Source organism: Onychostruthus taczanowskii, unplaced genomic scaffold (assembly GCF_017590055.1).
Source record: "Onychostruthus taczanowskii isolate IOZ18803 unplaced genomic scaffold, ASM1759005v1 scaffold48, whole genome shotgun sequence".
NCBI classification, from domain to species: Eukaryota; Metazoa; Chordata; class Aves; order Passeriformes; family Passeridae; genus Onychostruthus; species Onychostruthus taczanowskii.
The window spans coordinates 1-242968 of record NW_024502347.1 but is presented as its reverse complement, the minus strand read 5'-3'; the positions used below and the strand labels follow the sequence as shown (position 1 = coordinate 242968).

Below are 242968 nucleotides of genomic sequence, written 5' to 3'. Positions count from 1 at the left end.
AGCGAGGGGCGCCGCTCCGGGCGCCGCTGCCTCTCCCCGGGGCAGACGCGCTGCGCCGAGCCGCGGCCGGGCGCGGAGGCGACGACTCCGTGCGGCGGCACAGCCGCAGCCTGGGCAGGGATGAGCTCGCACGGGCTGTCCGCGCTGCTGCTGCCGCCGCCGCTTCGCCTCCGCTCGGCTCCGCTCCGCCCGGGCGAGCGCGGCTCGGGCGCTCCCTCCCACCGGGGCTCCTGACAGATGGCGCAACCGCAGCGCCGCCGCCGCCCGGCCCCGCTCGCCCGCCCGGAGCCGGCAGGCCGCGGGCGGGCAGCGCCCACCGACGCCCCCGGGCAGCGGCCGCAGCTCCGAGCGGCCGGCGCGGCCGTGACGGAGGCGTGAGGGGGCCGGGGGCGAAGAGGAGGGAGAAGGAAGGAGAGGAGAGGAAGGGTTTTCGCTCCGGTCGGGGTTCGCGACCGGCAGCTGCCAGCGCCGGAGCGGTTCGCGATGCTCCGCGCGCCGCTGGGGCGCCTCGGGAGCAGGAGGAGGGAGGAGTGAGCTGAACATCTCAACATCGCCGATGAATGGGAGAACAATCTTAAGCAGATTATGCGTCTTTGTGCAAGACGACGTCCTGTTTTACTGTTGTGGGGTTTTTTATCCGTAATTCTTGAAATTGGCAATAGTGGGTGTTAATAGGCAACGCTGGTAATGAAATACGTGGAGGTTTTCCAGAGCTGTGGTTCTATTCCATTTTCCACATTTAATCGCGGAGTATTCAGCCAGGCGTTTTGGGAGGAGCGTCAGCCCCACGAAGTCGGTCTTTCAGGGCTGTACCCACTGTCCCCACAGCACGGCTGGGGCTTCGGTCTTTCACTGTAGTCAGAGATGCGCGGGCAGCCCTGTCCTGCAGTCACGGGGCACCCTGCTCCACAGGCAGGTGATTGGAAAAGTTCTCTGTACACTTTGTTCCCTTCAGGTTCTCAGCAACGCCGTAAATGCTCCCAGCGTTTCTCAAGGTGTTGCATCCAGCTCCAACGCCCACTGAAAGCACCGCATGCTCCAGCTTCAGGTCCTCTCCCCAGCACCGCCCCGTCTGCGACCTTGAGTGCTCCCATACTGACAGATTGGCACATCTCACTGTCACTTGTCTCCTAGTCTTGGAAAGATCTTTTGCCTTAGGACTGAAGAAATTGCAGCTTAGGCTTCAAGAAGAACAGGAGAGAGATACAAAATACAAAAGCAGAGGGAGAGAAACTTAATTAAGTATGTTGAAATAGCAAAGAGAACTGTAACACAAGTTTTCAATAAATGAGGTTTACATTTCTCTCCCACTTCTCCCTGGATTTCATTTTGGTATGCTGGTATTTAACCAGAGAATTATGTCATCTTGGCAATTTGATTTCCTGATGAAATTAAAGTTTTACAAGTTCAAATATAAACTTGTTTCGTATCAAGATGTCTACAGCTGAGTGTTCAGAACAAGAGAGGTTTTCCCCTCTCTGTCTGGGTGACTGTGTAGGTTGTGTGTAGATGACTCTTGATTATTACATTTCAGGACCGAAGAGAGTTTGTTCCACAAGTTTACATAAAGAATTTGGAGAAGATGGGGAATTCCGAAATAAAATGTCACTTGTATCACTTCTCATTTTAAACCTCATTGTAGATGTACAAAGAAACAAGTTTTTCAGGCTCCTAGGTAGCTCATTTTTAGTTTTCATCCTAATCCTTCTATGCAGAGTGGTTTTTTTAATCATTTATTTTACCATGTAAAAGGTATAATCAACACAAGAGTAGAAAGGTAGAGATCAACTGAAAAACCAACTTTTGATTTTCTTCCTGTTGGATGAAAACTGCAGCTCGGTGGAGAGGTCTGATTATGCCTTTCCAGAAACACCCACTGGGATCCTGATGCCGCAGATTTTGAGGAGCTGAGGCTGCAGCCACTGGGCCAGCAATAGGTACCACTTCACGCAGAGCAGAGCTTCAGCTGGCCCAGAGCAGTTTGGAGGCAGAGCAGATTTGTGGACTTCCAGCTTGGAGACTATCAGGACTACAAATCGTGTCTTAATACTCCAGGCTCCTCAGCAGAAAGCCAGCACTCTAGTGGCTCTAGGGAAAGGGACATTTTTGCATGCCTTGTTTGCCTTTTCTATGGGTTTATACATAAACTTACCTCCCCATAAAACAATAGAGGTTTCTTAGGGACCTTAAGCACTTTGGAAATTAGTCAAAAAACCACATATTCTTTCTGCAAAAGCTACAGGGCAGAAATGCACTTAATTTCATAATCAAAGAAGTGGGGATAAAGAATCTCTGCCTGAAATTTGGATGCTCTTGCTCTGAATGAAAACTACAGTGGCACAAAGAAAAAAAAAAAACAAACAAACTGAAACAGACAAAAACATACTTGACACTCTTTTTTGAGCCAAACTGGAAAGTAACCAGCTAATCAATGAAATCAGACCAAAACAATATCACACAGCAGCCACAGGACTGCTGTAAGCCTGGGCAGACAAACTGGCTGTGCAGCATGTCATCAAAAGTCTCACTCTGAGCTAACACAGCTGAAGAGGAGCAAGGTGTGGAGCCAGGAACTGAGTGCTGGTAGTTGCATGGGAAACATAGCAAGAAGCCTTGGGTTTCCCCTTTAGGGAACCTGTACTTCCCTCAGGATTACAAAGCTGCTGTGAGTTCCTGCAGCCCCAGTGGCAGAGGCGAGACGTGCTGGAGTGTTCCCTGTGTGTGAGTCGAGCCCACATGTCCCCGCAGCAGCTTCACCTCACACGAGTCTTGTTCTTTAGTACTCACCACTGTGGTTTGACTGTATTGATATTTGCCTTCAGGAATCACCCAGAAAACCTGACAGACAGTTAAACAGAAGAAATAATTATATTTACCTACATAACACAGGGACAGTTCTTTGTACCCTCCTTTTATTCTCTCAACTTTTCTAAACATCTTAACCTGAAGTTCATGACACTGTTTTCTCCCACCTTCATCTGTGTAGCCTTCCTCCTCATACCAAACTATTTTCTCCTTACTCCAACTTCATTTTAAAACACTTATTCATTGAAATCTTTGAATAATGTCCATTGAAATGCTGCTTCTCCATCAGTCATTTTCATGGAAATACTGTCAAAACCTTAAATGTGTGATCACATGGACTAAACAATGTGGTGTCAAGATTTTCTCCTCTCTTTCCTATTCCCTGCTCCTTTCTTCCTACAGAGATACATGGCTTCTCACACCAATAAGAAAATTACAGAGTCTGATTAGGATTTATTGGTATAAATAATTTAGCATCTGGGAATACTGGGTAGCAGTCACAAAATGACACACAAGTGTCTTTTGGACTTGTTAGTGGGCAAGAAGTCAGTGACAGCTATCATGAATGTATGCTGAATAAATAATATCTTCAGTTTTCAATGAAAAGTACTATTTTGAGAAGCCAAATATACTCACAGCTGTAATAGCAAGGAAATGTAAAAGCAGCTCTCTTGTAGAAAAGGGCAGGGCATCACTTCAGTTTCCTTGGTTGTGTCAAGCCACTCCAGGTAAAACTAGGCTGACTGTCAGGAATAACCATTACAATTATTTGCTGGATACTTCTGAGCCATAATTATAATAGTCAGATCCTAAAGAACTTGTATTTTAAAAGATCCCCAAAGTATTAAATGTTATAGTGTCTTTATTTTTTTTAATTAATAACAAATGTTATTATTGAGATTACCTTTCATAAGGATTAACAAACATCATGCTTAAATTCTTCTTTCAAACCAATGCACTAGTCACAGACTGATAGGTCACTAATCTGCTTTACCATTTTATCTTGTGTCTTACACTTCCTCCCTTTTTACATTTCTAACTTGGCAACACTTCCATTTGTTTTGGTTTTGGCTGGGTGTATTTTACCAGCCTGTCATGTATAGCATATTATAAATAATTACAGAGTAGTGGGGTGGGGGGAAAGGGATCTGAACTTGCCTGCAGTATTTTAGGAAGCTGACAGTATTTGCCTCAAACATCCCACTGTATTTTCAGGAGGTGCTTCAATTGGGGAGTGCTAAATGGGTCTTGCTGACTCACAGGTGATTACTGCCAGGGAATGCTGAGGTGACAGGTCTGCCTCCCTGGGGACAACATGTTCGAGGTGTGAACAGCAACCTGGAAGCAGAAGGGAAGGTTTGAACTGAGCTCTTCATCATGCTCATCAGCAATAGTCACAGTAATACACAGAAGCTGAAGGAAGGGTATTGACAGGGATAGGAAAAGAGCACTTTGACATTTGTGTATTAGATAGGTCATTTGTGGGAGCACGTAGACAGGAGAAACATCATCACCTTATGAAACATCATCACTTCTTCTTCACAGAAGAAGCCTTCCTTATTGCTGTAGAGGGTCTAATCTCAAACATTTACACTCATATAAGCCTGCTTTTCTAACTGTCTTAGAATATCCCAAACCCAACAATTAGAAGAGGTGTTTCCTCAGATACTACACAGACCTTTTCCAAAACCAGCAAAGCAGGTGTTAAACTGTAAGAATAGCATCTTCAAATGGCATCATACATTTTCTAAAAGTCAAATTTCTGTGTTTATAAGTTCCAGATGTGCTTGCACTCTTTGTGGCTACACATGGACATGGGGGAAAAAACAGACGTGGGACAACTTTAGGAAATCCAGAAATAGCATAAAAATATTAAAGCCATTTTTCATAACTTCGATTTACTAGAAGTCACATCCTCCTCAAGTAAAAAAAAAAAAAAAATTCTTGCTCCTATTTTACATACTCAAATAAACATTTAAAATTGTCTGAAAATTGGTAAAAGACATTAACTTTCAGTAAAAATATTTTTTAAATCACAGTGAGGAGCCTGTGGGATAAGAGCGGTAATTTGTTGCATTTATAATCCAGCCAAGGAATATAGCAGTTCTCTTCTTGGGAATGGATATTTTCAAAGATACAGGAGGCAGTGTGTATATTACATCACATAATTTTGTAGAGATGAAGAAGAGATAATATACTTAAAGATGTGCCATTGTCCTCCTTCTGCTGTCAGCATTAGCCCTCTGCTAAGCATCAGAGGATGCTAGGAAGGCTGGCTTCCTATAGCAGAATAAAGCCCAAGTTTATTCTTAAATACTACTCTCTTCATTTACTTGTAGACCCCAACACCATAGTAGATGCACTGATAAACTGCAGATATATTTCCAGGAAATAGGTCCATGAAGGACTTCGTGATTCCCAGAAGTATACAGTTTTTAAAGGACTGCCTCCAAATGCCAAAAAAATAGAAGTATACAGTTTCTTGTCTGTCATTGTCTCCAAGCCATACTGTGTAACAGAACTAACACAGCAATCTTCAGGTCTAAAATGTCAGCACATGCTAAGAACTAACTGAGGCCATGAGGATACTCACATTATCCAAGCACTTTAACTATAGTACTTCTGTTCCCAATATACAAAATGGGGACGAAAATGTCTTCTTTACTAGTGAAGCCTGAAGATTAATTACTATTTGTGAAGAATTATAAATATTCTGGGCAGGGTATACTGCAGAAGCATGAAGAAAATTAGTAATACTCTTTCCATTGTGGGGCTGAATTTTTGCACAGTGCCACCTCCTGAATGTGAAGAGAGGCATATTTCTATTTTCTCTCTAATCCTTTTGGCCATTACGTCACCAAATGAGTCAGGATCCTCTCAAAAAAAACCTATTCATGTTCCTGTGACTAACTGCTGCATGCACTCAGGGAGGCTACAACAAGGTTATGTAAACTGTCCCAGTTCTGGCACTACCCAACTGTTGAACTCTTGACCTTCCACTTCTCGTGTTCTTTTAATCTATTTTTGGGTGTGATTTCCCAGTTTTCTTGGTTTGTTGGTTTTTTTTTGGTTGTTTTTTCAAGTTGGTTTTTTTTTTCTCTAATGGTAAAATAAACCAGAGATCTGTCAGCTGGAAGCAGACTGGTTCCATGTGTATCGTTAGCAAAGACATATGCTAATGAGCTATGAGCTTATTAGAGGGTTGGGAGAGTCCTTTGGTTGCCTGTACTCCTCCTCCTGTGGAGGCTGCAGTTACCGCTCAGGAGCAGTGGGCTGGCCTTGTCTGCCTGGGACAATTATTAGGAAGGTACAAAGTACACATCTTAGCAGCGAGTTTCCAGACAGTGGAGTGCTGGTGGGTGTTCCCACAGTTTGGGGTGGGGGCCGAGCTTCTCACAGATTGTCTTACATGCCATGTTTCCCAAATCTGTCCCTTTCTATTCACGCTCATAGAGGCTGTGTTCTCTCTAGTGCCCCATCTGTTTGTCCCTATCACAAACCAACAGCCTTGATGCACTGTTTTACTGACAGTAACCCTCTTTCTAATGAGATGCTGACTTGTGGACTGGATTCCAAGTAAGAATTAATAAGATTTGCCTTTGCTTTCAGCTTATTAATCAGAGCCTCTTCCGCTGGTGTTATCTCCAAGGAAAACACATCCCAGCCAGCAGTGTGCTCATCGTGCTCTTTACCCACACTGTGTCTGCTGGCACCTGCAAATGGATGTGATTCAGTGTGAACCTCCCACAGGGCAGCCTTCACCTTGCTGTCATCACGTTGGCAGCACCATGGAATGCTGTTGTGGAGCTGCAGTAATGCCACTGACCTCCTCTTGCATCATATTCTCACCTCTTGTAGTATTTTTGAATAGACTATTTTGTTGACAATGTCAAAGTGAACCTGTGCCCTCATCGGCTTATTTTCTAACTGGGAGTCTTTATTGCTTGGCAATTGCAATTGCATCTGTCATGAGGGATGAATTCTGGATCCTTCAGCTAAAGAAAAACCAATAGTCATGGCACTGTGCCATAGCTGTCTGTATACAGATGACCATGCTCATCATTTGGACATTCCTAGTTGCACTGGAAAACAGATATAGGATGTAGTGAAGCCAGGCAGAAGGAGGAATGAAATAAATGTAGCCACGCTGCCCTCTGAGATGCACAGCCACTAAGCTGTTTTCACACAAGTGCAAAAACTTTCTAAGGCTCTTTCTACCCAAAAAGGGTAGACATCTGCTGAGTCTGGAACAGATGACCATTTTGCTGAACTGTTCAAAGCTCCTTTGATTATCAAATCTTAAAGTACCTAAATATGAGATTGCTCCTCAACAAGCCTCCCAAAGCTGAAGCTGCATGCAAGGGTGAGGAGCAGTGTCCCATGTAAATGCAAGATTTAAAATGAACCAGACCCAGAATTGTTAATCCACTAATAGAAGAGAGAAAACACAGAAAGGTACCCATATGAATGCAAAACCCAATTGCACAGACAAAAATCTAAAATCTAGACAAACAAAATTAAAAGGGAAAAATGAATAATCTGAGGAATAATAAAGGTCCTCCTGCACAAAGACTTTGTATACAGTATTCATGGAAAGAGAAGTCATTGAGATTAAATGTACTGATAAAAGCAATAATACAAAATAACATTGTCAAGCAGGCAGGAAGTGAGACCAAGAGTCAGATTTTGCAGACACGTGTTATTAATGTGGTGCAAGGGCATGGAAAAAGGAATGATGCTGTAAACCTCAGAAAACCTAATAATATGAATACAAGGTAGAATCAAAAAACCTGTTCCAAGATAAAACCCCATGATACAAGCTAGAAAAAACCCTCAGGAAATCAAATGCAAAAGAAGCAGTAGGAAATATGTGATGTGATAAGATTTCAGTCTTATCTGAGAGAAAAACTCAGCCAGCCAAAGTCCTGTAGTGGTGACAGCATGGTATAAAATTCAAGCTGCCAGCATTACTCTGAGGTGAGGTCAACAGGACTGTCATGGGTGCCACCGTGACAATGACTGTACCAACTCAGGCAGGATAAATGCCTTCTGTGACACAGATCACAATGACTCTGTGCATGGGTGTTTCGCTGCACCCTTCTCTTACACATTTTTCCTACCAGGGAGAGCAGGATGTTCTTTCTTTTCAGATACCCATGCTTCACTTCACTTCATTGTTTATTTCTTTTGAGAACTGAGGAGGATTGGCTGGTAATCAAGCTCCCTTTTCCCAAAAGTGCCTTTTGGGTGTCCCTGAAGCATATATGCAAGCATGCGTCCACTTTCCCCGTGCTGTGACTGGATGAGGAAAAGCTCAGCAAGCACAGCAGCCAGAACAGGACAGCTGGAGTTCATGACTAAATACCTTCCTGGATGAGGATTACTTGCTTTGGAGGAGCAGGATGACTCCCAGTGCTTCATGGCTAATGGTGGTAATGTTAAAAGCACCTAGGTAAGTCAAATTGCTCCTTTGCAAGATTATGGACCTCATCTAGATAAAAAAAGTTGGCAGCGGCATTTAGGCTCCTATCTGCAGAAGTGAGTAATCCCTGTCAACAGCATAAGTGGAATTAGCTGAATCTCCTGGGAGCAGCACGTGTCTCAGAACCTATTGATGATGCCCACAACCTGGTTTGATAGAGTTCAGTAAGTGGAATAAAATTTGTCTGTAAGCGCAGTAAAATGTCCTTTTCTGCCGTGTCATTCACATGCATTTGCTGATTTCCTTAGGATTATGTGCCAAAGAGGTAAAAGCCACAAAGCTTAATCTAAAGATAATTTCTAAATGCCTTTAATAATGGTTTATTAAACTAGCAGACATTATTTGTACTATTTTCCCACCATCAAACAAGCTGCTAAATTCTGAACAAAATGAAAAAAACCAGCACAGACATGGTTACCACATATAACCATTACATACCACCAGAAAACAGAACCATTTATCCTGTCCCAAAATAAGGCTGTATGACTGAAAAGGTGACAACACTATGTGATGTTAGTGAGTTGTATTTTGGAGTACCAATTCCTACAGCAGAAGACAGCTGGTAGCTTTTTGAATGAGTTCATTGTCACCACAGAACAAAAAGACACCCAAAGGAAGAAGAAATGTCTAGCAATCATGTTTGATGTGAGTCTTTTCACCATTAAGTTTGAGGGTGTAAAGCAACTGAAGTAGAAAATGACACTAAATCACTAGAGAGCATATTAAAAGAGTTATTGCTTGTGACTCTTCATGATGCTGAAACTGCAATGCTACAATTTTGAGGGAATTAGATATACATAGCTGACTTAATTTTCTGGTCATGAAAGTACAGCAGATGAACCAAGATGTGAGATCCTCAAATTGCTAGAAAAATGGGTAAAGAAAGGCACAGAAAGCAATCAAGCCAATTATTTACCATTGTCAAGGAAGCATCTGAAAGGAAGCTGACAACAAACCATATGAAACAAGCCCTCACATCTATAATTTTGTGGAACTGGACATATGCCAAAGGAGAACTCCCACCCACATGCACAAAGTACTTGAATTTTTGAGTCAGTCTGGGCATACAAGATAGAGCATCAGAGATAAAGGCATTTGGCTCACAGCACTGAGATCACAGACGCTTCCTCAGAGCACCTTCTGAAACTGCAGCGTGTCTCCAAAAACCTGGAGGTGTCACTGTTTGGCAGACATGGCCAAGGATATCAAAGACCTGGAAAACGATTGGGGTTCATGTGGGTATGTGCCAAAGCAACCCAAAGCTGATGAAATGTACATAATATTTAGTTTGTCTGTGCTCTAAATAAGGGAGAGCATGGGAATGAACTTGAGTATTGGTAGCACATTGTCCACACTGTTTAATTTTTCTTCCTGCCTTCTCTTGGATGATTCATACTTAGGTTTCTTCAAGCAGCTACCCTGCAGATTAGTAGGCATGATCTAGTGTGTTCCATTTGAAAATTGGGACCAGGAATCAGTCCCTGATCCTCCATTATCCAATGGTGTAGACATAGATAGTTACAGGTGCTTCAGAAATGTTAATGTCCCACCCACACCACAGATATTTTGCGCTACTGCCTGACTGTGCTGGCCTACCTGGGATCCTGAAATTGCCTTGGCTGCCCATCCCTCCCTGTCTATGCACACACTGTGAACTGTCTTTGAGTCTGACAGGAAGCAGATGACTGTCAGACACTGCACTGACCACAGCAGGAATCATTTCAGCAGGCCTGGTACCCTCAGCCTCGTGCTTTCAGATAATAGCCCTGACTCAGGCCACTCTGTTCAGATGATTTACCTTGGAAGAGGAGTTCTACGTCACCATCATTTTACGATGATAAAGCTTAATCCTTTCTTAAAAGTGCCACAGACCTATAAAGGCAAGCTGCTAAAAAGAAAATATATGCCAAGACATCCCTGAAAATAGTAACATTCCCTGCAGAATCTGTTAACAGCAGCCTGGTGAAAATGCTTGCTGTCAAGATGAATATATACCTTTGGTACTTTACTCCATCAAACAGAAGTGGTAGTAAGAGCAAGAAACACGATGAAAGGGGAAATAACTATGGGCCAAAGCCTGCCACTGCAGGCAAACTATGGTCCTCCAAGAACTTAACATTAAATTGATAAAGCCAGATGAGAAAGTATCAGCCCACAATGACTAAATACCACAACATCAGAAGTACAAGGCTGTTGGTCGTCAGTGGGAGAATAGCCTGATTTTGGTACTGAGCACCTAGAAAGTGTATACCTGGCTCTTTACATTGCCTCACAAACCCAGGGTGTTTGCAGTCAAACAAGCAGATCACTCAAAGAGAGATATCTCTAGAGATAATGAAGTGCTATCTTAATACGTAAACAAGGAGCAGTATTCACTCTCTTTTTTTGAGACAAATTTAAATGTTGCAAGACAAATCACCCAAGTGGGAGGCATTATACCAGGATTAGGCATGGGATTGTGTCTAGGGACCTCAAAAACTCAACATGTAGTGTTTGACAAAGGTAGAGAGCTGCAGCAGCTCTTGGCTCTGCTGGTACTGGCTGTTGCAGTGGAGTGGGAATAGTGGGGGAAGGCTGGGGCGCCTGCCGAGGGCTGCCTGGGACAGGAGGCCCAGTTTGTTCCCTACACTGCTGCCACGTGAACCATCCCATGCCTCTTGGCCACCACACAGGGCAAAGGGATTTTTATCTTGTTTCTTCCTCTTTCTGTCTGTGCATGTGTACAGAACAAGAGGCATGATGTTTTGGAAGGACTTGAAGGCCAACCAAAATGAAAGTGAGAGAAATCATTGGAGCAGCCAACAGGCTCCAGCAAGAAGAAAAGGGGACACTGAAGTACAGAGTAGCCTTTCCATTAATTTCTGGGCAGGCTGGATCAAACCCATATGAGCCCAAGGCTAGAAACAGGAAATGTCATGCCGAATATTAGGAAGCAAACTATGACAGTGAAAACAATCAAGCAATTTGTGCACAGGGAGGGAACAGAGCCTTGTCCTACTACAGATGGTGACAAACTATTACAGTACTCTAGAATCCTTTAGAATGAGTTTCCTCACTATCTCATTATTTAGGATTTCTTTGTTTTGTTTTTAATCCATTGTGCTCTGAAAGAAAAATACAAAGAGAGTCCTCTTCTTCCCTCCATCCTTGGGAATAATAGGCCATTTCAGGCAAAGAAACCTCTGGCACTTCAAACAGCAGAGGTAGAGATAACATTCCTTAATGAATTATTTGGTGACATAATATGACAGTGCCCAAGAGATTCATACTTTGAAAAACATTTTGGTATTTAAATTTAGAGAAGGGAGCAGTTAAATCACAAGCCAGGAATCTTCTTTTACTCTTTGGGGCCTGTTACTTTGTTCTGCTTTGAGGTGTGCAAAATTTGACATCTCTTGCTTCTGGAATAGTTAAAGTTTAAGATGATTTTTTGACAAAACAATCTAATTTTCAGAGGTTTGTGCTTCACACTTCACAGATGCTTGGAGTCAGATGGGCCAGATTCTCAGCTCTACGAAAGCTCATTGTAATTACCCAGGGAATTTTAAGGGAATTCTTAGGTCAGCACAGTGAGAAAAACAACGGACTTCACTATCAGCATGTCTCACAGAAGTAATGAAACAGTATCAGTTGGCTAAAACTGGTATTTTATATCGTAACATGCATGGTGTGTACTTTACTCACAGTCTTCTCACGAATTGCTGTGGTTGGTTTGCTCTGCAAAACAGGTATTATTAAATACCATCACTGAAAAAAATAGATCTGGGAAACACTCCATAAACAATCCCAAATGCCCAGAACATCAGCAATCTATGGTTTCTCCCCCTTGTTCTGGTCTGGGCTATTGTTTTGATCTGTTACTGGTACAGTACTTTTGTCCTTTTTCAAAAAATCTTGCTTACTTTAAAGAATCTTACTCTTGCATTTTAAAATCTTTTTTAAGTGCAGACATTTAAGATCTAATCAGCTTTAATGACCCTATGAAACTAAGGGCATTATCACTTAGCACTGTGCAGTGCAGCACACTGCAGAGCCCCACCAGAGCCTCACATGAGCTCTTCTAGACTGGAAGACATCATTGAGCTGCCTGTTTTCCCAACAAATCTGCTAATTTCATGCATGCTCTGAGAACCAAGGCAAAGATTTCTGCTAGGTGCTTTGTATGCCTCATAGCATGCAATTCTGAGCAAGACTTTTGACATCTGGTGAGTTCAGGCATTTTAACTGTATGGTCTTTGGAGTAAATCCACCTGTGAAATCAAGTAGAGCTGGTAAAGAGGATACTCTTGAGAAAGAAAGGCAGATGCTAAGACTGTAGGGCTGGCCTAGGTAAAACTAAAAGGGAAGAAGCAGAGAAGAAGAGGTACCTACCATTCCTCCATACTGACTGGCTCTTTCATGCCTCCTGAGCCAGTCAGTATTCCTGTGGCAGTCCTCACTCCAGCATGCTCACTGGGCCTACTCCATGCTCACACTGCTGGCACATGGCACAGAGGAGCCTTTGTAGAATCACAAACCCCTCCAGCCTTACTGGCAGTCACACCAACTTACACACCAAAGAGTAAAGTTGTTTTGGAACTGCAGTCAACAAATGTGGTGGCTGGCATTAGATTGCATATTTAGTGTTGCATTTTCCAGTCTAAGGATCAGCTATTGACAGTGATATGATCAATGCTAGGACAATTGCAGAACAGTGTCAAATTTGCAAGAAAGGAACCAAAAGTGTTGTAGTATCGTCTTTATTTTTAATTAATAGCTGCATGAAGTTACAAGTGAAATGCTGGAAACAGTTTTTGAGAGTGTTTGGTCAGTCAAAAGCCAGATGAGATGCTCAAAAACATCTGGTAAGTAATAAGTACTACTTGAGGTTGTATCATATCTAGAAACTACAACATTTTCATTTTATATCAGAACATTCACATAAGAGCAAAGGGAGTGGAGAAAGTAGCTGTGAGGAACTTGACCAATTTATGACCTAGAGCAGTAATATGAGGCTTAGGTACAAATTTAGAGGACCCCAGGAAATGTGACGGATAGCAAATAAAAGAAGCAAGGGACCAAGGATTCCTTATCTTGTAGAGACCTCTTCTCATTACCTGAACATCCTCTATTCAGTGTTAAAATACATGTGAGTGACCTGTCCTGGCCACCTGAACTGTGCTTCACGTGGCCAAATAAAAGAAAAAACAAAACAAAACCCTAAGCGTAAGCATATAGGGAATTAGCTATCCACGCTTCCACACAAGTGGGACTGGTGCCAAAGAAAAGGATGTCAGTGTTAGCATCCTCACTGGTGGCCAAGAAAGAGAAATGTGGCTCTGTGGTGAGCCCTCAGTCCAATACAGTCCATTCTGGCAGCACCAGGGTCCTCTATTGCAATGACTTTCTCCTGGAAAATTCCCTTTTTGTTCTATGATTTTGCTCAGTATATTATGTCTTATTCTGAAAATGTTTTTTAAAGCATTTCCTTTTGATATGTGCTTACAAATTGAATATATACTCATGTTACGTAACTGTGACTAATTTTACTTGTTTATAAGAATCTGTGATTTTTTTGTTCACATTCAGCATGGGCTTTTCATATAGAGTTTAGAAGTATTGAAATCTAGTAATGTCTTTATTCTTCACCAAGGGTGTTTTTTTTGATCGAAAGTATTCATATCTATAGTAAGAGCATTCAAAGACATTCAGGCTCCATAAATGAATCTACACAATACAAACAACACAGAATTCGATTTTCTTCATTCACTTTCACCAACTGCTGTCATTTAGCTTCAAAGTAATTCTCTTTCTCCCACTCTCCCCAACTCCCCCCCCCCCCCCCCCCCCCCCCCCCCCCCCTCTTTTTTTTTTGTTATGTAAACTTGGCAGATTTAGGCTATGTATTAGGTATGTGTGAGGATTGTGCTTTTGCTTTGTACTGAATGGAAAAAATGTAATTTTCTGTTTCACGGGGGAAAAATCTAAGAAATTAACACTTGTTCGAAACTCTGTCCTCTCCAACCTTCCAGCTGAATAAAAAAAAATACTAAGTTCCGTATTGTTTATGAGACTTAAGTGGTCCACAAATCATGATCAAAAGTTTCCTAATTTAAAGTTGTTTAAAGAAGTAGAGACCATTCCAGTTAGTCATTTGTGACAGGATACATACAAGTTAGTCACTTGTATCAGGATAGAGGAAGGTTCTCTGAATTTCTTTTCCTTCTGAATGAACTTTGATATTTGTCACAGGTATGAGTTTTGGAAAGGAAAAGGAAGCATTAATTGCTGTTACAAGTCCACTTCCCATAGCTTGAAAATCTTGACTTACCAAACAGCCTGTATGTCATTTTAAGCAGTCTTTTTCTTCTTTGTCTCTAATGTACCCATAACCTCTCAAATGCCATTTTTTTCATCTACTTTTCATACAATATCCTGAAAGTAACAACATTTACCTTGGAAATGCTTTATTGTTTTAAGTGTTTTGACTTTGCTGTATGCATTTGGAAAGAACATCAGCATCATAAAAAAAAAAAATAGAGATTTTCTCTTTTTATCAAATGTCATTATGCAGTGAGAAGAACTGTGAGGTGCTTTTATTGAAGTTGTTTTCTTCTCCATTATTGCGAAAGGCTTTCAAAAAAGGTACGATCTAAATGGTAATTCATGAGAGCAATTTCAGGACTGATCATGATGTCACAGTGGGACTGTGCTGATGTGCAATTCTTGGAGGTTTTTGCCACATTTAGTGGAGTTGCTCCCAGTTTATACTAGCACAGATGAGAATATTCACAGAAACGAAGGCTGTGAAGCTCTTGGAAATATGTCATCTTATGTCTTTGCTGTTTTAGACCTCAATTTTGCCATCATTTGAATTCTGCTTTGAATCTCCACAGTTCATTAAACACTGTGTGAGTGAAATGAGAATTTGTAAGATCTGTTAATGAGTTGCTATTGCGGAAGGCACCTTAATATGATGGATGTGGTTTTGAATTTTACTGAAGTAACTGTGAAGAAAATTTAGGAGGCTTATATAAGAGTACTGGATGATTTAAGGAGAGGGGGAAGTTAGCCGGAATTCTGAAAGACAGTCCTGTTGGCTTTTTGAAACGCATATTCCTCTTGTTTCTTCCGTGGGAAGAAGGACAACCCAGCAACCTCCTGCTCCACCTGGATACCTGTAATCCTTGTGCACAGTATGAAACATGGTAAAGCGAGACTCCATGACATTTACTGTGAGCAGATCTCTAATATTTTCATCATAAACGTTTATAGCCAGCTTAATTCTCTCTTCATTTCTGTATGTGGTCTTTAAACTTCAGTTCAGTTCCCTAGAACTGTAGTTTTTGTGTGTCCCCCCCCACCTTTTTTTTTCCTTAAAAAAAAAAAAAAGGAAAAAAGAAAAAAAAGTTTAGCTTTGAAACTCTTCCAAAAGGATTCTGAACTTTATAGTACAAATCTTTGCTTGGCCAGGCAATATGTGCACTTCCTCTCATGAGGCCCACCACTGGGATGGATACAAGAAACTCGATGAGGTATCTGAAATGGCTCCAGTACCCACCCACTTATCCCCCTTAAGTGACCTTTCTGAAGTCAACAGGCTTTGTAATGCTGCCTACAAAATGATATTTTATATTAACTTTATGCAAAACAAAAACCGATCAGAGGACTCTTTTAAGACTAAAGCATACCTTTACCTCCCCAAAACTTGGTGATGTCCACGACCTTTTTATCTTCCTTCTTTTCTTGAGTTATTTTTTTAAATTTTTATTTCATATTTAATCCTTTCTGCCTATGAGGCACATTATCACCAAGTATTAAAAAAAATATCCCTGGTAGACTGCCTTGAGGAATAAACTTGTCCACAGTCCTTGCCCAAAGCAGGTCCAGCTATACCAGAATGATTCCAACTCACATCTGTCACATTTGCTTTTAGAAGCCAAGAGTGATGGATATTCCACAACCTCCCTAGGCAATCTTTTCCACTGTTTACTGTCCTTATCACTAGAGGAAGCTGTCTCTTGCACCAGCCCTTAGTCTCTCTTGGTGCAATCAAAATACATTACACTTTTCCTATCTCCAAAGAACATATGAATAATTTCTTTTTTCCCTTTTTGCATCTGTCTTTTCCTTAAAGGCTCTTAATGTCTCTCCTGAAGGTTTTTTTTTTCCTGCTAGACCAATCAACTTCAACCCTTCCTAGCAGTTAATTTTTCCTACACCCTCATTTTTTTATTTCTGACTTTTTTGAAGGATGGTCCCCCGAACTGGTTGATATTTTCCATCAGAGACATGAGAAGCAAGCACCAAATAGAACATGAAGATTATTTTGTCTGTTTTAATAAAAGTTCTTCTGTGTGGCTTGCTGGAGCCCATTAGATCCCACCTTCTTCAGTCTGGTAAGCCCAAGTTTCCACCAAGCTGGGGTGCAAGTCACTTCCTTCAATGAGCTGCTCAGGCTTACAATGACCATGAACAGAGGTGCTATTTGAAGATGTAATAAGAAGAGCCTGGAAAGCAAACAAAAGGAGTGGGGATCCACTGTAGGATGCACTTTGTGCACAGTGCCTTTGAGTTTTAAATCTGCTTGGAATTATGGAATATAAATGAGTTAAGAGATTTTAGCTTGTGGGAAAAAACCCAAACCAAAAAAAAAAACCTAAACAAAACCCAACACGCAAAACCCCCCAAAAAACCCAAAACCCAAAAGACCAAACTGACCAAACAAAAAAAAAAAAAAAAAAACCTCATAAAAACCCCCAAGACCAGTAGCATATTTAAGCTCTAGAGCTGACAAGTGCTGAAAGGATTCAAGAAATTATCCAAAATGAAAGCAACGGGAGTCACCCAAATATGAAACTGCCAAAGTGTGTGGGGACTGTCAGAGGGTGTAACACACGTGCTTTGCTTGTAGTGAGCCAGATGCAACAATGGAACAAATACCTGTGATGAGGGATGATGAACTTATTCTGGGGTGATTAATTCTTCACTTACATACATCACAGAAGTAAGCCAAATATTTAGACACTTACTGTGGATGAGGTAGTTTGTCCAGAGAGTATTCAGGCGTCTGACCTGGAACACTGCCCAAAAGTGAATGTTAATTTTTCAGATGTTTTAAATTAAGAACTGCCTGGAAGTTAACTTTTCACTTAATGACAAAACCTCATTTTAATCCAAGGTCTGTCTATTGCAAGCATAGCAATCCCCAGTCATGCCTCTCTTAGTGTAGTGCTGACTTTATGAGCTGCACGTGGTTTGTAATTGAGGGGATAAATAGGTATCAAACGCTCTGTGCAAATTTACCACAAAGACATGTGGATTTGAGAACCTCCCAGCAGGCAAGTTGCTAATGATCTCAAATGTTTCCTTCAAAGAGAATGACTTGGTTAGGTCTCTGTACTCTTTAAAGATCTACAGGAAATTCAAGCAGGGAAATGGCATAGGTTTATTTTTAGTCATGGATACGACTTCCTTCAAAATAATACGCATGTCAGTCTTGTGAAGTAAGCTGCTTCTTGGTGTTGTGCATTCTCGAAATGCTCATGCCTTCCTGCCTTGCTGAATTAATAGCATTTCTATTGAAATGGCAATATTTCAGCATGGTGGTCATGAACATCCCCATTTTATGGATTCTCTTGGCAGGGATATCGGTCCCTAAGGGAAGCATAGTTTGGGTAGCTTTGCATCAAGGTTTACCTTTCATCAGCCTTGAGACTGAGGGTGGTTGAGGCATGGAAGAGAGACAGGGATGCTGTGGCAATCCCTAACCAGTGGTTCAACTGACTGGTGCAGCTCAGCAGATCCTGCTGGGTCGGTCTTTAGGACCAGCCACCACCAGTCTGACTTTCAGCCTTAATGCACTTCTTCAGTTGCTTATCTCTGCCCTAGCTGGGCTGGCTACGTGGAGAAGTCACAACACTCATCAGGCCAGGGTTTTCCTGTTCCAGTAGAAATTAAGGGTGATGACATAAAAGCCTTAGGGATCTGTTTAGCCATGGATGTTCTAGCCCGGATCCTGGGAGTTTGAATAGCCTGGGAATCCCTAAATCACTCTGTAACTTTTGCTGAGGACTGGAGTAACACTACAATGTTGATGGATAAGGTCTGGTATAGAACCCCGTGGCCCCAGGACTTCTCTATGTTGAAATGCCCAAGGTTTTGCCCAGTCTAAATAAATATGTTGCTAACTGTTGCTAAATACATTACTGGAGTACTCAGGGAGCACAATCTCTTTAGGCCGTAGAATATCTTTTAAGTTTTTATTTAACCCACAGAATGGGTCTTTGCCTTTAAGCCTAGTCCACCCAAACGTGTACACAAAGTCCATTTTTTCACGGAAAGCAAGGCCCCGGCATAGAGGATGTTGACATTGGAAAGATTTCCTAGTCAGTTTTCCTGCCCTGATTGCTCTCTGGGGTCCTGAACATGTTATATATTCTGTGGTAGGGGCAGGGAAAGAAGGGGGGAAAAATGCCTTCAAAAGGGTCTGTGCTGAAAGTTGCCAAGTTTTGTGTGGCAACTGGCTGCAGAAACCAAGCTTCTTTTAGAAATCCTTTCTCAGAGAGATCCCTCCTTCCTCAGGGGAGTCATCCCAGCCTCATGTTGTATCTGGATCACACACACACAAAAAAGCAGAACTACACAATGCTACTGGTCCCTATCCTGCTTTTTCCCACCAGCTTGTGCACAGTTGTTGTGACCCTTTTGTGAGCTTCAGGTGGGCTTTGGTTGTTTTTCCCCATTAACTCTATGGGCTGCAAGGCAATTTAGCCTTATGTGAATCCATGGCACCGTTAAACAGAAAAGACCACTGTAGCTGGGGCACCAGCACTGAGACTCCATAAAAACTCAGCGTAAATCTGATAAGGCTCTTTAGCTGATGATGAGGAGGGATGTGTCTGGGGATCTCTCCCAGGGTTAGTACCAAAAGTGTAAAAAATTTTCCTCTCCTCTCTCTGTATAGTTATGTGGACACTCGAGACCAAAGAGGCTTCCTGGAAGGAGAGGAAGGTGAAAATGTCTTGGGAAATATATGGCTTGTTACTCTGGCAGCCAGTCTCGGGATGCAGGCTTCTCTGTTTGCAGCTCCCTTTGTTCTGCCTGAAGTGGCTGTGTACAGCAGATGTCCCCAAGCAGGTCCACTCTTCTTTCCTCTGACGGAAACAGTTACGAGGCAAACAACATTAGTTTGGCTACAGGGATTTTGATCTGTGGAGAGAAGTTTAAAAAAGCCTGGTGTGACAGGGGATATTTCTCTGGCACCAGGCAGTTTGACAGTGACACATCTGGATATGTTACCCCATGTTACCCAGAGCCTGTCTGCTGGCTTCAGCTGATATCAAAAAGCTGGGGTAGATTTACTCACTGGTCAGACTTTCCCATCTCTTGCCTGCACTAAATGAGGCAAACAAAGAAAATATGGCCAGACACAGGTGTGTGCCATCTCATGGAAATCCCGGTTTGGATTAATTGGGGAATTAGCCTGGGGATGGAAAGTTACTGCAGTTATTGCTTAGGTAGAAAATTGAAGGAATAACAGCACAGTACAATATACCGTGAGGCAGCAACATGAGCTCTGTGCTAAGCCCTGTGATGATCCCTTGGCAGCACTTGGGCACTACAAAAAGTAAGGGAGGGAATTCTCTCATCAGGGAGTCAAGAATGAGTTGGCATAACAGCTCTGCACTAACCCTGCCCAGCCCCTGGGATGTGGCTTAAAGCAGGCAGCAAATGTAAAACAGGAAAGCAGCTAAAAAGATAAGGTTGTTTCCACACCCTATTTTTATGTATGCCCAGATCCTCCCAGGTCTGAGGCTGGAGCTGACTGGGGGCAGTTAGAAGCCCTTGTGACCTCAGTGGAGTCACATCTCATTCTAGCATTGCTCATCTCGCTATTCCACTCAGTCACACACAGGCATGACTTCCACTGCCTTTTACTCCCTATCTAGGTTTGCATACACTGACACAGGCTTGGTGTTGCTAAAAAATGGGCAGTCTATTCCTCATGCAGTTGTACCTGGGATTTATATTTAGATCATGGTTGCCCATGAGGGAAGAGATCAGCTAGAAGGAGACCATCCGTGATGGAATTGACTAAATCTCTTGCAGGGCTGTGTATATCTTTTCACATTCATAACCTCTTGTGAAAGTCTGGAGTAAACCTTTTAGCCTTCCACCTCTCCTACCTAAGCCATGTTTTCTTCCTCTCTCTTCTCCATGTAACTCTATTTAGAGCTGCATAATTCTAGACAAGCTTCCCCCTAAACAAATGCTTTTGTTTGCTGCAAGCTTGGGGAAAGGAAAACAGGAATTTTAGATCACATGGTAGGAACAGTCTCTGGGAGAGGTCCAATAGTCCATGTTCAGGAATGTGAATATTTCCCTCCTATTAAAATGAAGGACTAAATGAAGGACTGCCACTCTCCTATGAGAGGGACAAGAGAATCTTAAAATTAATATACAATAATATACTGCTGTATAGTTACTGCTGTAATTCCATACCTCTTTGTGCAAGTTTTGAAGAAGTGTCTAGAAGGCAGGATTGACCCCTAGTTGCTCTTTGGCTTTACTTGCAAACGAGTGGAACAAGGCAGCATTGACTGATGCTGGGGCTGACTGGTGGGGGTGGGTAAATTTCCCTGCTGTCCAAATGTGAGTCCCCATCCAAAGCACAATGGAGCAGTACTCCTTGGCACCCACACTCCCCTGGCAGAGTGCTGAGTGCCCAGCCCTGGACTGGGCCCTGTGGGTGCAGGGGTGGGCCAGAGCAGTGTTTTATTTCTCAGCACAGGTGGGTGTGACAGCTCAGTTCACCCCCAGCTGCCTGGGCAAGCCGGGTGCTGGGGGTGAGGAGCCCACCCGTGGCACAATCCCACGGAACATGCACCTTGTCTCTGCCTGGGGCTGATGGAACCATAGTGCTCCTTGAATGCATGCTGGTTGCAGATTAAAAATCCCCTCAAGAGCATGGATAACTCTGGATCTGTTTGGACACAGGGGGCAGGAGACACATCAATGCCAAGCTCTCCACTGCAAGGTAGATATGAGGGATATGGGGCTGCTCTTGCCTTTGAATGATTTATTATGCTGTTTTCTTGGGATCATTTTAACACAGCTGAACTCCTCTCTACATATTTGGAATCAGCAGTGCTGCTCGGAAATACTTTTTCTGGTAAATTTTCCATTGAAGTTCATTGTTTGCTCTCCCAAAATATCACCTCAGGGTGGGTTTTGGTCCCTGTGACTGGATGGGGATGTTTATCGCTCCCAGCAGGACCTCTGCAGCATGTCAACAAAAAGAAAGAAAACAAGTCCCCACACTGCCATCAAAATCAGCTGTGACAATAAACATCACTGTCCTGAGGGGTGAGAGAGGAGGGTGGTAGGTTAGAAGGCACAGGAAGCTGACAGCTTGGGTCAGCTTTTCAAATTACCCTGGCCAAGCTGATTCTGGGTGAACTTCATCGAGGGGCTGGCTGCAGATAAAAAGGGAAAATGCGCAGTTATCCTGAGGCTTTTCCTCAAAGCTCTGGTAGACAGAGCTTCAGAAAGCAGCGTGTTGAGAAGGAATGGGTGAGATTGCCAAAATTTGAGGGGAACAGCTGGTTTCTGCTGTGAGTTGCAGCAAAACCCCTCCCAGTCAGTTGCAGACCTCACTTACACAGATGTGTTGTCCAGGTGAAGTGGGCTGGTGTTTACCAAGCTCTCCTTCAGTCCAGCAGCATTTTCTAAAGTTGTATCATCTCACACCCCCAGCTGTAAGGCTGTTTAGCTCTTGTCTCTTTGCCATCTCCTTTACAGCATGGTTTATCTTATGAATGAGATCCCAGTGTGACCTGTTGAATAAATCCCACATTTAGGAAAAGCCTCTTATGTTTATTTGAAAGTATCACCAGAAAAGTGAAGGGCTTTGATATGGGATGTAGGAAGTCAGAAAAGGAGGCTGATAAACTCTGGGTTTGCTCTAGATTGCATTGTTGAAGAAGAGTATTTTTGCAGTGTACAGTACTTCAAACCAATCAGTTGAAGCAGACTTTTGTGGTGAGGTGATTTCCGAGCAGGCGTAAAAAAACTACGCATTTTGCAAACTATGCCATTGATGGTCTTGTCAGGAAGGCAAATGGATACCAAATATAGACAAATCCACAAGAAAAAAAGGACAATTTATTTGCTTGTTTGAACACCTTCAGCCCTGGAGTCTCCAAATCACCCTTCTGAGAGGACTCTAAATCCTACAGTGATAGGATTGTTCCATCAGAATGTGATTAAACCATTAAGGTGAACTTCTGTAACTGCAATGGGAATAAAGATAGGTCTGGTGGCAGCTTGATTTTGTATCTTGCAATCCTGCTGATGCTAAGCCACAATTGCAAGCCACAGACCTGCCTTCTGATGTGATCTTGACAATTAAGTGAACTTGGATAGCAACCAACATAAGGATTCAACCTAGAGATCACTTTCTCTCACAGAATTGTTTCTCTGTTTAGCAGAAATACTTCATACTAGGCCTCAAGAATCCAGTGTTTATCAGATTTCTTCTGATATCTTTTAGTTTAGAAAAGGAAGATTATTTTTTGGGAAACTTTTATACCCTACAGTCTACAGCCTTGCTTTCAGTATTGAAAATGTATATTTTAAACACATATTTCTTTACTAGTGCTGTCAGAAATACCAGTAATTATTATGTTTGAGATGAGCTGAAAAAAAAACAACTTCCTTTACATTCCATGTTTGTTTCTTAGCTTGGGGAACTAAATGCAGTATTTAATTTGGGTATTTTTGCTGTTAGGTTCTTAGTGCTGTCTTGCTTGAAGTGTGGCTACTACATAGTAACATAATATTTATTTATCTGAACGAGTTATTTTTACTGGAACAGAATCCCCCTCCCCAGAAAACCTTTCAAACATTTTCTATTTACTTCAAGTTCTGGTAAAAAGTAAAGAAAAGAGAATGTGAGCTGACAGTAGCCTTTAAAATGTAATCACTTCCTAGCACTGATGGGAGAAAACCCTGTGCTGCAGCCAGGTATTTAGGGATGCCCTGCATGAGGGCTGTGGGTCTGTGGCCCCCACTTTGCCCTCCTGTTGGGGTCCAGCAGCAGGGCTGAGAGCACGACAGGCCAGCTGCACCTGGGGCCAGTACGTCCTGCAGCCCAGGGACAAGCTGGTGGAGCAGAAGGGATGTGTGCTTCCCTGCCAAGGCCCCATCCTGCGCCATTCTGCCTCTCCAGAGCCCTGGGCTAAAGGCACATTAGGATCTCCCCATGTCACATGTCCCATTTGTTACTTTTTTTGCCACCCTTTATGCTGGGGCTTTCCTTCTTTCATTGTTTTTCTGCTCTGTGTCTTGTAGCAGGCCCAGGGCCTGCAAGGCCTCCTTGGTGGTCAGAAGCCTGAGCCAGGAAATGCCAAGTCATGATGACCGGGCCTTAGAAGCCCCTCTCTTCCACCTTTCGGACCCTGCTTATCTCTCTGTAATCCTATAGGTCACTTTTCCCTGACCCTTGCTATTGGACAGTTTCCAAAACCCCTGTAGGGTATAAAAACCCCTAATTCTGCCTGGTTCAGTAGAAGAGCTGTCACTGAGAACCTTAATGGAAGACCCTAATAAAGAATCCTGCGGAACCTTACACAGCGCTTCTCCTCTGTGTCTGTCCTGGAAACAGAAACATGGAGATTATTTGAGTCTGATAATTCACTGTTCAAGCAGAACCTTTATCCGGCTGTGTACTGAGTGTTTCTGAACACCAGCAAGGACGAATTACACTGCAGTTCTTCCCTGAGTATTTTTTAGTGTTTGTTTAATTTCTAGTATTCATTTCACAGTCACTGGCTGCTGGCAGCATAGAGACATCCCATCCACTGTTTTGGAATCTGGGCTTTAGGAAAGTTCTGCTGAATGTGTGGCTGTCCCACACGGACCTGAGAGATGGATGCTGCTGGAGAGGCACATCAGACCAGTGTGCCAGTCTGTGACAATGCCCCCGTGCTGGGAGCCTTGGTGTCCCTGGCGTGCAGAGGGATGATGCCCTGAGTCCTGTGGGCACACCTTGGCAAACCCACTGGCTTTGCATTGCTCCTCGTGCCCATCCCCTGCATCAGGGCACACTCCAGCCCACCTGCTGCTCCCAATGGACTGGCCTGAGTCAGGCACTGCCCAGGAGGGTGGTCACAGTGGCAGAGCCTGTCCCCTCTGCAGGCAGGGCTTTTGCCCTCCCTTTACAGCAATTTTTTTCTTGGGAAATTTCTCTCATCAGAAATAACTCTCCCTCATCCTGGCGCTTACCCCACACGTGTATTTATAGAGAGCAGCTGCGGTCCCGCCTAGCTAAGCTGAGGCTCTTCAAGCCCTGCTACGCTGCCTCTGTCTGTGCTTTGACAGCCCATGCCTAATAAAAATTCAGTCCCTTGGCTCCAAGTCTGGAGCTCACATCAGTATGCAAAAACAAATGCAAATAAGGGAGAGGTCTTGCTGGTTGATGCAGGTGAGCAGAGGATGGTTGTGCCCTTCTATTAATCTTTTTTCCTGTCTTGGCTTTCATTTTTGACCTTATTGCAAGTCTTGGCTCTGGAATTTCCACTGCCTTTTCCTGTGGCATTGCTTGTGTAGGGACAGAGCACATTAGCAATCGGATTCAACATAATTTTCTCCACTCTGTCTGGAACTCTGCAGCCCTGGGGTGTCAGCTCTCCTGCTGATTGCTTTGAAGCTACTTTTTACCATCTCAAAAGTGTCACTAAATTTTGAGACATCTTCTTGTTAAAAAAGACAGGGAGAGGTTGCTGCTCAGTTTTCTTTCGGTTTCTGCACTCAATTATTCCCCACCACAGCTTATTATAACATGAAGTCATTCTCTTTCTAACCAGCATGGATTTCAGCCAGTTGATTTCCCATCAAGTCAAATTTTTTTTTTTTTTTTTTTTTTTTTGCTTTTTGTTCCCTTCTATGTTTTTTTTGGTTTTTTTTTTTTTTGTTTGTTTTTTGTTTTTTGTTTTTTTTTAAGTGTGTGTAGCACACAGGATTCCTACAATGCCCAAAGTAGATTGAGCTTATTTCTGTAGCTTATTTTTTGGTATCTAGCAATACTTATTTAATGTTAATTTTGAATATGTGTACTTTAGAACTCGAGTTTTTGGCAGTCAATTTCTACATCTGGGTCATCAGCTTGTTGTTAATTTTTGGACAGCTGCTCCTCTGACACATTTTGAATGCTGGTTTTGGTTAGGGAGGGGTCAGCCAGTTTATTTCAAGTAAGAACAGTTCATAGCCTTCATGCCTCACACAGATTCAGAGGGGATCAGGCAAAACCATGGGAATAGAATAGATTTTTTTTCCCTGAGGCTGAAGAGAAAGTTTCATTTAGGGGACTCACTCTGTTCCTCTTCAGATGTCAGTCAGGTAAATTGTTCCTTCAACATGGTTGGCAGCTCTTTCTTGGCTGAAAACAGACAGACAGCTCAATCTAATTGCACAGAGAGGTTTGCCTGCTTTCCCTTTTCAAGTAAAACAGGTTTATATGTTTCTGTGGGGCTGGCTGAACAAACAACAGGTGGATCCAAAAAAGCCCTCTGGAAAATCCCTACAATTGATGCCCTGGGAAATGACAGAGGAGTGTGTTAGAGCTACTCCCCTCTCTAGGGTAGCCTGTGTTCTGCTAATGCCCTGAGAGAGTAGAGAAGTGGAGGACGGGGACAGTGCCAGAGGGAAGCCTGGCAAGAAAGAACAGGTCCTGAAAGTTTAGGGAAACTGTGCAAAACTCATCACTTTATGTACTTGTCAGTATTCAGCCTAAAATCTCTGTCCCACTGAAATTTCTAGGGTTCTGCAAAAATCCCCCTTTATATATAAACGGGCATTTGTGCGCTTGTTATACAGATCAGTGTGAACAGGGAGGTGGCCATCTAAAAATGGGACATGATGACTTTTCACATAGATGCTAAACAAAAATGTGACAGCACAGTGCAAGGTGTTAAATTAGTTGGTTTTTTTTTGAGGATAGTTCCACTTAAAGTACGCAATGTATGCCTATTTATCTCACTGCCCATACTAGCTCTGCTACTGCTGCAATGGCACCAACCTCCAAAAAGTACTGAACGTCTTTTTTTTTTTTTTTTTCTTTTTTTTTAATCTTTCAAGAGGAGCTTGAAATTGGGTCAGATTTCATTCTCATTCTCAGCCATTGATCACTAAATCTACTGTAGCCTTTTTCCTCCTGAGCTTCTCAAGGGGAGGAAGGGCAAGGGGAGTGATCTACACTCAGGGCTGTGGGGTAAGGAGCAATGGATGAGGAGGGAACCTGCACCGTGACCCGCTCCTTATGCATCCAGGTAAATAAACAGGACTTTGAATAGTTTAGGGCAGCCAGCAGACCTGCTTTGTAGGTGAATGGAAATACTGGTGGCATTTCATAATAAATAAAAAACCAACCCAACCCAAAGCAAGTCAAACAGTCCCTCCACTCTAAGGATTTTATCCCCTGAAAATACTCATTTGGCAGCATTTGCCCTGGCAATGACTTGTGCTGATAAACACTGGGAGATGCTTGGAGAAGTCTCCTACTCATCTAGAAACACAGTTAGAAAAAAAATCTATATGAACAACTGCTGCGCTAAAACATCCACCTTTGGTTGCAGCATGATGCCCCAGCTCAGCCTGTGTGCCTCTGTTCTAGATAAGGATTCACATTTTTATCAAAAACAAGGGCTGGGAATCCATAAATCTGGGCTGAGATCATGCTCTGTCCAGTCCTGTCATCCCAGTCTTCTGCCCTGTTGCCTGCTGTGCCACCTCCCTCCTGCCCGCCCCACGGGATTGCCTCTGCCCAGAAGGAAAGGGGGTTGTCTTCCCCACACTGCCTCTGCCTAGCCTCTGGCCTGCACCAGCGGAGGTGGTATTTAGTAAGTTTGTTAGCAAGAACAGAAAAGAGCTTTTAATGAGCAATGAGACCATAAGGCATCCCCGTGTGGCCAGGTGGGGCTGGTCATTTCCAGTGAAGTGCAAGATGACACCGACGAAGGGGTTGGTACCTGCCTGCTCTGCTGGGTGCTGCCTACTTGAGAGCAGGACCCTCTTCTCTTCCTTTCAGTTGTTTTCTGGTGGACCTAATCCCTCTGAGAAGCTTTCTCCTCATAGTGACACAGCAAAGTACCACCCAGCCAAGTGTATCTTCACAAAGGGATTTCTGCAATAAGTGATTTCTGTGTTATGAGAAAGGACCTCTCTGAAACAGCTAGGTCACAAATGTTTTTGGTGTGCTGTGTATGGCATTTTTTTCCTTTAATTACTTTTAACTTTAGCTAACAGTTCTCTGGCAAGCATCACTAAAGCTCACCACAAAAGCTGCAGTGACCTTGTGTGTTTCTGTTTCTCTCAACACGGAACAGTTCCTGGGAGGAATCCACAGTCCTGTGGTCCAGCACAGCCTGTCTCTGGTTCTTCTCCCTCTGAGTCACAGGGCTGTGTCACCAGGAAGGTCATGGGACTGCCAAACATACCAGTGGGTGGATTTGGGGTTTCTTTCATCATAACCTCAGCTGATACCTCTTTTCCCTCAGTGACCTTCTGTGGGTACAAAATCTAAGCCATATGCAGTGTTGGCACATAACCATCCAGTCGATATTTAGGTTCCTGGGAAGCATCCCTTCCATGTGGATGTCACCAAGTTCCATATCCACAGATCAGTTTCCATAGTAACTAATGTTATTCAATGAGAGGGGGGAAATCAGAGGATTTTGAAAGGCAAAGACTAGCACTGGAAGGGAGTAAGTGGAACAAACAGCATGTACAGTGGCTAGGAACACACCACAGGTTTTATGATGTGTGTTTTAGGGAGACTTGCATGGTTTGTGAACCGTTCCTTTCCTCATGAGATGTGCCAAAAGCTTGGCGGTGCAAAATAAAGTGGTGCTTCACAGTATTGCACTCATGCAAATCTTGTGTCAGCTCATATTTATTCACACACTTGTGAGCACATGGAGACAAGAGGAAAATGAGTTTTATTCCCTGTTTCAAAAAGAATTGTCATACCAGTATTTTGAGAAGCAAACATGCGTTTTTTTGACACTCCTGCCTCATCCGTGCTGCAACAATGGAGAAGTGGAAAAGAACAAGACTCAGGCAGAACCACTTTTTATCTTCTCACTTACTCCTGCTGTCATAAATGCCATCTTCAATGGGTATAAAATGATGGTGCTGCTAAGATATTCTTACATATGGTGGTCAGAGTCACTACTACTGAAACATTGTTGCTTGAGCTGTGGGATCTGATGAACAGAAGTGTGTGTTTTCCTTCAGCCATGTGGTATAATCAGGGAACAAATGTATTGGTTAAAAATATATCTGAAATTAATTTATTATGTGAATCTAGAATCTTGCACGTTACAGATTGTATGGCATGACATATACTCTTCTGGAAAGCAAATGTTCAGAATGTTAATTCTGCAGAAATAATTATTTGAAAATCAGGAATGATCAGTTCAAAAAGCCATAGGAAACTCTGCGTTCATACATATGTACAAGTGTACCTGTTAAACATGCATATGGCAATGCCTTGTCCTAGGACTCAGTAGGCTAGGCAGAGGAAAAACCACATAAAGGAAGATTCATGTCACCCAAGCTTAGCTGGGTGAAGAAAGTTGTCTGAGTTAGTTCTCTTGGCTCCATCTTTAATTAGTGGATAGTAACAGATGTCTCCTGTTGGTGACTCACCCCATCTATTTTAGGTTGCCCATTAGAGGTTCCTGTTTCTGTTCCTTTACTAAGAGGGAAACTAGTGGATGATTAGATTTAAACAGCTTGTGAGGTGAAGCCCACCTAGAGGTGTGCATCCCGTGATGGTCAGAGGGTGGTTACTCTACAGAGAAAGAAGTTTGGCTCTCCTGCTCTTATCCCCATGCACAAAATGGACTATTTGTTGTCACTGGGGCACAGCATGGGCTTTGTTCTTAGAGTGGTACATTTTACCCTCCAGGTCAGGATAATTGCACCCACCCTGTCTGTTAAGGATGGCACCTGTCCCTACTAACCCTAAACTGGTCCTGGCCACTATCTGAGACAGCGCAGTGGGGTGTTGGTCTGAATCATGCAACATAACCACAGGGGTAGTTTGACAGTGTGGAAAAACCCCAGGAGAAGAGCCATGACACAGCAGTGTTTACTAGTGGAGGTGTAGCTAGAGAGTCAAAACCAGGACCCCATGACATGGAAAGGCACATTGACCGGTGTGACATTATGTCTGGTAGGTAGAAAAGATGACTTAGAAATTTGCTTTAAGTTGGGCAGCTCATGTGACAGCTGTGACAGAGTTAAAAAAGCAAATCCACACGGGTGGTGAAGATCTGGGGCAGGCAGAGAGCACAGCTATTCTGGGCCCTGGCGAGGCTGACAGACGCACGCAACATTTCCTGGCAATATGCTCAGGAGCGGAAGCTCCGTGCTCGGTTCAGAGGTACAGCCACTTCTTGCCTCCACAGCCAAAGCAGGTAGGAGCAGCTGAGCAGGGAACATCACACAACCCCAGCTCCTCGTTTATATGGTCCGTCTCCTTCTGCAGCAATGTTCAGCAGGAAGAACCAAAACTCCCAAAGGAAAGGCAAGGTGAGGAGAAGCCAAATATGCTTCAGGGCTGCAGATGAGAGAAGCACTTTGCTAATGCTCTCTGTGAGCTTCTCCAAGCTGATTCGTGTCACCGGGGCACAAAGGTGAGTGACTGAGCAGGAGTTGTCATCCCTCAGCACCCCTGAGCCCTTCTCCACCAGAGGAAAAGAAGAAAGACAGCAGCCAAGAGGTGAGTGCCCTGAAGACTGCCGGGGATTGCACAAGCTGGATGGCACCGTGTCCTGACGGCAGAGGAAACCAGAGCACAGCCCACAGAGTGCTACAGCCGCCTGGCTTTAATGCATTTTGCCCTGTGATAAAGAAATTACAAAGATTACAGCTGAACACGGAAAATATGATTCATCCGGTCTCCAAGAACCGAGCCCTCCATCCATCACGTCCGAAGCGTGCAGCGGATGCCGAGGCGAGGCGCAGTCTCCGGGGAGCAGTCTGCGAGGCTCCATCTCTTCCCGGTCTTTCTCCCTTCTTCCTAAACACAGGTGACAGGGCCTTGTTCGTGCTAAGAAGACGTGGAGGGGGAGGGAGGGAAGTTCCGAGCTGTGGAGTGACCGGAGGCGCTGTCAGTGAGCAGCCAGTCATGCTTTGTGAACTTCCTCTGGCACCTGGGCATACCCTCAGCACCTTCATCTTCCTCTGCCTTGGGCTGCCACCGCCTGCCAGTGCCATGGGACAACGCGGACGCCTACAGGAGTGCCTCAGCCCGGACCCTTTGAAGAGAATAAGTCGTGTTCCATGTACTGAAGCGCTTTTGAGAGCAGATGAAGCACTGCAGATATGCGGGGGAAACCGTGACTTCCTTTACTCCTGCAGATAAAAGTAACGTCCTGTATGCAAAGGTGCAAAGGTTTCCTGTAGTAACAGCGCTGTGGTTAAGCCTGTAGTCCAAGAGAGCAAGCTGAAGCTACTGAAGTTCAATTTGCATCCTGAATGTGCACAATTGAAAGTGTTGGTTGTTTCATTGAAGATGCAGGAGCTGCAGCCAAAGCTGCTCCACTGGTGGCTCAGGCAGAGCAGTAGGATATAGGACAGGATATGCAGCAGCTGGTGTAGTGCTCAGAAAATGAACAATCCTTCTTATCCACCAGTACTCTCAATTTACAATAGCCACACAAGTTTGAAGACTGCAGCAAAAATCCTGTAGGGCTTTGCATTCCTTGCCGGAGTCAGAAAAAGCTTTAAAAGTGGGATAAGAGAGACAGCTAAGAACAGAGAAATTGTAGTAGAAGCTTTAGTATTTTAAATTTTTCATTCATATTGGAATCATTACCCAATTTTGTTGTCACAGAAGCCTCAGGATCCATCAAGGACTCAGAGCTTTTATGTTCAATTAAGACACCATCATTTCACATGATACTACAAGAAATATTGTTCAGATGTGAAGGAAGAGACAGCACACAATCACGTTAGCACAAATTCATTTTACACCTGCCTGTTAGCCAAGCTGTCAATGTGCCATTCATAACCTTCCCCAGCACAAGGTAATGTTGCTGTACCAAGCTTCAGTGAGGATTAACCTGAAGCAGGATTACTCTGCCTTTGGGCAAATCTGAGGTTGTAATCTGCCCCATCCCTTCAAATATTGTCATAGTAAAACATATGGAAGGGTAAGACTCTGCTGCAATTTTCCTCTTACATTCTAGCTCCAGTCATGTTCTATCACCTGTTTTTTGGGAGCAATTTGCCTGACAGGTAGGACAAGTCAGGGACCTTTGGGGCAATCCTGACCTCTCTCAATGTAACATCCAGTGATGAAGGCTGAGCTACTGCAGGGGACTGAAAGATGTATGTTCTGCTCTGCTTGATTTGTTATGGCAGGAGGTAGCCAGGGACAGAGAGGTGCTGACAAACAGTGTGGAACCAGGTGATAAGCAGTTTGAGAAACTCATGTGCTCTGTGAATATTGCACACAACAAATGCAGCATCCCCACAGATCAAGCAGCAACTCCTGAAGCCAGAGCTGTGGGATTCACACTCAACCATGAGCCCATGCCCTGAGTCTCAGGAGAGTGAGTGGTGCTGAAGAACTGAAGTCTATGGTGGGTTTTTTGACTTTCTTTAGAAGACCAAATCCCATTTCTAGCTATGCATCAGCCTCTTTAATGCTTTTGGGAAAATTGTTTAAAGGCACATTTTTCAAAATAATAAATTGGAAACTTCCTTTGATGCAACTTCTGTGAGTGTCTGTGATTACCCCCCAGAAGCTGGATCATGAAAGGTATTTTAACTTGTGTCTGATAGCAGGACACTGGAGAATGTCTCAAGTTAGTGAGGACAATGCCTGAACACAGGCATTGTTGTCCATGATCTGGTTTCCATCGGAAGGAATATTCATGTTGGGAGGGTGAGACTGCTTGCTCTGCTGAGCTTTCCATTTTCTGGACCAACCCCAGTTTAGCCCCTCTCTGATGAGGCTAAAATACTTACTGATGATGGCAGAACATCTCAGCAGAAAAATGAGCTTCTGCTAGGGCATTCAGGATTAGTTTAAGGAAAACTGCTCACAGGAAAGTGGAGAGGGAGACACAGAGACATTAAATATTTTACTTACACAGTCTGGTTGGGGGTGTTTAAATGCATTCAGGGATTAACACTTTAACACTGTCCACCTAAATTCAAAATATCACCCTAATAAAGTTTGCAAAAGTGTATGCAAATATTGAAAGTGTAAGATTAAAGAGAGGATATTGGAAATAGAAACCTTGAATAAGTAAAATAGTTTTATAACTTGTTACTGTTATTTTGACCTTTCAATATGTTTTCCTAAGTTTTATTATGAGGCAGTGTTATGTTTGGAAAGGAGGTGTATGACCTGTGAGGTAGTGTTCAATGGGAAAGATTGCATAAGCTGTAAAGAAACGGCTAGGTCCCTTTTCTACACTGGGTAGGGTAAATTAAATGACAATTTACTATTCTGGTTTCCTAACACATTTTGCTTCCCATGGCCCAGCATGCACACACACATATGCAGAGCAGCCATGAAGTCTTAAGTTTGTGCTGTTTTGAAGGGAGAATGCCCAAATCCCTTTTCTTTTTTTAAATTAAAAAAAAAAAATCCCAAATCCTCGTGACTCCTTTCTTACTTTACAAAGCAGAAGACTGGGGAAAGTGCTAATTTTGGCTGCGTTAGAGTTAATTTTCTTCACTGTATGGGGCTGTGTTTTGGATTTGTGCTGAACACAGGGTTGATAATACAGAGATGTTTTTATTTTTGCTGAGCAGGGTTACACAGAGCCAAGGCCTTTTCTGCTTTTCTTCCTGCCACGCTGGCATAGAATTTGGGAGTGCATGGGAGGATGGGAGGAGACACAGCTGGGACAGGTGACCCCAACCGACCAAAGGGATATTCCAGACCATATGATATCATGTTCATTACATAAATAATAATTATACACAAATGAGGGAATAAGGAAGAAGAGAGGGACATTTGAAATGACGATGTCTTGCCACGTCACCATTACATGTGATGGGGCCCTGCTCTCCTGGAGACAGCTGAACACCTGCCTGCCCATGGGAAGCAGTGAATTAATCCCTTGTTTTGCTTTGCTGGTGTGCACAGCTTTTGCTTTCCCCATTAAACTGCTTTCATCTCAGCCCATGAGTTTCCCAGCTTTTACCCTTCTGACTCTCTTCCTGATCCTGCTGGCAGGGCAGTGAGCCAGCAGCTGCGTGGGGCTTGGCTGCTGGATGGGGTGAAACCACGTCAGGATGCAATCACTGACATTCTTGTCAAGCAGCACCACCAGGTGACCCCTTTAGCCTCTGAGCTTGAATCCTGTGTTTGGATGAAGTACTACTGTCATCCTTGCAAGAAGCACCTACTGCTGACTGTGCTTTTTGGCTGTATATCTGTGTCAGTTTTTCTTCATGGATGTGAGGACCTTTTCTTGATGGCAGCATCACAGGCAGTGCCTTCAGTGTTGCCCTGTGCTAACAAGAGCAATACTCAGGACTTACAGATTTGCTTGTAGGTGGGTATACTCCATGTGAACACAAACTGAGGGGTGTATCCCTTTCTGTTATCTTTCTCTCTGAACCAAAACTAACTCGAAACCTAAAATGGGACTGCTCTCTAACTTTCCAGAACCCTCATGCTCATGTTGCAGTTTATTGCCCAGAATAGTTCATTGTAAGTATGATATTCAAGAAAGTGAATTCTGTTCTTGGCATAGGAAGTCCCCTGCTGTGTTATTTCTGATTAACTTGTTATAATCTTCGTGGATGATCAAGCTTTTTATATTTCTTCAGTTTTATGTTACAGTTCCTATTGCTTGTGAGTAGATTAATAGATTCCATTGCGCTTCTTTCTAATTTTACCAGAGCTGATGATCTGACTCTCTCTGTTCCTCTGTGTTGACATACACACTTTTTCTTGCATGCCTCTTAGGACAAAGAGTACTCTTCTGAGATTACTTCTTTCAATCAAATTGGAAAATAGTTATCTGCTGGCTCCTTGTCCAGTCTGACTGGCAGCAGTGGGTACAGTAATACCCAGTATAGAGCCACTAAGAGATAGTTTTTGTGTAGACATGTATTTCTTATAACCAGATGAATCAAAGAAGTTCAAGCCCTGTGCTTCTCTGGACTTGCCATGAAAGGACTGTGCTTTTTGGTGTGTTCCTTCACCTTCTTCCCTGAAACATTTAAAAATTTAGTTTGGTTTTAGATTGCAGACTGTTTATCTCCTTCAGATGCTGTAAAGATCAGACCCATTAGCACCTTCCACTGAGCTCATTTTTCTACAGTTCTTCCCACTTAAACTCTGCAGGTAACCTTGCACTGTTCTGTGTGAAAGCAGTAGTAAACATTTCTTTGTTCTGATAAAAAAAAAAAAAGTTTTGATCCAGACTTCACAGAAACGCAGATTCACACAGGGGTCAATGATGATGATAATCGTAGATAATGGTTTGAATTAACAGTCTTAAGGCTTTGCCTCATCAGCTCTGCTAAAATGAAAGTTCTTCAGATTAGTGACCAAGATGTTGTATCTTCTATCCCTGTGCATCTCTTAAATTACTTGAACCAGTTCTCTGGCTGTACATGTATACTTGTGGTCCCAGAAGGACATCCCGTGCTGCAGGCAGAGTCCCAGGATCTTGCCTGCAGACTTTCCTTCCCCCCTTGCTTGTGTAATGTCTCTTCCTAGCCTTGAGATGGGGGCTGTGCTCCTCCTGCCCTTGTCTCTGCAAACTTCTTGATGACACTCTAGTAATTAATTTTCAGAGCCCTTCTGAGCTAAGGGTCTGCCAGAGCAAGATAGGGCACGGTGGAAGTCTCCTGCAGCAAGGGTGTCTCCTGCAGCTGGGGGATGAGGCAATGTCCTGCCAGGGTGGCATGGTGGTAGGTAGTCATCCATTAAGGAGGAGTTACACAGGCAGGGAGGATAGGATGGCATGTGTCACCTTGTGCTGTCTCCGGAAATCCCACATCCCTGTAGTCACGGAGATGCAGTTTATGAAATGCCACGTGTCTGTGGAAAGTAATCTGGGCAATGAAAGCCCGAGAAAAAAGAATCATCTCCGTGAGCACAAGAGTCTCTTGTGTGTCTTATTTGAAATTGAGTACCTTTGCATGTGTATGTTTCCCTTTGTGTTCTTACTAAGAGCACATAAAGGCATTGACAATGAGTAAGTGGAATTTAATTACAGGATCCTTACTCCAGTCAGAACTTCTTGCAAATAAATTAATGACTTTCTCTAGGATTCTCTGAGGCAGAGAGACATTGTTAATATTACCCTTTGCAGATATCTTGCTTTTGTTTTGACATGTTTTCCACACATGAAGGATGGCAATATGCTCACAATCAATGCACTCTTATTTTGGTTGGGAAAAAATGGGATGGGAAAGCAGGAATAGCAGGTGAGCACCAAAGAAAAATCGTTATGAGGGGATGTAATCTTTCCTTTATAATATGGGGCATCTTCATTGCTTGGCTGAACAGCAGCCTGCCTATCCCTGATCCTTGGCAAACCAGGGAGAACCTTCCCTCCACAGTCACAGAGGCTCAGGAGCCTGCGCAGCTTAACCCTATGTTAGCTATCAGTCTGTGAACATAGAGAGTTTTGAAAATGGTTTGTAAAAACCCCTCTGAGAAGGTTTACTGCTCAGAGGATCTCTCTAGTCATCTCAGACCTTTTCATGAGCTCTACACTATCCATGCTTGCTGTTCCCAGTAATGATGTCTTGTACAGTGGTGGCCAGCATGTGCTACTCAAAGGGACAGTGCTCTGGGGCCACACGGCTATTTTTATAACATGGACAATATTGTTCCCCTAAACAACCTAGATTATGGGGGAATCAAAGTGCTTTAGAACTTCCTGTCCCCAAATCTTGAGAGTGTCTCAAATAGCTGAGCTCTGTGGTTTCTGAGTCTGTCTGCGCAGTATGGTATTAGTCTCCAAGATCTTTCCAAAAACATCCTTGGGAAACAGCAAGAAGAGGCTGATGCCAGGACTTAGGCATTTTCACAAGTCTTCCTGGGAAAAAAATAAAGCCAAAACCATTCAAACAATGAAATTCTACACACAAATTTCCATGACTCAGCAGTACAACTTGCTAAATATTAATAGTGATTTGTTTTGTATCCAAAAATTCATCGCATGCTTCCATCCCAGCCCCCAGGGAGCGTTCAGCCAAATTATATGATGAAATTTCTCGTGTACAGTTGCAATCCTACTCCTTGACAACACGTGAAAACAATGAAAAGCTTCATCCATACAAATACCATGTGAGAGCATGAACTCGCTCAGGGCGAAGTGCGCTGCGATCAGACTGACCCGCTGGGGAACTTGGATAAAGCAGATGTGGAAATCCCGGGAAAGGACTTGGGAGGTCACTAAGGTCAGGTCCTTGTGCTTGCAGGAAGTTGTGTCCCAAATCTCATCCCAGCTCCATCTTCAAGATAACTAGGGCGTTTGTCCTTCTTCCAGCCATGTTTTGGAAACATTTAGATCTGACATTAAAATTGCTTCTTGTATTTGCAACCATGTGTCTTCATGCATTCCAGGTAAATAAGTGATGAAGCAACACACCTTATGACTCATTCTTCTCTTTATATGCAAGCCTAGAATTTCTGTAACTGCAAAAGGGAAATAGACACTCAACAGAAGTACTATATAAAATGTAGAGTTGGAATTTAATGTAGGTTAGGTTTTAGTCTAGGCTTACCAGAGTCTTCAAAACCACTCCTTTGTGGAATGAATTTGTATGAATTAGAAAAATGGATGAAGGTGCCAGCTACATAGCCTGCTTCTGTTTTATGACTAAATTTCAGAATCATTCCTGTTGTGGCCTTCTGACAAATGTTCTACCCTCCCCAGGTGTCATGTGCACGTCACCAGAAGCTTTCCAGACAATGCTGATACTCATGTGCAAAACCTTCTGGAGATCTCAGGGTGCCAAGTATCTTCAAATAAAGAACAGGAGTAGGGGTATAACCTGAATAAACCATGTGTGCACACATGTTTAGACCCCAGGAGAAAGATTGGAGAGTGTGTGACAATAAAGAACATGTACAGCAGCCCAGCCTAGAAATGGATTCAGCTTTATTGCATGCAACAGCATCAAAATACACCCACCCTGAATGTAGTCTCCCTTATTTCTCATGACCCATTGGAAAGGTCGGTGTGAGCAATACTCCATAAAGGCATTTGAAAGAAAGCCCCATTTGAGAAAAATGAACACTCTGAAGCACTGAGTTTTAAAATTTTCTTCTTGTTGACCTTGTTCTGTCGTGGCCTCAAGTGGCGGTGGCACTGGCATGAGTGCTTCCAAGCTCACAGCTCCAAGAGAGGGAACCACTGACCTGGAAACACCGTCTGGCCAGCAGCTCTGAGGCAACCCCCTTGCTTATTTGTTTGTACTGCAGGGAGGCCCAGAGAGATGCTGCAGGGCTGGGTGCCAGCAGGGTGCCTGGCAGTCGATGACACGAGGGCAGGAAGCGGCTCGGTGGCTGCAGCAGGACCAGTGGGCTCAGGGTCCTGAGGCCGGGCGCTGTGGCAGAGGATGCTCGAGGGAGCAGCGGAGAAGGACACCCTGGGTTGCTCGGGGGCTTTTCTGGGGACTTCCTTTCACAGCAGATGTATGGGAGGGCAGGAAAATTTACGTATTTGTTGGAAGAGCTTTGCAATTATTGAACAACACTGGGGGAATTATACTATGACAGGAATTCCTCCAAATGACCAACATATTTCAGTTTGCTTATTCGATTCAGGGCCCAGAAAAGAATTGGTTGTTTGGTTTTTTTTGGTGTTTGGTTTTTTGTTTTTTTTTTTTTCCTTAGCCTGTCTGCATTTCAACAGCTTCACAACAAGGTTGTTTTCAATTACAAAGAATTGTAGGAAGGTAATGGACGTGACCAGAGACATTTTGGTAGAAAATAGTTACCGGTACTCACAGCTCCAGACTGCTGCTTCCCAAAATTTGCTCTAGCACACTACAAAACTTATATAACACATGCTACTTTAAACGAAAATTATTAGACCAAAGTAAACCCTAATAATTTTTCTCCAATAACTTTTTTGTGGGTAGGAGTGACTCCGCAATGAGATGAATATCGGAAAGTTTCTGGTCTATACAAAGTGAAAATGGATTCTCAAGGAGATGTAGGAAACCTGAGAAATGATCATGCTGAAAAAGGCATAGGAGAAATAACAATCAGGCAAAAGGTTGAACTGAACCTGAATCTGTAGTATAAAGCGTCTTTACAAAGCTGACTCTAAGTTTCAGTTGCAGATGTGAAGTGTAAAAAGTGTAACAGCAGATCAGATTTCAGAAGGGAAAAAATAATTTGCAGATATTTGTATTGTCAGAGGAACTGAGAGGTAATTCTTTGACTATTCCTCAGCGACAGAAAACAAGCAAGCAAAAAGGAAGACTGTTCAGGGGTAAGAAAGATGATAGCTACAAAGGAAATATATAAACTGAGTTTCGTGAAAAATGTTTTGGCAGAACGCTTTATAGAGATGGAGTGATCTGTGCAGAAGCTGATCAGACCTTAGGTGGCTTCTGTAGTCATGATGAGTTTGTCTCTTGGTGTCTGACACCTGACCAAGATGAAACATGAGAGATCTTACAAGAGGTGAGCATGGGCATGGGCCAGGATTGGGAGATGAGCTGACCTTACCTCACAGCTGCCCACTACAAAAATACCTTTCTCTGTCATGTTCCTGCCTGACATGCCACTTGATGCAAGAGAAGAATGAGATTGTGAAAATTAAGTGCATGGGATAAAATAATGCCAGAAGGATGTGAAATGCTGGAACTAAGACTGAATAAGGAGAAACAGCTGACAAAATATGTTGTTGTCTACTGTGATAAGAAGTTCCCTGCACAGGATGTGCCACATGAAGATGTGCAAAATCATCAGGAACCATGGTTCCTATAAAGGAAACAAAACAGGAAATGTCATGAATCATCAGCAAACAGGCTGTGGACAGGTTACATGGCTTGATCCTGAATGAAATTAATAATTCAGCAAGGTTGGGAAAACAGAGACTTAATTAGCACCATAACATTATGACACAAGCTTGGGAAATACAGGCTGAAAATTGAGGCTGATCATCTCTGCTCAGCCACAAGATGCACGAGAGAGAGAAGCTACACTGCCACAGTGTGGGATGCCTCATTAAACAAACAGTCCCAGACACTAATTAAGAGTATAAAGAAACAGATACAAGGAGGCAAGCATGCTTGGAGACTTGGGAAGCTTCGGGATAAGTTGACTTGTGCACAGTAAGCAGTGACAGTCTCTCCACAGGAAACTATTACACTGGCATCCCATCTGTAATCCTCAACTAATTACACACTGGTTTGCATCTCTGATTCATATTAAAATTCCTTTTGTCCATTTATTACTCTTATAGTTTAGCAGAACTTGAATGTTGGAGACAAACACAGCAAGGGGTTTTGGTCAAGATAAGCAGTAACCATTTCAGAGAAAAAAAATATAAGGAAGAGGCCAGTGTGACAGAAATCCCACAGGCTGACATAATTATCAAGTTCCATTTAAAGCAATAGAAACCCATAAAAGTGAACCGGTGTTTCAAAATAAGGGGCCTCGTATGTGCCTTTGTCCCCTTTCCCCAAAAATCTCAATATCTCTCAGTTTTCATCTGTAGCTGAATAGGCATCATTCAGTGGTTCTTTGCACTTGATACAGTATAATTCAGTGAGCTGCTGCTTTTTGTTGTGAGTCACCTTATAATAAATAGGGTGCCTTAGATGCTACAGCTCTTTCCTTTATTATAGCAGTGACCTCTAGTGTACAGCTCTCAGTATCCAGAGCTAGCAACTCCAGCCTGCAGAGCAAGGCCATTTTCCATCTCATGAGAAGGAAGCAGCCTTACAAAGTGACCTTTCTGTTTATTTTGGATTTCTTTCAAAGAAAATAAAAAACCACTCCCTTGAGATTTTAATAGTCAATAAAGTAAGGCTACATCAGCATGCTGGATCTGTGGCTGCCCAGCCTTCGTGCTCTAAAACATTTTCATTTTGGAGTGGCTCAGGAAGAAATTCTGCAGCCTGTAGCACTGCCTGTGCTGTTGTTTTATATTTTGACAAGGTAGATTACCTGCACATGAATTTTCTTTGTTAGAAAGCTAAATGTCAGATGCATTTTAGGGCAGGACACACTAATCTAGTGCCTAGTAGGTAAAGTCAGCTGGGATTTCTTGAAATGAAATGTGCTAATTATTTGTAAGATGAATTACGTTTAATTTGTTTCTGCTGTAGAAATTTCAGGGGAATCACTAGGACACACAGCAATAATCTTCCTCTAGCTTTGAGCTCTGTCTTTGATGGAGGCCAGCACAGGATGTTTCGCCACTTGTATTCCTACAGGAATACTGTGGATTTCATTGTGCGATGCTGCTTCTTCCCAGAGAGTGAGGATGGAGTTTGCCCTGTTCCACTGTAGCTGCATGAAGGGAGCCCTCTCACACAAGCCAGTTGCCTGCCAGGCATCCCTCCAGGGACCACTGGGGGCTGCCAGAGAACTGAATCTTTTACCCTTCTCCCTGGAGAGACCTACAGACACCCCAGCCTTATTTCCCCTGGAGGCAGAACTGGATGCTGCTTGGAGAGGAGCTTGCCCACGACAAGTGATGGGCACCAGGGATCTCTTCAGGCCTCACTCTTGACCATAAAGGGGCTGGGATATGAGGCTCAGGGTGCAGGAATGGACTTTCATGCCCAAAAGCTGTCCTGGGATTTGCTTCAGGCAAAATGAGTCCTGTCATCCAAGGTGTATATTTATATTTCACCTTCTGGTGGTCTGGCACCACAGACCACTTCTGTGGCCTCCCACAACCAAATCTCTTTGACTGCATATTCGTATTCAAGGGCTACTGATAATTATCAATGCTAATTTAACTTAAGGACATAAATCAGCATGTCAGGAAAACAACTCTTCCTAAAAACACAATTGTATTTCAATCTGTCCACTTTGACAGGTGTTTCCATTCAGTAGTCACAGATGTTTCAATATAATTGAGAAAAAGGATCCATAATTCAAGTAATGAGGAGGTGAAGGGTGGCTGGTGGGGTTTATTCACCATCATAAATAACCTAACCTCACCTGTACATTGCTTTCTAGATGGTGAAGTTACAGAAGATGATGGAGGAAAGGGTCAGGAGCTTTCAGAAAAGTGAAGAAAACACATTTTAATACTGTTGGCTTTCTGCTGCAAAACATCCAGCCTTACTGCTGAAGTGTTCCAAAAATAGACAAGCTTGCTCATTAGCCTTGTGAGCATTTAAATAGGAGAGGGATCGTTACCCAAATTACATCCCTTAAAAAGGACTTTCACACTGGGGTAAACTTAAAAAAGAACATTTACGCAAAAAAGCAATTTTCTTTGCCTGCAATCTTCCGTATTCCCCTAACTCTTGTTGGAATAAAAAACTTCCTCCCTTTCCAGCCTGATTCTCTTTTTTTCTTAATCCAGCTGTGAAATCATAAAGCTCAGTGTTTATGACAATAGTTGGCTACCATGGAAACAGCTATGTCGTCACAAATAGCCTTATGATATGACCTCCCTGACTTCAGGAACAGTGAAAAAGGAAGATATGTTAGAAAGAGACCTTGTTTAACCAGAAATGTCTATTTTAAATCCTTTTGCACAGCACATTCAGCAGCTCCTTAATAAGAGGACCTTTGATATGAACTGTGTACCTCATTACATACTGCTTTATTATGCTGTTTGAATTGCTTTGAATGTCACCTTTGAATACGAACTGTCCTTTTATTGTTGAACATTTTGAATTCCCAGTGTCCTAACACAGCACTGTGGTGATTTCTACAACTTCAGATCATTGCCCTTCTGAGCAGTTTACTGTACCCTGTGGTTTTGCTTGTTTTCTTCTTTTCAAACTGAAAAAAATATCGAAAGCAAAAGAAAAATCTATTCTTGAGCAGATGTTGCAGGGAATCTATTGAGATTCTGGGACACCTCCTGCTGCCACGCTGTGTGTGCAATCCTCTCACATCATTGCACAGAAGAAGGGTCTTATGTGCGTTGGTGTAGCCAGATGTATAAAATTTGATGGGCATCTGCCACGCCTTGTCATGGTATCCCCTGCCTCCAAGTGAGACAACCCAGGCCTGTACATGTGCTCACGGATTTCTAACGCAGAGGGTGCTGGCTAAACTAAACAGCAAAGTGCCTGATGAAAGACAAGAGCAGCGTGACCCTCACTACACAGAAGCAGACATAAAATTTGGCAGCTGAAGCCAAAAACAGCTTAGTCCTCCTGTCTCCTTGCTCACTGAGCCCATGAGACACTTCCCTGCAGACCTCTTGCTCCAGTGAATGAACCCATCTGCTTTTGCCGTGCAAGCCAGTGGCTTTGGGGAGCTGTGGAGCACTGGGGGGTTCCAAGAGGCTTTCTGGTCCCCAGCCTCTGCAGAAGAGAGCTGTGGGAGGAGGCTACAGCATAGCATAGCCTTCCTTCTGAAGAGCAAAATAAATCTTTCAGAACATCCACAGTACACCACTTAGGGAAAAATGAAGCCCTGAATTTAGGAAAAAGGTTACCAATTTATCCTCAGCATTTCAAAACAACTCACTATTTCTGCAGGAAGCAGTGTCCAGCTCCAGAGAAGACAGGGGGACCCTCTGAAGTGTCACATTGTGGGAAGGTCCCTCTGCACCTTTCTGTGCTGGCTGATGTATTTGGATACACACACAAAATAAATTTACATGATTTTCAATAGATTACCTGTGATATAAACAAAGGGAAAAAAAGCTTCTATGAGCAAGATGAGCAGCATTTTAAAGTTCCTATAGTTCTGAGCAAGAAAATCCTTCTAAGGATACCTGTGTTGAAAATGCTCATTAAGATAATTAGACTGAATGAAGTGTGGGAAGCGTTATCAGAAGGGCAATGGGGCAAAGTTCCTGTGGGTGGGAGGAGGAGGGAGCCTGGTTAGCACAAAATGGTGCAGCAGCATCCTGCAGCTTTAGGAGCTGTCAGGGCTGTGCTGCTGCATGAAAACGTGGTGTGCCCACAGTAGCTGCAGCCAGGAGCCTGCTTGGACTACACAGCATGTCCCATCTATTTCTATCCGTTGTGGAAATTCTGCATGGTTTCTTAAAAGTACATGTAATTTCATCCTTGCTTTCTTTGTCCTCTGCTTGTTATTTTGTCCTCAATAAATGGATGGGGGTGTGGTCTATGCAATTGTAGAAATAATCTTCTGCACCTCACTGATTTCTTTGGGTATCTTGCTACCTCTTTTAAACACATTTAGTTTCACCTTTTTCAATTGTCAGATTATTTAAAAGTTCTTTTGTTAGTTTCTCTCTCAGGATTTCCTCCAGCATTTTTTTGTCAGTTGTGATAGAGAGATGCCCCACAGACAAATGCTGTTCTCACACCAAGACCTACCTGTGTCTGTCTACCTCAGGAAAAGCCCCTGCTAGTTTTAGGTGTGAGCAATGTTCCTGTTTGGGATGCACATGCAGTGCTCCTGTATGGCTCAGGATCCACTCTCGTCTGAGGCTGGGCTGTGCTGTGCAAAAACGACATCCCTACTTTCTGTGTTTATGCAACTGATGTTTCCCTTAGACAAGAAGCGTTTCACATTTGTCTTCTTAAATCTCAGTTTCATTGCACTTCATTTCTACAACCTATCTAACTCACACTGTATTTTAAGGCTCTTCTCCAAATTGCAATACTGACTTGATTGTGAACCTTGTTCTCTCTCTTTGGTGACTGCAGTGGAACATTTACCTCAAGAAGGCTCTTAGCCCTGAATAACCATCCTGTGTCAGACTGCCCCAGCTTCTTTCATGCTTAAGTACTGTAGAGCCACCAGACATTCCCACACTGCTCCTTCAGCCTCACACCTATCCCATTTTGGGGTGCCTTGTCAGCTGTGGGTGCCTCCTTTTAACATGTTGCTTCCTTCACCCTCAGTGCTAAGCAAAACATGAAAGGCTCTGTCCTTTTGGCTGCTGCTGTGGCTTGCAAAATGCAGAAGTACAGTAAATGACAAGCCTGGCAAGGGGTGTTGAAAGGAAGCAGTGGTGGGAAGCATTTCAGTTTGAGGAGAAATAGCGTGGGCGTGGTGCAGCACTGAGAGAAAATTGGATAGAAAATGAAATAGGGGAGTGAAAATCTATTTTTAACATGGCTTTGAAAATCTGGCTGGGGCCAGGCCCTGTCTGAAATGATGTAGAGCCATAACTATTTCCTGGGGCTTGCATTTTCCATAAGGGACAACATCTGATAGCAGAGCAAGAGGTCTGTTCTTTCTAGTACATCTAGTGAAAGCCTTATGGGAGAAGTTCTTATGGGAGAAAAGAGAGGACACTTGTTACCCTGCACACAGCACAGATGTCTGGCTATTCTCCAGGCTAGGTGAGATCTTCTGGGCATGAAGGAAAAATGAGAGCTCAGATGGTGAGAGATGCATCCCTTTGTAGTAGAGAAGTGACAGCATCTCGCCCGGGCAGACATTGTACTTGATGAAGAACTGCCAGGAGAGAGATCTGCATAAAAAGGTGATGCATGTAGTTACTATATCCACTGAGTTTGTAACCAAAATACACAATTTTGTTTGTGCAGTCAGGATTCTTTGTGCTCTGTGCTTTGTGAGGGTGCTCACAGGAGGAAAAGCTGTTGGTGTTGAAAGCAGATCCCTGTGCAGTGCCGAGGGGGGGTTCCCTGGAAGCCAGGAGGGGTATTGGGGAGCACCTCTGCTGCTTGCACACTGCCAGTGCCCACTGCTGCCCTGGGCACCCTATGTGCCCTTTCCAGCTGAAGGACAGGATCCTTCTTGCATATGAGTCATTTGGCTTGCTTAGACCCCTCTTTCTGAGAAAACAAAATGCACCCAAAGAATAGTTTTTACTCACTGAGGACAAATGAAGAGCGGATATTCTTAGATGTGTATTTGGAACAGACATCTGCCTTGTTTGCAATTGAAGACCTGCAAAAAAACCAAAAAAACCCCTACAGTCAGCTGCTCCTGCTCTGACAAATCACAGCCCTGAACCTTCCCAGTGGAGGAGCCAAGTCCCAGCAGTGATCTCTTGGTCACTGCAGTGGTACACAAAGATAAAACCCCACAGCAGGGTCAGAGGAGATGGTTCAGCAGCAGCTCCAATGGGTCACCACCGCCCTGCAGGCAGCAGCAGATCATTTAGCTGCAAACCACCTCTCCCCAGTGCCAGGCACTCAACAGCTGTGCAATGCTGCTGAGAACATAACTAAGCCTTTGAGGAATTTTGTTTCCAGGCCTCGGGCAGTGGCTGGTGTGCCCAGCTGGCAGCTGGTGAGCCGGCTGAGGGGAATTTGTTGGCAAAGGCTGTGCCTGCAGCAGCCCATGCTGATCCAGAACTGCAGGTGACCCTTCAGTAGGCAACCAACCTCACCCTACGGTGCTTTGTGAGGCCTTTTCCACTGAAGCACAGCTCCCCAAACCCTCTTTCCTCCTGGCATGAGTGATTTGGCTGCTGACACCACAGGTACCTGCACCCAGGCGATGGACACCAGCACCACTGCTGGTGTCTGAGAGGAGCATGGCCTGCTGAAGGAGCAGTGTCAAGAGCTACTCTGGGCAGCCTCCTCGTAGGGGTGCCAGTAGGGAAGGTGCCATTCCCTGGGCCAGGCTGTGGCTTCCTGCTGCACAGCCTCAGCAAGAAGGACTGACCACAGGCAGAGGTGGATGCTGGTGCCACCCTCGGGAGAACTGGGCTGTTCTCACTAGCCCTGAGGAGTTTGTAGAGACCTGAGGTCGCTTGCTACCATGCTGAAGTGTTGGAAGGCTCTGGTTTGCTCTGCAGTGAAGGAAGTGCAAATGTGGTCTGAAAACCGAGTGCTGAGGATGGCCAGATGAAAGCAGCACCATCCAGTTCTCATGCAGGCTGCTGAATGCAACATTTTCAGTCTGGACAGAGAAACTTCTCACAGCAGAATGGCAACCCTCCTGATAGTCACTGGCATTTTCTGCCTCTGGAGAGGCAGTGAAGTTGGCCTTGAGGCTGTAGAGGAGCACACAGAAAACAGTGTAATTATTATGTGCATTTGAGAGAGCAACCTGATTTCTTCTTTTCACTGTTTTCTTTTCCTTTTTTGTGTTTTTTATTTTTCCCTTTCTACTCTTTGTTTACCTGAACAATAGCTACTATTATTAGAGATATATAATAGCTACTACCAGTTTAGTTAAACTGTGCAACACATCCATAGCAGTGTTGTGTATATGCAGGCACACAGAAATCTTCTGTTTCTGGTGTAGTTACCTAACCTCCTTTGGAAACACACCTTTTACTGCTGTCTTAAGCTGTGCATGAAAACTGGGACAACTTCCTTCCTTCCTTCCTTCCTATCCAAGGCAAATTCAGGCAGTAGAAGGAGTCTCTCAAGTTGAAGTGCATTCCTTATCTGCACATGCCTGAGTGTTTAAAATCCCTCCCATCCATGAGGGAAGCAGTGGCTTTTTGTATAAAACATCCTGCATTTGGGAAGAAGGTGGTCCTGACAGGTCATCCTAAATCCAGAGAGTACATATTGCCCTGGACCTGAATGCCAGATGCCTCTCCGGTCAGTGTTAGCACAGAACTCTTTTTTTAACTTCACCTTCTTATTTGTGAGGGGAGAATCGTGTCCCTGCCTGGTAAATGGAGCTGTTGTCTTCTTCCAGCTGGGCAGTTTCAGCTTGTGTGCGTGTACTCCATCTACTGTGCTCCTCAGAGCACTCCCAGCAGAGCCTGGCAGCCAGTGCTGCAGTATTGCTCTTTTCTACCAAGACAAAAGCTCTGGTTGGGGAAACTGGCAGTGCACCATCAGGAGAGCCTCAATAAGAAATACCAGGGTGTCTAAAAGCCTTTCAGGTGCATAACTATGAAGCATCAGGCTGAAGAACTGCAATACCCTTCAGTCTTCAAAGAAATGTTTACCCTCAAAGATATTTTTCCTAAGCAAATATTCAATTTAGCCATGAGGGAATTCTTTTAAATTCATATCTGGGTACCAGTGGGGGCAGACACTGAAGCTACAGAAAGTGGTTTTCTACAAAATGCAAGCTGGAGGGAGGGAGCTGCCATCGCTCAGAGCCACCTCCAGCACCCAGACTTCAGGTCCTTGGGGTCACCGTGGTTTGTAGCCTGGTCACATGTAGCTCTCCAGGCAGCCTGCAGTGGTAGTGGTGTGCTGGAGGTACGAAATGTTAGCAGGATTTGGCTCATCAGAAATAGTTTCTTCAGGGGAAAGGAGAAGATGGAGATCCACTGTAGAACTTTGTCTTCTATAATTGGATTTTCCCTTAGGTCTAACTAAAAATAAATTAGCTAATAGTATATTCAATTAATTTTGCCAAATTTGAGCAATTATTTTAATTAGGAGGGAAGAACTTAATCTCACAGAAAACAGACAATTTCCAAAGGCTGGCACAAGAGTATGCCACCTGAGTGTCCATATGAATTTCTGTGAGATGAGGAACACACACAAACTTACAAAGAAAATATAATTACATGCAAGTAGTGGAGAGCAGCGCAGTGTGAGCTATTTAACCTTGAGGAAGTGGCATGTGAGGTTGGGAGGACAGGTATTGTGGAGCTTTTCATTCTTTTAGTGAGAGACTGTCAAGCTAGTGAGTAATGATAAAATCAGAATTTCATTGTAGCGCTAAGGCTGGGCACATCAACTGAGTGTCCTTACACACAGATGGGTGAGCAGAAGAGGGACTGCAGCTCTGACAGTCATGATGCTGAGAAGTGTGTTTGTCTGTACTCGAGCAAGAGCTGCAGGAAGTTTATTTACTAAACTTGGGAGGAAGCAGGAGGGGGGAGACCTGGTGTGGTAGTGGCTTTATTGAGGTTACAGGGCAATGGCACTGGTTGCAGGCAGAAATTTCAGGATGCAGAAAGGCATTGGGATCATTGAGCCTTTTGCCTTTCTCTCAGCACACCCCAGCATGAAAGACCTTCTGGTGACAGACACAGAAACTCCACAGCTGTAAAAATCCCTCTTTTAGTGCCTGGTACCATATATTTGTACATGATCAGACTTTGGAAAAGAGGGTGTTTAATTCTCATAGCTAGCTACTCCTCTTTGCTATCTTACTGACAGTACAAACAGACAAAAGACAGAGTAGTGAAAAGCTTTGCTGTTTCTCATTTTTTCATTAAAGTAAATAAAGTTAATCCACTGGCAGGTTAACAGAACTGTGTGTGGGATTACAAATGATAAAATTTGACAAAAAGTTCTTTTAATCTATTTTTCAAACTAATTTTTAATGTACTACACATTTATTTACATTTCTGTCTGTCCTGTAGCTCAATAAAAGAAGCCAATTTAGTATTTACTTCTCTCTTCTGTTATTAGAAAATCTGAACTAGGGAAGACACTGAAGAGAGGAGTGAATGTTTCCCAGCTGAATCCAGGTGGATGGATGGAAAGCTGCTTCTTTCTGAATGCTCCCTTACATAGATTCTGAAATATTAAGTATAAAAACACTCAAAGTACTTTAGGTACTGCATTAGTCAAAAAACCAAAACCCACACCAAAAAAGCCCCTCCCAAAAAAAACCCCACCACCACCACCAATCAAACAAACAGAAAAACATTCTCCCTACCCCCCTAAAAAAATCAACCCCCACAAAAAAAAAAAAAAAGGAAAAACAGTAGAAAAAAGGAAAAATAAAAGAAAAAGTTAAAAAGGAAAAACAGTATTTAGTTCTTCAGGAGTTTCCATAAAACCAGAGCATTTCAGAGGATTTTGAAACCATCGTTCTCCACAAGCTTACATGACAAATTAAGTGTGATGACAAGTCCAGAAAATTATCAGGAGTCTTGTGATCTTTGGTATTTTTTCCTTGCAGTCTCAGTTTGTGTGACTAAACAATTCCTTGGCAAACGAGGCTTTCAGTTTTGGAAAAAGTTTATAGTCCTTTGGCTGCAGAGCTAACCTCAGGGACCAGAAGTCTAGAGACTGAGTAAACAGAAAAATAATAAAAATGTTCATTTTAAAAAATCATGTGCTTTTCAAAACAACTTTATGAGTTTTGAGGTTTGTGGCATGGTTTTTGAGAGTGTTAATTTAGGAATATCAGTTCACATTCGGGAGGATGACTTCCTTCTTCCCTGTGTGTCAACATGGCACCACTTGTGTGCTGGGGACAGTTATGGATACTGAGTTGATGCTCCAAGAAAATATGGCCCTGAGCCCAAACCTTTAGTTTTTCCAGGCAAATTGTGTTGTTCTTTTGTGGCAGAGAGCTGGTGTCCTGCAGCCTCAGATGAAAAAGTGGACTGGGGTATCTAACCCAGCTGCTGCCCCTTCATTTTAATCAGAGGTCATACCTTGGCTCAGTTTTGTTATGGAGTGAAATTTGGATGGTTTTTCAGATGAAAGAAATTGGACTTTTTTTTCTGTGTATTTTTTCTGCAACACTGTGCTGTTTGACATGATTGCTGAAATGCAGCTGTTGCTGCAGAACCCGAACCTTTTTTGTCCAGCTGTTTGGGAAGAGGGAGGACAGAGGATCCTCCCCCAAAAGCCTGCAGGGATAACCAGAAGTGTTGTATCACAAAATGCCTCCTATGTCTCAAAACTTTTTTCTTTTGAAACCCCAGTGATGGTCACTATAGAGACTCTGTAGCTTCTGTGGCACATTACAGCTGTGTTTAGATTAAACGTATTTCTATTTTTAGCCAGATTAACACATCGCTGTCTAAATCTTTTCCCAAATTGCCACTGGTCAGAGGAGCAGCCTGTTTTAGTAGCCTATTTCCACTCTGGAAAGTGTCCATTCATTATTAATATTTCTTGTCTCACAACAATATTTGCTTATGCCTTCCTCTTTACTTACTCAGCTTTTGAAACATGTCTCTGGGGCAAATACCATAATCATTCCCTACTTTCCTCTGACAGTACAAAGTAAGCTGCTAAATCACGGGTAGAGTGTACTTCTCTTCTATAAATTGCTTTGGTTCCTGCTTGGCACTGGCAGCTGCCTGAAGCCCTGGTTTGTGTCCTGGGCACCCTCCACACGGACACTGCAGCACCGCCTGCTCGGAGCTGTTGTATTTGTGGGGTTCCCAGATGAAGGAAGGAATGATGAATCTGACTCCATGTTCTCAGAAGGCTAATTTATTATTTTATGGTAGTATATTGTATAAAAGAGTACTAAACTAAACTATACAAAAGAATACAGAAAGGATACTTACAGAAGGCTAAAAAGATACTAATGAAACTCATGACTCTTTCCAGAGCCCTGACACAGCTTGGCACTGATTGGCCATTGAGTCAAAACAATTCACATGAAACCAACGAAACAACCACCTGTCGGATAAACAATCACCAAACACATTCCAAAGCAGCAAAACACAGGAGAAGCAAATGAGATAATATTGTTTCCCTTTTTTTCTGAGGCTTCCCAGCTTCCCAGGAGAAGAATCCTGGGCAAAGGGATTTTTCCAGAAAATATGACTGTGACAAGGAGCTCCGGAGCTGCCTCCCCTCCCCTCTCTTTTGGCGCTGTGGCTCCATGCCTTTTCCCGGCCTTTCCCTGTGAGCAGCACAGCTACAGGCTGCCTGGAGGTGGGCAGAGAAAGGGCAGCCCACGGCCCGGCACTGACAGCCTGTGAGCTGGCACATTCCCACCATTACCCTTGCAGAAAGCACATTTTCACTCCGTCATTCACGGGGTGAACCAACAACTGCTCCGGCTGCAGCCAAATCCTTTTCCCCTAGGAAGAAAGTGTTCCCAGTGAGGCTGCCTCCATCCATGCTAGCCTCCCTGTCCTCCTTCATTAGGTGAGGAATTAACACTCTCCCTGCAAATCCCACTGCTGACCTTCCCGGCTGAGTGCTGTTCATGCTCCCTGTGTGATGCCTTGCGGTGCGATGGAAAATTTGTCCCTCTGGGAGTTTTGGCTGCTGAGACACAATGCTTCAGAGTGGGCAGGCGGGAAGAGCAGGGCAGGGTTCATCTGGAGGCCCCAGCACTGCCTTTTCCTCTTCCACCTGCTGATGCTCAGCATGCAGCATTGCACAGAGCAGAGCCACTTTCGGAAAAGTCCCTTTGCAAAAGCTCCAGCTTATGACCCAAATTCTCAGTCCCTATTAGGTGACACTAGAGTTGTTGTTGCCATAAAAAGAACTCTTCAGTGGTTGCCTCTCAGAGCAGTAGACATCCAGGAATATCACAGCAAAGCCCCTTTCACATTTTCTGTGGGTTTTTTCCTGATTATCAGGGTATAGGCTTCTCCACAGTGCTCTGCTTGACGCTTCCAAAATGGCATTAATAACCCAAGTGGTGAGAAATGTAGGATCCCCTGGACTTGCTGCTGGGTGTGGGGCAATTACTCTCTCCTATCTCCCACCAGATATTCTACTTTATGCAGAAATAAGGATTTCTTTGATGTATAAGACCTTGGCAGGACACAAAGGGGACTGTGAAACATTCAGTCTTTCCCCAGTACAAAATTCAGCACAAACTCCCCTCCTGTCCTTCTGTAAAGGGGATTAATGATTGTGAAACAGTGTGTGTTGCCACCCACACTTAGACAAAGTAGACAGCCTCAGGAACAAGGGCTTTTAGTCTCCTGCCAGCCTCACCAAGGCAGCTGTCTACAAGAGCCTGGGCAAAACCAGGAGACAGTGCAGCTGACAGCCAAGTCAAAGCCTTGCTCTCCAAGTGGCCATGGCCAGTGGAGAGACATCCCTGAACAGCCTCCCTTGCTGCTGCTGGGCATGCAGGTACCCGTGTTGGTCTGGTTCACTGTTTCTCCTTCTTATCTTTTATTAACCCTGAAATTCCTCCCTTAATTTCAAGAAAGACTGGCTTATCTAATCAACAGTAAGTCTGAAAAACCCAACCCACGAATAAGCGACCAGCTGCTTTGTAAGCGCTGCCTCTGGCCAAGGCCAGCCTGTGCTGAGGCTGGCAGGGGTTGACAATGGGGGCAGAGGCACTCAGGCCATCCCATAGGGTGCTTCTGCTTTGGGCTGCTGGGTAGCAGCTGCTCTTGGCTGGGAATGGCATTTGAGTTTGTAGAAAATCCGTATAAACTTTTGTTCTGTTATGGTTTTTCCAATACGTGCTGCTCTGACCCTGACTGTGAACAAGAGCACTCCACTGGAGGGCTTCTAAGTTAGTGACATGTTCTAAGTGAAAGGAGGGGCAATAAAACCCAAACAAAGAAGATATGACCCAGATATTCTTCCATTCCTCCTTCCTTCCCTCTCACCCTTTTTAAGGAAAGAGATCACTTCTTAAAGGAAAAAACACAGCACCTGAGCACCTGGAGAAAAGCTGCAGCTTAGTTAATCCATTATTCTGTTGTGCTGCTGATGTGCATGATCCATGCTGGGAACAAGGAGTCACTTGTGAGAATTGGTGGCTGAGAGAACCTGGAGCAAAGGGAGCCCCTCACCCTGCACAATGTTGTTCTCTGGAACTTGTGCTAGCAGGAGCTCCATCAGAGATTGGGTGTGAGCCAAAGTATGAAAAGAAGATAAAAAGGCTGATAGAGAAAAGGAGAAGGCAAATATAGAAGAAGATACAATAAGTCCTGTAGCCTGCACAAGAGAAGATGAATGTGGGAGTTCCTTATAGCCTACAAATTAATGCCTGGGATACATTCAGAGAAGACTTAAAGGGTCATTATTTAAAAGGAGCAAGATAGTCAATCAGTTGAACATCAGATTCAGGCAGGTTGGGGATATGCATTGGACCTGTTTACACAGGAGAAGGGGTTCCTCAAATCCAGACTGGACAGTCTGCAGGCAGAGGTGCTGTAGGTCAACAGGAAGCTTCTGCACTCAGTTCTGGAGATATCTGGCTCAAAATAAAGCTCTGTGTTCGGTAAGGTAGAATATAAAGATGTAGGGATCTCTGAGATTTTAAATTATAGGCCAAGTGACAGGGCATAAATCAGGAGGGATTCCCTTTGTTACCTCCCTGTGTTCATCACTGTACAGCTGGACACATAATGTGAGCAACTTGATGGAGCTGAGGATGTTTGTATGCCTCAGGCCTTGATGGGACTCAATTAGTCTCAGCATTTAAGAAGAACTTCTGTATTTCTCTCTCAAAGGGTCAGAAGTTACTTGTCCTAAATGGTTTTTGGTGCTGCTGAGTGCCTCAGCTTTGATTTCATCTAATCAAGATTGAACTGATCTGCTACTCCTTGTAGTTTTCTCCAATTTTCTGTGCTAATCAGGTCAAGCTCCAGCCCTACAACTACTTAGGCACAAACCTTTATACACATCAAATAGTCCCTCTGTGCAACTGTACTGGTCAGATGAAAGCACATCCTGAAGTCTTTGAAGAACTGAGGCCTGGGGTCCTGGAGGGAATCTACTCTCAGCTTGAAATACCAGTCAAATATTAGACACTGCTGTGGCATGATGAAAATACTAAAAACTGCTGTTCAGTATTGTTTTCTGCATTGTGTGCATTTTTTCTAAATGTTTTATACCAGCACTGATACTCAGGAGAACTGCAAAAGATGTTTACTTTCCAAGTGCAGTAGTTTATCCTGTTGGAAGGGAGGAAGGAAGGAAGGAAGGAAGGAAGGAAGGAGAATAAAGGTATTTTCAACAGCAGTAATTGCTACTGCGACAGACATCTGCAGAATGCAAAGGGAAAACTAAGATGCTGCTGTGCTGAGGGCTGCTCTAGCCACCAACAGCAACACATCTGTCTTCTCATTGCTGGGGACTTGCTCTGATTTCAGGACAGGCTTACACAGGTTTCAGAACCTATCAAGACTCTCATGCCACTGGCCTCCCCCTTTTCTTATGTGACTACTGATTTTAGGTCTCAAGTTGTTGTTTTAAGAGAGAGGGACAAATCAGGTTTTCTTTAAGCCCAGTTTGTTTTAAAGAAGTATCCATTGGATGCTCTGAATGGTTTGTCACCTTTGTAAAGGCAAGCGAAGATATTCTGCTGGGCCAGAATTCCATGCTGCCATGGCAACTCTGTTTGCAGGACTCCAGGTAGATATTTCAAAGGTGTGCTTGATATTTTCAAGAGACCTACAAAGGGCTGACAGTCACGTAGACACAGTCTCAGTGTGCAGTTGAAGACAAAAGTTGGCAGCTGCCATATGACTATGAAACTGATTGAATAAAATGGTTTTTAATGATAGTAATTTCCTGATTTGATGCATAATAGGCAACTGCACTCTGGATCCTGTTAGCAGAAGATACATGGAAAAATGACCAGGTACATTTTAGACCCAGAGGCTGTCTCTCCACTCTAATAAAACAGAGCAGAGATCATCACCTGGCCCTGAGGGCTGCAGGCACAGCACTGCTCGTATCTGTACTAGTAAATTCACTTCCCCCCAAACTGGATCAGTGTCTGTGCCCTAACTACTGCAAAGGGTGCCAGACCCATGCTGAGCCCTGACTGTCTGGGAGAGTGCGAGCAGCTGGAGGTCCAGCATCACTGAGGAAAAGTTGAGCTTGGTTCATTGCTTTGAAGATGCCTGAAGACTATGTGGGCTGTGCATGGAGCTGAGGTGTTACAATCCATACGTGAGCTGCTAAATTTAGATGGTGTGACCACCCTGTCTGAAGTGGGGTGTCTTTTGTCCTCCCCTCCAGCCTCCTCTCCATCTGGGCGAAGTTCAGGCTGCCCATACATGTGTATGAGCAACGTGGATGCTAAGTGAGACTTTGCTGAGATTTTAATTGACAGCTGAGCTTTACCCTTCTGTAGCACTGCAATTACATCCTCTGGGCTATGTCTGTGGGAGTGCATTTGCCCATGGCAAAGGTCTGGAGCGTGAGTTCTGCAGTCCACTTAATGTCACCTTCTTGCTGCTGTCATAACACAGGCTGGGTGTCAGGCAGGGCTGCTCATCCATGCATGTGCACCCCGGGCTCTCTCCCAGCACACTGCGACCTTGCCTTGAATCAGGTACATGACTCAGGGAAGCATTTTTGCCTTCGTTCTCCATTGTTTTTGTCAGGATCCAGCTGCATCTGGGGCAGGACTAAGTCTTCTGAAAGGTTTTGAGTTAGTCTGAGTCTGTTGTGGGGAAGAACTTCTGGAGGGTAGGGAAAACCTTCTGAGGTTTTCTGGAGGAAAACCTCACAAGTACAGATTAGATATGAGCTTTTTCCTGCTGTTTCTCTGCCAGTATAGGAACTCCACAGCATTATTTGCAGTTGTTTCCTTTATCTGCCTGCTGGCTTTCAGAGAGGAAATTTGCCTGTGCTTTGACACAGCAGTAAGAGTTACCATGTGAAACTGGACAAGACTTTTGGAGGAACAGTGCACCTCACCACGAATACAGCAACTGTTTTAAATATCCTACTTCCAAATAGCATGCTTCAGGGAACATCTGCCATTGTCCACAGCTGCAACAGCATCTCAAATAAGCAGTTACTAAACACCACCTTTCATATTTTCATAAGAAAAAAAAATCCACTTGCCAGTTTATCTAACCTTACCTGGATCTCTCAACAAAAAACACTTGGGGCTTCTTTTCTGTTGAATGAAGATCAAGTATATGGAAACAGAAGCCAGAGCATTAATTTCTTCTGTTCAGAGTGAATGAGTAATGTGAGCATATTCAACATCTTCAGAACAGTGAATCAGAACAGTGACAATGAATGAATCCTCCATGCTCAGAGGTGCTCTAGTGAGTCTCTTTCAATTTTTTTTTGTCGAAGCCCTCTTCATATTGAAAGGAAGAAGCTGGTGGAGGGTGCTGTGCTGGGCAGACCTGCCAGGTCAATGCTTGCTGGTGGCTGATTTGTTCTTTGACTTTACTCTGGGCACTGCCAAAGGGCCATCCTTTCTCAGTGCCCCTCATATGATGCAGGGAACCAAAAGCACTTTTCAAAGTCATCTGGATCAGGGGCTGGTCCTGACTGCATATGCCATACTAATGGCTCTGCTGTGGTGCCAGCCCCAGAAACTCAGAGAGAAGGCCAGAAGCAACTGTGGGGTCATCTGAGCTTGTCTAAACATCAAGTTTTACACCGTACCTGGTCACCTAAGCTTTGGGAACAATTACTTGTTTCATTCAAGTAGTTGTGCCAGAGAGATGCCTAGACAGAAAACTCACACTTGTCTCACCAGATGTCATCCCAAGATCCCAGCATGGTCACCAGAGACAAAAAGGTACATAGATACTCAAACAGATGCAATTCATTTCAGCCTGAAGTGTCTGAAGAAATGACCTGCAGCATGAAAGTACTTGTGGTATTCCAGAAACAGAAAGGGTTCCTAGTTACACGTACCTGACCCCACTGGAGGACACCTAGGGGAGTCTCACCTAAAACAAAGGCAGAGAACTGCCATATCCCTCCATATATTGTGTTGTAGTTCATTCTGTTAAATACAAGAATTTTTCTGGCTTGAGGTTCCCATTGTTGTGCCATCTTATCCCTCTCTTTCTTTAGTTAAAGTACCTTGGTTGTCTTCCCTCAGAGAGTCTCTCTGGAGTGTAGATAAACATACATGATCTGTTAGTCTTATGAGAAAAAGCCCCAACCTTTTCCCTTAAAATGAACCTTTTCCTTTTCATGTGTGAAGATGCCCACAGAAGGGGGATGTTGCCATCACTTAAGCTGGCTTACAGTTTTGGTGAGACAGGCTCTGAGGCAGGAGTCCAACCTTGGGATGCCTGGATGAGGTCCAGCATGAACTGGATTCCCCAGGAAATGTCAGTGTTACTGCTTGTTTCTGAACTCATTTAGGAGAGCAAACATGTATTTGACTGAAGTAAAAAACCAAGCCACTGTTGCAATTTCCCCCCCCCCCCCGATATTAAACAAGTGTTTAATTAAAAAAAAAAAAGCTGACAGATGGCAGGGCTGTACCTAATGCAAGACTGAGCATTTCTCCAGTGAATTTAAGGTGGTCTGGAAGAGATCTAAAAAGGCAAGGGGTGGAGGGATAGATGCATTATTGAGAATATATAAAAGAAAACCCTAATATCTTTCTTGCTTTAAATTACATTGGGAAGGTTTTCTTCCTTTTTCCTAATTAGGGCTTATTCAAAACCATCCTGGGTGTCTGCCCAGGTACTCCAGGGTATCCTTCCTCTGGTAACTGGTCAGCAGGAATGGCAGGTGAGGCATTAGGTGCAGTGCCTGCACCCCTCAGCCATAGTTGAGGTCTCCTAGGCAGGAGACCACAGCAGTGATGAGGGGACACCTGCCTCATGAATGACCTGACTCCAGCAGCACTAAATCTTCTGTTTCTCTCTCCCATTTAGATTTCCCTGGTTTTGCTTTCTGCCACTGCATTGTCCCACTTGGAGTCAGCACCATGTCTCCCATCACATGAGGAGACAGAATTGGAATGAGGCAAAAAACCATAAGGTGACATCTTTGAGGTGCAACTTTTGCAGAATACACATGGAGAGTTTTGTAGCTCTCCACAGGTCATGACACATTTATAGAAAATGCAAATGAAATAATCCTTTAAGCAAAACAGTACTGAAAACCTTGGATCCCAGATACAATATTGTCTTGTTTGAACTGTCCTGTGGGCTTTTCTGGATTGGGAATGTCTGATTCAGGTGCAATCATTCACCAGGAGACTTCTGACTTAACCCCTTCCTGGTTCTTTTTTCCTATCCTTCCCCTTCCACCCACACGGCAAATGAGACTTGGGCAACTCGCCTGCTGATTCCTTCCTGCCATCTCTTCTCTTTCATCCTGGTGTTGATGGTGAACAGGCTATTTGGACCAAAGCATTGGGATAAAATAAATGGACATAGTTGTGCAACAGAGGTGTTTGTTTACTTTTCCCCTGATGATTTACAGGGAATTCTGCAGTAGGCGTGCAAGAGGAAGGATAACTCCTTCCTGTTCAACTGTACAACTGAATTGTTGAGGGGGTCAACCCAACACAACTCAGCTGCATTTTTCTGCAAGATGAGCAAGCTTGCAATCCCTCTTTTGAGATGGTATGGGATTTTGATTGGATGTTTGTAGATTTTGATGCTTTATCTTTAAAGGAAAATGAAAAAAACCCAAGTGTGAATACTTAAACTGAGTTTCCCATAGCTTTTGAACTTCGTTACAAATACGCTGAGCTGAGATTCTTAAGTAGAAAAATAAAGGTATTTCTTACCCTTCATTTCCATGCCCTTCTCATAAGAGTTTTTTTTTTTTTTTCTCTTGGATAATTTGTTGCTTTGTAGACCCCGAAAGACATAGCCTGAGGGCTGGGACAAGAACTCTCTTATGCCCTTTCCAAAATCTTATTCAAGCATCTGAACATGGGCTGTTACCATCTTTGTGAACCCTGGACCCTGGCCAGTTCTGCTGTGCCCACCCAGCATTTGCTCTTTGGACTTTCCACCACTAGTTCCCCAGCTTCTGCTATTTTTAATGTACCTGTCAAATGAAGGAATAAATCCTTTCAGCCTGAAACTTGGAGCAGCTTCCTGGATTGCAAGAGGAGGGATGTGGTGGTGACCTTCTTCATTCATGAGGAAAAAGAAGTGGAGATGATGCCACCAGCAGGGAGAGGTGCAGGCACAGCCTTCCTTCCCCTCTCTAAGCTGTTTTGCTTCCTGAGACATTTGGCATGAAAAATGGGCACCGGATCTAGCCAGTGCCCTACAATTTATGTGTGTTTCTGGGTCTGTAGAGAGCATCATATACTTTTCCTGTAGACCAAAGAGATGAGTTTGTGTTTCAGTGCCAAAATAAATCTGGAGATAGCAATGTGACCGCACCAGTATTTATGTGGGATTTTTTTAAAAAAGTTAATAAAGTATGTACTGAGAATAAAATTAAAAAAAAAAAAAATCCCCAACTGGTGGCTTGGGAAAAAATACAACTCTTTTTTTGTGTCTCTCCCATGCCTTACCCTCAAGGAAGGTTTGGGTAGGACATTGACTAGGACCTTATTTTCATTTCCATCTGGAATATTTTTTAGCTGGCACACAACTACATGTGTAAATAGTTCAGGAGTTTGGGAAGCTGCTTTACTATTTCCTCCTATAACTAACAATGGAAACCCTTTGAGAACTGTACAAGCCTCAGTGGACATTCACATGTCTCCTGACATGCAGGATTAGCTGCCCTGCTCAAATATTTATCCTGATGGCGCTTCTCCTTGAGGAGCAGCTGTCTGCCTGCTCTGCAAAGCAGCCCAGCTCTGGGGGAGAAAGGTAGGGGAGGCCGGAGCTGCCAGCACCGGGGTGCCCAGAGCTGGGCTATGAGGAGAAAAGCTGATTTGCAAATACAGTTTGCGCTGATCTGAGTTTATTCTGTCACAGTGAATTCAGCATCAAACTGAAAGCAGCAGAGCCGCCGCACTGTGTGCAGAATCGGCCAATTCCAGCGTGTAATAAGTTAGCTCGCTGCAGTTCAGCTTCTTTGCCTTGCTCGGTGGGCCCCCAGTTTGTCTTCATTTTTATTCCTTCACTTTGGCTTGCTTTTTGCAGCCTGTGCCTTTCCGGATTGATTGCACAGAGCCTGCCCCACAGAGCTAGGCAGAGCACAGACTGATCCTGTTCAGTGTGTACAGATATTTTAAAATGACCTGTTAACCAGAAACATGGAAACTCAGGCTGTCTTTGATGACAAATATTCAACTTAAAAAATTCTGAGAATTCCTAGTTTCACATTTCAGAGATGTGTGCTTTGGAATACAAGCACTTTATGGCATCTTTCCTGCGTTTAAGGCGTGTTAGAAGAAAATAGGATACAAACAACTACCTGCATAAATCAGTTTTGAAAATGGGACCTAGTCTTAAATATGCATGTAAATATTGTCATATGTGAGGTCGCCTGTTATAGCTCAGAGAAACTTTATGAATTAGTTTGGAAGCAGAGAACAGCTGAAACAGAAACAGTGGCACGCTGTGAGGAACATGGTATAGCTGCCCTTGCACAAAGCATTTCTACCCCTCCAACAGCAACCTCGGTGCTGCACATGCTATTGCTGAAGTGAGTATGCAGGATAAGATGAATTTCTGTCTCATTGGAAATACCCCCATCATCCTGGGAGAGGTTCCTTAGTCAGCTTGTTGAGAATGTGCTGTTGTTGGTGGGGGTCCAGGAGGAGAGGTATGGAATACTTTTGAGAGCAACTTTTGTCTGAAACTCAATTTGAAGAGAAGCAAAAATAGTCCAAATTTACAAAAGCTGAGCAGGTGACCAGCAGAGAAGACAGGAACCTCACAACGGTGCATTGGTGGTGGGCAGGTGATTCCTCTGAAATGACCATCACAGCTCCTGGTCTCAGGCTTCCAGCTGGGAACTTCACCATACCTTTGAGCACGGCTAATCCCAGGAGCTGGTGCATGCCATGCTGCCTGGCAACAAACCTGCCACTCCCAGCAGGGAGATGTCTGTGCCTCGGTGTGCCCAAGTTGCTAGCAATAGCAAGCAGACCTCCTAGCAAAATCCATCAGTGTTTTCGGAGCACTGCTGTTTTGAAGAAGGCAGTTTTCTTCCAAAACTCAAGTCAGCAAATAGCATGTGAGACAGGGTGAGCCAAGGGCAATATGTTGTCATATAATGTTCCTATTCCTTTTTACCCATCTGTTTATTTATTTGAATGAAGAGACACAAACTGTAGGTTTGACTGAAACAGAGGAGTGTCTTTGCAACATCCATGCCCAAAGAACAATGAAACAGGACAACGTGCAAAAATCTTCCTGCCAAAAGGTGAACCCCCAGCTCTGGTGTGGGTCTGGAACTAAAACCCAGTTATTAGGAATGACCAAACCCAACCCTGGCTTTGATGGATTTTCTTGCAGTAACTCCACAAAGCCCAGTAGGGAGTATTGAAAATCCTGGCCCACAACAAGTATCAATAATGAATACCTCTGGCATTTTGTCTAAGACCTTGTATCCAGTTAGAATGCATATCAATTTATGGGTTTATAACTCATACTTTTCCATCTCTTAAGACAGTGGATTTACATGGCATATTTCACAGACAGGAAGATGATTTTTTTTTTCACCAAAGAGATGTGTGCAGTATGTAGAGGTCACTGAATATACAACTAAATTACATTTCCGTTCAGGGTGGTATTAGAATGGCACCAGATAGCAGAGCAGGTTTAGTTCAGGAAATGAATGATGCTTTATGTAATCAGATCTGTAAGGGAGATTTGGCAAGGAGGATGCATACAGACAAACTATTGCTGAGTCTGGAAATGGCATTAAAAACATTAGTTCTTAAGTTGTGGGGGATAACTGAAAACCTGCAGGAGAGGAAAAGGTCAGATTGCCTCCATTTATTGCAATCAGAGCAAATACTGGCAGAGACACGGACTCCAATTCTCAGTAGTCAAAGCCCTGGTGCACTATTTATGCATAGGAGTTAGTGCTGATGTCTTTGTGGTCTTATGGCTACTTAAGCATGCAGGGATCAGTGCTGCAGGCACTGCAAGGTCCAGCCTCACTTAAGTGCATTTGTTAGGGAAAGGCAGTGAAGGCACATTGTTGTTTTGGAGAGCTGAGTCCTTCTATAGCAGGAGTGGTTCTCCTAGCAGCAGGCCCTTCTCAGGCTGAAGAGGTATGCTGATTGATCTGCACACATGTGAACATTCATCCAGCCACCTAAAATGACATCTGAATGTGTTATATCACCAGAATGTCTTCCTCGGGGAGGAGCATTCCTCCCACTCCTTCCAAACCCAACATTTTCTATCAATCCGCTTAATGATACTCTAACCACAGTTTCGAAGTCTCACTCTTTAAAGCTCAGATAACGTGTTCTCCAGGTGATTCCAGCAAAATACACCATATAAAACCAATGGGTAATCCTGCAGGAATATCTCTCTCTTGTTTCCCAAGACTGGGGACCATTATTAACATCAGACCAGTCTTTGCCAGCTCACACAGAGCATTCCCAGTCCTTCACTGGTCACATCCTTTATCTCTGCAATGCAAAGAGAAAAGACACGTTTCAAATGAATGCTGTGTGCTCCCCTTGTAGTACTAGAAGAAGAAGAATGGATGTGCTAATCCTCCAGCCTTCCTCACTTCTTACAGGCTGGAGAGTGAAAGGGGTGTCTTTGGGGCTGCAAGAGAAAAGTGAACCTGGAATGTCCTCAGACAGCCGGCATTGCTCATTATTATCCCTCTGAAAGGCTGCCAGGAGAGGTTTAGCAGCCTCCACCCTTGGAGGTTTTCCAGGTCCAAACAGACAGAGCCATGAGTAAACGCAGTCTGATCTCAGAAGGAACCCTGCTTGAGCTGGGCTTGGACTAGAGACCCCCTGGGCCCTCTTCCAGTTTCAACTACCTTCTGATTCTATGAAAGAAGCTATGTTTTGATAGGATACAGAAGAGACTTTAGAGAAACCTCTGTGCTATGTTCATAAGCCTTCAAGGGGAAACACAAGCTTCAGTCTGCACTGCCACACACCAGAGTAACATAATGAAATGAACTGATCTGCTGCATCCACTTGTCACCCCTGCAGGTACTGCCTGACCTTCATCTTGAGTTATGTGAGAAAGTGATTGTGCTAAAGAAAAGCAGTTTTTCAGTGTTTTACAGCTAAATGCTCAAGAGTTTGGAGGGGCAGTTCAGGGTGCATTTGTAACCACAGAGGGCATGTGGAGCTCCAAGTCCAGGAGCCAAACAGAAGTGTTTGGACTGGATTTGATTCCCTACTCCCATTACTGCCTCTGTCCATGCATGGCTGCTGTGTCAGTGTGGTCTTTGGTAGCCTCCTCTAGTAACTCTTGGGCTTCAGGAGGTGCCTGAGTAGGGACAAATATGAAAAAAAACATTTACCAGGGCACCACCGACACCACTGCTGCAGGGCTGGAGCTTTTATCTTACCCTCACTTGTTAGCCTAAAAATCAAGCACATCACCTTGATAGTATTAAGGGGGAGGGAATTTGGAGATTTGAACAATCTTGTCCTTAAATGCCATGACACAGCAACAAGACAAGGTGCATACTTCAGGGAAAAGTACATTATACTTTGGGTGTCCCCATTAGGATGCCACGGAAAGAAACAGTGCTGAATATGTAGCAGTATTTTAACACTTTATTGCATCTCCTTCCCTCTCTGGAGAGCATGTACTGACTGAATTTTTATGCAATGAATTGCTAGGCATAATACATCAGAAATTTTGAAGAACTCTGCTTTCTCCATCTCAAAAAATACATGTATCTGGGGCTTTGCCCTTCAGATTTCAGAAATTCCTGCAATACAGATTTAAAGACAAGTTAAAAATAACACTGCATTTCCAGCACCAAGGCTTTAAGAATCAGATGTCACCCTACCTGACCTCAATTAAGTCTGGCTGAATCAGCTGGATGGGATCAAGTAGGGTGTGAAAATCTGTATTCTAGCAGTGGGCAGAGAAAAGAAGACCAGTTGAAAACTTCAGTGTGAAGCTGGTTCAGTATGAAGAGGAGAATTTCAAGTGTGAATGCGTGTATGTGTTCGTGCATGTGCTGGGGAAAGTTGGGTTGGCAAGGGAGACAGAGGAGAGCTTTGTGTTCAGTGCTTCCTCTGACACAGCTCAGCCTGTTCCCTATCTCCCAGTTTCACTTCTGAATGTGCAGGAACATGCGGTGGCTCCTGGTTCCCACCATCTTCATCATCCCTTATACTCAACAGGTAAGTTCATTAAAAAGAAGAAAAAGATTTTCCCCTTCCTCACCTTGTCCCGGTTAAAAGTTTATATTTGCTTTATGACCAATTAAATTTCAGAGAAGTAAATTCCTCATAAAGAATAAGGAGCCATTCCCTACTCCTGAGTAAATTTCATTTGCAGCTTATTTACTGCATCAGTCATGTTCTGGTAATTTTTTTTCTCTCGGTACATTAATATTAGTTGGTGGCAAGAAAAAAGTGTTAGGGAAGCTTAAATTGTCACTGACCTTGCTTTTTTTTCCTCCTTTTTTTTTTTTTTTTTTTTTTTTTTTTTTTTTTTTTTTTTTTTTTTTTATATAAGCAAAAATTACTATCTGATGCAGTAAGAAAGTCAACATCTTATCCATGCTCATATTCCATGTATACATGTGTTTGCAAATATGTATATATACACATGCAGCAGTCTGACTTCAAGCTAGTTTTACAAACAAGAAAGGAACCTGGGCTGTATTATACTTTGTCTCTTATGAGACAGTTTTAAGTGATAGCTTTTTCTAAAGGTATTTGTGTCAAAGGCCAATTTCATTACTTATTTACCTAATTTTGAAAATCCACTTTACATGAATACAGTGTATTTTTCCTTTACAATTAAGAGGAATGTCAACAGAATTTTCAAATGGTGGGCTCCCTCCCCTTTCTGCCTATTTAAAGCCAGACTAAGATAACCAAACATTAGTGATAATACATTACCTATTTTGCTATTTGCTTATTTATGCTGTACTGACCTCGTTCAATCTTTAAAACACGGGAAAACAAACAACACATGAAGGGTTCTTACACAATGGTCTCATTTTCTGATCTGCACATACGATCAGGAAAAGTATGCAAGTGATGTGAATAGCTTTGGTATAGAAACCCGGGGAAGCACAAATTAGAAAAATATTTGACCTGTAAACTGTACAAGAAAACTTTACATTTTCATTCTAACTTAATAGATATATGAAGATTTTTCATGTAAGCTGTAGTTCTCAGTAATTCCACAGTTAAAACTGTCAGATATTCACCTAATGGCGTCTTTCTTACTTTGTAAGAACTTTTTCATCTCCCACCTTCCAGCAGACATCTTTCCCTAAAAAAAGGAGAGAAAACTCCCCTAAGTAGAAGTCTGTAGGTTTAAAGCATGTTTCAATTTGTAACACAAATTAAACGTATTGGTTGAAGCACATAAGATTACTTCCTGCTACACATACCCGTTTTGAAATATGATATCTGATTCAAGCCACATAACCTCATGTTGCTGGCATATGGCCAAATTCCTGATGATGATAATAAAAATAAATAATAATAATAATAATATTCTGCTTCTAAAGAAAGAAGCAGCAAGGAACTGTTTCCTAAAGCAACTGTATTGTCTTAAACACTGCTAAATGTACAGGACCACTTGCCTGTCTTGTTTCCAGAACAATTCTTTAAGAACCTTTATATTCTAATGCACACATTCATCAAATTAACATTATGGTTTATAGGAAAGGTTTAGCTGCCTTAAAAAGTATACTTGAGTTAATTGTTTCTGTATTATTACTGAATTTAGGTAAAAAGGATTAGAAGAAAGCCTTTAACAAATGACACATTTATGAAACCATCTTCTTCATACTGCATGGAATACCCCATGACATTGTTTAACATCCATTTACTATATGAATTGCTTATGCAAATTAATATCTAGCTTAAAAATCGTTCAGCCAAAGGAACTTGAAAGCTACTGCTTTGGAGCTTCATTAGTAGCTGCAGATTAAGATATCATAAGTATAGTTGTAAATGACCATGAAAAATGGAAATTAGTGGTAGAAAAAAGGCTTTTAAAAGGTCATTTACTACTGCATGCAATTAAGCCAGCTCAATTATGCTGCAACAGCTTTCCTGGGCTATGACATATGAAATGCTGAATTCTGCAGATACTTCCAGTTTGAAAATTAAGCAGCAAGGAACCCCAGCTGAATGAACCCTTTCCCTCAGCATCTCTGCTGGAGGTGATTTGGTTATTTCTACACCAGTAGATCCTTGCAGTTTGGAGGAACAGACAGAAACTGATAGGCTTCACATGCCCAGAAAAAAAATATAGGATATATGTTCTGGGTTTTTTTTTTTTTGAAAGCTTGATGGTGATACTAGCACCTGATGAAGGGCTTGGTCTTCTTTCCCTTTTGCTCTTTGGGCAGTCAGAGCTGTGTGATGAGAGTGGCTTCCAGGCCCTGTGTTGTATAGTGGCCAAGTGCTGTGCATGCCCCCACTTAACTACAGAACCAGTCATCCATGGAGAATAGAGAATAACTATACCACAATCTGCATTTCTGCTGAAATCAGCAGCATGAAAAGATTTAATGCTAAGATCTAAACTGCTAAGTTTTAGTTGTAGTTCTTAAAAAATGCAGATAGACTATAGCTATCTCAAATAGATCCTTTCACACTGTGCTAACTTAATCTGCCCCCATGCCTCAGAAAAATAAGCCCATCAAGAATTAGTTTGTCCTTCCTTTACTTAAAAAAAGAAAAAAAAATTAAAAAAAAAAGAAAAACAAAGAATAAAAACAAAGATTAAAAAAAAGAAAAAGACATGAATTCTGAGACAGAATGTGAAAACCAGTAAATTCTGGCTAGATCTTGACTTCCTGCTGCCGATACAAATCTCTTTAATGAGATGTGTTTTTGCTCCGTAAGTTCTGGATTCAATGAAGGCTTAGTCATGCAAATAAATGCACTCTTAGAAAGTGACCTATTAAACTCAGTACAGCTACTTGCCTCCCTTACTAAGATTAATTTTTTGCATCTAGCACAAGAGCATTTGTAAATATTATAATGCTCCTTCCCAACCATCTACTCAAATTTTGGAGCAAAAGTAACATTCAAAAGAGCCTCCCTATTTTAAAAGGATCTTGCTATCAGAACTGGCACACAGGACTGCGGCTGGCTATAAAAAATGTGAGGAATCAAAAGCTTGTTAACTTGATAGAAGGCTTCTAGGAAGAAATACTTACAGTAAAAACACCATCTACTTTAAAACACTTAAAAAAAAAAATCTGTTCAGTTTTGTTCTATAGAAGGCAAAGGAAAGACCAGTGAATTGTGTTTTGTACAAGCAGTAGGTCAGGCTCACTGGTGGAACATCTTAATGTACGACACTGATGAAAATGGTCCTCTGCCTTCTACCTAAACCTCATAGCTTCTCTCACTTTTTTATCTTGTGAAATGAGAAACGTTGCATATATTCATGCAACTTGTCAGTTTTTTCCATCTTGACTTCATTTTATGCTATTTCACTACACGTACTGCATTCAGTGCTCAAAATAGCCCACTCTGTCTTAAGTTTTCCCACAGCCCACCAGAGCAGCCTGGAAATAAACCTTCAGAAACTGGTGAAGTGCAGCGCAAGGAGGTTTGCCGCTGGCCGTGCCGATGCCCGCCGGTGCCAGCCTGTACCCCCGGGGTCAGCCTGGTGAAGGATGGCTGTGGCTGCTGTAAGGTCTGTGCCAAGCAGGCAGGAGAGCCCTGCAATGAAGCAGACGTCTGTGATCCCCACAAAGGGCTCTACTGCGACTACTCAGAAGACGAGCCTAGGTATGAAACAGGCGTGTGTGCATGTAAGTTGCTCTTTCATATTCCCTTCTTGAAATCCAAGAGGGTGGGGACCACCAGGTGAATGGTTTTGGAGGAAAACTCTGCTTGCAGGTGCTGCACAGCTCTGTGCTAAAGAATTTATCCTAATTTATCCTCCAACTGCTCAGTCAGAGAATCTGAGAGTAGGGCTGGGACTGTAAACTACATTAGTGAAACCAGTTCATTGTGCACAAGCCTGTTATTCGCAGACATGTTGATGTCTGATTTACAAAGTTGTGGATGCCATAAAGACTGAGCACATTTTAGCACCCTGTTTAGCAAGACCCATGTGCTCCTCCCATGTTAGTAACTGTTGTTCACCATTTTCAGATCTGGTAGCTGTAGGATGTGAGCTCAATGGAGTTTATTATGCCAACGGGCAGACCTTTCAGCCCAACCGGCTATATAAGTGCCTGTGTGTCAGTGGTACCATCGGATGTACCCCTGTATTCACACCAAGATTAGCAGGAAGCCCCTGTACCAGGGTCCCAGGCAGCAAGAAGCCAGGACAATCCATCTGTGGCCTGCGACAGCACAAGCAACTTCAATCAAGCAACTACAGACTGATGCCAGGTGAGCCTGATTACACGGGTAAATGTTTCTGTACACGAGCCTTTCTGCACTTAGTGTCCCTGGCTCCAGCAGCCAGGCAGGCAGCACACTGGCACTTGCCCAGTTCTTGCTCAAGGCCTTTGCCAGGGTGGCTGTTGTGTCCCACTTACCCTTCTTACTCTCAGGTCACAGACTCATTTCTCTAAACCTAATAAATGGGAAAAGCAAAAAGGCTTTTGGATTCTGTCACCAGGGAATTGGCCAAAGCATCTTTCTGCAGAGGTTTGCTGCTCATCGGATCAGCCCAATTAGGGATGCTGCTGGACAGCCATTTTGCAGTCTGGGAACTGCCCCACTTTTCCCTGCTTTGTAGTGTTAGCCAGTTTTGGTTTTCACATACATATATTAATATGACACAGGTCTCTTTTAATAGAAAGCAGAAAATTATAAAAATTGCCTTAGTGGCTTTCCCACATTCACAAATTTTGGTCACTGCAATAACAATACTCCCCCCAGTCCTTCATTGAGTCTGATCAAAAGCATTCATTGGCTTGTCCATGCAACTCTGCCAGGGTCAGTGGATATTCCGTCTAACTCCACTCTTGCTCTGCTGCTAACACTAGTTCTCTTCTGCCCTCTAAGGAAGCACCATTGCCAGAAGCAGCTATGCCAGCCCTTCCCTGGCCACAGCTGCTACGCTTGTGCCATCTCCTTCCCTAGGCATGTGCAACTTTCCATGGTGAAAGTCATCTTTGTTACAGCTAATGAAGGTACCAGAAAGCAGAGCCATTTATTTGGTGGCAGACTGAATCACTGAATCATCATGGACCAATAAAATAAAAGGATTGTAATGCTTATTTGAAAAACTTTATCAAAGGCTGCTGAGTAGATGCACATCAATCAATCTGCAGGTAAATAGACCTGCTTACAAAACCTGAAGTCCAGTTTGGACAACTTCTCACATGTACGCAGTGGTCACACAAGTAAGCCAAAATAAAAAAAAGTTCATCCCACTTCAAATTATGATACAATACCTGTATCTAGTATCAAAGCCTTTTAACAGAATTACACAATGCTGTTGTATAAACACGTATTTGGTAAAGCAACTGACTTCAAGTGAAGAGAGATTCAAATTCTAGAGAACAGCGCTAATCTGATTGAAGAGAGACCTCAATGCATTGCAAACAACAGCAACCAAACCACGTGAGCCTCTGAAATACATCTCACCCCAAACCATATTTCAGATATCTGGAGAACAGCATCAAGCCATTTACTTTGTAGCCCTTCAGCAGACCCAAAAGCCAAAGTCCAACCTTCAGTAACTCCTTCAATGACTGTAACACATCATCATTTATTCTGGAATTCGGATCAGCTGCACAGCATAGCCATGAGAGCTATGGCAGCTGGCAAAGCACACTTTCTATTGGGCTCGGTTCAGGGACCCAACACCCTGTCCCTGTGGTGGCTGTACATGCTGTAGGATGCTGCTCTTTGGGAATCTTCTGAAGAAAAACACCTGGAAATTTTTTTTCCAAGTAAAGTCCTCCCCTCCCAGTCCAGCAGAAGTATCTTGTCAACTTGTCCATGAATTCCATGGATGGCTCAATGGGCAAATATGTATTTTGAAAAGTCCCTTTTCTGCTAGCGTGGGTAGTAAGTGCTAAGTTTCATTTTACTCCTCTTTCTTTGTTTTCTGGCTTTCCATTTCAATTTGATTTACCTAATTCAGATACACAGAGATGTAACTAGGTCATACTTCAAAAAATGTACCAAGTATAAACGACCATTTAACTTCCTTTTATTTGTTGCAGATCTGTGACAGGCTTTTAAAATGCTTGCTTCAATGAGATCTTTAAATTGCTGTCTGCTTTCTAAGCAGACAGCAGTTCTGGTAATTCCAGGTGATTCTGCATGTGCTCTTACATAAATGCACATGTGCATAAATGCATAGATGTCACATAGTTTTTTTGTAGAACTTTTCCACAGCAATTTTGTTTCATTTCTAAAGTATACTCCACCTAATCGAGCCCTCAGACTTTTTAGTGGTATCTAAAAGTGATTGGATAATTTTATTCTTCAATATAAAACCTAAAGTCTTATCAATATCTACAAAGACACAAATATTAATGTTCTCAGCACCTTTACAAACTATGCTTGGCCTAAAATAAAAGCAAAATCTGGACATTTCATAAAAATTCTACAATTAAGTCTTTCTCACAACATTTCCATCACATGAAACTGGAAGGTCACACAATACATGCAATTTCACAGTCCTTGGTAGGATCTGAGTATCCAGTATCAGCAAAGTTTAACTGCAGCTCAGCTGAATTTTGTATAAATGTTATTTATGTCTCATTTTTAGGTTTACCTACAGAAGTACCTTCATGAACAGAAATCGAATTCTTATCCTTGTATTTTCAATTCATCCTTTTGGGGCTGCATAAATAAAATATTGCTGTCTTAGCTTACAGAAGCTTACCACTAGTTTTGAAGAAGAAGTGCCTCATACAGGCAACTCCCTGGACACCCTGTTCCAGTACCTGTGGCATAGGCATATCCAGCAGAGTGACCAACGACAACCGAAAATGTGAAATGAAAAAAGAAAAGAGATTATGCTTCATCCAGCCTTGTCTGACCAAGATGCTGAAGAAAATAAAGGTATTTTCTAGCATAAAATTAGTTCCTAATAGGAAATGAAAATATTGGAACTAATGGAAAAAATGGATGTATTAGCAAGTACTAATAAAACATTTACTTCTTTTTTACGGGTTTTAAAAGAAATCTTCTATGTTTTCTACCATTAATGTTCATGTTTCAATAGCAAACTACAGATGTGCAACTTCAAACAAAAGAATGTAAATGTAATGTCCTGAAATATAAGTGCTGCTAATGCTGTCCTGATGCACAGTCACTCTGAAAGTATCTCCTGTTGGTTTACTGACAAAGGAAAAACCAGGCAGCTTTCAGATTGAGTAACTCTCAAGATATTTACAAGTAAATGTTGCAACTTTTTCTTACATGATCTGCTATTAATGTTCAGGGTTTTCTTTGTTTTAATATTAAAGATTCCAAAGGGAAAAACATGTCAACCAACTTTCCAGCTTCCAACAGCAGAGAAGTTAGTTTTTTCTGGATGCTCAACTACGCAAAGATACAAACTAACTTTCTGTGGAGTGTGCTTGGACAAGAGGTGCTGCATTCCTAACAAGTCCAAAATGATCACTGTACAGTTTGAGTGTCCCAACGAAGGCTCCTTCAGGTGGAAGATGATGTGGATAACATCGTGTGTGTGTCAGAGGATTTGCAGTGCTCCAGGAGATATATTTTCCCAACTCAAACTCCTATGACAAAGTACACCATTGACTGTAACACACGGAGCGCAACAGCACATTCACACTGAAGAGTCAGCACAACCCCCAGCCACAGCAGTGTTTACAATGAAACGACACATGTGAATATTTACTCATTTGTTAAATAGCACCTGTAAAACGCCAGAGGGCATCTTTTTAAATGCAACTGTTTTTACATGGGGAGATACATTCCTGAGAAGGATGTATCTAACACCAACAGTGCTCGAACAAGAACTCCGGGTCACTTGTGAAAGGTACAGCAAGAGAGCTTCATACCCCACTGCAACAAGCTTTTGCCTACAAATACAAATAGATGCTCCAACCTCTTAGGAAAAAAATTAGCCCTGTAATACTTCATCTATCATTCTTCATTCTTAAATTAACATTTTCTGCTATACAGCTGAAATAGTAAAACACATCAGTGCTGAAACATTGAATCAGAAGTCGTCAACTTTAAACTCAGACTGCTTTTTGCAACAGATAGTCCTTCTCTAGTGTTATGGATATAAACACTGGATGTGCAAAGGAACAAATAAGTGGGAAACTGCAGATAATAGATGCAAGACTTCAGAAAATTTCTATATTTAGAAATTTCTACTTTTAAAAATGCTCTCAACAAATGTTATCACAATACTTTATTAAATACTTCTGGTCTCATACAGTCAAAATTGTGCTTACTTACATATCCACTCCAACTGTGCTAGAAGGACTTCAGATTTCAAGAAATCATTGCATCAATCCATTCTGGTCTGTAACAGTTCACTAGCAAGCAACTGGAAATAGCTGTATATTCCATTTTGTAAAAATTCTTACTGTAATATAAAAAGCTGCTTGATACCCTGATAATTATAAATATTAAAACATCTATTTTACTTGCATTCTTTCAAGGCTATAAGTGTTTTTTCTCCAAATGGTCATTATAACTTCATCCTAAGCGCATGTTTCGCTGAGAGGTATTCTGTATTGTCTCATTATCAAGTGCAACTCAGCATTCATGAATATGAATAATTTAAATATTAATTAACATTCCAAACATAATACTTGAAACCAAATTTATTTTTTTGAATTTTCTGTTATTGTCAATTTTGGTATTAACTGAGAATCCTCGAGTATAGCTAAGTACAAGATAGGAGCAGAAATACTAAAATGAGGAACATAGCTTAGAGCATTCTGAAATGTCTACTGCAAAGTGTAAGAAAGCAGTTTCATTAGAGACTTGCTTTCATCTTTGAAAAGACTACATGGGCTTTTCTTCTCTTCGTAGTCGCTTGTTAAAAATTAAATCTAGCAACAGTGATCCTTCTTTGAAGCAAGACCAACATCTAGTTTACTGTAAGTTGAAAGTCTGAGAAAATAATTACAGTTTTGGCTGCTACATAAAATCTCTCCTCATTTTCTTCACAGCATATGGTGTGTCAGGATTATCCTTACTGATTCCAGCCACAATTAGGTGCCTTCAAATCTTTCTCACAGGCATGGCTCACCACTTAAAGACAGCACTTGAGGTAAGGAAGCTGTTGTGCTGGTCCCACTTTGGAATTACAATAGCCAGGCATGCTGCAAGTCATTCTGGTTAACTGAAGTGGCTGGATGTTTAGGGAAAGTGCTTTTTTGCTGTTGTTTTCAAAATCAGTTCTTCCTTTAAACAGCTATCTTCAGTCTTGAAGGATCTATTCTAGGCCCACCTTTTGTAGCATCCAATTCATTGTACTCTTCTATTAGGTCCGACAAAGAGGATATAGCTTCTGAAAAACAGCTTTGCTCCATCCCATCTATTTGCAGATAATGGTGAAGGTGAGCCTAAGAGGAAAAAAAAATTCAGTGTTATCCTTTTCTTGGTATTTGATTGCCTTGTCTCAGCAAATACCAGTTAGCCTGTACTGAAGGGGGAAGCACAAGCATTGTTGAAACGGCACTTAAGAGACTTGTATCATGACATCCCTTGTTTAAACACTTGCCAAGTTTGGCAACAATCCCCTAGTGAATCACAGTGAATATTACTGACTTCTTAAAACTCCATCTTTTCATATTGTGTTCTTGGGTACACCTGACCAGCTGGATTTGGTTTACATGGCAGGGTTTTGGCAGCAGGCAGAGTGCAGGGCTGCAGCTGCAGGGGGGTGAGAAGATAACAGGAGCTGCCCCCATGCTGAACAAACCATCCCAGCCAGTTCCAGTATGGACCTGCCACTGACCACAGCTGAGCCCATTAGTGATGCTGGTAATGCCTCTGTGACAAGGTATTTATCAAGGGGTAAAAATGCTGCACAACAGCTGTGACAGAGAAGACTCAAGAAAATGTGAGAGAAACAGCCTGCAGACACTAAGATCAGTGAAGAAGGAAGAGAAGTGGAATTCTGAAGCTGGGAAGAAGGCAGTGGAATGGCGATGAAGGTGCTTTCAGCTTTGTTTTTATTTCTTGCCGTCCTACTCTACTATTATTGGCAATAAATGAAATTAGTTTTCCAAATGCCAAATCTGTTTAGCCTATGGCAATAACTGGTGGTTGTTTTCCCTGTCTTTATCTTGACCCAAAAGTTTTTCACTGTACTTTTCTCCTGTCCTGCTGAAGAAGCGAAATGAAAAGAAGCTTGATGGACTCCAGGGTTTAGATTAGGTATTAGTAAGAAATTCTTTACTGCGCACTGGAACAGGCTGCCGAGAGAACTTATGGATGCTCCACCCCTGCAAGTGTTCTTGGCCAGGTTGGATGGGGCTTTGAGTCAACTGGTCACCCAAATAAAACCCTTGGGCTATTAATTAGTAACAGCCCCTTCACAACACTAATATCTGGGCTTCAATAATGCAAGATGCTAATGATTAGTGACTACGGATGTTATTGTGATAAGAGTTGCACCTTTTTCTTGTAGAGCTTCATAAATCTGTCTTTGAGTTCAATGAAAGTTGGTTTTATACAGGTGTTGTTTGCTAAAGCCAAAAGGGAATGGGAATGGCCCACAGGAGGTACTGAACACAAACCAGTTTTCCAGCCCTCTTGGTTCCAGGAGACAAAGTGCAGAGAAGGCTTCAACCTGTGATACAAAAATTTAGTTAACTAAGGAAAATAAAGAACACAAAGGCTAACTACTAACAGTTTCAACTAACAGTCTGAAAAGGTTAACATTTAAGCACTCAGGATTAAGGAGGACAGTTATAACTATCACTGTGAATAAGATATTTTAGACTTCAGACTAAACCACTGTGTCTCTATGTTAAATTTAAATTGCAAACATTAATTGTGTTTTGTTAATTTAATGCATCAGGATTTGAAAAGTGAAGTTACAAGCACCTGTTTCTATAAAAGGGACTGGAAGCACTCTGAGATTTAGTAAAGGGGCAATCAGTCTACCTGTAGTTTTGAAATAAGTAAAATACTTTAGACTCCCAAAAATTTTCCCCATGCACCCCTGTCTTCCTATAAATTCCATCTTGCCTGCCTTTCCTGTTACATATAAGTAGCTCAATACTGTTCAAGGTAGAAAATGGATGCTAACAACACAGAATTGTTCAAGTAAAGATGATTTCCTACCTACATGAAAGTAACCATGGAAAGAGAAGGGACTTCTGTTCAGCAAAAACAAACTTCTACTACAGAACTCATTACTCCAACATCCTTTGCTATTGGGAAACCCCTGCAAGGCTGTGATTTGCTTTTTTTTTTTTTGCAATTTGGAGAAAGAGAGGAGTAGCACCTTGCTTTATTTGGAAATCCAGGAATAACATGACTTTTTTCACTCATTACATAAGTTAATTATGTTTTCTTCCATTCTAAAATTAAGAAAAGGAGGTTGGAGTAAACTGATTTGGTATTGAAACTGTTCAATGAAAAATTGTAATACTTTGGACAACTGCTAGGTTCCATACAAATCCCACGACTACTCTGTGTGGTATTACAAACCTTTCAATATTTCTGCGAAGGTCTGAAACCTGCACATTTCCTCGAACAAGAAGTGCACAGGCCAGGTAGAGGCTGTGCTTTGGATCTGCTTGAATTAGTTGATGATCTCTGCTAAACGCATCTGAGAACATCTGATCCAACCTGGGTGAAAAGAAAACAGTTATCTACTCTTACAAAAATAGGATACAAAGGTTCTTCAGAATGCCCACCTTCAGGGTTTAAAAGTTCATAAAAACCTGGATAAAGGTACATTTAACCCAGGACCATAAATGACAGGAAAGATTCAAACCTTTATATGTACCTATGTTGGCATTAGAAGTTTTTAAAAACACACTGGATCCATTTTTTCCTCATCCTCAAGTTACAAGCCACTGTTGAATCAGAGATGTTGCACTTATAGAGGCAATTTGAGGCCAATGGTTACAAAGACTTAAAATTATGTAAAAGACTTTAACTACTTGGGGTTCTGCTATGTGGCAATTTGAGTGGACAATCTCACTGGGAAGGATCAAGGAATATCAAAATGCTGATCCTTACAGAACTGATTATCTGCCTGTTACACTTCATTATTTAAAAGGATCAATGAGTCATAGAACTGTATTAATTCAGATTAATGATTTGGGAAAAGACAGGCTATATCTACTTGTCTAGTCTACTTATTCTAATTGTATCACAAATGACTATTTTAAAAGATGACACTGCAAATCATATTCTTTTTCTCTTCACTTTCTTAACCAAGTTTCACTGTACTGTGGGATACCAAAGATGGTGTACTGTGGACCCACAACATCTAAGCTATTCTTTCCATTTGTTCCAATGCTGTATATTTATAATCTCTATTTCTTTTCTCTTATCACCTCTGCCACAATCTGCCTATTACAAAAAAAAATAAAGAAGACCAAAATATTACTGTTCCCATTTCATTTTGAAACATCTTTGACTGACCATCTTCTCATAGTCTGCTACCTTCCCCCCAGCCCTGTAGGGTCTCCTCAAGTTATGTTCTCAACAGATCTGACTGTCACAATTTGCTGTTGGGAAATAAGTGTGGTCCTGCCCTCTTCTCCTCTTCACATACTGCCATCACTTACCCGCAGCTGTCTCTACCACTATTTGTCTCGATCTCGCTCTTGTTGACTGAACATAATCCACCAAACCCAGTAAAATCTACTCTATCTGGTAATTTTTCTGCTATGTCAGCAGGATAAATATCTCACAAAATTTGACATGTCAGTTTATCATTACAATAAGATGTTAAATAGGCTCACTGCATCTCCAGACTGAAGTAAGATACCATTATTTCCCCAAAGAGCCTAGTTAATCCCTTGCTTTAGAGTATTTTGTCAGTCAAGTGCAAATTGTTACTCAAAAGAACTTGTACAGTGGGTTCTAAATAATACATTTTCCTAACAGAAACAGAGTTTCCAGCAGAGTTTAAAAGGATGCCAAGTTTACTGGCTCAACCATTACAGAGAAAAGGGACAACAGATGTTCCATAAATCAGCAGGATGAATTTGAAAATGTGGCAGACATACAAGTTTTAGAACTTCCAACCTTAGTTTTGCTACAGAATGGAATTTTTAAAAGAAAACTATGGAAAAATCAGAAATTACTTTAAATGTGAAACTCCAATAATATTTTTTCTTACCTTCTAGAAGGAACATTAACATCTGCTAGTGTATACAGAGGAGTCAAGCTTGAAACCAAATAATGAAGTCGAGGAAATGGAACCAAATTCATGCTGATTTCATTAAGATCCATGTTTAGGGAACCCTCAAATCTAGCAGAGCTGAAAAATTAACAAATTGTTATGAAACTGCTACAAACTAAGTAAATCACTTTTATAAGGTAAACGTCCATGAAATCTATTTTTCAGCTGCTCTGTACAATAAAACTGTAAAACAACACAGCATTCAAGAAAATGTTCAAGCGTAACTACAAAACATTCACATCCAGCAGTAAAAGTCTTATTTACTAATACTTCCCACTAAAGAACAGTAAGTTACCAATAATGATTCCTTGTTTCCCAATTGGAGTCTTTAGCACTGATTTATTATCATTAATAATGTTTAATACCACTTAATACTTGTTAAATAATACCAGCTGGTTAATACCAATTACTTAATACCACTTTTACTAAACAGGCTATAATAAAACACATGTGATATTCTGACAAGCTGTTTAAAAGAAAAACAGGCCAACCAGAAGTATATTTCTGGCAGCAATAGACAATTTATGAGCAAAAATGATCTGACAATATTTATAAAACAATGCAACTGGCCTAGAAAGGCAAACCTCCGTGGGTTCCATTAGGCACTAGTGAAAGACAATTTCCTTTTGCCCATAAACTCGCCTTAATTTTAAGAATATCATGGCTAAAGCAACACCACGACAATCTGAATACTTCCAAATACTTTAGCATTTAGTAACCAGTTCTTATAAAGAGAAGACCCATACTGTAATATGAGTAATTAATGTAATTAATATTACTCAAGTTGATGCAGGCCTGCATATTTACAGCAGCCACCACCTCCTGCAATCCTATTTTGTTATAGAGGAATAAACTGTAACTTTACCTTGTCAGGTTCAGCAGCAAGTTGGCTACAATGTTATTCATTGCATCAAATGGCTTCTCTTGTAGTATTTTTGCACTGCCTGCACTTGATGTTACCAAGCTGTTTTGCTTCACAGTTGATCCTAACTTCCCAGAACTGATCATCTGATGAATTTTATTAACTATCTCAAACAGAGACTTTGAGAGAGAGGAAAAAAAAAGCAGAGTAGTCTTGAGTACAGAACTTTGAAATTCAGTACCACACATTTCATTTCTAATAATCTTGAAAGCTCAGACATTGTACTGTTAGGTTAAAGATTATACCTTGATACATCTAAGTCCAACTTTTGAGCAATTCCAGTTGACTGAAGTGTTTCTAAGTCTGTGCCTTACATATCACAAATATATACACAGTTTGACTCAGAAGTTTGAATTTTATTCAACTATTCAAAATGCTTATGAAAATTTAAAAAGCAGTTTTAGAAGATAACACCTGTGAAGCAAAAAATATAGTATCTAACTAAATTTCGTTTTCTCTTGCTTTTTTTATAAACAAACAGCAATACAGCCACCAAAGCTAGATTCAAATGAGTCTAGCACTTTGCAAGGTCAGGTGTATCTATGATTCCCATATCACCAATCAGCACAGTTAAGCTTGTTGGAATCTGGAGAGATCAGAGGTCCTTGAAGCACCCTACTAATACTATGCACAAATTGATTGTTAAAAGAATTGAAGACACCATCTCAGTAAATAGAAGCTTTTCACTGTTTGTCTTGAAATAGACATGAAAAAATTCACTCTACCTTAGTTTGAAGGAGCAGAGCAACTTTTTAGTGACATCCATGTTAATTTCAAAAGTTCACAAGTGACTTAGAAGTTAAATTATTACTTTAAAAACTGAAATTACGCTTTCGGAGATTTGGTATGCAAATCAGTATTGAAAAGGAAGAGACACTTCCATGTTCTAATAAAAAAATTACATAAATAGAGTATTATTTCTTACTTCATTCTCTATTGGTAGCACACAGTCTGCATGTTCATTGAGCTCCTTCATAGCCAGAACACTGTTATACGGAGAAGTAATAACATCATCTTCACCAGAGGGAAAAACTGAAGTAACAAATCTATATACTTCTGGGAATTCCTCCTCAAGCAAATTTAGTACAAAAGTTCCAAGACCAGATCCTGTCCCTAATTATGAATGAAGACAGAATGAGAGAAGACAGGTTCCCCACATTATCTTAGGTTCTATGACTCGTGTAGGAGACATACAACTTTTCAATTATATATGTTAATAAATACTTTCTGAAGCATTTGGCTGACAGTAGAGGCTCCTCAAATGTAATTAAGGCAGGAAGGTTTGTCCCAGACAAGAAAAAAATTAAGTAATAAAATTATTTCCAACAGTATGTTAGTCAGAATGAAGTATACAGTCTCAAAAATTTCTGCAAACCAAAAAGTCCTATTATGTAAAAAACATTTCTCTGACCTAGTATTTCTATTTCTTATTTTGAATTCTTTAATTTGAATTATGAAACACAACATTTGCTTAAAAGCATTGAACTGTCTCAAACAATACTATTTTCGTTTTAGGTTTTATGAAATTTTCTCATTCTTCAGAAAAACCAGAACTGCCCCTTCCCCCCAGCACACAGGCTTTTTTCCTCATTAACACTAAGCACACAGCCCTGAGTTCAAAACAGAGAACTGAACTGTGGTCTTTTTCTGAATATTCAGCTACATTCTCAGTGGCAGACAATTTAATCTATGAACAAGACAGCAGTTTTCATAATAACAGAAACAGTACCTCCAGGGTCTCTGAAATTAAGCAAATGGCCACAAAAAAGGCCCTTGACAAAATTCTTGCTTCATATTTAGACCTATTTTCTGTGTCTTTTGCCACATCACAACCAGTTATATAATACATGCTAGTCTCAGAGGTAGGAAGGCTTAATGGCAATGCAATAATGACAGAATTGTCACTGCAAAGGATTTTTCCTTTTGGCTTATTAACTAACTAGATCAGATTCAAGAGAGTTATGAGGAAGGAAACCAGAAAAACAAAGTTTTTCTAAAGTTAAACAACATTAGAAGTCTCCTTCAAAGCCTTTTGGAAAAGCCTTTCCCCACAATTAAAATGATTTATGACAATGCTGTTGTGTGTTCAGAGGTCACCAACCCTTCTTCTGATCAGTAATACCTCAGTGTTTGTCTTGATCTTATCACTGCCTCATCTCTAGAATTTTAACTGCATTTTTGTTCTGGGTAGCACATCAGAGCTCCTCAGTGCTCTAAAAAACTAGTGCTAAATAATTACAGGTCCACTTATTTGTACTAATTTTTTTAATCTGCATTCTGAATGATGTAGATTATTATACTGATTTTCTTCTTTTCAAGATCCATGTGTTTTCTTTTTTTCATCTGTGGCTACTGCAGTCATACTCCCCATAAAAAGATTACTTACCACCTCCCATGGAATGAATTATGAAGAAACACTGTAGACAGTCACAATGTTCAGCAGTTTTTCTCAGCTTTTCCACTATGTTTTCCCGGTACTGACAGCCATATATCTTATGACCCACAGCCCTGAGGATATGAAAAGTACTTTAAAACCTCCCCCCAAAAAATCAAACTTTAAATTTTTAATCTTAAATCCTTCTATGTAACATTTTAGAGTTCAGGGTCCAAAGCTGGGTGCAACACCTCATCTGTGAGAGTTTCTAAGTTGTGACTACATATGAGCATATGGGAATCAGGACATGGTTTTAACTTGGAGGACGCAAACAGGTCTAAGTTCACAACTTGGGAGTATACACTTATTATTCTGTACTGAAAAGGAAATACCCCATGCTGGATAATCCAGTTGTAGTAATGAAAGCTACATAGCCCTTAGCAATAAAGATATCCCTATGTAATAAGTGTGCAGATAATCTTTTGAGTACTATGCAAGTCACTTGCTGCTAGTACCAAAAAAACCCCAAACAGCTCATTTTCAACACACTTGTCTGCTAGATGGTAAAGTTGGTAGATGGTAAAGACTGCTTTATTTTCCATATTGCATTCTCTTTTGGTATGTTTGCTGGTGATTTGCTTTCCATTCTGTAGTGCACTGAGTATTATTAGAGCACCTTAAGGTCCCTGTGAAAATTTGGAATTCATTATGTTAACCAATCTTTTTCTGAATTTTTCTTTTGGTAATGTAGTTTATATGCACAAAGTCAGACTCTGCTTAGAAATCACAAATGCATTTGTCCATATATCTAATTTCCACAGTAGCTGCACAGTCTCAAACTAGATTATGGCTTCGACTAAGCAATGAAAGCAGCTGAATGCCAAAGAAACAAAAATAAAAAGCATGCTCTTTTGTAAAGAAAATCAAAAAAGAAGAAGAAAAAAAGAGACAAAATGATATATCAGCAGAATTATTCTTCTGCAAAAGCCTTTTCAAAGCCCTCCTCCTGGCAACAGTGACTCCAAGTTTGCTGGTAAAATGCTGCAGCTCTCCAGGTGCAGAACAACACAGAAAGCTATGGTTATCATTTCCCCTTTCAAATGCCATCTAATTAGCTGCTAAGAAATGTACTCTAAAGAGGTTCTCACCAGTTGTTTCCTGAACCAGAAACATCTGTGATAAGCTGCTTGCTATCAAACACATCCCTCAATGGTCCTTGTAGAATTTCATTTACCACACCCTCCTCCATGTCAATCAACAGTGCCTTTGAGAATGGAAAGAATACTTCAGTGAGTAAGCAAACCACCCTTGAAATAATCACACAAAGAAATATGAAATTATTGACAATACGAAAGGAATTCTGTTTCTACTCTGCTCCACAGAAACCTTTTTTTGCCCCAGCTGTTAACTAAGAGATTAACCAGATTCAGCTTAGCTGATTTGCTAATTGTTCAATAGGATTCCATTTCAGATGAAATTTTGTTCAAATTTTATAATATTTTGCCCCACTACTTAGGAATAACAAAATTAAAACATTTTTATGTTTCAAGTTTCCTTGCTCCTTAATCATTTAAAGTGGCTCAGGAAACCCAACCATTAGATAATAATATCTGCAATAATTTTATTACAATTCCAATAGGAGTTACTCAACAAGACTGGCAGCAAACTCTATTACTGCATTAATAAAAGTTCATATTAGAAATTTTACTTTCAAAGCAGTACTTAAACCTGTATGCAATTTTAAGAACTTCATGAGAATTCCCACACAGTTGAACATAAATATTCCATGTAAAAACAGTGACCTTTATAGATTGCCTTACTCGTGCTTTTAAAGAGCAGATTTTTCCTTTGTAAACATCAGGACCGTTATCACCACTTCTGAAAAAAAGAAAGTAACAGAAAAATCAAAGCTCATATTTGTAGCATAAAACATATACTACTATAAAATTTTATCTCTTATATATTGTGTTTGGAGGAACTATGACAACACAAACAAACAGAAACACCCTGAACATGCTGCTAAGACCTGATAATTCCTGTAAGTAATACAATCACAGGTCATGAACTCAATCAGAATTATCCTAAACATTACTTCAAGAAGCTGAAAGATAAGCACAAAAGTTTACTCTCAGATACAGCCTCTGCTTTGCAGCAATTCTACAAGCACTGCCAAAACTGGAAAGGATATCTTTTAGCAGCACGTGATACGTGTATCCACATCAATGGAAAAAAGCTCCCCATGAGCTTTTCAGTGGGGGTAGTACAACACTGTGCTTGTGCTCCAGGTGTGAAAGCCCTGTGCTTGACTTATTCTGCTTACTATGATTTACCAGTTCAGAAATCCTGCTGGGCTGACACAGCTAAATCCTCCTTCTTTCCCAGGACTGGCTGTATTGAGCCAACATAGCAGACTATACATAATGTTACAATTTTCCCACTCAAATGATGAGATACTATGGTCTGGCCAAACTATATTCAGCACAAGGGAAAAAAAAAGGCAGGGATACTGGAAGACTGATCTTATTTCCTCTTCCACTATTTACCTAATCTGGGAGCTGGCCAAGTCTAAATTTAAAGTATGCCTTAAGACCATTCTACATTTAACCACCATCATGTTCACAAAACATCAGCTAAAATTCAATACAGCACCAATGTTCTGAGCCCACTGAGTCCCATCAGGAACAAGGAGAAAAGAGTACAGGGCTGCACTGGATTACTCAAGAATTTTCCAACTTGTTACTCAATGATGGTCTCTAGACATTTCTCATTAGGTGAGCAGCTCACAGCAGCCTCCAATACCCACGTGATTCCTCTAGCCTACACAACACCTGCAGGACTACACTAGAGCACCAGTAAATCCTCCTAGAGAATTTCTCTTCAGGGACTAACAAAATTCAAAAAGGAAATAAAACCAACCCCAAAACGACATTTGTTTTTCTTACTGTTGGCTTTGTGGTCTTTCATGCCAGATCAAACCTTCAATCACTTGGATTCAGTTGCTGAAAAAAAATCCCAACATTCCCTAGAGCCATGGGATGGCTTGGGTTGGAAGGGACCTTAAAGATTGTCCAGTTCCAACCCCCCTGCCGTGGACAGGGACACCATCCACTAAACCAGACTGCTCAGAGAGAAAACAGATGTTTTTACTGCAGCCAGCCTCTCAATTACAAAACTGGTGGTTTCATCTGGCACATACAGAAGCAGGTATCTTTTATGATGCAATTTTCTTGATAAAAAAGAAGAAAAAGTGTTCTTGGAAATACCCATATGGAATGACATTAACAAACTTCAATACATTTGCAATGTTCTTTCAAAAAGGTAAAAAAAGCAATTTGGAATTCAGTGCTCTTCTAGTCAGAATCACATTGCTGTACTGCAACCTTTTCACACAATGGAAGGAAACAGAGGTTGGTCAAAGGTTTTTTATTAATTAAAATGCAACAGGCTATCCCAAGTACACATTTTCTTCTTGCAAACTGCAAGGATTTTTGTAACTGGAGAGATAAGAAATGACTGAATGGTTTTAAGGTATGAATTGGTTAACTTATAAAAAACAATTATAGACACTACTCTGGGTAACAAAAGTCAGATAAATAAGACTTAAAACATTGCCAGTTTTTTCTGACTATCTTATATACAATTCCTCTTTCAACTCTTCAAGAAATGCTGCCCAGTTGGTATTCAGAGGGCACACAATCTGATTGTTATCTGCAGTGGCAAAAGCCATCAGATCCTGACTGTCCACGTTCGGTACAAAAGGAAAGGAAAACAAACTAACACACTTTCAAGACATTTAACTACTGAAGTATGTATAGATAAAGTGGAAAGTCAAAGATAAGGTTTTGAGGAGAATATAAAAAAGCAAAATCTTTTTCTAGTACAAGCTAAATGGGACTTAAAGAAAACTGTAACTTAGGTTAAAAGAAGATACTACAAGGGCTGATCTACCATGTAAACTTATGAACTGGCCGATAAAAACTTACCTTGTATCTACATTCCTAAAGAAACTGCTTAAGGCTTCATCATAAATCCCTTTCTGAAAGGAAACAACACAAAATGATATGTAATGTCAAAAAATTCTCATTGATTTTCATGGAATAACTTAAGTTGGCAGGGACATCTGAAGGATACCTGTCAAACTTTACCACTTGAAACTGAATGAACATCTCTGTTGATTCCAGCTGGATCTAGTCATCTCCAAAAAGAAGATTTCATTGAAACATCAGCTTGCTATTAAAAACTGAGAGGAGAATGTAACTAGGAAATTAATTTTTCAGCACCAGATTAAGCAACCGTAGTAGTTTACCTAAGATCCCAATGCAACTATTAAATTGAAGAGCTGCTCTTCAGCTGACTCAGTTCATCACTGAGACAACCCTCAGTTCATCGTGGGTTCCATGCACGTGATACCAATACCCATGGAGTTCTGGAAACAGGAGAGCCTAGCCACACTGATTCTTGAACTCCCTGGCAAGGGACAGCAATAGCAATTACTTACCCCTACATACAGCTAAAGAAATCTGACAAGTTTAAATACCTTAAGTGCTTTATAATCACAGCAAGAAAAGTGTGATTTTGTTCAGCTCAATCCTATGCCCTCCTCATGTTGCTATTTTGGTCAGTAAAATTGCCACAGCAAGCCATGGCATGAGCTAGCGTGGAAAACAATGGTTGGCCTTGGGGTGTCATCTTTTGCTTTACTACCAGTGGCAAAGTGCCAGCACTGAAGAGCCTTCACTGTGTTAACTGCCTCAGACCTGCTAATGCCTGGCTGTAGGGAGACACACTGAACTTTTCAGGGTGCAAATGCTGGAGAAAGCTGACCAGAATTAGTGATCACAGAATGTTCTGAGTTGGAAAGGACCCAGAAGGAACCTTTCCAACTCTTAGCCCTTCAAAACACCCCCCAAGAGTCACACCATGCGCCTGAGAGTGTTGTCCAAATGCTTCTTGGGCTCTGACAGGCTTGGTGCTGGGGAGTCTGCTCCAGTGTCCAGCCACCCTCTGGGTGAAGAACCTTTCTCTAATACGTAACTTAAATGTTCCCTGACACAACTTCAGGCCATTCCTTTGGGTCCTGTCACTGGTCATGACAGAGGAGAGATCAGTGTCTGTCCCTCCTTCTCCCCTCAGGATGACACTGCAGACTGCAATGAGACCCTCAGTCTCCCCCAGGCTGAACAGACCAAGTGACCTCAGCTGCTCCTCATACAGCTTCACCTCAAGACCCTTCACTATCCTCGTGGCCCTTTTTTTTTTACATAGGGGCACCCAGAACTGCCCCCAGCACTCGAGGTGAGGCCGCCCCAGAGCAGAGCAGAGCAGGACAATCCCCTCCCTTGCCCAGCTGGAGACACTGTGCCTGGTGCCCCCCAGGACATCACTGGTCCTCCTGGCTGCCAGGGCACTGCTGACCCATGTTCCACTTGCCATTGACCAGGACCCCCAGGTCCCTTTCCATGCTGCTTTCCAGCATCTCATTGCCCAATGTGTCCGTACATCCAGGGTTGTCCCGTCCCAGTTGCAGGATGCACTAATCCCTGTTAAACTTCACACGGCTGGAGACTGACCACCCTCTAATTTAACCGGGTTAACTCTTGACAGTTAACCTCACATTTTGTTTCCATGATTAGTTAAACGGCACAATAAGCTGGGGGTGGTTGTGCTCACAGTGAAGCGCCCTTGGTTTAAGCAAACAAACACAGCGCTCTGCAGGCACAGCGGCGGACGCGGACGGCAGCGAGGGTAGCTCGCCCCGGGCCGGCGGGGCAGCGGCGCCCTTACCTTGTTGACGGCGGCGTGTTCCCGCAGCGCCAGGTCCCAGAAACGGCATCCCACCTGGTTCCCGCACTGTCCCACTGCAAAGGGGAGAGACACGGCTCAGGCACGGGGAGGGGGCGGCGGGAGGTCTGGGCGCCACGACCCCCTTACCCTGCACCACCACCGACTGGGTCATGGCAGAGCCGGCGGCGCAGGCCTCTTTCGAAGTCGGCGCCCGGAAGCCGCACCCCTTGAGTTCCTGCGGTGGAACGTCCCAACCGTCGCCTCAGCTGCGGGCGCTCGCTGCCTCTCCGCGGCGAGTGGAACGTGCCATTAGGGAGCGGGGGGGAGAGCGGGGGGACGGCGGGGGAGTGGTGAGGTTTTCACACACTCGGTGAATCTGAGGGGGACCCGAGAGGGGCTGCGGGGTCTCGGCTGAGGCCCAGATATAGGCGACCTGACAAAGACCTAAAATAGTCTCTGTACGGGAGAACAAAAGTGTTTCCATGCACTGCAGTTCATTATCCTTTGTGGCTAAAAATGGTGTGATAAAGAAGTGCTTTATTTTCCCCAAATACATAATTCAGGGAGATGGCGTGAAATGTACGAAACGGTATGAAAATACAAACTAAACATTAAATGAAAAAGCGGCCATTTGGAAATGCTGTAATGTGCCCTCCCACAAGGCTTGCACATTAAGCTGTTTCATATTGTGCATATAATTGTCCGCAGTGAAAAACCGAGGAGTGTGGAGATGCTGTTGTCTCAGCATGGCAAGACTGGTCCGCAACACAGCTCAGCTGAAAATCATAGAATCCTTTAGGTTGGAAAAGACCTTTAAAACCATCAAGTCCAACTGTTAATGCAGCACTGCCAAGTGCAGGACTAAAACAGTAAAGAATGTGGGACATGCAAAGCTTGCAGAAAGCTGTCTTGTGACACAGATGGCATTTCTGCTTCCTGTGGGAGGACAAAAGCAATTCCATGCAAGCCAGTCCATTCAGTTTTATGGCTAAAACCTTCAAACAAAATACTCTTTTCCCAAATAGATTATTTGTAATGCTGGTGTACAAAAAAAAATTCTTAAATAAAATTTTAAATATTTTTTTTTTTTTTGCTCCTAGACATGACCTGGTAGAGATTAATTGTAGGTCTGCAGAAAAATAAATTTATAGTAAATGGCTATTAAAAAAAAAAAAAAAAAAACAACCAAACTTTCCTGGAGAGATTATGTATATATTGCAGAAAATAAAATATTGTACAGTACAAGAATGCATTATATACAAGAAATAAATACACAGACTAAATTTGTGAAACTTAATTGAAATAATGTTGTTCTTAAGAAAAAGTACTGAGTGGCCCAAGCTTACTCAAGTGTCATGTATGAAATGTGTGGAAAGGACCAATGGCTTCACTGTTATAGGCATGTTTAGCAATAGAGTACTACTGCCTCAAACATGTATTTTCTATAAACTAATCACCAGTGTAAAACTACATGAATATTAAACAGGAAAGTAGCTAGTCCTTTCTCTCTGGACAGTCTAGATGTAACCTATAACCTAATTTTGTTCCCTGTGTTTTTTTTGAAGTGGTCCAAACTTGGAGGCTGTGCTCTGTACTTGTTATTACATGTCAAACTGCTTCTATACTTCTTGCCTACTGTCATGTCCTTAAAGTCTTCTCTTCACGTGTCTTCTTGGCCTCAATTAAAGTTAAAAGCAGTATAATGTTCTTATAAACATTCTAATGCTTAATTTAAATTCTACAGAATCTCTTAATATTACTGTATCTGGCTTTGTTTCTTCTTGTGTAATTAGCTCCACTTTCTACTTTTTTTATAGTTAGTTGTAGTTTTTGTGTTCTATGTCCCGTGACGATTCAGCTTAGTGAGATTCACTCTGTTGAACATGATGTTGCAACAAGACATTCCGAGCTTTGGCTTCCAGTGTTTCTTTAAGTGGTGTGTGAAGGCAAATGCGAAGTGATTATTCAATTGTTCTCTTTGAGCTTCTTGACCAAGAATTGTGAATTGGAGATGCAACTGAGATTCATGTTCATGTGGGGATATTTTTTAGCTGCCAAAGAAGGTCCAAGGGCAGGAAGTTGATATGTAGTAGCCAGTTTGGCTTGGTGCATATACTCAGATGTTTAATGAAACAGTCAGCTCAACTCTGTGAAAGAAATAATCACACACATGACTTTCTGTTTTGTTGTAGATGAAGCTTCATTCATCTACATAATATAAAATGCATAAATCCATATATGTCCCCTTGGAGACACTTTTGTCTATGTTAATCATTTGATCAACAGACTTATGGTAATATGTGTTTCTTACCCTTAATTTCTCAGTAACATTTTGCTGATGTGTTATGCAGGAATGGTGTTCCATAGCTTTGGAACACAAATTGAATAACTGTATAAATAACTTACTATGTTTTTTAGTGGAAATGAATTGCCATGGACCACAGTGAATCTGTGAATAACCCTTAAATCCCACACTGTAACAAGAGCCAAAAGTGCATCACAAGATAAATATGTGTGCTATGCTTTCAGCATCTTTTTTATAAGTAATTTGACTATTTAGGCCACGTGCTGCTGTATGGAGAATACACTGGAATTTGAACTAATGTTATCTTTTGACTTATATAATGACTTAGTTCACATATGAAGGTTTGTTGGTTTGTAATTTTTATTTTTTTTATATTTTTTGTTTGTTTGAATTTTAATTTAGATTTTAGAATTTTTAACTTTTTAAATTTAGAATTGTTTTATTTTGGGAAATTTCTGTCAGGTTTGTAACACTTCATCTTTCATTTTTCTGGTCAGGCTGTTGTCCATACCCTGTTCCATTCTTGAGGAGAAGGGTATTCTCTACACATCTTGAGATATAAGAGATAGAGGGAGCTGAGATCCCATTTAAATCCTCTATTTTGAAACAGTTTTCTGAGCATTTGATCTTGAAATTGGTTTCTTTATTACATAGTCATGCAAATGTCCAATTTCAGAATATTTGGGGATACAATAATAGTGTAGTTGCAGCCCTGATTTAGATAATGGCTATAACAACACTTATTAAAACCTTGAAGGTGCCAGAGCAAAGTTATAATCTACTTAGAGTCAGTGCTGATTTCTTGTAGGCTTTCTGCAGAATTTAGATAGTTATGTTCGTGTTAAAAATGGAAATGGACAATCTGACAATGTAGCTCAGAACTTGAAGGTTTTTCCCAAATCTTTACAGATGAAAGGTTTTGTACTTTGAAGGTATAATTTTTAAAATAGATACAAGAGACAAGTTGAATTCTGGGAAGATTTCTGCTTAGGCAGTTGCCTTCTCTTAAACACCAGCAGCCTTAAAATGAGTGCAGAGGTATGTGCAATTTAATGCAGCACAGACTGGCTTTCTTCGGCACATATGAAATGGTAATGTTTAAGGTCTGTGTGGATGTTGGGGGCAGGGAAATTTACATTATTTTCTGTTCTCTCCTGAGTCTGCAAGTATCCTCTGGTTTATAGTGTTTTTCTTCGGGAACCCTGTTCTGCAGACAGAAAACCCACACCTCTGAAGCCTAGAAGGGAAAATTGATGAAGACACCCTCCAAAACAGTGCTGTGTTGATTAGCTGGTGATATAGTAAAGAGAAGTAAATTGAATAGTACCAGTTTATGAATTTTAATTGGTTTTTATTCACATACTGTTTTAGTGTATTTTTAGTTTTCCACATATAAAGTATGCAAAGGACTGATTAAATCAGAAAACATTCTTAAATGTAAATCCACAGAACGAAATCAAATCACATTGCAGCAAATATGGCTAAGAGAAATATTGTTTATTCACAGAGTTTGGATGTGGATATGAGAAAATACACTTTGGTTTGAAGTAGGTGTGAGACAGAAAAACATTCTGAGTATGTGTGTACCAGTTAACATACAAAGCTCCACTTAATACCAGCATTCACTAAACTCTGATGCTCTTAGGGGCCACAAGCATTTGCTATTCCTGGCTATCTCTGCTGAGCAGCTGCAGGCAACTCAAAAGGAATTTTAGTAATCCTTGTAACCAACCTATCTAAGCAGGGAATCTGCTATTCTTTTCTCTCCAGCAATAGGGTCCTGGAGACCAGGGCCTGAGGAAGCTTAGCTCAGGTTGTGATGTCATGAGAATTTTTTGAGCCAATCTAACAACTCACTGGCACTGGGAAGAAAGAGACTTCCTTTTTTACCCCTGCTCCCAGCTGTTTGGGTCTGACACCATCCATGGCCTCTGTAACCACTGGGAACCCAGCTCACTGATCTGAGGACATTCACCATCAACACCAATAAAAAAAAATTACTGAAGCAGAACCCTAAATTTTCTGTTCCATTTCTAGGTAGTAGCTGAGAGCAAGAAAAAGGTGAGCAAGCCTACTGGTTTTGGTGCCTGATACAAAGATTGCTTTTGAAGGCAACTGGATTTAGGGATCCATGCCTGAACCAGAGAGACTTCAGAGGGATACTCTTACTGTTTGCTTCTCAAGTATGAACAGTGGGCTTTGAAGTGAGGAAAAGAAGGGTCTATATGTCACTCCCCTGTGAAGTGGGAGTCTGTAATCTTGGAGTTGGAAAGGGAATCAGTCCTTGGAGCATATTGCCTGAGAGCTCCAGGGAAGAGAAAAGGGGATGTATTCAGGAGAAGACAAGCAGAACAGGAATGGGGCTGAAAGTATAAGCAGAGCTGACAAGGCTGGTGAAAGGAGAGCCGGTGGCTACTGGGGTGTGTTCTTCACTTACCACCCAACACTGGACTCTAGAGGCAAATGGAGAGTCCGTGATGGGGTCTCAGCTGCTGGAGAGTTCCTGTGCCTATGTATCCAGAGGCTGCAGTTCCTTTATCCAGAGTAAGCCAAGTCTGCTGCAGTCAAAACCCTTTTATCACCTTACTGAGAGTAGTAGGGAAGCTGCTGATTAGTGCTTACATATGTATCTTGTTCTGGTGGTTCTTCCACCTGTCCATGCTTTCAAGATCATTGGATTCCACTTTTCATTTGTGTGTTTTCCAGATAAATTCTTATTAATTTTCAGTCTCTAGGGCGTTGTCATTTATTTTTGCATTTCATAGTTTCCTGCTTTGCAGCTGGTCATGTTTTGAGTTGGTTCCAACAATAATTTGCTCAGCAACCATAAAACTTTTGTTACTTTATTCTTTATTGCATTACTTTATTCTTCAAAGAAAAGAAAGCTAAATGGCTTTGATTCCTTGTAGGTGATGATTGAAGGGACTAAGTTTTGCAAGTGACTTGTGTCTATTTGGTGTGCAAGCCTACTGTGAGTTGAACCCTACCATTAACTTCCATCTACCTTCTATGGTTATAACATAGCTCAGATTTGCAGCCCTTTGCTTTCTGTTTACATCTTCCTGTTTCACTCTTGGTTCCTCTGCAGCAGCATGTCTTCTGAAGGAACATGTTCCTTGTTTGAGGATTACTGCTATAAACTGAAGTCCTGCAGGAGTCTCACAGGGAAGTGATGATTTTGTACAATAAGGGAGTCACCTGAAACTGTGACTGTGATTCTGCTTTCTACGCTTCATGATTACTTGTGTAACATTAGTGCAAATGAGATCACAATGAGATTGTGAATTTAGTGCTGTGTTTGTATGTAAGTGCATTTAAAAATTGAGAGAAAAAACTTGAAATTTAAAATTGTCTCTAAGGCAAGCATTACTCTAAAATTACCTAGTTTAGGTAAATGAGTCTATATATAAAGCATCGTCTTATAAGATATATGTCCTCTCTTCATATTGTGCTAGGACATATCCATTAAGTCTAGAAGTGGAATAAAAATTTTAATTTTTCATTGTTTGTAAGCTTACATAATTAGTATACTCTCTTCCCCCCATTTTATTTGAAGAATATATAAATGAGTTGAATGGAAAATTAAAAATATACAGTAAGATCTTTATACAGTGTTTGTGATGTAAATCTATTATCTAGCTTTATTCTTTAATGTGCATTAGCAGATCTTTTTCTATGGAACAAAGGGTGACTAAGATATGGAATGAGATTATGTAGAGGATCTATTTTGAAAGTAACATATTTAATATAATTTAAATTTATTTTATAATCTCATATTTTCATATAACAGACTGGCCACACATACACTATAAGAAATGGTAAAGCTCACTCTTGTGGTATGTTAAGAGAAGTGCAGAAGCAACAGCTTTTATTCTTCAGTGATTTTTGCTTGTGTGTAATTAGAATGACCCCCCTTCCTGCTTTCTGTAGATGTGCTGTGATATTTTCATTCTTCTTGTCTTGCTGGACATAGTTTCTTTTGTTCTGTTTTTCTTTCTGTGGTCTAAGGAGCTTTTCAGAATCGATACAGTGCACTATCAGGCTGCTGGACAGGTATTAATGCTTACAGCACCACTAACCAAAGCTGCTTTACTAAAACTCACTGGCTTTTCATCAATCATGAAGTTACGAATGCAGCCAATGAAGGAATTGCGTGTAGTCAGGCTTGATGTTAGCAGAGATTCTGGAAAAAGAAGATAAAAAAATTAAATAAATAAAAGTTTTGAGCTCATGATGGGCAAAATAATCAGTTTGGTGGCAGAACCTTTTAACTTTGCTACTAAGTGCAGCTCTTCTGAATCTTCTTTTAAAATGTTTGGCCTACTGCCAGTGTCCTAGAGGCCATTAAAGTACAGTTAATTATCTACAGTTACGTGAAACTCTTGATACTATATTATCAATAGAGACACAATTTTGCATTTTTGACAACTACATTTTCTTTTAAGTAACAGAGTAGATGAGCCCTAGTATTTGTTTTTGTAATTTAACATCACATGTATTGTAATCTGTGTCTGATTTGTTAGTTTGCCTTCAGTTGGCTGTATCTGCGTGGCATTATTTAGTATTGTATCTTATATGTTGTTGTGAAGGTCTGTGTAAGAGTTTCCTGTGCCAGGCTGATAATAGCATTATAGAGCCAATCTATGGCATTGCTTTAGTATTCTATAATTAATGTAGAAATAGAAGGCTCTATTATGAAGCAGAACAGCATTTGCAATTACCCCTTTATATTACCTCTCTGGGAAGAGTTCTGTCCTAATAAAATTCCAGTTTGGATTTAAAGAGTGAGCAGGCATCTGTGCATAGATTTTATTATTCCCTTTAGGCTCATTTTACCTCCTGGTAGCGTGGGATGGATGTGAACACCATGCACTCAAGCCAGTAATCCAAGATAAGCATTATAATGAATTTTGTAGTTAGAGCTGTTAATGATTGACATGCAAGGCTCAGAGAAATAATGCTGCATGTTTTCACTGAGAAATGTACGGGAGTTGACTTAAAAATTGGATCACGTAGTGTTGATTACAGTTTGTGTATGAACCCCAACAGAGTAGCTCTGTCTGTTGAATAAGGGAAGGAAATGTAGTAGTCTTGGTCCATGCTACACAGATGGTCTGTGAGTCACAAATACACAGGAGCAGAAATCTGTCTAACAGAAACCCCTAGTATGAAAAAGAATCTCCATGTTTTATCTTGTGTTCAAAGATGCCATTGCTTGAAGAAGAGGAAAGAAGCCTACCAGCAACTAAACCTTGGGACTCCAGTTACAGTGACAGCAAGCTTCCAATCCCATAAATAAATAAATCACTTCTTAAAACCAGCAGGCCAACATGGGAAGGAAAAATAGAAAAAAAAGAAATTCTGTTTGTAGTTGGCTGACTTCTCTACTGAATCCATACCTTGCCCTCCAGCAGCTGTGAATGTTTTAATTTCAATGAAGCAGCATATCTCTCTTCTTGAGAACTTGAGGCAGACCATTTATGATCAGCTCTTGAGCCTTTGAATTTTACCAGCTTGTTCACATATTTTGTTCTTTTTTTGAGATGAAAACTTAGTCTTAATGCTGTCTCTGGAAACAGGGCTGAAATCTCAGAACAATATACCACAAAGATACCAAAAACGTACCTGGTACACCTCCAATAAACACTGGCTCCCTGTGGTCCATTGCCTTTGGATTTAGTGGCCCTACCACATGGTTGACTTCAGAGTCTACATCCAGCTGCACCACATTTGCGTCTCTAATAACTGAAAGGAGAAGGAACAGGGATCAGCAAGAAGTGTGACATGAGTCTTTTATGACAGACAGGAGTTATCTGTTTGGTGTGAGTAGTTGATTTAATGTATGCTAGATTGGGTGTGAGCCATCAGTGACAATTTGTGAGCGGATTCTGGCATAGAGCAGGACCGATGGTTGATACAGTGGGAGCAAGGGTGCTTTTGAGTGGGCTCTTGGTCACTGGTGGCAGTGTTTAGGCTACAGGTTATGAGCATACAATGGCTTGTGGCTTAAAAAACTGTTGTCCAATCACTCCCAATTGGGGATATATTAGAATGCAGTGAGGCTTTTCCCTTGCTTGTGTCCTTGGGTTTCCTTCAGAAGGGAAACAGAATGCTTGTGGAAAGGGTGCAGACTCAAATTACTTCTGCAGTGATAGTGGAAGACATTCTAAGTCAGCATCTAGACAGGAAGATGAGGTGGTTCAAAGTACCCAGGAAGTGCTTTTTGACTTTCAAAACCAGGAAAGAAGGATGACTGTCTGGCACAGAGGCAAAATCCCAGCTGTAGACGTCTCTCTATTGTGAGCAAAAGGTTCCCCACATCTGTCTTGTTATTTGGCTTTTAAGGGCAGCATATACTTGTACCTACTGCATTCTATCAATTTATTTAAGCTCTAATTGGGAAAGGAAGACTATAATCAGGTATATCAATTAGGAAAGGTAGCCAGAATTTCAGATAGGCTGCTTTCTGTTCTTTGAACAGGGAGCTTCCATCTTTGTTTGTTTTTCCTATTTTTGTAGGAACCTGTGCTTGCTGTCCCAGGAAGCCCTACAGTTCTGTGTCTGAGGGATGAGTAAGACCCTGTCTTTCACACAAACTTGGGTCTTGGCAGGTGAAAAAGAAGAACTGAAAATACTTCTGCATTGTTAGTGCTCTAGCCCATGGAGATGGATATCTGGGGAGCAAGAGACGGGCTTTGTTACCTTAATTAGGGGACTATCACCTTTTACTGACCTGCAATTCGATGCCACCTGCCGTCGCAGAGACTCTGTTTTAGTGTCACTGAAGTTGAAAAGTCCCTGATTCCATTATTCAGTTTCACAGTTACCTGAGGGAAAATAATGTAATCATCACTGTAAATCCCCTCCTTTTCTCTTTTTACCTTCTATTGTGATAAAGTTGTATTCCCCACTCAAAACATGTCAAGTATCCAAGAGAAAGAAAAACATCGCTGCATTAAATTCTTCAAAATAAAATACCTTTTAAATCAAAATTTAGGGGTTTTTTTTTTTTTTTTTTTTTTTTTTTTTTTTTTTTTTTTTTTTAACTGTTCAGATTCAGTAGTTCTGAGACATTCCTAATTATCTCAAGGAAGAGTTCAAGAAAAGATTTAAAAATAAGAGTTAATTTCACCCATTTACTAGTACCTCTACTCTATAATTTCCTGTATGATAAATTAGTGTTTAGAGGCATCAGATGATGTTTTTGGCATCTTGCTAGCCACTTAATAAGGAAAACAGTAGTGAAAACCCAAGTATAAAAAGCGGAAAAGATATAGAAAGGAATAGCAAAATTAAGAATTACTTTTAAGTTACTTGTTCAAGCTTACCAGTAAGTGTCTGGCAGAGCTAGAAGGTGAACATAATTCTGAATTTTGCATCTCTGTTTTAGTTAATGGATTAATATATTTTTTCATGGAAATGTTACAGCAGCAGCAAAACAGCGTTGTGCCCCTTTTGTGGGACATGAGATTCCTGGTGGTGATTGCCAGAGAACTCCAAACTCTGAGTCCAACCACTCAGGCTTTTCAAATGTTGAAGTTGTTCCTGATTATGCTGACACTAAGTTGACTGAAAATCACAGAATCTTGGAATGGTTTGGATTGGAAGGGGCCTTAAAAATCATCTTGTTCTAACCCCCCCACCATGGACAGGAGCACCTTTCATAAGACTGGGTTGCTCAGTCATATCCAACCTAGACTTCAACATTTAATGGAGTGGGGCATCCACAGGTTTTCTGGGCAACCTGTTCCAGCCTCACCACCCTCACAGCAAAGAATTTCCTCCTAATATCTAATCTAAATTTACTGGCAGTTTGAAGCCATTCCCCCTTGTCCTGTCACTGCATGCCCTTGTAAATAGTATCTCACAAGGAAACTTATATTTAATTCTAATTCTATAATTATAATTAGAATTAAATTCTATTCTAATTCTACTAAACTTATATTTAATTCTGGAGCATTTTGATACAGTTGTAACAAAAAAAAAAAAAAAAATTTCCAGAAGGGCACCAACAAACACAATTAAAATGATCCTCATGTTCTATTTTATTCACCCTTATATTTTATCCAAAATGTATAGATTGAAGCAAATAAAGAATCACAGGAGAAAGTGACTCCTTAATAAATCACCCAGACAAGCTATACTGATAGAAATGCATACATTTGAAAAATGAATTACAGTCGCTGATCTTATTTGTTTAGCAAAATGCTTTTCATAAACAGGTCTTTTGTAATGCATTCAAAGAGAGCAGATAGTTAATGCCAAAGACACACAGATCATTACTAAGAAGGTACTGAACTGCTGCAGTGACAAGCAGGGAAAAGCTGCTTTTGCAGGGTGAATTTTGTTTATGAATTGTGTATGCGTTATACAGAGAGTGAGGTGTGAAGCAGTAAGTGAAGCAGCACCTTTTGTTAGACCAATTGGTACAGTTGGGAAAACCAGACAAATAATTGGACATGCAGAACTTTGGTTAGAATTTGACATAAGAATTGCTATACTGGACTGGTTCTATACAGACTCAAATTTTAGGTGTGGCATGATACACATCAGCACGATGTACTTAAGAATTTCTCTGTTAGTTCACTAGATACAGGGGTAAGAATGGGCTTCATCTTACCTAATCAGCTGTCAAAAGTTAGGTGCCTAATGAAGCACCTGTTCTCTCTATAGCCAACATAGAAAAAGAAATTCTCTTAATAACAGCGCATTTAGTCACCTAATTAGACACCTGCTTTAGGACAGGATGAATCATGATGTTAAACTGTTTACTCAGTCAATCTCCTGTAGGTGTCTACTCTTGGAGAAGAGGTGAGAGTTTCCTCAGATGTTGCATTTCTAACTGAGGAACAGCCAGCCCCACTTAAATACCCTTCCACTTTGATTGACAGGTGCATAGCAGTGATTGAAGAATATCCACACTGCTTAGTCTCTTGACTGTGCCCTGAGTTTCTCCTCTTCAGAAAAGACTCAAAACCTGCCAAGATTTCCTATGCTCTAAATCTTTGCTTGTGTCGTTCACTTAAGACTGAAATTTATTACTGCATATGTGCAGTGCGTAGCATGAAGAGATCCAGATTCTATCAATGAACACAATAAAAAATAGCAATAGCGACAACTGTCTGGTTAATTTCAAACCTCTCTCCTTCATTTGAAATCCAGAGCCTGTAGAAACCAGGCCAACAGACAATCAGAACTTTTCCTTTCCCTCACTCATTCCATCACACATATATCTGGTAAAGAAAGAAGAGACTGAGTGTAACTCAGACTTATCTTTTAAGAAATAAGAAATAAAAAAATTATTGATAGTTACCTTACTTGCAACCATGATACATTTTTTAATGTGTGGGTGAAAGAGCAGTGCCAGAGAGTCAGTGCTTTTGCTTCTTTTCAGCGGATAACAAAATATGTATGGCTTGTATTAGGAAAGTGATCTGAACTTGTCACAGGTGATTTGTTTAGTATTTTAAAATAAATATTTGGTTTGGCTAATCTAATCTAAGTTGTATTATATTTAGGGGAGAAATAAGAATCAGTTAATGGCAAATTTGTCAGACAAAATCTGCATGTAGCAAAGCCCAAGTAGGTGGAAGAGAAGCCAGTCAAGGCAGTGGTGGAGACATGACCTTGTTTATACCTGTCCATTCCTCATGTGCATATTCAGGTACTCTCCATTCACACTGTGACCATGCAGTAGGATTCCTGAGCTGCTTCGGGGACGTATTTCAAAAACAACTTCAAATTTCAGGCCTAAACTGAAGGATTCGTCTGTGAAGTAAAAAGAATAACATTCTTTTTGTACTGAGTTAGTGATGAAATTGGACATTTATTCAAAGTCAAAGTAGAACATCAAAGGGTGGATTTCATTTGTTCTTAAAACTTTGAAATGTGAGATAGCACTATGTGCTGTCAATGACCCATTTCAGCTTTTGTTTTGATTGTGTTTGCTTGGAGTGCTAATAAAGGTTTATTTACTTTTCTCATAATTTAGGAAATGTATTTTGTTTAAAAATATTTCTTACCAATGAAATGGACAACAGAAAGTAAATGATCTGTATTTTTTTGGCAGTTTCTTATTGTGCAATTTCCTAGACACTCAGCAGTCATTACTGACTGAGTGAGTGGGAGTTCACTTGAGCTTTGATGATTCAGTAGGAGAAACTCCCTTTTTCAAACTGGTGACAGGCCAGAGAGCAAATTAGAACCACTTGTCTGATTCTTCTTGGTGCTGCCAGTGAATAGGGTTTTGCAGCTTCTTTTCTTGTTCAGATCAGAGCCTATGTGACTGAAACACCCTCCTAAAACTCTTTCTGGAACACAGCAGGCCCACATGACAGAAAATATGTGTTCTGTCACACTGTTCTGTATCAAGACATGCCGAAAGCCTTTCTGCAGGATTTTTTAGTTACGTGTTGTTTTATTAATTAAAAAAATAAGGGATGACCATTTGATGGTGTACTTGGTCTTGGCCATGTTGTCTTCTATGCTAATTGTTAACATATTATGGTCTGTTCCCTCATTACAATTATTCCCTTATTAAAATGATTCTTATTATTTGAAACACTTACATACATACAGATGTGTTTATTTAACAATGTGCTAAGTTTCACAGTGACATTGTGACCTGTCAATATCATCTGCTTAGCACAATAGTGATCTGTTTCTGATAATCCTTACAGCTCACAGCCTTGGAAATTACCACACTCTTTAGTGAAAAATGCCATTCTGAAGCCTAGTCCTGAATACCACAGTCCTATTTTGGGATACATTTGGTTAGGAGTATATTACCAAGGACGACATATCCTCCTTCTGACGAAAAGTATGTTCCTGCTTCTGATGGGCCTTCAAAGCAAGGTGTTACACTGAATGTCTGTGAAGCTGAAGTAAGTGATCTTCCATTGAGCTGTAAGTTGCTGAGACAACCACTAAAGCTGTAGACAGAGTTAATCTGGGGGTAAAAAAAGCCTTGATTAGTAAATAAACTGCTTATGGAAGGAAATAGATTCTTCTGCCCTTATTTTTACTTGTTTATAAGGCTGTGAGTGTCTGGCACATCAGTTTTGAACTAAAAAATAATTTCCAGAGAAGGGAAGCAGGAAAAATGATTCTCATAGCCTCTCATGTCTTTTTGATGACTTCAAGGTAATTGCAGATTGTGTTGTTTCTCAGTCCTCACTGAACTGTGAGAAACAAAACGCAAGTAGGGCAAGGCAGTGCTATACATATACCTCATAGCCTCAAGGCAAGACAGGGGTCTACTTTTTCAGAGTAGTTTATCAGTCTAGGCACATGACACTAAAGATTACCTTGAAAGAGAATATTATGTTCATTTTTGGTTTAACACTCCTTTCTGTATACTTCAGTACCAAGCTGTAGAACAGAATCCTGACCTCTAGATATTGTCTTAAAACAGAGGTACTAGGAGAAAACCAAAATGTCTCCAAAACTCATTCTGTATCTCAGACCTCAGGGTGAAATTGATCTTGCCTAACATTACTTGTCTCATCTAATTTTGGATGTCACTAGGATTTTTCTGTTCCTCACGGACCATTGGTTTCCCAGCTGCTGCTGCAAGGGTCAAGATCTTAATCAGATTTTGTCTGATCTCATCCCGACAGTCAGCTTCTATATTAACTTTACACAGAGGTATGGGGTCTGTACATAGAGGTCTGCTTTACCTGGATGTTCTTTACAGCTTTTCCAGGAGCTACACCTCCAATGTAGAGTGGTTCAGTGACTTGCCAACTATTCGCACTCCCATCAAAAGATTCTTCTAGTACTCGGAGGCCATCGATTATCAAGCGACCAATATTTTTGCCTCTAATGAATATCACCTAGGAAGGGAAGAAGAAAATGTGGAAGATTACTTTCATCTATTAAGGGATCACTGCTGTGCAGTGGAAGGAGGTGAGACATTTGAGAAGAAAGGTGCATGAGCGATAGTCTACAAGCCTGTTTTGCTAACTGCCAGTATTCTTTGTTGGACACTCCTATTTTTTCACATTTATATGAAGGCTAGCTGGTAAAACTGCTGCCTTTCTTACATATTGGTGTACAAGGCAGGGGTAACTAAGGTGTTATAAGGTCTACTGAGATCTACCTATCACGGTTAGCATTTTCACAGTCATCATTCATTTTATGGTGTGGATTCATCCAACCTGCTTTAAACACTTAAATGCCCAAGTCAGTAGTTTAGTAGCTATAGACTTCCTCTGTAGTTAATGAGGAGAGAGAGATACCTACAGAGAGAAATTCACCTCGACTCCTAAAATTGTCTTTTTATTTTCATAGACTACTGAGGTAGACTAAGACAGCTGTGCTCCTTTCTTAGGCACTTCAAAGACATTTACTGAACAAAATTATTCTAGTCTTTCCTTTAATAACTCATTTAACTCTTAATTGCCTTACTGCTCTGCTTGTTTCCTTCATTTCTGTTCAGCTGTTAGTGTTGGGAATTGCTGAATTTTTATAACTGACTCACTTTCCTGTCCCTAGTTAATGACTTAATAAAATACTGCGTGGAAGATCTAAAAATATTGATGGAAGTTTCTCAACATGTGGGTGTGTTTATGAATACATGAATGAAAACTCCCTGAGCTGTCACATGAGCAGTGTCTTTACTGCAGTCTTGACAGCATGTGCCATCATGATTTCTTTCTTTTACTTACATTGTGCCACAGACCATCATTGTATTTCTCTTGGCTCTTAATTCTTATCTTCTGGTGACCAGCATTAAACATAAAAATGAGCCGGCCATGAGCAACGAAAAGGGCCATGAAGTTGGTCTCTTTTTGATCCGAAACGTAGCAAATCATTCCATGAGATGAGTGAGTTTTCAGACTGATAGAGAACTGAGCTCTGGCACATAAAAACACAATATTAATGTTAAAGCAGATACTTTTGATTTAAATCAAACATCAGGCAGAGGAAGACTGAGAGTTTCCTTTCATCCAAAAAAATATTAATCTGCTTTATGGAAGTGGTGTTTCTGAGAAATGTTCTGTGACGGTTTTTTGAGCAGAAGTCAAAGCTGGAGAAAAAGCTGCCTGGCAAGGAACTTTTTTTCAAAAATTATAATCTCTAGAGTGAATAAGTTCAATGCAGACCACCAAAATCTGACAGTATATTTCCTTTTATGTTAAACAGCAGGGCTAGGGGAATTTTTAAATGTGATGGCACAGAGGCCTGATGTTTAATGTTATTCCAGACTTGATCAAAGCTTCTTCTTCCTTGTAGTTCCTTAGTGAAGTTCAAGACAGCATAGGAAGTCATACCATTGTTGGTTTGACACTATCACAGTGAAAATTTCTTGAGTGATTGCTATTATTTCTTATGGTCTAAAACATGGCAAAGCTGTATTGGTGTAGGACAGGGCCAAAACTGATTCCTCCTTCTTCTGGTGTCAGGTCTAACCTGGTTTCCATTCTTCATATTGTCTCAAGCCTCTATACATTCCCAATGGCATGAATGTGTGCATTCCACAGACACTCAGCCCCTTGCCAATATCAGTTGTTTTAAAATAACACAACTCATTACTTTTTAAAAATGAGCATTACAAAAATGAAACTTTAGTAGCATTTGACAAATAATTATGTGTTTTAGGAATGAAGGTGGGATGAAGACATTAGAGTTTGGGTTTTCCTTCATATGGTGCCATCAGAACTGCCCTAAGTTAAATGCATTGAATTAAAATTAACATAATGACTTTCTAATTTAAATCAGGAAAGAACACTCTTTTTTCTGAGTTAGTGGTCTGGTATGCTTCCAGGAAGTGCTGTGTTGTTGAATTTATAGTCTTTAATGGAAAGTATTAAACCAAGATCCTTATTGGATTTTGAATACTGCATGACATATTTTGTGGGAGCATGAATATTAAATTTCAACAGTATCTGGACTCATTATTACTTGGATTTCCATTATGGCTTGAATTGGACCAGGTTTTCATAGCTTTATGTCTTACTGCACTGTGAGAATTAAACTACTGAAAAGGTCCATTCAGCATGTTACTGCTTCCTTTCTCCTTTAATGCCTTTCCTTCTTGTGTAAAGAGACTGATTGTTGTGCAGTGCTTGTATAGTACTAACATCCTCAAAAGCTTCACACAAAAAGGCAAGGAGACACATTTTGTTAATATGCAATGCAGATGAAGATTCCACAAGAGGGATGTAACTAGAAACACAATCTATGTTTTTCTTTTACTGAACTGAAGCACCTTTTAATATAACCTAACAACAGGCTCGACACAAGATTTAGCCTAAGATATAAAGCAAAAAAGCCAAGGTAACGGCAGAAATGTGTCCCTTTAAAAAAGCAATTGAAATACATCTTTCTCCTCCCCAGCATATTTCATTTTTATTTCTAATGTCACCTTACCTTTGACTGAAGTCCTTTGGTATGTGATCAAATTCTTGCCGGCTGTTTGCTGTTCCTCCAAATTGATAGGCGTGTTCAGTTGCCCTGGGATTCATGGGCAAGTGGCACTGAGGCTCGCTTTGCAAATTCACTTGATACAGTTTTTTGAGGCCAGATGAAGGCTGTGCAATCTTGTCTTTATCTCTTCCCACCTTCATAGAAAAAAAGAAGCATTAACCAGAATTTTTAGCTAAGATTGGACATAATAAAATAACAGTATCATTTATATTTGAACTAGGAATATATTGTTTCCCTACATAAATACCAGGGTTGTTTCCAAGTCAAATTTTCCTTGAACTGGTCTACTGTAAATGCTGATTTAGGACAGAACAAGGGATAAACAAAATACTTGTGTAGCTAACATAATTACAATTAATTTCTTTTGCAGTTTTCCTAATTAAATCTTTTTCTCTCTTCTTTTGGTGGTATCAGCTATATTATAGGCATGAGAGGATATGCTTAGACTAAAAATTCTCCATGCTGGAGGAAGATTTTTCCCCATTTATATTAATGTGTGCTAATTGTACCCAGTGGAGAGCCATACAGAAGCAGATGAGAACAGAAGCAAGCTTTTTGCTTTTAGAATACAGAAAAAATCAGAAAGGCTTGTTTCTGAAGTACTGTTTTGAAGAAGTCAGGTATTTTATTTTATAATTCTAGTAGGAGAGAATGATGTAAGTGAAGGCCAGATAGACTGTGTCAGGGCAATAATTTCCAGTGATGGAATATGTAAAGGAACAGGATCCTGTTCATATATGTCTTTATGCATTTTAGATCCATAATTTGGAGAATTTTGGAAAACTCTAGAGTGGTACTGGAGCAATTTGTAGCAGACCTTTTTATTGCGGTTTCCTTTGGCTTTTGATGAGTTTTTTCCTTTCTTATGGAGAAGAGCAACTGGAGGAGATTCAACAGGGCATCCATACAAAGATGCTTGAACTTTCTCAGAGTACTTCTGGAAATCTTCCACTTCAACCTCTTGATCCAACCTGTGTTTCAAAGAGGAGATGACAAGAACATAAAAATCTCAGAATTTTACGTTTATAGTTTAAATTGTATTTGAATGGGTTTAAATTAAATTATGTTTAAATATGATATGAAATTATATTTAAATTATATTTGAATGGTTCATTTTTGGATCATGGATGAAAGTACAGATTGATCAGGCAATATATGGGTAATGAGGACAGCCTACTACATCTGCCTGTTGTATACATGCTGGCATAAACAGAGAGGGTCAATCTGCAGCACCAAATTCAACTTTAAAATCTATACAAGAACATTTCATAAAGCAATTAAGATCAATTAAGATCAACACATTCTGACCATTTTTACATGACCAAAATCCTAACCTCCCCAGCTTCTGTGAGATGCCTTAATATAATTTTGTTTCAAATGCGGACCTGAGAGCTATATAATATAAATGCAAATTACAGCTATACAAATTATTCATTGCACCAGCAGCATTAGCAGGTGCGATACTGAAAGCTTATTTCATCAAGTTATTCCCACCTTAACAATATCTTAACCTAGCAGATCTGTGCCAACAGATTCCATGGCAAATAAGGTAAGAATCTTATTCACACATGCTGTCTAGCCTCACAAAATGAGAGAGGAATTTTTATTGTGACAATAAATCACTTTTCATGAGCTACTATTCAAGCTGTCAGGCAGGGCAGTGACTGCCTGTTAATGTGTTTGGGAGGATGTTACTCACCTAGTGAAGTAGGCATTGCTTATGCAGCCAGTGAAGTTGGCTTGCTGTGTTCTCAGGGGAGAGCCACCAAAATAAAACTTGTTGGTGCTGTCTGGGCTTTTCCCTGCTCTGTCCTTTGCTGGGTTCTTCTTGCTCTGTTTCTTGTCATCAACAGTCAGCTCATACCTGCAAAGGCAAAGCATCCATTTTACAGGCTAGCTTTGGAAATGATGATGCCAGTGGTCAGACAGCACAATACCTGCACCCAAAATGCTCCACTCAGCGCATACATCACTCAGTGGTACTGCTCAAAGGCATGAGAGGACCTTTTTGCTCTCAGCTGTCCAACAAGTAGCAGTGCACTGGCAAAACTGTGTACACAGGCCCATGGATTTAATATTACCCTGCAGTTAATTGTGAAGTCCAAAACTGTACAGTGAAGAAAGACAAACTGGGGGGTTGCTGATGAAGGGATGGAGCCACCTTTTGGGTAAAATAAGATCCAAGCACAGGCTAATTGTTTATGGCCCTATCCCTTTTAGCTTCTCTTTTATCACAGTGCATTGGTGTTTGAGCTTATACAATGCTTTTTACCTAATCTGATTTTGCAACCCACTAATTGTTGCAGAAGCCAGGAATGATTCCCTGGTTTTATAAAGAAACTGAGTATACTAAAGCATCAGACATTGATTTTGTTTTGCAAACTCAGGGAAACATGACAATCCCCAAGATTATTCCAAGGCACCTTTTCACACCTTCAGCTTTTCAAATTGTGATTCTTGGGTGCCAGAAGTCAGAGCTACAAACCTTCATTTCCATTAGGAAAGTAAGACTGCTTGTATCTCATAGGTAAGATTCTTAAACAAAGTTGCTTTGATTATGTGACCTTCTAAAAAAAAAATTAAACATAAAAACAATAGTAAACATACCAAGAAACCAAAGCTTTCAAGACTTTCAGTGAGCACAGAGAGAGACATATTCCCTACTGCTGCATTTAGTCACATTTGTGGCTGCCAGTGCTAAAAATATTTTTAACATGTTTCACTGTGTACATCCCAGATGAATGCTTTATGGGAAGTTGCCTCAATTACTTTAGGGTAAACTGGGAATTGTTTTAACAAATTAGAAGAATCAATCCAGTTAAAAAATTAATCTCATGCTAGCCTTAAATGTTATTGACATTTAAACTGTTTTCTTACCTGAGAACAAAAAAGGATTAAGCTTTCAGAAAAACCATTATTTTCATTTTAATAAAAATTCCCATAATCTTGAGCTCAGGCCCAAGTTGGTCAGTTTTCAATCACATTTTAAAATCAGTCATTTAAAAAAAGCCCCACTCAAGTATCACTTTAAAAGTGAGTGTTAAATCATAATGTGCTTTACAAGAAATATTTATGTTGTAAAGGTGGAGAATAAAAGATGCTGTACAGCTTTACCTTTCTGGGGTGACAGAAGTAATGATGAAATGGGTTTTTCCATCATTGTAATTTCGGTCTGGTGACTGAATTTTGGTTCCACTTGCATTTAAAACCACAGCACCTCTCTCCATAGAGATGGATAATACCTCTGACTGAAATACAGACAAAAGCATCTTCATAAGCAAGTATTACACAGAAAAATTAACAGTTCTGTGATTTTTCCTGTTGTATTTATTTTTCTTCTGTGTTCCACATTTGTGCTTAATTTCCAAAAAGATGTACTCTGAGAAGCAAAACAAGAGATGACATCATTAGAATTTATATTCTTGCCAGTTTTAATTAATTCAGTTCTGGGAATTCTGCCGCTGATTATGTCTCATGTACCTGTCACATGATCTCCTTCCATGTAGCACAAATGTATGATTACATTTCATTTGTGTTTCTGGTACCGTATTGAGCAGCTGCTACTGCGAGATTCCTGCTGCCATAAGACCAAGACTTTTTTTTTCTATTTCTAATTCCCTCTGATCGGACCCGTTCAATCACCCAAAATTATCTCAGAGATAAGATGTGCTGTCTGGCTCAGGGATCACTGTGCCGCTGGCAGAATACTTTCGGTTCCATTCGAGCAAGCACTGCCGCTGTGCGCTGGTAGGAATCGTTCTGTCTCGTTCTGCCAAGTGCTAAATAGCTGAACTTCTGCTTGCTAAGTAGGGCACTTGGCACCCCATAGGATTAGAGCTGTTGAGTTAAAAACCTGAAGTGGTGTGTGCGAGGCCTCATTTATGCAAACGGTGAGGAGAACTGACACGGTTACTGATTCCAATTTAAGGTAATACTCCGGGCTGCCACACAGGGAAGTTTAGACGTGGTTATCGGTGTCACGCAGCCTCCTCTGCTGCCCTGCTGATGATATTCTGCAAGCATAGCAGAACAGACATTTGGGGGTGGATGCAAATGTTCTGTCATCTGAGCTCATGCTCGCTGCAGATGTCAGTCTGAGCCTGCAGCATCTTGGGACCGCTTTGTCTCACACAACATTATGTGAGCGCAAGTCCATATTTCTGCCCGGGTCACACTTCCGAGGGGGTATTTAGAGCAGCCTGGCTTCCCACAGCTGCAAGGAGCCTTTCTCAAGTGCAGCTTTTCCCAGTCACACATGGAGGTCTGACTGCCATCTGGGAATATAGGCAGCTTTGTGACTGATTTCTGTCAGCTCAGCAATGCTCAAAATGCCGTGCCACTAATTCAAACAAACTTTGCTTCTCGGTGATTGTCTGGATGGCAAATGTCAGATCCTTAATATTATTTGTACTTTGGTAGCACCTGCAGGTCCAAATAGGGATTGCAGTGCTGCTGAGCACAGCAAGATGCTCTGTGCATTTCTGCCCTAAGGACTTCAGCAATCACAAGTGGATGCATGTTAATTCTAGGCATATGATCCGGTTCTCTTCTCAGCATCAAAATAAAGTCGAAGCATTACTGGTTTTCATCTGTAGATCAAACACAAACTGTAAAAATTAGGTCACCAGTGAATGATTCTATATTGCAGGCTGCTTTCTCTATCATAAAAACATAAAGTGAGAGTGAGTATTATTCCCCTATTATTCTCCTGGGGAAAAAAATGAAAAGGTAAAATAAAACAAACAGTAAAAAAATTAGATACTTACTCCTTCAGAATAGTAAAACAGCAGCCCACTGGGCTGCAATGTCCGGAAATTAAAGCCTCCTTCAAACTCAGTAAAGAGGGACACTTTTTGGCTTGATGCAATGAAGCTCTCGCCATTGAAATACGCATTGCGGGACATCTGTGTATTAAATAAAACAAAATTAGAAGTACAGCTCAAAAAACATTCCAATAATACAAAGAATGAGGCTATTTCTTTCTTTCTTTTTTCTTTTTTCATTTTTTTAAACAGTTGCAGCCAGTTCCATTCTAAAAACAGTTTTTCCTGCATATCTTACCCTAATCTATATAGGCTTTCTCTCACATCATGGGAAAATCTTGAGAAAGTGTTGCAATTTTAGACTAAGTCAAATTATTCCCAGCTTCCTGGGATCTTGGCCCCATCCTAAGTCTGCTGATGTTAAAGAGCATGACAAGTAGAAGCAGAGGTGCTCATGCCCCTGTCTGGGCTGTGTGGCACTGAGTCACAGTTCCAACATGTGACATATTACTTTGTGTGCTGGGCTGGCTGCTGGGGTAGGGTGGTCTACAACCCTCTGAGTCTCACGAGCAAAACTAGTCCAAAGCAGGACAAATTGCAGAGAGCTTCCATGTTGACAGAGGGTGAGGTTGTGTGATGAGTTCTACAAGCAATGCTTCCTCTTCACAAGTTTGCAGCGTGGCTTTTGATAGACATGGCCACAGGATGAAGACCCCAAACACTATTTAGATTTGCCAGCCTTGCATTGTAATGGACAAATGGTGAATGATAGAAAGCTAAGCTAAATGGCAATTTTCTCAGAGCTAATGCTGGTGAAGTTGGTATGTGTGTCACAGAGGAAGAGCTGATCTGGCTTAAAGGGAGAACTCATTTGAAGGGTGAATATTTTGCTGTCTTTTCCATTTCACACATCAGTATTAGGATGCATGTTAGGATGATTTTCCTTGTATCTTTAAGAAAAAATGAATTACATTGGACTATTTCCATTCAGAATACAGTACAAAATTTATTTCAGATTGAGCTTTCACATTGTAATTTCACATATGAGAAGAATTTTAAGTGAAACACCTTGTACCATGGTTCAGAGTGAAAATTGTGTATTATGACAGCAGACTTAACAGACACACACACAAACCCCCCCCCTCTGCCAGTCAATGAGTGCACAGTCATTTCCTTGGTGTAAGACTGTCTTTCCATTGTTTGGAGGAAAACTCAAGCTCCCAGCTATATCCATTGTCAAAATTTGCTATTATGTCACAAATGGTGCTATGCTTACCAGTGAATCCTCTGGGCACCCATAGCTGATTCCCAGGGTTCCTGGTTCTTCCAGCAAGTTGAAATCCTTCTTTTGGAACTGGAAACCCTTCATGCAGCCTTTAAAGCCGATACTTCCTGCCAGATGTGAACTAATGCTGTTGGAGAACAATGCCAAACAAACTGCAGTTAGATAGCCCTTGTCTTTCTGAACAAGATTTTGTTGTCAAGATATTCTAAAGAAATTCTGGAAGAACTTCAGTCATTTGCCTCAGTAGTGCCCAATTCTTGCATCTGTGTGTAAAACAACTAATGAGACACATTCTATATTTTGAAAAGTCATGATTCACCAATTGTAGTAAATATTATGTTTTTATAACTACTTACGGTAAAAATAAATGGATTTTTATCTCAATTTTTTTAGCTTTGAAGAGAAGTTCTGATTTAGGTTTTCTGTCTTGCTTTTACTAGCAAGCTCCATTCTTGCCTTTGTAAACAAATGGGTCTCTATTTCTTATGGAAAATACTAACAGAGGTCAGGGAAGTAAGAGTAAATTCTACTTGCAGACGTGTGGGTTTACATAATTTTAAATGAGAGCAGTGGGTGGGCTTCCATGGTCCTTTTTATGTCAGATTTGAGGTAGACAGCACAGCAGTGTATCCCAACTGCTCGTACTCATTACTCTCAGTTTTTCAACTCCACACCTTACCAAGATACCACAACATTACAGCACAGGGTGATTATAATTGAATTTATCCTCACAATTCTCAAGGTGCTTGAAGTAATTTGTGCAAAATCACAGTGAGTCTGTGACAGGGGCAAGGAAATTACGTGGGAGCTGCTATGTACCGGTCCAGGAGATAACCAGGGAGCAAACACACTGAAGGAGTGGGTGTGAATCCAGAGTTCTGACCTGGCTGCCTGGAAGCAGCCTTTGTCCTTTAAGCAAGATGTACCTTAGCAGTGGGACTCTCTTCACCTCATGTGACACGATACTGTTGACATCTGCTACCTGCGCTTGTTGTCTGTGAGGCATCTCTTTGTAAGGCAGATATTGGGAACATGGCAGAAGAATCAAGATCTGGAAATGCCTAATTTTGCATTGGCAAAACCAGATCATCAGGTGAAGTAGTGCAGATGTACATGTACTCGTCTGAAATACGGTGAGAGAAGGAGTGCTTAATTTGCTCTGCAGTGAAATCAGCAGGAAGGCAAAACCAACAGGAAGGCTTCTGTCATCCTTACTGGGATTTGGACCGAAGTGTGGGGTATCAATTAACCACTAATAATCTTTACTCTGATTGACCCTGAGGCTGGCTGGATGCAACAAATATGCCTTTCTGTTAAATGCCACAACATTTTCTAGAAACAAGCTATAGAAGAAAGATTTTCACTTAAAGAAAGGCTTCGGAGTTAATTTCTTAATTCAGTTAAGAGTTAAGTTCCCAGTGTTCCTACCTACACTCAGCTTTCTGCTTTATGCAATCAGTAAGATGGCAGCAAAATAATGTATGGTGGTACTTCCAGATTCATTTATTTGGACAAAAAAGGCAATTGACAGAGAAAAATGCATTTGAATAGAGTGAAAATTATGCTGCTTTAGAAGAATATTAGACTATTCTAAGACTAGAGCTAGTTTCCCCATGCTGCTGCTGCCCTGCAAAGTTGGTTAAATGTGAGTCTGTCTGCAAAGAGGAAGCATAAATATCAATAGTAGATAGTAGCAGCAGTAGAGAGAGAGTAGCACATCATCAGTAGGATATTAACTTATGCTCCTGATGAAAATAGAATGATGCCACCATGTTTGACCCATACTTTTTGCTGTCTACTCTTGTCAAGAGAATGAAAGCTGAGTTTAATATCAGAGACAAAGTTGCACCTCTGCTTAAATAATTTCTGTATATATATTTTTAACATTACAATTGATAATATTTTTACATTGCCTATGGTCTTTTTTTTCTGATACAGCTTGTTAATTGAGATGTTATTTTTCTTGCTTTGACAGTACCTTCCAGGTGTTTTTCAGAATAACCACAATCTGCTTGGAAAACTGCAGGCATAATTCATGTGATTCATCTTTTATCCTACATTTGTGAAAAAGTGTCATCTGCCATTGAGCTGCTCAATTGCCTAGATTTCTAAGTCCTTCTGGGCTTTTTTGGTGTTCTTTAGCCTTGACTAATGAAAGTAATTTTCACAATCCTCTTGTACTTTCTTTCTAGATCATTAATGTATTTAATACCAGCCCTGAGAGAGATCCTTTCAGCATGTGCTGTAGACTTTTTATACTGTGAAAATTGAAAAGTTACTACTATGTCCTATTTTCTCTTTCCCAGCTGCTTTCCAATCCACTGCAGCATTTCCTCTCTCCACTCCACTAGCTATCTTAATAGCTCCTTATGAAAGGCCTCTGTAAAGAACTATTTGAAAAGACAAGTAAGTTATAGTCTGTTTCTCCATTGCCCACCACTTTGCCTGCATGTTCAAATAACTACATGAGATTGAAAGGCATAATTTTGCTTTACATGAAGTTTGTCACTGTCTTAAAAGCTTAAAGATTAGGCATTTTGTATCTCAGTTGTTATTTTTCAAATCAAGTTAATTCTGCCAACAAAATAAAGAATAAAACTTCACAAGATTGACCACTAAGTCCCAGAAGTTGTTGCTTTCTATTTGCTTTTTTTTTTTTTTTTTTTTTTTTTAAAACATGGAGGGTATTCCTGTTAGCAGTTATGACACTTGAAACAGCAGCTGGAGCCCTTTTGAAAATTCTGGCCTTGCTGTGTGAACCTGTGAATGAATACTGCCTATCAGATAGGCATACTCTTCTTCAAGCAGCCAGTCTGCTCTCAGGGCATGACCCTGAGGTCCAGCAGATTCCTGTGGCAGGAAATGAGAGTTACACAGTCTACTGAGATTAGACTGCATTTCTGTCAAATGGTACAATAGGAAAATGAGACCTTTTCTTCCCACGCCTACACAGAGCCAGCTGACTTATATTCAAAGAGAACCTGAGATGAATCAGAACTGAAATGCTTAGTGGGAAAAAGATCATCTTTAGACTGAAAATGCAATTGGTAGAGAGTCTTGGTCATGTTTTGCAGAGCAAGGAGCAATACCAATTTTATATGTTAACATGTTCTTTGAAAATGCCTTTTTGTTTGAAGAACACAACTGTTTCTGTTGCCCTTACTAAAACTGGGCCAATTTCAGTAGAATTTAACTGTGCTGGATCAAGCCTAGTCTTGAGTACTTAAGAGCTCTGAGACACACTTAGAGGAGTGTCTGAAGTGTTCTTTTATATAAGGTGGATGCCAAAGAAATTTTTGCCCCTTAAGGACAGGCCATACAACTTAATTTACATATGGTGATTAATTGAAAATACTGATTGAATCCCATTTGTAAACCAACCTGGAGTGCAAGATATCAGCAGGTGCTCCTCCAATATAAATATCTGTGAATGGCATTGCTGTTCTTTCATTGTCCACGCTTTTTATATGTCTTCTGTCTACTACCAAGATCATCTTCTTGGAATTGTGATATATAATAGAAATCTGAAAAGAAAAGCATGTGCTTAAAAATGTCATCTTTTGTAAACTGTTATGGTGATCTTGCAAAATTGATTGCATCTTTATACCTTCTGTTTGAAAAGTTCCTCCTGTTTCACAGCGAATTGGTTTGTAAATTGGGAGAGGCTGACAATGATCACTAGTAGGAAGTTTGTTTTGATGTCACTATTTTCCTGATGACTGAATCCTCAGGATATTTCAGTTAAGAATAAAGAAAATGTATTAAATTCTGCACTGTGGCAAACAGATAAGCTCTGTAAACTTCAGAATGCTTTCTTGATTTATCCAAAAGTTAGGGAATGCTTTTAAAAAGACTTATTTCATTGTCAAAGCATAAAAAGTTTAATTGTTCTCTGCTTGAACATGAACAGATCTATAGCTGTAGTTTTGTTCACAAATCAGATTTGAATTGACATCAAGTAAAAGGCAGGAGAAGCAACTCACTACAGGGGGGATTTACTACTATCACAGTTACATTGGCTTATTATATAATACAGCAAATTCCCTGAAACTAAATACAAGTAGATATTTTACGTCTGCCAAAGTGCCTAAAATGCTTTTCATATATAAAAAGTTGCTAGCAAATCAACTCTCTTTTCAAATGAAATGGGAAATGCCATAATTCTTGTAATGCAATGCATAACAACTAAGGTGGTCCAGTTAACATAATGACGTGGTTTTACCTGAGGAAACTTTTCTATTTGATATAGAGAATTGTCCTTGATATAACTTCATATGGAATTAATAAAACTTTCTCCCAAGTGAACGGTCCTGTCCTTGGCTTGTAATACACATGATCTCTCTACAAACACTGATTTATGAGGAGGCAGGGACAGCCTTTCCTTTCCTCTGCTTGGTACTGGTAGGATGCATGCACTCTACTCTTCTGCATGTCCTACCATATCACCACCTGCCCCTCATCCTTTTTCTCTTTTCATGGGCATTGGAGCATTATTTCTGCTTGGAGCCTCTGGGGTATTTGGTCAAACAGCTGTGATAGTAACCACATCTTTACCTCATGAAATTTAGCGTCATTAATCCTAGCCTTCTTCATGGAGTCCTCCAGAAGCACGGGGCCGTTGCTGAAACCAAAGTCGTAGCGGAGGTACAAGAAACCATTGTGCATCTCTAGGCTGAAGAACATGCTCTGTGTAAAACAAAACAGCAGTCAGAAAAGGACTATGTGGCAGCAATTAAAAAAGTTTATAAACAGTGTTGTGAGACTGACATTGAGAAAAGCATGCTCGGAAAAAAAAATTTATTTGCAAAATTGTAACATTTTCTATATTTTTATATTGGAAATATATGTTTATATATGCACATGCACACATAATTGTTTTATAAGTGTCACTTTTTGTAAGACTTGGAACCTTTTCCTTATAGATATAATATTTGGAAGCAAAGTGATGTCATTATTCTTTACTAGCAAGGTATTCCTGAGGTAAACACACATATTCACTGTTAAAATAATACCACATGCCCTAAATGAAAGATATTATACTGATAAAACCATGTTGTACTCAAATGGCCGTATCTGCATTAGCAGGTTCTATCACAATGTCTGTAATTGCTCAGGATTTTGTCTTTTCACAGCCCTGATCAGCACTGATGTATTTACTGAAATGATAGCAACAGCTAGAGTGTATTTACTATGTATTTGGTTTCTAGAATTCCTGACTGTTCCTACTTTTTACGTTTCTGTTCTGTGGCTGGGTGACCTAAATTTTACAAACAGGAGCTGTACTTTAGAAAATCTTTAGGGTGTGCTTGAAATGAAGATCTGCACCCTAGAATTAGTCTTGTTCCAAAACTAAACATAAAGAAACAGAAACAAAAGTTTACAGCAAATGTGCATCTGGGCTAATGCTTTCAATGCTAATGTTTTGTCTTCTCTCCTAGTATTCATGGCTAATGGAAACATGGGAACAATAATTCTCAAATCACTACTGCAGGCTTAGAACTGCTGTCTTTGACATAAATGAGTTCACCTTCAGAAGTCACTATTAGAAAAGTGAGAGTAGGTTTTAATCTAGCATTTAATCTTTTAAATGAAACTTCAGCTTGGGTTTGTTCTGAACAGCATGAACTTGAAAATGAAACAAGGATTACATTAAGAATATTTATGAGCTGCCTTTGCAGAATTGAATAATGGACCACCTTATACAGACTTTCTAAAAGTGCTTGTGAGCAGGCAACTCATATCCAACTTGATTGCAGTTTTCACTGACAAATACAAAGTGCATACATCTCCAAGAAACATCTAGGTGCTTTTGCTTTGAAGAAAAATAAATGCACTGCAGTAGAGGCTCTGAAACTTTTAGCAGCAGCAGCTTAGTCAAAACCTCCTAAGAATGAAGGTTAGTGGTAGCACAATATGCTACAGAGCAATTTGCTTCCCACAACCCTTCTCTGGAAGTTACTCTAAAGGCCAACACTAGAGAGTAGCTCTTCTAATAAGATTTCTAAATGCTTAAAGCACTGTAACATGTAGGTCTCTACACAAGTGTCTGTCTGTGGACTGCATCTGCCTAAAAAATGTTTTCTGTGGCTTTTCGAGGTTGTAATCCTGAGCTTGATGTGGAAATGCCCAAACACCCCCCAAAAAAAAAAAAATCCATGTTTGTTTTCAGAAGATATTTTCATGTCTTCAAACTCTTACAGAGATTGCATCACTCTCACCACACTTCAGAAAAGCTCCTGACCTTTGGATCAAGCCTTTTTATTTGGACTGCTTTCTATTTTCAGTAACTGAAATATTTAACTCTAGTACACCTTGAGGCACAGTTATAAAGTGGCAGCTACCACAAAGTGGCTGCTTTTTGAGAGTTACTTCACAGAAATTTCCTAAAGCTTTGATTGAGCATTCACATTTAAATAAAGGTACAATAACTGGGTTTAACTGGAGTCCCTCTCAAAGTATCATCATGAGGATATGACCAGTTTGAAGTCCTGACTGTGTCTGGATGAAAGCAGAGTCCAACTCAGGACCTTGGCTTCCTGAAGCCTTTGCAGAGCAAGTTCCAGTTCCCTCCTAATGTATACATGCACCAGACAAACACAAAGTACTTCCTCTTCCCAGAAGTTAAATGTGAGGACATAAACATTTTGGATTTTCCAAGATATTCTAGGTACTGGGGAACTTGTGGTGCCAATGGATAAAGGGTACTAGCAGGACTTGGTACTCACCCCATTAATCATCAGCAGGATCAATCCATTCTCTGTAGGTGTTCGAACTTCAATGTCAAATCGAGTTACCTGGCTGAACTTTCCCCTTCTCTCAATGTTTCTGGCCAAGGCATAGCCAGAGCCATCGAAGAAATAGCTCACAGCTCGGCTCTGAGTGAAAGCCAACTTATCTCTATGGAAAAAACAAGCGGGGAAGGATTAGTTGGCATGTACTCATTTTCATTTAGGGGAACTTAAATGCCTTTACATACTTTATTGAAATAGTTGTTCTGAACTTCTGTTTCTGCCTGGCAATGGTGAGACTGATGACTTCCTTTCAATTTTTTTCTGGGAATTTTTTTCCTGAGTAATAATGTGTAGCTTTGAAGGTGCATCTAACTCCTTTATCATTACATCGGGCTTTTATCCTGTGCTATATGTAGAGGACAGGAAAATTCTTTGCTCATCCTTGTAAAGTGGTAGGCCCACAGCATTTCCTCATTATAAGGATACACAGATATGTCTATTAAGAGCTTTCCCAGTTTGTGCAGAAATCTGTTTGAATTCTCCAAGAACTTTAGCTGACTGGTATGCTCTGTTCTGGAGAGCAGTAGCTTGCACTCCCTGTGGGAATGGTGTGGGAAGCTCATTTTCTCTATCTCAACACTTCCTGCATTTCTTCCCAGTGCATGCTGCAAATTACTCTCCTTTTCTTTCCAGAGAAGAGAGGTTCTGCTGTTGCTGCCTGTAGTGTGAGCAAAATGCCTGCTGTGTCTGTGCTAAACGAATGCTGCATCTGATATTCACTTCTACTTTAGGAGCTGCATTTCCCACTTCACAAATGGCTTATCTAAGGAATGCCTGCAGTGGCTTTAAGTGTATGGCAGGAGGGAAGTTTTGTATAAGCTTTCCTAGGTGAGGGTGGGACTACACTCAGGGTTATCTGGCCTAGCAGACCTGACTGGCTGTGGCTGTATCACTTGGAGCAACGTGATTCGAGTCAGGAGAAGCTCTGTCCTAGGCAAGCAGTGGGGTAAGGAAGGAGCCTGGAAGAAGCCCCAGTTAATGTGACACTTTCCTTTACGAAGACATGAACAAGATTGTGAGATAGCTAGTGGAGACAGCAGGAAAATCATAAGGAGTCCAACTTCCATGCATACATATATTTATAAATATATATATAAATTTGTAAATTAAACCTGTCGATGCAATTAGGAGCTAAGAGCGACCAACTTCATTCTGGGACAACTCAATACCGCCTTCACTTTTTAAATCTGAAGCCATCAGGATCAGCCTTTGTAAGAAACGGGAGCGGCAGAGTGAGGATGGGACTGTCCCCTACCTGGCACAAGGTGGCGATGTGGTGGTGTCGATGTTGTAGACGTGCTTGAAGTTGTACAGGCTGATCACATCGTCGTTCAGGGTAGCCAGTTCCAGGCAGCCGATGAAGCCAGGTAGGTTTAGGCTAGGAGGGAGCTGTGCAGAGGACAAGGAAGAGTTAAAAGGAGAAAGGTGGCACTCTTTAGTTGGGTGTTGTGAGAGCCTTTTTGCCTGGGATCAGTTTTGTCCCTGTGCAATTTGTATTTTCAAAAGAAAAGGTTGATACTGCTGAGAATAGTCTTCACAGTCCTTACCATGATATTGCCTTTGGGCTGTAAGCAAAAAAAGAGCACATAAATGGTCTCACAGTGAGAGAATTAGGCCGGGTAGGGCAACTGCAAACAAAAACTTTTGAAGTTTTGATGGGAGCATGCTTGGAAACAGGGAAAAAGGCTAAGATTTGACTAATAACAGAGCTTACTCAATATATTTGAGTAACTCGGTGGATATTTCATATCTAATGCATAGATATCCTTCACAGCCAGAAAAATAACTCCATAGCATAATTAAAGAGAGAGAAATGAGAGAGATTTTTAAACCCAGGAGACAGAGACGCAAACTCTGTGCCAGTGGGTAATCCTCAGTAGGTATTATTTTGAACAGCTAGCAGGATGTAGAGACTTCTTTTAACAAAGGTCACTGCAAATGGAATTTAAACAGCCACACTAGTGAGGGGGAAAATACAAAAGAATAAAGCTAACAGACCTAGACCATTCTTTTTATATTAAAATATTTTGCCTTGTGGAACAGGTGTGATAATAATAATGCTCTTGTACTTCAGAGTTTGATCACTGTGAGTAGCTTTTCTTCATCTTCTCATTATTTCCATTTTCTTATGATACAATAGTAATGGTAATACAGCAATACAGAATATAAGTAGCTGTAAAAGAAAATTACATTCTTATCTGCAGCACAGATACATTTGGTAAATGGTCATGTTTTCTTTTTTTCCTTTGTTTCTTCTAGTCTTTGAAATTATGTTAAGCATGGGAGTTCTAGTGGTTAAGTGGTGCATTTCATATTTGCAAAGTATGTAACAGGGGAGCAAAAAGCTTTTAACAAATCAGACTCTATGTTCATAAATAAAAATATGAGGTGTTCTTTTCTAAGGGGGAAGGGACCCATATGCCTATCAAATAATACCATGGATCCTTTTCTTCCTATTTCCCTTTCCACTTCCCTTCACTCTCCTCTTTTCTTTTTCCTCTGCTATGCTCTGGAACAGACTTGGAGGCTTCATTTGCTGGATGACTTTTTGTATGTGCATGTGTGTATGAAACTGTTATTCAGTCTTCAGTCCTATTCCCAGGCAGTTTGCACCCAGGGCTCAGTAATCCAAAATTCCTGTCATGGCACACATCTAGTGCCATAACAATGCCAAGCTCAGGAATGCATAAGTGTACTGAGTTACTCTTTCTTTGTTTTTATATTTTAGGAGAGCTTGTGGATCAGTGATTGGATCTTTTTAGAACCTGCTACAGTTAGCTTAAAGAATTTAGGATTCTCTAAAGTCTTTCTAGGTGTGTTTTTATTCAGTCATGCAATTTTCACAGCCAAGATAATTCATAGCAATTTTTAAATCCCAAAAGAGGAACTGGTATGTTTACAGAAGCAGGTAGGTGAGGTGCTAGTTTATGCTGACTATTAGGAACTAGACTGATGCTACTGCCTCACACAGGTCTTCAGACATATTTTGCACAGGCAACTTTTCATGCTGTTATAAGTCCGGATTTAAACCAGTGATAATTTAAATTCAAGCAAATGACTATATTGCTCGTTTCCCACAAGATCCTGATATTAACAATACATTATTTTTCAGTTTTGTGACAGTTGTAAAAGAGAAATTCTAAGTACCAAGAACTCATTAGCATTGAAAAATAGTGGTAGCCTGCAAGTTAGGTTGGACTAACAGGGCTTTGTTTATGCATGCTATTTAGCAGTTAGCAAGCCTTCTGTTACTATTATATTTTCTGGGAAATCTCTTTGCTTAAGATTTTCTCCTGGGAAGCTGAGAAGCCTCAGAGGAAAAAGAAAACAGCAATTATCTGATTTGCTTCTCCTGTGTTTTGCTGCTTTGGAATGTAGTTAGAGATTGTTTATCTAACATGTAAATAGTTTTAACTTAATGACCAATCACAGTCAAGCTGTGTCAGGACTCCAGAAGAAGTCATGAGTTTTTCATTATTATCTTTTAACCTTCTGCCTGTATCCTTTCGGTATTCTTTAGTATAGTTTAGTATAGCATTCTATAATATAATATAAAATAATATAATATAATATAATGTAATAATAAATTAGCCATCTAAGAATATGGAGTCAAATTATTATTTCCTTCCTTCGAGGGGGGACCCCTGAAACTACTACAGCCTTCCTTTTAGTACTTTCCAGGAAACATGAACAGCAGCTCACAGACACCTGATCATCATACTTCCATGACAAAATATGCTAGGCAAAACTCCTTCACCATGGCTAAAATATAGAGTTCTAAGATGATACATGACTAAATAATCTACCATTTCTGTTTTTAAACAGAAGTCCAGTAAGTTTAGTTTGCACTATTTAATTTTGAATAGAGATTATTTATCTGACTGACCTTGAAGCCTGGAGGCACTCCACCAACATAGAAAACAGCATTTTCAGGTTCCAAACTAAGGAGTGAGCCAGGACCAAGAACCTCTCCCTTTTTGATGAATTTTTCTTCAGCTGTGCTGCTAAGGCTGGGCACAGTTAAAAACATCTTGCCGTGTCTTCCGATCCTGTAGAAAAGAATTGTAAGAGAAGAGAATTTCATGTTGGTCAGACTTACAAAAGAGCAAACAAGCCTCCAACTCAGGAGGTAACTGAAAACAGAAAGGGTTTTATTTCCTTAGAGAAGACTAGTAAACAGGAGGTAAAAAAAGGGAGGAACCACATACACTGTCTCTTCTTCCCTGTGGCCCCTTGGGTCTTGGCTCTTGAAAAGCAGGAAGAATTTCCATTTATTTCAGTAGGAGTAGAATCAGGCACTGAAAATTCCTGATCAGCAGTTCTGACATAGCCTTTTCTGCTTGATTTTTCCATTAGCTGTTTGATTTTGGGGAAATACACGATATCACTTTACCTCTCAATTTTGATGATGCTGAAGTAAGAAGGCCAGGTGCTGACTGGTTTGGCATCCAGAGGTATTTCCACATCTTGGTCCCCCAGATTATAAATGTACACAAGGTTGTCATTTTTAATTGCAAGACCCATGTAATGTTTTGCCTAAAACACCAATGCAGAGGGATGTTAGAGATACAACATTGGAAGAGATTTAATGCAGGACATAAGTAAAGGTAAGCTTTGATAAACTGGATGACACCTTCAAATATTACCGAAAGCTATTTAAAAAGAAACAAAAGCTTTATTCTCTAATTGGTTGCTTTCACTGCATAAAACTCTACAGAAAGAAAGTCTCTGATATTTTATGTTATATTCATTTTGACTGAGGTAAATTCAAGGTTATGAGATCTCTGCTGGCCATGAATTAGTCATGTTCAATGGGAAGCTGTTCATCATTATTTAGTGTGCAGCGCCATGTGCAGGAAATAGTCTAAAACCAAAGTATTATGCTGTAATTAAATATTCTGCCAAGTGGCGTTTCACTCGATTTATATTCAGTAGACATTCTTTTTAGGAAAGCTTAAAAATGAAAGCCTGCCTCTTTACCTTCTCAAGTAATAGGTTGCCAGAATGATACCTGGCTTATGAGTTGTGATCTTTTTTCCTTTCAGAACCACAGTTTAAAGAACAGTTATTTCAAAGTAGTGATCAAGAGTGTACACAGTGTACAACAGCAGCACAAGCCACAGATAAAGAAGTCTGCTTATCTTGCGGGCCTATGACATCAGAGATTTGGAATTGACACTGTCAGCAGCATAAACTGATTAAAGCATATCTCACAGAAGCCAGGCAGGTGATATTAACTGCTTCAGAGCACCTTGCTACTGGCAGAGGAGATAGCAAGTGTGGCTCACAGCAGTGACAATCAAAGCAGTTCACTGCAGGCAGTCTAATTTGCTTTTTAGAGAGAATCCTTCATTGTTTGGGGTGACAAGTCTCAAGGACAGGGGTCTCAGGAACCCTCGCTCTTTGCTTGTCACAAAATCAATGGTGGTCATAGAATAGACACCTTTAGTTCTGAAACACAAAGAAACAGTGAGAGGAAAAACTGAGGGCAAATAAATTTCAAACTGATTTAATTTTTTTTTAAATATATGCATAAAAGTTAACTGGGTTATTCTCTTACATTTTTGTTTCCGAGGTACAAAACGAATCTGTCCGGAGAGGCTGCCAGTTGTGGGTTGTCTTTGTGGAGCTTTATGTACAAACTCATGGAAGTGAAAGATTTCAGTTCTTCCACGTTGATCTTTGGATTGACTTCAACAGCTGACTGGCCTTCAAACATCATAGAGACTTGGACCTGCAGTTGCAAACGGGCAAAGTGAGACACGTGTTGTTGCCTGGGGTCATTACCTAAGGTAAGTGTGTGACAATACTGTGCCAGCAGCCTTGCTTACTGCAAGAGTGGAGTTGGCACCTATATATTGGCATGTGAATTGCATGTTTGTAACAATCTTTCCTGAAAGACATGGTAAAGATTATGGAGAAAGTTATCTTAAAATTGATTAAAGGTCCTAATGAACTCTGCTTAAGCATATTCATAAAGTAAATTACATTTCAGTGGGAGATAGATGTGTGCTTAGTTGAATCAGGGCTACATTACTATGTATGCCACATAATGAAATTCTTACACAGCTATAAAACTTCTGCCCATAATTTATTTCTTTGCTTTGGGAGTAGTACGACCATTTTCTGTTCATGAGCAATCCTGTTATATCATTGAATCTACAGTAATATTTATGAGATGCTAAAAAAAATTGTAATACTGTTCATTTTAGTTCAAAATGCTTTCAACATAACTGAAGTAATGTTTTCAAGTTTAAACACAGTATACCCAAATCACAAAATACATTTTAAAGAACAGTCAAGCACTACACGCAAACTGATTTTCCAAAGTTATATTCCAGCACTGTGAACATACAATATTGCACTGAATTTTTTATTTCTCTGAATGAATTCAAATATACTTGACCTTGACTTCTTGTTAGAGAAAAAACCCTTATTATTTACGTATGGTAATGAAAGTGGTTTTTTCTCTATTAAATATGTGTGAGCCAAGGATTCTCTTACCCTGCAGAAAATTAATTCAAATGAACGGAAAAAAAATGCAGTAATCCCAGAAAAGCTTACATTAAATTGCTGTAATTATTACTCATGGTAATTAGCTTTGTAGGTAATTTGCCTACAAATTATAGGTAATTAGGTTTTGTTGTTCTGGCCATCTTATACATTGTGCCCAAATCTTTATTGTAAAGTTGCTACTGCAGTAACAATAGTCTACCATGAATACTATGATAATGTCAAAGGCTTGCAAATAGTAACTGTAAAGATTTTAATGACCTCCAATGTGCTTTGTTCATCCAGTTTTGGGGAGGTGACAGTGTCCAGGTTTTGGTTTCTAGCATAGCCCAAGGAAATGGAGGTTATAGTAAGATTTGATTATTAGAACTATTAACCAAAAGTCCAAAAAATCCAAAAGTTTTACCTTGCTTGCTACACTCCTGGTCTGAGCAATTAACTCTCTGATCCGCTGAATGCTGGAAGAAATATTGTTTGCTGGTGCCTTTTGTTCTACTCTGCGCATTTTGTCCAGGAGTTGAGGGAAAACTTCTGTAAGTTTCTTCACTGCAGTTAAAAAAAGAAGAGACACATATTTTTTCCTCTTTGAAAGATTGGTTTTGCATCAGGAATATTCCACCCTTTCCTCTTAGGTTATCTCACCTGCCTCCTTCTGCTTTCTGACCAAGTCATAATTATGATGTGTGAGATGCAGTGATTTCAGAAAGGGTAGTGAATTCTCAGAATCTGGTATTGCTAAAGTTTTTGGAAATAAGTTTGCACAAAGGACACCATGTTTTCTTAGGACTCATAGGTAATACTGTGGTGTGTTACCCCTAATACTTTCCTCAAGGAACTCTGCAAATATTAATAGTTTTAACCTTTTAATCTTCCTTCAAGACAAATGAATGTTAAGCCTAATTTTACATCTACAGGAACTGAAAGAGAAGGGTTATTTGTTCAGCATCTCACTGCATGTCTCTGGCTGACATGGTAACTGCATCTGAGGGTTATGGTTCACGAACTCTTCAAATTCACTGCAGGGGAGATGTATAGGCTGTTTTCCTCAGCTTTCAGCTATGCATGTCTCCAGAGGTCATCACCCAGAGAGCAGCAGTGGCTGCACAGGAGATGTGTTTACTTGTGGCTCACAGTCCACTCTCATGAAAGAAACATAGCCAATTTCATGCTGTGGTGTACAGCAACAGAAGTCCCTTAGATGATGATGATGCATGTGCACCTAAACTGTGCTTAGTAGCTGCCCCAGACCTTGTGATTTGTAACCTTGTTAACTTTCCTGCCTGCATGTGCCAGGGGTCATGAATTAGAGTCCTGGACCTTTGGTCTTTCGCTGCTGTGTCCTCTGGTGGTACATGTGCAAATGTCATTGTTATCGAAGGGAAATGCAGGGGCTCTGTTGTGTTCAAAGTAAGAGAAGTCCTTTCCCAGGAAGATAAGCAGAAAAATTACCAAGAAGGAAAAATAACAACCCTTAATTATAATCCAATTTTATCACATCAGAATCCAATGACATGCTGCCCTTTGAAGGATATTTACACATCACATAATTTTTCATCTTTAATTAAATGTAGGTACAAGAAGCTGAGTATAATGAAATGCGATTTTAGCTGCGAGCTACGTGCATATAAGAAAAATTCAGCATTCAGAGTTAATTTTAATGACATGGATTCACTGTAAAGGTTAAGACCAGATTTGTAGGGTTTAAAGTTATATTTTAGGGGATGTCAACTTACATCCACCTGCTCTTGTGTTCTTCCTGTCATATTTTTACCTTTGTCTGGGACTTATAGAAGGGCTTGTGTTGGAAGGGACCTTAAATATTACCTAGTTCCACCCCCCCCTGCTGTGGGCAAGGACACCTTGCACTGGACCACATGGCTGAGAGCCCCATGCAACCTGGCCTTGAACATCTCTGGATGAAGACTGTGGAGAGTCAGGTAAAGGGGCTAATCATCCGATATAGGAGAGTGTGTAAAAAACAGGGGAGGAGGAGCAGACTCCAATAATTTTTCTGTGCTTCCAGTCTGTACTGAATGAGCCTCAGCCTCATTCATATCAACCCAGAGTATGAGAATACCCCGTGGAGTCCTACAAGTCTGCTTGTTTTTGGATAGAGTGAAAAATCTGTATTTGTCAGTCCTGTCCTGTCTCTGCTTGGCTGTTTTCATTTGTGCTTTACTCTCCAAGTTCAGTCTAGGAGTGGGCCATATAGAACTTGAGACCCTCAATTTTTTTCCATTTAGTCCTGAAAGGCCTTATGTAGTAGGACTTAGCAATCGGCTGTTCTATATAAAGCTTACTGTACATTAAAATATCATGATTTTAATGAATCCTCAAAGAATTACAGTAAATTTTCTACTTAAAAACCCCCAACAAAACCAAATCAACTTATAGGAGGTTTTCTTTACCTTTTTTCATTTTTAAGGCAAAAATACTGTAATCTCAGAAAATATTTAGCAAATTGCAGCCACTTTTTTGTTTTTAGTAATCTGAAACTGAATTGGAATTGTGTTTAATTCACTATCTTAAAACCTGGCTTTTCTGTTTGAAATTTGATGTATTAAACTTGAAAGGCTACTATAACATGTAAACACAAAACTAACGTGTGACTACTAGAAGTATTGTGAAATTGCACTATAAATCTCTTGCTCTTGGCCTTTATAATGACATTTTTCAACACAGAAGAACATTGATTTTGATTTTTGAGATGAAAGTGAGAGTAGAAAACTAGTCTTACCCAGTGATAAAATATAAAAAAAGAAGAGAAGGGAAATTGCCAAGGAAGAAATACCCTGACTGTAACCTTCCAGACATTTTCCCCTTTTACTTTTTCCTTCCCACACTGCCTGCCACCCTCCCTGCTGAAGCCCACCAGTTCCCTGCACAATGGCAGCATGGATTATTCTCAGACAAACTGCACAGCCGAGACATGCTCTCACCCTTCCAAACACCAAGAGCAAGCTTTATTCAAGGGCAGTGCAGACATGCCAGCTTAGAGGCTTCAGCTGCTCTGGTACTGTTATTGGCATGAAGATCAGGTGTTTTGGTGTTCCAGGCATCTGCCTGAACGTTTGTTGTGACTTTCCTTTGGACTTGGATGGACATTCCTCCTGTCAGATCAACCTCTCCTGGCAGAATACACAGCTGATCTGGGCACACTTCATCATGCCTGCCATGTCTGCATCTGTCTTCCTGGGCTGTGAATCACAATCACATCTGTCTGGAGCACTACCTGTGCCAGCCTCCTGTGTGGCACTGTTCTCTCTTCTCAGCTATTTCCACCCGATCTTTCTGGCAAAAACATCTCATTGTACCTTTAAACAAACAAACCAAATGCCTTCAGAGCAAAAATGCCATGGGAAAGCTTCCTAGTACAAATGTACTAGGGCACATTTGCTGTAGGTTGGATATTAACATCTCTCCAAGAGTTACTTTGTGGTCAGCAGGCCCTCCAGGAGCTCAGATAGGAACAAATATTTTCAAGGTGACTCCTGACCTGCAAACCCACCATCACAGAGAAGACATTTTTTCCAGGCACTTCACATAGGAGCTGTTCTTGTTCCTTTTTGGGAACATAACCAAGGGAGAGCTCACCATTTGAACTCTATTCACCCTTACAGAGCATCTCAAATGCTGCTGGAAATATTTCCTCCAGTACAAGAGCTAGTATGAGCAGATTTTTTTTAGATCCTGTATGTCTGCTGGTATTTTGAGCATGAAGAGCCAAATGTGGTCTGTGTTCCTGCTCTACCCACTACACTGGCAAGGGAAAATGTTAAATGTAAATCAACTGTAAAGGTGAATAAAACCAGTCTCATGTGTAAGCTATAGCACACTGTTTCTCTTGGAAGTTTTTCATCATACCATTCCCTCCTCGGCTGCCAATCATATCCACATTTGCATTATTTTACATGGTAATTAGAGCCCATAGCCTAAACTACTCGGTGGTGATCAAAAACATTTTACAGCAATGCAATCCAATCCAAGTGCTGCTATATTAGCTACACTCTGATGGAGCTCTGTGCAGTGACTAGCAGTGAGCTTACCCATTCCCAGAGGGAGAGGTTCACTGTTCCCTTTTGATGAAAGGCTCAGAGAAATCTGAGTTTCCTCCAGTTCTGGAGCCAGAAATTGGGATATTGAATAGCACCAATTTACTTCTTGTAAAGGGAACCACTTCTATACCAGTTCTTGGGAGCACTCACTTAACCATAAATACTAGGTAGATGTAAGGGTCTTATGGGCCATGGAATTCTGAAAATAACATGACTCTTGGGATTCCCCAGCTGAGAGGGAAGACTGTGACTTTGGAACACTTGAAACAATGTTGAGTTTGGTGCTCATAACACCATTTGCAGTAAAATGACACTTGAGTTGCAAACTTCCTGACAGAAGGAGAAAGGATTTAGGGCAGTAGATCTAAGATTCAGACTTTCTGGAGACAGAGTCAATGAAGTTATGGAATTTCTCCGGGGCACTTTTAGGAGGCAAGACATCACTGAACAGGTCTGCAGGTGATGGTATCATCAAAAGTGTGAAGGAAATTACTTGTTCTGGACTTCCAACCTCCCTAGTCATAAATATCTTAGGATTAGTGACCCTCCTGAGCAGAGTCAAGAATACATGGAGCAATAAATAGAGGTGTTCTAATCAATTTTTTATTCCAAATATTTTCATTTCTAGATTGATTATTTTCTTCCCTGATTATTGTTTTCCTTTTTTCTACAGTCAGTTCATTCCAACTTCATGTCTCTTTTTCTACTCTTGCCTATCATCTTCATTTTAATTTTGTAGTCTGCCTTAGCTTTTCTTTTGTCTTTTTATTTGCCTTAAATTTTTCATAAGTTTTCCAATGTTTCCAATAATAAAAGTGGAATTAATGTGATGTTTACAAGCTTCTCCAGAAATCACCCTGCTTAAATATTTTATTTTCTCCTTTATCCTCTTTGACCCCTTTGTTTAGACTACAAGCTCATCAAGTGAGGGACCATTTCTTCTCCATGTTTGCACACCTGAAGACAAAAGGGCTCTGTTTTCAAATGCTTCTCAATGTTAAAAAGCAAACAAACAGAAAACACTAAATCACCAACCATAATAGCAAGAAGTGTTTAAACAAGCTGTTTACCGTTCAGTGTGTCCTTGGTACCCTGATAAAAATGAATTAGAATTCAGTAAGTCTTCAGCACTTAAGTGTTTAAATAATTTTTGGAAGTTCCTGAGGATCCAAAGTTTTTAAAATATAGTCAAGTGTGTTGGAATGTTGGGGAACACAAGACAGATGATGGACTTTGGACCTGGTTTACGTAAGAGATTTGCTAACAGGATGCCTTGGCAAAGGCAAACGGGAACTTTGAAAATTAGACCTAGATAGGAAGAAGATTTCATCAGACAGGTTGACCGGAAAAAGAAAATCCTATTAAACTCTGCAAGCAAGTGATGTTGTTATATGCATAAGTTTGTGTATGCAATTTTAGCTTTATCATTGTAGTACACATCACTAGTGTTCCTGAAATAGTATATAAGTGTTTGTATCCCACAATAAAATCGGATTCTGATTACTGAGTCAGTCTCCCCGTCTCTCTCCATTCCCGACAGTCAAGACCTAGACAACTGCTAAGTTTGGAAAATCTTAATGGAGACAAAATGCTAGAAGATTATATGCAATGAATATGCAATGTAAACAATTCTTACAACTTGTTGTTGTGATGATTTCCTGATTTTTTAGCACTGAGGAATGGCAAACTTCAGGTCGCCCTACCTGCATCCCCAGCTGAATGCACAGCACTGTCATATGCCTCTGAATTTTGCTGGAAGTCTTGCAGGTTTTGGGACCACAGCCTCACGTTCTCACCCATGGGGGTCGTAGCCTGTGTTACTGTGGTGGTAGCACTCACAGCCTCTGCAGTCTTCAGCTGAGCTTGCTCCAAACGCTCTCTGGCCTCCTCTACAGAACAAATAGGAAATGATAAGAAATGAACTTTTTCAAATATTCAAGTGTGTTGTATGTGCCATCCCTCCCCACTCTCTGTCTCCGCCTTCCCTTTTCTCTTCTTCCCTCCAGTTTATTTACACTGAGCGTGACGTCGTATGGAATGGAATGGAATATTCTTTTGGTCAGTTGGGGTCAGCTGTCCTGGCTGTGCTCTTTCTTAGCTTCCCATGCATTCCCAGTCTCCTCACCAGCATGAAAAGCAGAAAAGGCCTTGGCTCTGTGTAAGCCCTGCTCAGTAGCAACAAAAACATCTCTGTATTATCAACTCTGTTCAACAAAAATCCAAAACACAGCTCCATGCTAGCCACTATGAAGAAATTAACTCTACTGCAGCCAAGACCAGCACAAGGTTCAAGAAGACTGTTAATAATTTCAGTGACAAAACATTTAATTTCATTCTGAAAGTGTTAAAGCTGGGTATTTGATATCTAGGTCTAGTAGTTTCAGCCAAACTCTTTTAAGTGCCCGCAGTGCTGAACTCTTAGCAGCAACTTCATATCCATATTCAAAGATAAAAGTGTGCTCTTGAATGTATGAAGACAAAGCATCACAGAGATGAAGTTCCTCTCCCAACCTGTCTCTGCTGACTGCATTTTTGCGATGGCTCTCAGCAGCTGGCTCCGCAGGGCATTCATCCTGGCAAAAGTGCCATTGACTTGCCAGCTGGTGTCTGCAATGGTGTAACTGCTGCCTGTGGGGACAAAAGGGAGGTACAGCTGAGGGGTGTCCAAGTGGTGTCTGAAAAGGTAAATTCAGCCCTGGGGAGGTATGTCCTTAGGCATTTACTATGCCGTGGACAGCATACCATGGCCTCTTTTCATTTAGGATATACTTGCACTCCTGACTTTACATAATCTAGAGGAAAAACCAGCCCTGCAGCACCCCTGCTTGCCACAGGGTGTCTTCCAAAAACCTGGAGAGCTGTGATCCAGTCAGTATTTTTTGTTCTTTCTTTACCAGAAGTGCTGAGAATAGCTGCAACTGGTACACAGGAATAGTTTTAAGGAACTGAAATTGTCCTGAAAAATTTAAAAAGTAATTCTGTAATTCTAGATCTTTCTTTCATTTACAGTGAAGAAAGACCAAACTACTTTAACATTTGTTATTACTCTCCACTGGTGAAATCCAGCTTTCTGAACATTTAAACTGCTGTGATTTGATTTTAATTGAACTACTTAATGGAGCATATTTATCAGTGAACAATGGTTTGCAGGGTCACATATTAAAACAGCAGTAGTATCTGAAATAGACTTTTCATGAATGAAATAAACTATCAGTATCTAGTAGGATGACAAAATATGAGCTACTCAAACTGTGCCCATGGCCATTTCAAGCACTTTGTGTGGTAAATTCAATCAAGAACCTCTTCTGTTGCAGCAGTAGTTCTGCTTAGTGATATGCTTCTGAAATTTATTTTAATGTCCTTTTTTTTTATTTTATTTATTTATTTATTTTTTTTTTAGTGGCTATAAGCTGATTGGGAAAGTAGAAAGGATGTATATTTACTGTCATGTGCTGTCCGTTGTAGCTGCATGGCTCGGATGAGAAGTTCTTCACTTTTACCTTTATGGTAAATGACCTGAGTATCAATTCCAACTGCAGCCTACAAGCATGTTCCAAAAAAGAAAGTCAGAATAATCCTCATCAAATATTCCACTTTATTGTGATTAATTGTGGGCAGTATTTTACCTGCATATAAATGCAACTGCAAAGTCACTGCAGTTTCGTTTGCTTTGTTAACATTTAAGATTAGCAGTTGGATTGGGAAAAAAGTCTGAAAAGCAAAATTTTCTGTTTTAAGAAAGTTTAGAGAAGTGTATCGTTTTCCAAACAACAGTACTGGGTAAAAAAGATGGAGAAAATTTATCAGTTCCAGTTTAGTACACATGACTAAATGCTGCCTGTTATTTAGGTGTTGTGACTGTTCATTTCCACTGTCATCTCAGAGGGGTGATGAATGTTTTCACTTCATGGTGAGCTGCCTTGCAGTCTGAAGCAGTATGCTGGACACAGAGGGCTGGACTTGAAATCCCTCAGCCCTCTGGGGTTCAGACTCCTTTACTCTACCCAAATCCTCTGGCTATCCCACTAATAAATTGCTTGTAAATAACATGTATACAGATTGATAACTACAGGCATACAAAAAATACATGTAAGGTATTTTGGAACAGCAAGGCCAGAGAAAAAAATTAGCATCCTACTCCTCACACTGAGTGTATGAGTGGGTTGTCCCATTTCAACCTTATTTTCTATGAGACACAGTGATGTCTTGACCACATTTCCTGCCATATGGCACTGAGCGAAGCAGGAGGACTCAAGCACTAAATGCCAGCTCAGGTTCCTACAACAGTAGGGGGTTGTCTGTAATTTCACAGAAATGTCTCATGTGAGTGACAGCACAGAGCAGCATCACCCTGTGGGACAGGGACAGAATAACCTCCTGTGTCTTTTCAAATACCAGGGGACTTCAGACTGGAAGAATAATTAACTACATGGGATTTAATTCAGGAAATAATAAAGGAAAAAATTGTGCAGTGAGAAGTTCAATACTGCCAGTTAAGATAAATTTGTTTTTTCTTTACATTTAGGTGCCTGAGGTCTCTGAAGCATTGTAAAGTAAAAGTTGGGATTATGAAAATTACTTACATCCTTGACCCGGTTTGTTGTGTTCAGTGCCAGCAATGCAACTTCCTTGGCTTCTTCAATATAACCAGCAATGTTTTCATACACATTTGAAGCATTGATTGCCCTTTGTACCAAGCCATTCGAATCAACACCATACAAATTCCTGTTAAAAAGAGCAAAAGGTGAAAGAAACCAAACTGAATCAAAGTAGTTTCTGACTACATAATCACACACATAAATGTACTTGGCCTAACTGGTATATCTCTTCATTGTGTTTGACCAATCTAAAGCAGGGGAAAACTGTGTGGATAGGAGACTCTTCCCTGCCATTTAACTCTGAGAATTTTGCCCTTAACATTTATGTGGGCAGCAACAAATGACTACTCAGCTTTTGCTTTTTTTTTTTTCTTCCTAGATTAGATATTCCATAAATTAACAGAATAACAGGTCTATCAGTAAACCTTCTTTAAGAATAATTCCTATCCATGAATGGAAAGACCTATGTGTTCCAGTGACCAGGATAGCTGTGTCACTGTCCTGTCTATATTTTCCAAAGGTAAGTGGGAAAAGAGGGAGAATCAGATGAAGAACTACCCCTAGCCATGAGAATTTGCAGGAAATTAGACTGAAAGAGGCCTTTAATGACATGGTTTTGATCTGTGTATTAAGTGATAACTGGTCTTCAGGGGAGATTCCAAACAGAAAACAGTTGAGGGCTCAACATTCGTCTGTTAACAATTTCAAATAAATATTATTTTTTAATGTTCTGGTGATAAGCAGATTGCAATAGATTCTAAATATAGATGTATTTGCACATGTGTGCATTCACTTCAAAGTGTTTGCACACAGAGAGATTATTAAATTTCCAGATTCAGCATTATCGCAAGAATTTTCTGCTAAATTCCCTTAAGGCAAAACAATAAACTCTATCAAATAAAAGCCTAACAGTCTAATAAAGTAAACCTATAAAACCAAGATGTTTTGAAGACAGGCTAAATGTTTTAAAGGATTAAAGTTTCACTGCAGGACAATCTTCTCAACAAATAATAAGAGTCAGCATTATTCCATCTAGGTGTTTTGTAATTACTTTTGTTTGCTTTTTGTGAAATTCCTAATGTGTTGGACTTGGTAATAATTTTTAAATTATTTTGGAAAGGGAGGAAGGATAGCTATATGGGGTATCTGCTTTAAAATTAGTCTGCTGTCCCCAGTTAGCTGATGTCAGACTGAACATATTGTTTGGTTTTTTATGTTTCTGTAGTTTGTGTGTCATTATAGAACAGTTTCAGATGTCAGCTTTATACAATTGCATAAAAGAAGACCATCTGTTATTTTTTTTCTCTATTTTAATCTGCTATCTAGGGCATACGAATATTAAGAAACAACTGGTATTTAGATAATATACTTGAAGAGTAGTTGTAAGCTTATCTTCCAAAAGCATATGCCTATGATATTACTTAAGGTAGAATTTACGGCATATTTTATTTAAGAATTCATTTACAGCAGTGATTTTCTCATGGACAGTCCCAATTGCAAAGAAAAAAAAAATAAATTTATCTAGAAGTAATTTTTTAGTAAATTGGTGCAATGTTGATGCATTTAGTACCTTTCAACAAAATGGAAAGAGTTACAATAAGTTTTTGATGCTGTTGTGAGCCAGTTTCATTGGGACACAACCTACTGAGCATCAGAACTGCTCCATCTGTAAATCTGTTGGAGTAAAGTTATCTCAAACCTCATTTTGTGCCCTGTAATGCTAAACATTTTTTTAAACGTAAATAAACTTATTGATATGAGCAATTTCTGCAGACCCCATTTAATCTTGCTTCTATTATTTTACTTTTAACTAATCCACCTTTCCTATTTTGCTATAGGAAGAGGAGAACATGCCCAATTAGACTAGAGAGAATGTCATGTAAGATATATACTTGTTCTTTAAAATGTTCCATAGATTTTGCCTTGCTCAACTTCAGCTGTTCTCTGTGTACCATGACCAGTCCTTCTACACAAGACTTAACACTGATTTGTTTAGTGCCTGTTTATTGTCATTGTGCTTCTGCTTGTCTTTTCAGCTGTTCAGTAAGTGGCACTTGTGTTAACAGAGTCTGCTTAAATTTTACCCATCCAGCTCATCAGCAAGTCTTCTTAGGTTTTGTGCATGATGCATAGCCTTTTCTACCAGTTCATCATCAAACAGGGACAGGTTGGCTATTTTTTCTTGTAGTTCCTTTTTTGCTCCATCTATTTCTGCGTAGAACCCTGATGCATTCTGAACAAAACAGGGAAGGGAGGAAAGAAGATGAAAGCTGCAAAAAATCAAGTCTGTATTTTGATTATGTTTTTTTTTTACCCTTTATATTATTATAATGTTCCCTTATTTCTGTTATAGTTGTTTTATTTTATGTCTTTAAAAGAAAAAGGGGAAAGATCTAATGGTGAATGCCAGTATTGAGACAAATGCAGGAAGATGAAAATCAACAAAAATTCTGGAAATCACTTAAGAAGGCATTGGAGACAGATGTATAAAATAAAGAAGAAAGATGGTAAAAGTCTTTCTTTATGCCTTGTATGTTTGCTCCAGAATTGTGCTAATGACAGGTCTTTCAGAATAAAGTCCCCTTTCTGCCTCCTTGCACAGAGAGATTCCTCATGCTGAGACATCTTGGATTAGTCTAATTTGTAAATCAGTCCGCCTAAATACTACCTATGTATGTATAGGCAAGGAGAAGTAGAATCCCTTGCCTTACCCATGTTTCTTCCTTCTATGAAATACTTGTGGAAAGACCAAATGGCCTGCATTCACCTTCTCTCCAGTACACAAGCTTGCTGATGTATTTGAAGATTACAAGTGTGGCAAAATGTGATTATAAGTGGGTTTCAAAATACATGAAAGAGCATGAAACTCAGAGAGGGAAAAAGGATGAATGGGTAAAATGTGACAGTACTTGTTGCTGATGAGGATGGACAGTGTATGATTTTGTACTTCCTTCCCTGCAGTGTGGAACACAAAATAATAAACTGCAGCAATTTGTTTTGCACAAAACACCAGAGAAAAACCCCAATGTACTGCTTGAACACAGGGATAGTTACAAAGTAAGTTGTCTTTCTGTTTACTCAAATTATTTTTTGAAAGAAAAATTAATGAATTTTGATATATGCTTTTGTGTCAAGGAGTGGGCAACTGTGACCAAAATGAATGCTCAAGGAAAATTTTATTTTTTCTTCAATTATTTCAAAATTTTAAAATAAGTCATGGAGAAAGAAAGCAGCTTTGGTAAATATTTTAGTTAGCAAATTCCTAGTTTTATTTTCTTTATCTTCTCATAGAAAAGCCAACACCCAAAAATTTCTACAAATTTCCTTCAGCACCACGTCTGATTCAAAACACTGGATAGTAGTCTATGGTTCCAGAAAAGGATTTCTATACAACAATCTGGTTATATATGTTTGACACAGTGCCTGGGTCTAATGCTGATATCCAGGATCTTCAATGTTCTTCCATGCTCACTCGTAGGCACCAGGAAAGGAATTTAGCATATAATGCAGTCTTTTACCGGAACACCTGTTGGCAGCTGCTTGTAATGAAATAACTGAGAACTCTACAGCAGAATCTTTCATTAAGCTTTGCCTACAGTGTGTCCTTATACTAGAATTATTTTTTAGGCAGTAAATTGTAATAACAGAGCTTTTCATCCAAGAAAACCATCTGCTTTTTCAGGGAATATTAACCAGTATTTCGCTGAAGCATTATAAAGAAGGAGAGTTTTTCCATTAGTGATCTAAACATATGACTTTTAAAAATCTGGATGTATCATTTAAACAAGCCACTGAGGCACTTACCTTTATTACTTCACTTAACTCAGAATTGACCTTTTCTGGTCCTTCCAAAATAGTTGTGGCACTGAGCAGAATGCTGTCCACTTCATCCATTTGCTCTTTTGTCTTCTCATGTTGTTTCTAAAAAGAAAGCTCAAAACATAAATCGCATCCAATACCATTTGTACTTTGATGTGTTAATTCTTGTTAAATGTGTTGGAGTTAATTAAAATATAGTGGTGAGCTAAATAGATTTTAGACATATCGGAAGTCGGATTTTCCAAGACAGGTCTAATCGTTACATATTATGATGTGAATTACTTTTTTGTTTGTTTGTTTGTTTTGTGAAAGAAATGTTGGATGATTTAAAAAAAATATTAATTTCATTTTATGTTACAGCCTAAGGAGTTATTGGAATGAAGCATTATTCAGTGCACAGCAGAGACAAATTAAACATGGATTTTTCATAGTTGTCTGGAGACTATGTTTTTCTGGAATTTTAAAAAATCTACAGTACAGACATCTCCTTTCCTTGCCAGTAGTAAACCCAATGTGAACAATCTCTTTTGTACAGAATCTGCCTTCTTTGTGAGGAATAATGGAGATCCAATGGTTGAGAACAGTGAACAAATACAACTACACACTCCAGGCTTTGCTTCATAACTGTGAGACAAGCTGCAGCTTGGCACTGTAATTATGGAACAATGGAACAACAGAAGAAGTTTTGTACTTAAGGATCTCAAACTCTTGTGAAAGGATTCACTAGAGGAGCACTCCTGATTTCTCTATTGAATTCTTAGACCTTCCATACCAGCATGAACTTCTAACACTGCAAATTTCAAGAACTCAAACTCTGCCAGTGATGCTATGAAACACAGAGGTTGGCCTGAATTTGTGGGATCATTCTTCAAATCACAAAATTGCTCACTAAAACCCTCTCCTCCAGAATACAAACAATTTCAGCCATTGAAATGAAAACAGTTTGATTTGAATGGCCCCAAACTGATCTCTTTGTAATTTTTTCCTTGCTGAAAAAATAAATGAAAACTTTTAGGTGGGATATTCTGGTTTTGAATTCCTTAAAATAAATTTATGAAAACAGGAAAAGAATCACAGAACTGCTCTGAAAGGAAGGGGACAGGTCATCTCCCAGCTCTCTTCTACAGTGGAAGCTTTACTTTATTCAAAACCCTGAAACTGTTCACAGCACAGGGGAAAACTGTTGTAGCCTTATAGCTAAGCTAGAAAGTTCATCCAGCAAGTAGGAAACCCAATTTCAAGGTACCTATTGTGGAGCAGTTAGACAATGGATTTGGGCTTGAAGATTCAAGGACAACTGTCAACTCCTCTTGAAAAAGTGGGGATGCATTTTGTTTAAAGTGGTTCAGAGGAAATTTGGATCGGACAGTATGAATGCACTCAGCTGAGGGCACAAATGCAGTGCGGAGTCTTTATAAGTAATTGCTTTCTTAGAACAGAATTAGTTTTGTGAACATGAGGCCCTCCCACAAGTCAGGACACAATTGGATGAAGTAATCCCACCACAATATTTGTAGCAACCATGCTACCTGAAATTTCAAGCTTCTCGAGTTTTACTGTAACATGCCTTTCTAGCCTAGGCATAAATATCCATCTCTTCCTCAGTCTGATGAGGCATGACATGCAAAAACTTCTCATTTATTGTCACTCCACAAATAGATAATAGTACCCTGCACTTCCACAAGTTGTTTCTTAGAACTGAAGAGTCAAACTCATCCTGCTGAGTGCTCCAAGAAATTCTTTCTTGGTGTGGTGATTCCTGAATCTAAATTGTGTGCAATCTACTGTTTTAAGCAGTGGCAGAGATGGAGTGTTCACAGTCAATACTTATGATAAATGTGGTGCACAGTACCTCCTGCCTTTGGAGCCTGGCTGTGTTTTCCCTGTTTATATCCTCTGTTTGTGTAACATAGTCAAGCGCCTCGCCTAATGCCTCCTCCAGGTCTGACAGCTTCACATCCTGTTCGCTGAGCTGCTCCAGCACATCAGTTACCAGGGATCTGGTGTCGTTGTGCTTCTCATGAAATGCTTCAATTTGCTGTAGCACTGGGACAAAAATAAGAGGCAAATAAATCCAAAGCTTGCATTTCTGACAGAACTTACCTTTACAGCAATTTCTTTGCTGTTACTCAGGCGACAGTAAAACACATTTTGTGAAGCTCACTTGAGGGATTATATACCTAGATTTTAATTTTCCTTCCCTTTTGAGAAGGAAAGATGCCTCTCATTTTACTATTTCATTTTAATCCTATTACTTCCCCCTCTGAAATATATTTTATTAAAAGAAACTAGGTCTGTCTTCGCCTGCTTTTCATTTGTTTTTCATTGTTAAACCTAGGCAATCTGTTCTGGAGAAGACAGTCTTGATGTCTCATGTTCTGACTCATGTTCACTAAGCTGTGAGAATTAGGCTGCCACTTTTTCTCATGCCAGCAGCTTTTCTCTCTCTGCTGGTGTTCACTGTCCCACAGCAGAGCTGGCAGGGGGGATGATATTCACATGAGCAACACCAGCCCTGCCATCAACCTTCCTAAGCAGCTGTTGTTGAGGTGATGCAGTGCACAGACACACAGGCCTTTTCCTCCCCATTCTGCTGTGAGGAGCACCAAGCACCAGCAGGGACTTGGGGCAGGAACTTGGGAGCAGCAGCATCTCCAGCACACCAGCTGGTGCTTGCCAAGTGCCTCCTGGTCCTCCTCAGGGCTCAGCAGGACACCCAGAGCTGCCCAACAGCTGCCAGCTGAGCATCAGCACGTGGCTGAAAGAAAAACTGACTTAAAACTCACACTCCTCTGCTGCATTTTCCTCCTCATCTGCAAGTTGCCTCTGATTAGTGAAAGGCTTTCGACGTTTGATCTCCTTCAGCATCTCCTCAGCCGCACTCCGCTTCTGGGCAATTTCTTCAGGGCTCAGCTCTTGTTGAATTGCATAGTATTTTGACTTGCTGCTGATTTCTAGGGGGAAAAGGGAACAGATGGTCGATTCAGTATGACTACAGAGAAATAAATACTGTGGACTACTTTTACTTTTGTGAATTGTGATGATACTGATGGCAAAACTAAATTTTAATTATCTTCAACCCCATAGTAGACAATTATTATGTTTAATCCAATCTTAATATTAAACCTGTAAACAGTTCACTCTTTCTGTCACATGTGGAGGTCTCATCAGAAGAGGATGGGATTAAGCAGATGTGGGTTGTGTGCATTGTTTGGCTTGACATTTCTTATAGGCTGGGATAATAATTTTATTTTGGATTCTGTGGCATGTAGCAAGCTGGGGCTTTCATCTGGGATCATGGTTTTTAACTGCTGCTGTTTATAAAATAATAACAATGCTAAGGAGACTGAAATAACCTCATTTTCCATCTGCAGAAGTTTGAGGCACCCTAAGGAAGTAACATATGGCTTCTGGTCTGATACTGCCTAGCTGGTTTGGAGATAGATACTATTTCAAGGTTTTGGTCTCAGTTCAAAAAACATTGTTGTATCCCTGCAGCTGAAATTGAGTTTACCCATTCCCAGTGTAATCATTACAAAGTTTACTCACTTCTCACTCCCTGGCCTTGAACACCAATCACCTCTTTTATGTCCTGTGATGTGCGTGCATTTGGCTAGCGCTTGTCACTAGCTTTGTGGGTAAACAAAGTTGGCAAAACCAGCACTATTCTTTAGGAAGATTTTTGTAAAAAATAGGTGTGTGATTGTGACACCACTGATTCTTTGGCAGAGTGACTGTATGCCTGCTCTTGCTGGGTCCTGAGCTCATTAGTGAAGCTTGAAAGGCTCATACTGAGCAGAAACTGATGAAGACCATGGATTTTTTTCCCTTTTGCTGGCACATGTGTGTGTGCACATGGGTGATGCCTCTGTAGAAGAACAGTTTTGAGCATGGTGGAAATAATTTTCACTTACTTGTTTCCAGCTGTTTTCATTCTATTCACAGCCATGGACATGGTTTCTTCTATAACAGCTTAACGTGATTGTGCTATTTGTGTGCCAAATTAGATGTATATCTGCCTTATGTGATTCCTGTCCTTCTCCAAACCATTTAATGATACAAGAGGATGATCCACAGACATCAACCATGATTGTTAGTGACATACAGTGAGGCTCATGCTGACACTTTTACTCAAAAATTCTAGAAATAAAATGTGATAGATGGCCAGACAGTCAATGGTTTTTTAGCATCAGAGGTGTAAAAAGAGAGTACAAATAAAACTTACTATATGGTCTTAGCCTGGCTCTTTTTTGTGATAGGACATACTAACCATGTTTCCTGAGAGAAAGTAATGGAGCATCCCTGCAGGTAAGGATAAGCAAGGATAACAGTTGATATGTAACCACTCTTCCTTACACAAGCTGCCAGATGGCTTGCAATAACTGCCAAGATAGAACTAATCAGGTCTATTAATCAAATATTTTCAATTGGAAAAGGGCTGTTTAACCTCAGCTACCAGTCAGCATTTAATTGTGGTGCCAGAGACAGCTTTTGCTTGTTTGCTTTGCTGAGGAAATCTGTTCTGCAGCAGGATGGAGGCTTTCATGTCGCAGTTGTGCAGGGGACAGGGGTGTTTTTGAGTACATTGATTTCATTGCTTTCTGCAGGTACTGAAGAAGAGGCTGCAGTTCGTTTAATCTCATTTTTATATTTCAGGATGATAATGGTATGCCATAGATATTCCAGATGAAGATGATTATCTCTGACTAGGAAATTTTTTTTGAGTGCAGTTGTGCTTGAGAGGGTGTTCACTGTTGCCATAAATTACATATTGTCCTATATATCAGAAGATTTTCCTTTGCTATATAGGACAGTAAAAATTCTTGATGATCCATTAATACATGAAGGTTTCATTAATACATTCTTGACACTGAGATGAACCAGAAATGAATCTATTTACCTTCAATGTTATCTCTAATATCATTGAGCTGCTGCACAAGCTGAGAAGCACGGTTGTTGATCTCCGTGGTTTCCTTCTGTACCAGTCGGCCTTTGCTGGAGGCTTCATTTCCCTATGAATAAACCATGAGAGGTAAACATTGGATTTCTTTTCAGATGTGAGGATGAGCAGTATAAACACACATTTTTCTTTCTCCTGGTGAGCACATGGAAGTCCTTTTTATCATATAAAGTAGTATTTAAAGGTGTTCAAAGTAAAGATCTGTCTTGTCAGTGTTTTCAGAATTGCAGAGCGAGAGATTAAATCCTGTCTCATATTTATCCACCATGTGCTGAAATAAAATTTTCATAAATTATGTACAGTTGTAAAACTCTATCTGCTGAGTCTCCTAGGCATTCAGGGGAGCTGATTTTGTTTCTGGGTATGGCAGTTCCTGAGTAAGCAAATAGAATGGAGAAAAAGGTGTCAAGCTCCCAACTCTTTTTAGATCTGTGTCTCCCTCAAGTGAGGTCCCCAGCTCTGCAACTTATTGAGAGAAAAGAAAAAGCCCGAGGATTGAAAATACTCAAGAGCACAGACACGGTTCTGTACTACTTTGTGCTGGGGGCTGCACTCTGCATTGTGTTCCCTTACTTAGAATTTGTGGAGGCCCCAGGTGGCATTTGAAGGCAGGGCCAGCACCACTAAAAGGGATGTGAGTAATGATAAAACAAATTGTAAGGGTTACAAGACTGATAAAACAAGTGTAAGGGTTAGTAGAAATGTTTCTGGTTCCCATCTTCCAAATATTCAGGATCAAGCTACATGTTGTTTTACTCAAAACTCATCCCATGCAGACTTTGGGAGTTAGAGGTTATATATACAGGGGTTATATTTAGCAGGAAGATTTGCCTACTGTTGGTGCGTTCACCCTGCCTTTGTGGTTTAGATCAGAATCTGCAGCATGCCCTGAGATGTAGGGACATGCACATAAAATGCTCTGAATACAAAATGCTGTGTGTCTCTGCAAAATCCACTCAAGGCGCTAGCAGCCATTTTCTATAAATGTACCCTGAAATAGCAAAGAGCTCAATATATTCAGAGTTGCTATTGTGGTCTTCCACTGCCAGACTCTGGGGTCATTATTTCCCTGCCTTACAAGCAACCACAAATATTGATGTGGAACTAGCATTAGCAGTAACCAGAGAGAAAAGACCAGAGGAAATGCTGAATTTATTTGTTCAGGGACAGTAAAATTGAGGAATGAGGAAAGAAATCCCCAGATAGTACTGCAAACGAAATGTTATTATGCAAACTCACTAAATATGCATAGAAAACCTAATGCCTTAATCAGTCTGCCCACCAGCTCCAGAGAGGGACACTAGGCGTGTGAAATCTGACAGATATTCACATGCACAGAGCTGTGAGTGTGAGTTGATTTAAATAAAAGCTCTCTTGAACATAGGTATAGTCTGTATAAATCTTATGTGCTCTTTCTGCTAAGTAAGTGTTGATTTAAAACACAAAACCCTAAATTTTCTCTTCCACTTTGTGTTGCTTTTTTGCCCCCTACCTGCTCCCATATTTGAGTTTTAGTTTAAGGTATAATTTTAATTTGTCTTATCAAGGAATTGGTAACGTGGCACTTTGCAATAAGCATGAAATATAATTTAGATCTATGGCAGCTGTGGCTATCTTTGATAATAACATAGAGTGATGTATTTTACTAATATATGTATATTGCAGCAACAGAAAGATGTTTAATATTGTCTTTTTAAAAGTAGAGGATAAGCAATTTTGAATCCTATTTCTTCTCTTAACATATATCATAGCAGTATTCTTCTAGGACGCAATGAAAGTGTTGTGGGAGATGAGAGCTGATAACCTTAATTTTATAGCCTGGCAGCTGGATGTGGATACAACATTTATGATTATAACTGTATTAAAAATATCTTGAGTGCTGATCAAGCCCCCATCTCAGTGGGTACATGAAAAATCTTTTAACTGGCAGTTTTAATATGTATTTTGAAATGTCCAGTCAGGACTAATTTAATTTTAAGAGAGCATACATGTAAAATAGATATAGTACAAATGCTCCCAAAGTCAGTCTGCATCAGTTTAGTGTTGGTTATTTCACTTAATTAGAAATCAAAATGTGAATGAGAACGGCAGTGTGCCTATCCCAGATCAAACACATTGTGTAGGGGTAGGTGGGAACTTGGATCCTGAGGGGAAGATTTTTGTGACTGGTGACAAACCTCCAGCGACACTCAATACACTTTTTACCTCCTTCCTTATCTGTGAAGAAGACTTGATAAGTAATTTATACTTTTAATTCATATTTAAAGTAGAAAGTTACAATACAGCAATAGAAATAGAAGGTTCTTCCAGCTGTCAGGGCACACCCACTCTTGTTTGGTGAACCTTAAGCGTCAGAGTAGATGTTAAGAAATGTTTTTTTTATGAAGAGGGGTCGAACACTGGAACATGTTTTCTAGAGAGATGGTTGATGCCCCATGTCTGTCAGGATTTAAAAGGCATTTGAACAATGCCCTTAATAAGACGCTTTAACTTTTGGTGGGTCCTGTATTGCTCAGACAGTTGGACCAGGTGATCATTTTAGGTCCTTTCCAACTGGGACTATTCTGTAGTTGCCTCTTATGTCAACAGGTGAATAAGACAAAGTGCAAACCCTCAGAGCTTTGGCAGAAGGCTGTAAACAAACCTGTTCATCAAGTGTTTCTGCTTCTCTGACGAGATCATTCATCTCATCTGCAGCATCATCAACCTGGATGGTCCAAAGCATAGCATGATTCTTCTTTTTGGACATTGCCTCCTGTGTGTGGGAAAAAAGTCAGTGCATCTGGAAACAAACTCCTTCTCTAGTGAAAGCAGGGATTGAAATTTACAGGAATGGAATGGAAATTCAAAGATTCAAACTACATGAAAAAACCAAAATATCATCAATATTTTTACCTGGAGATGAGTGGTAGTGAGGTTCAGGTCATTCAAACGCCTTTGAGCTGCGACACCAGTAGAAATGCTCAGTAAAGTGGATTTGCTTTCGTCGATTGTCAGAACTGACAACCGGATGTCATCTGTCAAATCCCAAATGCATTTATCGCAGCCTGATAAGAAAATAAGACAGCATAATTTTTCTTTAGTGTTTGTGTCAGCTACAGCAAGTGTCTTAAATTCATGCAATACTGCCCATGGTGTTCACTCTCTTTGTCACTGATGTTTGCTGCTGGATACGTGTTTTTCTTTCACTTTCGTCCTCCCACTTCCAAGGTTACTTCCACAGTACAGTTATGAGATTTCTAGCTGAGCAGCACCAGCTGGGACTGCTCAGAGAGGCTGACACAGGGATTCTGTAATCAGTTGGGAGCGAGGGAGAGGTATTTCCTGGCTATTCCCTAGGCGTTACATGTTTGTGGCCTGAAGGACAACAGATGAAGGTCAAAAAAAGCCAACTGCATTTTGACAGAACCTCAAACTTGATATTTAAAATTTAGTGGTATGAGAAATAAGGATGTCCAGCACATGGGCTCCTGGCCACCTACTTCGTTATGAGGACAACATCTAAAAACACAGTTATAATGTGCTTGGAAAGTGCTTTTGCAGAACTATTTCCTTGTTCTGGCTGAATGATTGCTGTGCCACCTTGTTTATAGTGACACTGGTGCCAACAATGAATGCAAGAGACTTAGGTGAATGTGAAACACAGGTTCCTACAGACACTTTTGTGTGATATTTTAGCAGGTCCTGAATGTTTTTCTTCTGGTTGCTCTTCAGGCACATGACCCCTCTTCCTAGGAGTTGGTTCAGGAACACATACATGCTACACACTCTGCATTATATACAGGTATAAATGTACTAACATTTAAAAAATACCTGTGGTTACCAGTAGTAGTAGTAATATTATGGGTGGTGGGGTCCTGTCTCCTGGAGATGGCTGAATGCCTGCCTGCTCATGGGAAGCAGTGAATGAATTAATTGTTTTGCTTTGCAGAAGTGTGTGTGGCTTGTGTGTGCACAGGTTTTCTAGCTCTTACCCTTCTGATTCTCTCCCTGTTCCTGCTGGAGTGAGTGAGTGGCTGTGTTGTTGATGGAGTTAAACCACAACTAGAAAACCATAAATTATATGCAAGATGTCACAGGCAAAGTTGTGAGGACAGTTTTTAGGGCCAGAATATTGTTTTTCAGGCAGTGTGTCTGGAGGTCTATGGAAGTGGCTTTGTTGATACTTCCCTACTGCTCTGCAGTTTGGACCTGAATGTACAGTCTGCATCACCATTGGAAATATGCCTGTAGTCAAGTGTGTGAGAACATGCTGAAGTACTCAATCAGCAGGACACTGTGTATATTCACACACTGAAGTGCCCTGTGGGACCACTGTCAAAATCCTGAGCCCACTGCAGTACCAAGCCCTTAAGTTATTCTTTGTAAGCTTCTAAATATAAGAGCAATATTAATTATTGGTGTTTTCATGATAATGTTCTTACTGATGGTCGGGCAGTCTGTGTCAGTAGAAGCTTCAGGACTGTCTGCGAGGCATTCTCCAGTCTGGCTGTCACACATTCTGCCTCCACAGTTACATGCTGGGGAAAAAGAAAGGACTTTTGAAAGAAGAATCTTCAAAATGTGCACCTCCCCCTCCCAAGACTAGTGAAATTATTATACTTAAGATTGTGTGTGGATATTCAAACCAATATGAAGAACTTATTGGACTGATTTTCCTTTCAGTACTTGGAAAAGGTGTTTCTTGCACTGGTGAAATTTGAACAAACGAAATATGAAGTGGAAACGCCTCTGTTTCCAGAGAAGAGTGAGAACACCTCTGCTGAAATTACTTGTTCAAAGCTTGGTCATGAGTCAGCAAGGCCAGAGCTGCCCAGAAGGGCCATTGTACATCAGTGTCTAGAGAGGGTAACACTGAGGAGTTGTATTAAGAAAAGCGGGGAAATGAAAGTTAATTATTAGTTATGAATCTCTCCACAGCCCTGTGGAATTTATCAGCACTCTGTCAGGCTGTCACTAAAAAGGCTTTGCAGCTATCAGGGATTGATAGTGGACTCCAGTTACACTGTCTGCTTGAACATATCAAAAAGTAAATATCTCCTACCACTTACAATGAAGAATAAATGACGTTTTATATTTTTTCAAACTTGAGAAAGTGACATTTTTATTGCCAGCATGAGTGGCTTTTTAAAAAGCCCAATTTTTAATCTAACATCTCTAGACCTCTTTCAAGGTTTAATTGGCCTTTTCAAATATATTATTTTAAAGATTAAAATATTCTTGGAACACTTCAATACAATAACAAAAACTCAAGCAGAACATAAGAACAGCAGCAATCTATCTAGAATTTATTTTGGTCTTGCAATTCATGGTTTCAGCAGAACCTCATATAACGAAATATTTCACTGCCTTTTTATTGCAGCCCATTAATTTTTATCTATGAATTGCCCTTGTATTTACATTTCCCATTGCACATTCAAGAATTTGTCAAGTGAAAATACGTAAAACAACTTCAAAGACGACATCCTGCACTAACGTCAGAAAAATTCTGTGTGAGTAGACCAGTGTTAGTAAAACTAATCAGTTTTTGTACTAATGTAAAAACAGAAATTGGTTATGAATTCTCTGATGCAGTCAGCATTTTGACCTTATTACAATCTGTGCCTCCCAGCTTTTGGATCTATGATTACTTTTATTTCTTTTTTTAAGGAAGTGAAAGTCAATTGAAAATAGAGATTTCTCTTTACCTATATCATGGGGACTGGACTATTGCCAGCTAGCAATATTTAACTTTAAAGGCTAAAATTTCGATGAGATTGGTGCTCCAAAAATAACATTGTGTCTATTTAAATGAATACCTGTGAGTCTGCTACTCAAAATCTTATAGCAAATTAATTCCAAAGGTAGTCCGGAGCATTTTTCAACTACCACATTTTTAGTAGGGAATTAAGACTTTCAATGATACCATACTTTGCTGGTGGGGAAAGCTTCTAAACTTACCTTTATTTCTGCGGGCCATTTATGGAGAGCTTTGAACTATGGCTAAAGGATATATGGTTAAGAAAAAAAAAAAAAGCAGCTTAAAACTACTATTCACAACTACCCAGGTTTTGTCTTCCTCTCAAAAGAAAAAAAAAAGATTTTAGATTGATAGAGCTGTTTGTTCATTTAGTTGTCCTGCCTTTTTTTGTTTTATATACCCTTTGAGATGCTCTGTGGAAACCATGTATACCGACTGGCTTGATTCTTACAATAATTTTGTTTCTCTATTTTTTGTTTAAAGAAGATATTTGACTTATTTCAGAATCAATTCTAAACAATAGTTCCTAATTGTCCCACAAAGCCAAACAGAGGATAAGCTTTCCCTGTGAACTACACAAATAGTTGAATATCATGGATGTATTGATGCACTGCAATCTGCACAGTACTGTCAAGTACAGCACATTGTGGCACTCAGCAGAAATGAAGATGAAACAAGAAGTGTGTAATTCTCTGAAATACAATACTGCAAAATCAGGATTTGCTAGAGTGAACTTCAAGAACAAATTCACTTCTGCAAAGAGAAAAGCTGTACCTCTCACAATGTATTCAAGTGCCCAAGCACTTTTTATTTTTAGCAAAGATGAAACACTGCAAGGAAATCTGCTAACCAGGAGAATTACCACACTGATTTGAAGACTGTGTGAACAGCCTACAGACATGTATAGAGCACTCCTGTGTACCTCCTTTAGGGTGCAAACAAAAAAACCCAAAACTGTACTGAGGCGATGAAAATTTGATTTGAGTTTCGAAACTGTACTTTCAGAGACGCCATCCAAAATCACTTATTGCATAACCTGCTCAGACACTTGGAATGCCCTGTAACTCTCAGACTTCTGGCAAAGTTACTCTTAGGTGCTTGAAGCTTTTGGCCATGGGCAGGGCACAATTGCTGTGGTTTGAAGTATTGAAGGGCTGGGTGTGTTCCTCCTGCCTCACAGAATTTGGGACCCACATACTGGATCTTATAATTCTTTCCTGGACAACTGCAGTTAAGTCACCTCAGGTGAAGTGAATTAGGCAGTGAAGTTTATAAATAATATTTTTTTTTGCTGCCTCAAAATCACAGACATGCTGTATTTCATTAATTTCTTGGCTACTTAAATCCAGGCAGGAGGTGAGTTTTGGGTTACGGTGTTCCCCACAGCTGATGTCTTTTTAGCTGGTTGGGATGCATGGCTTTGGCTTTTGGGAACACTGTGCATAAGCACCATCTCTTCCTGTTCACCATAAATGGAATTCAACCATGTGACTTTGTGATGTGAGTTACATCCTGGAGATGGACACTCAAATTCCAGCTGTCACTGGAATATAAGTCCAGATAGGATCATCATGGCCTCATATGTGGTCCCCTAAAAGTGAAGATAGCAGCACAAAACACAGCATGCTCACAGCCTCCATCCTATGTGTCCCAAAACACTCTATAATAAGGAAGCAAAAACAAAGTCCAAGTACACGGTGAGTTGCAAGAAGGATCAAGATCCCTGAGGCCTGTAGCTCTGTACCTGGAGGTCTTGGAGCACTTCTGAGGCCCAAGCTGAGTGTGTGCTTCAACTGCCTTACCTTTGAGTCAGGCTGAGGTAGAAATACTTTGTCTCCCTCCTTTGTGTTCTGGTCCTTGAGGGACTCCTGCCAAAGAGTTTGGGAGGGAGCCCCAAGGTCCTTGCTCTGAGCACCAGTGTTTTGCCTTTAGCAGTGGCTGTTCCTAAGTGCTTTGAAAGAGGATGTAAACTTCACTTCCAGAGCCAAAGCAAGGATAAAAGGTACGAGGTCAAAGCCCTGCTTGGATTGAACTCTGTGTAAATTAGGACAATATTAGAGGAGACAAAGCTTTGCAACCCCTCTGTGCAAGTATGTTTTGCTGAGGTGCTCTGGGTAGCACTTTACCAGACCCTGAAAGTACCCCTTGTATGAAAATACAGAAACCAGCAAGACTACGCAGACTTGTAGGAAATGCAGACTATATCACCAATGTGGAAAATAGCAGAAGGTAAGTGGGTATTGGGTCAGGACAGGAAGGATGATCCTGTTCCCATAAAAATACTTTCAAGTCTTTAAGCACCATCAGACTGAGTGGACATGGTGTGGACAAACACAAAGGTGAGGACTTTGCCCAAAGAACTCTTAGTGAACCTTATTTAAAACACGATTCAGGAGAACACAACAGTGCCTGCAGTAAATCTGACCAGGCACTAGAGATGTTGGAGTCTGGGGTCTGAGACTTGGTCATGGGAGATGGAAAGAGATATTTCTCTGGTGCCTGGGACGATTCAACTGAACAGGCATCCAAATTATCCCATCACCTGCCTCCCAGAGCCCCAGGTATCTGCCAACTGGTTCAGGCAACTCTGATTTCTGGGAGATCATCCACAGACCGTGCTGTGCTGCTCAGCTCTGCTGTACCAGGCTGCAGACAATACCTGTGCAGTTTTTGGCCAATCTGGCATCCCCGTAGTAGCCTGGCGCGCATTGTTCGCAGTTGAACCCACTGGTGTGGTGCAGGCAGTTGCGGCACTGGCCGGTCACTTCATCACAGTCTTCAAAAATCAGATTTGGGTCTGAGTTACCATTACAGTCACATTTTTTACAAGTGCTTCCAATTAGCAAAGGGTTCCCATAGTAACCAGGGGCGCACCTGAAAGGAAGAGCAACACCGGCAATGACGATCAATGACATTCCTCTCTGCAACACCTTTTTTTCTCTGACCTTATTTGTGTTACCAGGAACTGATCATTGTCTGCAGCTTCTAATGGACAGAGAGCTAATTAGGAGCTTTACTCCTACAGAGGCTATTTTGTGCTCTAATATCAATTGGTACTGCTATATATTTTCCCCTTCTGGAACACCCCTGGTATCTCAAGCATACCAGTCTGCGTTAATTTATTTTTTCTGCATATCTTTAGCAGTGAAATGATTTTCTCCCTATTGTTTTAAAATCTGTGACAGAATTGCCTTGGCAGCAAGGAAGCTCTACAGGGTTTGTTTTGGTCTCTTTCAGCTCTGTATCTCAACAACTATATTGTGTTTTATAGGAAACTGGGGTAAGAGGCTGCATTTCAGGATGCTGAAATTCAGAGGAAGTTCAGACCTTATTCCTATTATAAGTGTACATAAAAAGTACTGACCAGGAAATATTTATAGAAATACTTCTATGGTGAGGTATTGGGGTGGCTTCTGGTTCTTGCAAAACAGAATAGGCCCTGAACCAGACTATGTTTTTCAGATGTTTGATGTTATCCTGTTGGATGAGGGTAAAAGGCTGAGAGCAGTGATCAGGGAGGATTCCTCTCTTGGCCTGCAGAGGAAGAGAGGGAGGTGGATACCAGACACTCCAGTGAAGGCCTGAAATAGGTCCAAATTTCTCATAATGTCTTACTATGTTTGGGAAGCATTTCAGTTGAGAAAATGAGAGACATGTCAGTATTATGGTGGTTTTTCAGAGTATAGACACACCAGTGATGTAACACTCCTGGATGATCCGGGCCCTAAGCAAAGAGATACCAACAGATTTGGTTATTTGGAAAGAAAATAGTCTCAGTTAAAGATATCTCTGCTGATATCAGGGAATCCCCTGATATCAGCAGAAATATAACCCTACAAGCAAGGGGAGCTTTTGCAAAACAATCATTGATACAAAGAGATCTAGTAGTGGGGTGGGCATGGAGTGCTAATGCCCATGATGCAGAAGCCTGGAGCTCAGAGGTCAGGGACTCATACCCCAAAACTGGAAATGAAGAATTCCTTCCAGGAGGGGAATAACTAGCTAGTGTAACAATTGCTGGCTGAAGGAATTGGAGGACTGAATAGCTGCTGCAATGATTTATGTAAGGAATATTTATTGTAGTTCATTCTGTTTTATCACCATGTTGTCCTTGTCTCCCATCCAAAGTCCTGTTTAAGATGCTGTTTTTTCTGTCTGCTGTTGGTAAGCAGGGAGGGTGAGCACTTCAGGCAGTTCAGACTAGTTTTCCCAGATTCTGGCTGGGTACCTAAATCAAGGTCACTTGTCTTCTAAAACCTGAACACAGTCACATTCAGGTTCTGCCATGTCTGAACCCTGAAAATGTGGGAGATCTGATACAAGCTTTGAGTTTTGATCTGTTCTGATATTTTCTGTTTTTTTTTTTTTTTTTTTTTTTAATAGAGTAATTTCCTCAACACTGCTTTGTTCATGTTCCAGTCCTGAATCCTCACAGTAGAAACACATAAAATTTTAAGCATCTTAATATAAACCACTTGGCTGCCTCAAACACTGCTTTTGTCAATGACAAAGGCTCTTTCTGTCTCTTTGCAACACTGCCAGAATCTTTGGTGCAGATTTTATCATTTGGGTAACCCAGATGTAAAGAATTAAAGCGTGGCCGGGAGTTCTGTGCACCCCCTGAAGAACTGTGAATGCAACACTGAGTGCAGAGTGTCATTTATGATTATGATTTGGCTGACTCATTCCCCATTCCCGTGGGAGTTAGAGCAGGCAGTGTTGGGTGAAGCTACTAGTCAGTCATGCCAGAAGTCTTGCAATGATTGTCTAAAATTTCAGTTTTTTGTTTTTCTGCAGTTAGGTGTTTTCCAAATAATCATCTGTCTAATGTGGCCACCAGGTTCACAGAGGGCACTGAGTAGGGCTGGGGTCAGACCAGCCTTTTGCTCGCTGCTGCCCACATCTACCAACAACAGCGTGCTATCCCCGCCAGGCCTGCTGTGTCCGCCTTCTCATCAGGACAAGGTTATTTCCCCACTTCTTTTCTGAAATAAACTGTTCAGTTCACTTGCCAGGAATGTAGAGGACATTTCCTCACATCCCCACAGATACATTTTACAAGTGCTGCTTTTTATGGCACCAGAACAGGTCACGCAGAGAAGCTGTGGATGCCCCATCCCTGGCAGTGTTCAAGGCCAAGCTGGATGGGGGTCTGAGCAACCTGGTCTAGTGGAAAATGTCCCTGCCCATGGCAGGGGGTTGGAACCAGATGATCTTTAAGGTCCCTCCCAACCTGAACTCTTCTATGACTCACTTTTATTAGCCATTAACTTCTCATCTGGAGCAGCTGTTTAAAGCAAAAAGAAACTTTCAGAGCTGAAAATAAATATTTTACTTTCACTCTTCTCTTTGCCACTCAGTACATAGCACTGAGGCATTTAACCTCTTTTGAATTGTGGGTAGGATGTGAGAAGAGCAGAGGCCTTTGACTGGAAATGTTCTGCTCCATCTCTGCACTTTATGGCCTGAAAAAGTTAAGAGGCCTGGAGTAAATGTCTTTTCCTGGATTGTATCAATAAATGACAATTTTTTGCTAAAAAAGAATACTTCCTCTCCCATCATAAAACTGCAAAGTTGTCTTTGTTTCATTCTGCAGCCATAGCTGCTTCCTGTAATTATTAGTGAGTAAGAAATTAACTTCCTCTTCTCTGGCAATGCCAAAAGAGCCTTTTTCATCTATTTGCTTTGGATGGTGAATTGTAATTTACTCAGTTGTTCTTTTTAACATTTGTGCATTAGCAAAACCTGCATGGCATCAGTTATCACCCTGATGCCTTACTGCTGAAGTCCAGGAGAAAAAGGATTAATTCCTAAATTTCAGTTTGGGAAGCTGGTTTACTCAGTTCCTAGCTAGGGTGCCTGTGAATTCACACCACCTATTTCTGGCGGTGCCCAGCAGCAGTGTGTGCCAAGTAGGGACTTGCTCTTGAGGAAGTGGGCAGGGGCAAGCAGTGCGTCATCCAGCTTTGAAACACTTTTTGACATTTCTGATACAAATGGGAGTAGGACCAGAAGGCAAGTCCTCTCTGTCACTGCTTGCACCTCACCTCAGCAATTAGCCAAGCTCTTAACGTAGCAACCAGGACAGGCTGATTTCTTTCTGTAGCTTTTCCTACACATCTTTGCCTTCCTTGAGACAGATGCCCTGTGTCAGGCTGGGGAGTGGCCACTAGAAAACAAAGCTGATGTTATTTTCGGCTGTTTCTGTGTTACTGCTACTCATTTCATAGGATTTGCATTGCTTTTAGTCTGGGTTGACATTTTAATAACCATTAAGGAACCTCAATGACCTCTTAATTATCTGCATTATCCTTTGTGTATAAACCTGACATTTTGAAGGAACAAAAGAATACAGCCGTAGGCCTGTAAACAAGGGTGGGTTTTTTATTTTTGTGCCATCTGCTTTTACTGTTGCTGTCATGATGTTAGTGATGTGGAGGTAATTGACTGATGTTTTTTGCATCATCTATAAAGATGATATTCATTGTTCATCTTACCTTTTTCATTTTGATTTGTCTTTGCATCTTAAGCATCCCTTTTCTCCCTTCTCTGACAGTTACATAAAGTATCATGTGAATTCCAGGCTTGCCCATTATTGACAGTTAAATAAAGACTTAAATAATTCAGGAGCTTTAAGGGAAAACAAAATGAGATGTTCAGGAAGCCATTGTCTGAGCCATCCTATATCCCTCAGTCTTTGTTTTAATTTATTGGCTGCTCAAGGACAATTTCTGAATTATAATCAGGCCCCTGACATTCATTGAAACATCATCCATGTGTGTTCATAACAGCACATGAAGCTATATTTCTGCTGTATACTTCAATTTGTTTGTGTCCTTTGTTATTTAGGGAATTTTACTGGAAATCATTTATGGACATAAAGGAAAGTTGAAAAATAACACTGGTCTATAATTGTTTGCTTGACTTTATTGAATTATGCCTGTGAAGTGCATTTAAAATGTAGCTGAAAAGAGCTACAACTGCTTTAAGAATTTGACTTGATAGTGGATTTTCTCCTTTGCTTTTTTGAAAGATATTTGGCAGAAACCTGCTACATGTTTTAGGGGGTGAATTGCAAGAGGCATCGATGTGGTGGATATTTTTCCCTTCAGCTGCTGTTTCTGATTTGTATTTTGTACTTTTAAATTGCATTCCTTTTAGGAAGATCACCACATGAAAGTACAACACAAAGTGCAAGAACTAGATCAAAATACCTCATATGTAAATGTCTGTCTTACTCTGACACTTCTCCACAGCAAATTTTAGTGCTTTTTAGTAGGAAATGAACAAGATCATTTAAAAGACACAATTATATCTGATGAAAACAAGTGCATAAGATTCATTCCCAGTATGGCAGATTCTATGAAAGAATTCGGGACTTTTGTATTGCTGACCAGCAAGGCATCCTGTGAGTTCCTTACCTTTCACAGTTGGGTCCTGCATAGTTTTCCTTGCAGACACAACGCACACTTCCACTTTTTCTGTAACAGGAGACTGCAAAGCTGGAATTTCATTAGGATGAATAGTTAGAATACCAGGCAATGACACACACTTGGGAACATTTCTTTGTTACAGTATGGACATTTGTCAGTGTGAACTCTGGCTCTTAGTTGTTCATTACTGAATGAGTGTTAAGCTCTTTACATAATTTATATTATATCCCTTGTTTAGACTTCAAATTAGTTTAGGAAGCATGAATTAGTGTACAGAACTATGGAGCTATATAAATACACATGTATAGGTATGAAAGTTGTTGTCTTGCAGCGCAGATCAGACACATCGGCAGATTTTGATACACACACTTTAGACAAGGGACTTATGATAAATGTGTGTGTCATGTGAATCTAATTGTTTCCTGTCTATTATCCCAACAGGTAAAATATTGTTTGTGGAAGACACTGCAGTGAGCACTTCAAGAACTTAGATTTTGGAATGGGCACAGCAGTTTCCTAAGCAAATCTTACAGTTTTTGTCAAATTAAAATCTGGAAGTTCTTAGTGATGAAGACTGACCTCAGTAATGGTGTCCTCATTCAGAGTAACTGAGTTTACAGTAACCAGAGCTGCTCTACCATCTTGCCAAGTAAGCTGGAAAGAGTCTGTGGTCTCTTCTGAGACCAACATACCAAGTAGTGATGCTGACTGCAGTGATGGCTTGGGCTGTAATTTCTACTGCCGTAATTCTAAATAATGGATTCCTTAGTTTTCTTCCGTTTTTGGGATTTAACAAGTGTTTAAATAAATATGAGACCCAAGAAACAGCAGTAGCCAGATGTGAAAAGTGCAAATTTAATGTGCATTTCAAACACGGTAATGGACATGCCTTAAATACATTTACAGGAAAAAAGAGATACAGTCCTAAGATGTTTCTAGTTAGTTTGCAATATGTGTGAATAGATTTCTGCCAGCACTAGAATGCATCCAGAGTAGTGAGTGGCAGCAGTTTCCAGCTGCAGGCCCATGGGTGCTAAAACACAGCTCCTCAGTCACACGGTGCTGGGCAGCTGTGGCTGGGTTGCATCCATTTCACACAGGACAAAAGACTCAGAGCAATGGGAAAGTGCACGATCCATGCACTGCTTGTTCCAGGAACAAACAGCATTGAAAGCTGATGAGAATTCCCGCATAATTCCAGTTCCTGCCAGTGTTTCTCAACTGGTTGGACAACCAGAGGCGAAAAATCTGTCTGGATCTCTGCTGTCTCAAAATATTTGGTATAACCACAGAGAACATAAAATGAGATTCTTCTCACAGAATTTACAAATTAACTGCTGTGTGGCTTTTACAAGAACATGTTGAGAAAGTCACAATAGTTTGGAAGGCTTCCTCTTCTTTAACAAAGTCTAATTCCTTCACGTAGTTGCAAAAACCACACTGTGGATCTAAGTTCTGAAGTAAGACTGAAGTCTTCCTCAAGTTTTATACTTTTTATGAGCTTTTAGGGGAGAAAAAGGCTTTATAATTCCCTTGGGTTTGAAAAGAAGTAACATCTGCTGGACTGTGAAACAACCTCCATCGTCCTTTTTTTGTTCCAAAGAGATGACATTACACTTCATGTGTAGTGTCCAAAAGTTACTCAAAAAGTTCCCAGGACAGAAGATATGAAGACAGCCTGGTCAGAAAATCTAGAAATTCTGCTGAATTCCTGGAAAAAATACCAATCTGTCAGCTAACAGATTCGGTATTCTATTTCCAAAGTAAAACAGGGTAAAAAACAACATCCTTTGGATGTTTTTTAAGCCATTTAATGCTTCTTTTCTTCTGATAGAGTTATTATTTTGCCTCACTCTTTATATGTAGTAGGATTAATGAAGGAAAGTTGAAAAAAACCTGACTATTAAAGAACATATTTTCTTTGAATTTAATTAAGCTTTAGTAAAGCTTAATGTTGCTCAATTTTTTTTGCCTCTTCCAGCCCCAGCTGAAGACTATTTCTGTGGTCAGGTCTGTCTCATGCAAGAAGCTGAACAGGCAGTTTCTGCACATTATTTAAATAGGGGTATGAGGCAACTTGGGATGGGGCGTTCCTTTAATTACTACCTTCAGGACTTTTCTGAGGGAAAACCAAGGAGGCAAAGTGAATTTTTACTGATGTAGTTTCAAAGGGGAGACAATGTCATAGAACACAGAATATTCTGAGATGAAGGGATGCTTGAGGCTCATCAAGTCCAAGCACTGTACTGCTGCTAATATTGAGGCATCTGCATTCAGGTTTCTTGCAAAATTTGTTCTCCCTTCCCAACCCCATGCTGCTGAGTTTTGGGTTTGGGGTTTCCTTCTCCCTAGTGGTCTGGAACAGGAGAGGCATAATGTCCTGAGCTAAGGAGCTTGTTGAAACTGGGAATGCTCCTTGGCCTCTGCTTCCACCTCCCACAGCACTGGCAGAGAAAGGCTGTAGCCAGAGTCCCTGCTGGCCCCACTGCACTTAGCCCTGCTCTGTGGCCTGGTGGATCATCCGACTCCCAAAGGCTCTCAGGGAGCACCTCTGCAGAGCCTTTGGGCTGCAGGATGGGGCAGGGTCTGGGTGAATGCAGACCCAGTCACGCTGTGTCAAATCCAGATGGAGGGAGCACAGACCAGACCTTGCCTGACTGACCTTGCTTGGCAGAGCCTGAGGCTCATGTGGTAGTGCCTCAGGCATGAGCAGCCCAGGTTGTGGCTCAGAGAACAGCTTCTTACACCAAAGTGGTTGCTCTGTGCCCAACAGGTTACAAAAACCACTTTGCCAAGGACAAAAGCACTGCTCCTGGCTGTTGTACTACTAATTTTTCAGGCATTACAGCTGCTACTGAAACTGGAAGGAATGGTTTGCTTCATCTGTGAGCTTGCTCACTCCCAAGCCTTTCTACATGTGAGCAAAGCCAGGTTCTTCCACTGTCTCTGGAGGATTTTCTCTGTAATCCAGACAAAGCTGAAGTTTTTCAACAATAGCTCTTCTTCACCCCATGGCCCTTCTCACATGTCTGCAGCTCACTGCAAAAGCCAAGAAGGGATCTGCGGGAATTTGGCCAGAGTGATTTTGCTCCTTTGCAAGTCTGAGCCCTGAGAAGCTGAGCAAAATGGAGCTCATCCTACCTCAAGGTTGTGTGAGTAATCCTATAGCAACAGCAAACAAATACAGTAAGGATGAAATTCCCTTTGCTGTGACGTCCTGCTGAAAGCAGGATGGGAAACAACAGGAGAGGAGTAGCTAACTCCCTGAAAACCAGCATCAGCCTGTTGGCAACTATTTACCAGCATCTCCCTGTGGTGGGATTTGCATAGATACCTCTCTCCCAGAGCATGAATCTGAGCAAGAGGAAGCTGATAATTTCTTTCAGCTGCATTACTGACATGTCACTTATTGTTTCTAATGGCTGGTTGTGGCTTGTAGTTTTGTGGTTTTTTTTTTTTTTTTTTGAAGACACAAAGCACACAACATCTGGAGTTCTTTGAATTGATCTTGGTTCTCTGTCAGGCTTCAGAGTTTCTTACCCAAAAGTAGCTGGGCATCAGCTGAAGGGGCACTGTAACTGTCACAGGATGCTCCAGCACTTTCTTTTGAACTGTTACTGTGCTAACAAGATCCAGCTGCTGTAGACTCAGGGGACTGCAAACTCATGCTTTTTTGTGTTTGGTTTTACCCTTCAGGTGACATGGATTGAACTTTCTGTCTCTCTTTTTTTTTTTTTTTTTTTTTTTCCTATCTCAACCACATAAATCTCTGATGCCACCTTTCTTGAGAATTGTTCTTTAAGGGATTTTAAAAAGCAACCAGACAACTGAAATATCTCGTATACATAAAAGGGTGAACTTGAACTTTCTCATTCTCCTCCCTCTTGGTAAGAATTGGTATGAGCAATTAAATACATTTTACACCTTCTAAATGAAATGCTGTTTCCTGTGTTTGTAAACATGAGCAGCTGGTAGTCCTCTTATTTACCCCGTGTTTGCCAAGGGCAGCAGCCTTTGTCTCCTGCATTCAGGAAGGGATGCTGGCCCCACCTTGGAAAGGGCCAAATGCAAGCCAATTTGAAGAGAAGCAAAGACTCTTTACATACTTGGCCAGTGCTGGCAGGGGGCAGGGGCAGGGCTGGCAGAAGGCGGGCACTCCCGTGACAACGTCGCCAATGAAGCCATCCAGACATTGCTCGCAGTGCTGTCCTGTTGTGTTCCTCTGGCAGTCCTGCAGTGGAAAGAGACAGAACGGTGAAAGTTAAATGGAGGTGCTGCCTAATTCAGGAAAAGGTCACTTAGCTGAAGACCTGGCCAAGCAGAAGAGTGGCTGATGCCATACCTTGACCTTGCAAGGTATTGACAGATTTGGGCAACAAGCTAACACAGCTGAAAATAAAAAACACTATAAATGATTACAGTGACCAGCAGCAAGAGTTGACAAGGTGCTGTACAGGACAAAACAGACATATGAGGCTAGAAAGTGCTGGAGCAGAAGTGTCAGAGCCATTCAGGTGGAGCTGCCAGCCCTGTTTGGAACTGCATATGCCAAAAGGGAAAAATCCCCTTTAATGACTGCAAAACTAAAGAAAAGGTATCTGCTGGTAAATACTGTCAACAGACTTGAGCCAAGACACGGGCTTCAGCAAGACTGTTTCTGGAAAAGAGTATCAGGAGCTGTCTCACCAAGCTACTTCAGAAGAGTAGGAAGGATGCAGAGAGGGTTTCCACTGTGCGAGGAGTTTTGTAGTGTCCCTGAATCAGCTCTCTCCCATTACAGCAATTTGTATGGACACAGTACAGATGTGAGCAGCTATGCCAGGCTTGAGACAGCAAGGAAATAGATCCATGGCAAACATATGTGGAGAACTGTATCAGTGCATGTTTTCTGAGGGTTTGGACTAGCTTCTTTGATCCTTTCCTCTTCTGAGCTAATACCAAGGAAGATGGAAACTATATACTAACAGATGTGATTTCCATCCTTGGGAAGATGGCAATGCCTATAATAAAGAAGAAGACCTCTGAGTATATGAATAAGCATCAACTGATTCATTAATTCCTCCTTCACTATCTGCTGAATAATGATGCAAATAAGCAAGGGAAATCAGAGGATGTAATCTATCCCCACTTCCACAAAAACCAAGCAAGTTGACAGGATACTTGAAAAAAAGTTTCTTTTGCAAACTGAAAGCTGACAGAGGGTAAGAATTCAGGGTAGGACATAACAGTAACTTTTCAGCATGGGAAGAATCACTGTTCAGATCACCACCTAAGCCTTGGCACTGATATGAGTTTTGTTCAGTATTCACCAGTGTCATACAGAGAAAAAAATGTAGGGCTGCTCAGCTGGGACAGAAAGGCAGGAGGGTGTGTTTGGGTTATGTATAATTCAAAAATTTGTAAATAAGCTGAATGCAATACAAGAGTTCACCCAAATTCTGCAATACAAAAACTGAGGGGCAATGATCTGAAAAGGTACTTCCCTACACAGAACATAGACTTCTGCTACTTTTTTGCCAGGAGGCAAGAGTACTTGCAGGGACAAAAAAGGGCACAAAGACAAATTAATGGGCAACAGAGAACTCAAGAGGTATGTACCCTGTGACACACTAATAGAGTAGTTGTGGCTGATGGCGGAGTATGAAACAGAGACTTTAGAAATGGGAACCAGTCGAGGTTCTGTCCTAGCTTATACCTCCCATTGCCTCTGCTGGAGGCAGGGAGACACATGGGCTGCAGAGAAATCGAGTGGGATCCTGCATGGGATCTCTTGTGCTACCTGGCCCAGGAGCTAGGAACTGACAGGGACGATGTGTGTGGGGTTTAGGAGTGCTCCAAATGGGAGGGAGCTCCTTAGCCTGGGGCAAGGGACACCTTGGTGTCTCTGTGTCTGGAATATCTTCAACAGCCCTGGAGTGGGGTGCGGGAGATCAGCCAACCAACTGTTCACCTGCAGCAGCCCCTGCAGATTTGAAACTCACTTTCTTCTCCAAACATGGTGTGTTCTTTGAAGAAAGAGTATGAGAAGAGAGGAATGTGATTAGGGAAGACATTTAATGAAAATAAATAGTCAAGCTTCACTTGCACAGGCATTCCTAAATTAGTTTTGTATTCTCATGCTGTGACTTTGATTTAGTGGCAGAATTTTGTCCTGGCAACATTGACGTTTTTGGTTTTGCTTGTGAAAACATATCTGTTTTTTTTTTCTTTTTTTTAACCCACTATTCCTTATTTGAATTCCATACAGAATCCCCAATTAAGACTCATTATTTATAGGCTCAGATCCATTTTGATTCTAGAGGACTTTGCTTGTCTTGCTCCCTGCATACTTTATAGTCATAGAGAACCCATTGCCCAGAAATCTTTCTTTGTGCAAGGCTGTCATTTGGCCAGAGAACTCTACAGCAAGCAGAATGTGAAGAGAAAAAGGAAAAAAAGTCAATATTTATTCCACAGATCTTTAACTAGATTAGCCATTAGTAGTTTTAGAGATAGAGGTTGTTTTACTTAGTCTTATTTGCTGTAAGGAATAAAATATTTAGTATATGGAAAACCAGAAGGTTATTTTAATTAAGAGCCTCTAAAATGAGAGACTACTAGGAGAAAGTGTGAATAGGAGGAAGGGGAGGAGGAGGAGGAAAGAAGTGCACTAACCATGGGGCATGTGATGAGAGCCAGAAGGCTAACAGAAGAATAATACAGTTTTAAAGATATTTTGCAATTGTTTTTATCCAATGAAAAAATGATGTTAATGTACCCCCAGAGAAACAGGAGAGCTTGGGCATGAGCACTTGAAGTGCTTGAGCCACCCTGTGTCTGAAGCACTGGCAGAGGCTTTGGTTGTGTTTGATTGTAGCCTTCACTCTGTTTGATCAAGTCACTTCACCTTGTTTGTCCTCAGCTCACAACACATGGCTATTGAGTAAATCTGCTACTGGTTTCCAAAGCTCAAATACAACTGCAATGAACAGAGCAGGACAGCAAATGCTGCTCCTCAAATCTGCACTTTTGTATCTAAACTGAAGGCAAGCGAAAAAGGGCTCTCTTACCACAAATACCCCATTATCTGAGTGCACATTTGTGGTTTTTCTCTGGTTAGTGATTATGTAAAAATGGCTTTATCTTATTTAGCAAGACAGAACTTCTCTGTGTATTTAAAGCCATATTTTTACAGTGATAGAAAAGGTGTCCTTATATTTTATGTTCCATTATTTTGTATCTACAACTAAACTGCTGAGTGCATTAAGCCCAAGAGACCTATCTGAAGGCAGGGAGAACACCCTCCCTGCAGCTCATTGGTGATTCTCAGCATTGGGTGACAGTGGTGTGGTAGTTTGAGAAATGTGCTTTGCATCTCCGTGGATAATTTTGAGTGGATGATCAGTAGCAGCCTGGCTTCTAAAGGCTTCTAGATGAGTCTACAGCATGGAATCACTCATCCACCAGCACCAGCAGCTTGTCTGATGACAGAGTAGCTGGACTGTGTTTGACTGTGTAAGAAAATCTTAGCTGGTCCTCCTCCTCCTCTCTGTCACTCTCACTGAGTGCCAACAATCAGTGTGAGCATTTTGACCTGGCTCTTACTGTAATTGTTAGTGCACACATGAAAAGAACATGGAATGGTGCTATGAGTGGGTGTGGGGTGTATGCAGTGTTACCTGGGAATGATTGTCAACACTGAGCTCCTAGACCCATTTGACTGGAAGTAAAGCTGGAATTACTGTTCTGAGAACACAGAACACTTCATGTGATGCAGGTCTTTTCAGTACATACATTTGTGGAGACATAATAATGAAAAGTTTGTTGATTCTCTTTAGGCAATAGTACCAGGAGAAGTTCCTCAGCACAAGACAAGCATGTTTGTGTAAATTAATACAACTGAAAAAAACTGAGGCATGAATCTGCCCGAGCTTAATTTAGGAACCTGAACTTGCAAGAAAAGAATTCATTCTGGTGGTCTTCAAAGGCACCAGCTTCATTAAATCTGCCATGTATGCAGTTTTAGGGAAATTACTTCATCCGAGGGATAACAAAGTGCAATTTAGGCAGTCTGGACCTTCTCCATAGGAAATAGGTAGCACGTTGGTTTTCTTTGTGCCCTCTAAAGTTGAAGAAAGACAGGACCGGCCACAGAGTGGTGCAGAGCACCAGTTACACACCTAATGCTTGATGGCATGGAGACACTCCAGGGGCAATCAAAAGTTAGTACTCAGCCCTGCCTCTCGTAAGTTAGTACAACAACAACCCTCCACCTCTCCAAAACCACAAACAAAATCCCCCAAAATAACAGGGTCATAAATACTGTCTGTGAAATCTGGAAGGGTCCTCCAACTTTGACAGTCTTACTACTTTGGAGATGAAAGCCGTTATTGTTGCAATGCATCAGGAATTGTCTGTTTGTTTACCTTTTCTCTCCCTTATTACTTGTCCTTCTGAGAGATAGTATTTTAACAACTGTTAAAGCAGTTGAGTCATATATGCTCTCACATCTGAGATTACAGAACTACATAGCATGGCCCGTGCCAGCACATCAGAATTTGTTGCTATCCCAAAATAATAATAATAAAAACCAGAGTGTTGATGATTCCTCTCCGTGTGTGGAGACACGAGGCTTGACTCTATTTCAGAAGGCTGATTTATTATGTTAGATATTATATTAAAATGCTACATTAAGACTATACTAAAAGAACAGAGAGATCAGAAGGCTACAACAAGAAAGAACAGAACAGAATAGAATAACAAAAATCCTGTGACTGCTCACAACCTTGGCACAAGTAGCTGTGATTGGTCATCAATGGAAAACAATTTACATGGACCAATCATGGATGCACCTGTTGCATTCCACAACAGCAGATAGTAATTGTTTACATTTCTCTCCTGAGGCTCCTCAGCTTCTCAGGAGAGGAAAAATCCCAACAAAGGATTTTCATAATATCATGGCTACAACCAGAGTGCATCAAAATGACTTGAAAGCCAAGAGTTGTACGTGTTTTATCTTTTCCATCTATGAGGTTTAGGGTTTCAAGCTTCTTTCTCTCTCCAGCCATTGTGGGTGAGATGCAGTATTAGTTTTCAGAATTTCATAGGGGAGAAGGAGCTGAGGCACTTAATGTAAACATAAAGTATTGTGCAATTTTTCACTAAAGTAAAGGCAGCTGTCTAAGTAAAAAAAAAAAAAAAAATGGAGAATAGCTGCATAACTAATTTCCTGATGTGGTTTGGGTCAAAATACCCCCTATATGTCAAAGTTTTGATTTATAGACCTTGTCCTGTATTAGTGAAGTGGGAGCTAATGCCTTGCCAAATGCACCTGGCCCACTGCTTTCTCAACCCATCACTTGGTGTAGCTAACTGTGACAAATGTGGCTGAGCAGGTGGGAGAGCAGCAGCAGCTCTTCCTTGCAGTCCTGGCCTGATTTCCTTCATGGAACTGGCTGTGCAGGAGAGGAAAGAACATGCTCACACATTGGGGATCACTGTTGCATGTTTTCAACAGTAAATTGGGTAGGACAACAAATACTAACCTTAAACGTAGCTAAGAGGGATGGAAATACCTGAGAAAATGTGTTGACTAACACTAATGTTTTTGACAACCACTGCATACTAATACTGTATTCTGGTTAGATTTTCAAACATATGTCACCAATGCTGTATGGATATCTGCAGCCCATCTTTGCAGAAAGAAGCAGTGAGCTATAAGCAGCACGGCTCTTTGTGAAGGCAGAAGTACCTAACGAGCTGGGGAGTTTGCTAACTCCCTGCTGCTTTTTGCTCATGCTTGATGGATGGTTGTAGATCCACTGGCAGTTCTCCAGACCAGCCTTGGCAACCATGTGGAACATATTATCCTCTTGGGCAGAACTGCCAAATCTGTTCCAACCTTTCCACTCAGCTGTAAACCCAAATGCTTAAACACAAATCACTTACACGACAATATGCTCTATTGTAAAAAAATTCCATAAAAGGCTGGAAAGGATACTGGTGGATTTATCCTCTCCACTGTTAGGATCATTTGGTCTTTCTTGTTCCAAAATGGCCACACCTATTTATCTATTTATTTATTTATCTATTTATTTATGTATTTCCTTATGAGTATTTGGATGCCTTATATAAAGACTAATCAAATACATGGAACTGAAATGATAACAAATCACTTAGACATTTCTAGGGAGACAACAAAAAATTTACCTTCACCTTCTGCTATAATGCTTTCTTCAGACTTCTTTTGTTCTGTGTTTTCGTGCATCAGGGAAGATCTAATCTCCATTAACAGTAGACACCTCATGTAAGACACTGATAACTCAGTCTAACAAAAATTTTGCCTGGATAAACAGCTTGGTATTTTTGAAGAACTTTCAACCTTACAATCAATTTTGTTGTGTTTTTTTGGAGTCATTGCCATAATATATTGCAGTCACCTCAAGCAACTTGCTTCCCTAGACTGTACAATCAAATTTTTAAGTATTGTAAAGCCCTGTGAATTGTACTACTTGCACAATCCTATGCAAGTGTGACAGTTCATGGCTTTAGAAAAGCTGTTTAACCTCCATATGCCACCCTTTTCAGAGGCGACCATCACAGTCCCTCTGATGATCAGTCATTTGAAGATCATTCCCACGTCTGAATTTTGAAATGTCAAGCCCTCAGTGGAGCTCTAAAGAAATAGGTCAGCTGTAGGTTGTTGGTGGGGTGTGGTCTGGGGGATGGTACAGGAGGTAAAGTGTTCCCTTCATACTTCCTATCTTACTAGCAGCAAGATATGAAGGGCTTTATGCAAGGGAAGTGCACATCCCTGGGTCTGCACTTGAATCTCTTGCAGTTTCACCCCGTTAACATCACATATATGCATGTTTCCAAAATCAAAATCTAAAGCCTAAAAAGAGACTTAATTTTCTTCTCGTAGCCAGGATTGAGAAAATTATGTTACAAATCCACAGTTCAAGATCAGCACAATGAGTTGGTGTTTCCTCCCCTACTGGCCTTACATGCATCAACAGATAATGTATTTGAAATGAAGCATTATTTGACATCTCTCTTTTAATATAACATCAGTAGAGCTTACGCTGTGCTGGCTATTCTTCTTCTAACACATGGGTGATTTTCTATCCTAACAAAATGGACTGTGTGTCTCTTCAGTTTTAGTCACAGGATCACGTGACTGATTTCTGTACTGGTTTTATGTGGACATCTAAGCAAGAAAGGCCCTGTCTGCAATAATTTCTTCTGTCTGGTTACCTAAGGAGATTGTTGATTCATTGACTGTGTCATTCAATAAGCTTTTAATGACTCGTGGATTTGATTTGCACTCTATGAATAAGCTGAGAGAAGTTTTGAAACAGAACCTCAAGATATATATGTCAGCAGAAATTAAAGATATGAGCGCTCTACCTTAAGGCATCATTAAAAAGAGTTTAATTTTATTTGATTTTGAATTCAGGGCACAGGGCAGTGAAAATTTCATTAATTTGTATACTGTGGGAACTACATTTGCCAAATTGATTTGAGGGATTTGCATAATGTGATGGCCTCAGAGCATCATATGGGGCCCAACACTTTATTTTTATCCCTTTTGAAGCAGAGTATTTTTTCCTTTTCATACTGTCTTGTCTATTTATTCAGGTCTTACAGCTTAGTTATTGCTTAGACTATAAAAAAATATCTACTAACCAAACACAGTGTTATTATTGCTTTCACATTATTATTGTAGCTTCCAGCATTGTTAGCAGAGTTAACTTTACAAAGTGATGGATTTTTTAATGTTTAAATCATTCCATTATGTTGATAAACATGGAGATATAGAAAACTTTAACTTTGGGGAAGATCAGTTCTTCTAAAGGTCTGCTGCTAAAGATGTTTTATATCTATGGCTCAAGGTTAAGGTAAGATGTGGTTATGGTGGAGAGTCCATAAACGATAAAACTTTAGAACGCTGTTGCATCTTGGAAGCAGGGAGATAGCATGTTCATAATTTTGGAAGTAGAGGATGACAACAATAATAATGTATGATAACAGATTTAATTTTTAACAGCTCATTAAAAACTAACTGAATGCAGAAAATCAGTCTAACTGTCAGGTGTGGTGGTTTTAATGCAAGACTTATTGTAGTAGTTGGCCTTAAAATTTGAGAATAGGGAGAATGGTGAGCTCCCATTCTCCCATTGAACTCCCAGAAATAGAGATATTGACTCATTTCTGCTCCAGCAGGCTTTGGCCAGATCCGTACATGTCCTTCTCCAGGGATTCTAATACAAGTCCACTGATTCTAATACAAGTCACAATACCAACCATCAAGTCACCTTTTCCTAAATTCAATTAGTTCATTCATCTAAAGTGCTTCTTCCTGCTATAATTCAAGTTACATTTTTCTCTCTCCAAGCTTTTCTTCTCCCAGGCTTTCTCAGTCACGTTTTGCTGTTTACCAATTTCATTACTCTTCCAAACTTCTCTGGAAATTTCCAAATCTTCAGGAAGGTCCTGTTACCGCAGTCCCCATGGACATCTCTGGTTCTGGTTTATGCTATCATACCTTTAAACCTCCTTTTCATTCTGCACTTTTCCTCTACCTTTCCCTTTTATTTCACTTAATTCTTTTCACTGTTCCTTTTTATTCAGAAGGAAATTACCTGGGCTTAATGGCTTTTAAAATCCTTCAGATAAGCTATCAAAAGGCAATTTGAACTCAAACAGTAAACTAGGGTTTAGTTTTTAGTCTTATTCCTTACTACCTAGCTGGTTCCAAGAGAAGAAACACCAATCAGGAATGTACATTTACTTACAGATAATTTCTTCCTGATACTGTGAATTTTGTGGTTTTGATTGTTTGTTTGTCTTGAACCCTTGACTTCACTCATATTTTTGTAGAAGACAAGAAACAGGTCTTCTATTGTGTTCGTAACCTGAGGATATAATAATTTCCTACCTCATATATTCTACTCCAGAAGCTCTCTGGTGACCAGAGTCATCAGAAGCAGATGTGTGACAAGCTCTCTATCTTGTTCCCAAGTCTTCCATCAGAAGTTTCCCCTTGGCATCACTGTCACTTGACACTAAGGGGACAATGATCCCATGAGCCAAAAGCCTTATGCATGCAAAAGAGAATAGCTGGGAATGCCTGGCAGTCTAAAACCACTTTTAAAAATTTAATATTAAAAAGTCAGCCAATATGTGTTCTGCAGAAACCAGCCAATTCTAAGCACATTACAATGGTCAAACCATAGTAATTTTTCCTGTGCTGAACAGCTGCACAGTCTTCTTCCCACAGAAATAAAAATTGTAGGAAATATGCCATGGAACTTGATTGGATGTATTTGTATAACTGAAAACTTGATAGTGGTTGCAACAAAGCAAAGTATGTGAATATTATGAGTCCATTTTATGAAGAGATAAACTGAGGGCAAAGGTTTATGACTTGTCAAAAGTAACACATGACAGAGCAAGGGGTTCTGGGCTCTTACAAGCTATACTCTTTACAAGCCTGCAAAGAATATACTAGTGCCTGGCTCTTGCTATGTGGTTTAAACACAATTAGCTTCCATCATTTTTTTAGTGTATTAGTGCCCTAATTGCCTGCTAGTGGTTGGGATTAGTTTTACTGGGCTGATTTTTGCTCTGGAGCTACAAATGTTTGACTACTATTACTAACACACAGCTTTCTGTATGAGGTGATTCTGAGTCAGATTGAACATATGGGAAATTGTAACAGTACCTTGGAATTCAACACACTCTTCCCCTGGTGTTTTGTTTCAACCTTCTCATGTTGTTCCTTGGCAGCAGGAGACTGCCATGCAGCTGAATTGCTCTGGGTAACACATGTATATACACTCACAGGGGTCACTCACCATTGTAAATTGTTTATATTATACACAGCACTGTATTCATAAAGGGGAGAAAGAAATGTGTTTGAATTTATACATTTTTTTTCCTCTAGTGGTATACAAAACTCTTTCCATATTTCTGATGGACTAAAAATTTTCCACATGTTAACTGTCACAAATACTGCATGAGGGAACTGTTTTGAATCTGCAGAGATAATTTAAGTGAGAATTAATTTTGGGTAGGATAATTTATTACTCTATTGATCTTGGCCCTAATTATGATCCTTCTTCAGCAAAAAGCTCCTGTGGCACAGACACTGCTTTTGCATTATATTGAAACTGAGCGCTGGTATTAAAAGTCAGACAATCAGAGAACAGAGGAATTCCTTACCACACAGATTCCAGATCCATCAAGGCATCTGTTTGCATTACCATTACAGTTGCAAGGAGAGCATTTTCCTGAGCTGGTACGATAAAATCCTTCTTGGCATCCCTACAATGAGAAAAAAAAAGCATTTCCTATTGATATGTAGCTGGAGAGTCAGGTTTGGTGAGAGGAGAGGAAAGCAAGGACTACAGCCATCAGGTCTCCCCAGAGCACACTGCACCACCCCATAATAGCAGACCACACACACTCTGCTGAACTTGAGTCTGTTCTTTCACTCTGTCCTGGTGCTTGCTTTTTTGCCTTAGAGTGTTAAAGCTGTCAGCATTCCTGCCTGTGTTCTGTCCCTGACAAGCTATGGGTGTGGAGCTGGCAGATTCTTACTGCATGTTGTACTAGAGGATGAGTTAACCAGAAACCATAATCCTTATTCGGTAAAGAAAGTGAATTTATAGGAAAGGAATAGCATTCACTGGAAAAGAAAAGAAAAGAAAAGAAAAGAAAAGAAAAGAAAAGAAAAGAAAAGAAAAGAGAAAAGCTTTAGAAAATTTACTTTACATCAAAGCTTTGATGAGATTTGGATGAACAACCTTTGTGAAAAAGAAACATACCTACAAAGATCAATGCCCTTTTGAATAAATGTGTGGCTTTGCCTGTTTATATAATTTAGTAATTTTGATAATTTACCAGAGCTTACCAAAATGAAAGAGAAACTGTAAATATCTGGATCACCTTCTTTTGAATAATAATTACAGCAGTAATATAAGGAATCAGAAACACAAAGCTATTAAGATGCCCTTCAAAGAGTGAAAAATAAGAAGAAAAGTCAAGTGGATAGTTTTTGTTGTGTTGTGTATAAATTCTTGTTCTTCACTGAGGAACATTTCCCTCATTATGCAAAGCTGGTGAGACATACACAGGCTGACCTCATCAGCAAACTCTGTTACCTCAGGTACCCTGTGTCACCCTGCTCACCTTGTGTCCCCCCATGTCACATGTATTATGCTAGATTCATGAATTTTTGGATCCTAAATATCTCACTCTTGTCTAAGTCTTGCAATATTGTTGCAGAGCTGATATAAAGACACTGGCATGTCATTTAGTGCTCCAAAAATTATTTGCCACACCAGTGATTTGTCAATAGTGATGTTTCTGCTATCCCTTACAAACAGCATCCCTGAAGTGGCTGTCAGAGTTTAACGTATGCCAGACTGAAATATTTTTTGTGGCTCTCTGTACAGAACTTTTTGTATTCTGTGGCTCTTGAGGTCACCTACCCTTGAAAAAAGTGGGAAAAGTGTAAAGTTCAAGTAACTCAGAAGGGTGTATCTTGCATTTGTATGAGCTAAGAGGCTTCTTATCTTATTACACTGATCAAATCAGGATTAGCTTTCCTTTGTATCTTCCTATTCCTTATTTTCCAGGGTGGCCCTCAAATCAAGGATGAGGTATTTTTCTGCACTGTGCAGAAAAACAGCTTAGCACCTGCAGCTCCTCATGCCCAGGTAAGCTATGGCAGAACAGCAGGTGTGCAGTACCAAATGAAGACCCACACAATGACACCTCCCTACCTGCAGAAACTGGCCTGTGAGCAGTAGTGCCAAATGTCCCTGCTAGCCAGCCCTGGCCACGCTGTGGCCATGTCACTCCTGGGACCTGCACTCACATGTCTGCACTGAGCTGTAGTTGCAGCTGGGGAGCTCTGGGTAGCAAGAGCCAGCAATCCTGAGTCTCGGCTGCGTGTTAACTTCCATTCCCAAGTGTGGGTAGCTCCAGCCAGACAAGCTGCTCGCTTAGAAAACAACATCTTAGGAGATGACTAACAGCAGGCTTTAGAAATGAGGTTTAGAAATTAATCATTAGTCCCATCTTATCCCAGAGAGCTCTGAGAAGTGGAGATGAACATAAATGGAAAACTCAGTTGCCTTTACCATTCTTGCGCACAGAATTTTATCTGGTTTGTTTTGGAAACGCTTTCTTTGATAATAGCTCCTAGGAGGAAAAGTCTTCAGACCACAGACTCTTTGGGAAATGTTGTCTATTTCTACTGCTTGTTTCTTTCAGTTGTTTAGTCTTTACACAGCAGTAGGACTGGCTCCTGCCAGACTAAGGATTGCAGCTTAATGATTACACCACACACTGTGGAAGGGAGAGAGTTTCTAAATTGAAAACAGATTCTTGTCCCAATGTCTGCCTTTGCAATATTTCTTTCCACCCATACAGGTCTAAAGCTTGTTGTATTCTCTGATGAACAGAGCTGGTGGTGGGTGGTCCTAGCTGTGTTCCTCTAGTGTCTGCCCAAAAGCTTTCTTGGTTTTGCAGGTCTAAGCAGAATGATTTTTTACTTATGATAGTGACTATGGACGATGGAAATGTAGGAATGCTTGTGAACATGTCTATGAAAATCCTTTAGTCAGCCATAATTATAAACTCATTTATGCTTCAACTGATGGTGTGCCTGCACTGCAGCCATGAGAGAGCTTCTATCTAGTCCACAAACCCAACAGTAAGAAGTTAGTGCAGGCCAGTGCTTGTTTGTTTTAGCGTTAAGGAAAAGGGCTGCACAGACTTTGCTAAGGTACACTGGGAACCAGTTTAGCAGAGTTCCTTAGAATTAGCAGAGTTCCTTAAGACATCTGCCTCAAGTCTGGGTCCTTCTATTTTCATTTTCTATCTAAAATGAGATATTGGGAAGTCATCTGAGTATTTTTTCATAGCCTTTCCCCTCATGTTATTCAATTAAGCATAAAAAACTTGGAAGGTGCCGATGCTCGCTATTTTGAAACAGTACTTTAAACTATGGGTCGCATCAATGTAAACCAGAAATGAGATATTGACAATCAATAGTATGAGGGACAAGAGAATGAAGAGAAAATGGGATCCAGATTTCCCTTGGGCTCTGAAGTTTTCTCAGGCATTCTCAATTATTCTGATATGTTTTTGTTGCTCCTTGCCCTACTCGTGATAATGGAGTGATTGGTTGGTTGTTCCAGAGCTTGAGCCAACATCATATTTATAAAAAGAAGTGTCAGAGTGTTGAGCTAATTGAGGGATTCAAATTGCTGAATGTTCTGGGAGCACAAAATTATTGCATACAAAGCAGAAACAGGACTGGAACAAAATGGAAATACCCTCCCTGCAAAATAGTTATGTAGGCAATTGAGTGAGGAACATTTCCGTCCACTGTCTGTTTCTGAATGGTGAAGACAATTAGAAGGCCAAAATGTTAGGTCTGCCTTAGCAATTATGTCTTCACAATTATTAGATATTTTATTTCCCTGAGGGACAAAGTTTGTTCCAGTTCAAGCTGAAAAGTCCAGTCCAATCCTGGCCTTGCTGATCTCCTGAAAATCTCTGCACCCGTGGGGCATTTATTCCCCTGCTCCCGCCCTGCATCTGGATTTAATGATTGCATTACTTAAAAACAAGAACCAGCTGCATGCTGAAAGTGCTGGGGAGCATGTCGTAATTTTCTGCTTCTTCAGACCTTTCTGCTGGTCTGGGTGCAAGATGGGACTGAAGATGGAAGACAATTCACATACACAGAGTATGAATTTACTCCCATATTATATTCAAGCAGTTCCATCAATTTCATTGTAGCTGTTCCTGATCTGCACCTGCAAACTGAGGGCAGAACCAGGTCCCCAGTTCCTTTCCTGCTGCTTTCCTGGTGCAACTGTGTTGGGGTGGGTGTTTGCTCTGAACCTGCCTCTTCTCTTGCTCCTTGACAGACTGTGATTTTCCTCCCCATGACCAGGCTCAGCTCAGGGCATGGCATCTGTTAGGATGTGCTCTCAAGAGGCAGTTTTTATAGGGATACCCTTCTCTGGGCAATCACGGGGAGGGAGTGTTTCAGCACATGGACACAGGCTGTGTTATCCTGTTTGACTAGGAGCTCCCAACACTGCTTTATTCTATACTTCAGGTGTAGCCATTGACTCTTTCATCTAATGGTAAGAAAATGTGGCATGGATCTTTAGTTAGTACTGGAACTTGTGACTTGTGAGTATATAAACACATGAAGGCTCTCTTCCACGATAAAAGGCTCCCTTGGATCCGCATCAGTGCTTGTTATTTCCAGAGTTTCCTCCCAAGTGCTGAGGTACACAAAAGCATGTGTGTTCAGGTTTAAATGGTTTGCATTTTTAGACATTTAATGGACACTTCAGCTTGTGTTACATCCATGATACTAATTTCAGTCTTGGACCAAGAATCCCATCACATCTGGTCCAAAACAAGCTCAGAAGAAAAAGATGGTGCTGTCCTCCAGGACTATTGTAAAAGAGGAAACAGCTGGTGCACGTGGGGAACTGAAACTAAGGAACAGAACTCAAAGTAGTTGCCACTGCACATCAGCTGCCAAGTCACTTCTAAGTTTAGTGCCAGTAGAGCCTTTTTGCAGCTCCCAGCAGTGTTATGGTCTTTGCTGCTAGAGAGAGAGTCCAAAGGTGTGCTTCCTTCCAGGTCTGAGAAGGATCCTCAGGGAACTACATGGATGTTCAGGCATGAGGCAAAGGTCAAACATTATGATATTACTTGGTAGAGTCTCACTACTGGAGAGAAAGGTCTGGTCAGGATAGTAAAAGTGAACACAATCTGGGCACAGCTGAGACTGATGAACTCATGGGCTCATGATGAAATGAAAATTAACTGAACTAACATAATATCCCACATCTATCTGCAAAAATACAAAGAAGTTCTATCCTGTACCGCAAACACCATGTTTTGTGTAGAAGAGTGATTTTTGATGGCAAGAGGAAAAAATGCACATTTTCTTAGTTTCTGGCAGCCTCCATATGTTACTTCTTCATATGCCAAGAGGTTAGACAAACGACTTTAGAATCATTTATTATATGCCATTCAAGTCTTAGAAACTGTTCCTGATTATGTTCTTTTAGCCTTCAGTGGAAAAGAATATAATTCATTCTCATTAGCTGTCATCTGGTTTTGGCCAAGTATGTACAAGGCTATCTCTGGTTAAGCTGACATACCACACTTTGTTTACTTTCTTTATCTTGATGAAATTTAATTTGCCATATAGTTTAATCTTGAAAATATATTTGTGCATTCCAGTTTTCATTTTTCTGCAGTTTGATCTCTTCTGTAAAGGTGGTAAAAATATTATAAAAAGACATAAACCTAAGGAAGTCATAGTTTGAGGAGTGTGAAATCTGGCCTGAGAGGCTATCTCTCAGTCAAAACATTTATGGAGAACTGTGACACATATTGTAAATTATTTGAATAATAATGTTTATCACTTGGCATTGATTCATCAACACTTTTGGAACTGTAGGACTCTTAGAAGTCCCCATTGTCTCTTATGGAATGAAAGAAAAGAAAGAAAAAGAAAAGAAAACAAATTCTACTTGAACATTATGAATATCTTTGCTTCAGAACACAGGGAAAAGAAAAGTGTTGCTCCTCTGATATAACAGGCATCATATCAGCCATAGATACCTGTAAAAGTAGGACACATGGATAATTTAAGTCCATGTTTTCAATGCATTGATGAAAACAATCAGACAAATTGAGTGGAGCAATGTCCCTTCTTGGCAGCTTCACATTAATGTGGAATGTTCATCCATCTGGAAGGAACAGTTTAGAAAAACAGAGGTTTTAGACTCAAAATTATATCAAGTCTCTGAAACTCTGTATCTTTTACCATATAGAGATGAGTGAATACTCAAAACCACCTCCATTCATTTTAAAGTCTTTGTCTCTAAAGCAGAGACCAGTCTGCTGGAAGTACATGGCATTACCATGGAAACATCAGCCCCCTGCTCCTTGAGGACATTTCCAAACCGAACCAAAGCATGCTTGCTTTTGTTTATTTGTTTTTATAGGCAGTATTTGAAACTGGCAGCTACAGTTCTGAGGCCTTTTTGAAGATTGTTTGCTTAAGCCAACTTGAGATAAATAGCCTATTGCCCTTCCTAAAAATAAAGATGTTTTCCTGCTTGAATATCTCCCAGTACTTTCATTTATGCAATTGTTTATTAGAAATAGGAACATTAGAGAAACAAGCCTGAGAAAGCAGTCCTCTACTGTACATTTGATGTTATTTCAGTTTCCCTGGCTTCCTCAGAATGGGCGGGACTCTTTTCCAAAGAGATTGCTGGTTTTGATCACCTATAATAGGGACTTCACTTTCAATCCCCAGCCAAGAGCTCACAGAAACCTTGCCAAACATTCAGCACTCAGCAGGTCTCGCCCAGCATGTCTGTGTGAGCCCTGAAGGCAGTCCCAGGCTGGAGCCCCGAGGAGCTCTGTGCCCCAGGTGCTGTGCTGAGCTAACACAGCTGTGGCCATGCTGCTGTGAGGCTGAGCTGGCCTTGGCAGCTGCGTGCCTGTGCAGGGAGACTAAACCACAGCAAGCTGGGAGTCATCCACATGGAGACTTCCACATGGGATGCCATGTGGCCAGAAGCCAGCTGGACACCCACTGTATGGTTTGATTTCTTGTATACGAAAACATATCTAAATTTGGTCAGCTGTGTCTGCTGCTGTCTCCTAACCGCGCAGAGGGGCATGGAGGGCAGTTTGTGTGTAGATGTCAGCTCTGTGTACAAAGTCCGTGAGATGAAGCCTATTGCACATGTCAAATGTGCTGTGCCTTGTAGAAGTGCCCAGGCTGCAACAGCTATGCCACAGATCTGGCCAAACTGCTGTATCCTTGGAGAAGTGCAAAGTCACCTTGGAGTCTGTTCCACAAGTCAGTATGTTCAGATAGAGAAAGTGGACGGATATAAAGGAAATCTTGATGTCTGACAGACCCAACCAGTTCTCTACATACGTGCAGGGAAGATCTAGCCTAGAAAGAAGAATGACCCCATTTTAAGGACACTTTCTGGGTCCTTCCAAAAGGCACACTAAATACTGCTTTGCCAAATTGGGATATAAATATACAAAGTGTTAGAATCCATAGACATCCTGTCTTAAAACCACTCTGGGCAGGCACAACATCTATGGCTTATCGTGCTTGGAAATAATTAACTACAAAACTGTATTCTTTACATTGGACAGATATACAAATATACTTCTGGTATTTCATTCATCAAAAGATATTGAGGACAGCAATGTGACTTTCACATCTGCTTTTCAGCTTGGGATATAATTGACTTCCAGTGCATTTAAACATGGATTTTTAAAATCCAGTCTTCCAGTTGTAGACTGATGGTCATTTGACTGCTTCTTGCTCCCTGGGAGCAAAGTAATAGACATTTCAAATTGCTCAGGTCAAAGACGTGTTATTCATAAGCATAGACACAAGGATTTCATTCTTCTTCAGCCTGCTGAGAAACTTTATACAAACAAATAACACTGCATCCCACTCTCCTCACTCTCCTGCCTTTGGTGACCTGCAGAAGAAACCTCTCTCCATTTGTTGCTGAAATATAAAATCCAGCAGATGGACAGAAAGCACTGTGTGCAACACCAGCTCGGTGTCAGCCTCTGTACTGGTGTGCAGCACACTCAGGAGCCCTGGCTGTCTTACACAACCAACATGCATTTTATTGATCACAGAAAAGGTGCTTAACTGCTGGAGGTTAAATTTTGGTTTGAGAATTCAGTATGTGTAGTTTTTATGAGTATATTTTCACTGCATGGGGTTCTAGAAGAGTGTGGGTACAAGGGGACGGACAAGGGTTAAGTGGGTGAAAAGGATATACTTATATTTGCTCTACAAGGCCCTGCTGCTGGCTGAGATATGCTGGTTTTTGCCCTGGTCCCAGAGGACTGGATGGACTTGCATTTTCACTAGAAAACCAATGAGCTGTACTTGCTGCATAGGGTCAGCATGCAGGAAAACCTGAGCCCATCAGGGGCTGAGTTTACCAGACTGATAAGGTGTTTATTAATTAATGTGCTTTGGTGCTCTTCACACCTAGAGTTTTCCACATTTTTGGATGAGGATCTCAGTGGTGCCAGCTCACCAGTTCTTGCTGAAAATGCTTTGGGACAAAATATTGACTATAGTTGAGAAACACTGCTAAGAAAATTTAGGGATGCATTTAAAGTTAGAACTATGCTGGTTTTATGTGTGCCCAGGAGACAGTACATATTTTACAGGTCCATGTATGATATCTGAGCAGTGTGCCTCAGCAGGTAATCCATCTTTCTAATTTGGCCTAGCTAACCATGAAAGGCTGACTCACCACATTTCTTAACTAGGAGATAAACAATTCACTGAACCCAGCACCAGATGCTTCCAGATGCCTCTGCATGGTTCCTGATTCCTGTTTTCCAAAAGAGTAGGCCCATGTGAGATAACTGCATGGAAGCAGTGCCCATAATATTATATTCTATTTTTAATATTATTTGGCATTGCTCCTCTTCTTCAGAGTTTTTGCTCTCATCTGTTTAACACATGAACACCAGACTGTTCACAAGATCATTAGTGAAGTGCCATCAAAAAAAGCAAAGTAAAGCTCTGCATTTTTTCACATAATACCCTGTAAGAAAGAAGCTTGAGTCATTGGTCTTTGCTTCTCAACAGCTGAAATGGTTGACATAGCAGATGGCTGTATTGAAACACTTTGATTTTTATTGCTTCTCCAACAATGCCAACCATGGCAGGGGGGTTGGGATTATGTGATCTTTAAGGTCCCTTCAAACTCTTAACATTCCATGACTCTGTGATCTGAGGGATCCTGAAGTGTATAACTCGGGTTAGAATTTGTCTAATTAAATGTTCTCTGCTTTGTTGTGTTCTGGTTTTTTGAGACACAAGGGAGAAATAATTTCTAGAAGGTGTCCTTGGCCTCTTTATGTACAAGTACTTGACGACAGCTCTGATATTGTTCTGACTGTCATTCATACTGCTGCCACATTTTTACAATAGTAACTATGCAGTTGTTCATAGTTTGTTTAATTTCTTCTAGATCTTGTGTTTGCAAAATTTGTATGGACTTGAATTTGCCAAAGTATATTTGTGCAGTTACAATTTCCTCAGAAGCACTGCGAGTACTTGTATCAGTGAGGGGTTTGCTGCAGAGAGTATTTTCCAATAAGTCTGTTTGTATGTCATGAGGCATTGATCAAATCCATGGCTCCTCCGTTTGTATTTATAACTCACCCTGGCTTTTATTTATAGGTTACCTTTTAGTCTTGTCTATATTATATGTCTCTCTTGTTGGCAACGAGGCTTGAATATCATTTAAACAGTCTTACAGTAAATGCCAAACAGATGAGATGATTGTTCATTGGTCCTTCTTGGGGGAGGCCTCGGTGCTTCTCCTGGGCTGTATCTATTAATGGAGCAACTGACCATTACACTGAAGGGTTTGGATCTCCACCTGCCCCCATTGGCTCCCACAGCCATTCTGTTGTTGCCCTATTCTCTATTCATGCTTGTGTCCTCTCTGTTCTGCTTTCGATTTGTCCTCCTACTCCTCTTCTCCTATTTTTGCTATCCCTGCCTATCCCTGCACCTGGTCCCAGCCACTCATCCACTTTATTACATATGATTCATGTCTAATCTACAAGCACCTCCACAGCAATAGTTTCATTAAACTGTTCAAAATTAACATAACAAAAAATATTCCTTCTCACTGAACATCAAAGAAACTCATCACCTTGTTTCCGTGCACAAGCTGCTCTCTTTCTCTAATTACATTCATAAGAATACTGGGACTCAAGAAAATACTTGATGCATTCTTCTGCTCATGTCTTGTGTGACAATGAACATTACTCTTTCATTCAGTTCCTCGGTCATTAAAATGGAATAATGACCACAGCCACGCAGAATCACAGAACAGCTGAGACTGGAAGGGACCTCTGGAGGTCAACTGGTCCAAGCAGGGCTGCCTAGAGCCGATTATCTGGGACTGTATCCAGATGAAGCCAGTGTAACCCATGGCAGAGGGCACAACGTTATCCTAGTGTCCCAAATGTACCCACTGTACCCAGCAGTGACACTCCTCCACAGCTTCACGTCTTTTAAGAGAACTGGTCAGAACCACCAGGAATACTGACCATTCCCATGTGACCAGACATTTCCGGTAGTTGTGTTTTGCTTGTTTCAGATGTCTGCAGTGAATGTAAAGCTGTTTCTGGACCCAAGACTTTTCTTAATGCAGTGCTGAAAGAACGTTTTTGGCCTTCAGCTAAAGAGCCATAGTTTGAAGACATTTTGATATGTAACCAGCACTGCTTGGCATTGTGCTGCCTTCCCCATTTTTCCCACAATTCTTTCTTAGGGCTAGACCTCACTCTTCTATTTGAGGGTGACTTTTATGAGTGATTTACTGCCAGAGCATACCAGATATATGAAATGGATTAGTCAAAGAGTATAAAGAGAAAGAACTACAGTTCAGTGATAAAATTTCCCATGAAAGCTTCAAAGTAATTTTGTACGGGAACTTTTCAGATATTTAAGGAAAATCTGGGTTTTTTTTTTCATACAAGGAAGGAAACATGAATATGGAAAAATCTATTTGATACAGTTGTTTATTTAAAATATCATCTGTGGCATTTGTTTCTGTTAGATACAATGATTAAAGCATTTTTCTCTTATCAAAAAAACAAATTAAGAGCAGGAGCTCTTACTCAAGGTACAAAGACCATTAATTCTGCTGGTAACTTCCCCTTTATCTGTCCTATTATTTTCTCTTAATTTATTCCATGCATCTTCCTAGACCAGGTCTTGGCTAAGGAGGAGATTTCTGTGAGTTTTTCCAAGACTGAGGTAAACTATAACTAATTTTAAAAATAAAATGCCCTGGTGGTGCCCTTTCACAGCGCTGTCATGCCTCACTCCAAGTTATCATTTGAAGAAATAAATGGACTTTAAATTCCCAGACCGTGAGTTATAAATTCAAGATTGCCTTTATACTCGAACATATAAATCCCTACGGAGTGACAGTTCAGAAGGATCTTTGTCTTCCTCTGGAGAATGAGGCTCTCAGAAGTTAATAACTGACCTGTTGGCCAGACAAGTTCTACCATCAAAGTAATCATGAACAGAGACAGACAGAAGTTATCCTTTCCACCATGAGGTACCCCAAAATGTGCAGGCAAAAGTGGACATCTGCTCTGCAATTTTATTTATTCTCTGTTGATTTTTTGCTAAATTTATCTGAGCTTTGAAGCCTTGCAAACTAGAGAATTAAAAACAAACAAACTTGTTCACCAGCTTCCCCTAGGCCTCCAAGCTCTATTTATAATTTCTATAAGCCTTCATTACCTCTGGTCTACAGTATCAAATTCTTCTGAACAAGAAAGGTCACATTCTAACTATTATTACTGAAGAAATGAATTCAGTGTGTGACATCACAGCTAGACAGTTAATTACTCCATTGAATAGGACACTACAGCTGTTAGGGAACTGTCTGCGTGCAAAAAGCCACTCTATAGTATTTACCATTTCAAAGGCAGAAACCTCATGCAAATTAGCCATTTGCAATTTCGAATTTATTTTTAAAACTGTAAACATTCCTGAGAGGAGCACATTTTTTAGCTTAGTCTCCAAATCAGTGTTTATGATAGTTTTATAATAAGCACCCTGGTGTAGTCCATTAAATCCCTATATTGTTCTTTTAAATTTCTGACATTGTTAACTGTGAAATATTTATTATTTCCAGTGTTCCACTGATGTTGTAAATTAGAAATTAACTAGAAGTTGGTGAAGAGATTTGGGCACAATGCTGGTAATCTTTTTTTATCCACTTATCTTGACAGGTATCTCAGTTCTAATTGCATTTAATGAGACTGCGAACTAAAGTAATTATTGCACACTAACAAGGTTTCTGTTTCATTATTTAAATTACAAATATAAAAGCAAATTGTTTCCTGTTTAAATTGTCATTCAGTAGAGCCCTCCAATATTTTTGCATGTTGTTATTTTTAAATGAAATTCTCACATGAGATAGGTTTGATAAAACAACCTTGATGATTGCATTTGCCATAGATCCAGGCAAATTAATGGAGTGATCTGGATAGGTGATGTGAAATTCTCATTAAATCTGCAGCATTGTGTTTTTGTGAATCTGAGTAATTTGAATCTTCAGACACCAAAACAACAATAAATAAAGCAGTGACACTGGTTGTGAACATACAATCTTTTTCAGTAAATGAACTGCTTAATGTGTGGTGAAACAAACGAAGCTTTATTTTCTGTCACCAGTGTCCTTTCTGTCATCCCCTGTGCATGGATCTCAGTATTGTTCCTTTTGGCCAGCATTCCCAGTGATGCTCCCACCTGAGAGCACAGAGCTGGTCTGGAGCCAGGCACACCCTGTCTGGCCGGTCTGCAGCTGCTAAAGAGTGTATCTGATGATTGAGTTTAGTCTGGTTTTCCAACTGTTGCTGTGTTAAGCAGCAACTAAACACTAGAAGTTCTCCATCGTTTATATAGACAGAGGGGTTGAGCTCTGCTCAGAATTTACTGGAAAAGTTGTGATTGCCTTAAGGGACACAGGACAAGACACCAACTTCATAACTTTTTAACTTGAAAACTCCACTTGCTGACTTATCCATGACAATCTGGATTATTTATGTATTACCTGATGAGTTACCAACTCATCAGCCTCCAAAAGAGAAGTTTATTTCGGATGATAATAAAGGACAGGTTATGAGGCTGGTGTCTCAAAGTTTTAGGTGCAAAGATCAGAGACCACTAAAACTAAAACTAGTAAGACTGAAAATAGCTACTACAATTCTTGATAAAATCCGGCTAGCAGGGAGACACATAAAAAATGTTACCTCCATTTCTCCCTACGGCATGGTAGATCTGGCAGTCAGAGCGACAGTGAATATGGCTAACTGCACACAGGTAACCTCCAAACCAGTAAGTAAAGCAGAGAATGGTATGCAACAAAAAATGACAAGGAACCCTTTCTGCAGCCCACTGTCACTCTGTATTCTGGTTCTTTGGGTGGGCTTGTGCGTGCCTCCACTGCAGCAGTGACAGATTGATAGGGACTCCCGAAAACAAGAAACAGCTGAAAGCCAGATGGCTGTATGCAGAACAACAGCATTATCTATTACCTTGACAAAGTAACGGTATTACATTTTTTAAAAATTTCCTGTGTTGAAAAAGTTTCCAGACTGTTATCCCATCCCCAGTTCAAGTGGAAAACAAACTGCCATTCAGCAACAGAGATGGGGTTGGATCCAACATAAACATATCTCAGCTAGGCATTCTCCATAGAACTGCACAGTCATTTTTTCCATATACAGTGGGAAAGACAAAGCCTCTGCTTAAAAGGCATTCTCTGAAAAGGGGGAGGGCTAAAGTGTTTTAGCTGTCTGGAAGCTAGCTAAGAATCCGATATTAATACCAGTCTCTAATTTACTTATTAATACTGCCACTGAGTGATAAACCTACTCTTACAAGATGCTCGCTGTTGGAAATAGAGAATCTGCACTTGAAAGGGTAGCCGGTTGATTTTCCTCTTTCAAAAAAATGCCAGATTTATTTCTTTTACAGGAAAAGGGATAAACCTGTGTTGTTTCCTCATTAACCACCCTCCACCCAGTCCCCACTTACATGAAATGTACATTCTGAGTCACTGAGTCTCTCAGATAAGTGACACATAATCAGTTGACAAACCACAGTACCCCCTGAGAGATTTACAGATAGAGACAAAAAATTTTCAAGGGATGAAAAAGAAAAGTGGGCTTTAAAGCAAGTACTAATGTGCTTGTGGGACACTGTTAGTACTGAGAGGGCAAATCTCAAGCTTCAATTTTCCCCCTTCTAGATTTCTAGTATTCCCTGGTTTGATTTTGCATCTCTTTAAAATGTTGGAATCACAGCAGAGAGGAACATTGATCTGCTTGACCAATAGCCATAGCATCAATTAAAAGCCTGTTAGAAACCCAAGCCAATGTGAAAATCTTGAAAGATGAAGAGAAAGAGCTCTCATCCTTCTCTGCCTCCCAAGGGTAGCCCAGCCACTGGCAAGACAGCTGCTGGGGATGGCTGATGGGAACATCCCATGTTTCTGGGCAGTTCTCAGACTTTACCCCTGGATCGTCTTAGCACTTTGTAAATGTGTGGGAAGAGAGTAAGACAGCTCAGCATGGTTACTTCTGTACTGCATGTCATACATTCAGGATGAAGCTGGGCAGAGACTGTGCTCTGAAAGGCGAGGGGAAAAGCCAGGGCCGGGGAGAAGGGGTAACCTGCCTCTATCTCTCAACGCCTCTGGGCTTGTTTCATTATAGACATAGCCTGATAATGAAGAAATAAATTTTCTCTTGGCTCAAAGTGAGGAAAGAATCAATGTATCAAGAGAAAAGCAATTTATTTTCTTATCCATCAAAGAAATCCATCACCGAACACCCTGAATTAGCTGCTGCCTTAGATACCCTTTGGAACCTCTGCAGACTATCCTTGCCATTGACTGGAAATAGAGAGCCACAGAAAACCACAAACATGTAAAAAGGCTGAGCAGAGTACACAAATTCCTTGGCCTTACACCATGTCTAGAACTCCAATACCTGCCCACATCCCCCTGAATGGATCTGTGCCAGGTACTGATGCTCTGGAGACCTTGCCAACCCTCAATGGGCCAGGCTGTGTTAGCCTTTCTGGGGCATGAAGGATTCTAATTCTAATTCAGGGTAGGGAGGGTTATGTTATATTTTGCTCTGACAGATTTTGTTTTTATTATTTTCTTTTTTTGGATACTGGATCTGGATAAATGCTTCCTTTCACAGAGTGCTTTTGAGGAAGGGTCCCTGGAGGCAGGAGTGGGGAGCACAGCATAAGGGTGAATGAATGGCAGGCTCTCTGTGGCTCTCCATGGGCTAACATCCAGGCTCAGAGGTGGAAAACCACAGTAGGAAACCCTAGGAAATACTGGCCTTGCATTAGCCTTGGCAGAAAGGTCTGCTAATCTCTTGCCACTTGGAAGGTCTTTCATAAAAGATGCATTGTAGGGTGGTAACAGGGTACCACAGAGCTCAGAAACTATCTGGTTTAGGTGCTGGTTCTATGTAGCTACTTTTCCTGTAGTTACACTGACAGCAATGGTCAAAGATTGAACAAACTAATTTTTATTCATTTTGTTGGGTAGGCAGAGTCAAACAGTGGTTCTGAGTATTACAGTTTTAGTTAAAAATTCTATTTTTACAGAACATATTGAAAGTTGTTCATCCAGTTAGAGTATTTTTTTTTCTTTTTGTAATTATTAAATTATGTTTCAAATTAATTAAGGTGTGCCAATTCCTCTCATACTCTCTGGCTTCCATATGTTATGACCTAAACATTAACATCATAGCTGTTCTTATGGTCTTGTAATGTTGGAATAGTAATTTCTAAAATATTTTTCACAGCCCTCTGTCATTATTTGACTCTTGAATGCTGTGGGATTTCTTGTTGGTTTCTCAGAAGAGAAAAAAAAGGAGTTTTAGTATTCATGAAGTATTTATTTCAAGAAGATAACTATATAAAGAATTGCAAAATACAGCTAAAAAGTAATGACAAAGCCAGATCATATTTACAGCATTTTAGTCAATCTGTTTTCCTTGTCAAATACACACTTTTTGTATCCTGACTGGCAGTTAGGAAAATCTCTTTGAGATTTTAATGACAAAGAATTAGATTTCAAAAACTTTGGAGCTCTAACAGCTTTGTGTATAATGCTATTCAGCAGTTGTTGAATCCTGCATTAGGATGCATAACCCAAACATCCCCAGCTCATGGTGGTGTGTGAAAATGGACTGGGATGAGATCCAAACATTCAAGAGTACCAATTAAAATATAAAACCTGAAGGGTCTATATTTTGGTGTTTGAAATTAAAGTCCAGAAGCAAGCTGTAAATTATCAGTGGCTGCTTATATGTTACTCAGAAACTAAACCTCTTTTACACAGCTCTTGAACACTAGAAGCTCTAATTGTTATCAGTTTAAATCAGACCAAGTTTTCCTTCAGAAAGCAATTCTTTCATTTCTTCTCATGTCCCCTGGAAAAACTGGACTTTTAATTCCTTCCTTGCTTCCCATGTTGTGAATAAGAGTGGACATAAAATGCCTTTTACTGGTTTTCACAGCCCAGAAGAAGCTTTTGGGCACTTTGCTGGTACTTGCCCAAAACTTTATGGGAATACACTGCAGTGGAGTTTAAATTTTGTTTTCTGGTGGGTGTTTTATATATCTTCTTGAAATGGAGAAAACTTCCAACTATGCATTTGCTCTGTCTTGTGCTTCCATTTGCTTCAGCCTCCTATGATTCAAAAAGCTTGGAGACTGGTGGCACTACTCCAAGCAGCTGATATTCATTAAAGTTTTGATGAGAAACTTAAGTTGGAATCACAAACATCTGCAGCAAAACTTCCTCCCCACTAATAGATGTTTCTCAGAACATAACCTTGTTGTATAAAAAAAAATCAGCAGCTAGAAATCCAAATTTCCCATTATAGGAGTTAACCTAACATAACCTCAAGGGTCTGAAGTGAATTAATTTAAAGATCTGCTTTTTTAAAGTATATGCAGTTCACATTAGCTTTAAAGAATATAAAGGTTCCTGTCAAGCTAAAACTCTTTTTGGCTCACGCCTCTGGATTAGGTCTTCTGCTGCTTCTTGTAGTACTAGCTTGTTTTGAACAGATGAATTCTACAAGTGAGGATCAAATTGTGCTTTCTCTCAACAGTTTGCAAGATTTTCTGTTCCAACCATTTTGGGAGAAAGGAGTGAAGACAATTTGGTGATATTTGAGTCTTTATTCACAAGTGGCTGGGACTTATGGTTGCTGTCAGTTTACATATTTAATGTGATCCATTTTAGAGAGGTGAGTTTGTCACAAGTCCCGTGTTAATCACTGCTTATCACTTTAGAGAACCAGAAAAAAAGCATCTCAAATAATCCTTCTTGTGTTTTATCTGCAGCTGCTGGTAAAAGTCAGGTGGGAGAAAAGGATTGTCAAATATGTCCTTTTAACACACAAGCTCCATCAGATAACTTCTGCCTCTTACTTTCTCTTCCAGTAAATGGCTAATTTTGACTTGACTGTGATAATTGTTTCCTTTAAAGGACTTTTGCATCTTTGCCTTTCCCCTGAGCCAAAAACACTGATGGTGGAAACAGTTTTCCTCTTCCATCTGTCCAACAATATCATGCCTTCCTTCAGTCTGGGAATTGGCTTCCTGCCCTGTCCCAACTTCTTTTTTTTCTTTACTCTTAAGACTCTTGATTATTTCATTCTTGCTCTAATTTTTTCCTCTCCTTTGTCTTCCTGCTTTAATTTACTTCCTTTCCCACTATTTACTTCACTTCTTTCCATGGAGGACATTTGAGATTATCTTTTTTTTGGCTTGGCAGACATCTCCACAGAATGTCTCTCTTCCCTTTCTTCCCCTAATCCTTCCCACACTCATCTCCTATACTGGTCTCTGGCCTCTTGTAGTCATTTACGTCAGAATGAAATGAATATTTTACTGGATGTCACTTTATATTCATTTTACATTAAGAAGATTGACAACAAAGTGTGGATCACAGAGAATAATTTGTGATACTCTCTAGTATTTGAAGTCTTGTACCATGTTTTACTCTCACCTTAGATGCTGTGAGAACTTTCTTCCTAATGGGAACAAAATCTTCGCCTACATAATTAAAACCATTATATCAGTGGAATTTACAAACAAAAATGTTGACAGTAGGGGGCTTCAGACCCAAATGGTAATGTATGACCTGCCTCTTAGTTTAGAGGCATGTGTTTGACAGTGGAACATAATTGCTCTCAGAACTTACTTCTGGTTTTCAGTTTTACTGCTGTGCCAAACCTGGAAGTGTCTCACCATTCCCTTTCCTTCTGCTGTGTCCAAGCTAGTGAGTGGAACACTAAAACAAACAGCTCTGATGTTTGCCACTTGCTTATCTGCTTTCATATTTGATATCTGCATGTTTTAAGTCCTTTGCTTCCATCTCTCACAAATCTTCCTTATAAAATATTTTAATCTATCCTTTTCCTTGTTTGGAAAAACCAGTCTCTGACTTCACGCCACCAACTGCTGTTGGGTTGCACTGATGAGCTGGATACAATACTCTGCACTCTTTTTCTCTCTGTCTCCCCATAGACATCAAGATTCAGCACTGTAATGTCTCCCCACCTCCCCTTATTATCTTTGTGAGCCAAGGAACTTAATTTTCCTAAATAGCACACAAGTACTGAGTACTTAAAAGTGCTTTTCATATTGATTTGCCTCTTCATGAACAAACCAACACAACTGAATAAAATCTCCAGTGCTTAATCACTTAAAATAAAATTTTTAACTAACTTGCAGTTTCAACATAGTCATCTTCAGTTTCCAATTTTGCATATACCAATACCTTAATTTATTAGACTAACAAGCCTATTTTTTTCCTTGTGTATGTACTTACACAGTAACTTAAAATTTTTTTCTTAACCTCTCTCTGAGTTGGAAAATGGATTGCAGAATCTCCCAGCTATCTTCAAATTCCTAACACTGTAATCCTTGTCATTATACTTTCCTGAATAATTTAAATCAATTTATAAGCTTTTTTTTTTTTAAATAGAAGGCAGATATCTTATTTCATGGTGGTCACTAACAACGCTCCTTATGTAGGAAACACGATATTTCATTGTGCGGAATCTAGTCTGGCTTATTTAAACATCTACTTTAGCTGCTTCGTAAAGCTCTCCTGAAGCCAGAATCCAACAAAGTCTTAAAAGAGGAAGAGACTCCTTTGAGTGTTTCCAGGGACCACCACTAGGAATTAGAGGCTTAAAAAATCTGCTGTCTCCACTGCTTTATGGGGAATTCGGATTTGTACCTGAAGACAGTCCATGATTCTGACTGAAATATCTAGGAACAATTTATGTGCCTAATTTAGGTGTTCTGGATCACATAATGATTAAGAACAAGGGTACCAAGGTAGCTGACATTGCCTGAAGTCCAACTTAGACCCATGGTACTCTCTGTGCATGGATAGCATATCAGCATAGCATTAAGAATGTAGTTAGTTCTCTTCTCTTGAAAGGTTTTCGTCCTAATCCCAGGTGAAAAAAAAAAAAAAGGGCAAAGCTCCTCATTAACTTTAATTCTGATTTTTTAAACCACTTCTCCCAGTTCTTCCCAGTTTAGGGTTGCCACACATGGTAAAGGAAGAGGATTGGAAAGCTGAGAAACATTCACTAATACGTATTTACACTAATTGAGATCTCCTGTTCTTCAACAGGTTCATAATATCAAACTCTTACTGGGGTTTAAGAGCATCCCACCAGTTACATCTTGGAAACTCCCACTGGTATGTTCCATGTTGCAGCTGACTGTCACCACAGACCACAATAAAGCTCCATCTGTGGCTTTGTAACTCTGCCCCATGAAACTGCCCCCTTTGTATAATTTGGCACTATTTGACATGACTAACAGCCTCTGTCTGCTCGGGGGAGCTGTAGGCCTGAGTCAATATTTAGACGAAGGAGCTGAATCAAACCGCGCTGTGTAAGGGAGTTTACTCTGCGGTTCGCTGTGAGCTGTGGGTTAAGCACTCGTGCTTCAAAAGAGGCTATTTCAAATTCAAACCTTCTGGGATAACCCTGTTCCTGAGGCTGAGGAAGGGGAGGTAAGCTGTGGGAAGGAGAAGCTCTTTGACGACCAAAAGTAATGTTCCTTCCTTGGATGAGAGTACCAAACTGTCATTCTCCGGCCCCTACATCAACCTCCAGGCTTAAAGCCTGTTCCTCAAATCCTGTTACGAATCACACATGTGGATCAATGAGTAAGTGGGTTCTCACTGTTAAAGAGCCATCTGTCCTATCCCAAAAAAGGCATCCTACTGGGCCTGGTCTCCTTGGAAATTGCCATGGAGGTGAGGCCTGAAACATGCAGTTAGCAAGGGGTCCTGGAGTCCCTGCTTCTTCCTCATGAAACTATAGCATTCTGCAGCCAAGGGCCTTGGCATGATGATAGCAGGCACAGTCATCCAGTTGTAACGTGGGATCCAGAGTGTAAGTGCTGCCATTGCATGGGCTGAAGTAAACTACCAGAGGAAGCACCAGTTATTGAGTCTGTTATGTTGGCCTGAGCGAAAATTTAGAAAGGATTGAAATGGTTGAAGGAAATTAAAGTGTCATTCCCCTGCAAGTGTCCAATATATCTCACAGTGCTTTCCCAAGATAAAATCTAATAGATGTACATGATAAAATGTGAACTGTGTCTTTGGGAAAACCATATTATACTATCATAACAAGAAAGACTAACAATCACTTATGCTCATTATCCCATGAAAAGCAGCTACAAAACCCATCCAGCTCTTAAGTCAGGCATTTCATTGAGGGACTTTCCATGTTGTAAGCAACAGGTGGCAATGCAGCTTCTCAGGGCTGATCTGAGGCCAGAGGAGAAAATCTGTACATCCCACACCATGAAGCCTGTCCAAAAACTGGGATGGCTCCTGAGAGTCCTTATGTTCAGCAAAGCAGGGTTTAACCTTCAGTTTTCTCACACAGGTCATGTTTCATGAGGGCTCTCTGGCAGGGTGGGCAGGCATTTCCTGAGGCTGTCCAGCTGCTTGGAGCAGGGGAATGAGCTCTGCCCTGCCCTGCAGCAGCAACGCTGGCTGTCTGAGGGCTTTATGCACTTATTTCCATGGCTGTTAATTCTGGCAAGTGGAGGATAGGTGGAAAAGCAGCCATGTGATATTGGAGATTGCAATCTTGTCACAGGGACACAGCTGGGCTAATCTCACCTCATTTTTCGAAGTTATGCTAGAAGAACTACTCTTTCCCTTCCCATGACCTTATGGAACTCAATTAGCCTCCTACTTTGCATCTACCACGCATGAGATATTACTGTGTTGTGTCCACCGTTCCACTTCCAACCTTACCCCACCCCCCATGTATGCTGGAGTAATTTATTATTTCCTCAAGATGTATTTTTGAGTAGCTCATTCCCCATGCAGTGTTGCTAAAATAAAGAGTATAAATCAATTCCAAAATAACAGTGGAAAATTTTCCATTGTCAAATTGCTTCTCAGATCTCTCTAATTTCATTTGTCACTAATCCCAAGCACATAGTTTTTGGAACTTGAAATCTCTGCAGGTGTGTTCTCTGCAGGCACTTTCCTAGATGGATTTGATTTATCATCCCCTGCTTTCACTGTGAAAACAAACTTCAGATTTTGGAGGTGAATGGCATTCAGAGGCAAAAGCACAAACTTCTACAGGACAGAGTTTGCCATTAAAAGACAGACTCTTTCAGGAAATTTCAGTGAATTACAATTGCAGGAATTACAAGGCAAGCAGAAAAGTGTTGTGACAATTAACTCTTGTAAAATTGCTCTGTTTGGACAGGCCTGTTTAGTTATGTTGGCAGGAAAGTCAGAGACATGCTAAGCCAGCTTCACTGCAAAGTACAGCAGCTGTCTGCTCACAGCAGGCAGGGCATGTGTACATTTTGAAGTCTGAACTGTATCTCTCCAGTCCCAAAACGCAGCGTCTCAGACCACCTCCCCCCTCACCCCCAAATCCTCCTGTATCGCTTTAAGGCTCAAATGATTAAGCTAACGTTTACCAGATGGGAGCTTTGATACAGACAGGTGAAAACAGAAAATTGCAGACACTAGAGAGAGAAGGGAATTACTGTACCTCAGCAAAAGGCACCCAACTTCCAGTAGCTACTGCCTGCTGCTGCCCTCTGATAACAGTGGCTTCTTGCGTGCTGACCGCTGAGCTACCTTCAATGTCAAACTGAAAAACGCTTCCCTCACTCGAGGCTGTGCTGGAGGAGAAGCATCTCAAAAAGAAAAATACAGGAGAAATAAGGGGCCAGGCGGAGATCAAAGCCATTTCCTCCCCTTACATCCAGCAGTGGTCTTCTAGCGTCTCAGTAATTGTTTACCCTCTTCTGCAATCAGCCCCCCTTGGCTTAGTGGTGCCTCAGTTATTTTAACTTTCTTTCAGCATTCAGTTTCCAGATGTGGCACTTCAAGGCAGTCTAACCGGATCCCGATTTAAAAGAGGGGGGGGAAAAAAAAAGAAAGAAAAAAAAAAGAAAAAAAAAGGAAAAGAAGGGAAGAAAAACGCTTTTGCTGCTCCCTCGTTCTCTCTCCGTGCCTGTGGCTCCTCTTTTTCCCCAGAGGCTCCAGCACAATAACATACAGATGGGCAGTGCTTAAGCAGAGAGTGTCAAACAGAGATTGTATTCCAGGAAAGCACCGTTAGCTCTCCAGCCACCTTATCTCCCTCTGTCAGGATACAGACTGACGCTCTGTTCAGTGCTCTGGCTTCCTTCACATGTTCACATCGTTCCCTCTTTTACCTTTCGTGTGGAGACCCTCCCACTCAAACTTTACTGTTCAGAAAGTGAGGTCACCCTTTCCTCCCTCTCCACGCCAACCCCCCACAACTCCATCTGACTGCTCCGAACAAATCACTGACTCCCCTGACTGTTTATTTTTTAACATCTCCAGTTTATTCAGCGGAAGGCAGAAAGGTGCCAAATTTATTAAAGAAAAACCCGCTAGACTAGCCATTCCTTATGTCATGGGGGAGGGGAGGATGTGGGCGGGAGGAGGAGGAGGAGGAGGAAGAGGAGGAGGGAGACAGCCTGGCTGTGCCATGGGCTAATGGGGCTAAGTGGTTTCTCTAACATGCTTCATTCAGTTCCTTTCCCTCAAGCCCAGTTCTCAGCTTCTCGCTGGCTCGTGAAAAAGAATATCGTTCACTGCGATTTTGGAAAATGACTTCATTCCTCAGACTCATGAACTTTTATTTACAAAGAGCATCTTGTATTCCGTTTTCAAGACATGCTTTGTGGGGCCCTGGTAACAAGGCTTGCAGTGTGTATGTGAAAGCGAGCTGAATATGTTGCCCACAGCTCACTTCATTTTGTGACTACAATCTCAAAAAGACAAGACAGTAATCCTTGATAGGTTTTGGGGTGAAGTCAGGGTATAATTATACTAATGTGCACTGCTCCAGCCAAGAGGTCAGCACCCTATCCATCAGTGATCCTGAATGCAGGGAGTGTGGAATGATTGGCACCATTGGCCAGTCAGGCTTCTTTCTTAAATCTTTGCAGAAATTGGCTTACCAGGCTTCATTTTGAGAGTGGATTCCTTCTTTTTCCCTCCCTATACCCTTTCCTTTCTGGTTGAAGGTATTATCAACCAAGGAAGCAGCCATAGAGATTTAAGGCTAAAATGAAGACTTTTGGTGATCTGTTAACTTCCATACACCTATAGGCACAGTTTTGGACCCATAAATGCTGTACAGAGGGACATAAGAAAGTTCACTGTGAAGAAACTCTGCCTGATTCAGAAATGGTGCAGCTGAGCAGGCGAGGCCACTCAAGCTTGTGGGGCAAAGAATTCCCCCAGAAGAAAAGCAAATGCTGTGTGACACCAGGGTATGAATTTCAGGAGCAAGGTTAGGAGAAGGAAATAAAATATATAAATGGCAGCTGAGGGTTATTCCATCCTGAGAGGAATAGAAGCATTTCTCTGTTAGCTGAACCTGATCTGGTGGCAAGCACACAGTCCTCCCAGAGCCTGAGGGTGAGACGTCATGGCTGCCAGGACTTTTCTAATTCTTTCTGGTAATGGCAGTCCTGGAAATGGCCTGTAGCAGGTCTGAAGCAGGAAGCAGGAGACCAGGGAGTCTTCGGGCAAGGACTCCATGAGCATCCCATTAGGCCTCCTGCTACAGGGGCAACACTGAGGTGTAAAGATAACATTAAAGCAGGGCTAAGAAAGAGAACAAAACATCTTGATAGTAAATGATAGAATCACAATTCTCATGGTGGCAGTGGAGATTTTTAACTACCCAGTGGATTGTGCAGCAAATTGCCTTAAAATATGTGAGAAATTTTTTTTAATGTTTTTTGTTTTTTTGAAAAATCTACCACCAACTAGTCTTCTGTGTCTGCTCCCAGGCATTTGGCAGCAGGCTGGGCAGCTTGATAAGGCAGGTTTTAAACTGAAAGACCTGGGGGGTGATGTCCAAAGTGGCAGTGCTCACAGCATCTCATCCAGGTGGGAATAAGCAGGCCAGCCACAGCAGCAGCAAATGTTTCTTAGCTGCCTCTCAAGCTGAGAACCAGAAGGCCAACCACCTGAAGTGTGTGCATACCTCCTGTACTCCTCCTGGGAAACTGGCATGCTCCATTACGCCTCTGAGATGCCTGTGCACCAAGGCACGAAGCATGGGGAGTAAACACGAGGAGTTAGAGGTCTGTGAGTGCTCACAGGGCCATGACTTCAGTGCAGTTAGAGATGTGGTGGGACAGCTTGCATGACTGGGGTGCTGTCATGGCTGAACATGTGTTTTAATGAAAGACAGCCCTGCAAGGTGAGGTGGGGGAGTTGCTGTTTATGTGAGAGAGCAAATCAAATGCATGGAGCTCTGCCTAGGAGTGGAGGAAGAATGAATCAAGAGCTTATGAGAAGGAATTTACTTGGGCGGCACTGTTGTGGGTGTTTTCTAGAGGCCACCTGGTCAGGAGGAGACAGCATCCTTGGCCTTGCTCAGTGCAGGCAAGTGACTGTCTGCACCCTGCACATTCCATTGAGGGACTTCCTTCAAGTATTCACCTGCTTCACCAGAGCAAGAAATACCACTAGAAATGCCATTAAGGATGCTAAGATTACAAGTTCTTCAAGTAAAGTCTAGTGTATTTTGTACATACATAGCAAGTAACCAAATGAGCTTCAGAGTATGATGAAGGTGTCTCACCTAGCAGGTTAATAATATTGCAAAATGCCTGAAACACATTTAGAGAAAAGAGAAAATATATTCTTGAAATGGGAAAAAGTTACCAAGTGAAAAAAAATGTGGCACATTGTATTTCTTTATGTAAAATCGGAACAAAAATATTTGTATCCCTGTAGAAGAGTTCACCATGACAATTTATAGCAGTTTGAGAGAGAAAATGCTGTAATTATTCTCAGGATCAAAATCCTAAAAGGAGACAGATGTCCGCTTAATATCTTTGTAAAATCCCAAACTGGCCTAAGGCATTAAAGATTTGAAAGATTTCATGTTGTGATTCTATATAACAAAAGAAATACAGATAACTTCAAATGATGGAATTATTAAGTAGTGAATAATTTATTCTAAAGAAATACAAAAAATAGAACACAGCTCACAAGATCTGTCTCCCCAAATATATTAGTGCCATACAAGAAAAAATATGACCAAAATCTTTTGAGCAGAAAATATTACATATTCCCTTAAATATCATTATACAGTGGAATACCTTCCTAAAAACCAACTGCTTAAAAAGCAGTTTTCTGCATTTAATTTTAAATACTTCAAAAGACTGTATTCCTTTTAAAATAAATGCAGATTTGTGTAAAAATTGAAAAAAAAAAACCAAACACATAGAGTGCTTATGAAATATAAACCTTTAAATATTAATTTATACTGTGATAGACTTCCAGTTTCTTAATCTTTGGCTGAGATGATGCGGCTGTGTTATGTAAGCAGCCTGAGATTTGGAACAGCACTTCTTCAATATGGCAGGGTGCAGAAACAGGAGTTTCTCCTTCTGTTTTCACTGTATCCTCTTCTGTTCTTTTCATGAGTTCTCTCCCCCATCTTTAACATTTGGTTTTGATTCACTGCGATAGACAGTAGAACTTGTGGAAGACAATAGGAAGAATCCAGCAGAAGGCTTATTACAAATAACATATTCCAAATTAACCAATCTCAGGCTTTTGTGTGTGGGCCACTGGTGGTTTGTCAGTTCCCAGTGGGACATCTGGAAGCAGCCTGTTGAGCTCTAGTGCCACATGTTACCAGTTGAACATTTGAGAATGTTGCACGGTGGTTCAATGGAAATGTTGACAGTTGACTGATGTTTGCCATCCAAAATATTTCGGAACCAGTGTTCAAAGTACCTTTCTAAAGGTTAGAAGACATTGGCAGCATATCTTTGTATCATCAAATGAATTATCTACAGTCAGAAACCTGTGGCAATTAAGAGGCATCAAGCAAGAATTTCTCTGTGACAATTTGTGCCAGAGAGAGATGCTAACAGAATTGTAGCTATGTAAACAAAACATCACTTTTTAAAACTTATTTCATGTGTTTTGGATTATGTCATTCTAGGAGAAGCCTCAGTTTGCAGGTGGAAGGTAGAATTTATGCTGTAGGGTTCAAGGATGTCATACTATCAGACTTCAAGTGGTACACCTGGTGCAGAGAGACATAAGCATGTTCTTTGTTTCTTTGCCATACTACTTAAAGGCATCAACTAATTATTTTCCCACATGAAGACATTTTAAAGCCAACAGTTCTTATGCCTCATGTTATTAGTTACTGGCAACACTGGGATCTGGCTCATTCCACATTGCTTACAACAAATCTCATAGTGTTTCTGAGCCATGATGCTTGTCACTGCCCAATTTCTCCACTGTAAATCTTCAATTAAGCATGCCAAAATCTTGCTGATCTGATGGAAATGTAGTACGAAATTCCTTAGTATTACGGTATTAAAGACAACATTGTTTACCAAGAAAGATGTCTGAAGGTTTCCATCTCCACAGGGTAACAGGGAAAGAGCTGCCTCTCTCTCTTGCTAAAAGCCTTCTCCTTGGGAACTATATGGACCTTGCAAGATTAGGAATGAACCACAACATATGTAATACTGGAGAAACCTGGAAAAAACCAAACTACACTGGTTGCCAGAAATCAGTCAGATTTAGAGTAATGCTTTCCCAATCCAGTGTCCTCTCCCCAGAGGTAACCAATAAGTAATAATAACATTTTCACAGTTTTTCAATATGAAAGTCTTTCAATACTTCTGGTAATTTTTAACAGTCTTATCTGAACCTCCTGGTACTCTTGCTCTACCATTATTCCTGTTGAATGGCCTGAACTATAGATGTGCTATGCTACCATTCATGATAATATCTACTTAATTCCTTACGAATTCTCATACTCTGCGTACTTAGGAGACAGCTTTTCTAGCAAATTGCTTAGAGGTATTAGCCTAACTTCAATTATAGAAGGGTGCATGAGAAAAGAAACCACCATCATATGTAGCCTTGCATACATAGCAAAGACACTCAGGTGTTAAAGAGTGAACTAGAAGAGGTGAGATGAAGGTGATGTTTACAGGGATGGAAGCCATGCTTCCTGTCTTTTGAGGATAAACAGTTGAATCTTTTAATTTCCTGTTACAATTCCCATGCCATCTTGCTGTGACAAGAGAACCATCATAATATTCCAATAATTCAGTTTCCTGACCCAGTGTTTTGCTCTGACATTTTGGCTTGCACATACAGAACCTAATATTTTCAGATGGTCTCATATAAGTTCTGGGCGTGTCTGCTTATCTGTTAAGATAAAATTAGCCAAGACAAATCAGTTCAGTCTGTTATAGCTAGCAAAGTGACACCTTTGGTAGAACAAACCAAAATATTATGTGAGAGTTTTTTTTTTTTTTAACTATTTTTTACAATGGAATTGTCCCTAGTTTTATCAAATATGCTTGTAGGTTTGTATGAGTCTGGAGGGAATGGAGGATGGATGAGTCTGGAGGATGAGTATGTTTTGCCTGTAGATAAGGACAGTGCTTAGTATCAGTATAAATATCAGTATCAGTAGATACATTGATGGAGAAAGAGGTGGCATTTTAGCATAGCTTGTAGTTTATTTGAGTTGTTGACAGATTTTATAGATAAAAGCAACACATCACATCACATAGAAGAGAATATGCGGCCCTGACCAACAATGATCCTGCTAAAATAAATCCTTCTCTTAAAGTGAAGACCTGTCCCAAACTTTCCTTATATTTTTTCCTTTTGCACTTCTCCTTGTAAATATTCTCCAAATCTTCAAAAAGGTACTTCTTAACTTGTTAATTCTTCATAATGACACTCATGTCCTTACTGCCCCTGAGAATTTACTGGAGAATCCCCAAACCTACAGCAGTTCCTTTGTGAGGCTGCTCATAGTTGAACAGTTCCTCCTGTTGACTGTATCTTGTCTCCTTCACTGAAGCCTTGGACACAAGGGGCTAGCTGCTCTTCCTGGTCAAGACAGGAAGGGTTTACTCTAACAGCAACAAGACCAAAGAAGATTAAAGCAAAAAAACCCCAAACCTACTTACTTTATTTACTATTACTTACAAGCAGATATTCTCAACTTGTTTGTGGTACTTGTACTCTGATTAACTGACATACTTAGTGCACTCCTCCACAGTGCAGCATTTCCCCATGCATTATGCTTTGACCTAAGCTGGCCTCTTTCCTCTCTGTCTGGAGTCTTTAGACATTTCCCTTTCTCTCCCAAATTGTTTGTTTAATTCAAGCTGCATATCACTACTTTTTTTTTTTTTTGAAATTCATTCTCCCTCCTGGGAAGCTTCCCCACCCTTCCTCATCAGTTGTTTGATCATAATAATGGAACATTGGCAAAAGAAAATCGTTGCATAAAAATCCAGGCTGAACTTTACAACCCCTGTAGAAGTGCCCATAAAACAGCTTTTCAAAACTGAAAAAAAAGTCACACCCAAAATCCCAGATCCTGGAAAACTGGCTAACAACTTTCCCAAATCCAGCAGTGCTTAACTTAGCCTTGGATAGAAAGTCATACAAAAGTACATATTTTGGCTCACTACCAAAATACTTCCCATGGATCCTCCTAGGTCAGCACAAAGAAGAAATTATCTTAGATCCCTTCAAGTTTGTCCTCTTCACTCCTAGGATATGCTGGTGGCTAAAAAGGAGCATGTAACCTGCAGCTGACAGCAAAAATGTGACTTAACACAGAGCTGAAGCAATACTGAGATCACTACCATTTTAACTAAGCCAGCAAAGCTCTTGGTGTAGCTTGTTTTCTGGCAAGTTTGGTGGGTTTTAAAGCCTCCTCAAAACTCTGAACTTCCCCTGACATGTCCCTTTGTGCTAGATGTAGCAGAGTGGACTTGCAAGAACATTCTCTTCCAACCTAGCATGTCCCATAGGAGGGCATCCCAACACCAGCCAGCTCTGTGTGCTCAGTCGTTCCCTTTTTAAGCACTGCACCAGTTTTAAAATTGCTCTGTGACAGCAGTGCTTGAAAGTCAGCCTTAGTTGACTTGCATAGCAAGCCTAAAATGCAGTCAAAAACTTTTCTACTGTGATGGGAAAAGGAAATGTTTCCCTATAACACAAACAGTTCAGCAAGGCAGATCCAGACTTACATGTCTTGATTGATGTATTGCACCTATTACCTGTCACTATAATCTGATGGAGATATTTTAAAATCCTTGGTTTCTCTAGTTCTGGCTTTTTTTTTTTTTTTTTTTTTTTTTTTTTTTTTTTTTTTTTTTTTTTTAAATAAGTGGAGAGACCTGTGAAGGTGCTTTGTCTTAGATTATTGGTTTTAGATGCTAAATTTACTTCCTCTGAATGGCCCAGTAAGCAAGGAGGAGGAATAAATTTTGATTGCACTCTGCCACCTGTACTCCTGACAGCCTAATTTGTTAATGTCAAGTCTGCAGGCACTAAATGAATGCTCATGAAAGTCTTGACTGTCTGGTGAAGGGCACTGGTAGTATGATGCAATTATCTGAGCTTGCTGATTGTGATGGACAGCTGGAGCTCTCTGAGTTTTTCTGAAAGAGCTTAATCAATGGCATCAGAATAATAGACGCTCTCTACATGAGAAAGGCAATGAACTAAGGCATTTAATTAGATTTTTAAAAAATGCTTGTGTTTATTATACTTCCATTTTGGCCTTGACATTTAAGTCTCAACCACAAGTGAACATAACTGTACTGCTGATTTCACTGCAATCAAAAACAGTTTTAATTTGCATAATAAGCTGAAAGTATTTGTTTGAAACTAAGACCTGCAATAAAACCCCCCAAAACTTCTCACACTCTTTTGCAGGAATTTCATATTTTCTTTTAAAAGCAAGGGTGATGAAAGTTACTTTCATGTACAGTAAACACTGTTTTTCAGATTTTTTAAAAAACTTTTTTTGTACTTTTTTTGTTATTTTCACCCTGGCAAACTGATGAATTCATTAGAATAGCAAAACAATTTCCTTTGACAGGAGGCACAATATCGGCTCCCCCTACTTGTCTGTTAGCAACAGAGCTGGCTGAGCAGCTGTCCCCTGTCCCACTGCCAGGAAATGCTGACAGCAACAGCTACACCATTTCAGCTGCTAACTGGCTCCATAGCAAGTTTTGATGGCTAATGAATTGCGTAAGTGCTACCCAGATCTGTCCAGATCTGAGGAAAAAGAACAGCAGCTTTGGGGTGTCGGCTGTTTTGAGAGACCCAGCACCACAGAAAGTTTCTTTCAAACGTGTGGGTCACACTCTGCCTGTAGTGACTTGGTGCCATAACACAAATCTGCATAAAGCAAAGCTGCATTTTCTGGTAAAGCAGAATGAAAAAGGTTTTAGGAGACACCAGCACCTTTCAGCTGGCACAGAGTGTTTTGCTATGACAGCAGCCAGCCACAATGGAGCCAACAGACAGAGCAGTGTGCATGCATGTTGAAAATTGGCTGATTTAGTTGCTTACCCACACGTACAAACGAATCCTGGTAGCTCTCTAATTGCCAAGCTATTAGCTATGCAGTCAGGCAGCTCCAAGATTAAGCAAGTCCCTTCAGTTTTAGACACTTGCTTTCATAGCTATGAGGAAATCCATGTTGCTTTGTCCACTTTTATTAAGCTATGGGAGCTCTGAATGCGTATGCATGTGGACAGGCATTGTGTAAACCTCCAAGCAGATCAGTGCTGCGAGGGAACTGCCCTTAGGTACACAGGCTGTGTGCATGACCAGGGGCAGCTGATTCTCCTCTGGTGTCTTTAGGCAGACAGGAAAACTCATTTGCCTTTCACAAGAGTCAGACGCTTTACTTGGTGGCTTTTTCTATGCACAAAGTTATTAACATAAACCAGGATGATCACAAATGTGATGTGGTGAGTTTTAAAGGCAAATCTGCTACAAATGAAGGCACAAGTTATTGTTTTTGGGGAAAACATACCCGTTTATGTCTCCTCAATTGCGCATTGGAAGTTTAGGCCTGCTGGGAAGGTCTCACAGCTAGATACCTGACATTTTGAGAAACACTGGACTGTTTAGATACCTTTGAAAATATTTCTTTTGATTTCTCTAAGCTTTGCACTGAGCTCAGGTGATTCTCCTGGCCTGCGCTGATAAGACCTTTTTGAGAAATTTCTCTTCATAATTAAGGTGAAGGATGTGATAAGACCTGATTTCTGAGCTGAAAGTGTTTTAACAACCCTTATAAATGGGTCATCCTTGTCTGTATTGGATCTGTACTGTAAACCAGTCTGTAACTGCAGGCTATCAGGCCAGCTGGAATAACAGCCTTTAACCTATGATGGGTGTGGATAGATGCCACTTGCATTCCAGTTTCAGTGCTCCCCTTCTGCTCCCCACAGAGCTCTTTGCCATGTGCTGTGTGAATGGAGCAATCCAGTCAAGCTGCCATCTGTAGTGTGGAGCAGAAGACTCACCTACATGGAATGAAGTAGCTTCACCAGTGATTCAATTCTACACCGTGAGGTATATCCAGACTTTTCAGGTTCTATATTGATTTTAGAAGCAACACTAGTAAGTGTGTCCTAGTCCTCCTGATTCAGAGTCTACTGGATCATTCCCTCACACATTCTGTGTCTCCATAACATCAGCCATTATCCTCATAATTGATGGGAAGTTCAAATGACACTTGTGTAGCCAGTATCATTCTGAGAGCTCCTGACAAAGCTACAGAATACAAAACAATATATATTTTTTTGTGTACGATAAATCTAATACACTTGTCAAAATTCTTGGTATGGAGACAACAGTAAATCCCCTAGCACTTTGATGCCATTCCCTGTTGCAGTGCGTTTTGGGGTGGGGGCACCCCGGGGATGTCCCCGGAGGGCCCCCTAGGCTGTGAGTTGGCTGGCAGCAGCAGGCAGGCAAGGAGACTCCACACGGCTTCTGAGGGTGCTGATCAGATGAAGATTTATTTGGGGTCCCAACCCCGGGTACAACATGGCTACTGAGGGAAAAGGGGGAGGGAGGGGGAGCCTCGGGGAGGGAAGGGGCAAGAGGAGGGAAGAGGCTGAGAGAGAGGAAGGGCTAAGATCCAGACTGATCCCCTAGCACAGCTTAAGAGGGGAATTGAAGTGGGCGCGGAATCACACTGGGCCAATGGGATGACAGATACAGGATGGTTCAGGGCAGGACCACAGGCTTAGAATATACCATACATTTTGGAGGGGTGAGACAGAGCATACCATTTAAATAAAATGGAATACAACAATTCCCATTGTGGTTTTCACAGAAACCAGCACTTTCTTTAGTGACTATCACTAGTTTCTATAGCTGAGAAATGACTTCTAGCTGCCAAAAAAGTTTTCTTCATTATTATTTAGGTTTTATTCTTACTTGTAGGTGCAAAAAGCTGTCTTTAAACTTCTATTTCCTGTTCTCTGTTATTTTTTAGTTGATGAGCACAGCTAGAGTTAGATAGTTTTCTGTTTCTGTGACAGTCTCTCATTATCTAGCTCTAGCTTCAGATCTTTTCAGGGTTTGCAAGTGCTTGAACCAGACAATAGAGTGGTTTCTTGAATTTTACTAGTGTGACAGGAATACTCATGGCTGTTGCAGGGGCTGCAGTTAATGTATCCATAGCAGCCAACATCACACTTGGCTACTTTGGAAATGGACTCTGTGTTTTCACGCAAATCCTATGATTTGCATGAAAGACTGGATTGTTCATACAGGCCATCAAATTAAACAAAGGAAACTTCCCTTTTTGACTGCATTTGCAGAAAGGCAAAAATAATTGCTGTGGGCCTCATACTGTGATTTCTCAGTGCTTGCTGGGACAGAACAAGTTTTCCTCTGGATGAAATCAAGATATCTAAAAGTCTTTTGTTTGCCAGTTTCCATGAGACACTCCAGCCTGAGTCCTCTCTTAGATCAGTTGATTTTAACATTGTTCATCATACAAGGTATCCTGTCCTTTTTGATTCTTTTACCTTCTTATTATGTCAGTGGTTCACACCCTCTCCTGGATCACCATGTGACTGCTTTGATCTGAGGATGTTATTCTGTGCTCAGATGCTCCCTTTTAGTTAGCTTCCTTTGATGCAGCAAAAACAGTAAGTTTAAGTGAAGATTTTAAGAGCAGGAAGTTTTGACTGCCATTATCTGGCATTAGATGTCCAATTTTTGAGGTTAAATTTTGAGGCTATTTGTTTTAGGCTAGATTTCACAGTTCTTGGACTTGTGCATTAGCACTGAAAGTTCAGCTCTGCCTTATTGCCCACATGTTGTTGGTTAATGGTGAATTTAGGCTAACCTGGGTTTGCTTGTGGCAAGCTAAAGTTATTGCTCTTCTCAGAAGAGAAAAAAGAGAGCAAAATACAAACAACTGGGTTTTAAACTTTCATTAAAAATTTGCCATGCAGCTTTAATAGTACTATCAGGAATAGAAAATTGTGTCATGAAAGAAAAGAAGAGCCTTTCCATAGGTTTTCTTAGAACCTCTTTAAAATTATTTATAGAACTACTCCTCTTCTAGAGAATTATATGGGATAATAAAAGCCCCAAAACTTGAAAATAAAAGGAAGTTGCTCTTTCAGGTCTTTTCAGGAGTAGTTTCTGAACAAACTTGCTACATATTTACACAGGTCTACTGACAATTTCATGGTGTTTTAGTCAATAATCTGTTCAACATGATGAACATAATAAGCAGAATACACTGAATGCAGTCATCAAATGCCAGTTTAGTCAGATTTGTACTGTGCTGCTCTCACTCTTCTACCTAACTGCCTTTAAGCCATATTTTCAAGCTCCTGAGGATTTATGCTGATCTAGGTCCATGTGCTAGCACTGGCCTTTTTTGATGCTGTAGTGAGCTGGTTCAGGGAGCTGAAGAGGAAAGAAGACCAACCCTGCACAGCAAATTGTTTTCAGTCCATGTGGCTCCCTGAACTTGGATGCTAAGAGATCAGCAAGCACTACTGCTAATGAATAGTTTAGGAAAAAAAGCTATGTTCAGGAGCAGGGTATCCTAAATCTTACCTGATCCCTGGCTTCTAAATGAAGGGATCATTCAGAAACATTGGTCAGGATGCATCAATTCCTTTACTCAAATAACTTGTTTTTCTTTTTCCCAAATGCAGAGTTTGTTGGGCATCATTAAGACACACTTTGTTGAAATAAAATGCAAACCAAATAGCTGAACTGACTTAATGGATAACCACATGTCAGTAAGAAAATATGAGTAAAAATTTTTAAAATATAAAGAGACTGCAATCATTTAACCAGGTCGTGTGGGTCATTTAATAGTTCTGCCAGTTGAACAGAGAAGGTGATATCTTGACCCTTCTGGAATCCACAGATTTTTTTTGATTTACTTGAACCAGGATTTGACTGCAAAGATTTTTTCTTACCACATAGAGCAGAAGACCAGAATTTACTCTCTCTGCATTTACAGTGGCCACATAGATCAATATACAAATATATCTGTATAAAAGGGGCTCACAAATGCAGAAAAAAAAAAAAGGATAAACTTCTAGAATCAAATCAGAAGACGTTAAATATATACATGTTGATCATAACTACATGTAGTCCAAAAAAAACAACTGATGTTTAGGAGGAAAGTAATGCTTTTGGAAACACTCATTTAACCTTAATAGATCTTAATAAATTTATTTTAATGAATGTTACTCCTTACCTGCTAAAAGAATTGTCTGTATGAATGAAACACTTTACCAGATTATTTGCTGGGATACAATACAATACAGATGACTAAGCCCAGTATTTGCTTTCCAGTATTCTTACATTTATTTGAAAAAAACCACTGAAAGCTTCAAAAATGTGTAAGGAGATTGCAAGACAACAAAAAATATCTACTGTCTGACAAAGACAGCTCAGATATTGTGGCTGATCCCTTTCTCTGATAGAACATTGTCAAGGTCAGGCTATTAGTCTGACACAGCACTGATTTTTTGGGCAGAGGAAAAACAACCTTTTCAACACAACTATGTAAATTTGAATATGAGTGATGTTTCTCAGCACTTAATCTGGGAAAAATTCTCAAAGGTCAAAGCTGCAATGTGGAATAAAAGAGGAAGATTCAAAGCAGCTTGGCAGTCAAGACTGAAAGCCAGAGCACAACTGAGCCTCAGCAAATGTGATTGACTCTATTAAAAAGAAAGACAACAAAAAGAAAAGAAAAAGATGGTTTTAAACACTGGCTATATTTAGCAGAGTGTATTGTTGGTGTTCACCCTATGTTAATCCACTCCAGAGACTGTGCCAATACAGAACACTGCTGTTTTAAAAAGCCTAGTGTTTGGCAGCTGTTTTTCTTGTGCAGAATCATGGAGAACAGTGATTGCATCTTTCGGACCTCACCCACCCCCTCCCCTCAAATGCAATTTTTTCCTTTCATCAGTATTGCAACTTAATTATCTTACAAAAGAAAGAAGTGGAAATGAGGAGGAGGAAGAAGAAGAAAGAGGAAAATGGTAACAGGTAAAAATGTTATGGGTTTAATTTGGTCTAGAAAGAGACTTCACATGTCTGGAAGCACAATAGCTCTTTCAAGGCCAAAATTATCCTCGTATGATGACCTTAGAAACAACCACCAAAGTTTTTTAAGAGGGATCATGTCATGGCTTGGAATTGGAATGCATTTTCAAGTGCAGTGACAGCTTCATTGTTAGCTTTTTCCTGCTACTTCTCTCTGAAGAATTTGGAGAAAGTAGGTATGGCAAGAAACTGGAATTTTCCACTGTTTAGAGATCATCTCCTCCTCAATGGTCTTCATCAAATGTACATGAGATCTTGGGGTTTGGGACTTCACTGCGGTCACGGAAGCTGGAGTACTTTTCAGCAGTAATGGGCAGCAGTAACTGACTGGAAACATCTTTTCTACATCTCTCAAATAAAAATAATTCCATCACACTCCCTGAATCATGGGAAAGACATAGATTTATGGAGATAGCAGCACATTAAAATAATTTGTAAGCGATTGTATTGTAGGTAATGTAAGTATTTTTGACCTCCAAGAAGATGCAACTCCAAATTGACTTTTAGATACGAGTGTGGTTTGCCTCTTTCTTTGTCTCTCCTCATCAAATGTCTCAATACCCTTTACAAGAGTCTCCTTTCAAATGTTCTGAAGTAAGAAGAACAAAATGAAGAAAGTGTTGGCTGCTATTTTCTTAATTATTAGCTTTGCATTCTGAGGGAGAGAAAAACCAGTATAAACTTATAGTATTCTCTAATATGTTTGTTTATATATCCTAATAAAGGATACAAAAGGGGGATGGTTTGCCATGTAAGAAGCCAACTTTGGAATCTTTGGACCCAGATATACTGATTGTAGACATCTTTTGACTAAATGTTTGCTAGAATACTTTGTTTCATTCCTGAAGTAAACAGGCAGGGAAGGAAAGAAGCTCACACACATACAAAGGTAGCATGGACTCACAAGTTTATTTCCTTGTGTAATGCAAGTGACATTGCTTTGTCTAATGCTGATAATAAAAAAGTGCTAGCAGCATCATGAGTTTGGTATAGGATATTTTGAGTTTACTCTTAAAATGGAAACCACATCCATTTCAGACTTTATGCAGAATGGACCCATGGCTACTGATTATCTTTAACATGCAAGTTTCCCTGATTTTATGCACTGAGTCTGCCTAAAACACAAAACTGGGCGCTCTGTCTCTCTCTCTCTCTATATATATATAGAGAGAGTTTTATTTGGAGACAGAAGAAGCACAGCATTACCTTTGGAAAAAAACTCCTGTCACAAATGAAGTCTGTATAAAGTGCTCTCCCTTCAGTTTCCTTGGCTAAAGACTATTTCCTGCCTGGCCATGACATATTTGGAGGATGAATCATTTTCTTAACCAGCACACTGCTGCCTCTTTAACACTTTCTCAATTGAAGGAATGCACGAAGATGAACTCTGGGCATCTGCACTTTCTCTTGTTCCTCCAAAGGCAGTGACAAAGGTATTTTCACGCTAAATGTATTCTCCCTTTTTTAGGTGAGCAGACTTTATCTAGTCTCTTCCCTTCTCTTTCTATGTTAGTATTAAGCTCCTTGCTCATTTGGCAGGTACTCAGAACCCAGAGATTACATGCACAGGGACTTCATTAGCTTCACAGGACAGGAAGACTTCAGCACTGAGATGCCTTTCTGCTCCCAGAGGAAGGGCTGCCTGCCTCTGCAGGGCGTGGGGAAGAGCCATGAAGAGGATGGGCAGAGGTCACACCCGCACAGGCAAAGGGTACATTCCTTTTCTGGATGTGATGTGCTCTTAGTCAAAGGGCAAATACTTTCCAATAAACTGAAAGCTTCCACTTTGTGGTTTTGCTTGTGTTTTGACTACCAAGGAATATATTGTAGTATTCAAAGATTGCTCTGGTCTTGCAGGCGTGCTTGCAGGTAGCTGCTGGGAGGTGCCCAAGGTGCTCAGATGAGATGTTTGTGCTGCAAAGGTCATTTGGAAGTGGAACAGCCAGGGTGACTGACTGGCCAAGGATGCTGCTGCAGCTTGGGTCACAGCACTGTGCAGCACCCTGAAACACCCTGCTCTGTCCCTGTGACAAACAGGGAATGATCTGTGAATGATCACCAGGATACCTTCCCTTCATAACTGCTGAGTGTGTGCAGGCAAGCTGACCCTGCCATCACACCAGACAGCCTGAGAGGACTTCAGCAACAGCACCAAGGACTCAGTCCTGGCTGTGTGGCATGTTAGACATCCTGGTCTCTGACACTGAGGAGTGTGTATGCACAGATATGGAACCAAATCGGTTCCGTTCTTGAATGACTTAAAATCTCTCTGTGTAGTAATTGGAAAGTAATTTAGTACATTGTTTTTTAGCAATTTATTTATTACTTGGAAAACTCTCTGGAAAGTACAAACTGAGCTTAAGTACAATGATACTGCTGAGGAACAGCCCTTACTTTGTATATGAGCATTTTGAAGCTGTTGGAAGCTGTTGATTCTGAACTCGTGGTGTTATTGTCATAATTGGTCAGCATTTCTGGTCTACTGCAAGGGGAATTCAAAAAGCTCTAAGAGATAATCTAGCTGACTTTTTTGTTCTTCTGACTTCCCCCCTTCACTATTGATTTTATTATAAAGTCTAGAAAGAAGCTTTGGGAACTTTATGTATTAACATTATGTTGAGGAAAGCAAGTGCTCAATGGATCAGACAATATCAAAGCTGAAATGAAATTAATATTATGAAGCATTTTTTACGCCTTTCAACTCTAAAATTTACAGCACTTGGTTAGTGATGATAATTTAAGTTGCACACAAGTCAAAAACTATAAAGATATTGTTTTTATACAGAAGAAGAGGAATGGAACTAGGATCTGCATTAAGCTGTGAACATTACAAGTTGCAGTTCGAGTTCACCTTGTCCAGGTTTGGAGGCAGATATGAGAGGAGATTTTTAGTTTTATTATTTCCAGAATAAAAGATCAAAGAATCAGTGATGAAAGGGAGAAGAGGAAATTTGGTGGAAGAGAAGTGAAAGGATTTCAGAGGAAAGATGGTGCTGTTGTTAGTGCATGAGGTTGTACTGGTTCTGTTTTTGTCCCTTCTGGTTTTGCGTAGCTTCAGGTGAGTTATATCAGTTGTGCTTTTTGTTCTTTTTGGTGCAGTAACATTTCTTTGATTATTGCCAGTATAAGCCGATTTTTTTTTCTGGCTTCTCCTGTGATGTTGTTTATGGTGCAGGGAGCAAAGAAACACAAGTTTCAGCTGGACCCTGCTCCCAAAGTCTGTCACTCAAATCTCCATCAGCAACAAACAATGCTGAGCTCCTCAGGGAGCTGCAAGGAGATGGGATTGGACCTTATTTTCTGGAAAGCAGCTTGGCAGTGAAAGACCTTGATATACAAAATGTTGATCATGAGTCAGTCTTTGCAGCAGTGAAGGCTGTCTGAATTTTGGGCTTCAGATGCTTACATCCACACCTTTGTGGTGCAGAATTAACTTACTTATTTTTTAAATGCAGTGAGTAACATGTAAAAATAGGTTTACATGAACTTTGCACAGGAAGACAAGATTTCATAAAGTGATGGCAATATGGTGTGTTTCCACAAGCTTGACATAATTCAGAAATTAAGCAGAAGATTGTCAAGATAACTTCCAAAAATGTCAGAGAGGCAATTTGCTGAAGCTTTATAAAAAATTATGACATTTGTTCTTTCAGAATCAGACTGCTATTGCTAGCTATCTTAAATTGTACTTTGCTCTCAACCCTGAAAAAGCTTTTGCCTGGACTCAGCTTAATAACTATTGATTTCAATAGCGCTATTGAAAATAAAGAAGCAAGGTAAGAATATGTATTTAAGCTCTCCACGATCAAGGTCTTATTTTGCTGAATTTTTATTGCTCCAGGTGATATATATGAGAGATAGGGACACCATTAGATACAATTTGATTATATTTTTTAGTGATTTATCATTTCAGTAAATTGTTAATTTGTAAAAGAAACGAGCATCATCTGCTCTTTGTTTCTTTATGCTGATGCTTTAGTGCAATGCTGACAGTTACTCAAATTAAACGTTGCCCCCCAAAAAAAGTAGAAATAACTATTTTCTCTCCACAGTCCTATTTAGAATACTTTACAGCAGGAAAGTACTGCACTGACATTATCTCTTCAATTAGGCAAGCCTGCTGTGCTGTTGGTAATTGTGAAGTGGATTATTGTACCAAAACAAAGAAATCTTTTCTCCAACATGTGTATGAAAGCACTGAAGGTGGGAAATTATGCCCTCAGTTAGGCTCTTCAGAGTTTATTAATGTTATATTTCAGAAGTAATGGGTTATTCAGTCTATGTTCAAGTGCCAGGATAAGCTGAGGAAGAATGACTACAGGACTCATAAGCAGAGCTTCAACATACTCCATTTTAGGAATCCATTCTGCTTACTAACATGGGCAGAAAATTAAATGGTTGCCTGACAGTGTCTGGTCATAATGTACAGCATTGGGCTCTAGCAGCAATAAATATTCACTGTCCTAGACAGTAAAAGTGTGGCAATAACACATTTATATTGGACCAGTAACCACTATAGCAATATAACTGTATTAGTAATGAGAATGAAAGATCCAGCCCCAGAGGTTGGGTCCATGCCCTGTTTGCTTTACTGGTACAGATGAGTCCCTAGGGATTTGTGTGCTTGGACTTAGACTTGTCTTTGTGCCAGCTCTGTGTGCACTAATCCATGCTGCCTGCTCTGGGAAGGAGCACTTGTCAAATCCCTTTGCATTCAGGCTCAACATGGCACAATCCAATGCAAATGTTGTGCCTGGAGGACATTTGAAATGAAGCCACTATCTGTATGTTCCCAGGCTCCCTGGTAAGTGAATTTGTCTTTACAGCAGATCCAAGCTTAAATCTTTCCTGTGCTTGATAGGATTCATATCTGAAAGTCTCATTTTGTGGGAGAATGCCTTAATTATCAGATAGTGTAGAGAGTTTAGTGCCTTGTAGGTTAACTGTTGTCCCCATCCCAAATCACACTGGTCAAGGCCTATATCTAGCAAAAAGCAAAAACAAGAAATAAAAAGAAAAATAAGATATTTGTATTCACGGACTTGTCTTTTCTGTTTAAATAAGAAAAGTCATAAAACCTAGTTGAAATAAGTCTATATCTGTCACCATTGAGCCAGGAATGACACAAACTCTAGGTTAGAAGGCTAAGATACTAGAAGCCCTGACTTTATTGGAACCCCTTCTTTTATACCCTGGTTCTATACAGGTGGACCTGATTTGTAATTTAATCCATTTCCATGATTAGCTAATTAAGAAGACACCCTTTGGGGTAAATATCTTATGAGAAAAACAACTTATTACAAACACCCCCTGCAGATAGTTTACAATCCTTTCTCTCCAAATCCCTAAAGCTTCCCAGACCAGTTGATGGGAAAGCTTATCTAGCTTTCTCTGTCACTGACCAGACTGTCATATCCACAGATGTCCTCTGCTGTTCTCCAAACCATGGCAAGAAGAGCCAAAACTGAGCCATGAACTATGATAATAATTTAAGAAAATTAATGATTGTGCTACAGAGGCTGGGTACATGCCCTATGTGCTTTACTGGTACAAATGAGTCCTAAGGGGATGGTGTTCCCAGCTGAAGAGACCTGGCTTCTTGCCTTTGTTCCAAAGCCCCTTCCATGAAACAGTTGCTGGCTGTAACATGAGAAGGTGAGACTTCCTGCTGGTGGAGAAAGGGGTGCCTCAGTCAGTCCTTTCAGGTGGAAATCGTGTGGAAGATACTGGGCTGGGTTATGTGTTATTTCAAAATCTGACCTGGAAGGAGTGTGTGTACCCATGCATTAGAACTCCAGGCAGGAAGGTGCTTCTGTAGGCATAAACCTGTGTGGAGCTGCCATGTCCTCCTGGACCCCAGGAGAGAAGGGGAAATTTGGCAGAAGGGGGATACTTCTTTCGGCTTTCAGGACTTACTGTGGTTTCTGAACTTTTGCTTTTCAGAGGAAAATTGAAACAGATATTGTTCAGCGGTTTTCAAAAGGTAGAAGAAATCAACTCTCCCCAAGCCCCTTTCCACAAAACCTCTCTGCCTTACCCAGATCAGCTCAAGGAAACAATAATTTGTTGGTCAGGACACTCATCTGGAACATCTAAATGCCAGGTTTAGGACCTTGCTCTAGGTTTCCATTTGTGATAAAGAAATATGACTTGTTATGGATTCTCCAAGTTTGGACCAGCAAGCTGTAAACTTTGTTTGCCTCCTCAGTCTCATGCTTGTTTAATGATTTCTACAATATGGAGCTGCTGTATGGAGAGAAGGGTTCAGAGGCGGTAGTCATATCCAAGGTCTTACCCAAGTTATGGACCCTTCATGTTACTCCTTATTGTCCTTTCCTCACTCCCAGGAGAGTACTATTCTGGAATGGAGATTTCTCATATATAAAATCCTATTCTGGATCTTATAAACCTTTTCTGACTTACCTTATTTCAAAGCAAATCCTTATATCAACTTGTTTTTGATGGTGATGTTTCTCAGCAATGAAAGAAACAGCATTGACTCATTAGAAAATCCCTTCAGGTCAGACTTCTATTGCATTGTACTTACAGATCTGCAGGCAGCAGAGAACTAAGTGCAGAAAATTTTGCTATGTTCTTGTTTTTCAAAGAGTCATAGAATGTATGACAAAGAAAGGCAAAAATACTTTTCCTAAGTAAATATCCTTTAGAGTGGAACAAGAGATATAGCATCAAAATCATCTCTCCCTAAACACAAGGTGACACACTGACATTCCAAGAAAATGGCAACAGATCCCTCTGCCAGTATGTGGTGATGGATTCTCAGTTCTTTGTGTGATTCATGATGATAGTTACATGTCAAATCTTTGCTGCATACCCGGGAAGAAATACAATATAATAATATACAAAATCTAGTGACTTCTGACAGGAAAAATCTGAGATAGACATGGCCTACCTAAAAGAAGCTACATATGTTAACTCCATTAATTTTATGTTATTAGGAGTATTGAACAGAAGTGTCAGGTTGCATGAAAAGTGCAAAGATTTAATGTGCACCGTTTCTTGTTTCACTGTCCAGTTATGTGATCAAAAGCTACTGGATTTTCATGGGAATGTGTAGGAAGCCAAAGGCCAATATTTTCAAGATCAGAGGTGTCACTGAGAGAACTGAGCTCTGAAAGCCAGTCTCTTAATCACCTGCATCATTTAGGCCAAGACCTTATAAACCAGAAATATTTGGCTGCCTCTTTGAATTGCAGTGAGATCTTAAAATACAACATCCACCTTCTGACAAACATATTGCTACTGGGTATACTAAAACATTCTAATAGTTGATAAAGCTCTGTGGAGCCATGTGATTCTCAGGCCAAACTCAGAACAGTTTTTTACTCAGGTTTTGTTTAACAGCAGAGATAGCAGTGGCTGTGCCAGACCAGGACCAATAATCCATCTCCTCCTGCATCCTGTCTCTGGCAGAGGCCAAGAGCAGGCTTGCTGGAAAGCATACAGGGGCAAGAGTGTCACATAGTAATACTTCTCTGTGGTATTTTTCTTGATTCCAAAAATTAGTCCTGAACAGTCTTCTGAGCCAGTGTTGTCATCTTTATCTCATATACTCCTCAATGATTTTTTTTTCCCTTGTGATTTCCTGGTCAAATTTTAAACTTGTCTCAATTATTTGCTTCCCCAGTGCCCTGTTCCAAAGGACTGCTGCCACCAGCCAGGGACATTTGATACCTCCTGATTCTTAGGGTATTCTTCCTTAAGAATTTATTCATACAACTACTTTCCAATCACAAGTGTTGCAAAACCAGGGTGCACTTTTCCTGCAGATATCTCTCTGTTTCAGATTCCTGTTTGTGAAATACAGCCACGTTCTCACAACATGTTAGGATGCTGCTTATGAATCACTCAGATGCTGTGCCAAGCCTGTGGAAAAACCCATTGGGAAAATGAACAACTGAACAGCATGCTGTACATGAGTCTGAGGCCCAGATAGTGAATAATGAGAAGAAAACAAATTATCAGTGGGATGCTCATTAAATGAACACCATCCTCTAGTGTACTGGATGGGCACAGAGAAGCTTGTTATCCATTTCTGTAATTAGAAGCAGTGTCCTAATTGATGTGCAGAAATGTGCCAAATTCAGGTGACTCATGTTTGACTTTGCTGTCTTAAAGGGTTGTTTCAGTGTAGCTTGTGCATATGCATGCCCCACCTCTGAGACAACACCTTGTACTTAAAGTGAAACAGCTATTCATTACAAAGGAGTATTATATTTTCCCTTTTTTTAAAAAAAGTTCTAAAACACACAAGAGATTCAGTTTTGAGAGTGGCAGCTCAGTTGTTTCTTTCCGAGGATTTCATTTCCCAACCTACCCATTGCATTATGGGTAGGCCAGGGCAAATATTATTTCTGTAAATGAAAAAGACTACTGGTAACTACTGAGACCTGTAGAGAACAAATGTGCTAGGTTTAACTGGAGTGTTTATCAGGCTTATCTTGGTAATGAAAACCAGCTGCTTTTCAGTCACACCAAGTTGTTCATAGCTAGCAGTTCCCATATACAACTAAATTGTGTTTTGTACAAGGAGACAGGTTTGAAAGATGTCCCAGGCTGGTAAATACAAAAGGAAGGGATTTAGAAACATCTCTGAAAGCATCATCCTCTGACTTTTATGTATCTATTTGTAAATATTGAGGAAAGAGTCAAATACTAATGCCAGCTGTACAGCAGTCTTAACAAAGAACTAGAAGTGAATAGATCCAGGACAGATCCAAGTAGATTTCTAAAGTAAACACTCCTTGTTCTGTCAGCTGTTTTAACTGTGGTTTAGAATGACATAAGCTTCCTGGCAATATTTGAATGATTGCCTTTTTCTTACCCAAATCTTGCTTTCCTGTGGTTAAAGCAAGGTATTGCTGTCTCACCAGTGTCCAGAGTACCTAGCAAACGAGTAGTAGTGGGAGTTACTACTAGGGAAGGCGGAATCTAAATGCATAGGCAGGTGAAAATTTAATAATCCTGTGTCTTATAATTCATATCCTGTGGCAACTAGGAAATAGTCCATCACGGTCTGCTGTGATGCCAAAAAAGTTATGGGAAACAACTGTTTCTGAATTTAAAATTAAAAAAAAAAGCCCAAGGCATTATAAAGATAAAAGTGAATGGGTGAAGCAAGTTTAAGTAAATATAAACTTGATAAAATTAAATAGTTTAAAGTTTTCTGGATATAAAACTATTTGTGGACATTACTTCCCAGCATAGGCATAGAAAGATGTGCCAGCCATATGTCTAGAACGGCAGAACTGAAGAATAAGAGATATCACAGCCAAAGTAATTACAGTGGTTACTCTCAGGCCACAACCTGGAGCTGAAAATGTGGTATAGCTAATTTCTTAGTGACAGCAGCTGACCTTCTCTGCAACAAGGGAAAACACTGAGGAAAACCCAATATGAGCCAAAGCAAAGTCTCACGAGTTTGTTTTTTTAGCTGTTAATAGAAATAACCATTACCCCGTAGCCTCTTTCTTGCAGGAGGTGCAATCTTCTGCTCATGGTGAGGGAGGCAGAAGTGAAGTGCAACACAAGTGGTAAGGTCCTCTATCCATACTGTAGCATTTCTGATCTGTGGCATTTTTGGTGCATGGCATTCCAGAGCTGAGCTGTACATCTGATCCTCTGCATTATTATGCAGAAGGAAAGAGAGGGTGCATGAAGCCAAAAGGAAAAATCCCTGGCCCAGTGGGAAAGGAAATCTGCTGTCTGGCTTTTATGTGGTCATACCTTCTCCTTCCCCTTGTCTCTTTATTCACCTATAATGAGAGAGTAGAATGAGAGCTACAGTCCTTGGGTAGGCAACCTCTCCAGCCAGGGGTAGGTAGGTGCTTGGGGTTTCCCTTCTGAGATACCCAATTCTGAGAGGTGGCAGAAAAAGGAGACTACATTCCTGATCCTAGTTATTCCTGATCCTAGTTATTACACTTGAATTTTGGCACTAAAACATGTAGAGTGTTGCCTCCCTCAGCAGTTTCCACTGCTTGGCTTTGATGGCAGCAGTCTGTGAGGATTTGGTTTTGGCAGTACTTTAGTACTAATTTTTCTGTGGGTATTTGGAAGTGGAGGAAGGCTGAGGGCTGATGGCAGCTGCAGAACTTGGAATCACCAAGTGATCTGGTGGCTTCTTCAAATGAGACTATAAAGCCCTCTAAGGCTGGCCTGGGGGTGCACAGCCATAACTTGTACCAATGGTTTGGCTTTCTGCAGTGTGGAGAGTGAAGCCATGGAGACAGCACAGGCTGCTGACCCTCCAATCCAACCTGCAGGAGCAGTCCGTTATCCTGCTCCCCCATGGGCAGGAAATGCCTCCTTTTTCACCTGCAGCTTGCTTCTGATTGCAATGGTGAGTGTCCTTGTAATGAGAGATGTTGCTTGTCATTGAGACAGAAAATGTTGAAGATGGGTGATAAGAATAATATGAAAAGAAATTATGGAGGATTCTGTTGCTGTCCCAGCAAGATATTGTAGGACCAGCTTTTGGTAGCTGAGCTTTGGCCATATTTGAGTTGCTAGAAATTGCTCAGAAGGGACATTCTTAGGCACAAGGTCACAGATTGCACTGTGGGGGTCCCTGGCAGCATGGTCACAGACCTGACTGAGGGAGGGATCACACCTGCAGCAAACAGGTGCTGACTCAAACAGGTGCTTTGTTGTAGTTACCAAAGGTTTCATCTGCTCTTCAATCATTGCAGTAATCCCATTTTACCACACACTGTGCAGAAAGCTATTTTGTACCTAGCAGTTCTTTTCACTCATTTTTGGCTGCTCATTTATATTTAGTGTTAGATTGTTGAGAAAATAACAAGAAGTGAAAAAAAGTTCAAGAGGTGCTTTACCACTGTATTATCTGGTTTTACAACCCATCTGGGTATATGTGATTAACTTTTAGGCTTAAACAGCTTGAAAATAATTTAATGTTTCCCTAATCTTTCAACTGTTTCTCCTCCTCTCCATTCCCAAAATACTGAGTACTTCAAAGAGTGATTTACTTAAAAATGATAGCATATTTTCTTGCTTTACAAGGCCTGTGTCACTTCTTAACATCGAGGGAGAAGATGCTGTATGATAATTATTTTTATTTCAGCATTCTTTTTATTCAGATAGGGAAAAGAAAGGAAGAAATGTTATCTTCTTTATTTCCAGGAAACATTAAAAATTCCTTATCCTACCCTGAAGTGCATTTTGTTTTGTTTTATTTTGTTAATAATCTGTATTCTGATTGCTGCTTGGTAAGGAATAAAAGAGGATTCTTTAGTCATGGGAATGCAGAGATGTTTATTTCCACTTTGGGAGTATAACATCTGTTAACTCTGTTTTCAGAGTTAGTTGCTGAAGCACCTGGTATCTCACGCTCCACCCAAGATTGTAAAAATATTTGAAACTGCAGGCAGTACAGCTGTTCAAGCTTATACGGGATCTTGTTGATTTAATTAAGTTCAGAAAAAGCAGCCATACCAATAAATGCATAGTTGTTTGAAAGAAAGAGGTGCCATTTGATAAAATAAAGCTTCCCCCCTTAATTATCTGGGGTTTAGTTAAACATTATAGCTCCCATCATTCCTCCAGCACAATTAAATTCTGTTCTTGTTGAACTCATGCACCAGATGATTAATTTTTAAGGGGGAAAATGACACAGTGAGGAGAAAATCAGATCCAGCTCTTGCTGTTGATGTTTGTGACTTTTTAACCTGGTTAAAAAGAAAAAAAACAGAACCAAAACAAGCCAAGTTAAATTCTCTGCCTTTGTGGGGGATCCTCCTTGGCAACAAATACAGTCTCTTGTACGAGGAAACCTTCATGCCTTGATTTGTGAGGCAGTTATATAGTTACAGGAGAGAGCCCTGGCTGGATGATGCCATACATATGGAACAAAATGCAGGGAATGTTTTGGAGGATGGAATTCAATTCCCGGAAGGGTGCATGCATCACCTCCGCCTGGTCCAGCTGTGGGAAAACTCCAGCAGTCACCCTGGAAACAGGAAAAGGGACACCACATTAAGTGAGGGAGGTGCTAGAGTGGAATTTAATGTTCAGGAATAAATAGGGATACAGAAAATGGTATAATGTAGAAACATGTCTACATCTGCTACATAATATTGAAATCCAAAAGAAAAGATATTTCTTGCAAATGAAATTTTTCTGCAAAACCTTAGTGTGTGGAAAAAACTGGAAATTTTTCAGCTTTCTCCAAACTCAAGAATCCCAAACTACTTGGGAGAATATACACTAATGTATATGGGAAGCTGTAATTTCCTTTGTAATTTCTGAACATGTGTGGCAAGGTTCCAAGATTTAAGTGTAGCAACCACAAATCACCGTGTGATTAGTTGTCAGGGCATGCAATGGTACAGGAGTGGTAAGTCACTGCTAAAGGCAGGGCATGTGGAGCAAAGGTCATCACTTCCCTCACGGGTCTCCAGCTTCTCGCTGGAAAATCAGTGGATCATTTGGTTATATAAAACACTGATAGAGGGGATATTGTTTTCAGGTATTTGCTCTGCATCCTGTTTGCAGTGTTCCTGGCTAAACTCACTGGCAGTGCTCTCATGTGGGATTTCTGCATTGGCATATTGTCAGGGGAGGACTCTGAAACTTGAGAAATCTTCTAAGTGGGGTTTTAATATAAGAGCAGAGTGACAGAATTTTTGGAAACAGAAAATAAAAGTGACTAAAAAAAAAGGCAGCACTCAGCTTATGCAAACTAAGTGGAAAATGGAGTATCATTACATCTTTTTGCTTACTAGAGATGGAATTATACTGGAGATGTGCTGAATCAAACCTCATTTGACTGGGTAATCAGTGAGCTGGTGCTTCAGAGTGACAGTTCATTTTAACTCCTGTACTGAAAAGCACACACTGTGGGTGAATGTAAAACACTCTGCAGACTTAGGCATAGTAAATGGGATTGTTGAGAATGTCACTGACACTTTTTCTAAAAGCTGTGCGATGCCACTCCAACTCTTAACATGCCTCTTCTCTCTTTGTCTACAGCAATATGAAACAAAAAGAGAGCTAAACTGATTTGTAACTATTTCATATTCTGGTACATAAAAGCATCTTTGCTAGAGGTGGTTTCCTGAGTTTATTTGACTATTAAAAGCTGCTGCAAAGCCTGGTATCATCATAGAACCTATGCCTGAAAACACGGGTGGGAAAATTCACGTGTGAAACTGCTTTTCAGGACTGGGTCTGCATAATTTCCTAAGAGGGCATAAATTTGTCTGAATGGACAGTGTTTTCTTAGGGAATCAGGATGATGAGCAGTTTATAAATTGACATATGAATACCTCTAGCTGGGATGGGGGACTTCACCCGCAGAACTCAGCACAATGCAGCTCTGTACCTACTTAGCCCTTCAGAGCACCATAATAGAAGTCACTGCACAGAATCCTACACTGCTGAAGTACATGCTGTAGATTTATGAAGCATTTTATTTCTCCAGGGCTTTCTGTAACACTCATTACTCAAGAATCTGGGTTTTTCAGAGTTAGTAACTGTGTTTTTGTAACAACTTGGCCAGATGAACCAGCTCTGTAAATGCGAAAGCGCTACAGAGGTTGAGATGGAAATGTCTGTGATTCTGAGTGGCTGGTCAGACATGGGGAGTACCAATCTCTCTTTGCATCATGCATTTTCTTCTGCTCTACATAGACCCAGCAGGAGGACCAATGAAAACATAGAAATCTGCCTCTCAGGTGGGGTTCCTGGACCAACCCTAGAGCAGCTCAATAGTGCAGTTTTATGCATCACTGTGTGGTCTTCAGATTCTTCAGCTGCAAAGGTAAACATACTTCTGTTGAACATGCACAAATGGTATTTTTGAAGGTTCTGTGACTTGACTGAATTTGGTCAGATTTTCACTGGGTAGGAAAAACAATTACTAACAGACAAGCTGCACTGTCACTGCCATCTATGACATGTGTGCTCTAAACTTCCAGATTTTGAAGAAAATGTTGTCAGAATTTACCAGAACTAAGTATTATTTGTTTCTCCTCTTGAGCTGGTAAAGGCTGGGAGAGATAAATCCTGAAGTTTGTAAAATTTGAACCTCAAATAGTGATGGCTTGAGAATGCCATAAAAGTGAAATGCTGGCTGCAGAACTTGAAGCTTAAGCTGGTAGCAGTCTGGGCTTCCAGCCTGCTGACGTAGATTTGTTACACACTTCTACTAAGTTATTTTCATGTATTTGCTGTACTTTGTTACTCTTAGATGCTTTTATGCCAGGAATGTATTTATCTATATATAATTTTCCATGAAAAAGTGATTTATCTGCAATGCAGACAGATGGAATACAATCTAGTTTATGTAGTATCAACAAACCCAAGCTCTTCTTTCTTGTCTTTACATTTAAGTTAAATTGCATTTTGAATGCCACCATCTGTACTGTAGTATGCCTTGTCAAGGCCTGCTGTTCTTAAAAGCTATTAATTGAAAAAGTCTGCCTACTCTGAAACAAAACCACTCTACTTACCTCTTTTCTCAATTACTCAAGGAAAAAAAAAAAGAAACTAATAGGTGTCATAAGGCATTTTGGTGTTATTTTAGATAGACATAGTTGTGAAATCTAAAGATGTAACTTCCTTATATCCACCCTGTTAATTAATAAAATTGAATATAAGTTAATCACCCGTGTAAATGTTTTCTTAATGCGTTTCAGGATGAGCTCATGAGAATGTCTGGAGAGCAATTCTTCCCCAGTGCTGCCAAGTTCCAGGTCAGACTCACTGCAGGACCTCTGCTGTGGAGATGTGTGAGCTGGGGACAGCTCTACAGGGCCCGTATTCTATTCAGTTCAAAGGGGATGGATTTAATTACAAATGGTATCATTTGAAAAGATTTTGTAATTCAGAAAAGCTCTTAAGAATCCTTGCTGGCTAACTAAATAAATGAACATTTATTGCATCTCTTCATCTTTGTATGGCTGCAGGCTGTTTAACAAGGACCTCTGCTGTTCATTTAATTTATTACACTCCCTTACACTTCACATTTTTCCAAATTTTTTAAATGAGTTCTCGTTTTGTTGGGCTTTCACAACATTTTTCCATGTCCTCTGTGTGCTTCCATGCACCAACTATATGTTACATAAAAAAATTGCAAATCCTTCAATACCAGCTGCTGTAGTTAATAAACTTGTAACTTTACCTCTGTTGAACTACGTCAAATCCCTGTAACATCTGGCATGTTTAAATTTCTATGCTATTGAGGGTTGATTTTTTATTTAAAACTTCCAGATATGGATCTGTCAAGAATTTCTTTGCACTGTAGCTTCGTTAAACCCCTTAAACTGCTTCTGTAACTGTGAAGAATTTCAATTGACAACTACCAAATATTTATGGATTTTTTTATCTGTTTAATTTGTTATATGGATAGTTTTAAAATTATTTTCCCTTTTGTTTTCTGATCCAGTGAGTAACCCAACCAAGTGAATAACAAATACCATTTTTTCCCTGCTGAGCTGATCTTTCTGTCGGTGTTTCTGAATCTATACCTACAGGTTCTCCTTGAAAGAGGAGATGAGCAGCTCTGGACAAGGGGAACATGCAAGTGATGACGGTTAAGTTAGGAAAACAACTTTGTCTCTCTTTCTGTATCATGTGAGATTTTTGTAGCATGATTATTCTTAATATTTTTGTTAACTATCAATTTGTGCCTTTTTCTACTACGTGGTGCTCTCCTTATTACAACTGGATTTCAGTAGTTCTTTCCCAGTTCAGAATTAATCCTCCAGAGTGTTTTTGCTTGTATCCCATTTTTTTTGCTTGTATCCCAGACTCCTGCCCTACCACCTGCTCTCTCATCCTTACATCTGCTTCCCTGTTTTTAAACAAAAACCTTGTAGAGGAAGGTTTACTGGTGTGTGTCAAAGGGTTAATACATTTCTCTCTCTCACTGCAATTTAATGAGTTGTCTTTGATATTAGCTCATCTGAGACTACCCAGAATGATATATCATCTGTTCAGGCACTTTCAGGCAAACCATATCATTAGCAATGCTTCCACAGCATCCTCTCAGCTGTGTGAAAAAGCAATTTGAAAGACAGGTTAAAGCATTTTATTGGTTTCACTAAAAGGATGAATGAGGGGAGAGACAAAACAGAACAATGCTCAGCTGAGGCCTCGCTGTCACCACCTTTGCTCATGCAAAAGGTATCTGACATGTATCCTTCTCTTTTGGCTAGATAAATATAACAGTATCAGTATGAAAATAAATCACTTTACATGGGGGACTTGGTGGAAACTCTTTTCTAGAAATTGACATGACTCCTAACAGCTTTAGAAAGAGATAAACCAACGGGTCCAACAACATGCTGGAAAGAGCCATTAGAGAAGTTGTTACTATGTGCAGACTGGAAAACCTGCTGAAAATAAGCTTTCTTATTTTTTTCTTTTTTTGCTGGAAATCTTTTTTCTTATTTGCTGAAAATAAGCTTTATGTGCTTCTCCCATTCTGTTTCAGAGCAAAGGCTCTGTCTACATTGCCCTGTGTGCTGGATTAGGTTATGTTCCCCTCCTCAAACTCTGAAGCAAGGACACAGTGGTCTACACATACAGTTGCTTACTAAAATATCTATAAAACAAAAATTAACAGCATGTTTTGTTTATTTTCTATGGTGCAATGAAACATGATCTTTTCCTTGACTGTCATGTCAATTGCCAAAGGTACCAGGATGCTTTGGGAAGGCAATGGGCCTGGAGAGAATAACTTATGAAGCCAAACTCCCACTGCTGACATACAGACATGTTCCAGCTGTAGGAAGGACCAAGAAATGAGATTGTTGTGAAAAGGGATGGAAAGGGAATAAAACCACTCACAGTTTCTAAATGGAATTTGAATTTAGCAAAATAATCCTTCTCACCATGCTGAAGTCCTAGCACTCCAGGGTAAATGATCATGTAGTTACTAGAGATAACCAGTAACAACAGGGCAAAGCAATTGCCCTTCCACATGGAAAACTTCTCTGACTGTTTTACATCAGTCATAAAACTAACATTACATAACTCATAATGCAAACAGCATAATTTTATTCTAATGCATTCATAATTAACTAACACTAATTAAAAATGTGAAAATCGCTATTATGTTTCAGAATTTGCCACTTTCTTTCTCCATGTGTTACTTTCTGTCTGCACACAATGAAGTCTGAACTAGGAATAAAGCATGGACCTCCCAAACCTACAAGCTCCATCCACTGTGTTTGGTGTCTTTATGCATGTCTCAGATCATGCATCTCTCTTAGGACAAGGAAGACTGGTGATGTTTTGACAGACACCCTGGACATTCAGTTTGTCAATCCAAAGCCAACTAAGGCTGGCAAAGGCTGAGCAGTCTATATGTGATTTGAGGAGGGCATTCCATTTTATTGAATAGTTTTCACTTCAGTTCAGAATTTTCTTTTAGTTTTGGTTGTATTCCATTTCACTATAATTTCTCTTCCCTGTGTTTGTTTCACTTCGTTACCTGATTTTGAGATTTCTTCTCCTTTAATGAATATCCATTTCATGAAAGGAAATGAAATCTTGGGATTTCAACGAATATCATTTTGGCAAATTTCACTCAATTTCACTACACTTCATGTCATCCCATTCCATGTAATGGTATTCACTTTTTGAATTTTCTTTTTTTTTTCCTGTTTTTTTTTTTTTTAATAATTGCATTTCTTTCATCATATGTCTTCTCCTGCCTGTTTGTTTCAATTCTTTCCCAGATTTCAAGATTTCAATGAGTCTCAATTTGGCATGCTTCAGTCCTTTTCACTGCATCTCATGTCATCCCATTGCAATTAATTTTATGCACACCATTTTCAAATTTTATTTATTTGTTTCAATTGCATTTTATTTCAGCCTATGTCATGTCCAGTCTGATCATTTCACTTCATTCCTTGATTTTAGGTTTTGTTTCATGATTTCATGATGGGAAATGAAATCTGGTGGTTTCAATTAGTAGCATTACTACATTATTCACTGCTCTCTTTACACAAAGGGTTCACGAGAATCAGATCCATTCCTTTTGCCAGTTTCATATTGAGAATTCATGTTCTGTTATTTTTCACAGTTTGGACTTGAAAGAATTTATATCAGCTCGATAATTATCTCCCTATTGTCTCAAAAATCTTGTTTATATTTTCCAGGTTTTATCCTTGCATGACACTTAGGTCAGTCATGCTACAATATCTTTTTTTGTGTCCTTTCCCCATTCTCAAATGTGGACACTATATTGGGCTTTGCATTGTTCTGGTACATCTCTTTTTCACCATGAATTTTGAAAGGTGTAAAGATTAGTTCATTCAGGTCCCTGAGTTTGTTAGAGATGGTGGAAGTGGGACTAAGTGTTTGTGCATCACAGATAAGTAATCTCCAGCTTGTCTTTGTTCTAGCCTGAACTGTTACCACTTTATCACTGATGTTAATTGTGTCAGCCACCTGAGCCCAGTTTACTTTCTTAATGAAGATAGAAGCAGAAAGATCGAAGAAAAAAATAAGGTACTAAATTAATTGTCCTTCCAAAAGCCACCTGCTACCGGTATTTTTTTTCATTTAGTGAAGGACCAGGTCACTCATTTTTTTCTGATTTATCATATGTAATCCATTGTAACCCTTCCCTTCTCTGCCTCAAATATTTTCTGAATGTGCCATTTTTACAATATTGTTTGCTCTGTGTTGGACTATCTTTTCCTCATTGTGAGGGGCCTCTCATATAATTCTCATTTCTGAGTGAAATTCCTTTAATTTCTTTCAGCAGCATAGAGTATTTTTCAGGGAATTGTGTTTTATGGACATTCTTCTCAGGTAAACTGCCCACAACAGTGCTTTAGGAGTTCTGTCAAATGCCACCCATGTGGTGCAAAATGGCCTCATATTATTTTAATCTGATATTAAATATTCTTTATTTGCCTCTGATGAAATGCCCTCAAACTTTTATAATCAAATTACTTCCTCACTAATGGAAATTCTTAATGACCTTTTATAAAGGTCTGGCTATACTGGCATCTCAATTTTCCTGCAAATCTTACACAAATTCACAAATGTGATTATTGCCCTTCAGAGAGATCTTAAAGTCTTAATAAAATTTGTAAGAAAGTGACCTCTTACTTAGAGTCAGCTCTGCCGACTCAGTACATATCTCAGTGCTGCAGCCATCAGCAAATCTGGCCAATCAATGCCAGTGCTAACCTAGTGTGCAGGTGGCTGGCTGGCCATGAGACACCTGGTAGATAACGGGCTGTGTGGAAAATACCACGGAGAGAAGGAGCTGTTAATCAAAATCCCTTCTGCGAAAGAGTCATTGGAGCTTTGCTTGGCATGTGTCAGTGCTGTGTCAACAGGAGTGCTCAGGGGAGATGATGGTCCACAGCACCTGCTGTGTGATGTGGGCATGTCTGAAGTGGCTGCTCACTCTGAAGTGCCCTGCAGGTTGGAGCCCAGGAAAGAGAAGCACTGAAAATCACCAGCACTGAAAATCTTTTGGAGCTCAAGTACAAAACACAGCACCAGTGACAACCAAGCATGTACCCTCCATGAAAAAAAACTTAAGGGTTAGTGTTGACCAGGAATTATTTTGAGAAGGCAGTTTCACTATCTTGATGCTTATGCAGTACCTAAGTGTAGCTATGAATTCTTGGATATGGACAACTAAAACATCTTTAGGATTTTAATCTGCCTTGTGCATCCTGCCTAAGATCAGGAGAAATAACATGCACAGTTTGCACAGAACACAGATCTCTAAACCTAGATCTCTAAACACTGCAAATGCTCTTGTATTTTGACCAGTTCTGAAATACCTATTAGAAAGTTTGTTCTGTTCTTTTTCACACAGCTTGGAATGATTTTAGCAAGGGTTTAGTCCATTTGAAAAGTATCTTCAGGGACTTAGCATTTTTTTCCTCAGGAAAAAAAAGAAAGATAAATTAATAAAATAAATTTTACAAAATTTTGTTGATTCATTATCTTCAGCAGATAGATAGATTGAACACCTACATGGAAATAGCATTCTGTGACTCTGACCTGCTTTGTAAATTGTAATTTAGTAGTGAGTGAAGCTTAGGGGGAGCAATTGCTTCAAATGTTTGCTGCCATTAGCTTAAGGGAGAGGAAATGAGAGGAATCCAGAAGTTTTCATTTCCAAGCGAAGCATGTCAGACAGCACAGCACAAGACCTTTTTAAATTGCAATATGGCATCATATTAAACAGAACCCATCTGTGTTTCCTTTGGCTTTCCATCAGTTTACATTTTTTCTTAGATGTAGTAGTAGCAAATGTCAGAGCTTTTCCACCATTTCCCATAATGCAAAATTAATATGTGACTATCTGTAGGTTTATAGCTCTCACTGACCCATTACTGCAAACTCTGAGCTGTTACTCTCAGAAGTACCAGTGGTGAGCTTATATGGAGACACGGTGTGAAGTGACTTCTATCAAAGCGTTTTACTGCTGTTAATGAAATAAGAGAACAGTAATTAATGTGAAATGATGGCTGAAAATGAGTGGCAAGCACTAGCAGGTACTGATGGGCTAGATAGTGATACAGGCCACTAGCACAGCATGTGGATAGACCTGGGTTCCAGCGGGGAGTTTGGGCTATACCTCTGCAGTGTCACCAGCACAAGGGAGGAGGCTGGAGCTGGGCTGCCTGAGCAGAGATGGGGGATGCCAGAGCTGAGCTTGGGGTGGGAGGCTGAGACAGCTGGGCCTTGAGGTCTGATCCTGCCTTTCTGGGGGAAAATGAGGTGATGCTTGCTGAGCCAGTGGCTGGTAGGGGGCTTGAGGAAAAGATCTTGCTGGGGACAGCATTAACCATCAGATGAGAAATGTCCTGTGATTTCAATTGCTGATTCCCAGGCATAAGCAGTTTCTTACTCTTGGGAGTGAGGATGTGAACATTTAGATTAAAAGAGCAGGGGGGTTGTGACACTTGGGATGAGAGATTGATATGCTGCTGCAAGGGCATCCAGGCATGAGGCCATGCGTGTCTGAAAATGAGCTCCTCCTCTGCACCTTGAGCCTGCCAGTGCTGCCATCCTTCACCTCCTTGAGGACTGACAGATTTTGGGGATGGCAGGGAAACTGCACTAAGATGGGCTGTCAAAGCTGTCTGAGAGGAAGTCACCAGAATGGTGACTCTCCCTCTGAACTGGACCCTGTGTGTGGCTAGTACAGAGAGATGACTTCTGGAAATACAATATTTTGATGATTCCTGCAACTTAAACGACTGCCTATTGAGTTGGCTGTGAGTGAGCCTTTGCTCTGAAGGGCTTCGGTGCTAGGGAAAGGGGAGGTGGGTGCTTTTGATACAGGGATTGTATGGCCAGAGATGATTCCACTTCTGTCATTCCTTTGTCAAGCTTAGATTCTGTCAGGCAGTGAGAGAAACAGAGGAAGGTGTTTGTCATGTGTCAAGTGCTATTTGCATGTCAAACAGTGGTATTCTGGCTGGGGTGGTTCAAGGGTTCCCTGGATCCTCCACCAGCTCACAGAGAGCTGCATTCCCACAAGGGAATGAGTGCAAGTTTCCAGGTGTACCAAGCAGGATTTATCTTGTTGAACTGCAGTGAGTCATCCTAAGGCCAGCATGTAAATTGGTTCAGGTGAGTTTCTCTCAGCAGGTACACAGGTATTTTTCAGGGTGTCAGTCTTATTGACTCTCTCTGTCATTGATGTCGGTGTGCTCTGTGTTCAGAAGGGGGGAGCTGCCTCCCACCTGCCTGTGGAAATGGTCTGCATCCTGCTGCTGTAGCTATATCAGATGTACCAGTGAAATACCTCACCCTGTTTTATGAGACTTTTCTCCTCTGTTGATTCCAAGTCTATAGTTAATCAGGCACCAAAGTGGTACCTCTCAGCAGCTGAAAAAACAACATGAAGTTTGTTGCAGTTTACCCAGCCTGCTACTGCTCTATCTAGGCAAAGACAGAAAAAGACAGGATCACTGAGCTGTGTGACACTTCCTTCAAGAGCAAAACAAAAGTGAAAAGTGGCCGTTCGGGAAAGACTCATCAGTGACTCTGACAAAGCAAAGCTAAAAGCATGAGGAGCACTTAGTGTATTTCCAAAATTCAAAAGTCACCTACAACAGTACTTACATGTAAGTCTTCATCTTGCTCTTGTGGAAGCTGTGGAACATCAAAAGATGGAAGAGAATCAAAGATTTTTTCTTTAGCTTTTTTTTTTTTTTTTTTAAATAAACTTTCAGGATATTTACTTTTTATTAATCTTCTGTGTCACCTTCTGATCCTTCTGGTTTGTTATTACACATACTTATGACAATCATGGGAGCTCTGCACTGATTACAATAAGTGTGTTCAATGACATCCGGCTATTTTTAGGTATGAATGTACAAACACTGAGATGGATCTGAAGCTAGAGAAAAATTTCACCTGATCTTTTAAATAAGAGTTTTAACTTAACTATCTAATATAATGTCTGTCTTTTGAAGCAAGTAAGACTTCTTTTTCCCAAAATGTTATGGTCCCCAAAAGCAAAGTCGGAGCATTCACTGGACAGTCATGAGAATAGACAATGTATCCATTTTCTAAAACTTGTTTTTAAAAGTTTTTCTATTTTCTTGTTCTGTTTCCATGAGGTTTTCTGAAAGTGTAAACTCCAGTGCAGCCTGAAGAGATGTAATGCAGGGTTAAGAAAAAATGGCTGTGGTGCTTCCCAATATCTGCTCAGTGATGTCATGCAATGCAGATTAATGCTTCTCCTCCAGCTGGCAGACTCCTATGGAACTCACTGACACACTCACATGTTCATACACCTACTCATGCTTTTTCCCTGTTTGTGGCCTTAAAAAAACACCCCAAACCAAAACCCCCAAGAGAGTCTGTTTCTGCTCACAGAACTAGCAGATCCTGGCCTGCTCTGCTGAAACATGATTAATGAAGTATAAATGGGTAGTTTTCTTACCAAAGGGCTACTGACAGATTAAAGGCTGATTAAAGTTGACTGTTGTTTATATACGAAAGGAGGCAACCACTTGATTCCTGGTGGGCAGCAGTCACTCTGAAAGTTTGTTTGCTTTTGATGGAGATGAAGGATAGACAGAAGGATTCCTGGAAGAGTAAAATTTTTTCTCCAGGATGGAGCTGCCAAATGGTTTGCATGCAATATTTTCCAGTTTCTATATATTAAAATGTATATAAATGCACTGACAATAAGGAGAGGTGGAGAATTCTTGTGGAAGCATTCGATAAATCCTACACCAGGTAATAAACTCACTGATATCAAAGGCCTCATCTGCTCCTTAGAGATAAGCTCTTATGTAATTTGATACTTGTCAAAGGACCCATGAGTTTGCAAAATTTATTTGGGAGGTCTTCTGAGCAAAGGCCATTGCAAGCCATTTGTGAAAACAGCATGATAAATTTCACAGCTGTCAAAGCACTGGAGAAGTTTTCCTTGCAGTATCTTAGAACACTTGAATTTCTTGCTGAAGCATGAGAAACTAGGGAAAAGAGCTAAAGTTAGCTCAGACATAAGCAAAATATCTTTAAGTCATGACAGCAGAGGTTTCTGCAGTTGCATCAGGCTTTCATGGTGTGCGTCCTGCCTGGCAGATGCAGGGGACATGGTCCAGCTTCAAATCTTGTTTGCAGCTTCCCCAGCCTTGCTCTGGAAGCTGTGTTTAAGTTGCTCCCTGCCTGAGTTGGATTAAACTTGTACTTGTATCTGGTCTTGCACCTTGTTGACCCACACTCACAGGCTAATGCCTTGACTTCAGCAGGGGTGGTGCCTGTCCAGCTATGCCCATCCAGCTGTGCCCTTTATCTGTGGTTTCCTTTGTCTTCTTCCATTGCAGACCAACCATCAGATAACTGTTTCCCTCTGGTGATGAGCATGTACAAGGAAAATCAGTTGCAAATTATTGCCCTTACTCTTAGAAGCCACTCACAGAAAAGAGGATCAGCCTCTCTTGATGCATTTTGCAGTCACATTTAATTTTCTTTTCTAGGAACTGACTTATTTTGTTCTGATCTTACTGCTTGTGATAAACATATGCTGGCTGATAATAATCAACAAGCATAATTTCAGCAACAAAAAGTTTGAAAAGTTTTGAAAGTCTATTTGCAAACATGTCAAGTGGATTTTTTTAATGCATACTTTGATATTTTCCTTTCATTTTCTCTGATGGTGTCTCCATAATTCAGCTTCCCTGCAGTAAACATCACAGTACTTACAGCATACAGAGACATGAACAGTGTTGAAAAATAGGCTATTCAGGATTTGTTTTGTTAGTTCAACATCACCAAATAAGTTTAGGTAAGTTGGAAGCAACTTTTTTATCTCAGAGAGGTAAATAGACAGGTTACTGTGTCCATGCTGAGGGTGTTTGAAATTAGGCCAATGGCAAAACTGTGAGTTGTAGTTCCTGCCTATTGTCAGAGTCCAGCACCACAGCCTCTCCTGACATGGCAGGATGCAGGAGAGCAGCTGGCCCTGCTCTGTGAGCAAAGGACCAGCACTGCTGGGAACCACCCTGTGGGATATCATTCCTCACTAATGAGCTTAAGTGGAACCAGGTGGAGTGCGGAGGCAACATGAGGAGAGATTTTGTAGAAAGCGCTGGTGTCAGTGTGACTACATAAATAAATGGAGGTTTTCTTATTCAGATATGTAACAACCGGACAGCTGAAGAAGGATGCTGACAACCCAGAGGGAAACACTTTGTTCTGTACTTTGTTTTGAATCTATAGCAACATCTGGCTGTATCTTTTGTGAGTGTATGGAAGGTTGCTTTACTTATGTTAACCAAAATATGTGTTTCTCATTTTCTCTGTCACAAATTTACACAGTCTTAAAGACTTTATCTGTTTCCTTCAGGTTCCATTAAAACCTCGGGGAGAGCTTGGTTTTTGGAAGAGTCTGCATTAGCTGAGGTGTGAACCTCCACTCTCCTTAAAGGCTGCTCCACATGCTGTAGACAGCCCTGTTGGCTGTGCTTATTCTCACCACCTCTAGGCAGTGAATTGAACAGTTACAGCAGGAGCTTAGTGTCTTTCTTAGAGTTTTCTATACTTGACCTAGGAAAATGCACATCTTCATCCCATTTGGAAAAAAGTTTCATGTTTCCTTGCCTTTCTCCTTCCATCCCCATAAAGCAACTCTGTTGTGGCTGTGTACCTCTCCCTGGTAAGAGAGACTAATCAAAGCAAAAACAAGTGAGGGCCAGGATGGTATTTGATGTTGACTTCTTGAAGACAAGGGGGATCTTTATACGGAGGAATTTGCCCTGTATGTTTGGGGGTTTTTTCATTTAACCAAATTCTGTTACATTATTTCGTATGCTTATTGGGATTCCAGATGGTTTTTTAACATACATAATACATGAAAACACTGAAAGGCAATCTCTGTGGAATCCCTTTGGATTTCCTACAAATATTTAACTTCCACTCCAGTTTTCTAGGTGTCTTGTTGTTTCTGTCCTATAATAAGATCCTTTCATATAGCTCCCAGAGCTGTAGTATAGAACCTAACACCTTATAAAAAGGAAATTTGCAATGGATGTAAGGAAATTATATCAGAAATATCCCTGCAAAGAGCTTGCCAGTGAGTTAGAGATAGCGTCAAAGCTGGCATTATGCCAGCACTGGGCGACCACTGCTCTCGGATATTTTTCTAAAGTTTATTTTTTTCTAAAGTTTAATTTTTTACATATGTTCCCTCCCCAGCCCCCAAAGAAATATTTTTGCAATGATCTTTTAAAAAACCAACAACAAAAAAAATCTATGTCAGCCACTGGGTTCTTAAAGAGACTTTTAACAACTAGGAATGTAGCACACACAAAATAGAACTAACTATAAGAAACAGATTTCTTTAAAGATAAAGGTTATGATGAGCAGTAAACAAGACAAAATAGAGCTTTTACCTTGTGGAGGAAAAAAGGGAAAGGAATGGAAAACCCAGTGTGGTGAATTCTTTCTAGGGCTATGTCCTACAGATCAGGGCAGAAGTTCCATTACTGCTAAGTTTGGTTACTAACTGAGGCAGAAACAAGGGAGTATTTAATGTGCATTGCAGTCAGCACTTTCAATAAAACTCCTCTCTGGGGGGTGTCTGCTGCTGGTGTTTGCATAGATTTCACTCTGTGCAATTTGGTGTAAATCTCTGTTGCAAATACCTCTGTGTGGCAAGGGAGTGGTTCTTGCCACCAGAGACTTTTATCAGCAGTCAAAATCCAAACAGACCTCTACCCTGCAAAACCAAACAAAACTAAGCATTCCCAACCTGAAAACTCAAAGACATGGAGCCCTTCCTCCCAATGCCATAGGATCATAGAATGGTTTGGGTTGGAAGTGAAATAAGAGATGATCTAATTCCAGTCCCGCTGCTATGAGAGGGGGCCCTGGTTGCACAGAGCCCCATCCAACCTGGCCTTAAACACTTCCAGGGATGAGGCATCCACAACTTCTCTGGGCAACCTGTTCCAGAGTTCAGCATCCTCACTGTTAAGAATTTTTGCTGTATACTGAACCTGAATTTCTCCTATTTCCATTTGAACTCATTGCTCCTTGTCTTGTCACTACAGTTGCTGATAAAGTGTTCCTTTCTGGTTCTCTTTTAGGCCCCCTAAAGGTTTTGGAAGGCTGCTATGAGGTCTCACAACCTTCTCTTCTCCAGGTTGAAAATCCCTTACTTTCTCAGCATATCTTCGCAGAAGAAATGTTCCTATCCTACAGGATTTTCAAGTTGCTAGGACTGCAGACTGAATCACACCTTATTCAATCAGGTCTGCCAATCCTCAAATACAGCAATTTCATAGTTTTGCTGAGCACCTGTTGTAGTGTTCTCATGTTCCTTTTGACTCTTTTCTGCTATGGATGAACAGGTCAAATATCCTCTTTTCTTCTTCACAGATTATATTTTAGACCTCATTCAATCAGTTTCCTGGGGACTCTTACCCAGAAGTTGGAATTTTCTTTATGAGCATCACTCAGTGCAGTTCCCCAGCTGAAGTCTGGCCAGTGCTGTGTAGGATGAATAGATGATCCTCCCAGTGCTGCAGACTAATTTTCTATTTTTTCACCTCAGTGTGATGTTTCTCTTTTTTTGTAGTGGCATGATGTTGTTGACTCATGTTCAGCTTGTGATCCATAGTAACTGCCAGCTCCCTTTTTTCAGAGCTGATTAGTCATCTGCCATCCAGCACCTGTGCAGCTGACAGTCCTTATTTAACTACAGTAAATTCTGTGCATCTCCTTTGAATATTTTATTTCTGTTGGACTGTGCCTCTGATTTATCATGATCTTTTTGAGTTCTATATCAGCCTTTCAATATGTTTCCATATCTGCAAATGTGATAATCCCAGAGCAGTCATGACAATACTGTGTTGCGATGGACTCTGGGTATACCCTGTAGGACGATACAGGATACATAGCTCCACCCTGATAAAAGCTGCACATGACTCCCCTGGTATGGTTTGCCAGGCCATTCTACACCTTTGGAGAACAGTTTCTTGTAGTTCATATGTATCTAGGCTAAGTGTGAAAATGTCATGTCCCACAAACAGAAAATAGCACCAACATCCTAGGAGCTGTTATTGTTCACACACTGTTATTGGTGTTTGACTGAGGGAAAAAACCCACCAGTAAAAAATGGCAAATAATTTTAGACTGTAGAAGATTTCAGGCATTGAGGTACCAAGGCATAACAAAGAAGTATTAGAAAGAATAATGAAAATAAAATAGCTTTAAAATTATCACTCGTTCATAGCATATGCTGACTCAACTTTCATCACAACCTCCACTGCTCTGATACAAAAGTAAGATTGAAGCCTGGTAGAACCGAGCAGAGTGGTTGGTTCTACTAGACTTCAATCTTATTTTTGTGTAAGGTAGGTAGGAAAGGAAAGGTGTAGGTAAGGAAATTTTGCTTTTCCAATAGGAATTCTGCTTTGTATATCATTACAATGTTCAGTTAGAGAAAAATACAATGAACGCAATAAAAAGCCAGATGGGACTACAAAACATGTTATGAGATAGATCCATGGTAGTATGTATGGAGAGGTTACAGGACCTGGATGGAAAGCAGGAATAGATTTATATGAAAAAAATGTTATACCTTTTTTGGAAAAAGGAGAGCTACAGCATAATGCACCAAGGTACTACGTGATTATACCCGTTTTACAGAGAGAAGAATGTGGCCATGACTTGTCCTATTGAAGCTGGCAGAAGCATGGTAGACGTGCCAATATTCACAGCCTTTCCATGATGAAACTCCTGTTTCCTTCCCAAAGTCCTGCACTGTCCTGAGTCTATGTCTTTTCTCACTCTGCAATTGCCATGTAACACTTTGTGGTCTGCTCTTAGCACTTCAAAAGGACAGCTGCTCCCTCAGATTATCAACTAGCTTTTTATCTATAAATAGAGTGTAGCTAGTGTCCTGGGGAGATTCTGAGCTGGAATATATGCAAATATATTTGACAGGTTTTCTGGGCCTCACTCTTGGGGTTTAACATAAATTTTCAGATAAGATAAAAATCAGCAACACATCCAAATATTCTTAAAGCATCTTACAACACTGATGATTGTTCTAGTTTATATATGTTTTCACTCATTAATGTGCTAGTACACATTAAATGCCTATTTTCAAAAAGGAAGAATGTAGAAAGTCTCCTTTGCTATGCAAAACTTGGGACCTTTAGAGGATGTATATGCCTTTTGTATCCATTCGTGCATTGCATCCATATCCTTATGCAACCCCTTCTTGAAAATCAATGAGAATGATGTGCAGTGATAGTTTTGTTTCAAGATCCATATCTTCCAGGCTTGAGTTTCCTGTGGTAGTGTGAGAAGAGACACAGCAGATGGCAGTGCATGACATCAATTATCTCTGCTGCACGCTCCTGTTCCCAGCGGTAATTGTCCAGAGCCCGTGAGATTACACCGGAGGGCACTCCCCTCTGCCTGGTGCCATGTGGAGGAGAAGAGGACACTTCTGTGAACCAGTGCACTCCGAGGCATCACTTTTGCTATGTGGATCAAGACTGCTGAATCAGCCTGCCCCCAGATTTAAGCAGCTTTAGCACTAGCAAGAGACTCCGAAGGCCTCCTACGTACAGACTGCAGCTTTCAGCAGAAACCAGTCCCAGGGTGTTTCTGTATTCACCCATGTTTTTATCTTCCACAACATGATTCATGTTCTTAATTGCTTTTCTGCTTCAAAACCTAGGCAATTTGCATGTCAAATTAATTTTTTCCATGTATCCTCATAGTTGTTTTTGGGGGAATGTTAGAAGGCTTGTTCTTGGTGCTTTGTGGCATTTGAACTAATATTTGACACAGAAATAATGATTGCATTAAATGAAAATTTCCTTACCAAGTCGTAATGTGTTTCATCAGTTTTATCTGGTGCAAATGACAATCTGAAATAGTAGAAAAAGGAAGATGGAGGAGAAAAGAAGGAAACAGAATTTTCTTGAATGCCAACACAGGACTTCTTTGGTAACAGTGACTGGGAAAACAAGGAAGAAAGTCTGCAAATTAGAGGGTTTTAAGTGGAAAACATTGGTTTTTAACCAAAATGTTGAATTATAGAATTTTTAAGGAGAGCCCAGTGGAGTGTCACTAAGATGATGAAGGAGTTGGATCACATCTCCTGTGAGAAGAGACTGAGAGAGCTAGGATTGTTCAGCCTGGAGAGGACTCAGGGGAGCATTTCCAATGTATATTAATACCTAAAGGAAGGGTACAAAGAGGATGGAGCCTCCCTTTTTTTTCAGTGGTGCCCAGAAGAAATGGGCCAGGCAATGGGCACAAACTGAAAAAAAGGGAGATTCCTTCAGAACATCAGGAAAAAAATTTTCAGTGGGAGGTGAAAAAGCACTGGTACAAGTTGAGAAGTCTCCATCCCTGGAGATCTTGAAAAGCTGTCTGGATGCAGTTCTTGGTAACCAGCTCTAGGTGACCCTGCTTGAGCAGGGTGGTTGGACCAGATGACTTCCAGAGGTCCCTTCTAACTCAAGCATTTTGTGATGCTGTGAACCCAAAGAGATGCAAACTCCTGAACTGTATTCCTGTACAGTTATGGTATTTTCCAATGTCTCATTGAAAATTGCTTGGAGCATTATTAGATAAAAAACAATACTTGAAGCTGCAATTGGAAAACTAGTGTTAGGCAATGCCCAAACATTGTCTCAATATTCAAATTCCAGGGGATTTCCTGAATCTGCTAAGTTACTACCCTAGTGCTACTTTCCAAAGTAACTCAGCAAATATGCCAGGTACTATTTGTTTCAGAATGACATATTTGAAATGGATCATGAAGTGACATAAATGCTGGAGATAGTACAAGAGGTTGTCTCTGCTGTTTATTACTAATTTTTCACCTGGGTGAGTCATAGGTAACATCAGCCTTGCATCATTCGGAATTCAAATGAAAGAATGATCTTGTTATCTTTGTTCGGATTGAATATTCTCTCCCTTCAAATAAAAGACAGACATTTTGTTAATATGGTAGCTCTAAATACCAAAAAAGGAAAATTCTAAAATATGGGAAAAAATCTAATTGCCATTTCAGTGGATAAACTAATCTTTCTTTTCAATAACCTAAAATGCTGACAGAATTTATTTAATAAAATAAAAAAACCTGCAAGTGTCTTATTAATCTTGAAAGAATAATTTTTTTTTCAAGTAAAGACATGATCAATATGTAAAAACTTGTGTGTGGAATCATCCAGTAGTAGCAATTTTTTTGTTGGTTTTCTTATTCAGCATGGATTGTTTGCCATCTATCCTGAATAATTTTGGACAAGAAGGTGTAAAAAATTATTTTGGCTCTTTCTATTTCAATACAAGAATATAGCTGTAGGATCTTTCAGTTAAAGAAAAGAAGATTCATTTAGGACCTACTTCTTTAAGCATATGCTCTCTTTCAGGTATGATTAAATAGGAGAAAAGTCTGTTTTCAAATAGATCTCTTCAGGGAGCATTGATTGGGATTTGGGTGAGGAATTGCTCCAGAAAGAGATGCATGCACCTGTGCTCCTCCAGGTGCTGTTGAGACAACGTTCCTGGGGTACAAATGTCCATGTCATGACCATCCACTTAGAGAGAGGCTCTGACTTTCGCCTCTGAAAGGACAAAAGATAAACGAGCAAAAAGACTACATTTTTTTCTTTTTCCCTAGATGCCTTTCCTCCAGAAGAGGCTTGGATTCTCGGAAATGTCAAAAGCACTGTGGGAACACTTGCACATCTGTGAACTGGTGAAGCAGCTCATCAGTCAGAGTACCTGATTTGGGAAACAAGGATACTGCAGCTAATGCTTCTTCCAAATTCTCTACAAAGAGTCAGCTTAGGATTTTGTAATGTATAGCATTAGCAGTTCAGAGACCCTAATCATTTTTTTAGAAACTAAGGGTAAATTTTGACAGTAATCTTTCTACAGCTTGTCTCAGAAGAAAAGCAGTTATTGAAGAAAAGTTCTAACTTTCAGTAGTCCTCATATCACCACTAGTCACCACCCTTGTGAATTTTCCAGAACAGATGATCACTAGATCTCATGCTGAAGCAACAAGACAGTATCTGTGAGAGATTTCTGCAAAGTCACAAGATTATCCCACTTAGAATTTCAACAAGGTTGGATTTTGTCTGACATATTTTAATACCCCTGACACTGCATCTGTGAGCTTTGAAAGGGGATGTACTTCCTTTGCCAGTAAGATAGGCTGCTTTCTTAGGCTCCTTTGGAAACAGGGTGACCAGTAGAAAAGACCTGCACTGATAGTGCCACAAAACAGGTTATCTTACAGTGAGAGAAACTAAACTCCTGAGAGCCTGAAACCTTGCAATATAGCTAAGGAACAGTAGAAAATGCAAAGTTTTCTCCCACTTAGCTAAGCTGCTACATTTTATTTCCTGCCCTGTTTCTCTTCTGATTCAGTTTGCTTTGAGTGTGTTGCTCTGTGACCTCCAGGCCAGATAAATTCTTTCAGAATCTCATTTTTCCATTGCACCCCTCACAGAAAGCTGTGATTTTTTTCCTTCCAGACTGAGCCAAAGAGTATGTGAAATTTCCCTGGTTTTCCTGAAACATGCTGCTATCAGTTGTTATTTGTCTACTAATGGTAGACACTAATGCTCCTAGACTTTGGGCACTGGTTAATTTTTATAATAAATAGTTATTCTGAAGACAAGCAAATGAACAAGGAAAGTAAAGTTCCCACCTCTGTTGATTTACTGTTAAGCCAGAACAGTAGATCTGCTAACCTGCCTATGTTACTTCTCCAAGAAAGTCTTGCCTGGTCCTACTGAATAGAAAATGAATAGGTTGGCATGCACTTTCGGGGGGGGGGGGGGGGGGGGGCGAGGGTAATTTTGCACCAAAAGGGGCCTGAATTGGCAGGTTTGAGCCTCCCATTCATTACAATTCCTTCTTACACTGACCTATTTTTAAGCACTGTGTCTTTTTTATGTCATGCTTTTACCCTGCTTTTGCCTTTGGCAGAGTTTTGAAGGTCCACTCAGAGGAGAAGAGGGGTGTCAGCTATTCACCTGTTTATAGATCAGATTTGACTTTTTTCTTTTCTTTAGACTAAGTAATTGCAACTTAAATATATTGTAGTGTGTGTTTTAAGGTTTTCAATCTTGACTATATCTTTCTTGAGCAAGGGCATCCAAAACTGAACAGATGTTTCTCCCACAATCAAATTAGTTCATAACAGGCATTCAGAGAGTATTACTGGAATATTCATGAGCCTTAAGAGATAACAATGCATGAATATTAATGAATAATAAGTTGTATGGTGCTTTAAATAATGACACAATAAAGCAAGTCCAGACTAAACCATCACACAATCAAACATTTCCTTAACTGCATAGTCTAGATGAATATTTCACATGTATTTTTCCTCTAATATTCACAATAAACAAAGAAAAAGGCACTGCAGAAAAGTACATTTCAGTTTACAAGAACACTTTGCAAATGTATTTAATCCATCTTGTATCAAGGAATCAATGAGACAATGTTGACTAGCTTCATCACTACAGCTATTCCTAAGTGGATATCTGTGGAATATATTTAAGGTTAATTAGAAATTTTTCAGTTTATTTCTTAATTGTAATTGTAGACGATACAACAATTTATACTGCATGCATACAATCACTACCAGATAGGACTGGAAACTCTGGTTTTGCCTGGGAAATTTCTAATATTAATTTTCGTTTTTCAGTCTTGACATTTTTATCAAAACCAGAACTTTTAGATGACATTTCCCCACTTACTAATTTGATGTCTCACAAACCATGACTATTTTGGCCATCTCAGTTGGCAAGCTGTTGAACATGAAAACAGACAACAAACACTTTCACAATTTGGAAATAGTAGGTTTGTGATGGACTCAAGTTCTACTGTTGTTGAAACTGGCCATTGTGACGTAACTAAAATCCCTTCAGATTTGTCCATCCTCACTGAACACCTCCAGAAGTTGAGTGCAGTGCACTGAGTGTGGAGTTGAGGGATTTGACAGCCCAACTCACTGGCCACCACTGTGTGCTCTTTGGGTTCTCTGTAGACTTGTGGCTTTGCCCTGATGACAGGACAATATGGCACCACGGCAACACAGAGCAGTGCCACCACTAAGGATGTTGTTGTCTTCTCCTTTCAAGTCTTTCTGGTGCCATTTTGCTTTCAATTGAGAATGGCTGCATTATGCAAATGCTGCATTTTCAGCCCTGGATGTTCTGCATTCCCCTGTGCTAACACAGGAGCTGCTTTAGCCCTGTGCACTGAGATGAGAATATCCCCTCAAATACTCTACAACTTGTCCTATTTTACACAGTTTTTAAATTACAAATTATTCCACCTTCCTGCTGCCAGTGTTTAAAGCTTCATTACCACAGAATTTCAGATGAAAATGAAATAATGATACTGAGAGACATTTACCAACAACCTTGGTGACTGATGAGTTTCAGCACTTATCAAGACAACACCTCTCACAAACGTGATCAAATGCTGAAAGCACTGGCATTTCACAAGCCAGTGTCAGCAGGAGATGAGAAACATTCAATTTTTTTTAGGGCAGGCTCAGGTAGTCAAAATATCATAAATTATAAAATCTGTGATTTATAGCACAATGGCTAATTCAGAACAATGACTTGCCATGTTTTTATCAGGGAAATCATGTAAGATCTTATAAGGAAAGATGTAGTGCAAAAAGCAAATGGAAGGTAATTATAAAAGGAGAGGTTTTCTAACATTCTGGTAATAGTGCCTGTTATCTATCTGTCTAATTGTCACATGAGATTGCTCATAGGAGAGCACATGCACCTGACAAGAAGAGTGGTAGAGCTTCCACAGGCTCTTTTAGCCCCTGGAATTTCTCTGAGCTTTACTGTCAGTCAGGGAGAAGTCTTGCAGGGGTGGTACCCATGTAACCAGCCTTAGTGGTAACCTGCAGAGAAGAAATTGTGATGATGGAATTGTGAACACAAGCTCTACAAATATGATCTATATGGGTTTATTTTTTGTCCTTTGTGGTGATGTCCTAGAACATGGACAAAACAACAAGTGCTTCTGTCATTATCTATGTTTTCTGAAACATTTACTTTTGTCATCAGATATTTATCATTCACTGGAGTACTGAAAAGGAAGACTTATTCTGAAGGAATCAAAATAATAACAATTACTTTCAAATATTCCTTGCTTCCACATGTTCAGCCAAAGAAATTCAAAACATGTGGTTTATTATCTTTACACCTATACCAGGGTTTGACTAAATATTTGTAAGATTATATTTGTTAGATAATCCTATAGCTGTAGAGAATCTTATTTACCAGGACAGCCTTCAAAAACTTCACAGAAAAAGATTTGGGGTTGTTGTATTCCATTTTATTTAAATGGTATGCTCTGTCTCACCCCTCCGAAATGTATGGTATATTCTAAGCCTGTGGTCCTGCCCTGAACCATCCTGTATCTGTCATCCCATTGGCCCAATGTGGTTCCGCGCCCACTTCAATTCCCCTCTTAAGCTGTGCTAGGGGATCAGTCTGGGTCTTAGCCCTTCCTCTCTCTCAGCCTCTTCCCCCCTCTTGCCCCTTCCCTCCCCTCGCTCCCTCCCCCTTCCCCCCTTTTCCCTCAGTAGCCATGCTGTACCCGGGGTTGGGACCCCAAATAAACCTTCATCTGATCAGCACCCTCAGAAGCTGTGTGGAGTCTCCTTGCCTGCCTGCTGCTGCCAGCCAGCTCACAGCCTAGGGGGCCCTCCGGGGACATCCCCGGGGTGCCCCCCCCTCAAAACGCACCACAGCATGGCGTTGTATATGTTACAAATTCGACTGCACTAAACCATAATAGAAGCATTAATAAGGTTTGAACTTTGTTCTTACCATGTATTTCCAAGATTTTTATGTCTCTTGATTTATGACAACTTCCACATTTCATTGCCTTTTCCTCAATATTTCATGGCTTCACTTCTACATTTTAATAGAGGTGTCTTCTAGAAGTGAAATTTATTGAAAGATCTTGATTTCATTTTTCCTGCAGCTCTGAAGTGTCTAGGTGTGTTTTTCATTTCTGTCACCTATCCTGATGAAATGTATAATCTGCTTGAACCATATGTAGCAGTCTGGGACACCTCCGAAGGTGGAGAGGAAAGGAAAAAGCAGATTAAAAAAATAAAAACCTTAAAAATGTTATTTTATCTTTAAAAATCTGCAGTCTCCTTTTCCTCAGAATGAACATTAGCCATTAGAACTATATTTTCATTTATAAACGTAGAATCAGGCAGGACATGATTTTTTGCAGTGTGGTTCATAGATTTTCACTCAAACTGTTACTTGGAAACAACAGCAAGTCCTGCCCATTAAGAAGAACACATGTTCCTGAGTTAAGCAGTTGAAGAGCTGGAAAATTTATCACATTCTCTTCAAGGTAGTTAAAACAGTTGCTTGGCTTTGCTTTTAGTGCTCCCAAAAATGAAAGCTACTGCCCTTACTGACTTTCATTTTGGGGGCAGGTCTGGTGGCTCGTTTATCTGAGATATAGTAGTCGTTTTCTGGTGATTGAGAGGTGGCCAGGAGATTGCAGCTAGACTACAATCTAGGTTACAGCCTCCTCAGTTCACCCTGCTGTCCTGGTGCTCTGAACTGGCAGTACAGCTAGGATATGCCACAGTTTCTTTCTAATCCAGGTGTCCAAGCTCCTGCTATGGTAGCAGTTTAGGGAGATAGCAAACGAGGGAAAAAAAGATTGATCTCTGCCTGGATCATTCCTGTTCCTGTGGTTAAGGTATACATCTCAGTCTGGATCCTTCTCTGTCCTGCATGTTTTGATACAGCATCAGAGCGAATGTCTTTCTAGACAACTGGCTGGGCTGCACTCCTCTTCCTTGGATATATACCAGTTAACATCTGATGTAGAATTGTTCACTTATAGAACACCATTTACTGGTCTGTCTTTGAATATTGGCCAGTCTACATAGTTGTATTTTGAAATCTGCAGGAAGGACAGGAGCTGGTTAACAATCCCTGAGTTGTCAGTATAATAGGAGGGGCTCCAGAGCAGATTCTCTACCCCAGAAATCTGGTTTAGGCAGAGTAAGAAACTGGTTAGATGAGAAACTGCAGGGTGGCCACACATGGTGATCCAACAGGGCTGATGTGACTAGAACTGTCAGAATATTATTTTTGTAAGTGGTGTAGTGATGTGTTTCAAGATTAAAAAATACCAAGACGTTGCCTTATTTCCTTTCAGTTGCACTCATTTGGAGAGTAGCATGTAACCCCACCAGACAGCAAGTCAGAGAAATGCATAAATGCTGTGCTACTTTACCTAGAATTAGGCTAACACTGTTTACATGTACATGACCCAGCTGCTCCACTAGCCCTATTAGGTAGGAGCTGGCAGCTGGGAGGGAGTGAAGAGCAGCCTGATTAAATGCTGCTGGAAGCTTTAGCAGCCCAAAATCAGAGTTTCCACTCAGTGCAGGTTGTCAAGGTCCTTTACAGGTACCTCAAGAGTGTTGCTCAATTGCCTAAAGAAACTGAATCCAGAGCTTGGATTTGCCCCCTCGTGTCCTTACACTTGCTTTTGACAACAGACAGAGCCCAAACTGTGCATTTGGGCCAAATAACTAATCCCCCAAATTTATGGAGGACTAACCAAACTCAGGTAATGCTGCAGCTGAATGCTGTGGTGATTTCAGAGCAGAAATTGGGCAGGGAGGATAGCCCAACTCTGGTGGAGAGGATCCTACATCATGACATGGCATAAATCCTCTGCAAATACATGGGAAAGAAGGGGAGGGAAAGTGTCTTTTTTCTCATGTTCATTAGAGGAACAACAGAAGAACTTGATGCTAATAGGTTTTTTGAAAACAGTGAAAAGAGCTAATGATGCTGGCAACTAATATATGTGCTTTCCCAGGCAATAGATACATTTCAGGTAAAACCAGAAATGTTTCAAAGTGATCATAATGTCCATTTTAGGGAATCATCTGTCCTCTTATTTGGACAAAAATATTTATTCAATATTGTTATATTGAATAACTCTGAACTTTATTACTTTCTTCTCTATCTGAAAAGAACAGTTTTGCTGAGATAATGTGAACTATATATTTATTGCCTCTTAAATCGATAATCAAATTAAATATAAAAAAAAAAATTAGATTGCTCACTCTGTTAGCATCATTGCAGCCTTGAAATATGCTCCAGATGCTGAACACACTGACTTAAAAATTAACACTTTTATACTTTTGTTGTATGTCTTAGTGAGTAAACTGAGATATTTTCCTTTCCATCAAGCCAGCAGTTCAATTATTTTTTCAGATAAGATACAAACATTTCTTATGAGATTTTATAAATTATTACTTTTAACTTTCAATAAAATTTTTAATAATAAATTTTTTATTACACACAGTGCAAAACTGCCATTTGGATTAATGTCACAGTGCGAGCTGCATTGGGTTCCTAGTAGGGGAAGCATGATCATTATGGCAGGATGCAGAAGGACGGCAACTAGTAGTTAGCAAGTAGCAATATCTGTACATAGCCTCAAGCCAAAACAGCTCCCCTATAAGTTCAGTTTCAGATAAAAATTGTAAAAAGACACATTGCACTTTTAGAGTCTGAGTAGGGGTTGCTATTCCATTAAATGATCTAAAATTTTAATATTACATTATAAACCAAAATGTCTTTAAGTATTACTGATCTAAGTAAATGGAATATGTTTTTACTGCTGTTTCCAAAGAAGAAGTATACATGGAACTCAGCTCCCAGAGAGGTTCTCTCCTATTCATACTATTTCAGTCTTAAAAGAATTCATTAAACCTTTACAAGTTTTTATATTATTGACCAAATGTATTTGCTGATATCCATCTGAAAAGTAATAAAGTTTACCAAGGATGTCAAAAACCTCTTAGGTAGCCCCATGATTGTAATTGCACAAGATCCCACAACTGGTTTGCTAAAAATATTTCTAAAATTTTGGGGACTAAAATGTTGGATTTTTTTTCCCTTTTTGAATGATGTCTGTAACTTGGTTTAGCTGAACTAGAAATTCAGTGTAGACAATCTCTGCCTTCCCATAGTAAACATTTATATTGGTATTAATTAGATAGATTTATGCATATATTGATAGGGAAAAAGCAAACACACCATAGAGAAGTTAACAATGACATGAATGATTAATAATGTTCAAATAGAAATTTTATGCAAAGATGTGGGTGGGTAGATAATTTAGCTGCTGTGTTTGCCCTTGATTTCCAGCAAACTTAGTGTCTTTCAAAGACTGTCACTAGAAAGTTTATCTGATTAGTTGTTGGTAGCAAAAGAAGTGTTTATGCCTTTCTTCTCTTTGTTGAAGATAAACTGCTTTTACTCTGCCAGGACCTCTCCTTGTGCTGCATGTGAGCTGTAACTCTTTCTTTATTTCAGTGATCTTATTTCTGAAGGACTGGCTGTTGAAAAGGCATGGCCTGAGAACAGTAATTTGATTAGGCTGTAAATGCAGTATATGTGGAAAAGAAGAAATGTCACCAGCATTTGGGTGTGAATTCCCTTTATCCATTTATAAAGAGGTTTTTTTGCAAGGAATGGCGTATCCAAAGCATAAGCATGTGCTAACTATTTTACTATTCAATGAAAATATATCCAGCTGCATCATGAAGTCAAATTGCTATGCAGATGCTGTAGAAATTTGAACCTTTAGGCCAACAGACCCTGGTTATCAGCAGATCAACACAAATCTCTGAGAAAGTCTTTAGAAGCGGAAAAAGTTTGGGCTAAGTTAGGACTTGCTTTCTTCTGTTTAAAGCTCTGGGATCCTCAGTGTAAGAAAGATACCCACCCACCTGTTAGAGCAGGTTCAGGTGAGTGCAACGAAAATGATAAGAAGTCTGGGGCCCCGCTCCCAGGAAGGCAGGCTGAGAGAATTGGGATTATTCAGCCTCAGAAGAGAAGGCTCCAGGAAGACCTAATAGCAGACCTCCAGTACCTACAGGGAGCCTACAAGAGAGCTGGAGAGGGACATTCTACAAAGGCATGTAGTCATAGGACAAGGGAGGGATGGCTTTAAACTGAAAAAGGATAGGTTTACATCAGATATTAGAGAGAGATTCCTTATTGTGAGGTTGGTGAGATGCTGGTTGCCCAGAGAAATTTGCAGAAGGACAGCAAATTGAGTGGGGCTTTGAGCAAGATGGTCTAATGGGTGCAGTCTCTGCCCATGGCATGGAGTTGGAAATCGATGACCTTTAAGGTCACTTCCAACTCAAGCCATTTTATGATTCAATTAAATTGATTTAATTTATTGACAATCCAATCAAGAATAGGGTAACACTGAATGAACCCATACCTTAAAAACATTTTCTCCCACCCCTCCCTTCTTCATGGGCCTAATCTTAATCCTAACTTCTCCACCTCATTCCCCCCAGTAGTGTAGGGGTATGGAAATGGGGATTGTGGTCTGTTTATCACATACTGTCTCTGGTACTAATTCCTCTTCAGGGGGAGAACTACTCACACTCTTCTGCTCCACTGTGGGGTCCCTCCCATGGGAGACTGTCCTTCATGAACTTCGCTGTTGAGGACTCTCCGTGTGTTGAGACACGAGGCTTGACTCCATTTCAGAAGGCTGATTTATTATGTTAAATATTATATTAAAATACTACATTAAGACTATACTAAAAGAACAGAGAGATCAGAAGGCTACAACAAGAACGGAACAGAATAACAAAATCCTGTGACTGCTCACAGCCTTGGCACAGGTGGCTGTGATTGGTCATCAATGGAAAACAATCCACATGGACCAATCATGGATGCACCTGTTGCATTCCACAGCAGCAGATAGTAATTGTTTACATTTCTCTCCTGAGGCTCCTCAGCTTCTCAGGAGGGGAAAAATCCCAGCAAAGGATTTTTCATAATATCATGGCTACACCTCAGGTTGTACAGGATCTCAGAAGGAAAAGCTCCATTGAATTAAGCTGAATTAAGCCACATTGGCCCTCTTTGCCTGTCAG

General features: G+C 40.5%; 3 protein-coding genes across 3 annotated transcripts; 1 reads left to right on the top strand and 2 right to left on the bottom strand.

Annotated features, from left to right (window-relative positions):
* Window positions 1-63854: 63854 nt before the first annotated feature.
* On the top strand, window positions 63855-71556 carry CCN6 (cellular communication network factor 6). Its single transcript, XM_041414858.1, has 5 exons — window positions 63855-63905; window positions 67246-67519; window positions 67866-68108; window positions 70552-70745; window positions 71153-71556. The coding sequence occupies exons 1-5, from the start codon at window positions 63855-63857 to the stop codon at window positions 71432-71434; spliced, it is 1044 nt and encodes a 347-aa protein (XP_041270792.1). The 3' UTR covers window positions 71435-71556.
* On the bottom strand, window positions 71556-86306 carry TUBE1 (tubulin epsilon 1). Its single transcript, XM_041414857.1, has 12 exons — window positions 86274-86306; window positions 86127-86200; window positions 84326-84378; window positions 82163-82220; window positions 81491-81606; window positions 80355-80476; window positions 78894-79081; window positions 77912-78087; window positions 76984-77124; window positions 75336-75476; window positions 74295-74469; window positions 71556-73237 (listed from the first exon to the last, which is right to left on the bottom strand). The coding sequence occupies exons 1-12, from the start codon at window positions 86296-86298 to the stop codon at window positions 73079-73081; spliced, it is 1428 nt and encodes a 475-aa protein (XP_041270791.1). The 5' UTR covers window positions 86299-86306; the 3' UTR covers window positions 71556-73078.
* A 3601-nt stretch (window positions 86307-89907) lies between these two features.
* Window positions 89908-189173, bottom strand: LAMA4 (laminin subunit alpha 4). Its single transcript, XM_041414872.1, has 38 exons — window positions 188573-189173; window positions 167024-167125; window positions 156925-157049; window positions 152807-152887; window positions 148045-148259; window positions 144070-144165; window positions 142541-142692; window positions 142290-142400; window positions 139586-139697; window positions 137472-137639; window positions 136538-136731; window positions 134671-134787; window positions 132951-133099; window positions 130852-130993; window positions 129712-129808; window positions 128780-128896; window positions 127972-128157; window positions 122620-122759; window positions 121261-121434; window positions 120094-120236; window positions 119587-119749; window positions 116956-117089; window positions 115635-115806; window positions 113464-113595; window positions 112291-112433; window positions 108901-109036; window positions 107628-107765; window positions 105976-106109; window positions 104561-104725; window positions 103679-103832; window positions 102805-102995; window positions 101100-101289; window positions 100110-100265; window positions 99220-99379; window positions 98069-98199; window positions 95165-95258; window positions 94057-94176; window positions 89908-92614 (listed from the first exon to the last, which is right to left on the bottom strand). The coding sequence occupies exons 1-38, from the start codon at window positions 188771-188773 to the stop codon at window positions 92469-92471; spliced, it is 5481 nt and encodes a 1826-aa protein (XP_041270806.1). The 5' UTR covers window positions 188774-189173; the 3' UTR covers window positions 89908-92468.
* Between the last annotated feature and the right edge of the window lie 53795 nt (window positions 189174-242968).

Bases quoted from the DNA above. Each gene is read 5' to 3' on its own strand.
- TUBE1 (XM_041414857.1), bottom strand. From the start codon at position 86,298: ATGACCCAGTCGGTGGTGGTGCAGG. The intron at 80,477-81,490 runs GTGAGAACCTCT...TCATATCCTCAG, and splicing joins TCTGGTTCAGGAAACAACTG to GGCTGTGGGTCATAAGATAT. The intron at 73,238-74,294 runs GTGCAACTCTTA...TTTTCCTCTTAG, and splicing joins TGAAGCTCTACAAGAAAAAG to GCTCACCTTCACCATTATCT.
- CCN6 (XM_041414858.1), top strand. From the start codon at position 63,855: ATGCGGTGGCTCCTGGTTCCCACCATCTTCATCATCCCTTATACTCAA. The intron at 63,906-67,245 runs GTAAGTTCATTA...CTCTGTCTTAAG, and splicing joins TCATCCCTTATACTCAACAG to TTTTCCCACAGCCCACCAGA. The intron at 70,746-71,152 runs GTATTTTCTAGC...TTAATATTAAAG, and splicing joins AGATGCTGAAGAAAATAAAG to ATTCCAAAGGGAAAAACATG.
- LAMA4 (XM_041414872.1), bottom strand. From the start codon at position 188,773: ATGGCTTTGATCTCCGCCTGGCCCCTTATTTCTCCTGTATTTTTCTTT. The intron at 167,126-188,572 runs GTACAGTAATTC...TTCTCATTGTAG, and splicing joins GTTGGGTGCCTTTTGCTGAG to GGATGCCAAGAAGGATTTTA. The intron at 98,200-99,219 runs GTAATATACTCC...TTTACTTCACAG, and splicing joins AGGAGGATATGTCGTCCTTG to ACGAATCCTTCAGTTTAGGC.